Source organism: Rhinolophus ferrumequinum, chromosome 28 (genome assembly GCF_004115265.2).
Source record: "Rhinolophus ferrumequinum isolate MPI-CBG mRhiFer1 chromosome 28, mRhiFer1_v1.p, whole genome shotgun sequence".
Lineage (NCBI taxonomy): Eukaryota > Metazoa > Chordata > Mammalia > Chiroptera > Rhinolophidae > Rhinolophus > Rhinolophus ferrumequinum.
The window spans coordinates 12,760,488-13,048,845 of NC_046311.1; the positions used below are offsets into that span (position 1 = coordinate 12,760,488).

At 48.7% G+C, this 288,358-nt stretch overlaps 4 protein-coding genes across 6 annotated transcripts; all 4 read right to left on the reverse strand.

Moving 5' to 3' along the window:
• Positions 1-1,155: 1,155 nt before the first annotated feature.
• On the reverse strand, positions 1,156-59,756 carry CHSY1 (chondroitin sulfate synthase 1). Its single transcript, XM_033100361.1, has 3 exons — positions 59,423-59,756; positions 45,626-46,121; positions 1,156-4,090 (listed from the first exon to the last, which is right to left on the reverse strand). The coding sequence occupies exons 1-3, from the start codon at positions 59,746-59,748 to the stop codon at positions 2,498-2,500; spliced, it is 2,415 nt and encodes an 804-aa protein (XP_032956252.1). The 5' UTR covers positions 59,749-59,756; the 3' UTR covers positions 1,156-2,497.
• A 14,718-nt stretch (positions 59,757-74,474) lies between these two features.
• SELENOS (selenoprotein S) lies at positions 74,475-85,735 on the reverse strand. The gene is made up of 6 exons (XM_033100380.1): positions 85,582-85,735; positions 84,782-84,916; positions 83,409-83,515; positions 76,745-76,834; positions 76,583-76,661; positions 74,475-75,070 (listed from the first exon to the last, which is right to left on the reverse strand). Exons 1-6 carry the CDS (start codon positions 85,655-85,657, stop codon positions 74,991-74,993), a joined length of 567 nt encoding a protein of 188 aa, XP_032956271.1. The 5' UTR covers positions 85,658-85,735; the 3' UTR covers positions 74,475-74,990.
• Positions 85,736-88,531: 2,796 nt separating this feature from the next.
• SNRPA1 (small nuclear ribonucleoprotein polypeptide A') lies at positions 88,532-100,603 on the reverse strand. Its single transcript, XM_033100332.1, has 9 exons — positions 100,425-100,603; positions 97,268-97,415; positions 96,575-96,653; positions 93,807-93,853; positions 93,404-93,506; positions 92,756-92,835; positions 92,272-92,347; positions 91,512-91,605; positions 88,532-88,922 (listed from the first exon to the last, which is right to left on the reverse strand). Exons 1-9 carry the CDS (start codon positions 100,504-100,506, stop codon positions 88,864-88,866), a joined length of 768 nt encoding a protein of 255 aa, XP_032956223.1. The 5' UTR covers positions 100,507-100,603; the 3' UTR covers positions 88,532-88,863.
• Positions 100,604-104,772: 4,169 nt separating this feature from the next.
• PCSK6 (proprotein convertase subtilisin/kexin type 6) lies at positions 104,773-235,571 on the reverse strand. 3 transcript variants are annotated; one of them, XM_033100068.1, is made up of 22 exons: positions 235,347-235,571; positions 200,904-201,008; positions 191,340-191,450; positions 190,756-190,899; positions 189,045-189,121; positions 187,002-187,090; positions 164,655-164,827; positions 159,973-160,185; positions 156,396-156,496; positions 152,507-152,610; positions 150,758-150,875; positions 143,292-143,480; positions 141,329-141,465; positions 123,871-124,050; positions 123,667-123,705; positions 118,267-118,369; positions 117,172-117,368; positions 115,260-115,347; positions 112,020-112,123; positions 109,212-109,341; positions 107,500-107,612; positions 104,773-106,132 (listed from the first exon to the last, which is right to left on the reverse strand). In XM_033100068.1, the coding sequence occupies exons 1-22, from the start codon at positions 235,569-235,571 to the stop codon at positions 106,035-106,037; spliced, it is 2,838 nt and encodes a 945-aa protein (XP_032955959.1). In that variant the 3' UTR covers positions 104,773-106,034. The 3 variants fall into 3 exon arrangements, with proteins under 3 accessions (XP_032955959.1, XP_032955961.1, XP_032955960.1); XM_033100070.1 differs by lacking the exon at positions 235,347-235,571 and adding an exon at positions 201,098-201,130; XM_033100069.1 differs by lacking the exon at positions 123,667-123,705.
• Between the last annotated feature and the right edge of the window lie 52,787 nt (positions 235,572-288,358).

Consider the following 288,358-nt stretch of genomic DNA (forward strand, 5'->3'; position numbering starts at 1 on the left):
GGATGACAGAACGGACAGTGGGGGAGGTGCAGCTGGCTGCTGCTGGAGGCCGAGTCCCGCTGGCTGGCAGGGTGGGGTGGGAGAAAGCTCCAAAGGCCCTTACAGGAGACAGACTGATGTCCCCACGATCTTGGCGCCGTTTGGCTGCAGGAGGTTCCTGAGGAGGGGACCTAGAGTCCACTCTCGGGGAGGAGGACCCTGGCAGCTGGGCCTGGAGAGGCTGGGAGGAGAGTGACTCTAGAGGCCAGTGGGCAGAGTCCCGGGGTGCACTGCCGGGGGATGGCACCCCCAATAAGCACAGACACTGACATCAGTCAGAAAGAGGAACAGACTTGAGCAAGAATTGTGTGTGGGGGGGTGTACGGTGAGTCTTAGCCAAGAGTCACTACGACGTGGGATGGACACTCAAGCTCGATACCGCCACTGCCCACACTTCGTCCTAAGTCCCTGTAGTTCACTTTTATGATACAGAGAACTTTGTCATCCGATGTATAACTGCTCTTCCTCACCGAAGAATAAAAATGTCCACTTGTTTCCAAGGAACAACTATAAACTCTCCCACAAAGTAAATGGCAATTAGACGGAACGCCAGCAACTCCTCTAGTGGGTACAATGGCATCGTACTGGGTCTTAACCGTCAGGACACGGAAAGTGCCTGTGCTGGGAGTGCAGTTTGCATCCGCAAAGCTTGTTACCTTGGCATCAAGGACCTGACTTGTTTTGACTCCTGGACTATACAGCAATTGTGCACAACTCCTCCTGTAGCTGGATCTTCCGTAAAACCCGGGAACGTTCGTGACACGGCATCACACGGGCATTTGTTACAGGCAGTTCTAACAGGCGCAGGGGCCACGAAGGGTCCAGGAAGGTACCAAGGAGCCAGAGGGGGCCTTTGGTCTGGTATTGCGGACCCTCATTCTAGAGAACACAGATTCACAAGCTGAGAAAGAACAAACAAGGACGAGATCATTCTAGAAACAAATACAGGATGAGGCACTTGAAAGTTGGTTTCATTTCACTCCCAAACTGCAGTCATAAATGTTCCCCTGAAATAACTTGAAAAACTTTATGAATTCATGTTTAAGGTTTTTACTCTCCAAATGTAATACAATTCTTCAACTAAAACGGGTAATGAGACAAAATGGTCCTGAAAAGTACAATAGAAAAATACTGTTCACTGGTTTATTTGTCCAAATGAGCAACAGGCTATTTACAAATAAGCAGGTCTCCAATGATGTATATTAAAATGGCAAGTCTATGACTTCTTTGAAATCTAAATGAAAAACAAATTTATTAAGGCACATTTGATCCGTGAGTTTAAAAACAAACTTTCTGATGTAATGACAGATTCATTTCACTTTGTCCCCAAAACACGTGAGCACCAAAATTGTCAAAGAACACTTAATTCTTAGTAACACAGTCAGGAATGTGAAAATTAAGGAGGGGGAAAGCGTTTTTAAAAGGAAATCTTTGGACATCAGTTTGCTGCAAATAAAACACACTAAAAACACTCCCGATACACATAAATACTAGCAACTAACAGGTACTTGAGAAATGGCAGCGCTCTAAACAATGAATATTAAATAAATTAAAGGTATTCCAGATACAAACGATAAAACGGCAATTAAAGAATGAAACAGCCATCTCCACCGATGTGACACAGACAGGATGAAGTGAACAAAAAGCAAATCATTTTTTTTTTTCTTGCCAATGCTTTCATCAGGGCGGGTTTGTTCTGTTTTTGTTTTAGCTTGCGTACATTAGGCTTATTACCTTAATTATTCCTTGTCATTCTAAATATTAATATTTTACCCTTTAAAGAGAAGAGTCAGGAAAAGAGAAAATAGCAACTCCTTGGAATTTAATGCCAGGTCCAGTAGGCCACACAAATTACGCGAACGGCCATATTATCTTTTTTGGGCTTTCCTCGCTCCCTTTGCTTTTAAAAATCGACAGGACCAAACGAGCACAGGAACCCTCTGGAAAGCTCTCCTGAAGATGACGACACCGCTAGCATCACATTTCCTTATTTTACAACTGCAACACAAAATGGCATTAAAAAAAAAAAAACCATCCTAAAAAAAAACAGAAGGTAGAAACTGTGCAATGTTAACAGTTACAACAAAGCATTTCCCAGAGTTACAGTGTTTTGTTACAATAATACTTTGCAGGAACGTTCATGTTTTCTGCCATTGGACTGCAGCAAAGGGGTCTGAAAAGGAAATGGAACAACAAAAACGGTTCAGTCACCAAGTACATTTCAAGTCATAATTAAGCAGGTCTGCTACATAACGGTCAGCAAAAAAAAAAAAAAAAAAATGTGTTCAAAGGTAAACATGATCACATTTTGTTCAAAAAGCTCCATCTCCAAAGAGTTGTTTGTAAGAAAATCACGTGTAAAATATATCCTTGTATGGACTTCAAAAACTGATCATACAAAAAATTTTTGAAAAATAAATTAGATAATTAAAAACGTCTTTTCCAGCAGAGCTGGACATCAGGCTGTCCTCACGGAGCCGTTATTATTGCTGCTTTTACTGTAACTCGGGTCATTTTTTTCGAGCCACATTTCGGCCAACTGCTGCGTCGATCCGTATGTCGACGCCTTGGACCCCAAGCACATTTTGTACTGTCTGGGATCGAGATTGGGGTCACAGAAGACAGGATGGTGGACGTGCACGACCCCCACTTCCTGGCTCCTGAAAGTCTTCAAACCTGCCTGGACCACCTTGTTGAAGAGATCCACGTCCTCGAGCCCCCAGCCTTGGATGGAAACGTCGAAGCCGCCCACGCGGACCAGGTCTGCCTTGTAAATACAAGTGATGCCAAACCCATAGTTTCTCCAGAAGCCAGTTTTCTGAGTAAAGGCAAAATGGTTGTCACTGGGAATTTTCCCACTATAAACAATCTTTGGATCGTACTGGCTAAAGATGATGGGAAAATATATTTGCTGGCCCAGCACTGTGTTTGCGCGACATCGCTGAAGGAAGTCTGCCGTAAACACGAGGTCGACGTCGCAGAAGAAAAGCAAAGATTCATTCTTAAACTGGGAAGACCCGACCTCAAGGGCCAGAGCCCTGGAGAACTCTCCCGACACGGGCAACACCTGCATGTCGGCCTTGGGGTACCTGAGGCGGTAGTCTCTCATGAGTTCCACCTGCTTGGCTTTGTCGGGGTTGGAGTCTGAGTTGAAAAGCAGGACGACAAGCTTGACGTTCTGATTCGGGATGAGACACGTCTTCTCGAAGTTGCCCATAAACCTCACAAACATGTCAAACCGTCCCGACAGAGGAATCAAGATGTTGATCTTTTTGTCTTTGGGTTCTCTGTGCTCGCTCTTTGACCCGGGCAGCTGGAAGGGGACGAGCTTCTTCAGGGAGTTGGAGAGGAAGGAGAAGGACCCGGACTCGCGGTTGATCTTGCTGGCCAGCTCCTCGGCGTCCAGCTCCTCGTGCTCCACGAACTGGACGCGGCTGAAGGTCTGCTGCAGGTAGGCGTGCCTGCGCACGGGCACCGTCATCTTCTTCCCCTTGTGCTTCTTGTAGAGCAGCAGGAGGTCCAGGATGTACTCGGCCCCGTACATGGGGTTCACCCGCCGGTAGCCGTACTGGATCTCCTTGAAGTCGATGATACGGCCTCTGGTCTTGGCATTCACGTTGATCATCTCCATGACCTGCATGACGATGTCGTCCAGGGCGTCCCTCTGCGCCGAGTCCATGCCCCGCCGGGGCGGCTGGCTGTCGGCCGCCGAGTACAAGTACTTGCCCGTCAGAAACTCCCACTCCAGGATCTCCTCCCGCTGGCGGGGCTGGAAGCGCATGAAGGAGGGCGGGACCCCCAGCTGCAGGTCTTCCTTGCGCGTCTCCGTGTTGCTGAACTTGCCCATGAGGACGATCTCGCGGTGCAGCTGCACCGTGCGGTGCCGCAGCTCCGCTATTTTGCGGCTGAGCACGTAGCTGTGCAGCCGGTACTGGTAGGGTGGGTTTTTGTTGGGGTGCAGCGTGATGGCGCGGTGAATTTTGCTGTTATGGAGATCTCTAATGTACCCCTTTTTGTTCTGTTCATAATTCTCATAAAAAAGCTGCTGCATCTGTCAAGAAAGAAGAGAGATGACTGTTTTAGTACCACGTGACCCAGGCAGCCTGCCTTTACATTTCCTCACACACCTGCGTATTGTAAAGAAACCCAAGTATCAGAAATCGTGCTCCATGCGCCACGGCCTAAGCCCGGGCCCCAGCAGTCCAACGAGATGAGAAGAGTTAAGTGACGCAAAGTGCTGAAAGAAACAAGCCTGCCTCAGTGACCCGAGCTGGCCAGTGTGATTCTGCAGACAGACAGAATGATCAAAGTCTGTCTTCCCACGGACATGAGGCGGAAACTAGGATCACAAGGTCACTCGTGTCGGCGTGCACTTTGAAACCCTTCAAAAGTCCGCTCGTTCGGGTCCGGTGCTCCTCCGTGCGGCTGGCGCGTCTGCCTGCTGACCTCCAGGTCTCCCCCAGCACCAACCCCGCGGGAGGGACGCTCAGAGCATCGCGCGCAGGGCAGGCAACGGCCACGGGGCTTCATTACCCCACCCAGCGCTCCCTGTCCTGTGACAGGAATTTGGCGGGAACAAAGGTTTGAGGTCCATCAGCCAACACGGAGTCTGCCCACAATGTAGTAGGGAATATATTCAGTTCCTGGTGCATCTGCTTCCCACACCATCTATGACCGAGGCCATCTCGCGAAAGCAGCGTCTGTAAAGCAGGGAGCGGGTCCTCACCAGACCCGGAGCAGGCCGACACCCCGACCCTGCACTTCCAGCCCCCAGCACTGCGAGGAATGCATCTCTGCTGTTGACACTGCCCAGTCTACAGGACTTTCGTGCGGGCAGCTGGCAGACTGACACAAAGCTCGCAGCACCTGGGAAGAAAGCAGGTGGTCACTGCCTGTATCTCGGGTCCAGCTCAGGGCCGGACACATTCCAAGCCTCAGCAGAGGGCTGACGAATCAGTAAGCAGCTTTTAAGCAAGTGTCAAGAAGTTGTTAATGATTTCAAAGCAGAGGACGACAGCGGAGACTCACGCGATACCATACACTTGGTAACTAACATATGGGGACCAGGCTGGGTTCCTCGGCCCAGGATGTCTTTTTAAACGTAGAAATCGGCAGCCCGTTTTGAAGAAAAACGTAATACCTTTCCAGACAAAGGATGTAGTTGTCCTTTGGTTTTTAGTGCCTAGAAGACCAAATGCGTTTAAGTGCACGTCTTACTCTTGGCTATGAGACCCGACACGGACAGCAAGCTCCAAGGGGAACCCTCTGCAAAGGCACACGCGTGACTGATCTCACAGACTCAGCAGGACTCCACGTCCCCACACATTTCCCAGAACGCTTCAGAGGCTGTGTGCGGGACTGAGTCTAGAGAAGCTTTACCTGAAACACCGAGAGTGTGTGCTAAAGGCACCAATACAAAGAAGAGAGAAGGGCGGACTTACAGGCTTGTGGAAGGGAGCCTACAAGCCCTGGGAACCATCACAGACAGAATTTTAAACTATCGTGAAGTTGTTATAGGCACTTTCTGGCTAAACTCCAAAAGTTTGACTGAAAGGAGTGCTGTTACGTTTTTTTTTAATGAAGAAGAAATCTATGCAAGACAAAAGAGAGAGACTGTGTGTGTGGGGAGGGTTGGGCGTGGGAGGGGTGGCGAAGGGAGAATTCTTTCATTAAAAATAAGGCCAAGTCTACGCCCAGACTAGCTGGTGCCCCCACCCCGTGTCACCCCGAAGGATGTACTTAGTACACGAACTATCGCTGCCACAGAATAAATGTTCTAGACAAAGAAGCCATCTACCTGACACACTGGATGGAATACATGCTGGCTATGACCTTAAGAAAAATCTGAGTAAGTGCCAGTGTAATAGGTCCCTTTCCAAAAGGGCAAATGCAGACGACCTAAGTACGTTACAGGTGAGCAGACCGAGGAACGGGTGAGGACGTGCACCCCCAAACAGGACTTTAATGGAGATGCCAAGACCCCGCCCACATCCGCTTCCAGTGCCCCTTCTGGTCACGTGTGGCAATCCCCCTCTACTGCTACACAAAGTAAGGGGCTTTCGTGTAGAGATGAGGAACCGTTTTCTTTTCCTCCTCAATGTGAAGGCGGACATTCAGATTTCAGGGAAATATTTTCTTGAGAACTACGTTACAAATCACCTTCAAAATTAAGAACAGGGAATATAAAGTATAATTTAAAACAAAAAAATTGTTTTAACTTTTATTAAATTTCTTGGGGTGACACTGTATCAATTTCAGGTGTACCGCTTTATGATATGACATCTGTACACACTATCGTGTGCTCACCACCCAAAGTCTAGTCTCCTTCCCTCACACCGGGGATGTGACCCCCCTTTACCCTCTTCGCCCTCCCCACCATTCTTCCCCTCTGGTCACCACCATTCTGCTGTCTGTGTCTGTGAGTTTGTTTGTTGCTTTTCATTTTATGTCCCACATATGCATGAAATCACACGGTTCTTGTCCTTTTCCATCTGACTGATCTCACTTAGCATGATATTCTCAATGTCCATCCTTGTTGTCGCAAATAGCAGTGTTTCACCTTTTCTTATGGCCAAGGAATAGTCCACTGTATATACACCACATCTTCTTTATCCAATCATCCCCTGAAGGACACTTGGGTTGTTTCCATGGCTTGGCTATTGTGAATAATGCTGCAATAAACATAGGGGTGCAGATATCTTGACGAATAAGTGCTTTCAATTTTTGGGAGTAGATACTCAGAAGATACTTGCTGGGTCATAAGGTAGTTCTATTCTTAATTTTTTGAGAAATCTCCATACTATTTTCCATAATGGCTGCACCAATTTACAATCCCACCAACAGTGGGATTTTCTCCACATCCTCGCCCACACTTGTTATCAAATTTCAATGAGATATTAGGGGCCAGGTCAGGGAAGAAGGATCCAGAGGTCATCTGTGATTCCTGAAATGGAGGCGGGAGGGAAACATGGAGAAGCAACGGCTGGGTGTCTGGCCCAGGCTCAGACTCTGCCTTCTCCAGATCCCCCCCACCCAGCCCCTGGTTGTGAGGCTGTGAGTCCCCTTCGCACTTTCGTCCCAAGTCACCCTTTCCCCGCTTGTCCCCGTCAAGTGATCTCAGCACTTCTGGATCTCACGTCTGCTCTGTAGTATTTCAGGCATTTGCATTTGACTTTGGAATCCCATGAAAAGTTCTCCTCAAATGATCTTTGTTTGTTTGTACCTTGACTAGTTCCTAGCTTCTCAGCTGTTATTTGGGTTTTTCCGTCCTTTGCTTTCTCGAAGGGTGCCCGTGGCAGTTAAGACGGCACGCGCTGCAGGTGAGATGGAACGGAACCCTTTTGCTCTCAGGCACTCGGATGAGAGTTGGATCCTTAAGCTGGTCGCCTCCATCTTCTATCTACTGTCCCTTTTCTCTCAGATTACAGCTAGTTCACTGCTCACTACAGGGATCCCCATTAATCAGGTCAGATTTAATGTCTGAACTCCAGGCGATGCCCTGAATTCCACAGTAATGAAGTGCCCAATCCTCAAGAGGTAGAATCATATGACTAAAGTAGAAATAAAACTGGGAACAGAAATAAAACTATTATTTCTCTGGAAGGAACTTTGGAATGCAACAATTAAAAAAAATAAAGGTTAAGAAATACGACTACACAGAGACATTTATTGCTTTTATGCTGGTAGTAAGTAGGAAGACCTCGGAGAAGTCACTTGAATTTGTTAGGTCTCACGTTTTCTCACTGATAAAATGATGGTATCGTCTTGGAGGCTCCGTCCAGGTGAAGACTAAGACCTTCTGCGCTAAGGTTAGGGCCAGTTACAGAGAATCCTAACATCACGCCTGATGTCTTTCCTTCCACTCACCCATTCTGATGCTGGAAGGTGCTGCACTAGAACGTTTACAGGAGTCTACCTTCTTTGAATCCAGATGTATTTGGAGCAGGAAAGGGTAACAACACACCCCAATTAACTGTTTCTATCCTACAAAAACAAACCTCCAATTCTGCTATAAATAAAGAGAATTTAAGGATATGAGATTTGTAACAGTTCATTTTAATAACTCCAAGGGTAAGAAATGTCATGTTATTTTGTTATAAAAATATTTTTAGTAGTACCAAATTTAGAATTTTAGAGGACTGTATTATTGTGAAGTATCTCAATAATCTATAAATTTGGCATATTCTTTGGAGGAATGTTACAAAATAGAACATTCAAAAGTACTGCGGAAGAGAAGATGACGCCATGCGTACGGGTTATTTAATAATCACCAGGCTATTCCTTGCTTAAAACACATTGAAAAAGCTTTTGTAAGATGCATGCAATCCCGCTGATGGTTTCACTAAGTATCCAGCATCTGTAACAGCCCTAACCTTTGTTCTAACAAGTACCCCCATAATCCTGGACTCCAGCAAAGCCACCTCCCTTACTGCGAGATGTTCCACCATAAATCTGAGAGGCTAATAAATAAAGATCAAGGTCACGATACTCCCAGGAACTTGTCGTCCAGCTGGGAATAACCATCAACTACCCACATGTAATCTTCAGTTCACAAATGCCTTCTGTGGCCCTCGTTAGTGAATGTCCTCTGTAAGAAGGCCATTCTCTTCCCATTAACTGCTTACATTAATGTCCGTCATTAAGACCCATTTCAGTCACTGCTCCGGAACGACAGCTTTTTCCAATTCTGATTTATTAGGTTGGTGCAAAAGTAATTGTGGTTTAAAAGGTTAAAAATAATTGCAAAAACCACAATTACTTTTGCACCAACCTAATACACGGCGTTTCAATTCATTACAGAGAATTCCTGTCCTTTCGTCCTGAAAACTGGCTCAAAGAAAATATGGGTTGCCTAAATGTCAAGACGCTGCAACTGGTGGGGTTTCAAATAACCCTATTGACCAGTTTTGAATATTTAAAATAACATTCTCAGATGCCTTCAGGTAGGGTTTCCAGATAATTTATTGATTGAAGCAGGACCTTTTGAGATGAAAAAAGAAATTTGCTAATAATTAGGCCAAGGCCACAGGCATACATGGGGGCTGTCCCCAGCACTTAGGGACATGTGGGTGCCCTCTGTGTCCCTGTTAGGTCCCTCCCAATTCGTTTTGTGTATGCTTTGCAAACTTCCATCCAATTAAGTTCAAGGATTAGGTGCTTTGTATTTTAAAGACTCCCTTCAAAAATTTAAATTTTTGATGGGAATTAAACTGGGTCTCTAGTGGTACAAGAATGAGAAGTATATGGATGTGTCTTGAACGGTTAGTGTCAAATTCTGAAATCTAAATACTTTTTAGAGAAGTCTGACATATTTCAAAACAATTGAGACTCCAGCTTGGCAAAGTAAAGCGACAACTGTTGAGAATGATCTAACACTTCTAAGACCCTAAGCAGAGTGATCAAACTGAAATCAAGCTTGCAAGTGGGTTACGTGGTCGGCAGCAGTGACAGGGGAAGGAGGAGAGAGCCCTTGTTTGCAGTCAGAAAACTGTATCTGATCTCCCATCTCTGCTTCTAACATGTGACCTTGGCGGAGTCACGTAATCTTTCCAGACATCACCTTCTGTTCTCTCCACAGATAAAGCAGCAAACGTGTCCGCATTCTGAAGAATGAATGTATACAGAACTATTTTTAAATGAACGAAGTCTTATGCTAACATGGTACCAAATACTTACTGAACACTCACGTGGAGAGCAGGGGAAATTCAAAAGGTCATGTACAAAGAGAGGATAAGCACACACGCAAGATAAAGCACAGAGCGGGTGGCATTACAACCCCAGCCCTGGGCCTGCGCACGAGGGACGCTTTGAAGGGTTCTCTCCAAAGGGGTCTCGAGAACCCGACTCACAGGATGTGCCCAGGTCCTACGAGATTTACATGTCTCCTCACAGTGCTCCTACCTGAGCCCGGTCAGTGTGTGACCACATACCAGCTCTCACACGTGACTGACAAATCTGTACGCTGGAGTCTAGGGGAATCACCATAAAGAAAGAAATACACACATACATACAAAATGAAAAACAAACTTAAGTTCGCAAGGCAGGAGGAGTGCGCCAGGCCAGGAGCTGGGAGAATAGAAACACACACAAATACAGGGCAAGTGTGGTCAGCTCTTCTGATTTTTAAGGAGCAGCTGGAAATCTGGCTGCTGTGTAGTCTCCTAACCGTGAAGAACTAGCAACCAGTTCAAATTTGAAAGAGAGAGAGACAGAGACAGAGAGAGAGAAATGCAAGCCAAAATACAACTGTGGGCCAAATGTGGCCTACCAGTTCACTCCCTTCTACGATTTTTTTTTTGAAAGTGTCTTCCTGATTTGTTGTGGGATATTATTTTATAGAAAGACATTTTACACTATTTTAACCTACCACATTTATCAAGTAATCTCTCTCACAAACAAAAAATCGAAAGATTCAAGCAGTCTTCAAACGATGACGTCTAATGACTTGGGGCTACCCGCTGGAGTGGCTGTCACCAGATAAGGCCACCAGACAGGACAGGAAGGCCAGCGAGCGAGTGGGGGCAGGAACAAAGCCTGACTGCTGTCCACTCGAGTCTCCCAAAGTACGGCTACTGCTTTGGGCCCCGCTGGTATGAAACGCAGCAGCTCACTCTCACGTGAAGGCCGGCCTGACAGCATCCGTCGTGGACACAGCATTAAGTGTGTCCGCAGTGTGTGTAGGGGGGCGAGAGGGACACCCCCGGGCTTACCTTACCCTGTGGGGTTATGGACTCCAGGTGTGTCATCTCTAACCCACGGAAGTCTGAGAGGGGATTGTCACTTCACAATTACCACACAAAGGCACGAGCGCTACAAGTTTTCTTTCACAAAAGATCATAAGAAAAGCTGTGCGGGAGAGGGAACTGGGAAGGGTACAAGAATGAAAGGGACTGCTTTTAGGGAGGAAGGGAGCTATTAGTGTTGTAAATCCCACAGTGTTTCATTTCTACAGAAGAAATCTAATTATTTTCAAAACATAGACAACCAACAAAGCAGCAAAGGCAACACAATGGGGCAAGGACAGTCTTTTCAACAAATGGTGCTGGAACAACTGGACATCCATGTGCAAAAAGAAAGAAAAAAAAGAATTGATTTAGACAAAGACCAAATCCTTCACAAAAATTAACTCAAAATAGATCATAGTGCTAAATGTAAAACACTAAACTCTGCAACACCTAAAAGGTAACATAGGAGAAAACCTAGATTCCTTGGTTAGGGTGATGACTTTTTAGATCCCACACCAAAGATAGGACCCATGAAAAGAGACAACTTCATTAAAATTAAAAACTTCTTGGAGCTGGCCCGGCGGCTCAGGCGGTTAGAGCTCCATGCTCCTAATTCTGAAGGCTGCCGATTCGATTCCCACATGGGCCAGTGGGCTCTCAACCACAAGGTTGCCGGTTCGACTCCCGCAAGGGATGGTGGGCTGCGCCCCCTGCAACTAACAATGGCAACTGGACCTGGAGCTGAGCTGCACCCTCCACAACTAAGACTGAAAGGACAACAACTTGACTTGGAAAAAAAAAAAAAAGTCCTGGAAGTACACACTGTTCCCCAATAAAGTCCTGTTCCCCTTCCCCAATAAAAATCTAAAAAAAAAAAAACTTCTCTGCAAAAGATACTGTCAAGAGAATGAGAAGACAAGGCCTTGACAGGGAAAAGATACCTGCCAAAGACATCGGATAGAGGACTTAATCCAAAATAGACAAAGAACTCTTCAAACTCAACACTAACAAACAACCTGATTAAAACAGGGGCAAAACACCTTAACAGACCTTTCACCAAAGACACAGATGGCAAGTCAGCACGTGAAAAGATGTTCAACATCATATGTCATCAGGAAATCGCAAATTAAAACAATGAGCTACCACTACACACTTATTAAAATGACCAAAATTCAAAACACTGAGAACACCAAGTGCTGGCGAGGATGTGGAGTAACGGAAACTCTTTCACTGCTGGCGGGATGCAAACTGGGACAGCCGCTTGGAAGGCAGTTTCTTACACAACGAAACATACTCTTACCATAAGATCTGGCAATCACATTCCTTGGTATTTTCCCAAATAAATCGGAAAACTTATGTGTTGCACAGGGATGTCTACGGCAGCTTTCCTCATAACCGCCACAACGTGGTGGCAAACAAGTTGTCCTTCAGGATGCAAACGAACAAACAGGGGTCCATCCAGACGATGGACTATTGTTCAGCCTAAAAAGGCATGAGCTATGAAGCCATGAAAAGACACGGAGGAACCTTAAATGCATGTTACTAAGTGAAAGAAGCCGATCTGAAAAGGCCACGTTCTGTATGATTCCAACTGTATGACATTCTGGAAAAGGAAAAACTGTGCAGACAGTAAAAGATCAGTGGTCGGCAGGAGTGGGTGGGGGGGTGACGAGGCAGAGCACAGACGGTTTTTAGGGCAGTGACACTTCTCTGTGTGATACTGTGGACACATGTCATTACACCGTTGTCCAAACCTACGGAACGTGCACCACCAAGAGTGACCCTAATGTGAACTATGGATTCTGGGCGATGATGACAGGTCAATGCAGGCGCATCAGCTGTCACAGACGGACCACTCAGGAGGGGCACGTTGACACTGGGGCAGGCTGTGCGTGTGTGTGGGGGGGGGATGGGAAATCCATGTATCTTCCGTTCCATTTTGCTGGGAACCTAAAACTGCTCTGAAAAAAAATTTTATCAATTTAAAAACCACATAGGCAATTTATTAGGAAAAAACCTTCAAATTATTTGTTAATTAACATGGATTCTAGGGGGAATCAGCTAATCCTTTTTCTGTGGCTTTTTATTTATAATCAATTCGTTCGTCCATTTCTTCATTCACCCGTCCACTCACTGCCCTAGGCAAAACAAACCTTTGAAGGAACATATAAAATACACTAAATTTCAAATCCTTTGGGGAAAGAGGTAGGTGGAAACACAATGCAAGTAATTAACAGTTCACAATGAGTAAGACCTTTCGTACTTTTAGACAGTGATCTACACTAAAACGCCCTTTATGGAAAGGAGATCTATTTTTTGAGCATTTACCATGAGACGCCACGCTTGTCTCTCTTCCATTGTCTCCAAACATGCACACGGTCCTTCAATCCCTCACAGCTTTACACCCCTTAAGAGCAAAACCTATTACTGCACTGGGTGCCTTGCGCAGGTAACTGGCCAGTAAGGACATGCGGAATAAATGGATGAACGGGTGTTGTTTCTCTCATGGCACAGGTGAGGACACAGACCTATTACCGGTGACAGTGTCAGCGTCTCCGGCCGAGGTTTAACCACCACCAGGAAAGAGAAGCAGCACACGCACCAGAAGAGCTAACGCCTCAGAAAAGAGGACCCACATTCAATTCCGCACGTCGAATGGGCCTGCCCGAAGACACCCCTGCGCACCCCAAAACCTACCCCTCATACGGCCAAAGAGCCTTCCGAGCCTGGCGGGCGGGCGACCAAGGGAAAGTGTCTCTGCCAGGGGAGGAAACTGGAGACTGAGGGCAGCAAGGGGTTCGGGCAGTAGGTCAAGGCCCGGAGGACAGGCTGCGTCCATCCAGAACAAACAGGCAAATAGGCAAATAGGACTCCCCTACCCTGCTCACCGGGGAGCCACCCCGGGGCTCTCGCCGCACGGCAGCCCTTCTGACTCCACAGTGGCCCAGCAGCTCCGCACGGGCTGTGGCCGGGCTCCCTCACGTGCACCGTGGGCTGCACGCGAGTATCCTAACGGCACGATCAATACGAAGGCTAGAAACGACGGCCCCATCTTTCTGAACAAGCACAGAAACTCCGTGGGACCAAATTGTGATCAGAACAAGCTGAAGAGCTAACAAGAGCGATGACGTCCCCTGTATCACGTGGCACAACGTGAACGTGCCTGTCGCTAAGGAAGACCAGGTGACAGCACCAACCTTCCACCCTGCGATGACGGGGACCCTCAGGAACCACCACTTCCTAAGAAAACCCGCTCTGGGCAACGAGAGCTGAGGGGAGCCCTGAGTGTCAGCACAGGAGTGGGGGTGGGGGACAGGGACAGTCACTGGCCTCCAGCATGGATTTCCACACCTCCCTCCCCTGCTGCTTCCAGTCAGTCAGCAGCTGCCCCACCTGGGCCCAGCGCTAGGACCAAGTGGGATCCAAACGCCGCCTGGTCGTCTTTGCAAGTGGAAGTGACTCAACGCGACTAAGCGACTTCCCCCCAGTGCCATCTGGATGCAGTTACTGAGTTCTCGGCAGTCAAGCCATAACTAGTACAGTAACTTAAGTCATCTTTAATCCTTAAGTTAGAAAGAATGAAAAGAAAGCCGTCCCTAAATATAAGAATGGGTAGCTTTTGTTTTATGTTAACATTTATTTACACACGGGCCTCAAGTACTCAAAACTGAAAGCAAACAGAACGAACGAGTTCATTCAAGGTGAAGCTATCTCAAGGAATTAAGTGGATTTACTCCTTTTCTTTCTTGCTTTATTCACACACCCGCAGAACTTACATGGGTACCTCAGATGAGAAACACTTAAGCAGGCTAGGTGACACTTTCAAGTATTTCAAGACGATCCACTGTCACTACTGCATTTTAAACGACTTCTCATTAATTCCATGGCCAGTACCACTATCTAGCCATCAGTTTTGCCCTTGTATTGCTGTGTCCTCTGTAATATTCTGCACCATTAAGCATAACTAAGAATCAAGTACTAGAAAGAAAACGGGAGAACTACAGTGTTTTTCAATCAGTCACACCCAGACATGGTACTTGACATGGAACCACTGCACACACGTGGCCTCCAAGTCCTGCACACCCCACTTTCTAATCTTGCTTCTATTTCTAAATTCGATCACAACCTCAAATCTGGGTGTGCATGTGACTGGCGGGAACAGGGCGACAGTGAGAGCCCCGACGGGTGGACGGGTGGGTAACCATTGGTGCCTTTAAAAAGTCAAAATTCCATTTTTAAGCGTACACTTCTGAAAAGGCTGCCAAAAAAGGTAAGAGCTCATCTACTTCTCTGCCCCAAAGTTTCCAGCAGATTCCACAGTATGCGTAGTAAAGGGGGCTTTCGTGAATGTGGTCTGACAGGGGCGTCTCATGAGCCTGTACGGTAAGCCATGCGAGTGAAGTGCCATCTTATGGAAATATTTAAATCACCTAGACTTACTATTTGTAACTTTTTATTGTAAAGCAATATATATTCATTATAAAATACTAAAAAGAGGAGCAATCACTTACAAACTTACTCTTGCTAACATTTAAAAAACATTCATTCTAAGGCACATCCTCGTACTCACAAAGTGACTAAGAAAACTCATTATGTTCTGCGAATTGTACAGTTACAAGTACGGTAAGTGCTCACTTAACGTTGTCCGTAGGTTCTGCAACTTTCAGCGAAATGATGAATAACAAAAGCAATTTTCCCATGGCTCACTGATATGAACAAGGGTTAAGTTCCTATGATATCTCATCACTGTTCCAGCAAAACGACACTGAAACGACAGTACTCAAGGACCTGCTGGGCATCGTATCTGAGCAATAATCCTACTTCTGACCATCTTATTTTCCTGAAATAGCTAACAACACTAACAGCTAAATAATCAAGCTATTCTACTACCTGTCAATCAGGACGTCAGCCAAAGAAAAAGAGACGCTGAAATGATAAGCCACAAGAAAAGCAAAACTTCCACAGAAGTGAGAAAGCTTAAAGGCTAATGGTAAAGGAGTAAGTCTTATGTTCAACCAAAGGCTTTTTACTTCTAGAACAAAATTCCTCATAAACATATTGTCGGGGGTGGGGGTAAGAAGAGAGAATTTCACATAGATTCAAATTCAAGTTATATACTATCTCACCCCAAGTCAGTCAACATAAATTATGTACAGATACACCACGCAGATGTATACGGAAAATAAGCATGTTCTAACTAAGCAATGTAACAACTTGTAAAACCCCACTGATGTGAATTATTCTAGAAGAAAAAAACCTCTTTCTTTACCAGCCTCCTGGTCAGCTGTTTTCTCGCGCCCTATCAGGTTCAGGTGTGAGGCGTCTGCAGGTTACTTTTGGAAACCATGGCAGTGTCCCAAGGTCAGATATTTAAGACGTTAGGTCCAGGCGTCAGCACTGAGCCATTGCAGAACAAAAGGCAGAGGGACGGCTTGTGAGACAAGCCATGTTCACTGGCAGACAGCAAGCAAACTCAGAGAGGACAAAAGAAACATAAACTCTATTCTTCCTCCCCAGCGACAACCAGTTAGTTACTACCTTAGGGTCCAATTCATGTCAAAATAATTGAGAAAAGCCACACCACCATAACCCCACCCTGTGGTATTTCCGTACTGAGATCATGACTAATCCTGTAACCTACAGAACAATTAGCGAAGGTGAGCAATAAAGGCTGTAACTGAAATAGGACTGCTCTGGTCGCTTTTCAAACGCTCCCACGTGTGACACTGGGTGTCCATAACCCATCACCCGAGCCGTTCACATTCCCAGTCAGGGCACGTTTCGTTCTAAGTGTGTGTTTTCGTTTTTCCTTCTTCACACATATGGAGCTGTGCAAATACTCAAGAATCACAAACGGTGCTTTATTTCTTCCCAAAGAAGGTGGCACTAATCCAATTTGAGATTCTCCCTAAGATTATTGATAAATTTGACTGCACGCCCATTAATGATATTGCCGCTTTCAAGAGCAGGTTAAGCTTCAATAACTAACAATAAGCCAGTTCCATGCTCCCCAAATGTCAGTTTAGTCACAAGGGCACCCCCAGTCTCAGGGTTCTGGTAAAGCTAAAAGCTGCCTAAAGGAGACACCCTGGGGGAAATATCCCATCTGGACTGATTTGCTGTTTCATACTATATTTTGAGGATATTCACAAGTCCTTACATCCTACTGTTATACAGAACGATTTTCCAGGAGAGATACATTTAGGTGAAGTATCTAAGGACACCCCAAACTATGGACTTTATGTAAAGTTAAATCATGAGAGCAGCACACCACACAGCAAACATACAACCAAAACTACAAATAGAATACGTTGGTGACCAGTTCCTAACAGGCAACGAAATGCTTGTTAGAAGCCCATTTCCTATTTGGGTCTCAAATCAGGAGCTTTTTAACCTAAAGGTCAATTGAGTTGCACCGAGTAATTGTATTTCCTAAGTGTCTGACCTTGGGACACTGCCTGCCATGGTTTCCACAAGTGACTTGCGGACGCCTCACCCTTGAACCTGAGACAAACACCCAGTCCGCAAAGAGAGACTGCTGCCCCATGGCTCACGACAGGACATAAAGATTTCCTCCGCTGTGTGGCACAGGCTGTAACCTGATGTGTCCTCCCTCCCTCCACGGTGACAGACGGTGGCCGGGCTCTGGCTGCGCGCCTCTGTCCGGTTAGGTGTGACCCCATGGCCACGACCTCCGCTGAGGGGAGCGGTGTGCTCCCCTCCACTGCATGCCTCAGGAGTGCGCAGCAGTGCTGAGCCTTCTGGAATCAGAAAGGATCCGTCTGCCTCCTGTGACTGCAGGACGACCGCTCACAGAACAGGCGGCCCAACTGGTAGTTTCTGACAGCGTTGGACATGTTATTTCTGCACTCTCGTGCCAACCCTGGGGATCACTCCCATTTCACAGGGAAAAAGAGCTCTGAGAAACGGACCCGACAAGGAGACAGCCAGTAAAGCTCTACAACGCTCACGTCGGGAACGAGGGCAGAGGTGGGAAGCCACAGCCCGCGGGGCCAGAGCCGGCCTGCTGCTTGTGACAAGTGTGACTGGAACCCAGCCACGCTCACTCGTTTGGCTGCCATCTATTGGGACCTTATGGCCCACAAAGCTTAAAATATTGATAGGCCCTGACAGCAAGAGCTCCCTGAGCCCAGACCCGGGGCCGTCACCACCCGCTCGCTGTCCCCACTTACTGGATGCCAGCCAGGTATGCAAAGGGCTTTTCCCAAACGCAACCCGTCCCTAAGAGGCGTTCTCTGTGCAGCTGGCATCTCCTTGCTCTCCGCTGCCTGCCACCCAAACCACCACTCCTGACCAGCTCAGGCCGTGTCCCCAAATGCAAGACACCCTGTCACATCTGTGGAAGCCATGCCTCTGGCTTCCCACCTTTCTCATTTTAACAGAATTCCTCCACAAAAACAAAGGCATTGCAAAACTGAAACTTTACATACGGTCTTCAAAAACCAACCCATTTACTTCCTGCTAAATTGAAAACCTGAAAGTACCACCACCACAGGCAGCAAACACAAAGCATCAACTTCGGCATGCTTTCTACTTGCGGTATACATTCGTTCTACTTTGGTTTTGTGTGTAAAAGGCAGTTTCCAGAGCTAAAAACAGCCCTAGCACTCCCCAAAATAGAACCTCAAAGACCACGGACAGCAGAGCGTGTCCACCGGCCTGCAGCTGCACGGGACAGTCACGTCACTAAAGCTCTGGGATACATCACTCTGAAGAAGGGATGGCTCTAGCAGCCCTCAGTTTGAGGGGGGGTGGGGATAAAGGGAAAGGTGAGGGGAGTAGAAAGCACAGTTGGTAACCAGAAGATTGCCACGGGGTTACGAAAGTTAATTTGGGGAATGTAATCAATAATGTTGTAAAGATTTTGTAGGGTGTCCTATGGACACTTGTCTCGTTAGGGAGACCACCTTAGGGATGATGTAGATGCCTGATCACTGCACTGTACACCTGAAGCTGAACAATGATGAATGTCAACTACAATTTTATATATATATATATACATAGTATATATGTATGTATGTATATGTATACAGTTACAAGAAGCGGAGTGCAGCATTAGGAATAGAGACAGTGGAAATGCAATGGCTGTGTGCGATGTCAGAGGGGTAGTGGATGGGGGGAGGGGGGTTCACACAGTGTGAGGGATAGAAATGACAAACGTCTAAGCATTACTTTGTTTTGTGCACCTGAAACTAAAACAAAACAAAGAAGGGGCGGCAAAGTGACTTTGCTCACGCCACGCCCACAAGCCACGCCGGGGTGGGGCGCTATCCGGTACTCTAGAGCAGAGAACAAGTTATGTGTTCATTCCAAACACGCATCACCATTCAGGGGACAGTCTAGGGAGACTAAGACCAAATGCTGTCACATCTGCCATCATGTCAGGAGCCAGATTACTTCTAGAATTTTTTCGGTTTTCACGAGTGTTTCAGTTTCAGGGTAAAAATAAGAGACGTTCGCACCAAAGCGCGCTGGCTGTAAAGGAAATGATTAAGGCCTGCTGTTGCGATGAAAGAGGGGTGAGCCTGCCGTGCTTCTCATGGGCTGTGTGTCCTGAAGCAAGTCTCAGTTTCTTTGGGACGTAGGGGTGGAGTTCCTGCCAGGGCTACAGTTTAGGGCAAATTAATAGTACGAACGAGATTAGCTCTTGAGGACAACAGACAGGCAGCGACAGGGGTACCTGGCTGCTCCCTCCCTGCACCCCAAGTCTTCCAATGTGCAGTCTTCCCCAGCCATCAGCCGGGCTCTTGGCTCCGCCCTCGGCACTTCTCACCAGGCCTTGGAGGAAATCTCGTCTTCCGGCCCCAGCTGCCCTCCTCCAGTCCTGGTGGGACGGTCTTTCAAACATGGAACTCTGGTCACTGGAGGCGGCTTGCTGGCCGATCACCCGAAAGAACTACCCTGTGTGTCCCTAGGTCCCCCGCCATTCCAGTCGCCTCCAGCAGGCCGCATTCCGTGGCAGGCTCCCCTCTCCATACGTGGGACGCCCCGGCGTGGCCGGCCGCCCTGGGTAAGCCCTGCCCACGGGGACTCAGTCCTTCCCTGAGCCAGGGTCTGTGGGGGCCGGGGCACTTCCTGTCACACACTATCCCGTGCCCGCTGCCCTCGCAGGATGTCCAGGGTACACATGCATGTGTGTGTTGGGGGAAGGTTATAGTGGAGACGGAAGACAAATCTCCCCTAATTCTTCTCACAGAACAGTGACTCTCCACAAGGGGGGTTCAGAGTGACCCCCACAGGCCACACACCTACACCCTCATGGCTCCCATCCCACAGGCTGGAGCCACACAGCCACGAGTCCAGGGTGACAGAGGACACAGAACACTATTAACTTCAATGCAAAGGCTTTTGTCACTCGAACCATTTCTAAGAAAGCAAACAATTATCAAAAGCCTCATACAAAGCTGCAGGGCATAAAAATTACCCACTGGTGGAGTAAAGAATACCACCATTGGACAAACGTCAGTCATTCAGGTAAGAATCATCCATGAATGCTCAAGTTAGTGGGTGGCAGTGAGAGGAGGAACAGTCTCAAAATATCTCTCTATAAAATGTGTACTAATTACAAACAGAAAACAGTAATTTTACAGTGGAGACTGGGCAATCAGTTAATCCTGCCCGCTGACACGGGCCTCCTGACATGACGCAGTAGGACACACGTCACTTAGCCAGGGACACTGCAGACAAACCCAAACTGAGGGACCCGGCATGGCTGGTACTTTCTGACAACGTCATGAGAGGCATAGACAAGGTCAAAGTGAAAGGACACTTTATAGAGACACATCAACTAAATGCTGCGTGTGCTCCTGGACTGCACCCTGGGGCACTTGCATGGTTTGGTTTTCCGTTTTCTTCTCTTTCTCTTTTTAGTTCTTTGCTATGAAGGACGTAATTAGGACACCGAAATAGGAGCAGAGTCTGTAGATTAGATAATAGTATTATGTCAATATTAATTTCCTGACGTTGATTATTGTACTGTATTTATGTGAGTGCATGTCCTTGTTCTTAGGAAATCCACAAGGGCATTATGTCTGCAACTACGCTCAAATGTTTCCCGGAACAATAACACATAAGTGGGGGAGGGGCAAAAACAAGTCTACAAGTGGACACTTCGGTCAGCGCTGCTCAAGCAGTAGTTTGCCGTCATCAGAAATGTCTGGACGCTGATGGGAACTACTTTGAGCACCTCTTGTAACTGCAGACGTCAAACGTGACTTGTATCCGTTCATCTTTTGTTATTGGTGTATATTGAGTACAACAATTTTAATACAGTTTCCATTTCTTAAAATGTGTATACATTCTTTTGGCACCCTCTGTCCATAGAGGGTAAAGGATAAAGTGGACGCGGTAAATGTTAACAACCAGGAAATCTGAGTGTAAGGTACAGGGGAGCTCTTGGTACTATTCTTGAAATTGTTCTAAGTCTAAAATTATGCCAAAATAAAAAAATTATCAAAAAAAGTGGCTACAAATGACAGTGATAGCTTTTTTATAATACGCCACACTCAGTCCACCAACAAATCATGCAATTATAGCAAAAGATTTCTTAAACATTCTTCAGCTGTTCAAAGAGATTTTCGCAAGTAAAAAGCAAGCAGCTTTGGATCTGCAATCTGTTTTTATTAACCTAAGGTTTCAATATTTTATCTTTTGGATTTTTTTTTCCCTTTTTCTTTTTTTCCCAAGTAATCAACATGGCAATACCTCATTATATTCTTTGAGGTTTCCTGGACAAAAACCAGTTACTATTTCCGTCTCTAATTCATCCTTTTTGCCTGCTGTGCTGTGGGCATGACATCAATTTATTATAACCAATAATTTACAGTGCCTCCTAGTCACTAAATTACCACCATACGCAGTGATGATTCAGAGGGAAAAAGACCAGTATGTTCTACTAGAACCAGCACACTCATCAGTTGTTTCAGAAAAAGCCTGGTCCTTCTATTTCCCCTTATTATAAACAAAGTAGCTACCAATCTCCATAGACTCTACCGTTTCCTGATAGCTCGAGAAAACATACAGCGCCACCAGTTCTATAGCTACCTGCTGAAAGATACACACTCAGCCAAAAGAGTGCTGTGAGGGCCAAACTGTTATCAATCTGACATTCCGAGAGCTCACTATTAGTATGAGCCGTTCTGACATTGAGGCACACAATCCCACACGCGCTTACTCTACTCAAAGTGACGGCCTTTAATTCTGAAGATGGTTTAAATCATTTGCTCCACTTCCCTTGCCCCTGGTATGGTACTGTTTTCTATGCCAATACCTATAGCTAGTAATATGCTCTGTCTCTCAAGTAATCGTATGTAAGGGCATTTTATTTTTGATGGAAGTTACGGAGTGTCTGCACGACTAAATGAGAAGTCTAATGTGCGACCCAAGCCCAGGTCCACTGCCCTTTCTGTCCCCCAGGCAGCCTCTTAGCAGACGCCCGTCTAGGAAACACACCGAGGCCGCAGCGGCACGGCCAGGCCTGCGGGCGCTACAGGCGCGCCCACCAGCTCTCAAACAGGGTGTTTGCTTTTAAAGACCCATCAAAGACAGCAGCTGAGCCACTGAGCCAGGCTGGGGGGGGGGAGTGGGATGCAGGACCCCTCCCAGTATCCTGGACGGGAGCGTTAGCACGCTGAGCGCCCAGGGGGCAAGCGAGAGCTGCCTCCTAGGAAAAAGGTGTGGGACGGAGAAACGCTTATGTCAGCTGACCGCATACACGCGACACTTCAGAAAATAAAGGAACGCTTATCAATTCCTTCATTTAAAAGCTATGGTGCTCAACAGACAGCAAACCATGAAAGTAGGAGGCTAGAAAAGAGCGTGATTTTAGACCCCATCAGTAAACTGGCTACAGAAAAGAAAGGGATAAAATACGCTTTAGAAGCTGTGAGAAAACGTAAGCGGTTTTCTCATGTTTGTCCCACACAAGTACCCGTAATGGCAGGCGAGAGTCAGTGACTGTTCCCACGGTTTGAGGGGCGCAGCCTCTGTGGGGTGGGCCTCCCATAAACATTCCAGCTCTTGTCTCATTTGCAATCTTAACAAGTCACGCAAATTTCCATTACATTCTGCGATCCCCGTGTTTATCTCACTGTAAACACGCCTGCCTCTCCCGAACCCGATGCACAAGGAACGTTCTGGGAACTGCAGCCACGTTTATCCCCGACTGTTCAGCCGCGCCCTCGCCCGTCAGCACACACCTGGAGACCCCCTTGGAGAAACCTGGTTCTAAGATTAAAACTTTACTGAGGACTGAACAAGACCAGACAAAAGAAAACAAAACCAAAAGCAAAGAAACAAGGCTAACGGGGCGGGGGGAACGGCAGGGAGGGAATCCTGTGGGATATCTGACGCAAACGCCCCCTCTAGTCCGGTCTCAGAAACAATCCCCTCCCGATAAATGCTTTTTTATATTAACATAGCATTTACAGGCAAAGAGAGAAAGAAACCACTCACTACCCTAAAATGGCAATGAAAGGCTTTTCTTCTATACCTCATTTTTGGAAACAAAACATCTTTGGCTGAAAGAAGAGGAAAGAGTCACACCCACGCAAAGCTTCAGAAAGGGAGGAATCAGGATAACCCGGCCCTGGACTGTTCCAACTTACACCACTTTCAAAATTACTCATTCCAAGATTTAGAGCACGACTCCTGATGCCGGCGAGCAGTCCACAGCTATCCACACTAGTAATGTACATACCGTTTCATTTCAGTGCTAGCAGAAATTTTACTTAAATCTCACGGCAGCTTTATAAGAGCCGCTATGTGTGTTCGTTTAGCAAACATTTTGGTGCCTGATGCATCAGCCTCTTGGAGGAATACAGGACTGGTGAGACGAGACCCTATCTACGAGGAAAAAGACAGTGGAACAGTCGGTGCAGAGACACAGCCAAAGAAAACAATATACTATCAAAACAAATATTGCTTTGCTAAGTTTACCAAGAGATTCAAAAATACTCTTAAAACGATGGGATGGTGCGATGTGACGTGGTCCAGTGCTACCCAGAATCAAGTCACTAAAATAATACAAGCCTATTCCAAGATGGGTTTAGGCCTCCTGCCCACCCTCCACCTTTTCCGTGAAGTAAGAGCCACTAGTGACCAGGTGGGGTCCAGAGGGTGGGTCCCATATGGGGTGGAGCCGGGTGCAGCAGCCCCACCTTGGGTGTCGGGGCATGAACGGAGCGGGAAATGGACCCACACGGGGTGTGGCAGCAACAGAAGGCTCCTCCGGACAACCGAGACTGATCCAACATGTGCATAGCTGAGGCTAACGGGAGCTAGATTCCCCAACTGTCAAAGAAAGGAGCCACGCATGTGGAAAGGGAGATAAGGAGATTGAATCAGTCCGTGCTGACGGGATGTGGGCTATCGGTGCTGACTCTCAGATAACACGTGTGTACATGGACACACACACACGTGCACGTACACACACGCACACGCACACACACACACACACACACTCTCTCTCCCTGTCCTGTTCACAGACCTGGGAGCAGCCACACCGACAGCAGTGAGCACACTTAGAACCTGGATCTTGGCTTCTAAGTATTTCCCAGGAAAAGGAAGCGGGGTCTCTTAAAGAAATGACAGACTGCAGAACGGGGGCAGGAAAAATAGGAGCCCGGAACGTCCTGTGCCAGAAAACAAGCGACTGCTCACAGAATGCCAGACACGCGTCAGAAGGACACGGAAGCCAGCAAGAAAAGGCTGCAGTAGGCAACTCCAGGACGATTTAAACGTAGACAAATAGAACAGGAAAGATTACAACCCACTGAGTACGACAGGAACACACAAGTCTATATTCATATGAACACATAAATGAATAAATAAACGGGAAGAACAAGCTTTTTCTTACTTCCGACTAAGAAGAGTAGCAAGATAACTGGAATTCGAAAATCACCATTTGGCAATCATCACAGTGATAAATGACGCATCCAGGAAACACCACCGGCTGCTCACGCCAGTGGGTGTGAGTTTGACGAGGAGCAGAATGTTCACACAGCGTCGCAGGACTCGCCACAAGGACGCTTATTAATTACAAAAAGAAAGTGACTTGACAGCCGAGAAACCTGGCCGATATCGCCATAGGCAAGTGATCGGTGCCAACACAACCATGTAGAAAAACCAAAGTCACGAATGGTCGGAACATAAGGACACGGCGTCGCTTCTGTAATATTCCTGCCCCAAATGCAGAACCTGCATCTAACCACGAGGAAACAATAAACAAATCCAAACTGATGCACATTCCACCAGCCTGGATTATCCAAAAGTGTCAGGGCCTAAAAGTCAAGGGAAGACCGAGGACCTATTACAGATTGAGGTGACTAACGAAACATAACACTCGGAGCATTTCAAATGCCATCCATTTTAATAAAACTTCAAGTGATAAAGATGTATTAAAATATAGAAAAGATATATAGCCCTGTATGCGATGAAGTTTTTTCTGTTTTAAGGAAAAAGGGGTAAAGTAAAAACCTTCCTCGCTGATGCTTAAAAGACAGGAAATGTTATATAAATTCAATGCTCCACAAGAAAAGAAAAAGCTAAACAAAAATCACAAATACGAACTCAGGCGCTATGCACCAATAATGGGACATGTTGGCGTGAAGTCAACAAAGGAGAAGAAAAGGCGGTAAAAGTCAAAGAATCTTTCTGTATTTTCTTTGTTGAATTTCCAGGGTAGGCTACAAACAGTCAAATCAGAAACTGCTCCAAATCAGAAAGACGGAGGCATATGCTTACAAGGCAGGCAGTGAGTGGCATGCCTCAGTTTACCGGGGGGTGGGAGGTGGGTAGAACATGCTGTTACAGACAAGTCCATCAGCATGAGATTGATTTGTACTGAAAGACAATTTACACAGCAAGTGCAACACAGAAAATATAAACAGTGCCTTCAGCTCTGCAATGTGGACCCTTTAACACAAGTTAGTGCTGTTGAAATGCTGATCAAGTTTCTCAAAGCACTTGTCTTTGACTTCAAGTGCAATATTTCTCTTCCCACCTACTGACTAACCCTGGTAAACTTTCTCAATGCTTCTTGTAAAAAGCAAGGAAATGGGGGGGTGGAGGGGGGGCTCAAAAACAAGACCTCCGTTTTTAACCTTGGTACAAGGTACGAGTATGATCGCCATTCTTCATTAAGCAGTTTGAGATCAGACAGTACCTTTTATAGATCGTGTTTCTAAACACTTGGCCACAGGGAGCTGTTGGGATGATACACTACAGCCATAACTACAGCTCACAAAGCAAAACTGCTCAGTAGAAAGAGAGGGTGCAGCTCCACCACGTCTTAAACGCCAGCCTGCTGAGACTCCGTTCTCCAGGCACTGCGAAAACACTGCGCTTGGCAGAAAAACTCACCCCTGATGGAAGCAATAATCTAGAAGAGACGCAGAGTTACCTACCTGGTTGTTGGGAAGGTGTTGCTTTGAAGCGCAAATCCGATTTTCTTGCGTTTTAAATTTAGAAATAGTTTCTGTGAGTCAAGAGAAACTAGAACCTAAGCTGTTCATACAACTGTCATAGTCAGGACTGCAGCACGGAGGAGGGTAGGGGGGACCGGGAAGACTGCCCCCACCCCCACCCCATTCAACACCTACTGACCAGGACCTGTTTATGTCATAAAAGCACTGGGACTTGCTTGTCCGTTTTTGGGGAGACACTGACGACAGCTAGGTCTCTATCAACCTCACCCCACAAGTTCATGGGTCTCCAGCCACCACCTCAAAACAAAATAACTCAATTCTCAATTGGGTACATGCTCTATAATTTTAATAAGATTTTAGATACTTTGGTACATGAATGATGATAGACAGAGACTGAAAAATACCACAACCCACAGAGCCACTAATTTAAAAGGTTTTCTGGACTTTACTATCGATATGAGCCTCCAACATCAGATAGAAAGCAAACCTAAGTTTAAAAGACCATAAAGAAAGAAGGGGTACGTATACAACGTTTAGTTGTATACTGCGTAAGCCTTTCATGGAGCTGCCACAGTAGACTCTTACACAATTTTAAAATACAGAGAAAAATAAATTCTTTCCAAGTAATTTTTTTACATTAATTTTCAACTGTAAAAAGATTCAACGTATTCTTATGCCAGCATTCTTATGAAATGCTTCTAAGTCACTGCTGTGTGACCGTGGGACTCAGTTTCTCCACCTGTAAATACAGAATAACAGCACCTGCCTCCTCGAGTTGTTAAGAGGATAAAATGGATTAGTGCCTGTAAAGTGCTAAGAAAAGAGTCAGGCCCCGATCTGAGTGTTAGTAACTCATACGGATTATTATTACCATAACACAAACAACGCTGGTTTCTGTCAAATTCCATCCTTTACTAATCTAAGAATTCAAGCTGCCTGGACCACCTTTCCCCACACATTTTCAACATCTGCCTAACCGCCTTCGACCCTTAGCTCACGTATATATTTTGCCCTCCTTCCTTCCTCCCTCCCATGGATCCATCGATCCATCCATCCAGTATTCACTCCATTATCTCACACCTCCTAGGTGTCAGGCGCTGTACTAAGAATTGAGGGCATGGGGAACAAAAACAAAACCAGGAGTTCACAGTCCATCCTGATTGTACAACTCTTCACACTTCCAAGAGGCCCGTCGGCAGCAGGAAATACCACAAGGCGTGCTTTCCAAGTTTTCCACTTCTCAGCACCTGTCATACTGGGATGTGACTGATGGCTGACAAGAAAGCACTCTGCCACGGTGAACAGGTGGCAGCGCTTCTTTCTCGGTGGTTCATAAGATAATGGTGTCTACGACGGATGGCATCTCAGGAGCCAACAGTCAGGTTCCAAGCCCAGCTGCCAACTGCTCGATTCCTGTGCTCTGAGTCTGAATTCTTGTACTTTCCTGAACAAATCATGAATCTGCTTCCTTTTCCACCACCTTTCATAGCGTTTTCAAGTTGTGAGCTCACAAAACAAGTTGTGGTTCACTCGTCTGAGGGGAGGTTGGGTAATGAGGTACATTTCAGGGTCCACCTGTTTTGGAGCAGAAGCAGCTCAGCAGACATCTCCAGTAAGATGCTACAACATAGCTTTTCAACGACACTAAATACACTTTGGTCTGTACTGATACCTTCACATTGTTTTGTAAGTGTCAAGGTCATGGAGAAAAGGTAACAGCTCTTCCTTCTCCTATCACACAGTGATTCTGATTTGTTACAGGTTCCCTGGGACGAATCAGACAATGGAAGGCGGGCACCAAAGCCTCCCCCTGAGCAAATAACTGGTGGCAATCTTTCATCTCTTCATCATCAGAATTGCCTGTTACAGAAAGCTCATTTTTTCCATGCACAGGCCTACTGGTTTACTTGTTAGCTAATCGGGTGAAAGGTTGTTTTATTAAAATATCAAGGCAGTCTGCAGAGAACAAACAGGCTGCGTGATGGAAGCCCTCCTCTCCTAGAGTAAAATCTACCCAGCGCGTCCATCCAACGGAGGGACAGGCCCAGAGCCCCTGACTTCACACTCACATTCCCTCCGACAGGAGGCCCCACCCTTGGAAGGCGGGAACCCTCCTCCTCAGTCTTCCGCAAGGCTCTGGGTAACAGTCCTCCCAGGCGGCTGCTCCCTGCCACCCACGCCCCCACCCCGGCAGTCGCCTGTGGTTTCCCGGAACAGCCTGTTCCTCGCTGTTAGTGCTCCTCCTGGGGTGACCAGTCACACATGACCTCTCCCCTGCAGGAAGGACTGCAGGCTTCTCGAGAGGGGGGTTCTCGTCTTACTCATCTGTGAGCCTCTGCCTGGCTGAAAGGAGAGGGATGCTTTCTACTCTTCTGTCAGCCTGTAATGTTCCTATCAGACACTAAAAACGCCGTCTAAGGAAATGCAGCCTTGGCAAGAAGTGTGCTCAGTTCTCCCACTGGCGCTTCCTTCACCAGGGACGGAGCTGGGCGTGACGCACGGAAGCAATCTTTGCTGGGGGAACATCGAAACGAGAGCGAGCTGATCACACGACAGGCCCAGCATCTGCCATCTGACTACCTCCATCGTGGCCACTTCCACTGCGGACACTCCCACCTCACCCCTCCCACCTGCACCTGCCGAGCTCGGCTCGTCCTGTAGACACCTCCTCCTAGAAGCCCCCCTGCCCTGCCAGCCCAGCTCAGGCCGCCTGCTCCCTGTGCTCACAGCTCTCCATACGGTGATTAAGGAAGCAGCACCCTTGCAGGGACACAAGTACTTGATGAGCGTCGACTCTGCTGAGTGTTGGATGAATCACCCGTTTATACACCATCTGTCTTCCCATCAGAAATATCCCACACGCCTGGGTGGGCCCAGGCTCACTCACCACCCGCCCTGGAGCCGGCACCGCCACCGCACGGCGGGCATTTCACAATCAATTACCTGCTGAACGAACAAATGGGGAGCAATTCACGGACATCTCTTCAAACTTGTCCTCAGCTTGTTAATGTGCACCGAACAGGTATGACACGGAATGTGATTGTCTTCTGGAAGCTGCTCAGACTTGTCCTAAAAACGTCCGCCATGACCGTTCAGGGTAAATGCTTCGTATTAATATTCTCGATGCCTGAGGCACATGAACCCCCACAGAAAGAACGGGGGAGGGGAGATCCAACCCAGCCTCAGAGCCGATCGATGGAACAAGTTTCCATACCCTCATTACAGTCAAGCAGAAACTTGTCCAAGCTTAATATTACTGCAATACAAAAATGGAAAGGGCCATTTGCCCAAATTATAAACAGAAACACAGGACCAAATAAAAGCACATCAGCCTGGCCTCGACCATAAACAGGGTACTAAAAACCTCTCCCTAAACAACAATGACACACACTGTTAGAATGGCTACAATCCAGGCCCCTGACACCGCCAAGTGCTAGCGAGGACGAGAGTGATGGGAATCCTCCTTCCCGGCTCGTGGGGACGCACAACGGGACGGCCACGTTGGAAGACAGGTTGGCAGCTTCTTACAAAGTTAAACATAATCCAGCCATACGATCCAGCCATCGCACTCCTCCTAGATAATTACCCAACTGATTGAAAAATATGTCCACAGGCAATCATTCCCACAAATGGGTGACAGCAGCTTTATTCATAACCACCCAAAACTAGACGCGATCAACAGATGGATAAGCTGTGCCTCTCCAGACAACGGCACAGAGTATTACTCAGCAATAAAAAGAAATGAGCTATCAAGCCACAAAAAGACGTGGGTGACTCCTGAATGCTCAGCAACCCGGGTTATAAAAAGGCCCGCAGGTGACTCCGGTGCGTGCCCCAGTTTGGGTTCTGACACAGGAAGTGGGTGGGAACCGAGCCCCCGGTGATGGTCAGGCTGCTTTGGGGGCCACACTTGGAGAACCCCCCTTGAGACAAACCGAGCAGTAAGAACGGCCTCCCTGAGTGCTTTCTACATGCCAGGTACTACTCCCCATAGCACGTCTGTGAGAAGGGTTTTAGGGTCCCGACCTGAGAGGGAGACAGAGAGAGGGAGAGAGAGAGAGAGAGAAGTTTTCCTCAGGCCACACAGTGACACCAAGGGGTCGTGCTGTCTGTCCTGCTCTCAAGGGGCCTTGTTCCTGGATGACGTGTTTGTCCCGAGGCTGCTGTGACAAATGACCGCAAACCAGGTGACACAAAGCCACAGTATTTACTCCCTGGCGGTGCTGGAGGCTGGAAGTCTGAAACCCAGCAGGCTGCAGTCCCAACGGGGAAAATCTTGCCCCTGCTTCTTCCACCTTCTGGTGGCTTCCATTCCTGGGCTTGTGGCCACATCACTCCAATCTCTTCTCTTCCTCTGTGTGTCTGTTATTTCCCGGTTTCTCTCTCTCACAGGGACACTTATGATGGCATTTAGGGCCCAGCTGGATAATGCAGGGTAATCTCATCTCAAAATCCTTTGCTTAAATACATCTGCAAAGACCTTTTTGCTAAATAAGGTAATATTTACATATACGGGGACTTAGGACTGGCTATCTTTGGGTGGCCATTATTCAACCTACTACACATATTATGAATCAAGGTGAAGTTCAATGGATTTCTCCCACAAAATTGTAACAGGAGATGAAGACTCTGACAAGGACCTGTGCTGTCCTTTCTTATAGGAATGACCACAGACACTCACACGAAGTCAGTTGTAAACATGGTCTCTGTGACCGTCTTCTAAACTATGTAACACTCAATCGCACAGTCAATAGACACCTTCATCAAAGCCAGAGAGTTCAGAGGGTTCCTGTTGGAAGATCCTGATCAGCATCTTTTTTTAAATTTTTATTGGGGAATATTGGGGAACAGTGTGTTTTTTCCAGGACCCATCAGCTCCAAGTCAAGCCGTTATTTTCACTCTACTTGTGGAGGGCCCAGCGCACGGGCCCATGTGGGAATCGAACCAGTGACCTGGGTGTTATGAGCACCGCGCTCTAACCACTGAGCAAAACAGCCACCCCCTGACCTGCATCTTTAAAGAGACTTTGGAGAAATTGTGAAGAGCTTTTGAGAAACAGACCCAGGAATGTTTGCTCGGCAGCTCTCTTTCACACTGAAAATTTCAGAAGAGTAAATCTACGAATTGATTTCAGAAGAGTAAATCTACGAATTGAAGATCAAACACCTCTTCTGTTTGTTCTTAGGCTGAGGTCGACCTCTTTCAACCCATTTAAACCACTGCTTTAAACTAGCCATTTACATTAGCGTGGCAAGGGCCTACAAATAAAATTGACAGAGTAGTATGAGGTCTAATTGCTATCAGTCGGATGTTATCTTAAACATATGAGTATACTAAAAACATCCCACCAAACAAAGAAACGTAAAAATTGTGACAATTTTCCTTTTGTCTCAAATTCTCGACAACTGAACTTTATTGATTCTTTCCAAATACTGGCGACACTGAGAAGAACAATGGAGAATGCAATGTGATGCAGAAAAAGAAAATGTAACCGTGAGAGTCAGAAGGGCAGGCTCTGTATTTAGACCGCCTGGATGTGAATTCTGAATCTAGCGCTCTCCCTGCCCTACACCCTGCACGAGCTCAGTAACCCTGACTGAGAAAAGGGGCAACTGAAGCTTGGGAGAGCACAGTTTAAAAGGATTTTCTCTCCATACCAAAAGCGTAAGATATCCTTTAAACCTCACCCCCCACAAAAAATGTGATTTACTACAAAGGTTTAGCTGAATCAATGTTCAATCTTTCTGGAAATTAAGAGTGAAATCTGCCTTCCAATAAAGTGCACACTTGGAAACCTCACTGATTTATAAAAGGACTTAGGTCACCTGGTGATCAGCAAGCTTTCCATCTCCTAGGAGTCCTACTGGCCAAAGATTAACAGGAAGAATGAAGGGACCCCTGGTACGTCTCTCTGCCCATCAGTCAGTGCAGGCTGGGAAGGGACTTCACGATGACGCACGCAATTCTAAGCAGTGAGTAACTTCTTGAAAAATAAGCCAAACCATGTCATTTTAAGTCAACAGAAGTCAATGTCCAACTTTGTGATCAAACCCCTGACACAGGGCATGAGCTCCCCCCTCACTACGGCAAGGAAACAATGGCCGTTTCTGCCGGGCTGCCCCCCAGCCATCCGGGGTTCCCTGGGCCCCCGGCGGCCCTCTCAGGCTTGTTCGAGTCCTGTTCCGCACACCGGTCACCAGTGGATTTCAGAAGCTGCCCATCCTTGTGCCAGCACACCTCCCACTCCGTGCACCTGCATCAGGAAAGTCTCTTCAAGAAGGTAATGTTCCCACATCACCATCGTCCAAGCCAACAAGGACGCACACGGTGAGTGTTCCAACACTGCAAGTTCCGACTGGGCGGACACAAACGGAAGGGAAGCTTGCCCTACGTCCCGGCCGCTCACCCCTGGGAGCCCGAGCTCAGCCTGGACTCAGCCCCGATCTCCACCAGCTCCCTGGGGGAGGCGTTTGTCTCTGGCTTCCAGCGCCCCCACATGCAGACGACTCCCACTGTCCCTCCAGGGCACCTCCCCAGTCCTCCCATCACTGAAACTCTACCCCAGCCACTCAGGACACGGGTCGCTCTCCCCACACCTCACCCCTCCTTTCTACGCGCTCGACCTTCCACACCGCCCCCCCCCCCCCCCCCCCCCCCGCCAATTCCTGCCCTCTTCTCTGTGTTACCGCAAGCGCCTGCTCACCACCTCCCTGCTCGCAGGTCCTACCGACCAAGGGCTCCCTGGGAAAGCTCAGCTCCCGCACTGCTCTGCCCGAACCCCAGCACCTTCCCAGCGCACTCGGCATAGGACCGGAGCCCGTCACGCACGTGCTCGTCGCCTGGCCTCCCTGCCTCTGGGCCTTTGCACCCCACTGCCGCTGCTGGAGATGGTCCTCCCTGAATACACACAAGCTTCCTTCTCACTCCCGCTGGACCAGCACCCCCCGCTGCGCCATCCCTCTATACCCTGATCACGCTTGTGTTTCTTCAGAGGGCTCCGCACCAGCTGCCAGTATGTACCTGGCTCCTTGTGCTCTGATGTCCCCACAGAGAAGTAAAGGTGGCATGAGAGCAGGCTTTGCTGTTCTCTCTGCTGCAGCCCCAATGTCTACTGTGTGGCCTGTCACACAGTAGGCACACAGTTTTTTTTTGAATGAATTAACCATTTTTAAAAATTAAATATGTTTGTATCACCTGGGATATTTCAATTTCTACACCCACTTTATACTAATAACAGGTATTCCTTGGGTGGTAAAAAAGCATAAAGAATGTACTCATCTTTCTGCGTTAAATAAACCACATCGTTATGAATAAAAATAAGTCCTTTGTCTTTAAAACGAGTATTCCTGTTGAAGGAGAATGCACAGATGAAGAAAAATGGGAACCTACAGTATTTTTCAAAGCACCGTCTCTGAAAACAAGTGTCAGACATCCGAGACAATAACGCTGTACTGATTTCTTTATCCCTGCAAGGGTTCATGGAGAGAAAACCCAGAAACACAACCCTCCGGGGCTGACCATGGCGACGACATCAAGAGCGCCAGCATGAAATTGCTGAGTGAATGCTGAAAGATTCTTTTTAGTCAGGGCAAGTTTTGCTGTAATGGTACCATTACAAATTTCGTACAGTAATAACACGGTACATTATAAGCTTGCTCAAATGATAAGCTCTTTATGAGGGTTGGAAGTCTGCAGCCCTCTCAGACAAAGAGCTCTCTGTCTTTGGTTTCCTAGAAGTCAATAAGCGAAAACTCACATCCTGCACAATGCCCCCTGCGACTCCCAGAAGGCCCAGCGTGCTGCGGCTTCACCCCGGGGCCCCGGGCACTGAGCTGCCAGCGGGGGGCACTGGCAGACTCGGCAGCCTCGCCCCCGTGCCCAGGAGATCGTCGCTGGGTTCTCACGACTTTTTATTCTGAAATAAGTTCCGACTTACAGTGTTGGTGCAAAGACTGTAGGGAGAGTTCCCATCTGCTCACCTCACTCCCTCAAAGGTTCATGTCTTATGGAACCAAGCTACGCATGTGGAAACCAAGAAATGAACCTTCATACAACACTGGCAACGCCACTACAGGCTTTCTTCAGATTTCATGAGGTTCCCCACCGACGTCCCTTTTCTCCTCCAATCCAGCAACCCCCGCCTCGGCCCCCGCCCAGAGCGTGCAGTGGTTACGTCTCCTTGGTCTCCTCCCATCGGGGACAGATTTCGGTCTTCCTTGGCTTTTCAAGATCCTGGCCCTTTGGAAGGACACTGCTCAGGTACCTTGTACGGTGCCCTCCACGGGGGTTTCTCTGATGCTTTCTCACGACCAGACGCAGCTGTGGCTTTGAGGGAGGACTCACGCAGGGATCACGGGTCTTCTCAGCCCTCACATCCGGGAGCATGGGATACAAATGACTTAACTGGTGCCGAGGTTAATTCAAGGTGGGTCTGCCAGGCTTTCCTACCACAAAGTGAATATTTTTTCCATTCCCTATTCCATTCATTAAAAATGAGTCATTAAGGCCAGCCCATAGTCGAGGGAGGGAAATTCAGCTCCAGCTCCAGGAGGGAAGAGTATCAAAAACTGTGTGAACGGTAAAGCCAGCGTGGTCATTAATAAATACTTTGGAACTACTCTGTGTAAACTGAAATTGGTTTGATAAACAAATCTCAAGTTATGGTTCCTGACAACTAACAGAAGCTGAGGCTTAAAACAAAAGAGTGGGGCTTGGGCAGGATTTATCACCAGATCACATAAACAAGACATCTGTGACATCATCAACTGCAGAGACAAAGAGAGATCTAAAACCTCATTTAGTTTTCGCTTTAAAGTGCTCGTCAGTTTCATCTCTGGACAAAAGTTACGTGTTTGCATCATCACCCTGACAGAGCGCTTTCTGGTGTCCTGGGGGTGTCCCAGCACTCACCCCGACTGACTGACCTGGCCCCACAACTCAAGCAGTGAACACAGCTAAGCGGAGGCAGGAGAAAACATGTAAAGCATTAACCCGTCAAACACACATGATGAGGGGACGCCGCGTGCCAAGCTGGGCGTCCTTACCAGCTGGACTCGGAGTTACTTACTGGAAACACCAAGTCCAAACTCCTTTTCTGTCTTCCGCTGTCACAGGACCGGGGCTAAGTGACGCAATGCCAATTAATGACAATGTAAAAACAGTCTCTACTGAAAACATCACTGGGTCCTAAGAAACGCTGTAAGAGCACAAGTGGCATCGACGGCTCTGAAGCCCGAGCGAGCAGAGGACATCTCCAGACGAGCCTGTCAACTGCGACGCCCTCACCTGCCAAGAGGCCGGTTCTGGGTTTGGGTCTGGAAATTCGCTCTGTGACCAACATCTCAAGTGGTTCTCTTAGACATGGTCTCCCTGTGGTGTAAGACCTCTGGGCAACGCAAACACGCAAACACACACACACACACACACACACACACACACAACACACACCTTTCCCACTGAAAAATGTCCCTGTGTCACGCAAGTTTGAGAAACATGGTTTACAACACACGCCTAAGCCTCACACTGCCTTACCTCCAACTGCTTATTCCTAACCCACATCACACTGCTGCCAGCAAGCTCATTCCCTTGTTACTTTTTAGACGCCAGATGGGCTCATCAGTTCAACAAAGAGGATTCAATACTGGAATAAAAAACGTATACAAAGCTTTAATGTTGCCATCTCTAGACCTCTTATAACGTGGGAGGATACCATCCTGACCGTTCAGAATAGTCCAGCAGTCCAGCCGCCTGTGGACAAGGGGTGCCCAGGATTCACTGCGCGCCTGACTCTCTCCACCTGCCCCACGGCCCTCCGTTCTGTCCTGTGTGCCCCGGTTTACTCCCATTAGGCCGTGAGGTATTTTTCACATAGATTAGTCCATTTTCACACACTGATAATAAGTTCTCAGAGCTCATTTCACTCTCATTGCCTGAAAATGGCGTGAACAGCCTTTGAATACTGATCAGGTAGACCGCCCGCTTATCACAGGATTGGGGTGATGACATCCGTGATCTCCATCTTTGCAACTATCCCGGAAATGTCCATCAGCTAAGATAAAGAACATGATGTACTGAACCACGTCCTGATAATATGGCTAAGAAGCCCTTTTCCGTCAACTGAACAGAAGTTCAATAGAAGGGTGATCCATATATAAAGCCTAGAATATCTCTAACATACTCCTACTGAACTTGAACGTGACGAAGACATACCAATTTGCCCTTAAACCCACCCCACCTGCCTCCCAACCTCAACACCCTGACACACCAAATGGTCAGACCTTTTCAGAGATGTTTATGCACCTGTGGAAGGTTTTGTTTTGCCAGTAAAATAATTACAAGTCCAAAGCACCTAACGTCTCCCTTTTAGGTGAATTCTTATTTGTTCTGTCAGAACAGTCTTCTCTAAGTGGTAAAAGCAAGAAGACAGGGATTCCAAGACCACCATGCAGCTACAAATCGTATCCCAGCATTGACGTATACACGTCAAGATCTCTGCCGAGTCCTCAGGGATGAGCTCTGAATGGCTTCGTTTTCAGATGGGGGAGGGTTGTCCACCGACAGCCCCAGCATTTCACAAGCACTGGCTCTGTGCCAAGCACCAGCTATGACAACACGCGTCATCTCAGCGAATCCTTGAAACAGTCCTGCAAGTCGGCGATTTCTGATCCCCTTTTTGAAGAACACGAAGATGCAGAGAAATCAGGCTCCTTGCTGCCCAAGGTCACACAGCTGGCGAAGAATGAAGCGAGCGCACTGTGATTCACGCGCAGGCCCACTAGGCCCTACCGAATGTCACCTCTCCTTTGCTTCCGTTAAGAGTCACACCACGTGGTCTCCTCCTTCACCCCCTCCCCTTGCTCCCACACTCCGGCAACGTCGGCCCCCTTGCTACGTCTTACACACATCAACACACTACTCTTTACTGTGGTCTCTCTGCACCCGGCCCGGCCCCCCCAGAACAGAAGAGAGCATGGCCTGTGCCCTCTGCACAGCTATGTCCCCAACAAGAACAGTGCCCTGATCACAACAGATGTTCCCATTTTATTTGAAGAAATGAACGTATGTGCATATAGGAACTGGTTGGAAGTCTTTCTAACGCTTAGGGTACAGTTCCCTGACTTCTTAAGTAAAGGACGACAGGAGACCCAGAGTGATTTATCTAATTGCAAACGGGAAATGTAAGCTGTGAAGCTAAGGCCCCAGAAAGGACTGTGTGAGGTGACAGCAATGCAAATGGTGAAGTAAAGACCTCCACAACTTCTCTCCTCCATAAAAGCAAAGAGAACACAGGCAAAAATTGTTTCAGGCAACTTTTTCAGGACTCTGGATATTGGCCAAAGGCTTGCAGTAATCCAGGAAGCATTTATGCAAGAAAAATAGTGAAATTTCGGTAACAACAGTGAGCTTTGTGGCATTTTAACTTGCCTGATTTCTATTCCCTGTTCCCTAGCCATGTGGGAACCTTGAAAACCAACAGTCCACAATCACGGGAAAAGCCGCAGCTCGGCAGCCATTGGAGGGAGCAGAACAAGGCTGGAGCTCCTTCAAAGCCCCATCCCAGGGAGCTGTCATATTCACTCTCTGGTGGTTCCCTAGAAGATCCCACTCTCAAAGCTATCTCTATCTGCCCTAATTCAGAGCCCTTCCATTGCAAACAGCCTTGGGGAGTGGGGTTAGGGAGGAGGTATTTGTTAAAAACAATCGCAGGCAACTGTTAAATATCATGCTGCCTGAGGTAATGGCTAGCAGTTTGGGCAAAACAGAAGCTAACCAAAAAGCTAAAAAAGAAAAGCTGGGTATGAGGAGTCTAAGGAACTCTGAGACAGTTGAATCCATTCCTGGGAATCTAAGGCCATGCACACGTGTGGACTATGCACGTGACCGGGGACGACTGGAGAAAACCCCAAGCTCTCATGTGGCTGACTTCCAGTCAAGTAGAAGGGGAGACTAAGGAAGAGCTGAAAACTGCGTGATGAGGTACAGAGCCCCTCAGCAGAGCCTGGGACACTTCTCAGTTCCAGGCATCGAAGGAAATCTCCATCCAATCGTTAGCTGACCACTAAGCAAACCCAGCAAAGGTTTTAGTGACCACACACACCAAAGAATACAGACGTAACAGAATTAGTTCTAAAAAAAGTCACTAAACAAACAACAGCAACAACAACATCAAACCCTGGGGAAGGAACAGCATCTGAGGTCCAGAACTGCTGTATTATTTCAAATTTCTGTTTCCACAAGAAGTTATGAGACATGCAAAGACGAAAGAAAGTACAGCCCATCCATATACAGGGGGAAAGAGCAGGCCATAAAGAGATAGCAATGATAAAAAAGAGCCAAATAGAAATTCTGGAGTTGAAAAGTACAACTGGAATGAAAAATTCACAACAGATTGGAACGGGTAGAAGGAAGAATCAGTGAACCTGAAGATCGTTCAATTGAGATTATCCAGACTGAAGAGTAAAGACAAATAAAAAACTAAACAGCTTGAGTATATGTATCATGGCAGTCCCAGAAGAAGAAGAGCAAGAATAAGGGACAGAAAGAATATCTGAAGAAATAATGGCTGAAAACTCCCCAAATTTGATGAAAAACAACCCACACACCCAAGAAGTTCAACAAACTCCAAGTACGATACTCAAAGAGACCCACACCTAGACACATCATAATCAAACTGTTGAAAGCAGAGAGAATCTTGAAAGCAGCAAGAGAAGCAACTCATCACATACAAGAGATTCTTAATAAGAGTGTAACAAATGATTTCTCATCAGAAACCATGGATACCAGCAAGCCTCCATTCAAAGTGCTAAAAGAAAGAGACTGTCAATCAAGAATCCTCTATCAACAAAACCGTCCGCCAAAAGTGAAGGAGAAATTAGGACATTCTCAGAGAAACAAAACTGAGAATTTTTCACTAGCAAATCTGCCTTGTGAGAAATACTAAAGGGAGTCTTTCAGACTGAAATGAAAGGACACTAGACAATAATTCGAAGACACATGTATAAAGAGCCCAATAAGGGTAACTACATAGGTAAATATAAGAGACGGTATACATGTATTTTTTGGTCTGTGACTCTTTTTTTCTCTAATCTGATATAAAAGACAACTGCATAAAGCAATAATTATAAATCTGTGTTGACAAGCATACAATATATAAAGATATAATTTGTATGACAATAAAAGCACAAAGGAGTGGAGCGAGAACTGAGCTATATAAAAGCAAATATTTTATATACTATTATTTAAGTTGATATTAATCGAACTATGTTGTTATCAATTAAGATGTCAATTATAACACTCAGGACAACTTCTAAGAAAATAAAAAAAACTAAAGTGAAAGAAATGAATGACAAAAGAGTGAAATGTATATAAAAATACCTCTATCAACATAAAAAGGCAGCATTGGGGAACAAAAAAAGACATGACAGAAAACAAAGAACAAAATGACAGACATAAATCCTACCCTATCAGTAATGATATTAAATGTAAATGGATTAAACACTCCAATTAAAAGGCAGAACTGGCAGAACAGATTTTTTAAATGCTACAACTGCAGATATTGTGCGTTTAGTTTCAGACCACTGCAATAAAGCTAACAGTGCAATAAAGTGAATCACACAAATTTTTGTTTCCTGTAACTATAAAAGTTATGTTTACACTATACAGTAGTATGTTTACACTATACTAAGTGTGCAATAGCATTATGTCTAAAGAAGCCATGTATATACCGCAATTAAAAATACTTCATTGCTAAAAAATGCTAACCATCATCTGAGCCTTCAGTGAGTCATAATCTTTTTGCTGGTGGAGGGTCTTACTCTCCATTTGTAAAAAACAAAATATCTGCGAAGAGCAATAAAATGAGGTATGACTGTATATACTGTCTCCAAAAAACATACTTTAGATTCAAAGACACAGATAGGCTGAAAGCAAAATAATGGAAAAAATACACCATGCAAATGATAACCAAAAGAAAACTGAAGTGGTTATACTAATATCAGACAAAATAGACTGTAAGGCAAAACAAAAAGACTGTTATTAAAAAGAAATTTTATAATGATGAAAGCGTTCATCCATCAGGAAGATGTTACAGTTATAAATATATATGCACCTTACAACAAAGCCCCAAAATACACGAAGCAGAAACTGCTACAACTGAAGGGAGAAATAGACAATTCAACAATAATATTGGAAACTTCAATAGCCCACTTTCAATAATGGGCAGAACTAGAGAGACAGTAATGAGGAAAGAGAACACTGGGATCAACATATAAACCAACTAGCCCTAACAGACAGCTACAGAACACTTTACTCAACAACAGCAGAATACACATTCTTCTCAAGTGCACATGGAACGTTCCCCAGGGTAGAACACATGTTAGGCCATAGAAAGTCTCAATAAATTTTAAAGAACTAAAGTAATACAAAGTACGTGCTCCAATCATATGGCATGAAATTAGAAACCAATAACACAGTGGTTGTTCTTAGACGGCTGTACTGTGCATGGTCTCACTTTCTCGTATTTTCTACTTCCCCTTCATGTCCTTCCTGCTCACTGCTGACACAGTCCTTACATAGTAACCCCCTTTTGGGGGCGCTAATTTGCCTCTCTAATCCATTAGAAGCTTGGAAATTGAACCACCAAACGTGCAGAACAAAAGATAAGGCTCAGTGTACCACCACAAGGGGCCCTGCCTTGAAGAAACGGGAAGCAGCAGTGGTCGTATTTGGAGCGTCTATGCCAGCCTGCCTCCTGCTTGGCCAGGTAAGTCCCTGGGCAGCCTAAAGGAGGGAGGAAGGCACCACTATTCCACAAATCAGCTCCATGACAACCAGCAGTTAAGAAATTATTTCTTCTATGATTAAAAAAGAAAAAAATCCCAGGCTTCCGATGGAAGGATGCTCAAAATTCCTCTATATGTCAGTCAGACTAAAAAGGAGGACCTTCTCTTTGTACATATTTTGCCTTTAACTCCCATTTTCCTTGATGATATACCTTCCCATAAAAAGAACATCACTCATATTGCCCTTCCCTGTTTTATACACCGCATAACGACATCTGGCCAACGACGGACGCATACACACCAGGGGTGGTACCATACAGCCTCGTGTGCAATAGGCTTCACCACCGAGGTTTGTGCAAACGCACCGTGATGTTCGCACAACGATAAAATCCCCTGCAGGACGTTTCCCCATCACTAAGCGGCGCACATCTGTCTTTAAAATAAGTATCACAGGGTTTTACACTTTTAACATTTTTTTCACTTATTTCAGGAACATGTATTTTTGTCTTCTCAAGTAAGCAAAGTCCTTGAGGGAGAAAAAGGCCGTTCCCAATTCATTCTTCTTTTGCAATTTCCTACCGGTGCAGAGGGCAGTGCTGGGTCCATGAATGATCCCTAATGAACACTTACTGGTTAACTCAGCGTCACGACTGGTATATCCCAACACGTAGGTGTGCCAAGGTAATGATCCCTTCATTTGGGAGCGAGGGGTGTGGCGGTGCGGGGTTCGGGGAGCAGGAGCCCTTTGGGGGCGCTCGCCTCCGTGTGTGCGCCACAATGTGACAAAGGGTGGGAAACGTTGGGTGAAATGACTGATGAGAGACACTGCTGAAAAGAACTGGGAATAGCCTAAATGTCCATCAAGAAAAAATAATAATAAAGCTCTGTATGTACCGAATGGAAAATCTCCCAAGACATGTGAGTGAAAACCAGCAAGAGGGAGACAGTGTACCGAAGATGCTTCCATTCCTGCACAAGGCGGAAGATATGCAAACTTGCTGCTTATAAACGCACAAGGCATCTCCGTAAGGACATGCTGACTCATGAGAGAAACCCAGGGCTGGCGATAGGTAGAGGTGGCAAGGCTGGTGCCTGGAAACCCTGGCACTTTTGAATTTTGAATCATGTGACAGCATTAGCTATTAAAAAACAATAAATGTTTTCAAGTTGCCCAACCCATCTATGCCTAGCTCCAACATTAGCAATGATTATTTTCTACCCAAAACACCTTCATTACTAGTCAAACATTGAGTGGAAATAATAAAAGCAAGATCTGGACGCTGATTATCCAGCTGTGTTCAGTCTGTGAAAAATCCACTGTGTTTTGTTTTCCATGTATCTGTGCACGTTCCCACAGGTCTAATATACTTCAATAAAAAGTTCATAATACAATAGGTTACTTAGGTCAATTTTCTTTTTCTTTTTGTTCCCTCTTACTAAAAAGGGTAGTATAATATTTCACGTATTTGCCCAAATAAAATAAATTATTGTTTTAAAATTTCAGTAATGTTTCTCAAAGAACAACTCTGGTATAACTTGAGTTAATAATGGTGACCCTGGGTGACAAGGGGGAAGCAGCCTTGCCAGCTCCTCCCAGACGTTTCCAGCAGTTTGAACAGCCTCCAGGCCCATTCTCTTCACTGGCTGCATGTGGGAGGTTTCAAACAAGCCTTGAGAAGCGGTCCCAACAACTGCCTTATGGCTTGCTATTCATATATTGAAATCACAGTTTTTCATTACGACAATGAAGTCTTTAAAGCCACTTATCGAAAATGCCACGGTCCCAAAAGACAAAGAAAGAGGCTGTGCAAACGTTCCAGGTTAAAGGGAGGCTCAAGAGACCTGACAACCAGCTGCAGTACCAGACCCTGTGCTGGATCCTGTAATGGAGAAGGAAAAATTGCTACATGGGACTTCACTGAGTCAACAGACAAAATTAGAATATAAACAGTAGGTTAAAGTATCCACATTAAATTTACTTAAGCTGTAGTTGTAGAAGAGAATTTCCCTGTTCTTAGTCAAAATCCACTGACGTTAAAGTAAAGAGCCACAATGCAAGTTATTCTCAAATGGTGGGGGGTTGGTCTATGTCTCTGAATGGGGGGAAGGGGAGACTCTGGGGAACACGAGCAAATGAGAATGAGAGCGGAGCAAAATGTTAACAGGTTAATCTAGGTATGGGGTGTATGGATGTTCTTTGCACTAATTTTTCTTTCGTTAACTTTTCTGCGATTTCCAAATAAAGTTTTTGAAAGCTATGTATTAACAGATAACCACCAAAATAATCAAAACAAGCTTAGAAGTGAATCTGGATTTTGATGATCGTTGCACGAGCCATTTTAATTATGTAAAACTGTAATTCTAAGGCATTACCGCAATTTGCAAAAAAAAAAAAAAAATACACCTCTGGCTGGGTTTACACTAGAGCTAAATAAGTACCTTCCAAGACCCAAAGCTTATAGTAATTGCCTTTAACACAAAACTCCACCTCAGCAACTTCTCATAACGTGAGCCTTACTGGAGAAACTAGATTTAAGGAAGTGTAATAAAAGTTCCTCACCCACATGAGGGATTTATCACACAATAATACAGCCTAATGATGACTGAGGTTAGACGCACGTAGAGCCATAAAAGACAAAAGAAATCAGAGGTCCAGTACAATGTCAATTTCCCCACAGACAGATTTCCTAAAAATTGTAACGATGAAGAACTACATGTGAAAGGCAAAACTTTAACTTTACAGGAAAATATGTCGGACAAAATTCCTGCGACCCAAGGAAGAGAAGTACTTCTTAAACGAGGCACAAAAAGCACAAACCATCCAGGGAAAGAATGATAAATCAGACTACACTTAAATTCACAATTTGCACATGGTAAAAATACCATATTTACAGTGAAGAGAAAAACCACATTCTGGGCGAAGATCGTCTCCAAAACACCTGGTACAAGCCCCGCGATGACAGAGCAAGCCGCAGTATCTAGGCAAGGCTCTGCTGTCACCAGGCATTTAAAGAAATGGGAAGCAGGGACGCCACTCCCCAGGGCATCCTAGATAGGGACAGGGCCCCCCCCCCGGGCTTCAGCTTCTGCCCCACCAGATCCTTTTAGGTAATGAAATCATTTACCAGACGCACCAAATCTAAGAGGCGGCTCCAAGAGCCCAGACAGGATGACTGAAAACTTGGGCGGTTCTGTCAGAATGGGGGGAAAACAGCCTGAAAAACGGTCTCCCACCCCCTGCAGCCCCGGGACACCACCTTCTGGGCACTAACCTCAAGACATCGGCTCTCCTGGGGGCGACCTAGCAGCATGTAAGATACAACAGCAGGACAGCGCTAAGGCACGCAGCTTTGGAAGGTCTCTCTCAAAGGCAGGCCCACCCTCTACAACTCCAGCTGGAAGGCTCGCTTCCCAGAGATCAGGGGCAGCAGAAAGCATTCCAAAATACACAAGGCATTACATAGTTTAACCATAATGAAACATGGTAAGGTCATAACTACTTCATTCAGGATGGGGAAAATGCAGAAATACTGCCAGTTGCACTGGCCTCAAAACTGCATGAAACACCCAAACAGTTTTCTTTGCTGCAAAAATCCATGAACACAGAGATTGCCCCTAGGTCCAGGGGCAGAGGGGCGGGCACACAGAGATTAGAGGGGTACTTCATATCACACTTGGGATTGAAAATGTATCTTTTATAATTAGAAACTACGTGAAGACTACTTCCTGTACACTCGAAAATGTCCACTTCCCTAAAAGTTCAAATGAAAGAAACAGAGCGATTAGGAGACATTTAAAAGCAAGTCTAGGGTGAAGGCAAGTACAGGCAAGAATACCATTCCTTCACTCAAGTACTTTAGAAAAGGAACTCAGAAGGAAAGCTAACAGTTTGCATCAGAAAGTGTGTTTCTTTCCCTTGGACAAAAGTCCAGCAATTCCCTCTGCCCTGCACAATCAGCAGTGCATCGATCGAAATACAACGCAACCTAAATAACTTTTTCCACTCTGACTAATATCAGATGCTGCAAACACAGGCAAAAGAAGCGCCTCTGCCAACAAAAACAGCAAAGTCAAAAGCGAACTCCACGTCTGTAGAACTGTTAGAGACAGAGTATCTACAAGTAGACTTCCTTCAAAAAATGGCATCTGTATGTGAAGAGAACTCGGCAATCGCCTGCCCCTTATTCTGAAAGGAACAACTATACTGCAAGGTTACTGATTACAGTAACGGTCGAGAAAGTCAAGTGCTTAAGATACACCCAAAGCCCGACGCTGCTGGCTTTTTTACACCAGTCCTCATTTTATCCAATTCCAAACAGGGAAGTTTCTGCACTGTGCGGGTCCACGTGACCAGTCCACGTGGAAAGCCGGGCCTTTGGCGGAACGTGGAACGCACCCCCCAACCCTCTCGCAATCACATGTGCAGAATCAGCAGAAGTGGCGGGACGAATTTTCGGGATCGTCTCGAACCCACCCCCGTGAGCTGCAGCAAACCGCATCTTTCCTTGCGGCCCCCGAGGCGACATCCCCTCTGCACTCAGGAATCACAAGCGCAGAAGGTACGTTCTAAACACCGGGAGGAAACGGACGTTAACAAACGCAGGTGCAAGGGCGCCCGACCCTCAGCGTCCTTACCTCGTAGGACCAGACGCACTGCACGCCCGCGAACCGGCGCACGCAGCGCCCCACCTCCACGTCCTCGTGCGTGGTGTGCATCTCCCGCAGGCACTTCCCGATGTGAGGGGCCATCCTGCGCAGCACCTCGCGGCTCATGATCACGCCCGGGCCCCCCATGCAGAAGTTCTCGCCCGGCTCCAGGGCCAGTTTGCCCATTTCCTCCGTGGTGCCCAGGCCCGTCTGCCCGAGAAACAGGGGTTCACTGCTGTTCAGACTCCTCAGGAAGTTCTCCAGGCGGTCCCCTTTGATGTAAACGTCATCGTCCGCTCTCATAAACCACTCGTACTTGTCCAAATAGTGGTCGTGCACGTACTTGAGCATCATGAACGACTTCTTCTGGGGCGGGTAGGAGTCGTCCACGCCCCGCAGGGGCACGATGGGGATGGGGATGGACGTGTCGGAGCCCTCACTCGAGAAGAATTCGACTTTCCCAGGAATTGTCTTGGACCACGTTCTGGAATGAAAATGGTATCAGTGAGAGCAGTTTATGCCAACCTCCCCGTTTCCAGCAAGTCCCCTATCTGCTCGTGCTGAATGATTCATTGTGTGTTCAAGAGGATGATAAGCCACTCGATCTGCTGGCTTCCCCAAAGTCCACATTTATTTTCAAAAGAATCCCAACGAAAAAGAATGGTGAAATGTTAAACTAGTTCCAGGATAACTAAGTTTCAGCTGCGGCAGAAAACAACTGCCAGGCCACCAAGGACTACATATTCAGGTTCATTTTCTGATTCCGCTGTAAAAGCAGTAAGAAACAGAACTGTTCATTCAACACGTTTTCTCTGAATGCCCATCAGGCGCCAAGTATGTGCTAAGACAGGGATGCAGTGGTGAGCAAAACGACCCCGACTCAGGGACCTCACACATTCGCCAAGACAGCACATGACGCACGTACGTGTCCCCGTGAACAAGCCTCTGAAAGAAAGGCTCCCAGTCCGTCCCACAGAGCGTAACCAAAGGACGCAAACGGGACACACAGACCCAGAACCCCGAGTAGGAGGGCAGGGCAGAGGCACACTGGGGTCCTTGCTGCTACAAAAGCCGCAGGACCCAGTGACGGGATGCGGCAGGTGGGAGGTGAAGGGCTGTGGTTCTGAACCCCCGGGGTGGCGAGGCGGAAGGTGACAGGGAGCTGCCACTAGCATTTCCAGGGGACTGCTCATCTCACCAGGAGGGGAAGCTGGTGGTCAGTCCAAAGGAAACAAGGCGGTTTTCCTTAGATGTTTTTACACCATGTATTATATTTAGAGCTGAAGTAGTCATGCTACAAAAATGCATTCATACTGACGACTTCTAGGAAAAACCTATCACAGAGGGTAAGTCAAATAGTCAATTGAGCCTCAATAAGATCAAAACGTCACGGTTCCCAGATGATGTCCTCCCCAACAGATTTTTATGAACAGTTACAGTTGTGTTGATTAGAGTGAAAAGCGATTTGAAGGCTTAAAACCACACGCATCACTAATGGAAAGTCTTAGGAGAGAAATCTCTGAAAACACACCAGAAGGAGAGAAATGGGGAGGAGTTGGGGGTGGATAAAGACCTTCACTTTTATTCTGTACATCTCTGTACTGAGTGAAATTGTTATGGGCATAATATTACTTTGGCGGGGGTAGAGGATTTAATTGTGATAAAATACACATAACCTGAAATTTACCATTTTACCCATTTGTAAACCTAACAATCGGTGGCATTAAGCATTGTTCTGCACCCATTACTGCCATCCATTCTGCGGAAGTTTTTTCATCTTGCGAAACTAAAATTCTAAAGCATGGCATTACTTTCATAATTTTTAAAACAATCTACAATGAAACACTTAAATAATTACTCGCTTTTGATTCTCCTCCTAACCCAACTAAAAAGAATATAAAATAACTTCAAACTTCTCTCATTCAAGCCTCAGGAAAAATTGGATGGGACTGAACTTTGTGTCAAACATACTTCTCAAAAAGTCCAACGATTAAACATACATCATTTTTCATCAACTCGAGGATGTCGACTGTAAGATGCACCACTGTTTTTGTCCCAATAACAGAGAAAACAAACTTCCAATCCTAATCACATGATGCCAGCAACTATAACATGCATCCTGACCTCAGAGAAGTTAAAATGTGAAAACAGAAACGTGCATCTTAGAATGGACGTAATACCGTAGCTGTAATGTTTCTCCCTTAATGCCTATGGATTTCAAATGGACCTTACGCCACTTTCGGAACTCTTGAACAAAGAATTCGGCACATGTGGAGCCCAGTGGGACTACAGATGCTGTCCCAGGAACTGGACTTCATTTTCACAGAGAATATGCCCCTGAAAAAAAAGGATATAAAGTAAACATAGCAGGGATGGGGCAATGAATTTAAAGAGAAACCAAGCCCTCCCACAGAGACAAGTCCATTTCAAACTGCGAATGAAGCACCACGTGCATGGAGTGTATGGTAACTTAAAACAGCCTTCTGACACGGTAACAAGTGGAGGAGAGGCAACTTGCGTCCTGGGGGAAGTCAGTGATGACGAGAAGCCCTGAGAACTTATACCGAGAAGACCCCCCACCAACGTCAAGGAGCCCCCGGTTCCTCCCCTTATGTAAAAATGAATTTTGTTTGGCAGTCACAACAGTTCTTTGAAAACAAATAATTTCAGTGCTTGGCATGTAATAGACGTCAAAAAATACTGCTCACTCGTGTGATGTCAGTGACTTAGAGATGTCGTGTGCACGCACGCGCATAAAAAGGCAGAAATCATTTGTCACTTATCTGTGAGAAATTTCCAGGTGAGCTTCCCTCCTTTCACATAAGCCACACTCCCATTTTCTACCATCTTACATTCGGAAAGAAATCAACTTAAACCACAACCAGAAAACAATAAAGAGGCAAAATTCACAGGCATGCTGGAGTTGAAATACACTACTATTCATGGCCTTCTGAAATATAGTGGTTTCAAGCTAGAAAGGCTGTGTCATCTTACAACTGATTTTAAAAGGATAGTGAATAAAATCAACTTGACTTTAGCTTCTACCCAACTGCTTCTGAACTAAAATGTGATTAATAACACAGACCAAGTTCAAAGTAGTACTCAGGTAGCCAACCCCAGAAGCCATTAAGATACTAAAGCACACTGCCATTATTTGGGGCATGAGGTAGGAAGGACACCTGCCTTCAAAGGAACAACCTCCAAGGCACAGATAGTGGAATGAATGGTCAAGAGCACAGGCTCTAGAATCAGGCTGTTGGGGTGAGAATCCAGCCTCCACTTTGGGCAAATGGATCTGTGCCTCACTTTCCTTATCTGTCAACTGGGGGCAAGACCAGCCCTGCCTTACAGGATTGTGACGGTTAAACGGATGACATACCCAGAGGGTTTAGACGTTGGCCTGGCATGCAGGAAGCATTATATAAACGTGGCTTACTAGGGAAGACAGACGTTTGCAAATAAAAGAAGAGAGTGAAAGAGAAAACGAGGGAGACGGGAGTGTGGGCTAAACGTGGACGAGCCAGTTTCGATTACACACTGGAGTTAAGATAATATGGAAAATGTCTCTTCTCACATTTCTGGCTAAAAACCTGACACTCAAGCTATGCATTAGAATTGTTTTACGATCCATCACAGGCAGTGTTAGGGTTAAAGCCTAACAAGACTTTAAACTTTACGAGCGTTTTCACTTAAAGTACCAGAATCCTTCATATTAGACTGAGGATCAAAATTCGTATCCGTCTGGCCTTGCCTCCACCTGCCCCACCAGACAGAATATAGCGGTAGAAGCAGCTCTCCCACTACGGCCATCCCTGATGCGAATTAATGGCTAAACTGTGACTTGAAATGATGTCATCTGTCCAAGAAGAGAAACAATTAATTTTAAAGGCAGACAATCCAACCCCAAAGCATCCTTAAAAGCCTCTCTGCAGTTTCATGGGGACTCCACCCATTTATCTTTTCCTTTTTAGGGAACCCAGAGCAAAACCTCAAGTTGCCCTTTTCTGTTCTTAAATGACTGGTGGTTTGCGGGAAATCTCTCAATATGGAGTTTCTGTAAATCCTCCAATCTTCAGAAACGACAGTCTTTTCACATAGGGAACTTTAAACAGCTCCACAAACTTAAAGAGCTCTGAACACAAATTACGATTCACCGTCCTGCAGGAAGAGTGGAAGTGCAGTAACAATTTCAAAGAAACGAAGGAAACTGCTGCTGAAAAAACATGCTGGCCCTCCTCCTGCGATCAAAACAGGTCAGTTCCTTAATTTTTATAAGCAAATGTCAACTTTGCCACCAACACGCTTGTCGCTGGGAGCAAAGCGCTCTCAACTGAAACCACGAACATTTGCAAAGCCCTTGCCAGGAAGCTCGAGTTCCAGTGGCTTGATAACCAACTCTTGCTCAAGCACAGATAAGACAACTGAAATTTGAGAGTGCCAAGCCACCTTCCATTCTGCCAGGCTTCTACATGCGATCCTTACACCAAGTGAAATCACAGTTAAGCAACACAGCTGGACGGTCCTAGCATCACTACGGCATGCCTTCGGTGAGCTAACACCTAAGAGCTGTCTCCATTCCTACGCAGTGCCATTTTAAGAAAAACTACATCAAATACACTTCCATACAAAATTACATCTATAGCATGACTGCTGTCCCGGATACACATCCATAGTACCAGGGGTGCCAAAAAACTGTATGCACAGGACTTGTATTTATTTATCTTTTGTTATCAGTATATATTGAGTATTACCATTTTAACACAGTTTTTTCCTTTCTTGAAATGTGTATACATTTTTTGGCACCCTCTGTATACGGATAAGTTTAAAAAGCAGGCAGTAGTGTAGACTTGAGATGTGGCACGACTCTATCCCAGGGTGTCTACTGGAGTTATTTTTGGATGAAGGAGCAGAAGGGATTTAATCTTCTTTGTGTTTTCTACATTTTCTAAATTTTCTACAACAGATAGGTTTATTTAGAGTTAGGGAAAAAAAATTTTTTTTTTTTGATCTGGGGGGAAAAGTTTAAAGTGAAAAAGCATCCAAAGAGATAAAAAGATTAGACAACAGAAGTTTACTTGTGTAATAAAAATATTTTTTTTACTCTTTCCAATGGACAAAAACTAAGAGGAAAATGGAGTAAGATTGAGCACGTTGACGTTTTCTAGATTTTAAGTTATACTAATTTTTATAGATAAAAAGTGAAGATTTTCTGTGAGTTACCCCCAAATCACTCTGACATGTGTGATCTGACTGTTACAGCAAGTTTAAAGGACTCATATGATCAAACACATGAGAATCTGGAGTTAAGGAAAAAAGAGCTGATAGATAACAGGAATTAAGTCATGCTCTATTTATACTCTCCCCTATTACAGAAAGGATTGAAGACAACTTAACCAAAATGTACAAAGGATGAAAAAAACAAGCAAGAAAATGAGGCCAAAGAAGCAGAGGAGCAGGAAAGTGGGAGCAAGGCGTCAAAATCATGGTGGGGCTGCACGCCCAGCTCTACGCCCAGGGCAAACCCCGAACCAGCCAGGGCACTCTGGGCACATGCCCACTCGCACCAGAGGCTCAGGTGGGGAGACCTATCTGCCATCACGTGACCTTCTCATGTGCTAACGGGGCCAAATTCAGCCCCAAGCCTTCCAGAGGGTCCCCAAGAGAAGTCCCAAGACCGTGTCCCCCTGTTCGGGGTTAAGTGGCTTCCAGACACTGCTCGACGGCACAGGAAGCAGCACAGAAGTGCCGAGTCCCCACAGGAAGCTGTGTGACGGGGCAGCAATCTTGGCACACCCGCCCGAAAAGCACATGCTGGACCGTTGTGTGGCGCCAGTCAGAGCAGCCGTGGGCTTGACCCTGCTCAGGCCCTGGGGAAACGCAGAGGTCGGTCTTCCAAGGCTCCCAAAGGCTGACTCAAGGCGCCTCTGGGGCGGAGGGAACACGCCCCGCAGGCTGTTCCGGGCATGATTCAGGCCTCGCCGCCGGCCTGTCTCGCTCCTGCGGGCGCTGCAGCCAGAGTATTACCTACAGGCCGCCCATTGCGCGTACGTGGTTTCCGGATATGTGGTTTCCTCTTTTAAAATCTTTACCTGTCTCACTGTGCGTGACCTTATGACGTGAGCAGTCTCAAGTTCCTTTTAGAAGGAGGTAGGGAAATATAAGAGATCACAAATGGTGGGAACATTTTTTTGAAAGAGAAATCAAATTTTCCCCTTTCCCGTTAATCCTGAAAGAGAGACTTCAGGTGAAAGCAAGCCCTGTGAGCCTTTCTTTCCTGCATAAAGCTGCTGGGGGGTGGATTACAGCTTCCCCCCTCAACAATGGCCTGGGCACCAGCCCAGGAGGCACTTCCAAGGTATCGAGAGCTCAGAGCAAGCGGCCCTCGGAGCCCAGGCTCACAGCACGCAGGCGACAGTGCCCACAAAGGCGCCTCTCTGAAAGGAAGACTTAAAATCGGGGTGTTAGGACAGAAGGCACATTCGGACCTCCTGACACCTTCCCAAAGCCTAAGTGCTGGAGGGCTAGCTGGCCACCTCACACAGTGGCGTGCTGCTCCTGCACACTTACAAGCGTAAATATGCAACGGATTCTTACCCACGCACAGACAAACTTCATTTTCTAAGCTAATGCTAAGCAAAAAAAACACACATATCGAGATCAGTGTTGTTTAATGCAAACCCTAACCTATGCTGGCGGAGCCCTTTGCCAACCGCCTTCCTCTAGTGAGGCCCGGCCTGGCCCCCAGCCCGCTGCGCTGCCAACCGCCCCCTTACCGAGCAGTTATCAAGCGCGGGGCACTGCGCCCAGGACATCGGACACTCAATCTTACGACACTCAATCTTACGACAGCTCGACGAGGTTTGTGAGGTAGCGTTACCCACACTTCACAGATGAGGAGACAGGCTCGGGGCCAGGTAAGTCGTTTGCCCAACACCACAGAGCCAACGAATGTCGAAGCCAGATCACAAACGGGGTCTGATTCTGAAGCCCCCGCCGGCCAGGTCTTGGCCGGTTCACGCTGCACGCTCGCTTCCTGGGTTCTCACCCACGCTTCTTCCGCGGCCCCTCCCCCACCGGTAAGGCCGAGAAAACAGTCATCACAGGTGAGGAGAGCGGCCACTTCCACCCGCTGCGTCTGCCCGGCTGAGATCTACCTGCCCGTCAAGGGCACCTCTTCAGGGTGGGGGCTGCGAGACTTCAAACGTTCACTTCTGAAACCCTCATTCTGATTCATTCTCTTTGCTACTCCAAATCCTGCTCAGTCATTTTCCAGCATTAGGTTGGAAACATGCAGAAGAAAGTTTAACAAACTTGCTAGGTTCCACTTCTAGGTTCCACTTTACAAAAATCATTTAAAGGCATTAATTACATTTTCAGTAATTCTCAGGTTTGGGGTTTGCAAGCCCAGAGATGCCACTCAACTGGAGCAGGCTACAGCTTGTTTTTACTCATCCCCAGACAAATGGACTCATCCACAGAAAAGTACTGCAGCTATAAACACTTTGGAAATGACACTGAATTAAAGTGAGGAGATGGATGGCTTCACTACTTGGAAATCATAACTAAGTTCCTGTTGCCCCAATTCCATCCAGAACCAGAAGCCAAAAAAACAGGGAGGCACTGCGTATTCACAAATATATAGACGCTGGGGCCCTCATATTAAAAATGCTGTCACCCAACTCTCCCGAGGATCACCTAGAAGTGTGATGTTATGGTAACTGAAGAAAATATAGTTCCAGTAATCAAATAAACATGTTTACCCCTACGTTTCCGGACAGGATTGTCACTGAAACCAGACTGATCCCTGACTCGAGCCCCAGGGAACCAAGGACCGACACGCCGTCTGTGCCCAGCAGGCCTGCAGTTACCTACCGTTTAACACATTCGCATCTGCACTCACATTTCCTTCCAAGACCTGGAATCTCCTCCTTTTTTTGTTTTAACTGTAGCTTTATTACAAAATAATTGCTCGTTGCAGAAAAACTCAAAAACAGAGAAACGTGCCAAGCAAAATATGAAAAATCACTTAGAATTATGGTGTGTGCACTCTTTCACGCTTTTTTCTTTTCCATGCTACACAGACACGTAAGTTTATTTCTATGCTGGGCATCCAACTTTATAACCTACTCTCGCTGAAATACTGTGACCCTCTCATTACAGTATTCCAGCTACATCATTTTTTATGGCTCGAGAAGTAATCACGCAATGGATAAACCAGTGAAGTCGCTTGTGGCCCCCAGCACTAATGCAGGGTACCAAAGATCCTCGGAATTTCTACTTCATACATACACCTTTGAGGACATCTTTAAGTTCCTCCGGAAAAATTTCTAGAGGAATTGCTGGATCTCAGATCCCAGCCCAATGAACGGTCCTTTCTCATCATTCCTTCCTTCCTTCCTTCCTTCCCGCTATTGCATGTTTCTGGAACCTGTTGTGGTCTCTGCTGCAAAACCTACTTATCCTTCCAGACAAAGTGAGGGAGAGAGCGTGTGGAGAGACCTTTTGGATCCCCTTCGTGCATTAATGCGTGCTCCCAGAGTAATTAGTACAGCACCCAGAGCATGAGCCCTTATCCAAAACTTACCATTTGTTTGCTTCCCTGGATGATGAACTCTGCAAGGTTAGGACTATGCCTCCCTTTTAATAATAGCAGCTTAACTACTAGATGGAGAAAAGCGAAACTGCCAGTGCGATGAAAACACCATCGCCTACTGACAACCGCGGCCACCCTCAGGGGAGTCTCACTGAGGGCTCATTCCATGGTCTGGAACCGTGACACAGAAATCGAAACTCATTTTCAGGACCGCATTTTTCACTAGTCCTCTCACACAGGTAATTCGTAATGTGCAAAGGGTTCAGCTCCGAATGTTTACAGACGGTTTGATTATTGGGATCACAGAAAGCTTTCGACACATTTTTGTCAAACTGAATTCTAGCTGAGAAAGCAAGTATTGCTCTAAACGGTGTCAAGGTAAATACGGTTTACTGAGTTCCAGAAATAAGGCGAGGCACTCTGCGAGTTGCTCATTAGTCTTGGAAAAGGAACAGGCTGCTTTCATCTAAAGCATCAGGAAGAGGCCATTAACCGGTATACAACATCTTGCAATAAGATTCCCGTATCGAAAGCTAGTGTTTCTCCAACTTTCTTCCCACAATTCCCTACAGACTGATGTTAATCTTTAATGGTGCCCTTTATCACTCCCGGGGCAAAGAAGGGAAACCATCCACCTCTTTCTTCTGAGAAAGTAAAGAAAGAACCAAACAGTTCCCCATCTTCAGCCCAGGGCAGGTAAGAATCAAGCCAAACAGAAGGTGTTGGATTAGCTCAGTGTTCTGGGCATAAAAAGGGACTAAAAAGTTAAGTATGTAAGCTTTTTATCAAACCATTCTTTAAAAAAAGGAAAATCTAAATAGCATCAAAACTCTCCCAGCAAGAACAGGTGAAGTGTAGCCAAGGAATGTTTGAAACAGGACTAACAAAGGGGCACTTGTCTACCGGATATTAAAATATTATTCAACCTCCAATAATTCCAGTGGGTGGTACTGGCATACGAACAGACAGAAAGATCAATGGAACAAAATAGGAAGTCCAGAAACATACCCAGGATTTCTGAGTGTGATGAAGATGACATTTCAAACTCGCAGGGAAATGGGAACTTATTCAACAGATGGTGTCGAGACAACGTACTAGTTGGGGGAAAATGAGGTTGAGATGATTTCACCCCTTCTAGAACTAGAAATAAAGTTGCCTTTAAAAAAAAAATCTCTCCAGGGCAATAATTTTCTGAGCTTAGGAGGGAGGGAAAAAAAAAAACCCATCTAAAATCAGAAAGAAAAAGACTGAATTACATGAAGATTTAACTTATGTATATCAAACAACATAACTAAGAAAAAAGAAAAAATATGAATTGCAGCTAGTAACACAAAGAACCCAGGCCCCTAACCAGCACAATAGATCAGTATGGAGGAATCATGGTACCATTTTAACGTGACATTACCTAGAATACAAATACTCTGCAGATGACTCAAAGCAAATTCTTTTCTATGTCTATTTGTAGAACCCCAGCTCCCCAGACCTTCAGGCATCTGTTTCAGGTAGCTTCTGCGCTCACAGACATCACCTCAGGTGTACATCTTTGCTCAATTCCTTTCTAAAGTCATTCCATTTATAAGAAGGATAGACCCACCCGTGTGTCTAAACGCTTTCTTAAAACTCTTCCTATGCAAAACCACATCCCTGTCGACCTACCTCCTTCCCCGAGTCTATTCTTCCTTTAGCCTTCCCCATCTCAATAAATGACACAACTACCCACCGCGTCTCCCAAGGCAACGTCCCAGCCGCCATCGCTGGTGACTTGTTCATCCCTCACCAGCATCCGGGCAGCACATCTACTCTGGCTGCAGCATACACCCAGGAACCGCCCCCGCCAACCCCACTGCTGCCCACTAGCCCCGGCCACCCTCCCCACCACCGGGACCACCCCCTCCTATGTCCCTGCTTCCCTACAATCCACTCTCCACACTGGGCAGCATTACCTTCTTAGGCCCTCATGCAACCAACCGCCTCCTTTCCAGCCTACACCCTCCAAAGGCTTTCTAATTCACTTAGAATAAAATTCCAGGAGCCCCGATACTATCAGGCCAACAGTCCTCTTTCTTTTCAGGTTCCTTTCCAAGCTGGTTCCTGCCTTGTAACTTATCAGCTCTTCCCTCTGCCTTGCGTGCTCACCAGCGATATTCACACAACCGGTTCCTCATTTCACGATCAGATCGCAGCCCAAACCCCACTTTCTCTGAGGCCCTCCCAACCCCATCCCCAACCACCTAACAGAGATGCCACCGCACCCTGCCCTTACTCTGTTCTATTTTCTCCGCACCCATCACTGGCTGAAACCCTCTTTTCCGTGTGTCCCTCCCACGAGAACAGCAGCTCCAGGACAACAAGCAAATTCATTATGTTGTCCCCAACACTCTGAATTCAGAGGGGCAAGGGGCCACCCATGTACTTGTTTAGCAAAGGCACAGGGCCGAAGGGTGCGTGCTGGACATTTTGAAGAATCAGGGTCATTCCTGGGAACGTAACAGCTACACTGCCTGCTCGGGGCCACGGCCAGTCCCTGATAGGCTACACTTGCGTTTTGTTCTGCCTGCTTTTCAAAATCTATTTCTTGCCTGCTGTTGACTGTCGCTGCACTGCTAAGGTCTCTTGGTGCCCGTCTTCTCACTTCCCACATATGGCAGGTCTAGAAAGTGGAAGTCTGCAGTGATGGGTCTGTCCCATCATTAAATGCACTAACTTCAGTGCCGACAGGCATATCTCCTTGAACTTTTCAAAGGCTTTTTAATTTTTATGCTCCTTTCTGGACCTCAGACACTTACTAGTCTCTAGACCTAAATCCTGCCATTTTCAATTCCCTGGCATGAAAGTACACCATCTCACTAAAACGTTGGCATCTCCTTCAACTTATAAGCCAAACAATAATTTTATTTAGAAAAGCAAAAGCAAAAAACATTGTGGAGGTTTTTCTAAGGTAAAGAACGAATCTCCCTTTTAGGGGAGATGCAAAACCGAGTACACCCAGGGCCAGACCAGGGTTCTACCTCACGTGAGATTAAGCCGACTTGTATCCCGAACTGGGCAGGAAACTTCCAATTTCAGAGCTGACGGTGGACTCAGGCCCAGGCTGCAAAGCACAGCAAAGCCATAATCATAAGTTCAGCCTATAACCTCCATCCTCATTCAGGCCTGCCCCTGAAGTTCCTCAAGGCTAAAACCGTCTTGTGCCATCGCCTGCAGCCAGTTTAAAACACAGGGTTGATAGCTGAGAAGCAGAGAACCGTAACAGGCAGGGTAGGTCCACCCTCAGGCTCCAAGTAACTGTAACTGGAGATAAAAGAAAAGGTATCCAGGACCGCTGACAGCAGGACTGGATAGGATACAATCTTTCCTGGTAAGGGTTTTCCTTTATCAGAAAGGCAGAATTGTCACAAGGAAGGAAGAAACCGGGGCCAGAGGGCACAGTGTGTTTCTACTTTCCCCAAACTGCCTGAAAGAAAACAAGTGAGATAAAATCGTACATCCAAAAAAGATGAAGTGGAGATGTGAAAAGGAGGCCTCTTTAAAAGAGGTCAAGCCTGGGCTCGAGGCCAAGGTCATCCCCAAGAGTCAGGTAGCAGGTCCAGTCTGCACTACGTTTTCTGAGTGCTGCTGGTACAATAGGACCCCTGCTGCTGTGTGTACATTGATTTTGTATTTGTGAAAATGTATTTGTTTGGGGGTGGGGGCGGCAAGGAGTCACAGCACCTATGATTTGAAAAACTACTTTGGTAATTGTCCCCGAAGTTGTGAATTCACAGGGCTTGTCATCGAATTGCAGTCACGTGGATTTACTCTGAAAACCATGCCACTGACAATTCATATAGCTCATTCTCAATTTCTGATGTGGGTATGTCTCTTGTCAAAAAGCACAATTTGCATAAAATCTCAGGTAATTCATGGTATGTCTGGGAGAAATCTTTGCAGGACCCCAAATCAGGCCCTTAGTCTACATTTACACTGGCTACATGCTAAGCTTTTCAGTCACTCAGCACCCTTCCTAGCAAAACCTGAGCTCTGAATTTACAAGATCCTAATGGAAACACCCAGAAATGGGCATCAAGGCATTGAAAGGGCAGACATTTCTGTCCTGCTCGTCCATCTTCTTTTTCAATCCTTGGCCACCTCCCTCCGAGGAACAGCGATGCATACAGGATTTTCCCCTCACAACGTCTAATGCCTGAAAATTCAGACCAGGGCTAGATTTAAAAGCTGAAGTTACGAAGGCACTGGTTCTAAATTAAGAACCAACAGCCACCAGCTTGCCTTGCTCAGCACTGACCGCTCGAAAAGTACGTTCTCAGAGAACCTCCTGGCATGGTTTGTTCTCCGTCTGGATGAATCTAAAATCTTCCCCGTACAGTAAGCATTTCTGTACTTCACACGTGTAAAGTTTCCGTTACATCCCTTAATCGAATCTATGCCCCTCTTCTATCTCAAATTCTCTCCAATACAAATCTGCCATTTCCAAATCATCTCTCTTCTCAAGACTACTTTGGCTAATCCCTTGGCTAATCCTGAACACGATTCCAGCCACTTTTATGACTCATATGGACAACTAGGGCCCAGACACTGGATAATATCACTAAACTGGGCTAGTTAACACCAAATCTACCACGGGCCAGGGACTGCTTTTCCCCAAGGTTCTCTTTCCACTGACTCAACAGACTGGTGTGGTCAGCGCAGTGGGCACCCCCTTTCATTTACAGGAGTGCCGCCAACAATGAAATCTACACGTATGCTATGGCAGGGGACTGACTAGGTTAATTTACATCAGCCCTGGTTGTGCAAGGGCAAAGGTGCAGATTTCAGAGAATCAAATAATCACCACCACTGCCACCACTATCACATGGATTGTGCTAAGAGATTTTCTAACAACCTTAGGACAGAGATATGACCCGTCAGGCCCATTTTACAAAGGAAAAAAGGTGAAGTGCTTTGCAGAGTCCGGGTGAGGACCACGCCCAGAGGGACCCCCCTGGTCCATCTGACCCCAAAGCCTGTGATCTTGAGCGTTGCGCTCACCATCCTGACTCTGACCTCGGCAGCCAAAGCCTGGCGTCACCCGAGGGGCACCCGGGGAGCCTAGGCTCTGGGAACCAGGCAAAGGCATGAGCCATGGGGATATCTGCAGGGCCGCCCACCGGGATGCTGGATGCAAGAGAGGTGCCCGGGCACCAGGGGCTCACCTGTAGACGGCCACGGCGCGGGTCTGCAAGTATTTCTGGGCGGTCATCACTCCCACGAAGAGAAAGTTCCTGTCGCGCGGGCCGCCATCCGGGGCCGGGCCCTGCGGCCAGAGCTGCGCCCCGCGCGCATCGCCGTGCGCCCCTCCGGCCTGGGAAGCCGCCGCCACCGCCTGTCCGGGCCGGCAGCCCTCGGGGCTGGCGCGGCGCCGCGGGCCCGCTCGCTTCAGCTCCGAGGCACGGGGCAGGACAAGCCGCGAGGCCAGCACGAAGCCCAGCACGAGCCCGAGCAGCACGCTGAGCCAGGCGCGCCGGCCGCGCGCGGCCATGCCCGCGCCGCTCCGCCCGCCGGGCCGCCAACGCCGCCGCAGGCTCCGCGCGCCCTCAGCCCGCTGCCCCGGCCCGCGGAGGCCAGCCCGCCCTAGCGCCGTGAAGCCCGGCCCGGGCAGCGCCGCGGCTGCCGCGGGCCCGCCGTGCCCATCGCGGCCCCCCAGCCGCCCGCAGGCCCCGCGCCGGCGCTTTGTTCCGCACGCCCACCGCCGCGGCCTGCGCCTTTAAGAGGGGACCATGCCCGGCGCGCGCCGGCGGCGGCTCGGGCGCGAGGCGGCGGCGGCTCCTCCCGCTGGCGCGCGGGGGCGCGGGGCCAGTGCGACGGCGACGGCAGAGGCCGCCGAGACCGGGCTCCCGTCCCGCCGCGCCCGCGTCCCCCGGCCGGCTCGGCTGCGCTCGCGCTGCGCCCGTCCCCGTCCTCTGCGTGGCCGGCGCCGGCGCTGCAGCTGCACATCCTCCGGCTCAGCTCGCCATTGCAACAGGCGCCCCTCACGTCACGCACGGCGCGTTATGAAGCGGCCCGGCGGCGCGGCGTCGTGGCCCCTCTCGGGATCCGTCCGCGCCGTCCGATTGGCGCAAAAGTGAATGGGGGGCGGTTCACGTGGCCAAAGTTTAACCAGAAAAAAAAAAAAAGCGCCCTCCGGTCGCGCGCAGCGCCCGCCCCGCCCGCGCGGTCTGCGGCGGGGCAGCGGGCGGAGGGGGCGTGGGGCCGGGCTCGGCGCCGGCGGGGACCCGCGACTCGGCGCCCGCTCACCCCGTTCCCTGCCCGGCGACCACGCCCCCGCCGGCCCGCGCTGGGGTTCCCGGCCGCGGCGCCGGGTCCTCCGAGGGGCCGTGGCCCCCAGGCGGCCCGGTTCTCGCCCGCTGCGTGCCCAGCGTGAACCTTAGGAGGGATTTTTGAAGAAGGGGCTTCTTGGTCCCCGAACTCTCCCCGAACGGCTGGTCCCTCCTGCAGGCACTGTCCTCAGATAAACCCACTGCCCACGCCCTGCCCTGCAGCGGGCGGCCCTCGCGGCCCCCTTCCCCGCGCCTTCCCGGTTCACACTGTAGCTTTGTTCCCGCCGGTCTGTGGGCAGGAGCGAGCACGTATAGGATCAACAGCCCCGGAGCCCTCCGAGACGTGCATGCTTGGGAGGGGACAGTCACTTACCTGTCCCCTGTCACCAGTTTGTAAGCTAAAAAAAAAAAAAAAAAAAAAAGCAAGACATATTTAATGCCCAAGCTCCTACGTAACAGTTTTAGCATTTAATGGATGTGGAGGGAATATTAGGTGACGGTCCTACTTTGGGTGGTAAGTACCACTTTTATTTACACTGTGTGGGCTGATAGTGGGCTGGTACCCGGACCTGAATCTGTCAACATTTTAACATCGTCCGTCCCTTACGAGTGCTGTGGATTTGTTCTAAAGACGGGTTTTGATTGCTGGCTTCTCTACAAGGGACTTTAAAATTTTATACGTTTAAAAAATAAAAATAAAATTCAGCTAAGGGAACCAAAGCTGAGAAAGTGCCATACGACAAATGTTTGTATAGAGTAAATGTTAATCTTGTCACTTAGTCGCCAATATATTGGGCTTTCTAATGTATCTTCGGGAGAGCAACGTCTTTTCCAGGGCCTTACAAGTTCCAACTTTCATTCATTTAATCAAAGAACCCAGGACTTAGAGACAGAAAATAAGCTTGCTCTGGGTAATCCTTGGAGCTTGCTTCATTGTTAACATGACCAAATGATGGAAATGTTACCCAATTTAGTGTGCCCGGTTGTGGGAGGTACATCATCTCGGCAATTGAATGGCGGTCACTCTTGTTTATTCTTTGGATTTTACCACTTTCTTTGGCACTTGTGATTTATGTCAAAAATAGTCCCTCACCCACCTTCCCACAGACACCCTCCCTAAGAGGTGATCCATGTCTAAAATTAAACACTTATTATGTCGTGAATACAGGATTCCAGCCCTGGTCTTGGGAAAAATACAGAACACACAACCATGAATTACAGGCTCGAAAACCATCCAAAGGGGTTTTCAGAAAGACTACAACCCACAAATGCTGAGTAGTCATGAGATTCCCCCCAATTCAGCAACACCCCCTTAATACACAATAATTTCCATCAAGTACAAATCTGGCAAGACACAGATGTTCAATTTTGTGACATACTTCATGCATTCAATATTTGCTAACCTGCTTTCTCTATATTTCTTCTTCTAGACTAAAACCCAATGACAAGAACATAAACATGTGATGAGAATTAGTATTTTAAAAATGTTCTGTCCTCCTCCAGGCCCCAGTTCCTAACTCTCCCTCAGTTCCTAGGTCAATAGCCTCACCTGCAAACCCAGTGGGAGTGTTTCCTTCGTAATATGGACAGTAAACCCTACTCTCCATAAAGGCTGAGCCCGAAGGCTTAGGGCAAGGAAAGGACAAGGAAAATATGACATAGGTGAAGCCCCCCCCCCCCAAGAAAAGCAGAGGAATGCCAGGGCAGGGGAGGGTAGTAGGCGAAGAAGGAAACTGAGAAATGGGCCAGGGGTGCCAAGGCAAGTGTAGCCTGGTGCCAGGGGGAGCTCCTGCACAGCTGGAAGGCCAAGGTGAGGCAGATCTCCTGGGGAGAGATCCAGAAGTGTCCTGGAGAGAGCCCCTGCAGAGGCCACGTTGGGGGGGGGGGCAGGGCACAAGGTCTTAGGTGGGGATTTTGCTGCCAGAGGCTGGAACCGGACTTCAGGGACAGCCAGACGCCAAAGGGCAGACAGGGCCAAAAAGGCCAGTGTGGAAACCAGCTCCAGCAGCCCCTGCACCACCAGTACTGACAAGAATCCAGGGAGAACAGCCCCCCCCCAGCCCTCCCCCCTCCCCTTCTGCCCCCCCCCCGCCTCACCCCCCACCCCCCATGCACACATGCACCCTCCCACCCTCCTCACGCCCCATGTCTCCCTCTCCTTAGTTCATTTTTAAAGGTGAGAAGTCAGGTTGATCGGATTTCATAGGCATTTCACCTCAGTAAGCTAAGAAAAGAACTTCCTCTCCGTTTAGCTGCACTAGGAGCCCTCCCTATTAAGCTGATGGAGTCACTGAGCATTTTTCTCATTTATAAAAGGAGCGTCCTTAACCATAATCAGATACACGTGTGAGGAAAACCGCAACTACAGAGTTATTCAATGAGGAGGATTCCTACTGACACACACCCCACCTGAGAGGGCATCCTGGGCCGGACCAGGGACAGGCTCCCTTCTACCCCGAGGAAGTCCCACCTGGCCAAGCTGCTCAGGGGCCCCACTCAGGGTCTCGGTTTCCTCATCTCTACCTGGGTCTTTCCATTACGTCATATTAAAAGTTGCTCCTCAGTGATTGTAGCCTGATATTTAGAAGTGTGCTCCAAAACCCCACATCATCTTAACTTCCTTTCTGTTTTCGTGCCTGCGATTCTCTCGGACATGTAATTAAACGTCATCTCTACCGACGTGACTGAACACTCACCAACTGCACTCTGTTCCCACACGTGCTCCATTTCTTTCTGTGGCTAATACATCGAACGCCTGTTACAGGTATAACGTTTCATATAATCTGCAGCAACTTCTTGGAAGCCCTTAGTAAATTCCTTAATTGTTTGTTGGCAACAAGCCGTGAGTAACTGACAGATTCCCTGTAAGTGCTTCTCTAAAGAACACACAGCTCCTGGACTCCCATCTCAAACGGGGACCCTGCAAGAAGTGGTAATAGATTTAAAAAAAACAAAAAAAAAAAAACCTTTAGGAAGGCCTCTTTTAAGAAACAGCAAATTTCAAGGAGGGAATTCTAATAATCCAACCTTCCAGAAGTCTCTGTTCATTGCCTTCGAAGGAGAAAATCGGTCATGACCACTTTACTAGTATTACTACTTAACCTTTAGTAACCCAATAAAACTTCACTTTATTATTAATGCTGTCATTTAAGGTCCTCATTAGCTAATTAATTTTGCTTGATATTTCCTTCTACTTGCAGCATTTCCAGCCCGGTGCAGGAAAGGGCAAGTGATTATGGTTTCTGTTCTGGCACCAGACACTAATGGATCCCACACTGGTTTTGCTAGAATGTTCTTCATGATTTCTTGGTCTGCTTATCAGCTCTGTCCATTCTTTCTGTCAGATACTGATTTGGTATGTGTGTGTTTCTCACACAAGAGTGTGTATGAGAACGAGACAGAGAGAAGAAATTCAGCACCACTCTGCGTGCTGGCTGGAAGGATGGAATCTTACTAACTAGAAAACGTTGGCTGCCATCAGCACAGAACTATCGGGAAACAGCCTGAATGTTCTCTGGGAGATAAGCTCACGGCAGAGGCCAAGGCCAGTCTGTGTCTAGTCTGAGACTTAATCCTTGAGTGGTAGAGAAGTTTGCCTTTCCCATGCGTTGCCCAGAAATGCCATTAATCTTTAGGTCGGTGCCAGAGTTTCCACAGCTGGGGAGTTTGCACAAAGACAAAGCTTCCATTCCACAGGAGGGAAGAGGGTGCCCCCATCTCAGAACCTGGGTCAGCGACATCACTGACCACAGTGGGGCTACACACACAGTGGGGGTCGGGCCTGGGCGCCTCATGGAACCGCTGCAGAAGTGCAGCTCAGACTCTCTTTGTTTGACTCAGGGCCTCATGACGCGTAAAATTGCTTAGGGGAAAAAAATCTTCAAGCAGCAGAAAAAAGTCTAAGCTATGAATTGAGGCAGCAGACACTCAGATTTACAAACACACAAGGTAGAATGCAAGAAGAAGCAAACATCAACACCGTGCAATCGGCTGAATGACCCCACTTCATAGATCTTTCACACACCCTGTTATTCTGCTGTCATGCCCACGCTGGGTTGCGAACGTCTTCATCACCCACCTGATGGGTGTGATGGAGCGGTTATTCTGACCTAGCAGTAGGGCCTCTGCAGGAGTTTGAAATAGTAAATAGTAATGAAGCGCTGATACACTCTGCTGGGGAGTCTGGAAAACAAGTATCTCAGACCTGCTGGGAGAGCAACGTCCTACAAACCCACTTGAAATTCCAAGTTACAAACGCATTTACTTTTGACCCAGCAATCCCACTTCTGTGAGTTTTTCCTCTAGTCTCACCAGCACAAAACGACACGTGGACAAAGTTATTCTTTGTCACATTGTTTGTCATAGTAAGAGATAAGGTCCAAGTATCCCTTTAAGGGGAATGGAGAAATAAATGTTGCTGCATCCATCAAAGAATGAAATACTCTCAGATGTAAAACAATTGAGAAGCGCTCTCTCTACTGAGATGGAAAGAGTACCACGGGTGCAGAGCAGAGAGCACGGAGTAAGAATTTTGCTGGTGTTTTTTATAACAAAACACTAGAAGGATTTTCAAGAAATAGAAATGAAACATATGGGAGCTGGTTGAAAGGAAACATGTGAGCAAGATTTCCCAACGGATACTTTTAAAACTCCGTCGGATTTTTTATTATGTGGTTGTATGATCTATTGAACCCTCCGAAAAAAGTACCAATTTTCCACAAGTTGAAGCCCTAAGATGATGTAAGCAGGGTATTGGTCACTCAGGCCATAGATTCTACCTGATGGCTTCTTTGGCGCAATTGCTTTTGTTTAACAGAAGTGGAAACTGAGGCCCGGAGAGAGGAAACCAGTTAGCCATGTGGTAAAGGCTGTCACCAGCCAATTAGCCAATACCCCAGACCAGAATCCCTCAGGTGCTAAGCAAGAATCCCCCAAATATTTTCTGTCAAGTTTAGGGCCTGGTTAAAATGTACATGTCAGAGACCTAATTGAACTTTGACTTTCCAGTTTCCTTAACATATCATTGTGAGTGTTTTTCCAGCACGGAACTATTAAGAACCTTCTCAAATCATCAAAATGCCTAAACTTCTTCACAATTCATTTCTCCGCTTGTTGTATACTTGCTCCTCCGGGTACCGGTACTTCATTCTTGGAGCTTCATAACCTTACGGCCTCTTGCCATGTTTTTCCCCAACATTTTCTTAGACTGTGACAATGGCGCCCTCTTGTGGTGTGTAGCTGTTCCTGTTAAGTGGAGGTCTCAAACTCCAAGAATAATGATCAGATATTCTTTTCTGGTTGTTAACAACCTATTTCGAATTACCGCCTTTCCCAGCATTTTCTAATTTGGCATCGTGGTCCTAGATCTGTGGCTAACTAGCTGGTGACACTGTAAAAGGAGAGGAGTTGAACTACAAACGGTCAGCTAGAGTCTACCCCTTGACTCTTGAAACTGAGAGACTGGGGGAGGTGGGGGTGGAGTCTGTAGGTTTAGCAAGCCCCCCAAGTGATTCTGATTGTCAAATAGGTTTGAGAGCTGTGGATCCCTGCTGTCATGTGCGATGGGGCTCACCTTCCCCAATGATGGACACTACCGATGGCGTACGGTCCTAGGCGCCTGCATCACCCGGGAGCGCACGCGGCGGAGTTCACACCGTCGTAGGCCCTCCCGGTGGAAGTCTGAGGTCCAAAGGTTTTCCTTTCAATTCTCCACACAATGCCATCTTTACTCTGTTTGGACGCATATGAATTGCCGGTGGCAAAGTGGCCTGGCACGCCGTGTTTGCCTTGGTTGTGTCACCAAGAAAGCCCGCTCCCCACCTGAACTCAGAGGGCACTGTGACAATGTGCCCTCTCGCCTGGCACATTGGAAGGGACGTGGCAAAGAGAACATGCTTCTATTATCACAAACTGGAAGTGGCCTTGAGACCACTGGCCCTGGTATTAGCTGCCACCGGCAGTGGTACACAGGAGGAAATTATACTGAGCTAGTACAATTTGTTTTCTTCTCTACATTTCCTGGGTTTCCTGACGTTTTCCAAACCATGTTTTATTTGGTTAAACGGGACATGAACATGTATGCCATCGTAAAATACATTTTCTATCTACATATTTAGAAGTCATAAAGCCAGCTGCTTCGGTTATGACAGAGGGGACAGCAGGAGCAAGTCCGGGAGACGGGGTCACTCGCTCAGACATGGAGCTGCCCATGTCTGGATTTAGGCCCAAACCACCTCTGCTTCATCCCTTTGTCAAACTGTGTGATGTCAAGAGAGCAAATCTGACAGGGACTCAAAGATTCCACAGAGAGCTCTGATTCCTCACCGGAGCCGTCTGTGCCACCACGGCCCAGTTAGGGGACAGAAACCTCGCCAGATATACAGAACAGAGAGAACTTTTAAAAACACTTTTATCAATATGCAACAAACTGCACATTTCAAATGTACAGTTTGATAAGTTTTGACAAATGTGAAACCATCACCACTGCTCTGGTCTGAACGTTTGTGTCCCCAGGTTCATATGCTGAAATCCTAACCCCCAAAAGTCATGATATTAGAGGTGGGGCTTTGGAGGGTGATTAGATCATGAAGGTGGAGCCCTCGTGAATGGGATTAGTGCCCCAATAAAAGCCACCCCAGAAAGCCACCGTGTGAGGACACAAGAAGGTGGCCATCTGCAAGTGAGACCTCATCTGAACCAACCACACTGGCGCCCTAATCTTGGACTGCCAGCCCCCAGAACTGTGAGAGATACACTTCTGGGGTTTACAGGCCACCCAGGCTGTGGCGCTTTGGTACAGCAGCCTGAATCCAGCAGGAAACCAGCAATTCAGGGAAGGTAGAGGCAGGAGGATCCGAGCTGGCCTGTACCACGCCAGAAGTGGGACACGTTCCCCTTACAGTACGTATCTTTCAAAAAGCAGAGACGTATAGATTGGGTTTTTCATGGCATCGCTGAGACATCCTTGCCTAAATGAAGATTCACAAAGATTTTCCTCTTCCGTTTTCTTCGGTAAGTTTTATACTTTCAGGTTCCGTATGTAGTTCTGTGATCTATTTTGAGTTAATTTCGGTAGGAGATTTGGACCAATGTTGATTTTTTCCCATACAGACATCAAATTTTCCCAGCACCGTTTATTGAGAAAGACCATCCATTCTCCACTGAATTGCATTTACAACTTTCTCAAAATCAGTTTTCCGTATGTGTTTGGATCTATTTCTAGATTCTCTATTCTGTTCCATTGATCTGTTTATTATCCATCTTGATGCCAATACCATCCTTTCTTGGTTATTGTAGCTTTATAATAGGTCTTGAAATCAGGTAATGTTATACCTCCAACTTAGTTCTCTTTAAAAGTTGTTTTGGCTATTCTAGATACTTTGTATTTCCATATAAACTTTATTTTCTTTTTACTTCTACCATTGGTTTATTAGTTTATTTTGAAACTAAAAAATTTTTTTCAATTGCAGTTGACATACAACATTATGTTAGCTTCAGGTGTACAGCAGAGTGGTTAGACATTTATATGATTTAAGAAGTGATGCCCCCATAAGTCTAGTACCCATCTGACACCACACATAGTTATTACAATATTATTGACTACATTACCTATGCTGTACTTTACATCTCTGTCCTATATGAATTTTAGAATCACCTTGTCAGTTTCTAAGAAAAAAATACCTGCTGGAATTTGGTTAGTATCTTTAAACTAACTTAGGGAGAAATGTCATCTTAATGATATTAAATCTTCTGACCTGATGAACACAATATATCTCTCTATTTAAGTCTTCTTTAATTTCCCTCAGCAATGTTTTATAGTTTTTAGCAGATCTATTTTTAAATCTATTTCATCAGATTTAAGTATTTCTTCTTTTTGATAATGAGAATACCATTATTAAATTTCAGTTTCCTGATGATAGATAGTATGTAGAAATACAATTGACTTCTGCATACACACCTCGTATCCTGCAACCATGCTAAATTCACTTAGTAGTTCTAATAACTTTTTATGGATTCCATTAGCTTTTCTACATAGATTATCAGGTTGTCTGCACATAAAGACAGTTTTACTTCTACATTTCCAATCTGGATGCCATCGATTTTTCCATACTTGTCTTATTGCATTGGCTAGCCCTTCTGGTACAGTGTTAAGCAGGAGTGTCTGATCGTGGGGGAAAGCGTTCAGTCTGTCACCATTAAGTATGTTGTTAGCTGTAGGCTTTTGGGGGATGCCCTTTATCAAGGTGAGAAAGTTCCTTTCTCTTTCTAGTGAACTGATTTTTATTGGGAATTGATAAGTTTTGTCAAGAGTTTTTTCTGCATCTGTTGAGATGATCATACGTTTTGTTTTTAGTTTTTTAATGTGGTGAATGACCTTGATTTTCAAATGATAAACCAACTCCATTTGGTCATGACATCATGAACTTTCTATTCTTTTTCTACATTGTAGGATTTTGTAAAACCCAAGTTCTCCTCTTCTACTGTGACTACAATTACAAATATATTATATCTTCTCTCTGTATCTACTATGTATCTACTACTGTCTTTACTGTGTCTTCTGTATTTTTCAGCATTTTATTTCCCTTTGCTTCATTCCAGATTATTTATTTTGATCCATCTTATACTGGAATGTATTATATAATATATAATCTAGAGTCCCCGAGAGTCTGTTGTATGTAATTATTACCTAATTACTTTTGTGGGCTGGAAAGTAGTATTTTAAAAGTTATACGTAGAGGTAATTGAAGTCTCAGACAATCATACTTCCTTCGGAGAAGATTGTGACTGTTTCTCTCAGGTGCGTGCGAAGAGTTACAATGACCACTTTAGATCAAATGCCACTGAGATTTCTCTGAGCCACCAAAGATGACAGGAAGCCAGGCTGCAAATTATACAAAGGTCTTTAGGATTTCCTTCCAGCATCAGGGTGGGGGATTTACAAAGGTTCCTACCTGTGGCAGGCCCCAGATACAGGCAGTAGTCCTGAGAGGCCAGAAAAATGCAGCTCGGCCCCTCAGACAACTCTTCTAGACTGACACATTCCCCAGAACAAACATGGCCACTAGGGCTTTGTACACCTTTTTGTGTTGTCACACCACCTTCTCAGATCTTGGCCTCATAATTGAATGATGAAAAAGAATTTATTTTAATATCTCGCATAGCTTCTTAAAGTTAGTTTTAGAAGGAAGGCTGGCCTGAATTACCCTGTCCACCATTACAGGGATGCAGTTAAGAAAAGGGAGACCACAAGAAGGGCCATTGTAGGCCTCTAGTCTAAGGTCCCTATTTTCCAATTGAATGTCACAGTGGTGAATGTCAGTTGTGAGGCACGTGTAATTTTGTGTTTGAGCCAAGCAAGCTCGAGAAGATTGTTAAGTGGTTGAAATTATATTTTTCAAAAAAATAATGGTTACTCATAAAGCGTCAAGCTCTTGAAGTTTGTGAATCAGTGAAGTCCATTTTACAAATATTGTTTGGGGTTCTCGGTTACTAGGATGGGATCAGCCTGGGAAGATTCACTGAGCCATATTGTTGTAACACATGCACTTTTCTGTAGATGTTTTCATACGTTACTAAAATGTTTACAAACCCCAAATTTCTACTTTTATTGGAATGAGTCATGTATGCACACAGGATAAAACTCGAAAGGTAGAAGGGGGTGGAAATGTAGTCTTTCTTCCTTTCAGTCTCCTTCCCCAGCAGCAACCATCACAGTGGGTTCCTTTGTGTTGCTCCAGAGATTATTCTATGCATATCCAAGCACCTGTGTGTATGTGGGTGTGTGTATATACATCACCCCCCCTTTAAAACTCAATGTCAGTACCCCACTTTTGTACACAGTAGAAATAAATCATTTCTGTGGCAATACTCAGAGTTCATTCACGGTTGCTGGCACAGTTAATATTCGGTTGTGGGAATATTCTGTAATCGGTATGAGAATATTAAATATGGAAATCTTTTGTATGATGTACCCACGGATATTCTTTTACACACCTTTTGTGTGAGTGTAGTTGAGGATAAATCTCTAGGAGGGGATATGCGGAGTTAAAGAGTGCGTGCGTACATTTAAGACTCTGATAGACATATCCAAATCGCTTTCTTGTTTGTTTTTTCAAATTGCTTTCTTTAGAGGTTGTATTTACACCACCATCAACAACATGTGAGATGTCAGGGTGTCTGGTACCCCACACCCTTGCCAACATATGTCATTTAGCTTTTTTCTTCTTTTTTTTTTTTGTTTGCCAGCTCTACAGGCCAAAAAAGGGGGAAAAGGTATCTCGTTTTATTCCTTTTATGTAGGCGAGGTTGATCATCTTTTCGTTTAGAAACCATTTGCATTTCCTTTTCTATGAAACTTACTATTTGTGTTCTTAGTGCATTTTTCTATCGACTCGTTCGTTGTCTTTTTATTGATTTGTGGTTTGCAAACATTCTTTGCCAAGTTGTTGTTTAACTTGGTGGTTGTTTTGACGAGGCAGAAATGTTTTATTCTTATGTGGCCGTATGGTCATATTGATCATTTTGTCCTTAGACATAAAGATTGCCTAGTATAAAGACGCTGATTCTTAACAAAATTACTTTAAAAAGATGAATATAAGCCCAGTAAAAATGCCAACAGTATTTTTGTTTGTTTGTTTTTAAAGAAGAAACTACACATATTTGTTAATTCTAATTCGGGAGTCTTGATTGGACAGTCTCGGAACTAAGCCATCTAAGGTAGGAGTGGGAAAGGTGAGAGAGGCCCAAAGGAATTCCAAGTTGGCAGGGTCTGATTGGGTGAAGTCTAGGTGCCCGGCCAAGCGCAAATCACTAGGCACCCCTTGCTTCTGAAGCTGTCCGCGAGGAGCGGGTCTGTGCACAAAGGTTCCGGCAAGGGGCGAATTGGGTTCCGGCCACCTGTCCGGGTTCGGTGTTCCCCTGGGGGCTTTCTGCGCCGGCGTGAGCCTCGGGGACCAGTCTGATCCTGCTCGGTCTATGGTGGTCTCCGGGTGCGCTGCGACGGTCCGTGTCTCCTGACAGGCAGAAAACAAAACCCTAGGAAGAAAAAAACGATTAGCGTCTGGTTTTCCTGTTAGGGCCCGGTTTCAATGGTAGAATAAAACGATTCACCCGCTGCTGTCCACTGAGGACTTGCACGGTTTCGGCTTTAAGGTCCCCGCCCGGCTGCGGAGAAGTCCCCCCGGGAGTCCGGGAACTGCCCCCCGGGGAGTTCTGCACGTCCGCGTCGGCCTCCGGGTAGTCGCGCGGGGTGTCTGTCTCCTTCCCGGCAGCCGCCCGAAAGTCCCAGTCCCCTTCTGCTACCAGGGTCGCGCCGTACCGGCCGGGAGCTCCGAGGTGGACGCCCCGGGCTGTGCCGGGCGAGGTTGGGCATCCGGGGGGCCGGCGGCGCGCCCTGGCAGGGCCTGGATCCGGATCCGTCCCGCGGACGTTGGCGCTGGTTGGCGGGCGCCATCTGGTGGCCGCCTTTAGGTCGGCTCCTCCCTCCCGAGCTCCGGGGCGATGGGGAAGGGATGGGATGCGGCCGCGGTGCCAGCGGGAGAGTTCCAGGAGGCCGGCGGCACTATCAGGCTCATCCCGGTCGCGCCCGGGCCTCGCCGCCTCACCCGTCCTCCGGAGATTGTACCCGCATGGTCATGGGGGGTGACCGTTGGTGCAACTCCCGGTCAGGGTGTGGGACCGCCCGGAGGGAGCCGACTGGGGCCGCCGAGAGGGAAAGAGCGTCCCTCGTCCGGGGACTGGCCTGCAGCGCGGGCAGCTCCGAGGAGGGCGGCCGCGAGCGTTCCGCCGTCGGGGGCGCCTCTGCGGAAGTTCTGCTAAGTCTCCCTCCGGAGACTCGGACGGACCGGCCTGGGCCCGCCCAGCCCCCACCCGCTCAGCCACCACGCCCGGGGGGTCGACCAGATGGCTCCCGGAGCTGGTGACCATGGGGTGGTGCTGGGGCACCAGGACGCCTCCGTAACCGGTGGCTCGGCCCCATCAATAGGCGCGCTAAGTTTTTTCGTCCGAAATTGGTATTTTCCGCCTCCGCCACCGGATAAGCGGCCACTCTGCGGCGATTGTGGCTGAAGAGGGTGACTGACTCTCTGGACGCGCCGGCCTCTGGGCTTGACCACGACCCACCGCCCCGCTCTGCCTGTTGCTGGAGCAGCCTGCCTGGGTCTGCGCGCCGGGCCGTGACCAGGACCCCCACCCGTGTGCTCCGCGCCCCAGGCCCCTGGAGCGGTCGTGGTGACCGCACCCTGCAGGCTCCTCCCGGGCTGTCGGTCGCCCTCGCCCGACGCCGCCCCTCGGGTTGCTGCCTCCCCGTGTCCCCCTCGGGGCTTCTCATACCGATGCCAGTGGCGCCTGCCTGCCCGCCCGCCCCCCCCCCATCTGCCCTACCACGGCAGACATTCCCGGAGCGCGGGGCGCTCTGCCCGTGGCCCCTCGCGGTGAGCGGAAGCGGGGGTGCAGACCCCGCCGACCTCGCTCTCCCGCACTCGGCCTCGGTAGTAGGAGCCCCGTAATGCTTGGCCGCGTCTCCCCGCGGTGGGGGGGCTGGACAGCCACTGCGCCCCGCCGGGGCCTCTGCGACGCCGTGGCGGCTCCGGGTGGTCCCTCAGGTACCTGAGGCTGAGCGCGGGGGCGTCGTTCCCGTTCCGCCGACCCCCTCTGGCCGCCGCCGCAGTGTCTGGGGAAGGGACCCAGTTGGTGAGGGAGGCGCACCGGCCCCCACGGGGACTGCGCAGAGTGGCTTTTGCAGCGTCTGACAAAGCGCTTTCAGCGAAAGGGCGCCCACGTGTTTGGAAACTGCAGTTTTGCAGGTTTATACGCATATCTTTATTTCGCTCGTTTTCTCAATGAAAGTGCTAATTACGGGCAACACAAGGACCCTGCGGACACGAGCCCAGGCGGCAAAGCCTCCCGGCCGCCCCCTTCCCCGCGGATGCTCAGGGGGCCCCAGCGCCTGGACAGGCGGGTCTGTGGGGTCACGCTCCGGCGAGGCGGCGTCTAGTGATCCTAGAGGGTGGCCTCGGCGTGGGGGCGTCACTCCCAGCCGCCCCTCCTCCACGCGCTAACCACCCGTGTGACACCCCAATGCGTGTGTGCGGAGCGCAGGGATGTTTAAAAATGAAAAAGGGACTAATAGAATGGGGGGAATCCTGGCGTCGGGAAAGCCTTTCTAAATGACATGAACCCCGTAACTTGCTGTCCCTGTCACTGTAGGTGTACAGTCAGCTAGGTTATCCTGACCGGCAGCACTCCCGCTCACTTTCGGTTTCCGACTGAGAACAAGCAGGAGTTAGACCACCCTGCGGGGACCTGTGGGCACCCGGGGAACTGAGGGTGCCCAGGACTTCTAGAACACTTGCCCAGCTATTGTGCGGGTTAATTTTGTTCCTTCTCATCACTTAGACTGACAGCGGGGGACAGCCACCTACAGCACACAGGCCGAATCCGGCCCATGAGCTAAGAATCTTTTTTTAATGTTTTTAACAATCCTTAAAAAATGTAAAAACCAAAGACTATGCCACTTGCAAAGTCTAAAATATTTCCTATCTGGCCTTTTATGACCGCAGCCCCCTGACAGAGCCACCAGGTAAGACTGTACCAAGTGAGTCAGGGTGCAGGCGGCTGGGGGTGGGGTGTCCGGGTGCTGGTGACCAATAGGGCTCTTAGAAACCTGGTTGGGGGCCAAGGCACCTCTAGACGAGACGTTTCATGATCCCATTCATTTAGGTACTCAACTCCAAGCGCCCGAGATCTTGTGAATAAACCCCAAGGAATCTGCCAACTCTAGAAGTCACCACAACTGGTGCCATGGGCCATGCTCACTGCGGAGACGCACATGTGCCGGGAAAGAAGTAATAATAGGAGGTTGTGAATGATAAATAGTCATTTAATGTTTGAGAGATTCAAGTTCATAAAGACATTTCCTTGAATTTTCTTAATAAAGATGCTAAAAATGGTCGTTGCAATCTTTTTTAATATTTACAGTTTCTTTTTTCTTTTTACAAAGTTCTGTACATGAAAGTAAATATCCAGAAACAACCCCATCAACTGTCTGCTTCAGTAATCCTTGCTGGTGGGCTCACCATTTACAAGGAACACATCATTCAACGCACCCTGTCACAGAGACTGCCCCACCAGCAAGGACTTCCGACGGGAGGGGCATTATGAGGGCTCTCCGATGACCATCACCCCTCACCCCGAGGCCTTTGACTACCACTAGCAATCAATCAATCACCCACAAGATCAACAGTCACTGGCTTTAGTGAAGTGTGACCAACTGCCACTGCTGGCTAGTGCCAATGTCTACTCCCTATGCTGACTTCAACCCTTAAAGAGGCAGGTGTAGTAAGAACAGAAATAAACCCCATGTCCCCTTGGCTAGTCACTGTGAAAAGCGTGCGTAAGGCAATTGAATCGAGGGGTCAGGATTGCTCTTGCTAGGTCAGAAGAGACACTAGCAAGACTCTTAGCCTCATCCGCCCGCTGACGGGCCTCTGCGTCCAGGCCTCCAGGAGCAGGCGCCGCCTCCTTCACCAGACAAAGGGTTGTAACCTGGCAGGAGAGAGGAAGCAGAGCAGTTCTGGGAAGTCGGTATCAAACACGAGCTTGGCAGCCTGACACGCAGGGCGGGCACTGCAAAGATACGGACTCGATTCTCACGGACAGTTTCATAAACGCTTAGCCGCCATATGAAAAAATACTCCACACTGTGACTGCACTTTGGCTTGACTTTCTGGTAGGAATGAAAGCCATTCAGCTTCTTGGTCTTAACTCCCCAAAACACAGAAAACATTTGCCCCCCAAAACCCTCTCAAGATGGCTGGATATAAGTCTATGAAGGTTTCTACTACTTCTACGTATTAATAACGTGTACACATTCAAATAGGACTGTTCAAGCTACAGAAACACATTTAACAAAATGAAAATAGCATGGCCCTGGCAGTTCCTACAGGTCACAAAGGTCATCCACCGGCACAGACACTTGGCGACCAGGTGAGTGCTCAGGCTCCAGGGCCAGTGACAGCTTCAATGAGGTGGCTTTGCCCTTTCCTGGCCTGGGATCTCTGGGCTGTAACTCCCTGTGCCTCAGTTTCCTTATTTGTAAGCCCAGGCTAGCTCAAAGCACCCAGGTCTAGACTGTTGAGAGGCCATGCATAAAGCATGTCACGCATTACACTTTCTACAATTTACACTCTCTGAAATGTCACCCCTATTCATTCTGAAGAAGGCTTCCAGCACGAGAAAGTGTGAAAATAGCCTTTCTTTTCAGACACATCACTCCCCTGTGGAAAGCCAGCTTTGGGTTCCTGCTGCAAAGGGGGTCGGAGCTCAGCCTTTCAGGGTGACCCAGCTTGTACCCGTGCCGCCTTAGGAACTGTGTTCGTCTCCCCACGGTCCCCCAAGATGCCACCCAGGCCCCCAGACCCCTGCCGCGGCAGAAGGCCCTCTCCTCTGTGAGAACACAAAGCCTTCGGGCCAGAACTGGTTTCCACACAGCCTCTTGTCCCCCGCCCACCCTGCCACAGATGAATGCAGAGCTCCTAGCACAGCACACAGCACCGCTGCTTGTCACTGTGTGTGAGGCCCATCCCCAAAGGTCGTGAAAGCCCTCAAGGATGGGATGGAGACAGGCGGCTATGGTATCACCTGGGGCGGGGCGGGGCGCGGGGGGCGGGGAGGTTTGAAGTAAAAAGCCCCGGAGGATCCTTATCCGTTATCTGCCACAAACACGGCGGCACTCACAGGGCTGTCACGGCACCACAGTATAAGTGCGGTCATGCCAGTGACTTACTGGTGGCGGCCTTCACTGACTTCCTTTGGCAGTTTCTTACTGAACATTTCCTTTTGCACTGATTAGACAGAGGTGAAGGTTACAGGCTTCCTGGAGCAGGCACGGCCCACATCCTTGCTCCTGACCCACGGGCAGCAGGTTGAACTCCCAGCCACTGAAGGTTGCTTTGCTTCTGCTTCTTTTATTTAATCATTATAACCCTAAACTTGGGAATCTTGTTTTTAAAAGGCAAGCTTTAAGCATTGTTCAGAAGCTTTAATATTTGTACTCACCGCCTCCCCGCAAAGGCTTTCTGTCCGATTTTCGTTTCGGGGTGACTGATGAAGCAGAAGGACCCGGACTATCTTCTTCCTGTTTGAATACACACAGGCTTAAAACCATCCAACTAGTCTTCATGTGCCTCAAAAACGTCAGGGAGGCCAGTCTGAACTCACCTGAGGCTTTCTTGCACTTCCTTTGTAACTTTTTCCTTCTTGCATGCTATCCCACATTTCAATCTTCTGTCTCCTTTTTTCTTCTTCAAGCTGAGAAAGAATCGTACAGAGTGAATGCAGAAACAGCCATCTATCTCAGAGAAAATAGGAACTTTGGCAATTTTTAATTGAAATGTCCTTGCAAACTACCTTTCCCCTGCATTTTCTTCAGTTAATAAAACTTGTATTTAGTGGTATGAGTTTAATTCACAAACAGAACCTTTGGTTTTGTACCCTAGTAAAGAAAGCCCAAAGTGTCACGGAGAAAAGAATACGGATTCAGTCAGAAGCTCGCCTGTGGCAGGACGCTCTGGACAACGTGGGAGAACTCCGACTTGGAGTGATGTGGGTGGCAGGCCTGCTTTGCTGCTACCTGGCTGTGTCCCTGAGGGAAGCCACTCACCCCCTCTGCTTCTCAGAGCAGATGTGAAAGTGGTTTGGAAATCAAGCACGATGGAAAACATAAGGGAAAAGGAATCTCAGCAGAACATTAGGCCCAATAACGAGCCCTGGAGAAAGCCCGTAATCAGTGAGCAGGTTCCCGAGGCGGCAGGGAAACTGCACCGGCTGGATCTGTGCCTCTGCTTCCTGCTCCTGGAAGAGCAGCGTGCCTGGCAGCCCAAGAAAGGTCACGAAATCTCTCAGTCCCACTGGAATTCACACCCAAACTGCAGTTCTTGCTGGTTCCAATTAAACTGAAAGGTTACAAGTACATGCTAGAAGACGCCTTAGAAAGCACAGATCCAGAACATTTCTCCATGGCTTTCAAGATCCATCACTGCTAAACCCAAATACCTATCACATGGAGCTTTCATTGCTCGACAGGAGGTCGAGAAGAAGCCATCTCTGGACCTGAAGGCTGCGTCGTCCTCCTAGCTAACATGGAGAACACCAGAATGGAACGCAGCTGACAAATCCGGAGACCACAAACGAGAGCTGAGCTCACTGCAAGGCAGTCCAATCTCAGGTGATTATTAGTGTTTTGTAAGCTCCCGTAAGACTACCAGCTGATTTCTCAACAGAAACTTTGCAGGGATTGATATGCAATATTCAAAGTGATGAAAAGCAAGGACCTACAGCCAAGATTGCTCTATCCAGCAAAGCTATCATTTGGGATCGAAAGACAGATCAAGAGCTTCCCGACAAGAAAAAGCTAATGGCCTTCATCACCACCAAACCATTACAAGAAATGTTATAACTACGTACCTACCAATAATCACTTCAAATGTAAATGAGTTAAATGCTCCAATCAAAAGACTTATGATGACTGAATGTATAAGAAAACAAGACCCTTACATATGCTGCCACAAGAGACCCACTTCAGATCGAAAAGCACACAGACTGAAAGTAAAGGGATAGAAAAAGATACTTCATGCAAATGGAAATGAGAAAGAATCTGGGATAACAATACTTATACTGGACAAAAAAGACTTTAAAACGAAGACTACAATTAGAGACAAAGAAGGACATTTCATAATGATAAAGAAATCAATCCAACAACAGATTATAACCCTTATAAGCATTTACACACCCAAAGTAGGAGTACCTAAATATCTAAACAAATATTGAACGACATAAACAGAGAGACTGCCAGTAACAGTCATAGTAAGGGATGTTAGCACCCCACTGACATCAATGACGAGACCTTCCTGACAGAAATCAATCAGGAAACAGCAGCCTTAAATCACACATCAAACCACATGGATTTAATTGATATTTTAACAGCATCTCACCCCGAAGCAGCAGAATACATTCTTTTCAAGGGCACATGGAACATTTTTCAAGATAGACCACACAAGTCTCAATAAATTTAAGAAGACTGAAATCATGTTAGGCATCTTCTCTGACCACAGTGCTATGCCTAGAGGTCAATTACAATGGAAAAAACCCTGAAAAACACACAAACACATGGAGGCTGAGTATCATGCTACTAAATAATGAATGGGTCAACAATGAGATCAAGGAAGAAATCAAAAGACTCCTTGAGACAAATGAAAACGAAAACACAACGACCCCAAATCTATAGGACACGGCAAAAGCAGTCCTAAGAGGGAAATTCATAGAGATGCAGGCCTGCCCTCAAGAAACAAGGAAAATCTCAAATAAACAATCTACCCTTACACCTAAAGGAACCAGAAAAAGAACAGTAAACAAAGCCCCAAATGAATAGAAGGAAGGAAATAATAAAGATCAGAGTGGGAAAAAACAAAATAGAGCCTAAAAAAAACTACAAGGGATCAATGAAACCGAGAGCTGGTTCTTTGAAACGATAAACAAAAGTGATACACCTTTAAGCCAGACTCCTCAAGAAAAAAGAGAGAACTCAAATAAATAAAATCAGAAAGGAAAGAGAAGTGACAACTGACACCACAGAAATACAAATGATAAGAAAACACTACAAGCAACTAAATGCCAACAAATTGGACAATCGGGAAGAAATGGACAAATTCCTAGAAACATACTATCTTCCAAGACCGAATCAAGAAGAAACAGAAAATCTGAACAGATCGATTACTGCTAACAAAATTGAATCAATAATCAAAAAACTCCCAACAAACAAAAGTCCTGGACTAGATGGCTTCACAGGTAAACATTAACAAACATTCAAATATAAATTAACACTTAACCTTCTCAAACTATTCCAAAAAATTCAAAAGGAAGGGAGGCTCCCAAGCTCATTTTACAGGGCCACCATTATACTGATTCTAAGACGAGACAAAGATATTATAAAAAAAGAAAATTATAATATGATGAACATAGATGCAAAAACCTTCAACAAGATATTAGCAGCCCGAATTCAGCAATACACTATAAAGATCATACATCATGATCAAGTGGGATTTATTCCTGGGATACGAGGTTGATTCATCCGCAAATCAATTAACATGAGACACCACATAAACAAAATGAAGGATAAAAATCATATGATCATATCAACAGCAGAAAAACCATTTGACAAAATCCAGCATCTATTTATGATAAAAACTCTGAGCAAATATAGAGTCATGGGAAGCAAAGTACAACATAGGGAATGTAGTCAATGGTATTGTAACGTCACATGGGGAGTAGACTTGCTGGGGTGATCCCTTTGTGAGGTATGTAAATGCCTGATCACTATGTTGTTTTGTACACCTGAAACTAATAATAATAATACTAGAAAAACAACCTCTGAGCAAAGTGGCAATCTCTGAACATAATAAAGGCCACATATGACAAACCTACAGCTAACATCATACTCAATGGTGAAAAGCTAAAAGCATTCTCCTTAAGATCAGGAACAAAACAAGGAGGCCCACTTTCCCCACTTTTATTCAACATAGTACTGGAAGTCCTAGCCACAGCAATCAGGCAAGAAATAAAAAGCACCCAAATTAGAAAGAAAGAAGTAAAACTATTACTTGCAGATGATATGATACTATATAGAGAGAACCTGAAAGATTCTACCAAAAAACTATTAGAACAGATAAATTAATTTAGTAAAGTGGCAGGATACAAAATTCATATTCAGAAATGGGTTGTAGTTTCATACACCAATAACAAACTATGAGAAAGAAAAATTAAGAAAACAATCCCATTTACAATTGCATATATAAAAAAAAATTACATAAAATACCTAGGACTAAATTTAACCAAGGAGGTAAAAGACTTGTACTCAGAAAATTATAAGACATTGAAGAAATAAATTGAAGAAATTATAAATAAATGGAAGCAGATACCGTACTCATGGATAGCAAAAATTAACATCATTAAAATGTCCATACCCAAAGTAATCTACAGATTCAATGCAATCGCTATCAAAATGCCAATGGCCTTTTTCACAGAACTAGAACAAATAATCCTAAAATTTATATGGAACTACAAAAGACCCCGAATAGCCACAGCAATCTTGAGAAAGAAGAACAAAGTTGGAGGCATCACGCTACCTGATATCAAACTATACTACAAGGCTATAGTCATCAAAATAGCATGGTACTGGAATAAAAATAGACACATAGATCAAGAGAACAGAATAGAGCCCAGAAATAAACCCACACCTATATGGTCAGTTAATCTATGACAAAGTAGACAAGAATATACAATGGGGTAAAGACAGTCTCTTTAATAAATGGTGTTGGGAAAATTTGACAGATACATGCAAAAAAAAATGAAACTAAACCACTTTCTTTCATTATATACAAAAATAAACTCAAAATTGATTAAAAACTTAAATGTAAGACCTGAAACCATAAAACTTCTAGAAGAAAACACAGGCAGTAAACTCTTGGACATTAATTACCCTTAGTAATATTTTCATTGATGTATCTCCTCAGGCAAGGGAAACAAAACAAAAATTAAACAAATGGGACTGCATCAAACTAAAAAGGTTTTGCACAACAAAGGAAACCATCCAAAAAACGAAGACATCCTACTGAATGGGAGAAGATATTTGCCTATGACACATCTGATAAGGGGTTGATATTCAAAATTTATAAAGAACCATACAACTCAACACCAAAAAGCATGCAATCCAATTAAAAAATGGGCAGAGGACCTGAGTAGACATTTCTCCAAAGAGGACATACAAATGGCAAACACATGAAAAGATGCTCAACGTCACTAATCATAAAGAGAAATGCAAATTTAAACCACAATGAAATATGACATGACACCTGTCAGACTGGCCATCGTCAATAAATCAACAAACAACAAGTGCTGGCGAGGATGTGGAGAAAAGGGCGCCCTCGTGCACTGTTGGTGGGATTGTAAACTGGTGCAGCCACTATGGAAAACAGTATGGAGGTTCCTTAAAAAAATTAAAAATAAAACTACCTTATAACCCAGCAATTCCACTTCTGGGTATTTATCTGAAGAAATCCAAAACAGTATTTTGAAAGATATATGCAGCCATATGTTCACTGCAGTGTTATTTACAGTAGCCAAGACATGGAGGCAACCTAAGTGCCCATCACTAGGCGACTGGATAAAGAAGAGGTGCTGCATATATACAACGGAGTATTACTCGGCCATAAAAAAGAATGAATCTTACATTTTGTGACAACATGGATGGACCTAGAGTGCGTTATGCCACGTGAAATAAGTCAGACACAGAAAGACAAGTACCATATGATCTCACTTATATGTGAAACCTAAAACACAAAATAAATGAACAAACCAGAAACAGACTCATAGACACAGAAAACAAACTGATGGTTGCCAGATGGGAGGAGAGTTGTGGAGATGGGTGAAAAAGGTGAAGGGATTAAGAAGTACAAATTGGCAGTTACAAAACAGTCACGGGATGTAAAGTACAGCAGAGGGAATACAGTCAATAACATTGTAATCACCATGTATGATGCCAGGTGGGGACGAGACTTATCAGGAGATCACTTTGTTAAGTACTATGTGCTGTACACCTGAAACTAACATAAAATAATATCGAATGTCAACTGTAATTGAAAAGAATTTAAATTTTTAAAGAATGGCATATATGTATACTATGCTGCCATTTCTATGAAAAAAGAGCTATGCATGTGTTTATATGTGGATAAAATATTTCTGGAAAAAATACCTAAAAAAGCTTAATGGAATACTTGGGCAGCAGCAGGTGGGGGAACAAGGAGGGCAGAGACTTAGTTTTCATGGTACAGGTTTTTATATCGTGAATTTATTTAACCTCCTATGATTGGAAAGATTAAATAAGTAATAGGAATGTGCTAGTACATTTTAGGTCAGTGCAAGATGGACAAGCAACTGAACATGCAAAAAAGGGTGCTGAGACAGGGTGACGAAGGAAGGCGAGTGTGGGTAGCAGGCGTGGCCTTGTTCTGTCCTTCCCTTGTGCCGAACCACACTGGGGAGACTGGCAGAAACAAAACCCACCAGGAAGCGGTAGAAAGCCTGGAAACAGCAGAGCCACACGCGAGAGCCCCAGGAAGACTAACTTCTCTGCTGCCTCAGCGCTGGCACAGCTGCCTTCTGAGGGCACGAGGAGGGGCCCAGAAACACCTGGACTGGAACTAGAAAGCAGAGTCTCCACTTGTGTTCCCGCCACCCAGCCCGGGTCCGCTCTGGATAGGGAGCTCCTCCGGGCGAGAGCAGTACAATCCTCCACCTGGCCGCCCGGGTCACGTCCACAGCATCCTGGCTCTTCCTTCCCGCACCCCCCTAGGACCCCCACCAATCCATGAGCCTTTAAAACATCTTTCTGACCTCCATCTGGCCCCCGGGCCAGGCCCAGCGCCACCCTCCCCTGGCTCTCCTTCGGGCCACTGAAGAGTGGCGCTGCCAAGCCAGCTTGTGTGAGACACACAGCTCGAAACAGACCAGGGAGCTGACTCTGTGTCTGGTGGCGTGGCACCTGGCCACACAGTTTCTCTGGGTGAAAAACTGCTGGGAGGGAACCACCAAAAAGCAAAAACATAAATAAAAGACACATTCCTTTATGAGTATTTTCCCCCTAAACACTAAGAAATCGCACAAGGAAAGAACGCTGACCAATACTAAACTACAATGATTCTGCAACACCTGGATGTTCCCAGGACCTGCCCTAGTGTGTGCACACACGCGCACACACACAATTTTCACCCACTAAGCTTCAAACTATCATTTCTTAAAACCACACATTCAAACTCAAACCAGTTCATACCTGTCTCCGTTTTTCCTTATGCTTTTCAACTTGCGCATTTAATTCTTCTTGCATTTTTAAACGGGCAGCTGCCAAAGCCTCCTGTCGTTTTACAACAATGTCAGGTTCTAGAACGACAGAAAAAATGTGAGCTAAAGCACCTTGTATAACATAAATGAGAACTCTTGAGAGTCCATGTTATTAGAAATATACGAAACAGTACAGGGGTGGTGTATGTATGTGCGCGCGCCCGCGCGCGCGGTGGGGGAGGGGAAGTGGCAGAGATGACTGGAACTTTATCTTTAAAAACAAAACAAAACTGTAGTTCTACTTTATTGACTTGTGAATTTCAGTAACATTTCCAACTGTTGGATCACCCTTACAATACAATCAGTCACTTGTAGTTTTTCAAGCTAATCTTTCCAACAAAATTGAAAACAGGACAGCACAATACCTTTCACTACACACTTACTTTCGCAGAGCTTCATAAAAAGTCCTGTTTTGAGGTGCTCATCCTATCATCTTCTCAATCTACTCTGCAGTTGTCAGCACTTGGGTTGTGGACATGGCTGTAGCTGTCAGCCAACACCATGGGCATTCGCGTCACGAAAACCTGCCTCTTATGCAGGATTTACAGTTGTACTTTGTAGTTTGTTTGATGTACCACCAACGATCACAAAGACAGGAAGAATGGCAGGACCACGGGGTTTCACGGGACAGGAGAGGTATGTCTGAGTGAAGGAATTTTCTAAGTCTTTCCACTAAGACTACTTCTATGCGTGACATTTTCTTTCCTCCCCAACCTCAGTAACCACGGTGACTCAAATGAATGGGGATTTGTATTTGTTTAATTATGCTGCTAGTCTCAAAGCACTTCACATTTCTTTTGGGTATGTCCTCAGAAACCGAAGCTTCTAACTAATGAAAAGGCTACTGTTTCAGAGGAAGTAAGTTTTTGAAACAACCAAGTGCCAACTGAAATCAGGTCTGATGAGTACGTTGTGAAAATCAAAACACAGTGAACATGGAAAACGAAGGCTGAGTTCCTCCTCACTCACAAAGCTCCTAGAGATAACTCAAGAGTTAGTAGACAGACCCACAAATATGGAGAAACTGGGAAGTTTCCACTTGAATCCACCCTAGAAATGAACACTCTCCAACAAGATATACAACCCACACACCACCAGGCAGGTTTCCCATCTCATTAAAAAAAAAAAAATCTCTAAAATTAAAAACAAGTCTATAGCCCATTCACCAAAATCAATTCCAGAAGCCTAACACGGTTTTCCTCCCATACACACTAGACTCACGTGCTTCTCAAGCTGAACAACAGACTAACTCTGAAACGCTAAAATAAGTCGGTGTGAAGCCTTTCTCTGGTTTCAGGTACTAACCCACGGGAGCCGCAGCTGGGTCCAGCTGCCTCCGCCTCAGGGCCCTCAGCCGGGTGGAAAGCTTCTGAAAGGCCACGTAGAGAAGGACGCAGCTGAAGACGATGTACCAGCCATACGTGGCCAGCAGGGAGCCCACTGGAAAAAAACACGGTTTTCAAGAAACTAACAATGATATTAGTGCTGGACTTTCGCATAAAACGCGACAAAGACGCCCACCCTCAACACCTTCACGGTCCAGCTGAGGAACGGCCTAAGGAGGCAGGTAAAGTAGGAGCGAGAAGCGCGACAATTCAGGGATCGCCGAGCAGGGACTTCTCAACCATCTGGGGAGTCAGGGGGGCAAGTCTGGGGGCTGCAGGGACCGGCAGCGGGGTTCTGGGGGGTGAAGAGAAGGTCATCCGACCCTTCAGGAGGGCAAAGGCCTTTCAGACCCAGGGCACATACAGACAGGGGAGGCCGTGGCGGGCTGACACGGTGTTATTAGTGGGGTGGAGTCCGTGTGTGTGCGTGGAGGCCTGGAGGCAAACGCCAACGGCCCCGTGACCCCAGTAACTGCGACCGGAAGGGCTTGCTTGGCACAAAGTAGAAGGGTCGCGCAAAAATGGCCCGACAGCGCCGCCCAGGGAAGCGCGGCTCCGGGAGGGCCTGGGCGTCCGCTCGGCCTGCCGCCAGGACATGAGTGAGGCGCCTACACCCGGCTCCGGGCAAGGCCTCCCCAGGCCCGGCCGGACGCGCAGCGGAGGACGACCCACCGAACATGGCGGCGCGACCCCGCTGCCGCGCGGCTCGCGGCTACTCACCGGTGACGTGCAGGAAGTGCAGCCCCTCGGCCTCCACGGCCGGCCGCGCGGACAGCGGCTCCCCGTCCCGCTCCATGGCCGCCGGCGCTCCGCCAGGACCAGCAGCGTCAGCCTGCGCCTGCGCCTTCCGGCCCGTCCCTAGGTGTACGTGGCGCGCCGGGGGCGGGGTTTCGGCGGCCCGGCCCCGACGCTCGGCCTATCGCAGCGAGGGCGTGGCCGGTGTGGGCGTGGCCGGGCGGGGCGAGCCGGAATGGGCGTGGCCAGAACCCCAGAGCTGGCCGGGCACTGGGGAGCCGTGAGCCCTCCTTGCTGGCCTGAGTGAGGCCTTGTCACTGACCTCCTGGTCGACTTACTTGAATGTTTACTTTTATACTGAAGCAGGACAGCCTCCTCCCGCTGCCGGTGTTATCTTTCAGGATGAGAGTCCGGCTGATCCTCATGGCTCTCCTCCCCTCCAGAATCAAAACGTCTTGGGAAAGAATTACAATAGCACTGGCTCCACATTGAATTTTACTGTCACAAGACATTCACGGTTATTTAGAATAGTGCCGTGTTCCCTCTGCCTGCAGAACCCTCCTCCACCCCCTTCCATTCCTCACCTGTCACTACCTCTCTGAGTCCTATCTTAACTACCCTATTTGAAATTTGACTTGGAGGGTCTTTTTTTTTGGAAAAGGTTTTGAAGTGAACACACCTAGCTGTCTCAAAAGCTGACCTTTAGGAATGTAATTTTTAAAGAGAAAACTATAGGCACAAAATTGTGTCATTTGTGCTGAAGGCTATACCAAACCTAGATTTAATACCTGACCTAATTATTGTTTCAACGTCTTCCAGAACCACAATCTTAGTCTGAAAATTGCTGGTCCAGCACCAGACAGGTAATGTCACATCCCTCTCCATCCTTACCAGGAGGCTACGTGTACCTGCATGATGAAAACCCTTGCCACTCCCTTCCTTCCAAAAGATGCCCCCCCAATCCCTTCCTAATAGCTCCCTTGTCCCACCTTTCTTTCTTTAAAAATCTGCCATTTGTTACAAGCCCTCTGAGCGCCCTCCTAGTTGCTAGATGGGATACTGCCCGATTCATGAATCGCTTAATAAAGCCAATTGTACTTTCAAGTTTACTTGAATGTTTATTAACATGTGAAAAAATAGTGAACAGATGACATCGGAGGGTGCAAACCTTGAGTACAGCCAGTGCTTCCACGCCTGGTTTGCCTAGAAGTTCCCCAAAGGGGGTGGCTCTGGGGACAGCGCACTGACCTCTTCAGCGGTGTGCTCAGAAAGCAATAGGAGATTGCTACTGATGGACTGGAGTTCCCGGGCTACGGCAAAGAAAAGCATGAATAATGTGGTCACTCACTCGCGGGTTGTGAAAGCATTCATGAGGCCTAAGGAAAAGAGGTTAGAAAGTTTATCTGAGAAGATAAACACCGGTAGAGGAGCTGCCAAGGGGCAGAGTCTAGAGTAGACAGAAGCCCCGAGATCCTGTTTAGCTGGATCTCCAACCAGGATGTACATTGCTTTAGTCTTGCGTTGTGGTCAGCTTCGTCCATTGGGGTGGAGGAAGGTGTAGTTAAACTTGTCATCGCAACCTTTGAAGATGTATGAACTCAAGTTGGGGCCAAACGGCTGCCCCTAGGCCCGTTCCTGTTTTACCCAAACCTATCTTATCACCTTTGTACACTATATTGCAAACTGCAGCATATCTCTGCACACATATGTACACACAGTACAATGAATCACACAGTAAACTGAAATGTTAATAGATTTTGAATTACAGTAGGACCTCGATTTTCAAACGTCTCCGTTTACAAACATTTCGGTTTCCGAACGCCGTAAACCTGGAAGTAAATGCTTCAGTTTTCCAACACGCCTTGGAAGTCAAACATGTCACGCGGCTTCCGCTGAGTGCAAGATCCTGAGGCCTAGCTGTCGGCTGTTTTCAAACGTTTCAGAACTCCAGAACAGATTAACCGAGGTACCATTGTATTAGAATGCATGGCTGATGGCCATTTGTTTCAGTTCCTAGCATACTGCTATTCTTATGGCCCCAATGACAGAAGCTACTCATTTCTTTCTAGTCAGGCTGTTACCTTTGTCCCTTTAATCAGGGTGTGTCATCTCACCTAGCTTGTCTAGAACCACCAAGTAGTTTCAGCAAACACTTGCTCAATATAACTGCGCAGGTGTTATTTGCAAAAACACGACAAAGGCAGCATCCAGAATTCCCGGTCACTGACCCCGTTAGACTCAGGGACTGGCCTATTTGTCCTTTGCAACCACATCCTTGCCACATCCTCAATGGGAGGAGTGTCTCTCCCCACCCTTTGACTTTGGAATTGGCCAGGTGGCTTGCTTTGGTGAATGGCAAGCAGGCAGAAGTAACTGTGTCAGTGAGTGTGGGCCCAAGAAACCTCAAGTGTTCCCTTCTTGTGCTTTTGCCCAGTTAGCTGACTTGTCCAAGGAGAATGAAATGTGTAGATCCGAGCCACCCTCATTAATCCAGACCTGCAGTGAAGTGGAGCTGCTGTGAGAAAAGTGGCTGTAGCGTAAAACCTGAGGTACTCACCTCACCACCTTGTTTTTAGAGCAGCCCTCGTCAGCAGTAACAGGGTGTGAGGGGTGTGATTACGCATCTAGGAGCCGTGAGGAACCTGGCCTTGGCCTGCGCCCCAGGCAGCTGGGACACCCTCCCTCCCAACGTCCTGAACATTGGGACAGGCTATCCCTCTTTGGAGTCCCATCAGTTGACAAGCAGGAGCTGCGTTCCCTCTAATTCGTCACAGCAGTAATTCATTCTTTGCGTGATGTTTGTATGGAGGGGTAAATAAAAACTTCCAAGGATGCTGGTTCTTGCAAATCCCTAAAGCCTGGCTGCTTGGAATGAAGCTTTTGTCATTCTTTGTGCAGAAAAACACACAGCAGGGATCACAGATTTTTACGGGCAATCTTGAGTTTTATTAAGAATTTAAAAATCTAAACATTTGAAAGAGGACTGAGCAAGCTGCCTAGAAATGATGCCCACCCCCACGTTTCCATCTCAGACCTGTTCAAATACCTCAGTGCACCATACCCAATGACACGCAACTTGGCACCAGTGAGTGCCCTTTGTTTTCACTATTTGTAGAAAACTGGCATTTAGAGTTCAAGATTTCTATTAAGCAATGCTCACGAACTCCTTTTTGCTGACACAAACAAGGCTACCATTCCATGTTCAGAAAGCAGGATGTGTCCCAAGTGGACATGTGATACGTCCTATAGGAGCTCAGGCCACACAGCTCAGGACCCATTTGTGACTGGATCTTCTTCCATCTCCTCTTCATCATCATCGGTGGGGCCTAAAGAAAAACATGAAGCCGGAGTCGATACGGATGTTAGAGACCGTGCTCACTCAGTACATGAGAGCCCTCTGTGAGGTGGCTGCACCCTAGGGCCGACTAGGCACAAAAACCCAACCGTAGGCTCTGCCCCGGAGGAGCTTCCAGTCCACAGAACATACGAGGTCTTTGGCAGGTACTGAAGGAAGGTCAGTTCCTACAGAAAAGGGTCCCAAAGGCGCTTCATGGAGCAAACTCACTGCCTCCCATCCTGACAAATCCCTCCTCCATCACGCAGCCTGCAGCGCCCCATGTGGCCTGGCTTGTCCTCTGCTCACTGTGGGCTCCTCTCACCACCTTCTCCCCAGGCCTGCGCTTCTCGCACACTGGCCTCTTCACTCGAAGTGTGCAAGGCTCCCGTTTACCAAGGGATTTCCCTGTGCAGCTCCCAGCGGTCCTCAAACACTTTGATTTTAGGACCCAAAGAGCTTTTGTTAATGTAGATTACATTTATCGATACTGGATTAGAAACTAAAAATGAGTATTGTAAAAACCAGTAATTTATTAAAATAAATCCATTACACGTGCATGTTTATCTTTTCATAAAAACTAGTATTTTCCCAAACAAAAGGTTGTTTTGGAAAAGGTTGGCCATGTTTCATATTTTTGCTTATCTCTGTAAAGTCTGATGAACAGCAGTCTGTTGTATTCTTGTACGGGCTCCATCATTCCACCTGTTCCAGTATAAGGTGTGGATTGAAGGGTATGCAGAAAATCAGCCTCGCACAGATGTGCAGTTAGAAAAGGGAGGGGTACCTCACTAGCCTCGGCAGACAGTTGTGGGTATTCTTTTTGGATACTATGTCAAAACTTGACAAAGTGGTGGTTTCTTCAAGGTTAGTTTGCAGTGTAGCCTGAAACCTTACCAATGAGTTTTTTATAGTCTCTGACTTGAAAACCCATCGGTCTATCTTGTCCTTTGAACGGATCATTTCCACATGCATGATTTTGTAACATCATTTGGAAAACATGAGTTATGCAGGTCTCCCAAATGCTGATCCATTCATTTTACAATATCAAAAACGAAATCACCAAAAAAGAAATCATCAAAAAAGAAATCAATAATACCACCGATTTCCTCTGAAAAGTCTTATGTACTGGGAAGCTGTCATGGTTACCCTTGTGGGTAAAAGTTTTCCAGCTTTTATTTCTGCTTGATATTTTGAATTTTAGCCTTGGTAACAAATACCATTAGTTGTCCTTGAAGTGATAAGCTCACTTCATGTTTGCGAAGAGGCCTACTTCTCAACTGAAACAAGGGCAGACAAGCACCGCAGTTATACGCGGACATGCCTCCCGCATACCCCCTTCTGCCACACAGGACATCACAAAGATATGCACTCCATGGGTGATATTTAATATAATTAGTAACTCTCTCTGCTTCATGAAGGACACGCGTAGGCAAATACGACGACTACTAACGTCCTCCATGCACTGCTTGCTTTGATCTGTGCCGAGGCACCAGCTGTTTTATCCACCATTGCCCTTGCACCACCAGTGTAAATGTTAACACAATGAAAAAAGTGTGCAACGCCTTAGTGTTATTATAGCAAGTTTTGACCTCACTAACCCCCAGGGGCCCAAACACCACACCGGTCTAATTAATGTTTCACTCACTTTTAGCTTCAGTTCAAACATTATTTCCCCAAGGAAACTCCCTGAGCTGCCAGTCTGGCTAGAGGTCCCGTCACATTCATATCAAATCTTGAAGTGTACATCATTTTAAGTAGTTTTCATTTAACGTCCCCAGTGCCCAACAAGCTAGCATTCAAATGCTGGAAGAGCTAACGCTTATCAAAAACTTGCTAATGTCAGACCCTGTGCTAAGTGCTACCTGTTAAGTATCTTACCTCACCCTCCAATCAACCTTGGGACTATTGCAACTATTATTATCTCAGATTTAAAGATGAGGAACCAGATTTCAGATTAAGTGGGGATTAAGAAATTTACCCAAGGACAGAACTGGTGAAGCTAAGATCTCCGGCTGTTTGCCTCTAGAGCCTGTGGCCTACGCTATATCGTATAAAGAGGGTGCCAAAAAATGTATACACATTTTAAGAAAGGAACACTGTATTAAAATTGTAATCCGCAATATATGCCGATAACAAAAGATGAATACAAGTCACGTTTGACTTCTGCAATGACAAGAGGTGCTCAAAGTGGTTACCATCAGTGTCCAGACACTTCTGATGACGGCGAACTACTGCTTGAGCAATGATGACCAAAGTGTCCATTTACATACATATTTTTGGCACCCCTGATATACACGAGTAGAAGTCCACACTGTGCCGCCAGGGTTCAGTGTGGCCTCATGGCCGTGAAACAATGTGTTGCTTCAGATGTGACATACAAAGCCCCAAGTCCTATGATATAACATTCTAGATCAAAGCATTTCTCTTCAAAGAGCATTTAAAGGGATTTCGTGAACATCACATCACACAGTAATGAGGCACCATTCTGGCATTCTTGGGTCATGGCATCTAAACGGTTCTGGAATCTCCTTGGGTACCGTTACTTTGGGAGCACAGAGACAGAACATGCTTTCCTGACCTGATCTGCGTTCTCTGCCAGGTATCTGACCGGACTGCAGCAAGCCCTTCAGCCGCTCCACTTCAGCCAGAGTCGATGCGTTCGCAATGGCATTCTGCAGGACAGGGACAATGGAGGCGACAGTCAATTTCATCTGAGGCCCAATCACCCAGAAAACACCTAGAGAGTCATAGCAACTCTCTGAGTTGGAAGATTAAATAGTTTTGTGTTGGGGGAAGAATTTTACTGGCACATTGAAATCAACCCTCAAACCAAATCATCAATTTCCAAAGTTGGTCAGAAGATGCAGACCCTCCTCCAATAGAGAAAACATTCGCTGCACATGTCCTTCAAACGTTAGCGAATTGAGTTACCCATTTAGATGGTGTTCCTGGGTAATTTAGAAGGCAATGTTATAAAATTAGGATTTCTCACTGATCATCAAGCAGGACCTTTAGACAGCAAATCTTTGAAAGTAAAAACTAAGGCAAATGTTGAGACAGCACTCAAAGGTAACTATTGTAACTGTCCAAATCAACACATCCGGGGGAAACGACAATGCCTCCACTTCGACTGGCTCATGTAATTAATTCAGGTCAAAGTTTGGTTACATAACAACTTTAAGCTAGTTTTTCCTTATACAGAAAGATAGCTGGATTCTAAGAACTGTGTGTGTATGAGTGTGTAAATCTGCAATTGTCAGAACTTGGTTTATTACACAATTTTGTGTCCTGACCCCCTGGCAGCTACTCCAGCCAGAGAGTCCTAACACATTATTTACCTTGATTGCTTCTACATCCCCTGGAGACGGCCCACCTTTCTTTTTGTCAGTTGGCAAACCAGCACCTGGATTGAAACTTGGGAGGGGAGGGAAGAACATAACTGTCAAATCCAGACCGACAGAAATTGCTTCTCTTTTACTTTCAAAAGCTTTTGAAAGTAATTCAACCAGTGTAGTATCTTATCTTTGTTAACAAACTGATACAAGAAACTCTCTCCTTCAGAAACACCACCCAGTTCATCTCCCTGGCAAGAAAGCAGGATGTACACAATGTCCCATGAAGACTGAATGCCGAGATATCTGCGTTGCTAACCTGGTAGACATCTCATGTGATGTATGGACCACGGATGGTCACGATTATCATCACACAGACTTAATACTGTCATTAGTCACAGGTGTTCTGTTAACTTCATAGGAGGCAAACTGCCCGACAGATAGTGTTTCTGAAGGTGAAGTGGAGTGAAGTTGGATATCCGTATCTTACGTTTTGCTTCTCCTGGCAATATCCTTTGCAAGCTGTGCACCCCGTTTGCCCTTGAACATTTTCTCTGCTTCCTGACGCTCCTACAGCGACACCACACACAGAGTTAATGGAAATAGGAATACCACACGCATTTAGATGCAGTCCTCAGAAAACATGGAAGAAAATTCTCCTGAAATACTCTGGGCTGGTAAAAATACCACAAAGCCAATTTCAAATGAAAAGGAGACACAGTGGTCTTTCCTTCTCTCTGGTGAAGCTCCCTGAAGAAAGAAAGACCCTCTCTTGGGTTCCAGGAGGGGCTCCCAAGGAACTAAGATGGTTTAAAAGAAAAAAAAAAGAACTCCCAATAAAGGGAAAGTCATTCTAACAATTAAAGCTGCTGAAAAATGGGTCATACTAAGTTCCCCCCAGGGAACGGTCTGTTGTTGACAGTGTACCTCAGGGATGAATGCCACATCAGACAGCTTTAACTCAAAGCCCTACCATAAACTCTGCTGTGGAAAAAAAAAAATCTGACTTAACATTTTCTGTCCCATATTTTTAAAAGAAACCATGGTAAAACTCATTAGGCAATTAAAAAAAATCAATTACAAAAGGATAAAGAAAAAACCACAAATCTATAACGACAAGCACCAGAGTAATACTTACTTTTAGTTTCACCTTCTGGAAATCCAGTACTCTGACTTGTGGAACTTTGTAAATTACATACAGTCTATAATGCTTCTTATTTGTCACAGGATTTCTTAGAATACTACAAGAAAAGAAACAATATAATGCCAATCTTGTTTGCAGCACAGTAGTCAAGGTCTGTTTTAATAAAACCTAATGAGTCCTTAAATTAAGGAAAAGTTCACCATTCTTCATATTTAATTTCAGTACATAACAATTGAAGTAAGATTAAGAAAATTTTAATAGAGCACTGGGCCCAAAGAAAACATTTTCATTATTTGTTTTCAAAAGGTAGTTTTTACTAACTGGTTGTTTTAAGGTCACGGCTGGTAAGGGTGTTATTTTAAAGGACCTCACTGTTGCCACCAGATTAATTTCCTACCTTAGATAAGTCAGTGATTTGAGAGATGCCAAAGGGTCCAGATCACCCTGTAAAAGAATAGCCACAGGTAAGAACACAGACGCCACTCCCTGTTTCAATACTTTGAAATGGTGGATGCTGCTGGGGCGGGGACTCATGTTTTTCTCATTCGTTTTACTGCTCCAGGACTTAGCGTGACACTAGCACATCACAGATGCTTAGTAAATTTCTACTGAATCAACTGGTGAATAAATTTGAGCTTCTTAAACTTAAAATCTTCTGCCTCAACAGCAGATGATGTCTTCATGGATTTTTATAAAACATAATGAATACATAACACGTTTGGGGGTGGGGTTGAAAAGTTTAAAAATGCTGTATTGTTTAGAAGGGTAAAGGTATTGATTAACTTTAATCAATACATATGTTTTAATTCTTAGGATGCTGATTATGAATAGTCTACTTAATAATTTCTAAATTGTGAAACTAGGAAAAAAAACGAATGAACAACAAAGACAGTGCAAGAGAGTAAGCAACAATAAAGGTGAGAAAAAGAAATGCAGAATGGGTGGGACAATAAGTTCTAGAAAAGACAAACTCAAATATATTAGTAATGACATTATATGTAAACAGACTAAATACTTCAACGAAAAGACAGACTTCAGACTGGATTAAAAAAATCCTATCATGCTGTTTTCAAGAGACAAACATAAAATATAAGGCATAGAAACCTGAAAGTAAATTTTGGCCAGGAAAAGATTTATCACGCAAATACTAACTGTTTTGGTATATTATCGCACATAAAATAGACGTCAAGGTAAAAGAACATTAATAAGATATAATCACCACAAAATGACAAAAAGGTTAAGCAGGAAGGTATCAACAATTTAAAATGTATATATATTAAATATGATAACCTCAAAATACATCAAACTAAAACTGACAGAACCACGATCACGTGAAGATTTTACACACCTCTTTCAGTAACCGATAGGACAAACTCAGCCTTCATCTTTGCAAACAGCTTTCCACACAATTGCAACATATTAAAATACAAACGGCCCCTATCGTGCCACATATTTCCTATAAACGTGCATCTTGGGTTGAATACCTCGTATACTTTAGAAAGGGGGGGGGACCTCTGGCCTCAGATCAGTGCTTTCTTATTCCTGGCATCAAGTATTCCTTTGGGAATCAGGAAAGCTATGGACCTAGTCCATTCGGAAAGGAACCATCAGGGAAATAGGGAAGGAAGGTAAGGGAATAACAATCCAAAACAAGTTACATAATATAGACTTAAACCTCCAGTGTTTCAGTGAAAAATTTAGGTTATAAAACAATATTCGTATATAGTACGATCTCAATCTTGTTAAAAAACTATCCACACAGAGCAGAAAATTTAAAAGCAGAAAAAGACATAGGTTGAAATACCACATCCAAACAGCGAATGTGAAATTTGCCCCTTATCTCACAGGAAAACTAATTCGAAGTAGATTACTGATCTAACTGTGAAGAGTAAAATGATAGTTTCTGGAATACAATTGTCCAACAAAATTTAATGCATGTCACATATGTAGTCAAACATTTTCTAGCTACATTAAAATACAAGAAAGAGGTGAAACTAATTTTAATAATGCATTATTTACCCTAATATCCAAAATATTATCATGTCGACATCAATGTAACAAAAGCACTGATGGTTTATCCTTTTTTTTGTAGTAAGTCTTTGAAAGCCGGTATGTATGTCAGTTACAGTAAATCTCAACTCAGAGTAGACACCTGTGGCTAGTGGTTACCATATCGGACACTACAACTTTAGAAAACAACATGGGCAACTTTCTCTATGACCCTGGGGTAAGGCTGAAGCTTTACAGAACATCAAAAGCACTAGCAGCAACAACAACAACAAAAGATTAATCGGACTACACTTAAATTAGAAACTTCCCCATCAAGACACCTTGAGAGTCAAAAGACAAGCAAGAGTGGGAACAGATATTTGCAACACATACTTGTAACTGAAAAAGGTCTGATCTTGAATTAATTAAGAAGAAGACAATGAAAAAGGTTGATGAGATAATTTTCTGGATTTTCCAAACTTTCTATAAGAAACATGTAGGACCTTTACCTGTTTACCTCCTCCCTTCAAATACATTTTCTTGAGTGAGAAAGGTGAAAGGATTAGGAAGTACAAATTAGTAGTTAGAAAACAGCCATGGGGATATAAAGTACAGCATAGAGAATATAGTCAGTTATATTGTAATTAACTATGTATAGTACCAGGTGGGTATTCAACTTCTTAAATTATATAAATGTCTCACCACTATACTGTACACCTAAAATTAATATAAAATCATACTGAATGTCAACTGTAATTAAAAAACAATAGTCACAGGGATAGAACAGCATACGAAATATAGTCAATAATATTCTCATAACTATGTACAGTGTCAGATGGATACTAGACTTTTTGTGGGGATCATTACATAAATTATATAAATATCTAACCACTATGCTGTATACCTGAAGATAATATAAAATAACATTGAACGTCAACTGTAATTAAAAATATATATATATAGTCACAGGATGTAAAGTACAGCATAGGGAATATAACCAATAATACTCTAAAAACTATGTATAGTGTGAGATGGGTAATAGATTTATTGGGGTTATGTGCGAGGTATATAAATATCTAATCACTACGTTATTTTGTACACCTGAAATTAATTTTTAAAAATTGAAAAAAAAAACAAAAAAACCCCCAAAACTCCATTTCCCCCTGCTCAACTTACCAGCTCCACAAGACTGTTGTTGGTGAGAATGAGTTCTGTGAGACACGGCAGAGCCTGATCAAGGCCCTCACCTATGCGGCTAAAATAAAAACAGAAAGACGTAGTAAAAGGGACAATGAAGTAAGCTAACAATTTTATCTAGTCCTCGCTCAGAGGATTTCAGACTGCAAAGTCGGAACACCCTTAGAGACCTTTCTTCCAATACCCTGTGACAGAGGGGAAATGAGACACAAAGAAGAAACCCTGTCTGAGATCACAGCGGTGGTGAGAGTGGGATGATTTTAGAACCCACGCCTCTTGAAAGCTGCCTGGGGCTCTTTCCACTGCGCCACTGTCCAAAGAAACTAAGAAATGTGTAGAACAAATGGTGTAGCTCACTTCATGGTTTTCGGGCGGGCAGCACAGAAACACGAGTGATTCTGCACTCACAGCTCAGAGACAAGACACACACCACGGTTTACTGCTGAGAAATATGCCTATATCAGAAACCGCAACCCACCACCCAGAACTCCTTAAAGACATTTCCTATAGACCTTCAATAACTTTTCTCCAATAAAATTTACACAGAGATAAGAGGGTCAAAAAAAAAAATCTCAATTCCAGTAAGTAATATTTTAAAAATGTGTTGTAGTTAAAGAAAAAATGGCAGAGGATCTGAGGGAAAAGAATTACTTTCCACTAGCAGACACTTACCATATTCTATTGTTGTTCACTAACAATGTTTTCAGTCTTCTCAACAAGGGAAAACCATCCAGTTTCCTGATTTCATTGTCAGAAAAATCAATAGCATCAAACTGGTCTAAGGTCGCACCTAAATTTTCAATGACAGGAATCTTATACCCTGTAAAATGGAGGAAAAAACCCCACACAAGTATTAATATAATTAAAAGGCACCTTAAAACACGGGCAGTATCACATGGTCATTCGACTCAAAGCTTCCATTTGTTCAGAACGTGTTTACCTAGCACCTATGCCTCACCAAACACTGCAAGGTACTGGCACACAAAATAGGGAAAAAGTTACAAGTCCCGGCTGCCATGAAGCTTACCGTGTAGCAGTGGTCGTGAAGGTGCTGATGTCAAGGCCGATGACGACGAGGATACTTAGTGACATTAAGTGGTAGCTAACACTTGGAAGGGTATTTGCAAGGTGCCTCATACTGTTCTAAGCAAGGCCCCAGAGCTAGTTAAGTGGCGTAACAGGAATTTACAGTGAGCTGCTTATGGCCAGTGTCCAAACCTTTTTCATACACCGGGGACAACAGTTCTCTTTTGCCTTCCCACAGGTCAGCTTCATACAACCCATCAGGATAGCCTCACGACACCATGACAGTTTCCCCTTACTTCCCCTCCCCCGTCTCCAATCCAGGGTTGAAGGTCAATGACTTATACCCAATGGGAAATCACGCTACGAACAATTCAAGCGAATTCTCACTGACTTGTCTAACATGCGCTTAATTATTGTGCTAGATGCTAGAAGCGAAGAAATGAACCCAGCCAAGGTTAAAGGAAGGCCACCGTTCAGAGCTGCAAGGGCTACATCCAAGTTAAGTGCTGCCCCAATTATCCTCCACACCCCACATGCTTCACACTTGAAGACCACAGAGGTCAACCTGAGCCGGGAAGGTCAAAGTGGTCAGTTACTCTCCAGTTGAATCTTCCTCTGAGAAACTTAAGTGCATCAAAATAAAAGCACTGGGCAGAGCGTGCAGCACGGCAGCTTCCCAGACTCTACAGTCCCCGTGGGAGCAAATCTCAGGCCAAGATTGTACAATCTCATCCCTGCAGAAGCTGCTCTTCGGGTCCTTGTAAGGAAGATGTTGAAGAAAATTTGCCTTCATCGGCGGATGTGACTTTCTTGTTTCTTTTTATCAGGGAAGACGTGAAGAAGTGAAGAAAGTTTGCCTTCATTGTTTGATGTGAGCTTTTGTGTATTAGCTTTTACCTGTTCCAGTATGTTCCTGATTTCTGTGCTGTGATCAGGGTTGAGTCACTTCCCCCTTTGGTCTCATTCTCCCGAGCAGCGGAGACATGAGATGAGGTTGCTTTTCTGTCGTGCTGTGAGGTGATGGTTAGCTTAGAGTTAAAAGAATTCTTGATCAGGGGTTGAGAGAATTCCCTTTGTTCTGTTTCGCCTGTATCAGCAGAAGTGAAGAAGTAGCTAAGTTATATCAGGACGACGTGACAGGCACGTTGCCAGGTCTTGTTGCTTATCCAGATGAACTGGCCCTTCGGCCAGATGGGCAGCATTCGTATCAGTAACTGCCGGACCCTCCCGGAACCGGCCATTCCCGGAGGGGGCGGCAGGAACAAGAAACTTGGCTCTAAGGCACATCTGAGAAAATATTTAAGACAGACCTCAGCTGGCAGTGTAATCGTAATTAAAATTTCATCATTTGTCATTGGTGACTCTTCATCATTCTGACATTTTGAAGACTTCCAGCAACACAGCTTACAGCACCAGGGGCTGTCCTGACTTCCAGCCGTGGACCTGGTGAGGGCTGCCTGGTTCCCGGCCTCTCCGGTGTTGTTCCCCACCGTTCGCCTTCTTGAGAACTGTTAACATTTTAGAAGCTTGTATGCAGCTTGCAGCTTACAACATCAGAAGACGCCCTAACTTCCAGCAACAGCCACCACAACAGCAACAGCATTCCGGAGAACTTGTGAACAGTTTAGAAACGTGTATACAGCTTGCAGCTTGTAATGTCAAGGGACGCCCTAAGTTCCAGCAACGAAAAAACGGCAGCAAAATTCTTGGGAACTAGCAAGCGGCGGGGCGGGAGACGCCTGAGTTTCTCTCAGCTGCAGACCCGATGAAGTTTTGACTTATGACTTTTCCTACGGTTTGGTGAGCTTTTGGCATCTACTATCACAGTTACTATCCTAGAGGGCTTATTACTGCTTTTGGATTCTCCTTACTGACGTTATTTGTGCATTTAGCCAAGTGATTTTTGATCAATAGTAAACATGTGCTGGGATCTCTTAAACTTTTAAGTACGTGTACTCCTTTGACGTGACCTTGTTATCAATGTATATAGTTTAGTCTTAACCACCTTTACTTCTGTCACTAGCACGTTCTATTACTTGCCTTTTGCTATTGCCTATTACTAAATACATTGATTAGGTATTACTAAATCAGGTCATCGGGCCCACTCGAGCGTGTGTCCTCTCCCTTCTTTCCCCCGCTCGTCAGGACTGTCCTTCCTGGAATCATCTTCTGACACGCTGATTAAACAGCTGTACTCAGTGTCCTGCCCGGCCTCCCTAAGGTTGCAATAGCTCCGGGAACCCGATTAGTTCCGAGAGCTTGCACCACTTACACACGACACCCGGTCGAGCAAGCCTCGGGGAAACAGTTCACTCCATAAAACCTGCCGGTAAAAGGGAAATCGCAGACAACTGGAGCTCGTAAGGCGGAAACGTTTGGGCAGCAATCGCTTTTGTTCCCGGACTTCGTTTCCTCCCTCACCGACTGGAGACAATTCACACGCGTCCTACCGACACTCGCACGATGACCAGTACGGACTGAGAACCAAGCACTCAGTGCATTTCCCCGGCCCTCAAACACAGCGGACGGAGGAGGAGCCCGAGGAGGCCTCACGGAGGCCCGCGGACACGGACCAGGAAGCCACCGCGTCGGCCCTGGAGCGAGGACGGAACAGAAGCCTAGGCAGAGCCCAAGGGACGGTCATTCGGTGACGCCGGCAGGACTCAGGCCGCGGCGGTCCCGGCGCAGCCGCCCCCTTGGGGCCCGAGCTGCAGGCACGCGCGGCCCCAGCTCCAGCGCTCGGCACACGCGGCGCGGCCCGGAGGCGCGGCCCGGCGACGGCCCGCCCTCTCCGCGGACTCACCCCGAAGGTCAAGCTCGCGGTCCCGCACGGCGTTGGTGTACTGCGCCGCCTGCTCGATCAGCTCCGCCGTCAGCTTCACCATACTGCCGCCTCCCGCTCCCGGTGCGCGGCCCGCGGCTGCCTCCCGCCACACACAGGTCCCGGCCTGCCCCGCGCCCGCCGCCAGGCAGCACCAGTCGCACCGCCGCGTGCGCGCGCAGCTCGACGTCCAGGCCGAAGCAATCGAAGAGCCGCGTCCCCGATCTCCTTCTCCTTTGAGGCCCTGGAGCGCGCTGAGGACGCGTCTAGTCCTGCTTGCTTTCCTAGGGCGTCTCTGGAGTCTGGAGGACCCCTGATTCCAGACATTTGTGTCCGCAAGTTAAGCAACATGTGACGATACCCGAGTGGAACTTTTTCAGGCATCAGTGCACCTGGAGGTGAAGGTGGCGGGCACCCGTGGGATTCATGCAGGGTCCAGGACTTTGGATTCCCGTCTGGGTCCTGGGCTCTGGCCCCCGGGCTACAACCTGAACCCCGGGGCTGGATCACCTGCTCCCGGCCAGGCCGCTGGGACCGCCCGACCTCCCAGCACCTGGCACCTGGGCACGGTCGACTTTGTGGTTAGGCCTCCAGACAATTAAATGTTTATTTTAATGCATGATAATACATAAAGGTGGGCACATCAGAAGTGTGCAACGTGACGAATGATCGCAGAGTGAGCACGCCAGCGAAAACTGTCGGCCCTGGTGCAGACACGGAACACTACTTTGAAAGCGTCCCGTCTGAGAATGATAGTTTTATGTCTTCCTTTCCATTTTGTGTACTAGTTCTTTATTTTTTGCCCTGTGGCATTGTCTGGCATCTTAAGTACAAGGTTGGACAGTGGTGGTAGGGGACATCCTTTTAGCAGGCATCACTTCATAGCCAAGGGGGGAAAAACTTAATCATTGATCAAAGTCACTATCACCAATCATGAAACCAATCAAAATCCTGTATCACCTACTAGGATGCAACGAGAAGAACACATTACTTCTGGGAGATTACGGTTAAAGACATCTGACCAGAATTGAAATATGAGGAAACCTCAGACAAAGACACGGAGGGTCAGCATATAAATAACTGGCCTGTAGTCCTTAAAAGGTTCAAGGTCATGAAAGTCAGGGAAAGACTGAAGAAATGTTCTAGGTTGAAGAAGACTTGAGAGACAGGAGGATTACATGCAAAATGTGATCTAAACTGGATCCTTTTGCTAAGGGCATTCCTGGGACAAGTGGCAAAACTGGAATGCAGTCAGAGGACTAGACGGTAGGTAGTAATATATCCATGTGAATTTCCTGATTTTCTGATGATTATATAAGAGAAGGTCCTTGTTTATAGGAAATAGCCTCTAAAATATTTGGGGGTGGATGGGTAATAGGGTATCATATCGGTAATTTACTTTCAAATTGTTCAGGAAAACATTTCTTTGTACTGTACTTGCAACTTTTCTGTAATTTTGCATTGAGATTGTTTCAAAATAAAAAACGCTACAATCCCAACTTCACTTAATCCCACAGAGGACCACCAGGGGGAGTCCTTAGACCAAAGAGTTGGTTTTGGCCCTTGGCTTGCTGGATTGAAAAGAGTTTCTTTCTTTACTTTAAAATAGGAAATTTGTATGGGTTTTTGTTGCTTCGGCATATGGACAGGGAGATAAACTAGAGGCAGTTATATTAACCTTAGGTTATCTCTATGAAGTTGAGAACAGATTTTCTGTTTTGATTTCATTTCTTTTGGCTAGAGAGTCTCAACCTCAGCACAGGTGACATTTTTAGGCTGGATTATTCTTTGTTGTGGGGCTGTCCTGGGCATTCCATCATGTTTAGAAGCATCCCAGGCCTCAGCCCACTAAATGTCAGTATTTTTCTCCAGTTGTGACCCCCAAATACCTCCAGACATTGCCAGATGTCCCCAGGGACACAAAAATCACCCCCGGTTGAGAACCACTGTTTTTGGCAACGAGATGTTTTCTGCTCTGGGCACTTGGACTCCTATTTGCTCAACAAGGAGCCTAGTAGGTATCGATCACCCTTAGTGTAGCTGGTACATATTGGGGTGGGGGGCAGCTTCGGGTGATGGGAACTGAACCCCAGGGCATGAGATGGGTGCTCAGCATTGCATCACCTCGGGGTGCTGTTCTGTGCACAGACAAGCCACAGAGCCTGAGGTGTCAGGAAGGATAAGGCCTGGGTTCAAGGAAGAAAAGCAGCAGGGAAGTCCGGAGCGGGATGCAGTCTCCTCCTTTCCCATGGCAGCCAGCACCCAGTCGCTTCCAACTGGCTGGGCAGAACCTTAAGATGCTGCAGAATGGCTGGTATACTACTTTTTGTTCTTATTAAAATGCCGTTCTTTTGTACTTCTCCATCTCCTTGCCTTTCCGTCGTCTGACGCAAACCTCCACCCTTCACCTGCTCCCAGGGGCCCCAGCATACCCCAAGCATTCAGGTTAAGTTCCCTGTGGCCATATTATCAGTGATTTAAATGCAGTGAGTGACCGTCCCCCCATATTCAAGAGCACTGCACTGTTGGCCTCACTTTGACCATGGTGCCCTTTGGTTTTTCTCAACCTCTGTCCAGCCCGCTTCCCATTACAGCTGTGTCTTCTGTAAAAGGTGCAATTCTCCCCAGCTCTTTACATAATTACCAGGTATAAAGTCCGCCGTGGCCTGGGAGGGATGGGGATATGCACCCGGGGACCACTTTGAGGTGCCAAAGAATTTGGCGGACAGGGTAAGGAAAATGTCACCCCCTGGAAATAAAGCTAGTTTAAAACAAATGCATCATGCCTGCCTTTGGTCAGCTGCACAAGTGATGCCCCCTCTTGCGGAGAGAGCCAGCCTCCCTCCCTGGGCACATGGATGGGAGCAACCTTGCCAGTGTGTGGCCCAAGGCAAGTCACTTTACGTCTGTGAGCCTCCGTCTGTGAAATGACAGATTTACAGGGGAAGAGCCATGATTCTGTCACATAAAATAAAATCCATGAACATGTCCTGCGCCAACTGAGTCTAGATGAAGTTAAGGTTGGGCCATTTGCAAAAAAAGGCATTTTATGTCGTCGGTCCTTTTAAACAAGGTGGCATTTGGTCCTAAGAACTTTGTGAACAGGTTCCCAGCTGCCCACGGCACTCGTCAGCCCCAGGACAGGCTGGGCCAGCCACTGCGATGAGGGTATGTGTGTTCCAAGGCTGTCTGGTTGGCTGCCTGTAGTGGGAATGCTTTGGGAATAAAAGTTTATGTCTGATTCAGTTCTAAACATGTTAGACCATAAGCGCTCAGTGGGCAAAGAGCTCTAGGGGCTCCAACGGCTCCCCTCCCCCACCAGAGATACTTAGCTGCTGGTTTTAACCTCAGGTGAGTCTCCTGGGGGAGGTTGAATCCGTATCAGTCATCAGCCCAGCCCTGGCTGCTGTCTCGCAAATACACCCACTCATTTCCCCACTGGCCCCTCACACGGACAGGTCTGGTCAATTCACGCTCGTGCTGGGTAGTGTTGGGTTGTGGGCCTTACCCCCATTTTCTGACAGCATCATGCTACACCCCTCCCGCTAGGTGGTCACAGGAAGAACTGCCTGGAGCTTCGTTCTGTTGCACAAACCTGTCCCTGTGGCCACAGCTGATGGGACCGGTGAACGCCGATGAAGGCAGACCAACCAGGGCCAAGAAGCAGACTCAGAAAGCTCACCTGGGAGATGGTGGTGGCCTTGTCATTTGTCCCATTCACTGCTCCAAAGCAAAGGGGTCCAGGTGACATTTAATGCTGGTCTTAGGGTTCCCAAGGCCCAGCAGCACCCTTCCCTGAAATTCTGAGTCAACCCTGGGATCCTAAAACAATGCCCCTCACCCACTTTTGTATTTTCCTAAGTCAATTCTAGTTGGTGAATTTCCTTTATTTGCAGCCGAAGGGTTCCTAGCAAAACAAGCTTCTGATCTTGCAGAGAGGACACGGTCAAAATCGCATGCAGCATGGAACCCATGGTGCAAGTGTTTCAGTTTCTGTGCGGAAAGAAGCTGTAACCTAATTAAATCAGGCTTGGCAGCCATAGGTGAAGGGGCTTGCAGTCTGGGACAGAAAGGAAGCATCCCTATAACCAGCCTCTCCACCCAAGCGGGCGTCTGTGGCCTGAAGAGGGGCTGTTTGCCAAAGGACACCCTGGGGCTGGAACTCTGGGATTTCTCCCATGACTTGGTCCCATCAACATTCTCTGAAGCTAAAGACCTTCCACGTAATGACATCAAACCGTTCTGGAAACCACAAATACCACCATTTCCCCCACTGGTCAGCACCTGTGTTTAACTGTCGTGCCTTAGAAAGAAATACAGGCTCCTTTGCTGTGGGATGTTAACTCTTTTATTAATTTAAGGTTAACACTGTATCTGCTCTGTGGATTTCTTTTTTTCCGGAGTTGTGGATTCACCAAACACCCGCTGGATTTTGTCCCCCAGCCCCCCAGGGATAAGTCAGATGCATTACAGTCAAAGAGCGGGGCAGGGCAAGATGGAGAAGGACTGAGCTGGAAAAAATTTAAGGCAAATGTTACCCCTTATTGCAGGGACTCGATCAAGCAGATCTGTGCATTTCAATGAAAATATATGAACTCTTTGTCAGAATAACATTGGTACAAATCAGAACATTTAGCTTATAAAAGGCCTACACAGGTTTGGCAGAAAGAGGTCCAACCGTGTCGTTGGGCTCAACCGTCCCGCGTTGCAGAGGCCAGGTGTGTTTTAAAAGCAATTCCGCGAAACGGGAAGTGACAGATGATTAACAATTCACGGGCTGGGGTGACACGTGTTAACAGGAACTGCTTGGTTGTTGGGGTCTTTTTTGGCTGGCCCCCGGGGACACCTTCAGAAGGCTGTGCAGCGGGTAGAGGGGGTCACTCGGGCCACAGGACTCCTACAGACACAGACAGAAGGCAGTAACAGGGAGCACTCGGCTCACGCAGAGGACAGTCCTCCAGAGAAGGAAAGGCTCTCCCCATCCGGGGCTGGAATCTGACTTTCGAAGCCTGCGATTTCAGAAGTCGCTGGCTGTGTAGGAATAGAGGCTCCGTCCCCAGTGGTCGCACGTTTTATGTCCCCAGGTCTACCTTATCTATAGTCTGACCAAACCATGCCCCCCACCAGCCTGCTCTGCGGCAGGCAATGAGCAGGTGTGCCGTGTGGCCCTTCGTCACGCGTGGGGACAGCCAGGTTCTGTGGGCTGGACCCAGTGGCTGAGACTGACTACGGAGCTGCGGGAAGCTGGGAGAAGAGCGATGTGTGAGGCCAAGCGTCTTGACTGTCTGCTTTGGTCTGGAAGCTTCAGTAAACTTGTGGTCCCAGAGGCTGCTCAGAAGCTGGAGCTGTGGATTCCCAGAATGCACTGGGTTCCCGGGTGGAATTTGCCAGAAGAGTGCAGCCAGCCAGTGCGTCTGGGAGGAGCTGCTCCTGAAGGCCCACCGCCTGATCTGGGTGCCCCGAGATGCTGCCGAAGGGCCTGGCTCCTGGGGGGTAAAGCTGTCAGGCAGGGTACCACCCCGAAACGGGCTCTGGCCCACGGTCTGGAGACAGGTGGACAGACGGCCGGACGGCCCGCAGGGGCCGGAGCCCCTACCCGGCCAGGAGGCACGTACGGCAGCAGAACTGGATGAAGAGCTTCCGTTCACACAGCCTGTTGGACTTGACCATCTCGCAGAACGTTTCGTCAGCTGGGGCCCCACCAGGAGAGAGAGCAGGGATATGTCAGACTTTGAGGCGTGTTTCATGGTTCTAACCATCCCACTGTACTGGGCCGGGGGAGGGGACACGGAGTGGGGGTGGCAGCCAGGGCAGCCCTCACAGTCACCCTGCTGACATACAGGGACTCCTGCTGAGCCTGGGAGATAAAGGGGGTTCAGGAAGTCTGGGCGTGCAAAGCGCAGGTCAGGAGGACATCGGGGCAGTGCCAGCGGGGTCTCGGTGCTCATGTGCACCTCCTTGCAGACAGCTGTGCAGGGGGTGGGCCTAGGACAGGACTCTGGGGGGGGCAGGGGCAGGAAGAGAGGCTGTTGCTGTGGTCTGGGGGGAGGGAAGGAACGGGAGAGAGACAGTCAGCAAGGCAGATGGAAAGCTGACGGGGAGGGCAAGAGCCATGGAGGTCAGCCCCACCGCTTGGCCGCTGGCTTTTGAGAATGTGTAGCCCTTCATGGGACCCACAGACCGTCCTGTGACCACCTCACTTTCCTGGGCTGGACACATAACCTAAGCAGGTGACTTCCTAAAAAGGGAGAAGGGGCACTGTTCTGCAAACCAGAAAAATAACCAAACACCGAGGCAAGGAGGCCATCTCGTGGTCTGCAGGGCGTGCCCAGGGCTTTCTCTGCAGGCCCGAGGCTCGGCCAGGCCAGGCCCAGGGCCAGCTCTGTGCCCAGGACAGTGCGGCTCTGGTAGCTCCCTCTCCTGCACGCCAGGTCGCGGTGCCAGAGTCGGCTGTGCGGCTTCTCCTGTGGCTTCTGCGCCTTGGAAGTCCCCTTCCCTGCCATGGCTCCTGGACCAGCTCTCCAGGCCAAGTGCTCTGCCAACCCTTCCTCTTGCCTGGAATCCCCAGACTGGTCTTTGGTCTCCTCTGACTCCCTTTTTTTACCCAGAGACCCAGGCTCTCAAATGGCACTGACGTGGGTCCTCCTTGTGGGACATGTGGGCTGAGACCCTTCAGGCCTCCTACTTTGACCTCCAAGGTCGGGCCTCGCCTAATGGAAGTCACCACACACAGGCGCCTGGGGCTCATGGCATGAGAGTGGGAACGGTACAAGAACAAAATAATTTTTAAGAGTCACTCAACAAACAGACCAGTGGTAGCTGGGCTGCTGGCCGGGATGCCTCTTGTGGTCAACGTCAGAGGCCTAAAGGAAAGGGAGGAGGAGTAGGGCAGTCCCAAGATGGTCAACCAAAGTGGGGCAAGCACGCCTGTCCAGAGGGGCTGCCGTTCCTGCATTTCCTTTGCGTTTTGACCAGAGGCCAGGGGACTGAGCTCCTCCAAGGGCAGACCTGGAGGTAGCTCAGTGCCCCGCCCGTCCGTCACCCAGCCAGCGCTCACCGTTGCTGCAGGTGTGGTTGCTGATGCACGAGGTCCCCAGCTGCGTGAAGCCCGTCTTACATCGGCTGCAGTTCCTGCTGGAGCCTTCACAACTCAAGCAGTTTTCATCACACCTGTGGGGGGACACGAGTTCCCGTCACTGCTTGGTGAAGAGGCCTAACCCCTCCTACCACCTCTGATCTGTGCCCACCCCCTACTGCAGCTGTGTCTCCCATGATGGCAGACACACGCTTTGGCATGTCCTTCCTCCCGTTGGACTGCACTGGTGCCCAGGGAGGGCGGATACAGTCATGCCAGCTGGCAGGCGCAGGCCCAGAGCTGAGCACAGGCGGAGGTCTCCAAGACGTCCTGCGGCCCACCTGTGTGTCTTTCTGGGCACCTGGCACCCACCCCAAAGGTGGCTCCCAGAGTAGTGTCGGCACCCACTCTTGGGGCTCAGGCCAGGCTCCACCCAGTGATGTGACAGACCTGATGGTGGAGCTGGCCTGGGGGCTGCTGCCGCTCCCTCCCCTGGGGCAGCGAGTGCCCTTCCGATCCTGCCCCAGAGGTAGGACCCGGGGCTGTTGCTCAGAGCACTGCGACCTCAGGGGAGGGTCTGCACAGCACGGCCCTCAGGCCACACCCAGAAGTTTAAGTCTGATCAGAACAGTCACACTCATTGATCTGTGGACTGTCTGACTCTGCTTTCACAGGGGTGGAGTTGAGTAGCCATGGCACAGACTGTGTGGCCAGCAAACCCAAATCCCCGACTGTTGGGGCCCTGTACGCAAAGCTGGTGGTCACCGCTCAGGGCCACGTGTGGGCCTGCTGTCCCCACCGCCTTTTCCCAGTCCAGCCCCCAGGGACAGGGTCTCCACCGTGCTCCCGTCCGCTGCCGGCCTTCCCCGTCTCTGCCAGCTACAGGCCGCACAGGCCCCAGATGTGGAGCTCAAACGGGCTGGGCAGGAGCCTGGCTGCTGACCCCTGGGCCCGCCCTGTGTGGGCAGTTCTTTGTTTATGGCGCGATTCTGCCATCGGCTGCCTGCACAGAGCCACCCGCCTTCCCTCAACCCGGATGAGAGGCGATTTTTGTTCAGAAGGGAACACAGCTGGGTCAAGAGCCAGAATTAATTAGGCGCTGTGTGGATACACAGTGAATGGAAAGGGAGAATGGAGAATGAGGGGTTACAACAGACACGCATTGACTGGGGAGGAAAATGGCTTTATCATGAGGAAATCGTCAGGATCTTTCATTTTTCTCTAAAGTATCAAATGTAAAGTTTTAAGGAAGTCCAAGGACACTGTTTCCTTCACTACCACCAGTGTGAACGCACCGCAGTCTGTGGCATCTGCTCCTGGGGTGTGAGCACCTCCCAACAGGCGCCTTGTATCCTGCTTCCTGCCCTTTCCCAGCTACACAGTGCTCAGCACATAGTAGGTGCTCAGCCACACAGTGCTCAGCACATAGTAGGTGCTCAACAAATGCTCCTTAAGTGAACAAAGGACCGAAAGCCACCAACTGAGTTGTGGACCTGGCAAGCACTCACTGCTGGGCTCCCGTCCTCTGTAAAGGGGTTCCTGTCTGCTTACCACACCCACCGTACTGGTGGGAACTGACACACGCGTCCCCGGGCTCCTGGGGAAGGGGCCGCCAGACTCGGCCCTCCCGCCACGCCTCATGTTGCCCGGCAGTCTCCAGCGGAGCCAGGAAGGCTGTCTGATGGGGCACATACCTTCTGCACACTCTGTGGGGCAAGCCCGGCATGCCCTCCGGGTAGAAACCCTCGCCACAGGCCGGGACGCATTTCCAGTCTTGGAAGTGGAAATCTTTGGCACAGTGGATGCATTCTTCTCTGCCGGGCCCTGAAGGGTGCGGGAAAAGGAGCAGATGTCAGGGACCGCCCATCTCATGTCCCGGGCCTGCTGCAGTGCCTGAGACCGGGGTGCTGTTCAGACGCCCCAAGGCCACCATCGCAGCCAGAATTCCCAGGTGCCCACTGGGTGTCTGCACTGGGCTGTCCTCGCTACCTCCCCACGTCACAGATGGGGGCATGGAAGCAGGAGCCAAGCTCAGCACAGCCGCCCACTGCCCATGCCATGTTCATGGGTCCTGATGCCAAGCGCTCCCTTTCCAAAAGGCCTGGGGTTTACTTCTGCCACGTGTGGCTTTCAGCGCTTGAAACGTGGCCGGAGCAAAAGGAGATACGCTGAGAGTGTAAAATACAGACACTGGATTTCAAAGTCTTAGTGTAAAAAAGAATGTAAAAGAGTCATTTACAAAATGTTGACCACATGTTGAAACGACAGTAAAATACTAAAATAGATACATTGGGTTAAAGAAGATATGTTATAATTATTTTCACCTGCTTCTGTAGGAAATTTTAAAATTGTACCAGTGGCTGACATTTGTGGTTTGCATCCTCTTTCTGTTGGACAGAACGTTGTATACGCTCATGGGGGAGACAGAAAGAAGAGCTTTGGGGGGATGGTGTTGACAGACAAGCAGGACATTTTCAACCACAGAGAACAAACCACTAAGGGCTCCTGAGGTGGGGGGTGGCGGCTAGAAGAGATCAAGACTCATGAAGAAAAACCGCAGCTCAGCCAAGAGGACTCAGCCTGGGCAGACACTGGTCTGGAATGAAGAAACCATGCTTTCCGCCCATGTCTGTCCATCCGTTCGTTCGTTCGTTCGTTCATTCACGCTGATGGGGTGTCAGAGAGAGGCAGCGAGGTGGCTGGGGGGCCGACAGCTTAGAGCGTTGGACACGGGGCAGAACTCCTCTCAGATGCGTATAGTGATCACGGTCCCTCGCTAAACTTCTTCCTCATTTTAATTTGATTGTGGTCTCAGATGGAGGCCTGACAGCGAAGGCAGTGACATCTGGCCCTCTTCCTGGAGTAGCTTCTGGACGATGAAGCGGCCGCTTGGCAGGCCCCGGGCCTCCCGGAAGTGGGGAGTGGCAGCCGAGGACAGGTGCTTCTGACACCGACCCACACAGGACACGGAGTAAGAAGGCTCCCGGAGACTCAGAGCCGGGAAGAGGGGCTGCTCTCCCCAGCAGCTGCCCGGGGGTACACGCACACATCCCAGGAGCTGAGAAAGAACCCAGGCTGGGGGGCACAGGGAGGAGGGGAGACCCCCAGACAGCCTGAGACCCACGCATCGCTGACTTAAAGCCCTGAAATGATGGAGAAGTCGCTGGATTGAGATGAGAACACCTACAAAGACGCCATAAAGCTGTTTGCTACCAGGCAGTTGGGAGAAGACGAAAAAGGAAAGTCAATTGAATTCCTGAAATCGAAAGCATTAGAAAGCCGCACGCCTGACTTTTATGGATTCCAGTGCCGATGACATTCAAGTGACACCAGTGATGCTCCTTTAGTCAAACGGGGCTGAACACCCAGTCGAGGAAACAAAGAATACAAATGATAGATAAGGAGACACCAGAGCGAACTGCTAGGAGAAGCTGCTGTGCTGTCAGCCGCCGAGAATACTTCCAAACGCCGCTTTGGGGGGCTGTGCCAGGGGGGTGGCACTTCTCCCACGGGCTGCGAGGCCCCGGGCATGTCCACACCTGGGAAGCACAGCTGGTGCCCACGTGGGGCTCACACGGCCACTCTGGGAGGGTGGGCCCGTCCTGCCACATTTGCCAGAACCCATATCACAGCAACTGATTTAGCAGAAACCTCATGCGTAAATGGTTACTGCAGCGAAAAACTCAGAGACACCCAACGTGGGTTTCTCAGAACGAGGACCAAAGTGCTGGGTCAGGAAGGAGAGTCGAGAGAGAGAAGACTTAACCTGAGACGCATCTGAGCCCACAGACTCCTAATGTGTTTCCACATCCTGGTGCAAATGACTGCAGCATGAAACGCGATAAAACGAATGCATTCTCGGCTATTCTGCATAAAAACGGTGCCTGGAAGACATCTGTGCTATGATTTTTGTGGAGACTTATAATATACATAAAGCTGTTTACTGGAGTCTCTTCCTCTTTGAATAAAATGTTCAAAATAAGTGAAGATAATGTACAGAGAACGAAGGTGCTGCTTTACACAGCCTCTTTTTTTTCACCCCCAGACTCCAGCCCCGTCTCTGAGTCTTTGTAGCACCTCCAGCAGAGCCTGTTCACAGCAAGGGCTGAGCCTCCAGGCAAGACAGCTGTGTCGCTGCCGGAGACCCAGGTTGTTCATTCCAAGTGGGCCCTGGTGGTTTTCCTTTCTTTCTTTTCTTGTTTAATTTTAAACGTTGTGATAAAACGTCCGTAAGATAAAATTTACCAGATGAACCACTTTCCGGGGTACAGCAGTGGCCTGAAGTGCAGTCCCCTGGCTGTGCAGCCGGCACCACCGTCTGTTCACCCCCCGGAGCTAGATCATCTCTCCAAACTGAAACTTCATACCCGGTCAGCTGTGGCCCCTCCCCGGGGCTTTCTCGGTTTCAAGGGAGTTAGTCCACCCAGCTGGGTGAGCCAGGTCCCAGGACTGTGGCACAGTGAAATCAACGGCCTTCCCGTGTGGGCGATGAAGTCACTCACCCACGCAGGTCCGGCAGGTGTGGTGGCATTCCCCACATCTGATCAGCTCAGAATCAAAGTAGGTGCCCGGTTCACAGTCTGGAACGCAGCTGCCCCGTGCAAGGCTGTTGCAAAGGAGAAAAAAAAAATTTCCAAATTCTAAGGGAATGACAATTTGCCCTCCAACGCCTTTCAGGAGAGGAAATGAAAGTCTGTGTCACTTAAAGTTCCAGCTAATGAAAGTAGGAAAAGCTGTCCTGAAGCCAGTTAGAGTCCGGGCTGGAAGCGACAGCCTGGCCACCTGAAGTAGAGTAATGGGCCCAGGTTCTGTCCCCAAAGCCCGGTGGCATGGGTCCTGGGGCAGAAGGCCAAGTCCTCACGTCCTCCCCTGGTCTGTGATGGTGTCTCTTCCCTGACATTAATCAAACTTGAACCCAGACCCTAAGAGGAGAACTTGAGCACGTGTGGGTTACGCCTGGTGGCCCAATGGCTCAGTCTCCCTGCCTCTGCGCCTTCCGCAAGTGCTAGCAAGACTGACCCTGGACTGAACCTGGATCTGTTCCTGCCTCTTCCTTGCTTGAAACTTTCGGTCCTTCACAATGGAAATCAAATGCACGCTTGAGCCCTGCTGGATGCGGCTCCTGCCCGCCTGTCTCACCTCTTGGGTGGACAGATTCAGGAGACTGGAGCTGGACTGCCCACTTCGGGACGAGCCTCTGCCACGTCCTAGCTGTGTAACCGTGACCCCGGGACAAACCGACTGACCTCTCTGCACTCCATCTCCTCTCCTGTTCATTGGACAATCGTGGCTCCTGCATCGTACAGTTACTTTGAGGAGCAAATGAGCAAAACCTCGTACAGCACAGGACCGGTGTCTGGCACCCAGCGGTGTGAATGCATGTCAGCTACTATCCTTTCTCCAGTTCCCGAGATCTCACTGCTGCATGAACCTGTGTAAATGTGTCTGCCACTAGAGAGGGGACAAGTGCTCTGGGGTGTGTGTGTGGGATCCAGGCTCCTGCACGCAGAGGGAGATGGTGGCGGGGTAAAAGCCTCTCCCTGGAGGGCGGACGCCCACCCAGGGCTCTTCCTCAGCGTGGCACCAGGGGACTGGCTGTTAAATCGGGTCTTTAGATGCAAATCCTTCCTGCATGTGTCCCCTTAAAGAGATGGATGGCGGGAGACAGTGTCCCTGCTCGCACCGCTTTAATATGACAGGGATGATCTGAAGCCACAGCCTAAGAGGAGACCGGGCCATAAAAGGAAGCTTTCTGTGGATTATGGCCGCCCACGTTTCTGGTGTCCGGGCCTCTGAGCGCTAGTCATGGCTGGAGCCCCTCTTTCCGCGCTGTGGCTGCTGCATTTTCACCCCGTGAAGCCATTGCTGGCTGAGGGGCTGACTTCCTCTCTCGCACAGGATCCACAGGACACACACGCCAGCTCCCTGGGGCCCCAGTACTTCTCCGCTGGGAAATGGGTTCCAGATTGGAACCACCGAGGCTTCCCGGCTCACACCTCAGTTTCCAGCGTGGAGGAGAGGTGCCATCACAGCCGCCTCCCCCAGAACCCCAGCTGCGGCAGCTCAATGTCTCCTTTCTCTTTTGGGAACTCCTTCCTCCACTTCACTCTTCCACCCCAACCCTGCCTCCCCCAGCCTACAGATTTAAATGACAACTGGGGGGCCAGCTTCCTCTTCCTTTCCCCGGACTTCTGGTGCCGGGGGGCGTACACCCTCTTCTCTCCTGCTCTTCTTCTCCCTGAACTTGGAGAGAGGGCAGGCTAAGGGGATCCCCACGAGCCAGAGAGAAAAGTGTGAGCAGCAATCATGCCTGCATCAGAGGTAGCTGTGAAGGCTAAATGGGGGCCGTATTGTGGGGGCACCTGGAAAGAGTGCTCATCGTTTTCTTCCTTCACTCCTCACTCGGAAGAAATTCAACTCTGAGGGTACATTTCAGTCCCCGCAGCGTTGGGGTGGAAGGGGGCGGAGGGTGTGCAGGCCCCCAGCACCTCACCCTGCACAGGCAGCTCCTGCCAGGGTCCCCAGCGTCCTCATCACCTGGGGTCCTGCAGAAATGCAGTCACTGGCTCCATTCAGCATCTGCATTTCACCCAGAGCCCGGGCGACGGCAGTGCTCGGGCTGGGTGAGAAGCATAGCTCTTGCAGCCCCTTCCTGGACCCGTTTCCTCCTTTGACCCCGCCAGGTCTTCTGGTCGTCCTCGCCATGCCCTCTCCCCAGTTCTTAGATCCAAGCTATTACATATGCGAACACACGTCGAGAACCCCTCCCTCCGGGGTTCCTTGCCCTGTGCCCCACACATGCTGCCATCTCTGCCTTCTTAAATCCAGTCAGTCATTTGTGGAGAACGTGGGCCCGGGTCAGGCACGATTCTACGCACTTTACGTGGCTTCACGAGGGAGTGTAATATCAGTCCCACAACCCTCCCCATTTTACAAATGAGGAAATGAAGATGTATGATTTCCAGTAACCTTCCCAGCGCAGCAGGGCCAGTAAGTTGACCTTCCTTGTTGTCCCTTAAAACGCGGGTCCTGCCTCTAGACACGGCACCATTTTGAACAAAATGCTGCCCAAGCTTCCAGACAGTTACTTGGAAGAACAGGTCATGACGATTTGGTCGCATTAAGTGCGGTTGGGTTGCATTAAATGGGCTAAACAAACACTTCAAAATATTCCAATGAAAGTCACTGACCCAGTAAAATGCTTTTCAAAGGAGACATGCTGAGGGTGGTGGAAAAGGGAAAACCGGGACTTTAAAGATCTAAAGGGCACCCTTAGTGAGCAGGCTCCCCCACCCAGGAGCCACCAGAGCTGGGAAAAGAGAGAGAGAGGGCAGAGCGTGCAGAGGAGGGAGGGAGGCCTTATTCAGATTCCCACCTTGCCCAGACGGGGACGGAAAGCAGAGGAGGTGGTGGGGCTACTGGTGCCTTAAAAAAGGGGGCGCCCTGCTTCCGGCAGCCAGCCCCACTTTACAAGATAGTATCAGTGCTCCCTTTTACCAATTCTCCAAATGTTAAATAAAAATGTAGAGGTGTTTACCCATCCTCTAACTTTTTATCTTAAACACTGATCTCTCAGCGAAAATCTGATTTTGACAGACTCTTCATCTTTACCCTGGAAGCCTGTGGACTTCTGAAAAATTTAGCTTTCAGGACCAAGTTGCCCAAACTTGGTACATCGATCACAGAAAAGAAACAGAGCAGGAATATATTGCGATTCTCCAGGTTCAAGGGAAGGGCTTTACCTGAATCCTTCTTTACAGACAGTGCACTTCTCGGGTTCACCAATGCACTTTTTACAGCTTGGGTGGCATTTAAGGCAATTTTTCTGACCTGGAGAAAAAGACGACGAGGAAAAGAGAAGGGGGAGAAACGATGTGAATTGAATCTGGGCAAATGAGACTCCAGTGTTTCAAAGCAGGGCTGACAAAGCAGCTCGTCACCAAGTGGCGGTCTCCAGAATAGACGCCATAGACACGAAAAGGCCAGAGGCCATGTCAAGACTGCAGGCCCAGGATCAGACGCCCTTTCTTTTCTGGAGTAAACTGAGTCCTCAAACAACCCTGCTGGGCCCGTCCAGAGGAGACCTGCTCCGGTTCTGCTCCTAACAACAGGGACTGAAGCCAGTTGGCTCCTGGCTGACCAAACAGAGATGACTCAGGCAGCCTTTATGAATGTGACGGGGACCCGCCCAAGGACGCCTCCGAGCTCCCCCTACTGCCCTCACAGGGGTCTCTACTGAACACGTGGAGGTCGTGGACAGAGACATGAATCTATGACGCCCACCCTACCTCCTGGGGAAATTCTGGGGCATCACAGCTGCCACCAGCATGTGCCTAAATCATTATCTAGGTCATTCCTTCTGGCGCGTCATCGCCAGCACAGCACCTTGCATTCTGGGCCTGGAAGCCAGGGGCTGTTTGCTGCACCTCATGCATTCCACACGTTCCGGGTGCTCAGGAGCACACGTGGGGTCAATGAGGGTGGCTGCTTCTTGCCGTGGGAACAGGGTGGGGGGGAAGGCGCCCCGAGAACAGGTCTGGTTGGCAGCTGAGGGCAGGTGTGGCAAAGGCTGTGAAATGCATCTTGAGTGACAATTTGTTTCCTTCTAGGGTCTGGTTATTCGACGGCTTTCTGTGTCGTCAGGACGTCCTGGCTCCCTCTCCACGGCAGTGCTGTGACACACCCATCACTGGTCCTTTCTGCACAGTCAAGGGCCCGCACCTACATGATGGTCAATGTCCATACGGTGCCTTCTTTGAACCTGCTTGAGAACTATCCTCCATCAGTGTAACCCAAATCCCCTCTTTTGTCTCTTCTGGGGGGAGCTGAGTTGGTGAGACACTGGCGTGGGGTCCTGGACCCCAAAGCCCTTGCCTATCTGCCCACCTTCCTGCAACTGGGAGAACGACAGGACACCTGGCTTCTGAGCTCAAGACCCACCAATCCTGGGCCCTCTGCCCTCTCTTGGCTTTGTTTCCCCATCTGTAAGATGAACAAAGCACCGCCCACCTCTTAGGGGTGTGGTCACCATGGGTCAAGTGCGCCAAGAAGACTAACCCGTCTCCTCTGGCCAGCAGCTTCCTCTGCATGTATGGAGCCTACAAACCTGCCCACACTTCAATCCCAAGTTCAGCTCAGCAGCTCTTCCCAGGACGGCCTTTCACCCAGTATGTCCAGAGGCTGGTGCCGGCTTCCGCGGCTGCCCCACCCTGCCTCATGCACTCGTCCAGGGCTACAGCGGGGCCCACAGCAGTCTATGCCGGAGGAGAAACCGCCGGACAGACAGCAGGGCCTCCTCTTCTGATAGCTGAAATCTGACTGAGCCTGAGAGTGGCCGGCCCAAGCCACCTCAGTGCCCATCTTCAGTGATGGACAGATTCGCAGACGTGAGACTCCTTGGACCCCGGGCTCATTTCAACATCACTCTGATCACTCTGATCACTTTGAACTCGCCTGCTGGGTTGTGGTGTGTGATCCGCTATTTTAACTAAAGGATCTGAAGGCTTTGATTTCACCATCATTCTCTCCCTCCCTTCCAGTGAAGTGTCCTTTCTCACGGGAAGCAGAGGAAGGGAAAACCCCAGCAGGAGAAGGGACCCCAGGCCCGGGGGAGGGCCTCACTCATCACTTCTATGCCCCATGACATGCACTTACTTTCATCAGCATAAAATCCGGCAGGACAAAGGGTCACACAGGTGTTCGTCTCCTGCTGGTGATAGAACCCGCGGCGGCAGGACAGGCACTGAGTGGGACTCCTACCAGAGCAGGTCTCACACCCCTTGTGGCACCGGCGGCATCGTCTTGCTGCTGTGTCCCCAAAGTAGCCCAAGGGGCACACACTCACGCACTTCCTGGGGAAGCAGGAGCAAAGAGGCCCTTTCCAGCTGAGCTGAGCCCCACCCTCATGGCCAGCAGCACCACCCGCCACAGTCAGGCCAGCGGGCTGCAGGGGACCTTAGCTGTCCCCTCACCATCCGACTCCACCTCCCAAAACAAAGCCTGCAGGGGTGAAGGTTAACCAACCCACTGATGCCCACTGTCTTGGTGAGGGAAGTTGAAAGGGTCCTAAGTACACAAGGGAGGGCCAAGAATTTGGACAGGACACTGGGAACCCTCTCCTTTCCGAGTCACCCCCCAGGGAGGCACCACGTGATGGGATTTGACTTTTGGAACTTTCAGCTCCAGCAAAAACCCACCCACGGTGCCGTCAGGGAGCTGGTCTCCTGGGCAGTGAGCAGTCTGCAGAATGACTGCGTCTGCACAGGTTCAGGGCGACTGCAAGAGTCACGGCTGCACCCCTGCTCCCCCGCCCAGCCACACCCCTGCCTGGGCACTCAGGGATGGGAGCTCCCAGTGCAGAGCCCAGAGCGCTGACGTTTAGGACAGTGCTGGCCCCTCAAATGACATTTGTCTACAGTTCCCAAGTGGTCAGCCCTAGCACGCTCAATGTGACCCGTTTTAGTTTCACAAAGTGGAGTGAAAAAAGTTCACAAGCACGGACACGACAATGCCCCACCTCTGACTTCTCTGTCACAGACACGAATTACTTGTGTGATGAGAACACAGAATTACTAAAACTTCCCAAATGCGAAAGCAGTGAAACTCACTGTGATTTCCTTTCGGGGGCATTACATTCATTCCTAAGTCGGGCACACAGGTGTGAGTGGTTGAGAACACAGCTCGAAACAGGTCCCCTTGGCGGTGTGCTAAGGGCTCCCAGACATGCAGAGGGGAACCCCAGCCCGTTACCTGCTGGTCTTGGCGCTCCCCAGGCTGAAGTGGACACAGTTCAAGCACTGGTCTGCGCTGGGGCCATCACAGCCTTTGTCTCCACACTCCGGATGGCACACACCTTAAAGAAACAAGCATTTCCTTTCACCCATAGAGACGCTTTCTCAGTCCAATCCAGCCCCCTGGGACCCGGTATCAGGGGCTCGGAGCCCGGAAGGGTCAGGAGACACTTCCCTATGTGTGGCAGGCTTACGGGCTGGACGGCCGGACCACAGCCTTGGGCATCCACCCCATGGTAAAGCTGGCCACAGGGACCATGGAACCTGGCTCTCGGCACCCCTGTCAGAGGGTCTCAGGACTCTTGACAGACAGGCTGAGAACAGGAGAGCCAGCGGGGGCGGGGCCCCAGCTCTCTGACATCAGAAGAGAGTCTGGGACGGAAACGTGAGAGGCAGGGCACAACCTTTTCGGTGTGTCCCCTGCACCAAAGTCATGGTGCTGGCACCAGCCAGCAGTTTGGATTTCCATCATGAAGGACGGAGCAATATGATACGGGGTGTGCAGGGTGTTCGAAAAGCTGCTGACAGACAGTGACGATCCCACGGGAACGAAGCAGGAAAGACGAGGTGAGAACAGGATGGATTTTCATGGTTCAGGACCATGGGGCATGGCTGTCTGGGCAGGTCTGGGGCAGGTGGGGCTGGCCTCCCACGTGGGCTGCACCCCTTTCAGCAGACCTCCTTTTTGGCTTCCCTCCCTCTCATCCTCGGCAACGGGCCACAACTGTCTTTGTGTAAGTCCCATATCGCCTCCCCAATTTAACTCTGGGGGCCTGTGTCTCTTTGCACAAGTGAGGAGGACAAATGCAGGGAGCTCAGTGGACTCCAGCCAGCCTCAGCCTTCTGGGTCCTTCTCTCCGGGTGTGCCAGAGGGAAGAGCCCGATTTGAAACGTGGATCAGCGTTACGCTGGGGTGGGCAGGTCCACACCTGTCTTCTCACCGTGGCCTGACTCACGTGACCACAGCATGCCAAACCTGGCGTGCAGTGGGACGGCCCCACCATCACCCCCTCCCCGACCCTCCTCCTCTAGGAAATGGCTCAGGAAAGCCTGCCCGTGCAGGGAGGGGCCCAGTGGGCCATTAGGAAGGCTTCCGAGTCTTAGAAGGAAAAAAACAAACCTTCTGTAGGGTTTTAGTTATTGGAGGGGGTGGGCGTGAGTTCAGAAGCAAAGAGGAGGTGATTTGCTGGCCACCAGCATTTCACGGGGACGCGAGGGCAAGACAAAAGTCCCCATTCTCTAACCCACAATGGGTCTTTGCTGAGAAGCACAAAGCGCTCTTCATTCATCCTTCAAGGGCCTCCAGACCTTCCCAGTGTTAGGCCCGGTTTATTTTGCTTCCCTCCCCAAATGTTGGATATTGTTGCTATTTCCAGAGTTTTTATTGTGGGTCCCACTGTGAACCCCTCTCCCCTTTCCAAGTGGTGTTCATCCCCACTATACTACACCTCCTGGTCTGGGGTGGGAAGGACGCTGGAGTGGGTGCTGATGGTCGGTCGTGTCAAGTACGCGCAGACCGCCACCTCCGAAGCGGCCATTGAGCCAAACCACCCACCACCCGCTCCCCAGCTCCAGACTGTTCACTATTTTGGAGCCAGTTCTTGTTTGCATTGCTTCTCGTCCACCTCCGCCCAGTCCACTGATGGGGGCATCCAGAAATCTCCCTTCTGGGTGCCGTTTGTGCTGGAGACTTATGAGCTTGGCCACTGGGCTCCGGCCCCGGCCAGCCAGGACGGAGGCGGCCTCGCTTCGGGAGCAGTCTCTCAATCTTAAGGAGCTATGGGGGGGTCAGGGAACAGACAGGCCACTTCCTCACTCTCTCCTGGCACAGGAGAAGGAAATGCCACGTGGGCAGGAATGACCTAGAGATATTGTCCCAGCACCTGGAAAGGCAGTTGGCACAGGGAGGGGCTCAGTAAATACCTGCAGAATGGCTGAAGGTGAGAAAATGGACAAAAGGAGGGGGTGGAACTTGGGCATCCTCTCCATCCACAGACAGAATATTCTAGAATGTCCCAGGACAGGGATAGCCTCCCTTGGGGGAGGACCTGCCATGGTGCTTCTGGCTGCTGGCTCACGCATGTGGACTTCACCCCACTTTCTCCCTCCCAGGGCCTCTGTGCCGTGGAGAGGTTAGTCAGTAACCCTGAGGGGAGCCCCATGCAAGGCTGGGGTCCACCCAACTGAAGGGCAGCGGAACACCAACGGGGCATCTGGCCCCCCACGGGAGAGGTCAGTGACACTGCCCACACCGGGATGCTTTGCTAAATGTCTGTAGGCACCTTCCCCAGCACGGCTCTCTCCTGGAGTTACCTCCAAACACCCAGTATCAAGACTTGACTCCTCCACAAGGCGTCCTGAACAAGACACCTGGCTGGCCATCAGAGAGCAATCACTCATCGCTCCTCAGAGGGCCTGTGGTTTTTTCTGTACGGCTGTAACTCATTCTCCGGGTGAGCATGGGCCATTTGTGTTTCAATCTGTGCTTAGGTCCCCTTTTCAATGAGTCTTCAATTAGTCCTTAAGTCTTCAATTAGTGTGGAAGTTCCTGAGGAACCCATGGCCTCCTTGGGTCACTTCCAAAGGGGCCAAATAAGTGGGAGGTGCGGTCCCGTGCTAAGCCTGCTGGCTAACAGCTGACCCCCTGCAGGACAGTGACACAGGCTGATCCGGACACTCTACCTGAAATCTACTTTGTGACGCAAATCCAGAATTAAAACTGTACAAATGTTAGAAAGCAACCTGGGGGTTCTCGATGGCATTGTCATGACAGCTCAGATCAATTTCTGAAGCAACAGGGGGGTTTTGTAAGTACCATAGCCTTTTTTACTATGCACGCCATCCCAGAAAAGGGCCCTGGCCCCTCATGTGACACAATGGGGCAGGGGTGAGACGGAAGCATAGCGGAGGCTGGCTGCCAACCAGAGGAGCTGACGAGGATCCGAGAGCCCTCTCGCCGCAGGTCTGGTCTCCTTCTCGATGGCTTGGGACCTGGGCGAGTTACTTAACACTTCTGCCCTTGTCTGTTGTGAGTCTGCCACCGACAGTCCTGCACTGGACATGCCATGTGTCCTGTGAGTCCACAGCTGTGCCGGACAATGTCTCCAGACCGAGGCTGCACAGGCGCTCGGCTCCCTCAGGGCCACGTGGCTGACCACTGTCCAGAGCCACCCGCCGCCCACATACCCTCCTTTCCCAAAGCCTAGGCAGCCCCTGTTCTCACGACAACGACAGTCCTACCCTCCCCTTGCAGCCTGAGCACCTCCCGGTTTCCTGCCATCACCCTGCTCCCAGCCCATATCATGCCCTGGACCTGCGGAAGCCATGTCTAGGGTGCGGCCCAGCCAGGGCCGGCTCTTCAACCGGCATCCTGGGTGCGTCACTCATAGCCACGCCAGGTGCTCTCCGGCCACTGGACGCTGGCTCTGTCCCAGCAGGCTGTCCATCACCTCAAAGCTTTGCTCCTTCACTACTGCGGCCACTGAGGGTCCCTTCCTCTCCGGCCCACTGGGGCTGCTGCCCTTCCTCCCTGCTGGGCCCCAAATGGGTTCCACACCCTCACTCACTCCAGGAACACAAAGCCCCCTGTGCCTGGCCTTCCATCCTCCTCTGCCCTCATTCCCAGGGGCCGTGTTGGCTGAGTTGCCAAATGCTGCCTGCCTGCCTCACTGCCACCCCCTTCCCAGGCAGCTCTCCTGCAGGCTGTGATGGGGCACCTGACACCCCCACATGTCCCCTACTGTCCTTGGGGGGCTGGGCTCCATGCTCCACCCCTCACTCACCTCATCTCCTTTATGTCTCCCAGGGAGAGCTGGCCCTCCAGTTCTGCCTGCCCGGTGCCCTCTGCTGCTGCCCCCTGGGACTGGGCCCATCCCCCGCTGCAGAGTGGGCCAGGACCTGCTCTCTGCATTCTCCAGAAGCCTCCTACCTACCCAGGCGCCCCTGCAAGCTCCTGCCTCAAACCCCCTCACCGCTGTGATAAGCTCTGCAAAAAGGTGTTAATAATTATTGCCGCATTTGAAAATTACCCCTGACCTTCCCGCTGCTCTCTCTCCCTGGGTGAGCACCCAGGCTGGTCTGTGACCGAGATGCCACCACAAAGGGCACCGGGAGATGCCTCTCCCATATGCCTCTGGACTGTGCCTCAGACCCAATGCTGCTGCTCCCTCATCCCCTCTCCTACCTTTCCCTCCCTCTCCTCCGTCCCCCCTTCCTCCCCCCCCTCCTAGAAGCCCTGTCTCCCTTGGCCCTCCAAGACAGGGCACCCTCTTGCTCTCCCCCCATGTGTCTCTGGCTCTTCTGGCCGTTACTGGCACTTGCCCCCAGAGACTGCAGGGAACTTACAAGCATCAGGAACCGTGTCTGAATCCCGCAGAGCACCCCCAGCCCCCATCCAGGCCACACTCAGGGAAGACAGAGTGAGGGCTGCGGACCAGTCTTATAGTGAGATTTCAGGACAGGGTAAGGTTAGGATAGGTAGTAGATTTTAAGGAAAAAAAAAAATCATCAGTCCTTTATTAATAATTACTGAATCTTGCCACAGTTTATAAATCACAGGGGGAAACAGAGCAGATTAGTTCATACATAATTCAATGCTCCATTTTAAAGGAAAGGTACAAGAAACTTAAAATGGAATCGACCATAATTTATGCTTGATATGTATTGGTGGAATTCTCCATTTTGTTACTTCCCCCCACCGCCCCAGAAGCTATTAGATAACTCAAAGCATCAATAGTCTTAGATATTACCCATCATTTATCAAGGAGCTGTAATATTTCGCTAAGGAAAACATGCCCAACCAGAAATGCTCAGGTTCCCACAAATCACTGTGGGATGGTTCAGGGGGAAAGGAATACCTTTCTGCAGAACATGCTGACAGAAACTGTGACCAGCCCTGGCGTGGGAAGCTGGGGGCCAGAGCCAGAGGCCTGGCCCTGGTCAGCTGGAGGAAAAGCAATTGCATGGAAGCATCGTTACTTCCAGTGAGATTCTGAAGCCATTTTGTGTAGCGTCAGGACCTACTGACCTAAGGTCGTGAGACCCTCTCCTGGGTCTTTATCTCGGCCCTTGTGGCTGGTTTACGTCCCCACTGCCAGCTCCTTGTCTGGCTATGCTCATTCAGCCTGACCATCCTGGGCCCCCATTAGACCCTGGTCCTTCCCACATTCTGGCTGCAAGGACGGAAAGTGGATGGACTTGAGGGGGGCCAGGAGGCTGAGACCTGAGATGGGGGCCGCTGAGGAAAAGGGGTGTCTTAGGAGGAGACTCAGTAACCAGAGGGCTTCTGGTTGGGCATATGGAACCTCGGTTTCCCAGCCTGGGAAGGTTGGAGATACTTACTGGTTTGAAGCATACTTACTGGTCTGTAAAATATTAGAAGAGCCATGGGTGGAATGAGCTGTGTGAGTGCAAATTACCATCATTATTACGACTTCCAGGAAAGAAGGAAGACATACAATCATAACCCCCACCTTCTGCCAGGAACAGCCCACATTCTAAGAGCTGTCGTGGAAAGCCAGAACTCGCAGAGGCTAGCCACCTCCTCCGGCTTCAGGTTCATTACCTGTGTAGTCTTCTTCATCCTCGGGAACCTCGGCCTGGGACGGCGACACAGCGGCCTTGGGTGGCTCCAGCTCTGGGGCCGAAAGCTCCAGCATCCGGGATCGTGACTGATGGGAGCTGAAGGAGTTGTAGGGGTGCTCAGCCGTGCCGTACAAGATGAGGCTCCATTCCTTCAATTTCCCTGGAAGGCACCAAGCCCACAGAGTCACCCTGGGGTCAGGAAACCTCCCCTGGGAAGCTCTTGATGGACTTGGAGCCCTTGGCCCGGCCAAAGGCCTCTGAGACTCACAGAAGTGCCAGGCACTGCCTGGCTCCGGCCTCCAAGCTCTGCCCCCACAGCAGGGCTCTGTGCCCCCATCTTCAATTCCGAGTCCCCCAGGGCTGAGGACACACCTGCTGCCCAGGTCCCATCCTCTGCCCCCGGCTCTCACTGCAGCTTCCCTCGATAGCCCCACCCCCATGGCCAGCAACAGTCTTTTCCTGCCTCTTGGAATATCCAGTGGGTCAGTCTGGGGCCAGGCCTGGCCCTGCCCTCTGTCCTCTGTACCTTCAAATGTGACAAGTGGGCCACACCGAGGACTCCTGCTATATGGACCCTCAACCATGGATCACAGGGAGTTTGGTCTCGTTAGACTCTTTCCTTCGCAGCCAGCCCAGGGCAGTGGGGACATGTGGTGGGGTGGCAGTGGTGGTGCAAACCCAAATGTCCAGAGTCTGGGTGCAGGGTGGACCTCCTCGAACACACTGGATGGGATGTGGGGGAAATGAAAGCTGGGTGTGGGAAGGACCGTGGCTGACAGAAGCACCCAGCCACACACAGTGTGTGGGCAGAGAAGGGAGGCAGCAGAGATCCCGCCCCACCACCTGCGTCCACAGGGCAGTGATGGCCCACGTGCTGTTAGGTGTCTCATGCGTGAAGAGCAGTGGGAAACCTGCCCAATTTCCAGGGGAGCTCCCTGATGCGGAGAAATGCATCGAAAGCCGAGCGCGACACGTCTGGGGCTGGGTCTGCTGCAGGCCACGGCTCGGGGTCTCCCTTTCTCACCAGTGTCGCCGGCATGCAGAGCCGTGGGTCCACGGTGAGGCGGTCACTGCTGGCATTCTCAGACAAATGAGGGGCTGAGGTCCAGTGTGTCCTGCCCGAGGACATGCTGCCACCCCAGCCTGCAGTGTCTCTCCCACTGGACTGGCCCACCACATAAAGCAGCCCTACCAGCTGCGAGCCTCCTCAGGGAAGCCTCAGGACTGGCCCGCAAGGCCCAAACGAGGGACAGAGTCTTCACGAGCTCCCCGCCTGTGTTGGCTGGGAAAGCCCTGGCTTCCTCTTCATTTTCTGTCATTGGGCTTCTTGGCAATCGGAATATTTTAGGCAAGGCGAGCTAGTGCCGAGATTCTTCGTTATTTGTGATTTTTTGTCACTTTTGCCCCTACAGCTCTGCGCCTTCCTTGTGAATGGCAGGCCACCTGTCTTTAGATATCTGTCTAGGGGATACTGTCACAACGTGTGTTGCTCTGCCAGTGTACCTTTTCATTTGTTGCAATTCCAGGCATCGTTAAGGCTCCCGAAATCCTGGACGGGTCCCGGCTTGTCCACACGCCCCATAAGCCTGTGGCTGTGCCCTTCCAGTCCCATGTGGCGTGTGGAGGACAGAGGCAAAACCGACTTGCCGTTCACAGGCCACACTCAGGCGCTCCTCCGAACGGCGTCCGACTATGAATCTGCTACACAACGTGGCACACGGAGCACCGTGTCTTGGCAACCATCGCACTAGCCCAACCAAGGTCCTGGGCCCCCCCAAATGCCTGTAGCCCCCAAACCAGCCCAGGTCAGGCCTCGATCGCCTGGGTGTCTCCCGGCCAGGCTAGGATGGGGAGATGTATGTCCTTCGATCTGAAAAAGCACTGCTGTGCTGCCTCTCCCAGGACAAGGCCTTCCCAAGGACCCGGTCGTGCAGGCACGTGGGGCCACCTCCCTAAGGCTTCCCTAACACACGCGACACCATTAGTGACGACAACACAGGAAGTACAACACTGGAAGTATGTCTCACGGCACAGGTGCAGAAACACAGCTCCGACTTATGAGTCATCATCCATTTCCAGCTCCTTACGGTCACAAAAGCTGTGTTTCAAACCCACAACGGGGTCTGGGCACTTGAACGACTGTGATTACACGACAGGCACCGAGGCCTCTGGAAGCTGTAATTTGAGTGGAGGTTTATTTCAGGCTTATATGAAGTGTCCACAAACCGCCACCAAAGGCCTAGTCAGTAAAATTAGATTCTTATTTTTGGGGACAGTTTTGGTAACGACAGGCAAGAGGGGCCACCCTGAGCTCAGGATCAGACGTACCACGTGGAGGGAGGAGGAGTGGGACAAATTCCAGAAGCCACAACTATAGGTCCTAAGAGTTCTCATCATCAGGAAAAAACCATTTGTTCTCTTTTTTGTGTGTCTATATGAGACGATGGATGTAACTAAATGTGTTGTGGTAATCATTGCACAATATACATATCTCAGTACAAGTGAAAGAAAAAAAGAAAGAATTCTAAGACACCAGCAGCAAGGGGCTGGGAGGGGAGGCTGGGGCTCAGGGGTGGAAGAGAGACTTCAATTTTATTTAAAAACCCACAGCATATATTCGCTTTCCCATATATATATATATGTATTTTCAGAAAATACCAGTGTTACTTTAAAAAGATAGGAAGAAAATGGCTGTACGGTGAAGGGGAAAAGAATAATTAAAAAGCTGTGGTCCTCAGAGCTTTTGACTTACAGTTCTGAATAAGTAATAAATATAAATGGCTCAAAATCCAAAAGTAAAGGGAAGACGGACACCATCTCTCTCTCCCCTCGGGCACCCCGGTTACTTGTTTCTTGTGCTTCCTTCCAGAGGTACTTTCTTCTTATCAAATATGACCCACATCCTGCCCAGTCCCCTTTCTTACCACACCTGGTATTCTGCACCTGGCTTTTCCCACCAACATCTTGTTGATTGTTCCATCAGGGCATCAGAGACGTGTCGCGGCATTTGCTTAACAACTGCCTACGATTGTTTCCAAATGTTTGCAATGACAAACGGTGCTATAACTTTGGTCACACAGGAGGGCCCCAGTGAGGTGGGCAGAGCTAGGACCCTGGAGCAACACGATCTGGGTTTGAATCCCGACTCTGCTACGTCCTAGCTGTGTGATCTGAGGTAATTACTTAATCTCTCTGTTCTTCAGCTTCCTCATCTATAAAATGGGGGTCATAACAATAACGATAAAAATAATAACAGTAATAATACTACCTACCTCATACTGCTGTTTTGGGGATTAAATGGTTTAATGATAGTAAAACAGCATAGTGACTGGCATACAGAGATGCCACGTAAGTGTTTGAAAAATACAATGTAATGAGCACATCCTTTCATGCCTTCCCCACCATGCAGTCCCAGCTGCACAAGTCGGGGGCCAGTACAGACTGAGGCAGAGATACACAGCAACGTGCGGCTCTGTGCTCTGGTCTTCAGTGCGAACCTCTCCCTCCTGCCAAGTGAACCATTCTCCATCACCCGGAGCACCCAGCACACACAGGGACCAGGTCCCAGTGCCACCTCCCTCTGCCTGCACCAGCCCCAGAGGCTGCACTCGCTTTGGGGAGATGAGACGCGTGGGGGTGGAAGACCCACAGAAGGGACAGAGGGAGCACACAGCCAGACACTGAGCCCACACTCAGCACAACTGCCATCAGAGTCCAGGGCTTCCCCGTGGGTCTGCTTTGCACAAAGCACTTGACAAAGGTGCGCTATTTACTGTTCAAGACACTTGGCGTGCCTGTTCAAGGTTCCCTGAGAGAAACCCAAGTAGGGCCGTTCATTCCTTAATTGCCAGGAGGGGGTCTTAAAAGCTGCCCAAATCCACATTCTTTGGCTCTCTCCATCAGATTCCTGAGACTGGAGAAGAAAGATGGGCAAATCCACCGCATAAGCACTTGGGGACCGCACCTCCAGGGCTCTGCCTCCAGGTGGCACCAGCAAAGCCTCGGTACCTAACTGTGAGAGGAGGACATAACCCTCAGCTAATGCCCGGGAGGCCGCCCATAGGGCTTTATCATCAGTCCCTATCTTCAATGCAGCATTTCTCCTCAATGAACTGAATTTGCAACAAACAAACAGGATGACGCCTATTATTCACAGAAAGCACCAGAACTAAGGAAAGACGAGGGTTGAATGTGCTCGTAGGAAAGCATCAGCAGTAACGAAGCTTTTCCCTCCCTGGCGTTTTGAACTAAGCATGCAAATTCCTCAAGAGTGGAATCTACAATTGGGGACAAAGCAGGTTCGAGTGGGGGAAGGACTTGTTAGGTTAAGAACTCTGAGCTCATACTTTTGACTTCCTGGGTTGTCTTTGGCCATAAGAGAAATTATTAATAATAAAGAATTTATTAATTCTCCCCTTCCTCCATATTGAAACCGCACAGGGAGAAATTCTTTAGTCGAAACATAGTAAAGAAAGAGAGGCCTTAGAAAAATCGAGAAGTCTGTTTCAGTCTAACACTTTGGTGGAAGTTTCTTACCGTCTGCGATCCAGTGAACCTGAGTTGTTAGAAAGTTTACCAAGTTTAACGCAGAGGTTTGGATGGAAGGAATAAACAAGGCTCACCTCTGTCTTTATATAAAAATATATAAGAACACTTTAAAGGGTGAATTTTATGGTATGTGAATTATATTTCAATAAAGCTGTTATATAAAATATTGTACACACACACACACACACACACACACACACACCCTCAGAGCCAGGTATAAAAAACAGGAGATGGGACAATCTTCCCTATGGTCTTATAGACATAAAAACTCTTAAAGGTGATCCTTTCAGTGCCAGGAAAAGGATCTGAGACTCGTAAGCTCCAATGTTTATTTGGATGAAGTGTAGAAACAAACACACCTTCGGTAAGGAACAATCACCTGATCCAGTACGGCATGCACAAAATCACACTTTTTGTAATGGCACCTACAAGGTTAGCCAGGGAATGCTGAACCACCGTCTTCTAACATTTTTTCAAAGTACTAAATTAACAGTTTGGAATGTCAGATACTACCACCTGAAGACAGTACCTCTTCCCCTCACTCCTATCTTTTCGTGTCTTTCCCCAGACGTGGCCTCTTTTCATATTTCGAGGCCTGTTCTAGCATTTACTAGCACATTGCTAGATTACATGCTCATACGCTATGTCCTAGTCTCTCAACTTCAGACATTGTCCAAGGAGTTCTTGCACTAGACACTCGGAATCCTTACTCTTACCCCACCCCTAGCATACGTGTTCCCAATACTCCCCAAATACAACTTCTTTCTGGGTCACTATTTAGCATTTTCTCTCCTACTTCATTTCCTGGGAGAGTTCCTCAAGTCTTCCAACTTATCGACTGACTTTCTAACTTTCACCTCATAGTTTACATTTCCAAGGCATTTATCTGGTTCTCCTAATGTTCTTTTCAAATGCAGCATCCTGCTCCTGTGTCATAGATGAAATATTTTCTCTTCCCTGAGGACACCTATGAGACAATAGAAATTACATATGGATCTCTGCCCCCGGTACCCGGCACAGTGCACCTGAAACCCTTGTCATTTCTAAGTGACAAGAGCACTAGAAGCATCTGTTGTTCTAATGAGGTCACTCTGGGTGGCTCCTGGAGGGTCTGGTTATCAGAAAGACCAAGTCACAATTAGAACCGCAGAATTTTCAGCCCATCCCCCACTTCTCCACAGGGGAGAGGGACTGGAAATGGAGGGGATAATTGGTCATACCTACATGAGGACGCCTCCATAAAAATCCCAACAGTATGGGGCTTGGGGAACTTCTATGAGGGTAAACTCACCCACACTGGGAGGGTGACGCACCCCATCACCATGGGACAGAAGCTCCTGCACTCGGGACCCTCCCAGACCTCATCCTGTGTATCTCTTTATCAGGTTGTTCATCTGTATCCTCTGTCATGTCCTTTAATCGACTGGTAAATGTGTGTTTCCCTGAGCTCTGTGAGCTGTTCTAGCAGTTAATTGCACCTGCAGAGAGGTCTTTAGAATTTCTGATCTATAACTAGTTGAGGAAAGTCCAAGTGATAACCTGGGCTTGTGACTGGTGGAGAGAGATAGAGAGAGATAGAGAGAGAGAGAGAGAGAGAGAGAGAGAGAGAGAGCCTTGTGTGACTGAACCCTTAACTTGGGTACTATCCCTGGGTAGACACTATTAGAATTGAGTTAAGTTGTAGGACACCCAGCTGGTGTCACAGAGAATTGCTTGTTTTGGAGCAAACCCCCCACACATTGGGTGACCACAAGTGTCAGAAATGAAAGTGTTCTGTGTGAACAATAAAGGAGACTCACAGGACAAAAACACAGTATGGAAGAACTGGGTTTTCCCCTATTCAGAAGGGGAAAAGTGAGTTTTTCTACTTTATAAAACCAATTGCTTTTTTTTTTTTAAGTTTTCTTTTGCTGACTGAATTGCCCTTTTCCCTCCAAGTGTCTTCTCTGTTAAGAATCTGTTTTTTCTTTAATGTTGGATATTTTCCTCAAATGTCTGGTGGTCCTTGGGGGTCCTTTCGTATTTAGTAGTGAGGCACTAAAACTCTGATAGAAAGTTTTGTGTGTTGCAATATGGAAATGTACTTTTTGTCTGTTTATTCATTTTGCATATAGCAAATTTGCTAGCTTGTACAATATGAGAAAGGAAATGTTATTAGAAAATAACAGGTGGCTCAGATGTAAATAATGTTTACATAGTAAATGTAAACACTTCCCATCAGAAATAATGGAGGTCAGAAGGCAATGTAATATTGTTAAAGTGCTGACATTAAAAAAAAAACCCCTGCCAAACCAGAATTCTATACCCAGTCAAAATACCATTTGAAAGTGGGTTGAGTCATGGCACCATCACAATGATTTCCTCTAAGCAGAGTTGAAATCAGTGTGTCAATAAATGAGCGAACAAACCCATTTTTAAAAGCAAACAAAAAATTGCGTTGAAATAAAGACATTTTGAAATAAATCCAAGCCCAGTGAATTCATGGCCAGCAGGCCAGCACAACAAGAAATAGTAAAGGATGGTCTTCAGGCAGAAGGGAAATGACATCAGATGAAAATCTGGATCGACACAAAAAAATAAAGAGCACCAGAAATGGTAAATTTGTAGGTAAACATAAACAAATAGATTTTTTTCCTCTTGATTTCGTTAAAAGACCAAGACCGCTTAACGCAAAAATATCACTGTAAGATGGAGTTTGCAGTGTACACAGAAGTAACATATGACACGACTACAGCACAAAGTGGGTAGTGGGGGGATGGAACGACACTGCTTTTAGGTGCTTACATTTGCAAAGTGGGAAGCAACATGAATTCTAAGTAAACTGTGATATATTAAGGATGCATATTGTAATCCTTAGAGTGACCACGCACAAATGGCTAAAAGCCAATAAAGGAAATAGAATGGGTTTAATAATAAAAGGATTCAATAAAATAAAAAAATATTTAATCCAAAAAAAAAGCAGAAAAAGAGGAAACTTTTTAATACTGTTGGATTTAGTTTGTTAGTATTGAATTGGCAATTTTCATATTTATGTTCTTGAGTGAGACTGGCTGAAAATTCTTCATTCTCATAATGTGCCATCCTCATTAAACTAACTAGGGACTGTTTCCCCAATTTTTCTACTGTCTGGAAGAGTGTATGAAATATTGACATTATTTCTCCATTTAAATATTTAGTAGAATTTGCCAATGAATCTATCTAGCCTTGAGTTTTCATCCAAATTATAGAATCAATTTCTTTAATAGGACAATTTAAATTTTTTATTTCTTCCTGTGTCAATTTAGTTAAGTTGCATTGTTTAGTCCATTTCACTTAACGTTTCATTTTTTTGGTCATAAAGTTGTTTATAATATCTTCTTATAATAATTTTAACATATACAGGATCTATAATAATGTTCCTCTTTTTCATTCCTGAAATTATATAGTCTCAGTTTTTTCCTTGATTGGTCTTCCTAGACATTTATCAATTTTATTATTATAGTTTCTTCAAAGAACCAACTTATGGCTTTGTTGGTCCTTTCTACATGCGTTTGTTTTCTAGTTCATTATTTTCTGCTATTTTAAAAATTCATTTTTTCTGCTTTCTTTGAATTTATGTGGTTGGTCTTTTTCTACTGTCTTAAGATGGATGTTTTGCACAGTAATTTTTGCCCTTTCCTCTTTTCTAATACATGTAGTTAAGGCCATACATTTCTCTCTCACCACTAGTTTACCTGCATTCCATTTGTTTGGATATGTGGTATTTTTATTATCATCCAGTTCTGATGATTTCCTCATTTAAATTACATTTTTTTTTCCTTTGACACATGACTTATTTAGAAGTGTTTTTCAATTTTCAAATGTATAGGCTTTTCCTAGTTACCTTTTTTATTTTGATTTCCTAAGTGTAATGTCAGAGAACAGGGTTTATATACTACCAATCTTTGGAAATACCTGGAAACTTGTCAAATGGCTATGACGTAGCCATTTTTCATAAATAATCCATTTGTGCTTCAAAGGAAAGTGTATTTTTCAGTTGTCGGTTCCAAAATTTCCATTACACCTAACCTGTCAACTGTGATGTTCAAATCTTCTATTCTCACTGATTTTTGCTGTTTTATCTATCAAATATACGTGAGGTATGCTGAATCTGCTACCCTATGTGCGAGCCTGTCTTTTTGTCTTTGTCGTTTTAATGAGTGTTTGCTTTATATATTTTGAAGCCATGTTAGACTTGAACCAGATCTTTTACCAATATGCAGTTACCCTCTTTGACTGTAGTAATGCTTTTTACCATGACATTTCTATTTGTTCAATGCTAACATAACGACACCAGCTTTCTTTTGGTTAGTATTTGCTTGGTATATCTTTTCCCATCCACTTGCTTTTTAACTTTTCAGTTTTCTTGATGTTTAAGATATCATTCTTGTTTTTAGTTACATCAGGCAGTCCCAGCAGGAAGCAGGCAGCATAATGAAATGAGGATAATCCAAGGAGGTTTAAATAAAGAGACTATTTACAAGGGTGTGAGCAGATCAACCAAAGCCGCGATGGTTGGTGGGGTTCCTTAGAGGGAGTAAGAGAAGGGGTGTCAAGTCCTTAGGGATACTGTGTTGTACAGGCAAAGGGGAGGATGGGTCTGTGACCTTGAGGGATATTGGCTGCTGTAGGGAGATGGAGGGATAAATACCTCATAAATAAATATCTCCTTCCTCCCTCCTCTCTCCCACCAGAAGTTTCCCCTTGGCTGAACTCAACAGTAAGAGCTGGCAGAGAGTCTGGGGAATAGGCCAGCTCCCTAAGGCAGAATGAGATAGAAAAGAGAGTCTGGTGGGTAAATAAAATATGCCTGGCACAACAGCAAATACGTTAAAAAACACACACCCTGATATGACAATTTTTCTTCTAAACAAAGCAACTCGTCTGTGTACCTTTATTGACACTATTGATAAAATTGGACTTATTTTTAACAACTAGGTTTGTGTGTTCTCATTATCCTGATCCTGACATTCCTAGTGCCAGACATAGGAGTCCACATCTTTTAATACTTCAATTTTTTCTTTGTTTGGGGGAAATTTGTTAGCAATTTAGAAAAAATATTTACGTTACATAAAAAAAAAATCAGATTATGAAGAAAATCAAATCATAAACGACCTAGGGGAAAATTATCAGAACTATGGAGGAGAAATTCAAGATTATCTTCTAAAGTACGTAAGTCAAATAGCAGACCTGAAAAAAATACCTATAGGAGCTCTGACACATAAAGGGTTATTACATCTGTATTTTACAGGGAGTGTTTACTAGCTCGGTAACAACATGGAGACCTCTGAGGACAAAAACAGAAAGGGCAATTTTCAAAAGAAAAATTACACTTTGTACACAAACATTTGGAAAAGTGTTCAACCTCTCTAGTAATTATCACAACGCAAATTAAGGAAAGATATCATGTTTTCCCTCTCTAGAAACTCACGAATGAGTATGCCGACCTGCGCCTGGTGAGATTGTAAATTGGTTCAACTATTTTGAAAAGCAAATTGGTAATATCTGTCAAAAGCAGATATATTTGTGGTTTCCACCTCTTATTTGTCCCAGTAATTTTACTGCTGGTGAACGATCCCACGGAAATAATTTTGAATTTAGGAGAAAGCTTTCTGCATTCAGCTGCCTATTTATAACAGAAAAAAAAACCCAGAAAGCAAGCTGCATGCCCAATGATAGAGGGATGCTTAAATAAATGATGGTATATCTCCTTGGTGAAGTATTATAAAAATACATGAAATGCTGCTTACAAAGGATATACAGTTACATTAAAAAGTGCTTGATATGCAAATAACAGAAAGAAAAACATTTATGTCTACAGCATGGTCAGAACTCTCTAAAATGTCAGAAAAAAAAGACCACATGGAAATATAGACATATTTTTTAACATGATGTGTTTCTGGAAATAAGAAAGTCAAATGTTCAAAAATTAAATGCACTCATACATCCTGGGGAGGGTTTGGTCTGAGAACGCTGACCAGTGCCAGCGTGAATGGCGAGGATCACCTCTGTACCTAAATGAGAAAGGGACTTCAGGAGAGCTCTTCCTTTTATTCTTCATTTTCATCAACATTTAATATTTTATTTGCAAAAATGAAACACTGAAGAAAAATCTCCTCTTTTTGTTACATTCACGATCAAGAGCCAGGACGGGCTGGATGCTACAACATGCAATGGCGGCTGGTTGTACCTGGACCCAAATAAGGGGGACGCTGGATGAGGTCAGACAATTAAGTTCGCAAACTCATCCTAGAAAAAGTGCTACATCCCTCATTGCTGAATATCACTACGGTCACCTTTGAAGTTCTCTCCTTGGGAAGCTATGCACCGACGCCAGTGCCTAGTCCACCCTTCAAAGCAGTTTTGGAACTGTTTCTCTGGAATGGCCATCAGAGCTGTCGTCGTATTACCCTTGATGTCCTGAATGTCATCAAAATGTCTTTCTTTCAAAATTTCCTTTATCTTTGGGTAAAGAAAGGAGTCACTGGGGGCCAGATCAGGTGAGTAGGGAGGGTGTTCCAATACAGTGATTTGTTTACGGGCTAAAAGCTCCCTCACAGACAGTGCTGTGTGAGCTGGTGCATTGTCGTGATGTAAGAGCCATGAAATGTTGGCAAAAGTTCAGGTCATCTAACTTTTTCATGCAGCCCTTTCAGCACTTCCAAATAGTAAACTTGGTTAACTGTCCAGTTGGTACAAATTCATAATGAATAATCCCTCTGATATCACAAAAGGTTAGCAAAATCTTTGTAACAAGTTCGCGAACTTAATTGTCAGAACTTGTATTTCTTTTTCTCTTGAACTAGGAACAGGGTCACTACAATGGTCCCTTGAAAGAGTAGGAGAGAGGAAGAGAGACCAACTGAATGGAACACTGAATAACATTGAAGCAAATGAGGCGAAAAATGGAACTTTTGGACAACCGTGTGTGACTGGAAACCTCACTGAGCTCTTCAGTTCTGTTTCCAGGGAAGTGGGAGTGGTGCTCTATCATCACATTTTCTACAAATGAGAGTTTAGTGACAAACTTGAGAGCCGGCACAGAAGGCACCTGGCTTAAATCTGACTCTCTGTCCAGCCGCCAGTACGAGACAGACTGAACCATCGAACACAGATCGCAACAGTTCAACTTTTACCGGGAAATGAAGATGAGCTCAAAATAGATGTCAATTAAAGAAAGGTCAATAAAACTAACGATAAAACGAGAACAGCTATGCTCTTAGGAAAAAAAGAAACATATGAAAAAGCCACCGAAAGTAAATCAAGAAACCACGGAACTTTATATGAGGAAAAAAGGGGAAAAAACAGTTACCCAGGAGAGCCTAATCTCTTCTGCTTTTAGCCGATTATTAAACGTTTTATTGAGTATGCACAGCTGAAAACAGAGTGGACTAGAAGTACATGTGCTCTCTGAACGAGGTTCACGCTTGCACGGCCATTCGTTCATTCAGTCATCCTACGACACTCCTCCCCCTGCTGGGACTGGGGAGAGGCGGGAGACCTAGTGTTGAGCTTCCAAAGGCAAGTGTTGCGTGTCGACAGCAGAATGATAGTGGATCAGTTTTGATACCAGCCTTGCTAGCTATCCCTCTGCAGCATTACACAGAGATTGCTGAAGCCCAGGCTCAATCTGCCACCCGAACGCGTGCTTTTTCTCCCAGGGCCCCGGGAAGCCCAGGCTGAGGCTTCACTGGGAGGTGCTATCCCAGGCCAACAAGAGTAAAGGGGCAGGGGGGAGCAGGAAAGAGGGGCACAAATATCAGGCTGGTCAAAGCTTCCCAACCAAACAGCAGGGTGCTTGGCCAGGGGACATCTTCCAAATAGGCCTGTGGCGACAGTGTGTTGGGCAGACATGAGCTTTACTTCCTATCTATCACTGGGCAAACCTCCCGGGCATGTCCATGTTTTGTCACCTGTCCCCTCTGGGAAGCTAGACGCTGGGAGGCCTTGCACCCCCTGGATGGAGAAAAAAGCCACAGGCTCCCTTAGTTCTGCTGGGTTCGATGGGGTTTGACTGACCCACCAGGGCCACTGCATCTCCCACCTGTGTGGTAACACGTTGCCATGCCCTCGCCCAGCCCTCACCTCGGGGGAGGCAGAGGCCAGACTTGTCCACGGGGCCAGAGCTGAAGCCAAGGGCAGTGGAACCGATGTGGGGAGGCACACATCAGTCCAGTGCGACATTTATGGTGTGAAACCTCATCAATACATGTGCTTGGGGGCGGCCGGATGGCTCAGTTGGTTAGAGCACGAGCTCTCAACAATAAGGTTGCTGGTTCAATTCCCGCATGGGTTGGTGGGCTGCGCCCCCCGCAACTAAAGACTGAAAACAGCAACTGGACTTGGAGCTGAGCTGCGCCCTCCACAACTAGACTGAAGGACAACGACTTGACTTGGAGCTGACGGGTCTTGGAAAAAACACAGTTACCCAATAAAAATTAAAAAAAAAAAAATACATGTGCTTGGAGGTAGAAGGTACAAACTATAGTGAGTAATGTTTGAAAAGAATCTATTTCCCCGAGCTTTCTTATTTTTCAGTTTTCCATTCAAGTGAGTGGAGCACCTTTGCGAGACACTATTTAATAGTTTAAGGCAGAAATGCAGCATTTGGTTTGTAAGTGACACACGCGATGGGATCCCAGGAATCGTAATATCAGGAAATAGTTATTGGTGCTTTGACTATAGTCAAACATTGACCCAAACCTTGAAACCGTTAAAAATCCTCATGTGGGATTTGTTCACATAAAACCTCCCTACGTTTGAGCGTCACCCAGGCCTGTGAAGCAGGTGCCATTATTATCATCATACGTGTACAAAAACGGAGGCTGAGAGGGGTTCCAGGACCAGGCCAGCAAGCGGCCCAGTTGGAACTCAGACCATATCTGTGAGACACTGCTCTGGGGTCACCCCAAACCGGGTCCCAAGCCCCTAATCCTATGTATCAGGTCACCAGGTCTTCCTCTCACCGCCCACCCCCGCACAGACATTTCTTCTTCTCAGTCAAGTTTGATCTTCATACCTTATCGGTGCCCCTCGAGTTTACCCACAAGTTTTGGCAAACGCACTAAATTCTGCCGGGGCCTCTGAACTGGCCCTGGCATCAACTTTCCGGTTTGTGGGGCGGGGAGACTCGAGGATGGGATTCCACGGAAGCGAGCAGGTGGGGTTGGCTGTACTGGGCTGAGCTCCAAAGAAAGGCAAGACGTGTGGGAACCTGAAGGGCTGCGACCCCAGGAACGTACCCACAAGCCCACGAAAGCCACTGGAAAGCCAATGCATTGCAGCATCTTCTCCTCACAGCAGGTCCAAAACCACGTTGTTGGTTAGCACATTTTTGTTTGTTTGTTTTTTTTTGGAAGAAAATTGTTGCTTAAGTAGAAGAAAGGATAAAAGTGTCCCTGCTGAGTTTAAGAGTTGAAGTTTTCCATGTCAGTCCGTTGCCTGGCTGGCACTCCGGCTGGCCCTCAGCTCAACAACCGTGGATTCTGCTGTTCCCGAATTCCTGGGTTCTGTGAGTCACAGCCAGTTTAATCTTCCTCAAAGGCACGGAGGCAGGTCCCTACCAGTTATCTCTGTGCTGGAACTTTCCCAGAGGGCAAATGGACCAGTTCCAAGACTGTGGTTAGAACCTACACTTGCAGTGGGTGGGTAAGAAGGTGGGAAGAGGGACCTGGGCTTTTATGACAGGCTACTGTGTGTCTGGTTGTGCCAGAAATAGTCATTCTCATCAGGTGCATCCAACACACCTAGGAGGGGATTTCTATTACTCACAAGGCCTTCCAGCCAGTAGTGGGTGGAGACGGCCCTGGGGCCCAGGCCTTTCCACCTCTCAGTTCCCGCTCTTCACCAAATCACAGTGGCCCCTGCCCGTTCTGGTATTTGTTTCGTAACCCCTGGAGCGTCTGCTTGTTGGAGTATTATCACATTTACGGTTTTGTGTTTTAATTTCTATTTTCTTTGATCACTGCAAAGACTGAGTATCTTTTGTTTACTGCTAATGAATATTTTTTCGTTATGAGTTGCCTTTTTAGGCTCTTTGCCGATTTTTCTAGTGGGGTGTTTTTTCATATTTCTTAGTGATTTGGAAACACTCTTTTACATAGTAAGGCTGCAACACAGGAAAAGCTTTGTCTGTGATCGTCTAACTATGGCGGTTGAGAAGTTAGTGATGTCTAAGAAGGTGTCTGCCTGTGTATTGGAATTTTTTTAATACCAAATACTGTTTTTTAATTTCCCCCCTTTTTACCCTATTGAGAATTCAAATGATAACAACTGTTTGCTGATTAGTTACACTTAGTGAGAAAAAGAGTTTGATTTATTAAATAAGTAGTTAAACCAATGGCAATTAGACCTTCACTCCCCTGAGGGGGCCTTGGAAAGAAAGAAACCAATGAAACAAGAGCCCCATTGTGACCAAGGCTCTGCTCAGACGTAGGCTGGCTCTGGGGGGAGGGGCAGAGCCATTGTGAGGTCTGAGCCTTGGTCATCGATGGAATGGATCCCCCTTAAAGTATACTCACCCCCCCCAAAAGACAGTCCTCTACCCATATGACTGGTAATATGCACCGGTAAAAAACCACTTGCAAATGCAACGTGCCTTGTAGCAGGATGAGCATTCAGTCCCATTCCTAACTTGCCACCATTCTGAGAGGACACCTTCCCTTGGCCTCGGAACCGAAGAGGAAAATGGATGACTAACAGGCTATTCAGTGTTAAAAAAAAAGAAAAATTGCAAACTAACGACATAAACCAAGTTAGATCTGACAGGTGAGTATTCTTGGAGCTAGCCTACCACTCAGGTGCCTTAATTACATAATAAAACCCTGGTCTTATCTGAGATTTTTAAGTATTTTACTCAGCACGCCATTTGGACTGAGTTGGCTTTTTCTCTTTTTAAAGGAATTAAGTGGCAGAAGTTTTGGGGAAACAGAAATGAACACAGAAAGGTAGTGTCTCGCCCGAGAACGGGTTCTCAGAATCACCTCAGGAAACGAGGACGGTGCCACCCTTTCTCAGTGCTGTGTCTTTCCTGCGTTATTCCTGGCACTGAGGCCAGCGGTGACCTGGCACCCACAGGCCACCTGACCAGACAACCAGGGACGGAAAGACATGCCCAGTGGGATCCATCATACTCTCGGCACCAAGAGCAAGGACAGGCCCACATTTCTGCTGGGTTCCAGAACGCTTGAGTCAGTGGGAAATCGCTGTCATCCAGTGTCACCCTCCCAGGCTGGGAGCCCCAACAGACAGCCCCAGACTGACCTGAACAGTCTGGGGATCGCCCTGCTTCGAAAGGCAGTCTGGGTGTAAGGTAGTTCTCGTTCTTTTTTCCTCCCTCAACTCTGGAGAGACGCTGACCGAACCAGCGCTGACTCCACCTTGAGCTCAGGGAGGAAGCGCTAATGCCCGGGTGTGCTGAGCTGCGGCCAAGAGAAGAATCCATCCTCACTTTGCACAGAAAGGGCTCACGCGTGTGGACACCGGCAGGTCCCCCGCCTACACTTGTTTCGGCAAAGAGCACCTCAGGAGCGATGGTTCTGCCCGGGGTCAAGCGTGCTCGAAGGATCTTCCCCCAGAAACCACTGCAGGACTGGGCAGACCCTGGGACACCAGGAAGACTGTGTCCCGCTCCCCCAAATTCCAACAAGTCACAGAATGTCAGAGCTAAAAAGTACCAGAGGATGTTTATTCCATTCCTGTCTCAACCAGCCAAAGACCCAGATTCCAACCACGTCCCAGGATGGACATTGGCCTGTTCAGGATTTAATTCGGGGCCACCCTCAAGCAGTACCCCTTTATCGCGGCCCACAAATGGGAGAAAAAAAATTTGCAAATCATTTTTTCTGATAAGGATCTCGTATCTAGAATATTTCAAGCACTCTTACAACTCAATAATAAAAGACAAACCACCCAGTGTTAAAATGGGCAAAAGAGTGGAACAGACATTTCTCTGAAGACGGTTTATGGCCAATAGGCCCATAAAAAGAGGCTCAGCATCACTAGTCATCAGGAAATGCAAATCAAAACCACAATGAGCTTCCACCTCACACCCACTAGAGTGGCTGCAATTACAAAAAAATGGAAATAACAAAACAAGTGTTAGTGAGGATGCAGAGACATGAAAAACCTCCTATGTCGTTGGCGGGAATGTAAAATGCTGCAGCTGCTGTGGAAAACAGTTTGACGGTTCCCTCAAAAAGTTAAACGTGGAATTACCACACGACCCAGCAATTCCACTCTTAGTAGGTATACACCTAAGAGAACTGAAAACACATGTCCACATAAACCCTTGTACACGGATGTGGAAAGCAACATTATCATAACAGCTATTCAGTAGAAACACCCAGCTGTCCATCAGCCAACGAAAGGACAAACAAATGTCACACAGTGATACAATGGAACGGTATTTAGTCATAAAAATGAAGTATGGCTGCACGCCACAGGATGGATGAACTTTGAAAATAGTATGCTACGTGAAAGAAGCCAGACGCCAAAGACCACATATCATATGATTCCATTCATATGAAATGTCCAGAAGAGGCAAATCCATAGACACAGAAAGTACGTTAGGGGTTGCCAGGGACTGGGAGGGGCTGGAGGACGGGAATGACAGCTAATGGGTACTGGATATCTCTGTGGAGTGAGGGAAAGTTCTGGAATTCTATAATGGATGTGGTTGTACAACATTGTGGCTGTACCGAAGCTATTTAATGACACACTTCCCAATGACGAGAACGGGGAAGTTTGTATTCTGTGAGTTTCACCTCAAAAAACAAAAGAAAAGAAGAATGACCAGAGACACTATAGTTAAAAGTTCTGGAGTCCACAAAAGGGTTGAAATCCGAAGTGATAACATTCCCAGAACCACTGACCTTGTTTCTCCGGGTTGCGGACCTGTGACGGCATGTCTTGGATTTCCAAGGTCCACTGCCCCTCAGCCTTCTCTCCCCAGCAGTGTACGGTCATGAATTCCCAGTTGGAAAACCCTTCGTTGGAGTGGTCCAGCAATCTGCAATTGGAGACCGGGGGTCAGAACTGCAAGGGGTGGGGGGGCCAGTCCAAGGAGGGCTCTCTCTGCAGGTGACTGCACAACCCAATGGAAGGGCGGCCGGTGGGAGAACAGGAGAGAGAGAGGCCTGGTCCTCAGTAGCTGCGGAGGTGCAGGGAAGGTGTTGACGGCTTCCACACTTGTTTACCACACAGCCGTACAGCAGTTTCCCCTCCACCATCTCACGGGGTCTCCCAAACCCTACAGGAACTGTCAGTGGTGTGTCCTCCCTCCCACCCTATTTCATGGAGGACAGATCTCAGGTTAGTGATTTGCTACAGACTCGCTCAGAGCATCCTGAGTCCTGTCCCTGCTCTTTCCATCACTAGCAGGTGACCAACGAACGTCCTCAATCCTCTAGATTCCTTCAGAAGGCGTTTGGTCCCTGCTAACCCCAGGCGCTGGCGACCCCAGAGCCTGAATGCGCAAAAGCAGACGGAGCCGGGGCCACGTGACTTCCACGTAAGCCCCAAGGGCATGGCAAAGGAAGCCTTTCTAAAATGCTGGTTTGTGGACTGAATGAAACTTTCCTATTTGTCTCAGAGCCAGCTCTTGTGGGCTGTTCTCCAGAAGACACAGAGAAGGAAAAATGAACCACCACCCATACTTGTGGGAAATGTGCTGTCCCTTTGCCTCCAGGGCTTGACGGGTTTCAACAGTTGCCTTTGGGGAGGTGACATAAGAGACCTGAATGTTCCCCAGTGTGTCAGGGGGCACCCCTGGGCACTGTGGGAGAAGAAGGAGCACCCCCTGCCCCCCACCCCCCAGCCCGGTCAGCTCCCCTGCAGGTTCTGATAAGTCTCCTCACTGTTCCTTCCTTAGAAAAAAACAATTCCAGGTCCTTCTCACTTACTCTTCCTCCCCAGTCTCATTTTCTCTATTTTGGAACAATAATTTTTTAATGTACGGCCTCTTTATTGTTCATTGGAAGTTCAGATATAAGTGTTGTATATAATGTAAGATTCGATTCCCAATTTGGGGGTTCTCTGAACATACAACGTCTAAAAATGTTTATCAAGGGAACCTTCTCGCCTAGAGAATAGTGGGGGTAGGGGGGCCTCCTGTACTTTCTTCTAAGAAACTGCAAAGATCAAGGCTGATTTTCACACACGATGCCAAACTGAATCCAACGCACTCGAGACAGAACAAAGGCAAACTGTCTTTTAAGGCTGAAGTACTTACGAGTGTCAACTTCTCTTAGTGAAGAAAAACCTGGCAAGCTGAAAAAGCTGCTGAATTAAGCAAGAGGCGAAATCCAGTCAAAGGTAATAGATCCTATAATCACACAATCTGTGCCTTAAGGGGAAAGATGCAAATTCCCAAGACTCAGATGACGGCCAAGTAGCCTCAGAGCGGGTTTGAGGAGCTGGATGGCCCAGGTACAGCCCTGCCTAACCACCAGGTGGTGACGAACCAGTGACCCTGGAGGACCCGCTCTCTCCCATCCCAGGGGCTCCAAGACGGGCCTAAGCAGAAGGACGGAAGTTGGGAGAAGGAGACCGGTTGGGAGAAGGGGGTGCACGGGTGCTGGGAGGTTCTCACAGGTCAGGATGCAGGCAGGTCAGGAAAGGCGGCCAACCTCCTGCACCAGGGATCCTGCCAAATACTGTCATCTCTATTATCACATTCCATTCTGGTAACTCTCCTGATCGTGACAGAGGAGTAAAATGACATTTCCAGAGGTGAGTGACGGCTCCTAGGTGCCCGGCGGGGAGTGAAGAAGCTGGGTGTGAGCTGCTGTGTCCGAAAGCCCACTGTGGCCCCACTGGCCTGCCACCTGCCCTTACCTCTTTGCCAAAAGCTGAGACTTGGTTCCTGAGGGAGAAATCAGGTGTATCTGGAGGTCTCCGCGGCGGGGGTGGGAGATGGAGATGCGGGCGACCACGTGCTCCAGGTAGCCCACGTGCTGGTCGGAGTGGTCGGCACAGGCTGTGGTCAGGGCGCTGGTCCGCAGTGTCTGCACCACTGGAATACTCCTGGGAGGGGAGGGAGGGGCTCAGCCAGGCCCAGCAGCTCTCGGTCACACACGTGGATTCCTGGGATGGCCCCAGGGAGAGCTCTGGTCCCTTAATGGTTTCCTCTCACTTATACGGCCTGCTCAGAAGACCTCTGTCACCTGGCATTTGCTTAGAGAGATTTAAAGGATGGCTTCTCGTGCAGACTCAGCTAACAAAGCCCTCAGTGGCCAGGATGTGGCTCGGCGCCTCTGGCCAGCTCATTTCCTGGGGCCCGCGAGGCTTTAAAGCCTCACCACTTTGTTTCAAAGATTGGCCGTGACAGTGTAAGTCTCGATGCTGAATAATAACAACATCAAACATTTCCTGAGCTGACCGCATGCTGGGCACAGGACACCGGCACTGGTGTGAGAATTCACAAGGATTCATTGACTTAACCCAGAGAGGGCAAGGATTGTGTCCAAGGTCACACAGCTACTGAGAAGCAGAGCTGGGATTTGAGGCTGCAGAGTCCATGCCGCCACCTCTGTGCCTCACCGCCCTGCAAGGATGCGTGTGCGGGCCCACACTTATGTTCACGATGCCGGGAAGGAGCAGATGGACATGCAACCCCAGGGCCGGAACTGGCCTCTTGCACTAAACGCACTGGTCAAGGCCGTTGTGACGGCACCAGAGTCACAGAGGATGGACAGGACCTGGTCTACTCCCGACTGCCCCGCATGAAGACTGGGGCCCCCTCCGCCTCCTGTCCTGTGATGCGAATGGACGCCGGTTCTCTTTAGGAATCAAGGGCAGTGTCACCATGTGGAATCTGAAGAGAAGCACCAGGCCCCAGTCATTCACAGTCAGCTCCACCGGAATGTTCTAGCACACTCTCCTGAGGAGGCAGACACAGGCTGCATGTACTTGGGTGCTGTTCCCGCATCCAGCCGTCCCACCTATTCGGGGCCACCACCGCTGTCCCCAAGGACCTGTAAACTGAAGCCACCCAGTAACACATGAGGAAGTCCCCCTGGCCTGGCCAGCATCCACTTTATAATGGGGAGCTCTTATCCCGTTATCCCTAACTTTCCTCTCGGGAGGGGAGGCTCGAAGCAGATGTTTAGAGCCTCCCAGGAATTACATCGCTTGGCTCTACTGGGCCTGAGTCATAAAGAACACTCAAAACAGTTACAAACAGTGAGGTAATTCCCTCGGAGACTGTAAATATTTGAAAACATGATTTGCATGCAACATAAATTGATTTAGAGATGCTGACTCCTTTCATTGCCTGCTCCCAAATTTCACTGTCTGTGTTTACTGGTCAGCAGGCGCCCCCCCCCACCCCCGCCGACCTCCACCCCCCCCCACTGTACAGATGCAGAGCAGAACAGAAAGCTCTGGAGCGTTCTGGAAAGTTCAGTCCTGCTGGGTCACACACAACTCCAGGTAAAGAATCCTGGCCCCGTGCACTAAGCAGGCAACGTGGGTGTGTTGGGGGCATGGGGGGTGGTGGGGTGGGGGAGACCCTTCCTGTGAAGGCTCACCAAGTTAGCATGTCAGGAATCACCCTACACTTTCGAACTTCTAACACATTTCCTGGGCCCAATAGCAAGATCAAGGCCACTGGCTGAAACCTTCCACCTCTCCACTTGTCTTTCTGCCCTAGTGGGCAGCTACTGCCAATCAGAGCAGTCTGCCGTCTGTATCGGTGGGTTCTGCATCCAGGATCAAAAGTATTTGGGGAAAAAAAAATGTTACGTTGTTTGTTGCCGAAGTGCACTATGCGTTTAGGTCTACCATGGTTGGATCTGTACTGAACACGTACAGACTTTTTTTCTTCTCATTATTCCCTAAACAATATAATGTAACAACTATTTACATAGCACTTACATTGCATTAGATGTTATAAGTAATCTAGGGGTGATTTAAAGTAAACGGGAGGATGTGTGGAGGTGATAAGCAAACACTACGCCATTTGAGACACGGGACTTGAGCGTCTGTGGATTTTGGTACCCTCGGGGTGTGGGGGGTCCTGGATCCAACCCCCGTAGGATGCCGAGGCAGGACTGTATTTCTCTCTCCCACATACAGACCTCTCTCCAGGTCAGCTACAAGGGCAGACCTATGGCCTGGCACAAAGTATTTCCAGGGTGACTCCACCTTACCACGCTGCAGGGCTGGGGCAAGAGGAGGCCGGGCCCAGTTCCTCATGCTGAAGGGGTCCCCCAAAATCGGAAGACAGCAGTGCCCTTCCCTCGGGAGTATTTGGCATCTGTCGGGGAGGTTGGCGGGGAGGGCAGGAGGTTGCTACACAGCCAACCAGGACGTGGACCAGGAAATCCTTTCCCAGACCTTCTGAAGGTAATCAGCGGAGTGGAGAGGGATAATCGGGGCAGGCTTGTTAAATCAAACTGTAGGAAGACACCTCGGTCTGTTGGAGGGCTCACCGCAATCTGTGGGCACAGCAAAAAGCTTCGGAGTCATGTCTCAGATCTGTTCTACGAAGAACATTCCGGATGGGCTGGTCGTTAAGAGTTAGAGGAAAGTAGATGTGGGTGCTGTCTTATTCATGTTAGTGCACATTTAGCATTTTCCTGAAGTGAAATTACTTTTGATTATCAAACCATAGCCCATCCTGCAGGCTGGAAATAAAATTCAATTAAAAAACAAAAAGCGGCTAATCCCGTACATTACTTTAGACAGCGCTGTCCCTGATGAGGTTATAAGGTGTTTGAACATGCAGTGTTTAAATTCATAGCCTGTATTTTTCTTCTAAGTGAAACAAGGGGGCTAAGTTATCGGCAGCCTAAGTTTAAACATTCCCTCCAGCTCTACGATTCAATTTCATGGGGAGTACAGAAGACAAGAGAACATACAGTCGATTCTCATTATTCACAATTCCGTATTTGCAAATTCACTGATTTGCTAACCTGTATTTGAAACCCCAAATCAATCCTTACGGGGGGTTGGTGGTCATTTGTGGATGTACACAGGACAGCAACCCGCGTGAGCCGGCCGCTATCTGTGTTCCCAGCTGAGGCGAAACAGGCGACTCTACCTTCTCGGTTCCACACTCATACTGTAAACACGTGTCCTTCTGTGGTCTAGTTAGGGCCATGTTTTCCACACTTGTTGCTTGCTGGTGGTGGTTTCACCCCCACGCACAGTGCTGAAATGGCTGCATGGAGTTCCTACGTGGCAACAGGCTGCGACACGCCTTACTGAGAAAATCCGTGCACCAGATAAGCTCCACTCAGGAGGGAGTGACAGGGCTGCCGGCAGTGATTCAGTGGTAATGAGTCAGCAATATGTAACAAACAGGGTGTCTTTAAACAGAAACACACAGGAGTAAACAGCCGTGTTTCCCGAAAATCAGACCTAGCCGGACCATTAGCTCAAATGCATCTTTTGGAGCAAAAATTAATATAAGACCTGGGATAATGTAATATAATATAACATAATATAATATAATATAATATAATATAATATAATATAATATAATACCAGGTATAATATAATATAATATAATATAATATAATATAATATAATAATGTGATATAATACTGGATCTTATATTCATTTTTGCTCCAAAAGACGCATTAGAGCTGATGGTCCGGCTAGATGTTATTTTTGGGGAACAGGGAAGGTTCTGTGTTGGGCAGTAGATGAACCCGTAAGCAGAGGCTCCCAGGAACCTACCGAACCCCATATTTCTCTTCAAAGCAATGGTTCTGGGTTCCTGAGTTCAGTGTTTGTGGTGGCTTCACAGCACACAACAACTGTGAGTAACGAGAGTCGTCGGCTGGATGATTCAGATGCAGACACGGATTTAGAAGCAAGTAGCAGTCACAATTTGGGGAAGGCAGGTTACACCGAAGAATAAGCTAGAAAGGCCAGGGCTGCAGGAGGATGGGCAGCTGACTAAAGCTCACCAGAATTTCAAGGGACATCAAGAAGCAGGACAAGTGTCATGGGCTGAGGTATGGTAACCCCCTACCCCGGGGCCAAGAGCAGAGCACCCAATGAGTTTTCTTTCCACCCCAAGCCATGCCCCATGGATAAAGGACGTGATAGAAGAAGCCAGAAGCAAGGGCCTCCTACAGGACCAGGAGTGCACTGAAGTTCAGTGCTGGGTGGGGTGGGGAGGGGTGGGGAAGCGCTGGGAGAGTGGGGGGAACCTGCACCGTCCAGAGAGCCCAAAGGAGAGGTGGGCTTTCCACTTTCTAAGCGGATCTGAAACCAGCTGTGTGCTGCTCACAGCAGGATCCTGGAGTCAGGCCGACGGGGGTCCCAGCCACACAGGAACCCCGCTGGAGGTGGTGCCACGTGGCTTTGCCCGCGAGCCTTGCTAACCTGCTTCAGGTGAATCCCCAAACCCCCCAGTCCTAGATGTGCAGTGTCCAGACTAGAGCTGCTGACGTGTCTACTGGGGTCCCCTGCATGGCCTTTCTTCACATTAAAGAGGAACAGTAGCATTTCCTCCTTTGGGGCTGCTTCCTGTGTGCCTGGAATGGCAGCCCTGCCTCCCTCCAAGGCCGCCTTTCTTGTGCTGCGCTGGCGACCTTTCTGCTCTTTTTGGCTTGAGGAGGCAGGTCAGGTTGGCATTGGACAGAAAACAGGGCAGTTCAACAGAGGGACACCAACCGGCACCTGAGTGGCCATTTGGGGCACAGTGGGTGTGATACCAGTGTCTGCACACAGGTTGGGGCCACAGGCAGAACTTACAGAGGGTGGCCCATCGCCCCTTCTGGAATAACCGAGAGGACTAGCTCCCTAAGTCATGACAGATCCCAGGAGAGGGAGACCAGATGGGGGCCGGAGTGGCAGGAGAGGGTGAAGAGGTGTCACTGTCCTTCATTCCTGCCCCTGCACGTGTCCATCAACTCCAGGCCCTGTCACTCAGGGCCCCGCACGACGTCACTGTAGAAATGGCAGACGTGGTCACGATCCCCTCACTTAGTGGTCAAGGAACAGCTTTCCGACCTTTGTCAGTCACACCAGACAGACAGGCGCCCTCCCTCCCTCTCTCTCACGTGCTGCTCTTTTCTACAGGAAGCGGCTGAGGCCAGGTTTGGGACGTTACAGAGTGCTAGGATTCCACCAGGAGAAGGAGAAAGCAGAGTGAGGCTGAGAGAGTGGCCAGGTGGATCAGGAAACACCCGTGGAGAGGGAGCAGTGAGGAGAGGGGACACAGGTGTGGGCAAACACTTCCTTTTCCTGTTTAAGCGACATGGTCCCAGCAGCTTAGGTGAAGCTGGAGAGGACCCTGGTGAAGGAAGCTGGCCATAAGCAGTCGGGGTGCACAGCAGTTCAAACGAGCCTGACAGGCAGGCTGGAGCCCTCTGCCCGGAGATAAAGCCCAAAGGCAGAAATGAGGTTTCCACCTTCCAGGCAGGAATGCTTCTTTCTTCCTCTCTCTCTCTCTCTCTCTCTCTCTTTCTCTCCCCCCCAACCCCCACCCAATGTCCTTGGGAATAACTGTTGCAGTGTGCAGTTATGCAAGTGGTTTTGGGACAGCAGGTTGGCTGACTATTCCAGAAAGGGTCTGAAACTGCTCAACGTAAAGATGATTTTCCTTTAGAAACAGAAGTCTGATTCTTTGCCTCTGTTGGCATTTGCGGAGTCCTTTCTTTCCTCAAAGGAGAGGAACAATGTCACACTGTGTGTTACGGCCGGTTCCCTCAACTTGTGCTGTCTAGACTCAGTGTGCTTGCACTTAAAAAACAAAATAAAATAAAAATAAAAACAACCCTTCGCCACCTAGGCACCACTCTGCCATCTTAAAACTATTTCTGGCAGGAGAAGAATGCTTCATTCAGGGGCCGCCCTGCTGGGAGACCAGCGGGAGGGCAGAGGTGTGGGGCCGGATGGGATGCGGCCACCTCCACCTCGGCAGGCCAGGTGGCCTTGGGGGCAGCCCTGCTCTAGAACCCAGCACCACCTCACCTGGACTTGGATTATCCATGGTCCAGGCGTTTCCTAACCAACAAGACAAAAGAAAGCAAAAGGCCTTGTTTATCTCAGAGACCCTCCCACTTTCTTGTGAATTTGACAGTCTAAGTCTCCCTGGAGGAAGATGCTTGAAAATCTCCAGACTGAGACTTGTCTGGTGGCCAAGCAGCCTGTCAGGTCTTAGAGGGAACACCCTGCAGTCAGTCTTCACAATCAGCCGCAGGATGGAAGTGTCATTTTTGAAAAAATACTTCCGTGGCTATTCACCCAGTACACGCTTTCTGAATTCCTACCGCATGCCAGAAACCCTTTCCTCAACATTTTCTAGCAAAAGAGCATATTAAGAGGTAAATGCATTCCAGGCAGAAGCCATCTCAAACAGAGTGGTCTATATCTGTGGATAAAGCAAGGGTCACTCTTCATCACCCCCTCATTTCTTTTTCCAAACACACATTTCCCAAAGGTATAAACAATTCCAGCTAGAAAAAAAGAAAAACGCATTCCATTCTTTGTCAGATATGAAGGCCACGAGAAACACCGTTCTCCTGAAAAAGGACAGCTGCAATGGCAGAGTCTGGGAGGATCATTGAATTTCCTTTCCTGATGGAGTACGATCCCTGCTATCTGACTTACTTTACAGCTGATTTTTAAAACACAAAAACTTCATTGAACATAATGCAACTGCTTTAGAACAACTTACTACAAAGGGTGAGGTGGGACATGTCCAGACCATGGAAGAAAGAAGCAACCGGGGTCCCAGAGCACCCAGCCCGAGGTTTGTTAAAAAGTCCCAGGGCTGAAACCTTCGGAAGGTTGCCCGAGTCCAGATGAAAGCGACACAGAGCTGCCCTGCACTTTGCACAATAACCCCTTCCTGCAACCGAGAAGGGACAGAGGCTGCCACCCCTGCCTCTGGCTGATGGAGTCACACTGAGCTCTTGGGACAGGTGGGGCTGGGACTACAGCTGTCACCTCTAGTGGGTGATGAGAGAGCACACTCCGTGCTAGTCCTCCGTCAGCCCCACTGGGCGGGGCACATGGCCGAGCCAGTCAGCGGTGCCGAACGTGATGGGTCAGAATTTCCAGTATGAGCCTGAGCGTTCAGGCTGAGGAACTGACTCCCCGTAATGGAGCAATCCGCTACAGAAGGGGAACCCACAACTGGCAGCAAAAGGCCTCAGGAAGCTCATGGGTTAAGAAGTGATGCCTTCTCCAGCATCACCATCCATCGAGGGGATGCAGACACGTGTACACACACGCTACCACACACGCCCACACATGTGTGCACACCGGCCCGAAATACCTCACAGCAGAGGCAAACCCACGTGCCTGAAAAACTAAGCGGTGCTGGAGACCAGCCTCACCTGGGCCTCTTGTCTGCGACGGCAATACACATGTGCTGTGAGGGCACTGCTGTCCACTTCTTGGCCTCCATGACGAGGGCTTCTGCGTCCACCAGGCCAAATCCATAGAGATGGCTAACTGAAAAGACAGGGCCTTCAGACTTTCCTCCCCTCCCACCCCCAGGAATGGAGTGAGACCCAGATCCCACCCTCTGCTTTGCTCCTGCACAAGGCACCTGATCCATGACCTCCGTGGTCCTGGGACCGACTGTCTGTGTCACTCAGGGCGGGAATGGCCAGGACTGGCTCCCTGCTCCAAGGTCCCAGCTGCTCTACTCTCTCTGAACCCCAGTCCTTCAGGTCAGGACTGTGGGCCGGGAAATAAGTCCCATTTTGGTACAGAGTAGAGACCTAGACCTTTCTCTTTGGGACATGAGGACAGCTTTCCTTACACGAGAGGGACAGGCCAGCATCTGCACTCCCTGAATCTTAAGACAGAGGGAAAAAGTCCGAGACCCCTTGGTTTACCCATTGTGTCCTTTTCCTCCCCTATCGAATTCCAGGGCATTCAGAGACAGCGGCACAGGCCGTGAGTCCTTGTGAACTGGCCTGCTCCAATGCTGAATTTGGCCAACGCAGGAGAGTTTCAAAGTTTAATTTAAGACGCAAGGTTGAAAACTAGATACAATCTATTTTCCTATTTAATTAGGCTGAAATTGAAATGTAGGTCAGCTCTTGTTACAGCACATGGTTAACACCAGCATTCCTGCAAAACAAAGACACATCAGGCCTAATCAATGGCCTCCTTATTAAAAGGAATGTCCCTTGGAACTTTAGGTAACAATGCTTGACCTATATTTTACGGATGGGAGCATCAGGCTCAGTGTTGAAATAGTTGGATTTGAAATTCAGAAAAGGAAAACAAACACCCTCCCTAACATGCCATGAATGAATGTAAATCTTTTTCAAGTATCTCTGGTAAGAAGCCAGACAAACGAAGCCAGTGGCACAGTCCTATAATTATGTGCCTTAAGAGCTCCGACTGCGGGTTGATTTCATGGTACCCGGCTGTACTGGGGGTAGAGACCTCACTGTTCCATGTGTTACTTTTATAACACGGGGGGTGGGGGTGGGGGTGGGGCTTGACGACAGAAGTTTTGTAGTTAGAAAGTAGCTTACCTAACTATTTCAATGTCCTCATTGTACAGATGAGGAAACTGGGAGCTACTTTAAAAATCATAGAGCTACTCAGGGCTAAGATTGCAAGTTGCTCTTAGGTGGCACGCAAACATTTTTTTATCATAGTCATTATGGTAATAATTATTTTAATGTACATTAGAAAAAATATAACTACACATCAAACCCATGATTAACTAGATGCAATAAAGTTTCCTTTTAAAATATATTTCTTTATGTGAAAAAAAAAGGCAAGTCAATTTAAAGAAAACCATTAAGTCAGTTCTGGTACAGGTGTTCCCTGGGTGTGGCAAAAGTTGTGAAGACGGAACCCTGATGTCTAGCGACCTTAAGTTTCTTCCTTAATGCCAGTGTGAGGTTCCAGGATACTTTTCTTAAATCACTGTATAGATGCTTTTCATTCTTATGACACACAATTAATATTATTTGGGGATTCTTTTTGAGACATTCATGTCACCCCTTGCCACAGATGCCACGGTGCCACCCAGAGGGCCCACCAGCAGGGCTGACCGGTCCTGCCCCGCCCACCATGAGAGTGATAGGTCCTGCCCCGCCCACCAGGAGGCCCCGCACCTTTAAGACCTGCACCGTTGACCTTCCAGTCGTTGGCTTTCAGGTGGGCCGGCCTGGATGTCTTCACCAGCAGATGCTGGACGTCCCTCCAGGTTAACTGGCTGCTGCAGTGACACAAAAACAGAGTGCTGCAGCCCACACAGCTCAGTAAGGATGGCTGCACAGGCGCACTCAGAGGTCGGGAGCCTGCCCCGGGTCTGGACTTGAGGAATGAAACCCGCAGGCTCCATTCCTTGGCCAGGGTTTGCAACCTTGTGTAAAGAATGGTTACCAGAGATTAAGTCCTGGGATAAAATAGTACCAGGGGTGACCGAAAGTCCATAGCACGAGAAACCCAGCCTCGTTGCCAAGCTGTGCTTGAGTTTGTACAAGGGTGACAGAGGACAAGGTGGCAGTAGAGAGAGGGGCGTCCTTAGCATAATAGCAAATGCTATTTGTTAGCATCTGGGGCTAATGTTCGTATAACAAGCAAACGCAGCAGCGTCTCCTCAACCGCCATCTGCCCAGACCCCACCCTTGGGTGGACCCGCTCTCTACAGACTGTAAAGTGAGATTCAAGTACTTCTACATTTACAATACATTCATTCTGATGGAAAGTAGAAACATTTCACTAAAAGAACACATGCCCACCAATAAAAAAGCAGCGATCAGATTTCTTTGATTCTGAGTTACATTGTGTCGCCTCTTCACACCTCTGAGACCAAGCTCCCAGTCACGATAATGGTCCTATAACCCGCTCCGTCCACAGCACCAGGACCAGGTCACAGACAAATAACTGCTGGAAGCACTCGCTCTTGACCAGGGCCTGTCCCCACCCATAGTCGCGACCATCATCCTTCCAATTGCCCACACCTTTGTTTGCCTGTGTTGAAAAATATGCACAACTGAAAATTTACCGTCTTAACTGTTTTTCAGTGCACAGTTCAGTGAAGCGCAGTCACATGGCTGTGTGACCATTACCACCATCCGTCCACAGAACTTTTTCATCGTCCCCCATTGAAACTCACTCCCCACGCCCCTCCCCCAGCCCCTGGCACCCACCATCCTACCTCCTGTCTCTGAGAGTCTGACCACACTAGGAACTGTGTATGCGTGAAACCACACAGTATTTGTCCTTCTGCGACTGGAGTCTTTCACCTGCCCAGTGTCCTCAGGGTTCATCCACGTCATCACTTGTGTCAGAATTCCTTAACTTAAGGCTAAAGAATATTCCATTGTAGGGGAGGAGCACATTTCGTTTGCCCATCATCTGTTCACGGCCACTTGGGTCGCGTCCGCCTTCTGGCGGTTGTGAATAATGCTGCTGTGAACATGGGTGTACAAATATCTCTTCAAGTCTCTGCTTTCAATTCTTTGGGGTGTAAAACTGTTGGAGCATATGGCAATTCTATGTTGAATTTTTTGAGGAACTGCCACACTTATTTTTCGCAGCAGCTGCACCATCTGACACCCCCACCAATCACCCCCTCTTTGCCTATCTTCCTAGTAGGAGCTCACCTGTTGGCTTGAATCTTGGGTACATTCTCCAGGCTCTAGCCCCAGGCTCCCCTGGTTTCTCCAACATGCTCTTGTCACTTTGCCGGTCATCAGCCACTTACTGGCCTCCTGGCTGCCTTGCCCCAACCATGTCCATTAGTCCATTTCCTAGGCTTTTGCTGGGCACAGGTTGTCTGATTTCCTCCCCTTATCACTGCTCCTCTTGGGAGTTCACAGCCAACATCCTTGTTAGAGGACGATTCTGAGGTCCCAAGTGGCCCAAGGCCTCGCACTCTGGTGGAGTGGGCACAGGCTCGGGCTTTGGGGTTCAGACAGAGCAGACGGGGCTATGTCCCTTGTTACCTGGGTGACGAGCAGGGTCCCGCCCTTCTGGTGGTTCTGCACAAGGCGTCAGGAAGCCTGAGCTTCCGAGTTTACGACAGGATGGGTCCAGGAAGGGACAATGTGAGAAGCAGTCTTACGATGAGGAAATTCATTTTACTTTTGACCCTCGTAATAAAATCACTAATGCAGTTTGTATGGAAAACATGTCTAGGAAATAGTGTTGAAATGTTTCTCGATGAAGAAGGGATTGGTGGGGAGTCCCAAGACTGCCTGAAGTTGTGGGATGACCTCTGGACCATCCCTACTCGGGAGGGTCTGCCCTCACTCATGTCACACGCTGCGTGCAGGCCCTGCCTGTGCCCCCGAGACCCTCTCCACCCGGAATGACGCAGCCACACGGCAGTGCCACCAGACATCTGAGCTACTCTACCCAGTCCCCAAATCTCAGGCCTGTGGGTCCCTGGTTATAGTTGCTCCTCCCTTGAACAATCCTTTATGTTTACATGCTCTAACCTGGCATTGTTTTCCATGAAGTTCTCTTGATGTGCCACCTGCAAACTTCTGAGGGTGAGCTCAAATGACAGTCCACAGGCCACGTTTTAATGGCACAAAACAAGGTTTGTTTTTTCCATTTTTTAGTTTGTTTTTGAGTTGTTATTTAGTTTCTACTAGCAAAATTCCTCGCATGTTTCCAATAAGGAATGGAAGAAAATATAGAACAATGAATTACTAAGTATGTGAATGCAACTTTCCACACAAGTAACTAATTATTTAGAATTTTATAAAAGAGCCTCAGGACACAGAAGTTACAAAATCCAAAACAGTTAGCCACTCCTTTGTTAAATTTGTAGCATTTGAGTTTTATGCTCGTTTGTCTTATGCAAATCAACATGCAAACAGACATAATTATAAGGATTTGAGCAACTCAGTCATGGTTTTTGAATCATTTAAAATCTCATCTACACAAATGGCTGCTTCAAACGTCTGGTTATCCCGAGTCAGTTTTCACGTCTCACCTAACATTTGCTTTTGGGTAGCGTGATTGCATTCGTCGTAAACTCTCTTTTCTTTCTGGCCCATCCACATGCTAATAACTCTAGAGCTTTTATTTGGCTCAAGACAGATAAAAGATCATTGCCATATTGTCAAGTCATGAACTAAAGTTTCTAAAGCGCAGCTGCAGCGGCCCACAGTGTGACGCAGAACGGGAGGCTGGCTTGGGGTTCAGCCCCCAGAGCTTCCTGTGGTCCTACAAAGGGCCAGAGACCGTGAGCTTTAGAAAGGAAGAGAAGGGTAGGAACTACTCCATGCTCATCCACGATGGCCGTAAAAAGGAACAAAATCCTGACACCTGCTACACCATGGAGGAACCTTGAGGATATTATACTACATGAAAGAAGCCCGCACAGAAGGTCCAAGAGTGTGTGAATCCACCTCTGTGAGGTTCCTAGAGTCATCAAAATTATAGAGACAGAAACTAGAATGGCGGCTGTCAGGGGCTGGCAGGGAGGGGGAGGGAGAGTATTATGGGCTGCATTTTGCCCCCCCCCCCAATTCATATGTTGAAGTCCTAACCCCCACTCGCCGCCCCCAAGACCTCTGAATGTGACTGTAGCTGGAGACAGGCCCTTTAAAGAGGTAATTAAGTAGGGTCATTTTGGGTGGGCCCTAATCCAAGGTGACTGTTGTCCTTACACAGGATCTAGAAACACACACAGAGGGAAGCCCAGGTAGGACACAGGGAGAAAGTGGCCATTTTTAACCCAAGGAGCAACACCTCAGGAGAGACCAACCTTGCCGACACCTTGATCTTAAATTTCGGGCCTCCACAACCGTGAGAAAGAAATGTCAGTTGTTTAAGTCCCCCAGTCTGTGTTACTTTGTTTCACGGGGACGGGCTTCGTTCTGGGATGACGGAAAAGTTTTGGAGATGGATGGCAGTGATGGCTACCAACAGTGTGAATGTGCTTAGTGAACTGTGCCCTCAGTAATAAATTTTACCTTATGCGTATTTTTACTACCACAAAAACTTAAAAGAAGGAAAAAAGGGAAAGTGCTGGGAACTTACTTTGCTTCTAACGCCAGGGCGATGATGCCCGCCACCATAGGGGCGGAAACGGAGGTCCCCGTGTGGCCATCGGTGCAGCGCTGACGCAGATCCGTGGTGACCTGGTGACAGGGCAGCAAGAGGTGACATCAGCTCTCAGGAGAAGTCAGAGGTTATCAAGGAGCTGCTCCCCGCAGATGCGGCCGTGGGTCCCAGGGAGGGAGAGGGCGCGAGGCGGACATGTCTCGGCACCGAGGTTTCTGCCATGTGTGGTAGTCCTGCTAAGCTGCTCTGCTCTCATATGTAAGAAATGGACCCACTGCAGGGACGAGCTAATCACGGGAGGAGGACAGGGAGACAAGGCAGAGGGCAGATGATGTGTGTGCTGAGACTCAAAGGTAAAGATAAGCAAAGTGAAACGGAGGGGCCCTCCCTGGCAGAGTGCCCACGGCAAGACCACATGCCAGAGCCCACAGAAATGACCCCGAGTTCCCACCTGACTTCAGAGCAGTTGAAAACACATGGAGGTGGCCAGTGATCCAGAGAGCACTTCTGCCTACTGCCAGAAGGTCATGGACGGTTCTGCAACAGGATGGTCTCCTCAGAGAGCTGACGGGTGCCACCTGCAGCAGCAGACCGCCCTGCGTTGATGGCGACCTCACAGGGTCACCGTGTGGGATCAGGAAACCAGCTCCCTGGGAAGGTGAGGCTGGCTCTGCCAGCTGAGGGGCCGACGCCAGGCTGGGTGGGTGCTGACAGGGGACCTCGCTCTCGCACGGCCTGAGGGGCACCTTCCTTTGACCTGGATGGAGAAGCAGCCGCCATCTGAACAGTTTGTGTGGGTTCAGATGTGCAATACCTGCCGTGCAAGATGGGATTTGTTACCTAGTGTTGCCCCCATGCCTTTTGCAGATGGAATTAGGGTTGCTAACTAGCCTGAAGTCAGGGCGAGCACCCTGGATTATCCGGTGAAAAGAGGCAGAAAGCCTGGCCTAGACCTACAGCAGAAGAGGGAACGGACCCATTGCTGCTGGCCTTGGAAAGAGTTGGGGGGCACAAGCCAAGGAATGTGGGAGGCCTGCAGCAGCTGAGATTGGCTGTGGCTCACACCCACGAGGCAAGATCAGTCCCATGACCACAAGGAACACAGTTGTGCCAAACCCGGAATGAGCAGGATTCTCCCGGAGCCTCTGGGAAGGAACGCAGCCGGCCGACACCCGGGTTCCAGCCTCCAGAGGCTCAGAATACAGACCCAGCCGGCGCTGCGGCACTTCTGACCTGCAGAACTGTGAGAGTAAATCTGAGCTGTTTAAGCTGCTACGTTCAGGAGAACGTGTCGTGACAGTAACGGGAAACTAACACACCCACCAGGTGCAAGGCTCCAGCAGCCGAGAATGAATTTCCCTGGTGGTAACATTCAGGTCCCCTTTCAGACGGACCATCCTCCTTTACCTGATTCAGCTGGGAGGACGATTATCCAGGGGCCCAGCCTGTATCACACACACAGGAAGACTCAACAGGACCAGCCTCCTCCTCCCTCCCGATCAAGCAATTGATCGATTGGCAGGACTGAATTACTTTGATGTGGAGGAGGGCAGCTGAGGGCGAGGCAGAAGGAGCAAGAATGCAACCTCTCGGACCCCAGCATCTTCATCTGCAGGTGGGCATAATGACATGTCCTTCCCAGGGCTTCTGTGAAGGTCACAGCTGGCACCTGGCATGTACTCCACTCAGTAAATGCTGGCCAACTGAGGGTGTCTGGGCAGGAGGGCGTCTGGCCCATGGCTGGCTCTCCAGCCTCAGAGGAAGGGTTACTGGGGAGTGAGCAGAGGGGCCTCCCCGTGGGGAGGAGATGGCTGTGTCAAGATGGGCAGCCCCTCCCCAGAGACTGAATGTCACGCACGGAGCACAACTCGTGTTCAGTGAATGAATGGACGAGCCCAGGAGGGAACGAGTAAGAGGTGCTCACTTTAGGTGTCACTCCTTTTATTAGGACTCACGTCCCAGCAGTGGGCAATGCCTCAGTCCAGGCCAAGCTGCTGGACACTCTCCAGACAGAGAGGAGCAGAGAGAGAGCATGGAGGGGACAGAGCCCCGACTTCCATCAGACATCTGCCTGAATGCTGCCGACCACCCAGAATGGTCACTCATCCCCCTGCAGGAAAACTTGGCCCTAGTTGACCAAAAAAAAAGGTGCCATCCACACTATCAAGAAAAGTTCCAGAACAGCAAGTTCAAGTAAGTATGTCAGCTCTTCTAGCCTTCTCACACCACACCCTGACCCACACAGTAGTGTTCAGAGGAGAGACGTTTTTTCCAAAAGGAAGAGGAATGAAGGCTTGCTGCAGCTGAGGCGTGGACGTGCACATACAAACATGCACACGCAGTCTGACTGAACAGAGAAAGCTGCGAGCCCTGCACCGAGGCCTGGGAAACACTGTCCTCCCAGCACGGAGCCCCTGGGACAAAGTGTCAGAGGACACAGTCTCCGCCTCGCAGCCCTGCCGCCAGCAGGCCTCTGTCAGGATCCCGCACAGGCGTCTGTTTAACAAGACTCCAGCCAGTCCGCGTGCAACTGCGCTTGAACAGGATGCCATTCAGAGCCTCGGCGGCCCGTCCCAGGGGCGCGTACTCCAGTGGGAAAGGAAAATAACAACTTAAATGACTACCTTCGCTAACCGGGCGGGCCGCTGCCAGGCTGGCGGTGGGACGATTGTGGCTGACCTTTCAGTCGGTGCAGAGAAAGGGGAGAACAGGAAGCCTGTATGCTCCCAAGGAAACATGTAAAAATAAATTTGCAAATCATTTCTGAAGAGGTGGACAGGCAGCAGGGGAAATGAAAAGAAGCTAGTGAGCTGGAAAAGTAAGCCATGTCCGGCCAGCTCCACGGTCTCATTTTTAAAATGTCCCAAACCCAGATTAACGAACGACTGTGCATTGGAACTCGGCGTGAATGTCAACATAACCCCCACCCCTCTTACTTCTTTTAGAGGAAGAAAGCACAGAAGGAAGGAGGAAGCACAGACCCCACTCGTACACTAAACTCAAACAGTTACTTTATCAGAGACAAATCACACTTGTGTTCACTGAAGGGGGTGTGACCCAGAAACCGCTGCTGGGTGCACAGTGTCCAGGAAAAGTCCTTTTGTAAGGAAGGGAATGCCCAGAAGAACACTTGGGTTTCTCAAAATCTTTCAGTGTACAACCAAGACTTTCTCTCACTCGATTTTGCACGTTGAAACTGAACGGGTCAGCTGGATCCCAAGAGCTGTGACCACAGGATTTGAGAGAGCTAAAAGCAGACGCCGTGCTGACAATGCACCCCATTCTTAAAGGGTATTTTTAGATCTCCAAAGCCAGAGAGGGTTTTAATTGGCATTTTGTGCAGAAATTAGAAAGGCAGGGTCTGAGGAAGGCAGCCAAGGGACTGGGGTGTACCCCAAGGTACAACTCGTTCATTGATGGGTGAGGGTGGTGCCCTGGGACCCGGGACAAACTGGCCTTGACCTGGCTCAGCTTTTGGTTCAGAGGAAAAGGAAGTCATCCCCAAAGGGCGGAAGGTGTGCCCCCCAAGCTGTCCACCGTGCCGAGCACTCACGATTTTCCGCTCGTAGAACGCCCCGCTGCTGTAGGTGGTGGTCAGGGTGGACGCACACTCCTCCAGGTACCACGGCTTGTAGCCGTTCTCGGTGGTGCTGCTCACGGAGATAGTGTAGATGCTGTTTGTGTAGCCATCGCACGAACAGTGGTCGCCTTCTCTCCCGCCGTTCCCGGATGCCCAGACGAAAATGGAGCCCAGGCCCTGCCGGCCCTGGAGGGGAAGGAGAGGGCCAGCGCGTCAGTCAGCCTGAGCCTCGCCGGGGAGGTTGCCTGCGGCCTGGAGCTCCTCCTTCTGATGTCCCTCCCCAAGGCCTAAAAAGGAGGCGTTCAGACCCGACAGATGCCACCGTAGACATGGCTTTGTGGGCCCTGTTGGGATTTTCACAGAGCACTTCTGACTGTGGGATGGCACCGTGAACTTCAGGGGAGGCCACATGGGCAAAAAGGGTGACGGAATGCCCGTGGCTGCTCGTGCTGTCTTCTGAGAGTGGCCGTTGTCCCCACCGTGAGTAAGCATTTAGGTGGTCAGGTTGTCAAACCAGCCAACTTGTGTGCAGAGTTTCATTCTTAAGAACATATAAATGAAAACAAGCCTTTGAGAGACAGCGGCAGGTCCAGGCAGGATCCTGCAGCTCTCTGTGTCTCACACCCACAGGATCAATATTTCTGACCAAACTGAGGGCTCATCCCGGCCACAAGCACCAGCCAAGATCAGCTCACCCAAGAGGGACTGGCCCCTCCGGTCAAGTGGCCGGACCTGCTGGTGGTACTCGGCCAGCCCCCGAGAGCGCTGCCAACACTTGTCTCCACAGGAAACGGGACCCACGGGACCGGTAACTTCAGCATCCCTGCCAAGGACCCTGCTTTCCAAACACGCGGGAGGAAATTGATACTTATGCCCCAAAGTGGCCAATTTAAAGAAAACGTCCAACAAAATTCTGCAATCCCCCGAGTGTCAAACTGAAGCCCTACTGCTGACTGCACATGTTACACTCAGCCTTAGAGTTCAAGTACACCCTGGGCAGAGTGGACACGCCTGCTCTGCGAGCCTCAGGCCACTCCATTCTGTGCACCAAGCGACCACAGTTCCCCGTCCTTTTGTGCCTACTTGTCACAATCTGACATTTCTTCCAGTTCCAACCTGAGGCTCTCAACGGAGCCTCAGCCAGTCAGTCCTGCTGCTAAAAGCTGCCTCATTCACCCTGCTTTCCGTATGTCCAAGGTGGGGCTGTCCAAATGGCCAAGAGCTTGACAGAAAGGTTGCTCAAATGTAGCAAAAAGATCAGCCTCCTGGAAAGAAGGCACAAAGCTCTACAAAAATGAGTGTGTTTGGGCATGGAAGTACCCGTAGGGGAAGATTAATCAGATGCTTGCACAAAGCACTAAAATCCAAACGAGAAGGCATTTAACCCATCAGAGCCTATCTTTATTCTGCGACAACCATCTCTAAGACCTGTCACGCCATCTCCCCACCCCACTCTAAATTATTTGTAAAAGGTTGTCATTTTGCAAAGTGGGATGTGCGATCTGATGGCCCCAGCAGCACAGAGCAGGACTCACACAGCACCCCTCACTCTTGAGTGTCCACACAGACCACTGGGGGTGCTGTTACACTGGAGACGAACTCGCAGGTCCAGGAGGGATGAGATTCTGCATTTCTAACGAGCTCCCAGGTGATGCGGGCTGGTGCCTCTGGACCCATTTTGAATATCAAGAGCCTAAAATGCCACAGGCCTGTGTCTTTCCATCTCACTCCGAGACCAATCCATTCTCACAGGTGTCCAGGCAGCAAAAGCCTCTTCACTCTGTAAAGAGTTTCCTGCCAGGAGAACCTGGGAATCGGGCAGAGGCAACACTAAGATCGGAGGGGTAATGAGATATTTCTGCTGTCTCTGAGGATTGCGTCTTCACTTTCCAGGTCATATAGAAGCTACAGGATGGAAGGGGACATTTCAACCCCAGCCGTGCACTTGTATCTCTGTTCAGAAAAACCACAACTTCAATCCGATCAGAACCCATTTCAGCGTCTTGCCTGGGAAGCAGAGAGTTTACCCATTGGTCTCAGAAGCACCGTTACTGAGGCTTAGCAAACGCCTGGCCTCTGCATGAGGCAGCGTTTTCAGCTACTGTGATCTGACTCTCCCCTTCTGGAGGATACGTGAGTAGTAAGGCTTCGTGAGGACCAACATCAAACACCTTTCTGCTAAATTTTGGCTTCTGAAATCTCCCCCAAACCACATCACCTACCTAAGGTGAAGTCAGATCTTATGAAGAAAGACTATGGGTGACAAAGGGGACATTGAGGTGGAAAAAAAGATGGGGGATGTGGTTTGGTTTGAGACCATCAAGTTTCCAGGAGGATTTTCCGTGACAACTTCAGACAGCTGCGATGTAAGTCTCCTTAAATGACTTACTTGACTTTAGGATGACTAAAAAGAAAAAAGAAATGAAATGACCTCAGTCATTCAAAAACCTGTGACAACAATGACGGGGAATCACATGGTCCCCTCTGCATCGTGTCCACTCCTCTGACAGCTTGAAGGAGCTAATGCCGCCCAGATTTCTAGGTGCAAAAAGCCCCTTTCTGAGCCCCTGACTTTCCAAAGTCCTGTCTGGACTGTGTCTGTACAAACCTAAGGGAAGCTGAAAACGCCAACAATCCTTTGAAAGAATCCTTACATCTACCGGAAATAGGGGGCCCCATCCTGAGATCTCAAATCTTTAGACATCGTCTCATAGAAATGACAGAAGCTCAGGTCAACACCACCCAAAGCCGTATCTTCTCTGCAGAAAATGCAATCTCTAACTTACAGCTCAAATTACACTTAATTTTTAAGGAGGTTTCACTAGTCACCAAGACTGATATAGAAGTGACATAGAGGGTGGCGCAAACTGGGGATGGGGAAGAGGAGATGTTTTTATTCGGCAGCCAGTGGGCAGCGGCTGACCTGGTCACGCCTGGACCTTCCAGGATGCCCGGGCCAGCAGCTGGCACGGCTCAGGTGCTCAGCAACCCGACTGCAGGAGCCCTCGCATTTCCTTGGAGTCGTGGGGACAAGGGAAGCTGTCTGGTGTCCCCATCATGAGCGCGAGGTCGAATGCTATGGAAGGGCCGTGTGTCTGAACTATCCTCCTCTTTTTCTTTTCTTGTCTAACTGTGTGTCTAGGTGAGCAATGAGCTCTGGGGGACACAAGAACAGACGCCCTGCTTTTCGTCACTAGCTTCTCAGACATTCAAGCCCCAAGGGGTTGGGGAGAGAGGCAGCGTGGGGGGAGGCCTCTGCCTTGTACCTGGGGAGCAACAGCACATCCATAGAGGGGTACAGCCAGGTGAACCTGGCCAGGAGTGCAGGGTACCCTGGCGAGGCCTGAGACAGGGAAGAGTAAGGAATTGGGGACACACCCAGGCGTTCCGTAGTGGGGGGTGTGTGTGGCCAGGTTGGGGGCATTCTAAGACATAAGTACTCAACCCCCATAAAAAGAAATTAATAGAAAATAACCAAAGTCAACACATCCAGAAAAGCCATTAAATCATATTGTTTAGAAAAAAATAAAACCATAAACAGGGTTAGAAAAGATTGCTCTTCTGTGGGGCTGGGCAAGGGGATAGGCAGGGAGAGATAAAGAAAGGCCACTTTCAATCTCACCCTCCCGTACTATCTGATTCATTAACTATTTATCAACTGCAGCTTCATCAGGGTACATGGGTCACAGTAAGAACCGCTAAGAGAAGTTTGAAAGTCTATAAATAATAAAGTGGGCTCCGCCCTCCAGCCCCACTGTCCTGTGTGTCACAGAAGTCAGAGGTATGGATGCTCCCCAGGGGTGCCTGGACTTCCTGCTCAAACCCTGGCAGTATCACAGGGCCACACCTTATGCTTTGGCCAGGGCTTTTGGGTCACTCAGGGCCACCTGGACGCTGACAAGAGCGGTCTGTTCCAAGAAGCTGTCCTCGCCCAGCAATCCGCTTTGCCACCCTGCTTGTTACAGCTGGGTCATCTCCAGTACCCCGTGCCCTACCCCCAGTCTTTCTGACTCACAAGGACCCAGAATGGGTGATCACAGAGGGACTGGGGACGGGCTTCCGGGGAGGAGTCTGCCAGCTTCTTCCGTGTCCCCTCCTCCAGTCGGGGAGAATCGGCACTGCGATGTTTAGTCTAGGTGAGGTTCCAGCCAAGAAATTCTAAGTATGTTCGTCTGTGTGCCGGCAGGGAGGGCAACACGACCCAGACTTCCTGCTTCGGGGGGCGCAGAAAGCTGCAGGGCAGGGTCCTTTCGTGGGCAGCTGGGCAGAGGCCAGGACACCTCTTCCACTGCACGGTCCAAATACCAGGCCAGGTGGTTGGGTTGAGACCCGTGCCACCCACCTGTACACACCCGTCAGCCGGGGGCGGTCAGGCTCCAAGGCACAGAGGCCCGGGGCTGGCAGATGACCTGCTAGCTCTCCCTGCACCAGCTACTCCATAAGGAGGTGAAATACTTCTGCTGAGACGGCCACTCCCCTGAGACCCCAAATGGCTTCTCCGTCACTCTGGCCTGGCACAGCAGGGACTTCCCGGTCCCATTTCGGGGCTCTGGCCTTTGTCACTCTGATTTTTAATTGTTAATCTTTTTCTACTCCCCCACCCAGTCCCCGCACCCCCACCCCATGAGCTGCCCCACAGCCCTGGGTCACTCCACCTTTTTAATGCCATACTCGAAGGCCTGCTTCGCCAGCCGGCCGGGCCCGTCCACCGTCTTCCCGTCGTCGTCGGGTCCCCAGCTCGCGCTGTATATGTCAATGTAGTTGGGTCTGATGCCCAGGGACTTGGCCTCCACCACGTCGGTCACGTCGCCGTCCAGCATACGGATGCCTGAAAGGACAGGAGGAGGTGCCAGCTGGGTACCTGTCTGCAGGGACTGTCACCCCAGGCGTGGGGACGGGCCGGAGAGCCCCACGCAGCTTGGGAGTCTGTCCCACATCACGTTGGACACCTCTCTCCCCACTCGGTGCTGGTCGATGTGAAAAAGTTAAAATGACACCCTCGGCCACGTGGTAGTGTCCCCAACGCACGATGGCAACAAAGCGAGCAAAGGTACAGTCCTCCTCGTACCACGATGTCACGTTGTATTTGAAAATGGACAGTTCTATGCTAGCGCTTGCCTGGCTGTTAATAGTTGATATTTATTTCTCTTGAAAAAGAATAATTCCACCTGATTTATAATTAGGGACAGAAGGTCACACCCTAGCCTGTTGAGGAGGGCTGTCATCCCTTGTGTTCAGGTCCCATGCTTCCTGCACGGGTCTTTAGGAGATGGGGAGTACAGCTTCCCAGGAGCACCCCAAAAGGAGATGGGGTGAGTGGGTGCCCACAGGCCTCTCCCAGGACCTGCCTCCCTGGCCAGGGGTCTCTCATCCTTGGCGCCGTGTCCAGAGCCGGCCTCTGCGTCCAGCAGGTGTGGCCCCCGAACCCAAGGCCTCACCCAGAGAGGGGGCTCAGTGACGCTGGCACGTGACTGGGCCATGACGACCACCGCACGTCCTGCTTCGACAGTAGTAGATACGTACAGCTGGACCTCTCTGAGGCTCGGGCAACGTCTGCCTGCCCCCCTCCCCCGAGCAGGACTCGAGGGGGCCGCCCAGCACCCACAGCCGTCCCACTCAGAAGCCCCTCCTGCATTGGGCCCAGCCCCATGTGTGTGTGGCCGTGCCTTTCAACAAAACGAATTCTAAATCTTAGAGCTATTTAAGACGGAACAGAAAACGGGGCTTCTTCTGATTGTAAGACTAATATGTGCTCTTTGCAGAAAGTTTGGGAAACAGAGAAATAACTAGTGATAATATCTGGGTTATTTTCTTCTAGCATTTTCCTTTGCCCACAGCGTATAATTTCTCTCCAAGTTCCCTGTGCCACTAACAATTCTTCCAAGACATGACTGTTCATGGTTGCTGCCCTCCATCCCATGTACCCCCAGCCCAGGCAGCACTCTTTCTGGGGTTCACCTTACCAAATGGAGGGCCCCCCCATATCTCCTTGACTGGACTGGATCTACTCATTCTATAACCCAGAATCTATATCGGCATATACTGGGTACTCAAAAAACAGAAACTCTGGATATAACTGATTCTGAAAAACAAAATGGTGACTGTTCCTCGAGGTTAAAAGACATGGTCCAGGCCCGACTGGGAAGAACCACACGCAGGAGATTCTGTGAGGGGACACCTCCCCCGGTGCTCAGGGATCATGGTTTTATGTAAATTACAGCCTCCCGGCCCATCTACTCAAGATTCTAGTTGTGGGGATATTCTGCTGTCATGTCCCGTCTCGCTCCTGCTGGCTCTGAGGGACACTGGGTGAGAGCTCTGCTCCCTGGGCCTCTCACTGGGGACAGGTGACGAGGCATCCACGTCCCCTTGCCACGTGGCACCATGTTGGTGTCTGAACAACGGCGCTTCCCTGGCCTTCCTGCAACCAGGCAGGTGAGGGCTTGTCGTAGCCAGCTCAGGCTGCCATCACAAAATGCCACTGGCCGGGGGCTTAAACAACAGACATGTACTTCTGACAGTTCTCAAGGCCGGAAGTCCAAGTTCAAGGTGCCAGTCCACTGGGTTCCCCCGTGAGTGCCTGCTTCGTGGCTCACAGCCACCTTCTAAACTAAACAGGTGATTCGTGTACAGTGCCTGGCACTCAGTAAGCCCTCAGCGCACGTGTTAGCAGCTAGCCTGAGCCCCACGGAGCCTGTTCCCCATCTGTAAATATGGGGGTAATGGCACCTACTTCCAGGGGTTGCACATAACCAATGACTTTTTACCCTTTTTGTAAAAACACGCACTATTTGATACGAATGAAGGATGGTATGGCACCTGCGTGTTAAAGAGCCTATACCACAACGGACGCCTGTGACCCCTCCACCCAGTGCAAACACGAACGTGACCCACAGGGGCCACTACCCAGCCCCTCCCCTCACAGATAAAACTGCTCAGATGTTTGGATTGTTCTTTCCATTGACTTTGGAAACTGGCATTTTTAGTACAATTGTATGTGTGCTTAGTTTCGCCTGTACTGGGAATTCATCCTCGTTGTTTACACATGTTATAAGTATCTTCTTCCCGGTGATGCTTTGTCTTCTTACGCTGTTTAGAGTTTTTTTAATAAACAGAGTTGCTTAATTTCAGTAGTGCAAGAACTAATTTCCCTCTAAAGATCAGGGAATTACAGTGCGGGCCAAGTCTGTTATGGCTTATTGACATCGATTGTGGGGTTCCTTTTTCTCTTTTCCGGGGGGTCAGAGCCACCTCTGTCACCTCTGTTATCAGCTCATTGTACTTCCTCCTTTCTGATTTCTCAGTGGACGAGAGAAGACTGGGTGGCCTGACTGCTCTTTCCCCAGTCACTGGCCTGGGTGCCCAGGTCTTCTATCCCCTGGTTGTGTCAGAGACACTGGGCCCAGGTGCTCTCTCAGTCACAAGAGGGGTCCTAGCCAGTATGGGACGTTAGTGTTGTGGGGTGGCCCCTGGCAAGATAAAGAGCAGCTTGCAGTGGGGGAAAGAGGGCAGCGGACAGAATCCCGGGGTGGAGGCTTGGCTCTGTTTGACCTTGGGCCAGGATCTCAAACTCTAGGAGCCCTTGCTTTCCACATTATTTACCGGGTAGGGTAGTTGAGAAGATTAAATATATGGTGGTCGTGGGCCCCGGTGCTGTGTGAGAAATGCCAGCTGCGTTCTTGATGCCCTGACTTTCAGCAATGGGCTTTTCTAGGTCGAGAGACGCTGCCAGCCCCGCAGGCAGCCACAAGCAGCTCTGAGGTTCTAATCGGAAAATCTAAGCCACGAGTCTGGGACTTCTCCAGGCAAGTTATAGGTGTTAGAATGCCTATTTTTGGACAAGAAAGAGATGCCAGGAGACATCCAAAAATATGTAGAAATAAATATATGAGCAGAATGATTTCCTGACACCTCTCACAGTGCTTTTCATCTCGAAAGAAGAGTGACTGATGTGTGAGAAAGAAAGCACAATGTATTTAGGTATTAATGAAGCATCTGTTTTCCCAAACACTGACAGGCTGCCAACAAAGAAAAGGTAAATGTTTTCAGTAGAAACCTGCTGTTCCAATATTAGCTTTAAATGCGCGTGTTTCTCTGGAAATGCCAAATTGAAGAAAATCAGTAATCACTTCTCTAATGAAAAACGAAGGGCCCCTTTACCACAAATTGTCAGGCACAAAAAAATAATCTGGACAGACAATTTGGGTGGCAAATTAACTCCCCGTTCTTTGCGTGCTCACGATGGCTGCTGTGAGTTGGGTTCAGAGCTCACGGCAGCAGGAGACACATGTCCAACTGGTCCCCTCGGGACCTATCTGTGGGCACGAGGTAGAAGGGTCTTCAGAAGGAGTGGGGTGAGCTGTAGAATCTGACAGGTTTGTGTTTGGGTGAATCACCCAGAGCGTGCCCCGACAGACAGTCTGGTCCCCACAGGAGCGGCATGCAGGAAAGAATCACACAGGCCTTCCTCACGTTAAGCAATACATGCCTTCCGATAAAACTGCCTGAACCCAGTCATATTTTAAAGGCCCTGGGAGAACTTGCTGGAATGAATGATTTCACAAGTCTCTAGGTAAAGCTTAAAAAACCTACAGCACTTTTTTCATAGTGACCCATCCTTCTAATTCATACCCCTGCTTCTATTTGTCGTGCAGCCTTCCAAGTGACAGGCTTTATAAGGCAGGGCAGACCTACTGACGTGCAGCCAGCCCTGTAGGCAGCACGCGACACAGCACTTCCCCCGAAACTGTTCTGAGGACGCTCCATGTTCAAAGACCACGGGGAGATCAGAGTGTGACTGCACGCGTATTTGGAGATAAGGCCTTTAAAGAGGTGATTAAGCTAAAATGAGGCCACATGGATGGGCCTCAACCCCTGTGACTGGTGTCCCCTATAAGAAGTGGAAATTCAGACCGCGGGACGACCATGTGAAGACACAGGGAGAGGCAGCCATTTGCAAGCCGAGGAGAGAGGCCTCAGAAGAAACCAACCCTGCTGACACTTGATCTTGGACTTCCAGCCTCCAGAACTGAGACAAAATAAGTTTCTATTGGGTAAAAAAAAAAGGAATGGAAAGAACACACACACACGTACACGTACACACACAGGCACTCACACACACACATGTACACACACATACATGCACACATGTACATGCACAAGGCACTCACACACCCTCATGCACACACACATACATGTACACACACATACATGCACACACAGGCACTCACACACACACGTACACACACATACATGCACACACACGTACATGCACACAGGCACTCACACACCCTCATGCACACACACATACATGTACACACACATACATGCACACACAGGCACTCACACACCCTCATGTACACACACATGCATGTACACACACGTACATGCACACACAGGCACTCACAGACCCTCATGTACACACACATGCATGTACACACACGTACATGCACACACAGGCACTCACACACCCTCATGTACACACACATACATGCACACACACGTACATGCACACATAGGCACTCACACACCCTCATGTACACACACATGCACACACACGTACATGCACACACAGGCACTCACACACCCTCATGTACACACACATACATGCACACACACATACATGCACACACGGCACTCACACACCCTCATGTACACACACATACATGTACACACACGTACATGCACACACAGGCACTCACACACCCTCACATACACACACATACATGCACACAAGGCACTCACACACCCTCATGCACACACACATACATGTACACACACGTACATGCACACACAGGCACTCACACACACAGGTACACACACATACATGCACACACATGTACAGGCACTCACACACACTCATGTACACACACACAGGTACACACACATACATGCACACACGTACATGCACACAGGCTCTCACACACATGTACACACATACATGCACACACACACGTACATGCACACAAGGCACTCACACACCCTCATGTACACACACATACATGTACACACATACATACACACACGTACATGCGCTCACACACCCTCATGTACACACACATACATGCACACACACATACATGCACATACATCAGTACAAGAAGTCAGAGATCGCCCAGCCTGCCGGTGCTGTCTGGAAGAGGGCAGGGGAGCTGAACACGCTGGCCCACTTCTGTTTATCAAGCAGTAACTAGCGTATTTTGCCTTCAGCAAACGGATGGTAACGTGAGAGCAATGGACAGTGGCGAGCACAATGAGAGTGCAGCTTCCTCTGTGTGACAAATAGGCCTCCCCAGTGCATTTGCTCATTAATCCTGAGTTTACTGTGGTAAATCCACAGAGAACGGTTTCTCTGTTTCTTTCCCACTGAAACTATAGTACATTCTGTTCTACCAGCAGCCATTCGGGGCCAAGTGAAGTTCCGACCGTTGTTTAGAAATGTTTCCAACCTGAGAGGTCTCTGTCAACTCTCATTACCGCCTAAGACAGCCCAGGGCTGTGAAATCTCTCGCTGTGCTCTCACGGCCACCTCATTCTGTGAACCCCAGGCAGCTGTGGCCTGCCAACAGGTCAAGGCACACAGACGTCCCTGTCACATGAAGTGCCTGGAGACCAGCGTGGACAAGCAAAACAAGTCTCCTGGGCCTCCTGTTGGAGCCGTTCTATCTCCTTCTGGAGCGGAAGTGGGTATGTCCTCCACGGAGCCCCACGGCCATGGGAGGAAGCCCGTCCTAGGTCGGGCCTTGCATTAACCATGTCTGTTATTTTCTGATGCTTTGACACTGTGGGGCTTTGCTGACCCTGGAAGGACTGACACCCCCGTACCCCAGAGTTGGCCAATTCCTAGAGAAAGCAAAGAACTCCCCTGTGAGTGCTCCTTTCACGTGCTACCCAACTAGAGCCCACACCCCCAAACACCTCCTTCATGGAGCCCTTACACGTGGGGACACTATTCTCCTGCCCAGAGCCAGGTATGTACCAGACAACTCGGGACAGCCCCTATACCCAGAGTCCTGAAATTATTCAAACTGGCCAGTCCCAAAGCTGCGTAACCAGCCTGCCTCCTCCTTCCTGCAGAAACCACAAGAAGGTGTCAGCTCCCTGTCTCCTGACCAACGCTGGTGCTTCCCTGTGTGGCTCTGTCATGGTGTGGCATGTCCCCTTTGCTTGGGGACTGTGAGTAACAAACCGTGTTCATGGCCATTGTCTCCTGATCTGTTGGCCTTGCGATCCCTAAATAATGATGAAAATGGTCTTTTAAAACGGGTCACTCTTTCCTAAGCAGGTTCTGCTGATTTTTCAAAGAATGGTAAAACCTGGCAGAGCCTCAGCAGTGATCTAGGGATTTGAAATCTAGATGGACTTCAATGGCAGGGACCAGAGAACAGCAGCACATTGCCCAGGGGCACACAGCAATTCTCTGAGAGTCAGCAGCGTGGAACACCAGGCAGAGCAGCGTGGAACACCAGGCATACTTCTGAGGAGGCGGGGCACCCCAATAGCCACCCTGTATGTGGGGACAGCAAGGAACCCTGAGAGGACGTGCGCTTGTGACAGAGTAAGCCAGCACATGCCTGAACTGGCCTCCAAGGGGACAAGAAGATGGTAAAAATAAGACCATCACACCACAATGAAGATAAGACACTGCCATGAACAAAAGCCACCCAGGAACGTGTCACTTGGACCTGCACATGCTCTGTCCGTGTCTGACTGCCTTTCTCACATGCACCCAAAAGCAAAGCTACTTCTCGCTCAGTGCTTCTGAGGACAAGCGCAGGAATCCCCAGTGTAAGCCAGTCTCGCCTGTCCCCCTGGGGAGGGTGTGGCCACCGAGGGACATGGGGGAGAAGGACCTATGGCCTATCCTAAACATCTCCCCCTTCCCATGGCTGCTGCTTAGGCTGGGGACACTCAGACCCAGCAGGCAGGGGCCTCTGATGAGAGCTAGGGGTGAGGGCTGGGGACCCCCAATATCTGTAGATTACCTGGGGGACACTCAGACCCAGCAGGCAGGGGCCTTTGATGAGAGCTAGGGGTGAGGGCTGGGGACCCCCAATATCTGTAGATTACCTGGGGGACACTCAGACCCAGCAGGCAGGGGCCTTTGATGAGAGCTGGGGTGAGGGCTGGGGACCCCCAATATCTGTAGATTACCTGCTCCTACCTAGTAGCTGCTCTCAGTCACTCAATCCTCCCTGACCCCACAATGCATTTGAAATCCCACTGCACTTGCAAATCACTTGGAGCCTTTGAAGATTAATGGGTAGCTTAACCTGTCCTGAAAATGCCCACAAGCCCAGACTGCTTAATGGAACCACTAATGAGACCGAATTCTGTGACTGGGAATGAACATAATGGACAGATTTATGGGTGGGGATTAATTTGACTGTTATGTACTTAACATTTTCATGTTTATGAAAGAAGAAACATGAGCCAGTTCCCCAATCAACATACAGAACAAAAACACACACAGAAAGCTGGCTGTCGCCGTCCCATTTTCCTTCCCAGAAACAGACTACACATAGGCTGACAAGATGCACGGATTTCGTGAGGCCTGAGCAGGGGAGCTTTTCGGTTTCAAAGCATCTGCCAGGCACAGAGAGGGGGTCCTGGCAGCCTCCAGCTGTCCTGCTCCCCTGCTGCCTGCTCTGTCACTCAGGCTAGGGAGGCTCCTGGAAGAAGCTAGACGCGGGACAAACTGTACTAAAAATGGTGTGTCCTAGGGGATACCTGTCCTGCCGCAGGAAAATGTGTGAACCTTGTGAAGCATCAGTGCAGGTGAGGAACCTGTCCAAGGCCAGTTCCTCCTACAGTTCAAGGGGCAGGGGCGAGGGTATCACTCACCTGGGTGCAGTTGTGTGTTTCCCTGACAGAGCGAGTTCTGCTCAGACCAGTATGGACACTTGGCCCCCCGGACGGCATGTGTCATGGGATACCGGAAGCGGGACCTGAGGCAGTGGCCAGACTCAGCCTCAGCTCACAGTCTGCAAGGTGCCTTTACATGTCTGCAGGTGCCAGCAGGAAGGACTGTGCCCCATGGAGCTCACCCTGGAGGTGAGCTGTGGCAGTGGGTATGGCCAAGTCTGAGAGCTGCTGACCACCAATGCCAGCCAGAAGCAGCTGGGCAAGGAGGAGGAGGCATTGCAGTTTTATAAGGGTTAACAGAGTGAGGGAGGAAAGAAAGGCTAAGAGAGAAGACAGGCTTAGACTGACGACTGTTATGCTTTCTCTCTACCTTCATGTTATTCCCGTTATCAGAGGAAGCTTGAAAAGCATGGCTTGTTCCATTTTAGGCCAGGAGAGAGAAGCAAGGCCAAATTATGTTTGGAAAGAATGTGAATTTGGTCAAGGAAACGAATACACGTGCACATCACGGAAACTTCCTTTCTGCTTCTGTTCCTGCTCACAGGCTTGGTGGCAGCTGTCCTCATCTGGTCACTGCTATGGCCTAGCATCAAAGAGCTACGACTGGAAAGGGACAATCCAAGCTTCAGGTCAGCGAATGGGCTCAACAACAGAATGCAGGGGACAGAGTAAAGAAAGGGTAAGCTGGAAGATGTAACAATAGAAATTGCCCGATCTGAACAATGAAGAGAAAACAGACTAAAAAAAATAAAACGATAACAACAAAATCTCGAAAAAAACGAAGAGAATCTCAGAGACTCATAACAAAAGATCTAACATTTATGTCATTGGAATCCCAGAAGGAGAGGATGAAGATAGGGCTAAAAAAGTACTAGAAGAAATAATGGCTACACTCTATCAAAAGTTGGCAAGACACATAAACCCACAGCTACAATAGGCTTTCCTTCTCCTCTTGAATTTTCTAAATTACATTTCACAATTGAAGCAAAAATTATAATACTGTCTGTAGAGAAATATTTAAGAAAATTATAAACAATGGAGGGTAACAGAATGTAAAGGAAGTAAGGTTTCTATACCTCATTTGAGCTGGTAAAATGACAACACCCAAAGACTGATATTATATAACATAACATAATCACTAAAAAAGCTATATAAGAAATTGACTTTGTAATTTAAAAAAAAATCTCCCAAAAAAGAGATCTTCAGGGCCAAGTGCTTTCCCTGGAGGCCTACTAAAAGTCTGAAAAATTAACAGCAATTCTACCCAATCACTTCTAGGACATAAAAGAGTAGGGAACATGTTCCAATTCATTTACTGAAGCTGGTATTACCCTGAGACCAAAACCAGATAAAGACAGTCCAAAAAAAAAAAAAAAGGAAAGAAAGAAAAAAGAAATTGTAAACCCCAAATCCTTAAGAATATAGATACAAAACCCTTAACAAAATATTAGCAAACAGATTTCAGTACTATGGAAAAAGAAAACACCATGACTAAGTGGGGAATTTTCCCACAGATTCGAGACTGGATCAATATTCAAAGAGCCACCAACATAACCCACCATAATAACGAGTTAAAGAAGCAAAACCACATGACTATACCAGTCAATGAAGAAAAAACAATGACAAAATTCAACACCCATTCATTTAAAAACAAAACAAAACAAAACAAAACAAAACCCCAAAACCCCAAAAACAAAAAACTAGGTATAAATGGAACATAGTTAATTTGCTAAAGAGTATGGACAAACACCCTACAGGTAACATTATACTTGGTGATGAAAGACTGAATGCTGTCTCCTGAAGGTCAGGAACAAGGTAAGCATATCTGCTCTGGGTTAGAGCTCTAGTCAGAGCAATAAGGCAAGAAAAAAAAATGAATGGCATATCGATCAGAAAGAAGAAACCAAACTGCCCCTATTTGCAGATGACATTACCAAGTATCAAATCTCAAGGAATCTACTTCTAGAACTAATAAGTGAGTTCAGAAAAGTTGCAGGATACAAGATCAACACACAAACAACACCCATATTTCTATATATTAACAACGAACACATAAACATGGAAATTCAAAATATGATGCCATGTAAATAGGTTAAAATAAAATGGAACCCTTAGGTGTAAGTCTAACCAAATATGCATAGGACTTGTAAGTGAAAGCTGCATAATGCTGACTGGTGAAAGAAATGAAGATGAGCTAAATAAATGGAGAGACATATCGTGTTCACGATTTGAAAGATATCACTTCTCCTAATTGATATACAAGTTTGACACAACCCCTACCAAGATCCCAGTAAATTTTTTTTGGAGATATTGACAAGATAATGATAACATTTGTATGGAAAGGCAAAAGAACTAGAATAGCTAAGACAACTTTGAAAAAGAAAAGTAACGTGGGAGCAATCAGTCTACCCCATTTCAAATCTTATGTATAGTGACAGTAATCAAGACTATGCAGTGGCAGAGGACAGCACATAGATCAAAGGGACAGACAGAGAACCCAGAAATAAACCCACACAGATACGGCCCACCGATTTGTGACCAAAGTACTAAAGCAACTCAATGGAAGCATAACGGGCATTTCAGCAAATGGAGCTACAACTCGCAGACATCCACAGGCAAACAAAACAAAACCAAAACAAGAATCTTTGACTTAAGCTTCACCCTTTGTACAAAATGAACTCAAAGGAGATCTCTCAAAATGGAATTTGAAATGTAAAACCTAAAACTACAGACCTTTTAGGTAAAAATAGACTAGTCAGGATGCAAGCCAAGGCAAAGAGTTGGACAGCAAGAGTTGGACAGTTAGATGGACAGCAAAAAACATGACCCATAAAAAGAAAAAGTGATAAAGTGGGTTTCATCAAAATTAAACACTTATTTTCTGCCAAAGACCCTGTTAAAGAGGATGAAAAGACAAGCTACGATGTGGGAGAAAAAATTCACAAACAACATAATCATCAAAGGACTAGTAACTAGAATATATAAAGAACTCTCAACGCTCAACAGCTAAAAATCAAACACTTCATTTACAAAATGGGCAAAATGACATGATGAGATGTTTCACTGAAGAGAATGTACCTATAGAGGGCAAATAAGCACATGGAAAGATATCCAACATCACTGGCCTTAGCAAAATGCAAATTAATGGAGATAATCACTACATACCGATCAGAATGGCTTTAAAAACAAAAGAAACAAATCAAACAGTGGTGATACCAAATACTGGCAAGCATGCACAGAAACTGGACGACTCAGACATTGCTAGGGAGAATATAAAATGGTACCGCTTCTCTGGAAAACAATTTGCCAGTTTCTTCTAAAATAAATGTGTAACTATTACACAACCCAGCAATTACACTCCTGAACATAATTCCAAAGAAATGAAGCCTGACCTCACACAAAAACCTATACAAGAATGTTTCTAGGTGCTTTACTTGTAAAAGCCCCAAACTAGAAACAATCCAGATGTCTTTCAACTGGTGAATGGTTAAACCAACTGTGGCACGTCCACTCCATGGAATACTACTTATCAATAAAGAGGTTTCAAGAGAAACCCTCAGTCCATATTTTTACAGAAAATCTCTTGATTTGTAAATTCTTGCTCAAGTTTTAAAAAAATACTTCTGTGGGGCACACGAGCAGGCCAAGGCAGGCTGCGGGCCCCCATGTACAACCTCTGATCAAATTTATTTTACATTTAATAAAAATAAAGATACTCTTCAAATAAAGATACTCTTCAAATATCCATTGTAATATTTACCAAGATTAAACATGTATTAGATCACAAAGAAATTCTCAACAAATTCAAAAAGGCAGAAATTAATTATACAGAACACAGCCTCTGATCCCAATGCAATAAAGTTAAAACTGCTCAACAAAAGGAGCACTAAAAAATTCTATGCAGTTGGAAAAAAATTTTGAATCCCTTATAAATAATTCTTGAGTTAAAGAGAAAAATCAAAGCTGAAATAAAAAATTATTCAGATGTGAATGACAATAAGAACACCGTATAATTAAGCCAGAGGTAGGTAATGAGAGAAAAGCTATAAAATATTTATTTACTTATTAGAGCACATCAAAGTCTGAAAATAAAGAACCAAGCATTCTATTCAAGGATCTATGAAAAAACAACAATATTAAAAATTTAAAAGCTACAGGAAATAATAAACAAAGAATAGCAGAAATCCATGAATTAGAAAATAAAAGAACTCAATCAAAAACATAAAAAATCTAGTTCTCTAAAAAGACCCTATTTTATACGAAATAGCAAATTTTTCATTAGTCTGATCAAGGAAAAAAAGGAGAGCTGCCACAAAAGATTAGGAACAATTAGAGATATAAATAGGGTAGATACATTTTTTTAAATTATGAGAATGGGATATTAAATTTCTATGCTATATATTTGAAAATCTGGAAAAATGGGTGATTTTCTAGGACAATTTAACTACCAACATTTTCTCAAAGAGAAACCTGAATAGACCTAGCCTTTTAAAGAGTCACCATGTCTGATCATATTGATTAATCAGGCTCTACCAACATTTAAAAAAACAGGCATTGTCCACAGTATATGAACGGCTTCAGAGCATACTACAAGATAGCTTTTAGGTTGTTCTAAAAACCCGCATAATTCTGATAGCCAAACAGGACGGGGACATCAAAAACACAGCAACTGCAGTTCAATTCATCTTATAAAACAGATGCAAAACCATACATGAAATATTAACAATTGAATGCAGCAATATAGTAAAGGACCAATACTTATAAATCAAGTAGAATTTATTCCAAGAATGGAAGAAGAATGAAATTTCCAATGCTAGGAAATCTACTACTGCAATTTACTACAGTGAACAGATTAAATAGTAAAACTGAAAAATAATATAATTACCTCAATAGAAGCTTGTAAAAATCCTGTAATAAAACTCACTATCAAACCTCTTAGAAATCTAAGAATATAAAGATTTTTCTTAATTTAATAAAGAGTAACTAACTACAGGAAACCTACAGAAAACGTGTACAAATGTCATAGCACTAGGAACATTCCTGCATAAGTAAGAAATAAAACAACAAAACCTATAAACCACCACGATTTTATTCATCAGGAGTCCCTATACATTGAAATAAGCCATAAAAAAGAAATGAGAGTAATTAAGATTAAAGAGGTACAAACCACCATTATATTTACAGACAGCTTTTATTTACACCTGTCTAGAAAAGCCAGGAGAATAAAAATGAACCATAGAGTTCATTAAGGCGGTCAGATACAAAAAAATCAATATACAAAAATCAATAGTTTTCCTATATCCACTTCAGTAATAACCAATTAGAAATATAATTTTAAAAAGGTCAACCTAGATATAAACCTATCAAGAAATGTATAAGATTGGTACGAAGATAGTGATAAAACTTATTAAAATGATGTCAAAGAAGACCTGAATAAATAAAAACATACCATGTTCCTGGGTGGGAAGACTCAATATTGTAAAGATGTCAATTCTCCCCAATTAATCTATAATTTCCATGCAATCCCAATCAAAATCCCAACTGGAATTTTTATGGAACTTGACAAGCAGATTCTCAAGTTCATCTGAAAGAGAAAATGTGCAAGAATAGCCAAGGAATTTTTGAAAAAGAATCATAAGACGAAATTTGTCCTATCAGGTATCCAAAAAAAAAATCCTATTAAACTATAAGAGGTATTGTTCAGAGATTAAAACAAATAGACTAATGAAACGTAATGGAGAATCCAGTATATCTAGCTGAATTTATATGATAAGGGTGGCATGTGGAAATCACTAAATATTAATTGCGGGAAAAACAAAGTTGGATCTCTCCTTCATACCATGAACAGAGATAAATTCCATATGGATTAAAAAGCTAAACAGAAAAGACAAAACCATAAAGTTTTAAGATGAACTATTCTTATAAAACCAAGTGTTTAGAGGAAATACAGGAGAATAGATTTATTATCTTGGGCTTTTCTAAGCAAGATCCCCACCCAGGAGTCATAAAACAAGACTAAGAAAGCTGACATAATAAAAAATTTTTAAATAGACTTTTATTGAAATATTACATATAGAAAAAGGGCACAAATCATCAATGTATAGCTCTACAACTTAATAAAAAAATTAAAATTTCTCTAAAATGAAAGTTAGGAACTTCTAGTTAAACAGGCAGGAGTACCCCACTCTCCTCTCTGAAAACAATGAGGAGATGTACTTCCCAAGGGTATATAATTTCTCCATACGTTAGGTGACGCACCTGAGGGCCAGGTGACTGGGGCATGGATTGCTGGGGAGTTTTTCCTTTGCCGCACTGAACTGCTTTTACAGCAAAAATGAAAAGCTACCTAAATGTCCATTATTTTAGAAACAGGGCATTCTGAGCAGGAATTCATGCTACCGTGCTTCCCCGAAAATAAGACCTAGCCGGACAATCAGCTCTAATGCGTCTTTGGAGCAAAAAATTAATATAAGACCTGCTATTATTATATTATATTATATTATATTATATTATATTATATTATATTATATTATATTATATTATATTATATTATATTATATTATATTATATTATTATTATATTATGTTATGTTATACCCAGTATTATATTATATTATGTTATATTAATTATACCCAGTCTTATATTAGAGTAAAATAAGACCAGGTCTTATATTACTAATTTTTGCTCCAGAAGACGCATTAGAGCTGACTGTCCAGCTAGGTCTTATTTTCGGGGAAACATGGTAATTCACTGGCCAGGAGAGAAGATCTCTTAGATCTACTGGATGACATACAGGAAGGATCCAGGACTACCCAATGGTGCCTGCAGTTCCACTCTCCAGCCACTCCTCCCCATATGTTAGCATTTACTGGCCTAGAAAGTACCTTTCCTCCTCTCCACTAATCATTAACAATACCCAGAAAGTGACTAGCATGACACCTGTGCAAAAATGCTGCAAGAAATAAGGAAAAGGAGCATACATAGCAAGTGCAAAAAAATGACGAAAAGTAGTATACGCAACCATTTCTCCATAATAATCCAAAATTCAATGACAATATGATTTCTCTCTGAAGCAAGAACTTGAACAGATACAAGGGTTCCATGAAGAGCTAACAAGGCAAAAGAAAGAGGCCCAAGTCTCTTCATCCTCAGGAAAGAAATAGAAGGAAAACAAAATCAAGTAAGTTTAGAAATGAAAGCTGTATTAGAGTTTTTGTTAGGAAAAAAAGACACCGGTAAAATTGCCAGAAATGTGGAGGACAGGCTGGAGAAAAGCTGAGGAAAAAGAAAATGGAAAAAAATTTAAAAAGTTAAATATGATTAGGAAGAGATGTAAGATCAGGAAATAGAAATCCAATATACGGATGAAATGGTACACATGAAGAACAGAACTGAATATATGGAACCATATAAATATTCGAAACCATAATGGAAGAAAATTTGCCTGAAATTCAAAAATACCCAGATAGTTTCAAGTAGACGGAAACCCATGAATGATAGCTATGAAATGGTCCTTACGCAGAGGTGGTCCAGCAAAGCTACTGGAGTCAAGGATAAAGGAAGAATTCTCTCCAAGCCAAAAAGTCAAGTCACGTACAAGGGCCAGAAACCAGGCTGGCCTCCAACTTTTCTAAGCAACACTGACTCCAGAAGACAAATGGACATGTTTATTTACCAAGCCCTGTAATGTAAGGCTGTGATGTACGACACAGATGTACCTCAAGTGCAAAGGCAAGCTCTGGACATTCCCCAAACTCAGGAAGTGTGGCACCAGTTATCTTTTCTTGAAAAAGTTACTCAGTGATGAAATCTGGCGAATTAAAATAAATGAATCAAAATAAATAACTTGGGAAAGGAAAAAGCTGTGCTGAAAAGGATGATGGTGAGCCAAGACAACTGTGAGAATCATAGTGACAGACGGTTAATACTGAACCCTGACAATGTGAAAAAATAAAGAAATAAAACTGAGGTGAAGAGGTGAGAAGAAACTGAAGTGCTAATTACCTAATATGGGAAACACGTAATTAAAAAAATGGTAACCCTGGCTTCTTACAGATTTTCATAATCTTGGGTTTTTTGTCTTTGTTTTTTAAATAAATAAACTCAGAGGGATATTTCAGACAATTCCTCATTCTAATGAAATATTTATGTGAAATTCAGCAATTCTTTCATTTCAATTTGTTTCTTTTTCTACTGAATCCACATGAGTCAAATAAATTAAGCATAAAATTAAACATCAAACAAATAAATAAAATTAAACAGGAAATTAAATCCGACGTTCAGCAATTATTCAGTTTGACTTGGTTTCTCTTGTGTTAAGTTTTCATAAAATTAAACAATATGTTTTACTAAAAACAACTACAATATGATCACATATGAATAAAATAATATTGATCCATCCATCCATTAATCCATCTATCCATCCATCTCTATACATGACTTAAAGATTTTTGTTAGAGTACAGGTTAAGAGGTGGGGCCTGGACTCAGCTTGGTTTGATACTGGGGAATTTAAGCTTTCTGGCCCTCATCTGTAAAATGGGGATAATAGCAGCTTTTACGACATAGTGTTTTGTGGCGACTATATAAAATAATATCCAAAGACCTTAGATCAGTGCCTATTACCTAGCAGGTACTCAGTGAGCAATGGTTACTCCTAGTTTCACCAGGAGCTGGATGATATTTTACCTTCTTCTCCGTATTCTTCTACAGTTTGACAAAACATTACATATATTTTAAAGTAACCTTAACTTATTAGAATGTTCTAGCAAGAATATTATCCTAAAGATCTAATTTGGACAGTTCTACTACTTCTTTCATTTGATTTAATAATTTTAGATTATAAAACATATAAAAATGTGCAATTCTACAAAGAAAGTTGGTAGAAAAAAAATTACTCCATTTGTATAAACATATAGTCAGATTTTTAGGAGCCCATCTGTGGTGATTTTAAACCACATCCACAAATTCTCTGCAACGTTTCCATTCAAATGGTGCAGCAGCCTAATTCCTCTCCCCTTGAGTATATGTTAGGCTTAACGATCTATTTCTAAAAATAAAGTAGGAATGAACGTGGTGGTATGTGACGTCTGAGACTGAGTCATAAAAAAACATTAAGGGACGCTAACCACTATGTTATGGGGACACTCTAAGGACCCTATATAAAGATACTCACGATGAGGAATGGAGGCCTTCTGCCAACAGCCAACAGGGAACTGAGGACTCCATCCAATAGACAAATGAGTGATCCATCTTGGAAGTTGACCCTCCAGCCCCAGTCAAGCTTTCAGACTACAGTCACAGCCAAGAGCTTGACTGCAAACTCATGAGTGACCCTGAGCCAGAATCACTCATCTATCTGTGCTAGATGACAGATGTTTGTTGTTTCAAGTAGCTACACTTTGGAGCAATAGTCGTGCAGTAATAGATAATACACCATCTACTTGGTAAAGAAATATAAAACCACAAGTTTCAGTTCTAATATTAGCAGAGTAGCTTCTATCACACTCCTTTAAAAACAATAATTATACACCCTGGATGAAATATTTATTTAAAAACTTTTAAAACAACTTTTTAAGATCATTGGAAAGCAACCAGAAGAAGGCAGAGGCAGGCAAAGGATTCAAGGGAAAGAAGGGAACGATACTGGATATGATCCAAGTTTATATGACTTCTCCTCCGAGGGAACTCCCCATTTCTCTGGTACAGAGAGGCTAGAACTCCAGCAGGAAAGTGCAATCTTATTCTCCTAGGGAGTCATGGGATAGAGTTTGGGACTGCTACAGCAGCTGGGAATTGAGAGAAATCCCAGAAAAGAGAGAGCTACAGAAGAGGACATATATAAACTCCCCTCAAACACTTGGTTGACCTCTGAACTAAACATGTTTGGGCAAGACTAAAAAGTCCAGGAGGAAAAGAACAGCTGGAGGCTGAATGAGCTAAGCAGATATTTCAGCTGCTGCCCACTGCAGGGGAGTCAATTTGGAGCGTGAGTCTTGTTAACTTAGAGCTCTTGGTAAACATTTCAGTTTTTCCATTGAAACATTAGCAGGGTCACGATCTAACAGTAAAGACTATGCGCTTGGGCTAAAGGAATTTCCCTAAAGCTAAGGGCAAAACAGAGAGATCAACCATTAAAAAAAAAAAAAAAGAATCATTAAGTTTCTACAAGTTAAAACTAAACTGACTGCTAGAACAAAACTCAACAGTACTCAGACAAAGATAAGAGAATCCAGAGTCTTGACAACGTAGCATAAAAATGTCTAATGTACAACTAAAAATTACTAGACATGTGCAAAGAGGAATATGTGACCCGTTGTAAGAAGAAAAATTAATCATTAGAAACATATCCACAAATGACCTAGATATTAGAATTAGTACAAAAGACTTTAAAGTAACTCTTATAAATACGTTAAAGTGTCTAAAATAAAAGATAGGTATCATGCGTGAAGAGAAGGGACAACTCAGGAAAGATTTGGAAACAGTAAAAAAGCCAAATGGAAATCATAGGACAGAAAAACACAACATCTGAAAAGTTTAAAAAAAAAAAAAAATCCATTGGATGGGATTAACACATTGGATACAATAAAATAAAGGATTAGGGAAGCTGAAGGCAGTGCAATAGAAATCATTTAATTTGAAGCACATGGAGAAAAAAAAAGATTTAATAAAAATAAACACAGCCTCGACAACCTTTGAGATAGCTCAAACATTCTAACAACTATAACTGGTGCCCAAGGAGAGGGGAGAGAACACAGAGTTGAAAAAAATATTTGAAGAAATGTTTCCAAATTTTATTTAAACAAAAAAGAACAATACACTAGGAAGCACAGCAAACCCCAAGCTGGATAAATACGAAGAAAATTACACCAAAGGACAAATAGAAAGAAACATATGATAAAAGCAGGCAGAGGAACAAATCACAATAAGGATGACACCTGACTCACCATCAGAAATACTGAGTGCTAGAAGACAATGGAACAACCTCTTTAAAATGCTGAAAGGAAACACGTCACACTAGAATTCTATGCTTAGCAAAATTTACCTCAAAAACAAAGATAAAATAAACACTCTTCCCTATAAAACCTGAGATAATTCCCCACCAGTATGGCTGCACTTCAAGAAATACTACAAGAGATTCTTAGGCTGAAGAAAAATTGGAAGCAGATGGAAATCGAAGCTAGAAAGCAAGGAAGAGCCCTGGGAGTGGGAAATAGATTTCTTTTCATAGGTATTTTAAACGTCAACTATTTAGATTGAAAGTCAGCGTCCTTTTATGTCAAAAGCTATTAAACTACGGATGTGTTAATAAACAGGCTCCACTGCTAACAACTAGAACAAAAAGTCAACTATTTAAAGCAAGAATAAAAACGCATTGCGGTTTGTAGCACACGAAGTCAAACATATAGACACAACAGCACAAAGGATGAGAGTGAGTGTGAATTCAAATACTCTTTTTAGGTTCACGTGTTATACATGAAGCACTGTGATATTAATTCCAGGTAGACTGGATTAATTAGGATATACGTTTTAATCTCCTGATATTTTTTTTAATCTCCTACTATACGGTAAGGTACAGCGCCTGATTCAGCTCCAGAGGCATCTCAGAGAAATTCCCTGGTGCGTGCCTGCACACTTGGAGACGGAAGGCTGCCCTGTCCAGGGGTGGCCTTGGAAGGAGGGGCAGGAAGAAGGGGGTGCTGCCTGCTTGGAGAGGGTGAAGCTGTCACACGGCTGTCACAGGTTCCCTGGGTCAATGCTGGTCTCACCCTACACTCGCATCTCTGTGGTCCCAGCGCATGGTCCCCATTCCTACGTGGCAAGCTCCAGGCTGCAGCCCCTTTGGTTTCCTCAGCACTTTCTGCACTTCCTCCTCCCATGTCTGCCCTCAGGCTGTGCCCTCATGCTGTGTCCTCACTACCTACTTGCCCTGCCACTCCGCCTGTCCCGGTCACTTCAGTACTTGGTCCTGTACTGTCTTTCATGTTGAAACTGTTCAAGAACAGGCTGAGCTCCTGGAGGTCTCAAATTGTGCCTGATTATCTCTCAGTTCTGCCCCTCCGTGGCTAGCACAGCATTATATGTGCAGCTCGTGCTCAAATACATTAAATACATTTACTAAATGCATTAATTAACATTCCTGCTCCCAGGCCTGGGCAGGAGAGATGCTCTCTGCAGAACTCGGGAAACTTGGGTAGACAGTTTTGCACATCTCGTGCAAGTGATGAGAATAAACCACAGTCACGTCACTTTCACTGACCCCTCATCAAGTCCACGGTGCAGGGGTTACCGACCTACCTGACCCCAGAGCCCTCTCCCCCATCTCTTCTCAAACACTGTCTGGGGAGCCTGTTATAATGCAGTCGTGGCTCAGTGGATCTGGGCTGGGTGCTCGGATTCTATATTCCTAACAGCTCCCAGATGACGTCAAGGCTGCCAGTCCAGGGACTTTGGGGAGCAAGGCTCAGACAATCCCAAACGTGGGGTCCATTCCTCACTCAAAGCAGCACAGATCATTTTTGCTTTGCCTCTGAGAGTTTTAGTGGAGGGACAGAGTAGCTCAGCGATTCCCTGCAGGCTTAGCCCTGAGCCAATGCTCTCACACACGGCATCCGACTTCATCGTCACAACAGACCTGGGGGGGCAGCTGTATCGTCACTCTTCCCCCATGGGGGAAGGAACCGAGGTTCAGAGAGGCTACTTCAGTTGTCCAAGGACACACGGCCAGTGGTTGTTGGGAGTGAGAGGGTACACAGGTCAGCCTGGTCTTATAGCTCCTGGGGAGACTTCTCGGGCATCTTCCCTCATCAGAAACTCCAGGAAGAACTTACACATCTCAGTGTAAAAGAACTATCCGTGAAGGAGCGAGGCCAAGTAACAGTCTCCTGATTTGTACTGCAGGACACGCCCTTGGCAACCAATGCTGTCATAGAATCACAGATCCTGGCCACTTCAGAGACTTCCGAGGGAAAGGGCAGGCAGAGAATCCTGATTAAGTCAGAGCTGGGGACCTTCCTTTCAAAACTCAAGAAGTTCTCCAAGGACAGAGTGATTCAGTGATCCCCGGCCCCAGCCTCCCACCTTGTGCTGCCTGTAGCACAGCAGCAGAGATGGCAGTGCCCTTGGCAGGTGGCATCCCAGTGCAGCCATGTGAGTGAGTGTGAGCACCGCCAAGCCAAGACAGTGTCCCAGGGGAGCAGGCAGCGCCCAAAGCTACCTGCGCCATCGAGGACCACACAGGGGCAGTGGCTGGTTTCCAAAAGGCACCGCGGAGCACTTGCTGGTGGTGTGCCAGGTGGTGCCGTCACACCACCCGGTGGTGCGGTCACACTGCCAGGCTGGGGTGGAGAACGGGAAGGCGTGTGGCCCTTTGCTCTACAGCCACCCCAACAAGGGAAGCTTGATGCACAAATGGAGAAGCTAAACAACAGTGCCAGGGACAGCTGGGGTCAGGCAGGTCTCTGTTCTCACAGGGACCTGGGAGAGTTGACCCCTGGGGAACACGATGAGGGGTGCAGCTTGACATGGGGAGCGCTTCATGGAGCCCAGGGGGAACAAGTTGGCCATAGTCATGGGGACTGAACCAAATGGAGAGGTGGGAGAGGCTTTGGGGGTGATGGGAATGCAACGAGCCCCGGGAGGACCGGGCGTGTCTGGGGGCTGCTATGACAAATGTCCTCCAGCCAAAGCTAAGGGGCAGGGGCAGGAGAAGTGGGCTCGCAGGCTGGAGCAGGAGTCGGAACTGAGGACAAGCCTTAGTCCCTGTTGGGGACGTGACCAGGAGCCCCTGTAGGACAGTGAGCAAGGGGGGCCAAAGTGCCTTTTAGGAGGAGTGGTCTAGCTGACTGGTGACTCAGTGGCCAGACTAGCAGGACCATAAGAAAGAAAGAGGGTGACTTTCTGATGGGCCCCAGGATGGCTTTTTAGGCAAAACAGCGAGCGATTCCTCTGCCTCCAGGCCCCAGTCACATGTCTGGGCTGCTTGGCGGTGGCACAGGTGACCTGAGGCTTCAGCCCCAGGGTCTGACACCGCGGGCCGAGGCTGATGGAAGTGAAGCTGCTGACACTTTCAGACAGGGATGCCCTGGACACCCCTCCCCCGGCCCCGTAGCTCCCCGTCTGCACACGCCCGGACCTTACCTCCTATTTTTGCGTTGTACGCTATGCCCACGATGCAGTAGGAGTTGTTGGCGGAGGCGGCAACTTCTCCCGCACAACGAGTGCCGTGTCTGAAGCAAAGGGAAACTGAGGTTAGGACGCAGCGCGCTGCTTTGTCCTCAGGTGAGGAGAGTCAGTTCTCCCAACGCCCAGAATGACGCGGAAGCCCGTTTCCTGCATCCCTGCTCGTCACACCCACCCTCTGCCAACTTGCTCTGGGGGTGGGGTTTATCAAGCCAGGCTTTGCACAGCATTGGGCAGTCCTGCCCCTGCCACACCTGGAAGCTGAGAGGCCTTCCCACTGCCCTGAACGTAATGAGCAATTACGTGGGGGTTGCCTCTGCCCACACTGCACACGGGAGTGGGGGCTCCTCTCCCCAGGACCCAAGGCCTGGCCTCTGCATTCCTGAGGCTGACAACCCATTGCTCGGCACACACAGGTGCAGTGTAAACACCTGCATGGCTGATGGGACGGAAGAAAGGGAGAAGGAGTAGGCAGGTCTTTCCCTCTGCACCTACCACCCTGCTGCTCACCTGGAACAGCCCTCCCCCCATTTCCACGCCACTTAAGCAGGAGCTGAAGAAAAATGCTCGAAGCTGAATCCCCAACAGCAGTGGAGGGACTATGAAGAAATTGCCCGAAAAAGGAATAGCGTTCCTCAGTAAAGACCCCAATGTCCAGCGTGTGACATCCGGCCAACACATGGGCAAGTTTCAGCAGCATGTCTTTGAGAGGCGTCCACAGGGGCTTAGAATCCTTAGAAAACTAGCCCCGCCTTTAAAACTAGCCCCGGGCCAGCTCATCAGCCCCGGGGAAGGGACTCACCCATCCTTCTCTGGGCCTCGTGCAGCCCCACGGCCAGGGCTGTTCACTGACTCATGGGGCTCAGGGCGTCACCCAGGACTAACCTCGCCCTTCAAGGGTCACTGTGTGCTATCTGGATCATTCCTCCTTGCCCCTTGGACATGTGACCGGGAAGGGAGGGCCACGCAGCCCAAGCACGCTCGCTGCTGAGCAGGAAGGGCACCTTGGGAAGTGAGGCAGGGACAGTGGCCCCCGGGCTCTGCAGTCTGTGCTGGCGACCACAGCAGCCAGCTGGACCTCCCTCCCCCAGTGCCATGTGAACCCCAGGACTGGAACCTCAGAAGCAAGTTAACCGAGAACTAAAATGCGATGGTGGGAGGATGTACCATGGCCAGCGTCGTGTTGAGAAGAAAGAAAGGGCTTTTGTTCTTTGCCTGTAAATATTTCTGGAAGCATGGCAAGAGGTCAGGGCGTGGGGCATGCCGACAGAGAAAGTACAAGCAGGATACAGCGAACGAGCTCCCAGGACCAGGTGTGAGAAACTGGCCTCCAAGGGCAGGGCTGTCATTTACAACACACAAGTCACCTAATGGCTCCTGACCCCACCCCTTCATCTGCAAAGGGATGATGACAACCCTCGTTGACTGGACGCCCATCGCGTGCTCTTCACGTGTCACGTCAGCCCACCCCCTCCCCCACCACCCTGGGCTGCCAGGAGTACCCTCTCCACAGGAACACAGTAAGGTGACCCAACTCACACAAGCCACACAGCCAGGAATGGCAGAGCTGGGGTTTGAACCCAAGTTCTCCAACATCACGCATGTCCTTCCGCCTCCCTCATCAGGTCACAGAGTCAAAAAAAGCTCGGGCACATGACTCCACGTGTTCAAGTAGCAACCTGCTATCGTAACCACTGGTCATGGAGACTACCCGATTTAATAATTACTCTTCAAATATTTTGACAAAGCTGGAAACAGGGACAACTGTAGGTCACGCATCCATCTCCTGCCGGCCATTTTCAGAGGTGACATTTGTAAGAAGCTAAGTGCACGGCAGCTGCCTGGAGCCTGAGGGCTGGCTTCTGGCTCCTGGGTAAGCCACGCAGCGGGAGGCATCTACAACCTGTCACCTTCCTAGTGTCCCTTCTGTGGGCCAGCTCAACGGCGCCTCGGCAGGGACAGGGGAAGGCAAGTGAGGAAAGAGGGGACCAAGCGACATACTTGTTTTCATTGCTGGCATCATATCGTGGAGATGGGTCGTAATCGTTTCCGTTGACGTCATAACTTGCATAGGAATCCTAAGAAATGAAATCTTAGTGAGTGGAAAGCATGGCACAGCACATGACAGCCCTGTCCTAAATTATTTTGATAACTCTCGGAACAAGAGAGGAAAACATGCACTCGGCACTCTGTCAGGGTACCTCTCGTGTCATAGATGTTTTCACTGTGGTATTAGGTTGGTGCAAAAGTAATTGCGGTGTTTGCAATTATTTGTAACCTTTGAAGCCGCAATTACTTTTTCATCAACTGAATAAAATACTCAGACAATTTACCATCCTAACCGCTTTTGAGTTACAGGTCAATGACATTCGGTACATACACACATATTGTGCACCCATTGCTACATCTTCCTACAGATCTCTTGTCATCTCGCAAAACTGAGACTCTGCACCTGTTAAACACTAACTCCCCACTGTCCACCCTTCCTCTTCTGTCTTTATGAATGTGATTGTTCTAGGAGCCTCAGTGGGTAAGTGGAATCAGACAGGATTTGTCCTTTTGTCACACGCTGGTGTCACTTAGAACAATGTCTTCCAGGTTCCTCCAAGTTGCAGCCGGTGTCAGAATTTCCTTTATCTTATATTTTAAATATGTATGTTTTTGTTTCCATACTTGTAATCAGAGTATTGCTATAATTTTATATCTTCCATTTAAAACAGACCATACAAGCTGTCTGGTGTTGGCGACACAGCTTACCAAACTGTCAGTTTTAGGGGTTGCATAGTTGTCTATCAGATGGATATGATATGATCGAATTAACCCTTGTTAAGCAGCCAGGTTCCTTCGACGACAGAAAGCACTTCTCATGTTCACTACATGCCAGATTCTCCTTTTTACATCTAAGAACACATTTAATTCCACAATAACCCCATCAGTGAGTAGTTCTATTATTAACCCCCTATTAAAGACGGTGACACTGAGGCACAGAGACGTTGGCCACTTGCCCAAGGTTTCAGGGCTAACAGGTCACAGAGCCTGGACAGCAACCCAGCTCGACTGCGTTCAGTGCCCATGTTTTAACCCCATCATTTTTCATGTGGTTACGTTGGTCTGATGACCGTCTCTGTGCATGTGTTTCTAAGATCGTTAGGATGCATTCCTAGAAGTATGTGCAACTCCTCAAACACGTGGACAAATCCCTCGGCAACACCCCTTCTCCCTGGAAAAGGTTTGTTTCACCAACTCTCTCAGCAGTTTTCCGCACTGCCTAATTTAACAGGGGGAATGACGCTTCATTGATTTTTAAACTTGTACAGTTGACCCTTGAACAATGTGGGGACTAGGGGTACGGATCCCCGCACCCCGCACAGCTGAAAATCTGTACATAAATTTTGACTCCACCAAAATTGAACTACTACTAACCTGCTGTTGAGCAGAAGCCTTACCGATCACAGAAACAGTTGATTGACACGTGTGTCGTGTTATATATGTATTGTGTACAGTATTCTTACAATAAAGTAAGCTAGAGAAAAGATGTCATTAAGAAAATCATAAGGAAGAGAAAATACATTTACAGTATTTATTGAAAAAAGGCTGCATATAAGTGGACCCGCTCAGTTTTGAACCTATGGATAGTTCAAGGGTCAACTGCACTTGCCTAACGCTTAGTAGGTTGCAGAGCTCTCCACGGCAGAACCACGGCGTGACTTACATAATTCGGGGCCAGGTCGGGGTGGTTCCTCTCTATGCCGTCATCGAGGATGGTGACCACCACGTTTTTTCCCGTGTAGCCCCTCTTCCACGCTGCCTGGACGTTCATTTCCGACCGGCAGCGACTGTTTTTGTCACTGCAGTGCTGTATGCACAGAAGACACACGGACACTCTTGACCGGAAGGCACAATCCGAGCAACCCCATTTCCGGGAAGAATAACAGTGCAGGGCCCCAGGTGCCTTTTCTGCACCTGCCGTATGTCGTTTTCCCAGGATATCACCTCTCCTTGGGGGCCTCTCTCCAGGGGCTTATCAACCATTTAGTTGGTCCTACAGCCTGCATCAAATTGCTTCTGTGCTCAAAGCACCTCCCTCACCCCCACCCCGGGACTTCCATCTAATTTCAAAAGAAATTCCCAAGAAAGCTTGTGCCGCCCAGAGTGAAATCAGTGGTTTTACACTCAAGACGAAGTGTGTCGGTTTGGGTTATTGTGATCATTTAGCTTTGTTGGGGGAAGCGAACCCATCCCAGACACAGGGCACTGCAAATGCTGGGGGAAGAGAGGGGCCTGCACCCCACTCACCATGTACCACATGTTGGACCAAATGGGGTCGTTGAAATAAAGGGCCTGGGGGTCACTTCGCGGCTGTCTCTTCACCCTGCGTTTCACTTCTTGCTGTTGGAGCCATTTCACCTACCAGGGAGAAATGCAGCTATGATTTAGTTTAAAAATGACCTGATTTCATGTGGCCTCTCTGTCGGGGCTACAGGGTCCTTTTCATGAGCATGTGGGCCACCTTAGATGTCTTTGATGGTAAGTGCCCAGGAGACACTGTCATTTCAAAGTGACCGTAGTTGAGAAATAAGAACTTGTTTATGTAGTTGGAGGAAATACTATCCCTGTGATAGATTTTGAAATTCTAATAATGGGGGGAAAAAAAAGACATTGTGACGTTGCCAATAAATTGTGACCGGTGACCACTGTCCTGAATTAAAAGAACATACTTGTAGGGGAATGGAAAGAGTGAAGGGAGGAGAGAAGCTACTTGGAAGTTGGAAGCAAGATATTTTACAGTGAGGACACGAAAAAGTACATTTTGATAATCCGTACGTTGGAATTTTTAGCAGCCACTGGAAACATGGTACCAAAACATGCACAGAGAAAAATCTAGAAAGTGATACAGTAAAACATGAATAGTAGCAATTCCAGGGTGGTGATGTTATTGCTAATTTAAAATCGAAAGATTACTTTCAGGGTCTTAAACGTCTTTCCATTGGCATGATCGGCCTTCATAACCAAGGAAGAAAGTGTGAGAGGCAGAATAAATGATATTTAAGAGCAGGAATCCAGGAGCCCAGCTGCTTGGATCCAAAACCCAGTCCCACACCCACAGCTGTGACTCAGCGAGTCCGTCACCCTCTCTGGCCTCAGTGTGCTCATCTGTATGATGGCTTATCACGGCTTGTCATGTTGGGGCACTGCAGTGTGGACTGGTCTATATGAAGCATCACACCAGTGCGTGGCACACGTTGTGTGCATGTGTGTAAGAGAATTCAAGGTAGGTGAGTCTTTTCATGTTTTAAAAGTCATGGGGAAAAGCCCTGACCTGACACAGTTCTGGGTCCCGCTGCCGTGGTCCCACCAGGTCAGGACCACTCCCGCTGGGCCTCAGCCCGGGCTGGGGCTGACAGAGGCAGGAGGAGGGAGTCCAGGCCCCTCGCAGAGTCTGTGCTCTAGTGGGGTCTCCCACGAAGCAGCCAGCGTGTGAAGCAGGCTTTGGGGAAGTATTGGGAGGGGAAGGTGGGGCGAGGAGGAGGAAGAGGAGGTGGAGGAGGAGGAGGGGTATGGGAGCTCAAGGGCGGGGGCCCTGGAAGGGTAACCTGGAGGCCAGCCCAAGGCTGGGGACCCCAGACCAGCCCTGAGGCCACAGTGGCCACTGCAGGAGCCACCTGAGGCGACCCAAGGAGGAAATGAAGGCAGCCAAGGGCTGAAGGGGCCAGAAACTCCCCAGATCTCTCAGCCTCTCCTTCCCCACGCCGTCCTGAGGAGGAGAGCAGAATTAGCCACATGTAGGGTGGGACTGACCTATGACACCCTTGGTCATCCGTAAGGCAAAACGCTTAGCAGAAAGTATCACGGCCTACCCTTCCCTCGCCACCTCCACCAGTGCGGTCTGGCTGCAAAACACCAGTAGCCTGCGTTCCTTAGAAACGCCACAAAGAGCTCAGAAACAACTTCGGCTTTGGCACTACAACAAGCCTCAGCCCCACGTCCTAGATAATTTATAATAGCCACTGATAGCTACTTCCGTGGAAAACAAAACTGTTCAATGAGATATTTTTGCTCATAACACCCTCCAACGACCGCTGTCTCCACCAGGCCCATATATTACTGTCTGAACGAGGCAGTATCGGTATAAAATCCCTCAGACAGTATTTCCTAATCTGTTACACGTCTCATTGTAACATAGACGGTGTGTGTCACTGACGGTCCCTGACGGCCCCTGGCTCCCTGGGATGTTCCCATCCATCTTGCCCGACTGACTCACTACCCAGCTTACTAACATCTGGGGCCTGTAACCGCTGGCTGTCCCCACCAGGCCACACTTCTAGTCACAGAGAAGGAGGTGAAGTCTCCTCTTCCAAGCCCGCATGGGTGACGTGGGAAAGCATGCTGCCACAAGTCACAAATCACCCCGAACGAGGTGACAAAGTGTGGAATCGTGGCCCCCACTGTTGCAGAGTCTGGGTTAGAAACTCAACGTTAACCCACAGTTCTGAGGGTGGCTCTGAGGGCACAGGGTCTGCAGCACAGTTTGGGGCTGTCCCTCCATGGTCTCAGGGGCATCCCTCTCCTGTGACAGGTCATTAAATCTTTGACAGCCACCAAGGTTCTGTCAGGCCAGTGGGGCTGAATATAACACATCATTTGCCAGGCTTGGGGCTTTCTGGGCCCAGACCCTATGGAGATGGAGCCACAGGTGACCTCACCGTCACCAAGTCTGATTCAGCCAGCGGTCACTTGGTCTGGGCGTGCTTCCTGTTTCCTCTGTCCAGGCTCCTGTCACTGCCTTCCTTCTCACCTAACCCCAGGAAAGTACCAGGAATCCTGGATTCCCACACAGGGCCATCTGCCAGGTCTGTCTGCCCCCATTTCTCTTCCTGTGGTCACGTATGTACGTGCTCATGCAACAGAGTTGCACTCAGCCTATTGTGTGTCCAGCATTCACGCCTGGGTCCCACCCAGGGCCGAGCACCCTCTCCTGCCCCTCCAGCTCACTGCAGGACGCTGCTTCAGATGTCCTAGGATGGAACCCACGAGACACCTGGCCCCTCTGGGAAGGTCAGAGGTGCCCATGGCCCCAAACCGAGTGACAGGCACTTTAAGTCCCCCGTCACCTTGGATCTGCACTTGTCCTCGCTAGAGGGGCACCCTCACATAGGCGTGTCCGGGGGTTTCCATTCATAGTAGCTCGGTGATGCTGTTTATGAGCAAGGAAGAGGTGGCTTAGGATATCTAAAGATGCGTCACTTGCGGGGTTCTCCTCCCGAACGTGGAAACAAATGGTGAAAAGATGAGTCGGTGGTGACGGTGGGAGTCAGGGCGGGGGGAGGCTTAACCAGGAACCTTACCCCTGTACATGGGATTGTCCTTGTTAGAAAAGGCAACTTAGGATTCTGTGTAAGAATTACCATATTCTCCTTTCCTGGGAGGGCTGGTACAAATGGGAAGCCATATTCCTCTAGCAGTTTACCTCGACTGTTCACTTTACATCAAGGGCTCGATCATGGTGTACCCACCCGCAGAACTTCTACAGGACAGGTTCCGACTTTCTCTTGGTGAAACGTCGATGGGAAGTGGTGGGGGTGCGCATTTATCCACCTTTCAAGGCCACAGGTATTACTCTGGAAAATAAGCCCTAAACCCAGGGAAGCCTGCAAATGAGTGAGCCCGGGGCAAAATAAAATGTGAGGTGTGATCACAAAACACGGTGAATGCTGCGGCCAAGTTGCCATCCGACGGAAAGGCAGGGACCTTCAAGACGGGAAGCGGTGCGTGGAACCTTAGTAACAGTGTGTGACAAGTTTCAGCTTGTTCAGTGCAGTCGGTCGGGTGTGAGCTACGGTTGAGAGAAGGTGTGTTTTAAAGTGTGCCGTAAATCATCCTCCATCATGACAATGCTCTGTGTCACCCATCGCTTCTGGTACATGGAAATTCCTGTCAAATAACAACCTTACGCAGTGTACACCTGAACCTGAAACTGAACAATAATGAATGTCAACTATAATGTAATATATATGGTCACAGGATGTGGAGCACAGCATACGGAATAGAGTCAATGGGATTGTAACAGCTACATACGACGTCAGAGGGGTAGTAGATTGGGGGAGGGGGTTATCACTTTGTGAGGGGTGTAAAGGTCTAAGTAGTACATTGTTTTGTCCACCTGAAATAAAGAAAAAAGAACATTAAAAAAAAATTATGGTGTGTCCTCGTCCACATCATTCACAGGATCTGTCACTGTGCGACTTCTGGCTCTTCCCCAAAGTCAAAATCATTCAGACATGGAGGCAGCCATGACAGCGCAGCTAAAGACACTCACGAAAGAAGACGTCCAGAGCTGCTTCAGAAAGTGGCAAGAAAGATGGGCTAAGAGTGTGCGAAGCGAGGGGAGTGGTTTGAGGGGGGTTAATAGCAATGTGTCCTTTGCTGTAATAATTTTCTTTTTTAATTTAAACAGTCACCATGTGTTTTGATCACACCTCATACATTTTGTAGCTAAGTACGTATGGTAAGGGTCGTACTCTTCTGGAAGGGTCCCCAACCTTCTTGTGAAGAGAACTTATCACTTTCAAAGCCTTCAGATCACGGGGCTGAAGGAAGGAAGGGGAAACACATTCCTGCTCATTCAACTTCCCTCTCCTTGGATCTTGCCGTGGATTCACGGGTAGCTTTCCAAAAGGTATGTCCACCCAGAACCTCTGAGTGTGACCTTATCTGGAAAAATGGGTCTTTGCAGATGTAACTAAGAATCTCGAGATGAGATCATGCTGGGTTATCTGCATGTAGCTTAAATCCAACGACAGTGTCCTTATAAAAGAAAAGCAGAGGGAGATTTGAGACACAGAGAAGAGAAGATGGTGTGGAGATGGAGGCAGAGATGGGAGAGATGCAGGCACTAGCCAAGGAACGTCTAGAACAACCAGAAGCTGTAAGAAACAAGAAGGGTTCTCCCCTAGGGTCTTCCCAGGGACCAGGGTCCTGCCGACACCTTGATTTCAGTCTCATGGACTGCAGAACAGTCAGATAATAAATCTCTGTTGTTTCAAGCCGCCCAGTTTGTGGTCAATTGTCACCGCAGCCCAGGAGACTAACACAGGTTTACATCATGGCCTTGACTAGGGTAGAGATTTTAAAAGGTCTATGTGGCCACTCAGCCCTCGGGGGGGCGCTTGTCCCGAGGTATGGCTCGGCTTGGATGGGGGCTGGACACAGAGCCCCTGCGGGACGCTCTCTGCCCATGCCACTACAACTTGCACGCGTCGTGCTGGGACATGAGCAGTGAGCTGTACGTAGGCATGTCCCTTCCATTCCTGCTGTGCAGTGGGGAGGACAGAATGGCGAGTAGTCTCACATGTCAAGAACCTAAACATACAGCCGCTGGAAGAGTAAGTCAAGCTGGAGGCCTCTGAGCCAACTTCTCAGTGGTCGGGACAATGAGCTGACAGAAGAGGGTGACGGAGAGACAGTGGGGAAGGTAGGCTGTGCAACGGCTATGCAGGGGACAGAGTGAACCTCACCTGAGGAGGGTTTTAAAGCCAGTGTGGCTGGGGGCCAAAGGCCACAGGGAGGCCAGAGCAAGGACGAAGTGGGAGGTGGACAGGACATCACGACAGGCAGTGGCACTGTCACACGTGTACTTCCTGGGATCCCTCTGCGGGTGGGAAGGATGCCCACAGCTGGCCGGTGAGGCAGGCAGTGCCATGGCCCAGGTGAGAGGGGACAGGAAGGAGTTGGCCTCGGGCAGGTGGGGATACAGGACATGGGCTGGGCGGAGTGGCACAGGCCCGGGACATGGGACAAGTGTGGGGTGAGGGTGGCTACTGCTCGTGTCGTGTCGCAGAATGAAGACGGCACTTCTCTCGGAGGCAGAGGTGGGCCAGAGCTGAGGAGTGGGCTCTGGGACATGCTGCTTTGAGATGAGGCATCTAAGGGGAGAGGCCGAGGGTGCCCGTGAAATAATAGAGCCCCGTCTTTTAAAGACGATTCTGAAATTCAAACTGTTGACCAGTGCCTACGGAGGCAGAAACGTGTGGCCGGCCGGCCGGGCGGGCGGCAGCCCTGCCCTGCCCCCAGCCTCTCCCACAGTTCATCAACCTCACAATCACGGGTCACGTACTGTCTGTGTGCCGGCACTCGCCAGGAACTTTTTGTTTGTTTGTACTTCACATGGCTCTAGCCCACAAAGCTGTCAGATAAAATTCCATCTGTGGTTAATGGGGAGGTCTGCTGAAACGCGGCCTCGCTGCTGGAAAGAAATCTGAGCTCGGATGAAACTCCGGGGGCAAAGTCCCATCCCACACAGCAGAGTGCCGGCGCTGGTCTTGGAAATCACTTTCCAGTTTCTGAGGTTTAAAGCACTGAAAGGAAGCCTCAAACGGGAGGCTCCCGCTGCCCTGAAGGAACCACGGAGGGCCTGCCTAATGACATCTTCACTCTTTCATTTCCATCATCAGTCTGGCTGGGGATTGCAGGGAGGGGCTGAACCAGAGTCGTCACCCTAAAATGTAAGGGTTGGAACGCGCAGACCACAACATCGAACTATAACCCAGCTTGGACCCGAGTCAGAACAAGTAATTTAAAAAAAATTTGTGAGCCCTTACAGCTATTGGCCGACGCTTCTGTAACATCCACCCTTCTCCAGACTTTTGGCAAAAGAACAAGTTAAAAACAAATGCTTTCAGTTTGCTTAAATGACAGCCCTTGTAAAAACCCAGTGACTGATACTACACGCTGAGAATAGCTGAGAACAGCCAGGCTGTTCTCCCAAGGAGAGGGCCGATCAACAAAGCACTTTGGGCAAAATGGTCCTTTTCAAAGATGGTAAAAAAAAAAAAAAAAAAGAAAAAAAGAAAAAAAAATCAAAGGTACTTAAGCATGTAAGGAAAACCACTGCACGATTTCTGGGACGGGATCACTGCGAAAAGATGCTTCATAAATGTGTGTGCGACTGCAGAAGTCTTAACTCTTCCCTCCCACTTCTGTTTGGTTTGGTTTGGTTTTAACAAATGGACACTCGATTAGCTTTTATGGGAGGTAGGGGGGGATTGTAAACTCCATCACTCATCAAAGCACTTTTATACAATAGGGACTGGAGCTAATTAAGATAAAATACCATCTGCATTCGTATGAACTTTATCCGAAGTCCTGTAACATTCATTTCCAGTGCGGTCATTCAAACACATGGGCGGCTGGCTTAGCATTCCCAAGTCTCTCGATAATATTAAATCATCTTTTCCTTTTCTTAATCATATTAATTACACAGCTCTCCAAATGCTTAGGTGTCACAGAAAGGCTTTGCTAATGTAGGAGAACGTCCTGATGCAAGAAACGATCATAGTAAATACTTCTGTAAAAGAGCTAATTTTGCCCAACATTTAATCGGCATGACGAGGCAGGGTAAATATTAGTTAGACTGACAGCTAATTGATTTGGTCTGCATTAAAACCACGCTGATTGAAGCAGAGGTATTTTGGTTGCGACAGTGATTTGAGCAGTCACTAATGCTCTCCCCGGGGCTGAAAATGTAATTAGAACTGGGAGACACCATTGGCCAACGGCCAACGGTGGGGAAGTCCCAGGCAGGGCGGGAATGCCAGGCTATTTACCTTTCCCCTCTTTCTCCTTTATTGGCAGGCTGCTTGGATACTGGCCTGCCTGGAGCTGATTAAGAAGCTCTGCACAAGAGGGATTTTGACTGGAGAAAACCTAACTGCCCTGGGCTAGGAACTCTATCCTTCCTTTTCCTTCCTTCGAGGACTGGCGAGATTCTGCCCACAGATTCAAACTGAATATGGGATTTTAAACGCACCTGGAATGAGTAAGCCCAGGTCAGACGCTGCTGAGGAGGCGGCCTGAGGCCCCCCACCGTGGCCCCCCCAGAACCCTTCTTGCCCTTTGTGCCATCTCAGGCCAGGCTCCCGTGTCCTGCTCCTCCAACAGTGAGACTCGCTTGGCCGGCATCTCTGCCTCCCCCAGGGCATCTGTAGATGCACAATTTCTATGTTTGGGAGGAAGGGAAGAGCAGTGGAGTTGAACATTTTAAAAGTTTTAAAACGTAGTCACTGAAAAAAAGAGGATGTCTACAAAACACAAGTTAAGCCTCCTATTTCACCTCTGCCTTGGTTCTAACAACTGAAACAGCTTAATTGTCAGGAATCTACCCCTCCCCCCCACCTGGGGAAAGGGGACCAAAAAAGCCACTGTCCCTTTCTCATCACCTGCCTATGTTGGCAGATGGAGGCACCCCCTTGTTGTAACTCTGTGTACTCCTTTCTCTCAGCGACACGGATGCAGGCCCCGGGTCTGCCCGTGCTTCTCCAGCAGCCCTGTCCCGCCAGAAGGAGCAACTCCAAGCTGGCTTTGCTTCCAAGAGGAAAAACCTATTTCGCTCCCTTTGAGAGACCTTCCTTCGGGTTCCACGATGTGGACATGTAGGTATAGTCTTAGCCCGTGTGATCAGGGGAGGGCATGTGTGCTAAGGTGCCCAAGTGCAGAGTCGTCCCTCAGCAACATGAAATTCCCTTCCCTGCTATGAAGGAAAAAAGGACTCAGCACGACATTTCAGGTCTCTGTCCTTCTGTCTACCCTCCCCCACACCCACCATCACAAAAGGAATTCAGAAATATATATAGACGTGTCTGCCTTGTCACAGCCCAGGTACATGAACGTTCCGTGGGAACCACCTCATCGTGTGTGGAAATCAGAACCCCACCAGTGATTCCGTGGGAACAGGGTTTCAAGAGCAGTGTCCAGGGACAAACTGTCTCCCTCTCTCCGCACCCCCCGCCCAGCTCAGGCAATACAAAAGGAGCCATGAATGTCAGTGAGGTGGCTTGGGACGACACCAGGAACCCATTTCTCCATGGAAACGTCGTTATCTGTGCTGTCTGGGAAGAGCCGAAAGAGTGCCATGTGCCAGCCTGCCAGCCCACACACAGCACACGGCTCTGAGCGAAGGCTGTTCCATGTTCTAAAACCACGATCGACCAACGGCCACTGCTCTTTGTTGGGGTTCTACTGCTTCGCACGTGAACTTCATTGTCTGTCACAGCACTCATCCCCCTGCGATGTAGCACACAGTTTTCTAGTGTACGCGTCACCTTCTGTCAGCCCCACCCCTCATTCCAACAGCCCTGCTGTGGCAGGGACTCCAAAGTCACCTGTTAATGGACGAAGGCTCACTGGGTCATCTCAACGTTTTATTCTTCCCACGTGACTAATGACGGGTATTTGTCAAATATGAATTGCAAATCTATACAGAAAGGAAGTTCAATCAACCATCCAATAAATATGAATGATACTAAAACTTAAAATGTTAGTCTCTTTTCAAATTAGATTTGTTTTCATCTCAAAGAACATATGAATTTTTGAAGGAAAAAAAGTTATGTTTATTGCCCAAGCTTTTAAATTCATGGTAACCATTAAGACATACACTATAAGAACCACAAAACACCCATACGCCCAATGCCTAATCCATTATTAAAATACTCACTTGAATTGCCTATTCTTTTTTGCCTTTGCAGGTAAGATTTATATACTTATCTCCTGTTATTACTGTATATTTTGTTGATTTTTAAACATTTAAAATATCAGTAGATCGATACTCCTTTGCTGCTTCAACCGTTAAGTCAAGAATTTAAATTCCCAAGTTTGACAAGGGACCCAAATATTTGGAACATTCTGATGGTCTGATATACAGTTACACATCTGTCTCGTTGTATTCCAAATGGATATGGAAAACGACCAGCTATCTATTATAGAATCACATTCAAATCCAGACTCAGCCATTTTCAGAAGTACAGACCCAAACTCAAAGGAAACAACCCTCCAGAAAAGTCCCCTGCCCGGGAAAGTCCCCTGTACCTGGGGGTCCATTCTGAGGAAGCTGTGAGGACCTCGGCTACTCAAGGTGGATCTTTTAAAGGTCTTGCTGTGATAAAAGTGGTAGTAATTTTCCAGGTTTCCAATCTGCAAAACAAGAAGCAGGAGGTCGTTAGTTAATGCAGTCCTACAAACAGCTTCGAAAACCCCTCCGTCCCACAAAATTCTTCTGGGACCTTCTCTGAGAAGGTCATGCTGCGCCCCCACTCCTCTCTCGGCCATCTGGCCAGTGTTTATGAACGTGAAGGTGGATTTATATATTCTTTTCTGGATAAACAACACGAGGTATTCCGATGAAGCCTGCACTCCACCAGATCTGAAAGGTTGTGCTATCTTGGTGAAGTTTTTTTCGCCATAATTAGTGTCCCTGTAGGGTCATGCATGCCTGAAGTAGCTAAGTCAGTGTCAAGTCAGGTCTACACCAAAATATTCATTTATAAACAAACTCCATCCTCCCCCCCGACGGGTAAACTGAAATATCTAAGAATGAGCGTGCTCTCCCCAGGCGCAACAAGGGAGCCAAAGAAAACACGTGAAACCATCTGCTTGGGGATTGTGAAAAGGTCAGATGAGAACATCCAAGCCCCCCAGGGCGTCCCAGTGTTCTGCCAGCGGTGGTTTGTCAGGACAGATTTCAGCTTGAGGGCTGGACGGAGCCTGGAGAAACAGTGTGGCCCTCGCTGGGCCTCCCTGGAGCCCCGACTTGCCCTCATGTCCGATGACCCTCGGGCATCAGGACACTATTCCCGGAAGACCTGCTTCTGGTGCTTTCACTGGTTGTTGAAAATAGCAAATTCATCACCATCCTTGAAAGAAGAGCTTTTTAAATGAAGATGGACCAAACAGTAAATCCAAGACTCTCAAGTCACCCTCTCAAGCTCAACCATCCTAATTTTTTCCTCCCTGCCGCCCCAGCTTCTAATTAATGGGTGAATTTAAGACAAATTGTCCGAGAGAACAGTTGTATGTGGTGATTACAAGCATGGGTTTTCAGTCAGATAAATCTGGTTCAAAGCTTGCACACTACACTCTCTTCACCACCACTGGCCACATGGTCTCAGGCAAGAATACTGAATCCCTCGGATTTTGATTCCTTATGTGTCAAATGGGGATAAAACTGCTTGCTCCTTGGAGGTAAGGACGACTAAAGTCGACCCAATTCACAACCACTGAACCCAAGACAGAGCCCTGGAGGGTGTGGGCACCCTGAGTGGCCATTTCCACAACTTTCCACAGGAAGACAAAGCAGCTATGTATTCAGAGCACCCACCAGCCTACGTGCCCAGCCGTCCTGGCAGGATGGCTGTCTCCTGCTCCTGGGTTTTAGGTGGCACCGCTTTGTCCTTGAAATAAAGAACTTTCCTTTGCACCTCAGCTTGCTCCAGTGTGTTTCTGTCACTTACAACCACAGAGCATCAAATACAACGACAGTCATGAGGATTAAAAAGGCATCAACCATCCGGCGCCTGCTGTCGTGTGCAGAGTCTAATGGGCAGTCTACAAATGCTGGCTGCTGTCGGGACCGTGGGTCTCTGTCTGGCTTCTCACCAAGGCCCGTGGTCCTCTCACTAGGTCCAGGATGCTTTAGCTTTTGACCAAACCTGGGTCTGCACCCCAACGCGACCCCTTCCTGCAAGTTACCTGGGCTTAGACCCTCTCTGGCTCCCAGTGTCCTCATGAAACTATTACCTGGACGGGTTACTCCAAGACTTCAATTATATACACACATAAAAAGAGCTGGCAGAGTGTCTGGTAGGCAGTAGGTGCTCAGTAAATGGTCTTGTGCAATTATGATTCTCCGTTCATTTCTACCTCAACATTTTTCTGCCTCATTATTTCTGTCCTATTTTGTACAAAGCACCTTTATTTCTTCTCCTACATAGAAGGCCCCTTGCTCACTTGCTCAACAAAGGTAATGGCTCTATGTGTCCACGGGCTGCCCCTAACATGTGCCAGGGTTGTTATTCAGCAAGAGAGGCAATGACAGGGGTCTCAACCTACGGCACTGTTTCATCAGCACGTGTGCTCCACCGTCCCTGGGAAATGTTTCCCATCTTTTGGTCTTTTAACTCTGGGCACTTCAGTGAGTTCCCTTTCTGGGACATAAGAAACAGGCACAGCTGCAGTCCCAGACCCATCAGCCTCCCTTCTAGTCACCCAGGAACCTGGCTTGCCAGATGCCCCAGCAGCTCACTCCCATCTGTCTGACTCACACTGTGCTACCCTCTCAGCAGCCCTCCCCTGGTATCACGCATGGGTCAGGAGTGTGAGGGTTTCATCACGGGCAAAAGGTCAGAAAGGACGAAAGAGTGGCAGAACAGGAGACGCATGCACCTGACTGCGTGTGGCACACAGCCCAGAAAAAGTCAGCTCGGCTGGGATGATGGGGCATTTCTGATGTAGCTATTTCCTGCTCTGTCCTCCCCACCCCACCCAAGCCCTTCTCAGTTTCCCCCTGACCTACCACAAGCAATGACAATCCCAGTTAGGCCCTTCCCCAACTTGGGAAGCTACCCCTCAAGATCTCTGGGTACCTTTGTGAGGTAACAGGGCAAGATGGCAGGCTGGGAGGCCCCACTCTTGGTGGGGGTCACTTCTGGGCATGTGGCCACTGGCCCAGTTAAACACGAGGGACCCCTGACTGCCCTCTGGCTCTGACTCACAGATTGGGGTGTGGAAAAGAACCACAGAGATGGCCCCATTTTACAGATACGAAGACTGAGGCCTAGGGAAGGGAAGTTAAACCCAATGTTATACTCAGAGGCTTCCCATTGTGCCCACAGACAAATAAATAGGTGACAACGTCTGACACCAAATGACACACACAAAATTGGGTTTGGGATTCTTGCTACATTTTTTGGTTTACCTTCAGGGTCAAACTGACAAGACCTGGAATCATAAAACTAGGTAGAAAAGTGGGGGCGGCATAAAGACTTTTTAAATTCAAGGTAACCTTCTAAGTAAGGAAATGGTACTTTTGTTGGATGTCTATCTGCATTGAGATAAAGTTGCTCTTCCTGGCTTGGCCGCCCTGACCACCCTGGGCTGCTGTCCCTCAGCCACGGCCTCCCTGCTGCCCCCGGTCACCACTCACATGCTCTGTGCACCACTTCTCAAGTCAGCATCTAAGCAGGCTACTTTTACAAACAGGGGAGCTGTGACCTCAGCAGCACCCTGACGTCCGAGGGCCCTGGCCGCCTCTTCCTCCTCAAGAAAGGGACAGACACTCTCCCCCGTCATCCCACGCCGCCCACCTATCCTGCTCAGCGGACGCTCCCAGAACTTCAGGCTGCAGTTCATCAATGACTCTGATCTGCAGTCTGCACATAACATTTCAATAAGTGCTTTTCCCCTCTTCCTCGTCCACGGCATTTCCACGATTAGAACCTGTCTCTTAGATCCCAATCCGAGAAAAAGGACAGTCTGTTGAACGGGTAACGCTCACGGCTCTTTACTCAACACTGACAGGTAATGACACACACTAGCTGATAAAATTGGTAACTCCATTAAAACATCCTCAGAAAAATTACTAAATGTTCTCAGCCAGAACGTCGGGAGAAGTATCAAAGAACCCACAGTGAGGAGAGCTGACGGTCGTTTCTCTTTCACAGGACACTCTCTTAGACATGATAAATATCTAGGTAACATACACATGGTATAAAATATGGACAGAGCAAAGGGATACGAAATTAGCGGGTGACCGCCATTACCCCCTCCTTCCGTCTCCCAGCCAGAGGTCCCCAAATTCCACTGGGTGCGCATGGCTTCTGACAAGAGCAGGTGACACTCGCATGCAAGTGCCAATGACATCTGTGGCAATGGTCTAAACTCGTAGCTTGCTGCCTGGGGTGGGGTCCGTGCTCTGCGAGTGTCACCTGCTCTTGTCAGATGCCCCAGCAGCTCACTCCCGTCTGTCTGACTCACACGGACCCCACCCCAGGCAGCAAGCTACGAGTTTAGACCGTTGCCACAGATGTCATTGGCACCTTGTATGGGGAAGCTGAGGCACAAAGTGGCCCAGTCACTCGTCTGAGACCACGTCTACAGTCGGCGGCACAGTCCAGATTGGGGCTCAGAGTTCACGCTCTCGGCCAGCACATCTGCTGTCTCCTGACACGTTCCCACCGTCAGTTGCCGTGGGGACTTCCTACCCACCTTCGCTTGTGTCCCCAGCAGCAGGTTCGCTCACATGTGGCCATGTGGCCACGTGTCCCGACAAGGGTGCACCTTCCTTTGTTCCAGTATGGAGCCGTGAGAGACATACATCGTGCTCCGTGCAGATCTACTCCATTCTGCCTGTGCGTATGTGTGGGTGGGTGTGGATATGTGTGCGTTTATACAGGGATGCATGGGAATGTTTGTGTATTTATATATGCATGACGTACGTGCATGGACACGCAAGTGTGCACATGTATGTAGTCAGATGTGTTTGTGCATATGTACGCATGCATACAGATGTGTGAGTGTATACACACACATCACATCCGTGTGTGTATATTCAGATACGTGAGGGTGTATGGACGTACGTGTGCATGTAGACAGCCGCGTGCGTTGGTGTGAGATACACACGTAGGTGGCTGCTTCCCCACCGCCCATAGCTTGAGCAATCCCGCTGCGGGCCGGGACGTTCTAGTGCCAGAGGTCTGGGTGCTGCCGGGCATGTGGCTTCTGAATCGTCTCCCCGGGAGCCGCTGAGCTGTCCCCAGAGTTGTCACATCCGACAGGCCGGGCCCTCTCCAGGACACTGGCCCTCACTCTCCCACCAGCCAGTGCCCCCGGCCTTCCAGACTCGGCTGGGCACGGGCTCCTCGGGGAAGCCTCCCCCGCCCCAGGGCGCTGTGAGGGCTGAGGCCTTTGGAGGCCAGCCCCTCCCCAGCTGTCCTGGTCCCTTGTTCCAGGAGAGCCCCAGTGTGCGCGTCCCCGTGGCTCCCCCCACAACTGAGGCACCCCTCCCTAGGTCAACATCATTTGGCACCCACACCTCCTCCCCCAAATCTGTGTTTCCTCCCGAGGAGTCCCTCATCGTGGTGGACGGCACCACCACACTTCACCTGCATCCAGTGCCACCAAATCCTCTGCAAGTGACGTCCTGAATGGTTCTCAGCACTGGCTGTCCCCCAGGGCCCCCGCCGCGGTGCAGGCAGCCCCCTCACTCCGCCTGGACCACAGCAGGACCTGGCTGGCCTCCTGGTCTCTTCTGCACCATTGCACTGCCTCTCCCATCCCAGCGCTGCCTCTGCACAGCTCACATGAAGGTTGCCACAACTGGGCCAGGGCACCTCTCTGGCCCAGGCCTGGCCCCACCTGCATCACCTTCTGTCCTCCAGTGACAATGTGGTGAGCCTGTTCATGCTGGCTACCTCCCACCAAAAACACTACCTCCCACTTCATTTTTAACCATCACCTCAGCTGTCACTGCCACCAGGAAGCCCTCCCAGCCCTCCCAGGCTCAGGTCTGCCGACATGTGGCTGTCACAGCCCACCCTGACTCTACTGTAAGCCCCTCAAACGCAGGAACTGGCCTCTGCAAATTCTCAGTGTCTGGTGTACTCCAGGAGCTCAAAAAATGTTTGGTGAAATGAGCAGACTTCAAATGACACTGACAGGACACTCAGTGCTGACCAAGACCCCATGCCTCTGGGCCCAAGGAGGCTGTCTTGCCTTGGGGCTCTCTCTAGCCCCTCTCCCAGGACAGTCCTGGGCTGTGGAGTCTGGCTGTGTGGCCTGGGCGAGGCAGGCAGTCCATCCAAGCGACCGGCACTCCTCATCCATGGCAGCACACTGGCCTTCGAGAGAAAGCTTCTCGGGGACCACGCATGGGGATGAGTATAAACATTTGCAAAGTCGAACAAGGAAGGAGCCAAAGCCAGGCACGGGGGGAGTGGGGGGGAGAGGCCCGGGCTGGGGTGTTTTCAGGCAGAACCTCTCTGGTTGTGTTTTTCCTGTAAATGTGAGTACAGCCAGTTTCCAATGCCCCCCCTGCTTACACAGGTCAGACGTGAGGTGGGGGGATCAGTCAGAGGGTGCTGCCACCCCGGGCACACCCTGTCTTCCCGAAGGGGAAAAAAAGAAGATGACTTGGCGTTTTCTGCAGGAACGGAGGAGGAGAGCCTCATCTAACGCGCACCACATTCACTTTGCAGCAAAGCCACTGACCGATCGGGCGGAGACCAGCCCAAAGGACATTCGATGGGACCAAAGGTCCATCCGCCCACTCAGGCCTCCCATGGACCTGACCTCAGATGCAGGTGCAAGTCCGAGAGCCTTCTAGTGGGCGGCGAGCAGGGCTGGGGACTGGGGGCCGGGGCGAAGCACATACTTGGTTGGTCTACAAAAGTCCCCCCCACACCCAAATCCCCAGACCAGCACAGCTAAATCTGCCTCAGGGGGATGGCTGATAAGCAACCACCAAATGTCACAATCCAAGGTCTCAGAAACCAATGGGCTGATGAATGAGGCTTCTGACTTTGCAAAAAACTCTTCACTGTATCACTCCCCGAGCCTGCCCTTGGCGGAAAACAGATGTCCTGAGTGAGTCCCCTCAGCTCTCAGTTGCTCTGGCAGCATCTTCCAACGGCCTTGGGTTGGGGGGTGCGGGGGGGCAACAGTCTCTGTTTAAAAGTCACGGGCGTCAGAGTTCAGTTATATAATCTTATTGATCCCAGTTGGTCTGCTTAAGAAAAACATAACTAATTAGGGCCTATAAAAACCTACACACCAAATTAATTCTGCTGACTTCCACCCGAAGAAAGTTATAAATACACTTATAAATATAGATGGCCACTGAAACTATATTTAGCAAGCACTGGGTTACCTGGTATTTATAATTAAGGAAGTCCAGAGAGAGAATGGACATTTTGTTGTTATTTTTTTAAAGCATTAAAGTAAAAAAAACAACTGTGCTTCCCACTTTGGTCACATATACACATAGCAACATTCTGTTATTACAATAATTATCATTCTGACCCAAGTTAAGATTATTGCACAATTTCCTAGTCTCCTAAACTTGCTTTCTTCGACACGTATCCACCCAAAGCATGCACTTAAGCTACTGAATTTCCTACAAATTCCTGAAAAATCTGTAATTTTTACTTAGTAAATTTCATTTACTCTTTCCTGAAGTCGCCAAGCCAAATGGGCTATCTTCCAAGGACGATGACTAAGTTCCATATCTGGCCTCAGCCTACCTACCTATAACATCCACGAAGAGCCATCTGAAAAGCTCTACAATCTTTACTTTGAAGATCTTCTTTTAACTTATTTACTGGTTAAAGGTTTCTTTATGGCTGCCTGCAATTAGTCATTTTACCAGAATTCTAAACCCAACCCCCTTTCATATTCATTTTTGTTTCATTTTGGTTGGAAAATGAAAAGGAAGCCTCCTCTCTCCTGACACATTGAGTCCTGAAGGCGTCATTTGTGGCAGAGCGTGGCTTCTGAAGTGTGGGGGGGTAAGGGAGAAGGGGGCAGCTGGGGTGAGAAAGGTGTCTGCGTGGGGAGGGATCCTGGGTGAGGGCAGCCCACTCTGGGTATAAGAAGAGGGTGTCCACACAGGGAGGTGTAGACAGAACACGTGTCAGACTGGTTACCATAGGGGCGCTGATCAGATATGGTCACATATTAAGGTGACGGGGGCCAGATTTCTCTCTGTTGGGAGAAAGTGGTGCCTAGAGGGGGAAAACTAAAAAGAACTCTGTAGTGTTGGATTGGAATTGGATTTCCATGTGAATTTAGTTTTCAATACAGGAGGTTGGACAATTAAGTTCGCAAACTTGTGGCAACAATGTTGCTAACCTTTTTTGATATCAGAGGGAATATTCATTATGAATTTGTACCAACTGGACAAACAGTTAACCAAGGTTACTATTTGGAAGTTCTGCAAAGGCTGTGTGAAAAAATTAGACGACCTGAAATTTTCGCTAACAATTCATGGCTCTTGCATCACGACAATGCACCAGCTCACACAGCACTGTCTGTGAGGGAGTTTTTAGCCAGTAAACAAATCACTGTATTGGAACACCCTTCCTACTTGCCTGCTCTGGCCCCCAGTGACTTCTTCCTTTACCCAAAGATAAAGGAAATATTGAAAGGAAGACATTCTGATGACATTCAGGACATCAAGGGTAATACGATGACAGCTCTGATGGCCATTCCAGGAAGAGTTCCAAAACTGCTTTGCTGGCGTCGGTGCATAGCTTCCCAAAGGGAGTACTTCGAAGGTGACCACAGTAATATTCAGCAATGAGGTCTGTAGCACTTTTTCTAGGATGAGTTCATGAACTTAATTGTCAGACCTCATAGATAGATAGATAGATAGATAGATAGATAGATAGATAGATAGATAGATAGATAGATAGATATAGGTGGATGGATAGACAGATAACTAAATAAGCGTGTGTTTATGTGTATACACAGACATGTCTCCATCATTCCCACTGGAAAGGCCTGTGAGCATTGACACCCCAACAGAAGGGAGCTCCTCAGGTCTTGGCTTCTAAGTACCATTTCCTACTGAAAGGAACCAGGGCTCCTTGGAGAAATGGCTGATTCCAGGGTTAGGGCGGGAAAGTGCTAGAGGCACCTGTAATACCAGATTGGGCAGACAGCAAGAGACGGCTCAAAGAACTCTAGAGACACGGCAAAAGGACACCCACGGGCCAAATCGGGGACAGGCTGAGCACCGAAATAAATAATCACTCTTGTAGGTGATAATCCATGAAGAAGGTAGGAAAGCATGAGTCCATATAGATATAATTAATCACAAATTCCATAGTTTTACATAGTTTCAAAGTACTCCACAAAATATTTATAAGGGGGAGAAAAGAAACTTTACAAATCCATGCAAACCCCCTCAATCAAGTGATACACAAGTGTCACCAGCAACAGGGTCCCTGAAATGCGGCCCATGTGGTCAGATGCAGTGAGAACTCCGGGTCACTTCTGTGAGACTTGTCACAGCGAAGAACCTGAACTTTGTCACAAGCAAACAGCAGAAAATCCAAATGGAGGGACATTCCACACATAACTGGCCTGATACCGGGAAGGGCGAAAGTCCTGAACGACAGGAAGATAGCAGGAAACTGCTCCAGGCCGGGGACAGGGAAGGGAGGGGGGCTAAAGAACAGCGTCATGCGAAGCCGTATTGGAACCAGACTTTATTCAAATTTCTGTATTTTGTTCATCATGGATTTTATGGATTAATTTAAAAACTTTTAAATATTGCATTAAAATGTTATGTATCTTGATTATTGAGTTTTGGGGTATCCCCTTGTACTCTGTGCACAAGGCGAGCACCTGGCTCCCCTCCCTCTCGTAAGAGCCTGATGGCTGAATGTAACCCCTGACCCCGAGTGGACCTTTTCCTGTAAAGCCGTGGTTGGGCATGAGGGTCAGAGGGTGGCACCGTAGCATCTGTAACTGTCCCGTGCCCACAGCTGCAGGACGGTTCTGCAACGACTGTCCTTGTTTATGGGAAAGACACACCTACGTATGAGGGGTGGTGTAGTCGGGTCCCCAGTGTGCTCTCAAGTGGTCCAGAAAAAGTGTGTACTACACTTGCACCTGTTTGGTCAGTTTGTGATTGGTTCCAATTCTTTTAAAAAGGATCTCTGACTTGCAGTACAACAAAGGAACCAGAATCCCCACCACTACCATTTCCCAAGTAAAGCTCCAAGAGCTTAGGGTCTAGACTTGAAGTGGCGTCTACCCTTCGAAAGCGTCTTCTTCTAGGTCTGCCCACAAAGCAGATCGGTCCTCGCTTGGAACCCTGCCACCATTTCCTCCTCCCCTGAAAGCAGAACCATGGGGTCCACAAACCACTTTGCGAAAGAGACAGAAAGCCAACAGGGTTTGTTTCGAGGCTTGACAACCTCTGGGGTGAAGAGGCTGCTTGAGGCCTGGCTCCCCCCCCAGGCTGCCCGCACGTGCCCCGGGCCCAGCACCCCCCACCCCAGCCCTTCATGGGTCCACGCCAGGTGTGTCTGCTCCCTGCTCCCTGTGCTCTGCGATGTGTTTGCTCCCCAGTTGGGCAAAGTACCCCGATGCCCACAGGGCCCACATGGGGAGGACGCAGGCGGGTGGAGACTCGGGGAACCCAGTGCTGCCAGGTCTCCTGAACTCTTCCAGAGAAGCCGACACTCCCAATCTACGTTGAGCTTTCCCAAGTGTTTAACATGTTAATAATTTTTAATATTGGAACACGTCATCCGCCTCTGTGGCCTGCCCAAAACGCCTGCAGGCTGCGGGTAGCCCATCAGCCTTGCAATGCGGGATGGTTCAGACTTTCCTCAAGCTAGGAGGCCCGCTGTTTACTTTTTTCCCTCTGAGTATAGAAGACGTGCGGGGCTAGCCTCATCCTCAGGAAGTCTCATCCGGAAAATTTGCTGGGGAAGAGAAGCTCTGGGGCGTGCCCAGATCTGCCCGTAGCAAAGAGCATCTCGGCGTGTGAATGGAAGAGACAGACCATGACTGATGACCGTCAGCACCAGTGGCCGTGCACAGCACACGTGGGCAGCTGGGCCCAAGAGCACACTTCCCGGAACCCACGTGGGGCCCAGCTGGTTCCTGCAACGCCCCTGCCAGGCTCCCCAGAAAGAAGGACCAGCACTGGGCAGCAGTGTGGGGCTCCTTGACAGAGGAAGGTCAGCAGGCTGCCAGGTTTGGAAACACTGAAAGGGATTTCTGTCCTCGTGAGAGAAATGTTTAAAATTCAAACTTTCACACCGAAAACACGCTGACTTGGAAGCAGTGACCCCAAGGGAAACCGAAAAGCATTTTAGAGAAATTAATCTTCGACATTTCCACTTTAAAAAATAAACAGCTCTTATACCCCAAAGAGGAAAACGCGGACTCGAACACTCTGTGCACCCAAGATCACAGCAGCCAAAAGGCGGAAGCAACCCCCACGTCCGCGGACGGATGAGTGGACAAGCCGAGCGGGGTCCTTCAGACAATGGGGTATGTGTATGAATCAGCCTTAACAGGCAGGAAATCCTGACACTTGCTACACGTGGAAGAACCTTGAGGACACTGTGCTGAGTGAAACAAGCCGGGCACAGAAGGACAAATCCTGTGGGATTCCACTTCTGTGAGGTAACTGTGTGGTCACATTCACAGAGACAGAAAGTGGCGGTTGGTGGCCAGGAGCTGGGGGAGGAGGGACAAGTGGCGTTCGTGTTTCGTGGATATGTTCTTTCAGTCTGGGAAGATAACAATGTGCTGGAGATGGGTGGTGGCGGTTTCATGACAGTGGAATGTGTCTATTTTCACTGAACTTACACTAAAAAAGTGGTGAAGAGAGTAAATTTTGTTACGGATACTTTCCCAACATAATAATAATTTAAAAAGTATATCTTTTCTCCATTCTCTCCTCACTTTTCCTAAAGCGGACTCCTCTCCTGGGTCATTCAGGGCGCTGGGGACCTCCGCTCCAGTGACAGTGGCATTTGGAGGTGGCAGGAGACGGTGCAGCCAGCTCCAAGGAGCAGAAGACACGGACGAGGCCAAAGTACAGCCGTGGTGCCCAGCTGTAACACTAACCACTCAGCTCCAAGGAGCTCGTCCCCCTCCTGTGTCCCCCAAAAGACACCAGGGAGGACATGACATGCTCTTGGAAACAGCCCAGGTTCACTTTGGCCCTGCCACCCATCCCAAGCGACAGCCTTGAACGTCTGCTGGCCAGCCTGCCCCGTGACCAGCCTCTTGAGCTGCCCTCTCGGGGGCTTGCCCGACTGAGACAGGCAGCTTCCACTCTATGACACCACAGAAAACACGACTGCGACTGCGCTAGTGCCCAAACTCAACAATGCCAATTGAACACAGATGTTAAGAGAAACATGTGCTGTCATCCGGCCTCTGTGACTCAACCCCAAGCTCGTAATGAAAAATGAAGAAGCTACTGATGAGGCAGCTGCCATGATTTCAGATATTAACAATTATTAAAATGATGGAAGCTTGGGAAAAATACAGCTTGAGCGACACCCTTTCCTGGTTGCAAAGCACATCTTGCTCTGTCCACTAAAAACAGGACTTTGTGCAATTATTTCCCCATTAGCCCTTTGACTGTGGCATTTGGGACTTTTCATGCAAGCTGCTCTGCCAAGGAGCCAGAGGACCCCGGTGGCCACCTCTCCCTGCCCCCTCGCTGGCCTCAGTTTCTAGCCTCTCCTGGGGGGAGCTGGAGCAGCTTTTCTTTCTGTCCCTTTTATGCAAACTATTTGGCAAGAAAAAGTCCCGACAGAACTTTCATATTCAAAGCAAAACTTCAGAAGCTCTAACCTGTCGGCGGGGAGTCATTGTTTGAAAGGAAAGCGGGAGAAAACACACATCATCCTCTTCTCTGCCCTTTGTCCTGCCTGTGATTTGCGATGACAGTGTGCATGTCCCCAGGGACCAGACGCAGGCCCAGCCACCATCACCAGTCCTTCTGCGGTCACCCTGTGTGTTTACTGCTACTGACGCCCACACTGCCTGCTGGGCAGCTGTCCATTCCCTCCGCGTTCTCTCAACAAGAATCTGAGCAGCTTCCTGAGCTGGCTGGGGACTATTCCACACATGGGGGGTCCAGCCAGGCCTAGGCGGACCCAGGACCCGCCTCCAAGGGAGAGCCCCACAGGGGTGAGTCCTGTGGAGCCAGGTGAGGGAGGCCCAATGGGAGCTGGTGCTCCTCCGACAGAAGCCGGGACCCGTACTCTATACTGCTGGTATCAAACCGTGGAGAGAACACCTCTGCCAGGCTTTCAAGGAAAGATGGGGCCAGAGAAGATCGGAGGCTGGGCAGGGAGGTGGCCCCAAAGGGACCCCAGTCATCACCTTACACGGACTTCAGGGGACACTCCACTGGGACTCCAAGTTGTCACCTTGGGCCTTGGAGCCAGGCTGCCCGGATCTGAATGCCAGCTCCTGTTTCGTAGAAAAGAGACTCTGGGCAAGTTTGTTAAATGCCCTCAGCCTCCTTTCCCCTTTCCATGAAGTGGGGGTAACAGGACCCCACTGCGCATGGCTGCTGGGGGATAAATGAGGCACCATGCACGGGACAGGGCTACATGGAGCCTGGCACACGGCAGGCTGTCAGTCAGGCAGCTTCGTTCATATTACTAATTAAAGAATAGTGTGCATCTTACTTTGTGGGGAAACAACAAAGCCAGGTGCAAAGTGAGTTATAAAAGATACCAAATTCCATCTGCCTTTTGATTTTGATTAAAAAAAAAAAGGGTATTTCTTCATTGGCGGTCCCCATGAGGAAAATAATCCCACTTAGACAGAGCCAGAAATGTCAGAGTGACCGGTGTCGCCTGGCTGGCCAGGCCTGTGCCCGGGGGCGTGCGGGGGCAGGAGCTGGGCTCTGCTGTGGCTACTCAGAAACATGCCAGCCTCGCTGCCCGGCCGGACACGCAATATTCTCCCACATCTGATAGTCCCCTGCATTTTCAGTGCCCTGAAACGAACTCATTCCGCGTCTTTTTTATTTGTATCAACTCTTATCAAATGAGCCTGGGCAACATGATGGAGTCCAGGATGAAACATTCTTGGACGTTCTAGACCTCTGCTTCTGTAAAACGAATTCCTGCCTTGTCATTCACATTCACAAGTCTGCAAAGACAAACTTGCTTTGAGTGAGAAAGACGCTCGTTAGGGTCTGTGACATTCTGTCTGATTGAGGGTTGCCACTTAGGAGAGCTGAGACCAGTATTTCCAATATTCTCAATGACAGATACTCAAGGACACGTCCTCCAGGCAGGTGGAACTGGGTCCAGCCATTCATCAGGTGACGGTCACCTACTTGCTCTCGGAGGGCACAGTAGCTTCCTGAGCTGGGACATCAGTGAGGACCTGGCATGACTGGGCCGCTCTTTGTTCCTGTCGCTGCCCTGCCTCCACCTCACCCAACGCAATTTCTACCAGGGTGGGGCAAAGGGACCGTCTGTCACAGGCCTCGGCCACACCAGCACTCTGTGGTCACTCTCCCCTAGTCCTGGGAGGGGCTGGTTCTTCCCGTTTTTCAAGAAAAGCTAGGAATTCCAATTCCTAGCTGAAACCTTTCAGTGTTTAAATGCTGATAATGAGTCCATTTCTCGGAAAACATTTTAGTTTAAATAAAATACACCTGTGGGGCTACCCTCAGTGCCTGGGTCACCCTGTGACCTGCTTCCCTGAGGGGCCCTTGGGGCAGCCCCAAACAAGGCTCCTGGCTGAGTTTGCCCATCTGGGGACCATCTCCCTTCTCCAGGGACCATGCCCTGCTCTGCACTTCATAACACGTACCCCCCTCAGTCTCTCCGCTTGGGGCAACAGACCCAGCATCCCAGCACGTGCTCCACCAAAGGCTCCAGAACTCTCGGTAGCTCAGTTCCTTTCAAAGACTTTCCTTCTGTTATATTTCTCCCCAGTGGCAACAACGGACACCAGCTCAGCTTCTCAGTGATGAGTCTCATCACTCAACACGCCAGGGCTCCGACCGCCTTCTCGCCTGAACCCAGGCTAAGCTTAGCAGCTTGCGTTATCTCTCTCAGCTTCTACCCAATTCCTCCCATCTGCCTCAGCTGGAAAAAAGCAAATTGCCTTCCCTTTCATTTCCTTACCCTACCTGCCCAGGTCATCTTTCCTCAAGAACACTTTTGCCTCAAGAAATCCTGGCTATTTACGACCAGCCGTTCTGCGGCTGTGAGTCTGCGTGCCACTGCGTGTTCAATAACCATAGCTGTGCACGTGGCTTTTCTCGGTCAAGGGAGAAAGGCCTGGGGATAGAAGATCAAAAAATAAACACAAACAAAAAAACCCCCACAAAAACTCAACGTGTTTGACAGGCTTACCATGCCCGCAAGTCAAAGAAACCATCGCCACCTTGCTCTGGAGACCCCAGAGGTTGGACTGACCGTAAGAACCCCCAGGCTGGCCAGCCCCCCTCGTACTCCCACAATGATTGCTAAGAAGGGTACAATAAAAAAAGACAGATAGTAACATGTGATGAGGCAGTGGAGAAGCTGGAACCCTCATACACTGCTGAGGAGATAGAAAAATAGTGGGGCCACGACGGAAAACAGTCTGGCAGTTTCTTAAACTAGGTCAAACACAGTTACCTACGAGCCAGCACTTCCACTCCTAGATATAAGCCCAGAGGTGTAAAAACATACAGCCACACCAACACTGGGACACAACCGTTCCCACCAGCATTATTCATAATAGCCAAAAAAGGGGAAGCAACGTCTATGTCCTCGGACTGACAAACAAAATATCCATCCGTTGGTATATCCATCTGGTGGAATAGGATTTGGAAATGTAAAGAATGAAGTACTGATACATGTTACAACATAGAGGAAGCGTGACAACACCCTAAGGGAAAGAAGCCAGTCACAGAAAAGCCTACATGCTGTACGATTCCATTACAGGAAATGTCCAGGATAGGTACCAGCTACAGAGACAGCTGGTAGCTTAGTTGTTGCCTAGGACTGGGGGAGTGGGGTGGCAGGGGTACAGGGTTTCTTTCCAGGTGATGAAGTGCTCTAAAACTGATTGTAGTGATGGCAGCTTAACTCTATGAAGATACGATTACCGTGTTTCCCCGAAAATAAGACCGGGTCTCATATTAATTTTTGCTCCAAAAGACGCATTAGGGCGTATTTTCAGGGGACGTCTTATTTTTGCGTGTACAACAATCTACATTTATTCAAATACAGCCATGTCATCTTCTTCTGGAACATCGTCAAAATGTACTAAATGCGTCCATCTGGCTGACGATCTTAACTGGGGCTTATTTTCGGGATAGGTCTTATTTTCGGGTAAACACGGTATACGAAACACTGAATTGTACACTTTAGATAAATCCTATGTGAATTACATCTTAATAAAACGTATTAAAATGGAAAAGACTGACATATATAATTATGTAAAAGTTAACTCCTGTTTTAATCAAATGACACCTATACAAGTTTTAAACAATTTACAAACTGGGAAATGCCACTGGTCACACTTGTCATGCCAAACGGTTGGTATGTGGTATATATAAAGCCAATCATCCCATTTACCCAAGAGAAACCCTAGCACATATGCACCAGACCTCACATACCAGGCTGGGTTTTTTTTTAAGCAACAATTTTAATAAAAATCACAACCATTCACTGCCAGGAGAATGGACAGATAGACACATTGTGATGCGTCAGCCAATAGATAGTACCATAGCTGTGAAAATAAATGTACCACAGCTAAGCTGGGGCTGTAGCTACAACGTGTCTGAACCTCAAAAACACGTTAAGTGAAAAAAAAAGCAAGTCCCGGAACATCACACACAGTATATCAGTTTCATGGAGCTCAAAACCAACACTGAGCAATGTACAACCTATGCAGAGCTACACCTGTGCCACACACACCGTTTGGACAGTGGTTACTCCAAGGAGCTGGACAGGCGATGGCAGGGTGGTATTAATTAGACGGGGAGGCATTTAGACCAAGGTGGCTCTAAGGCCTTAGCCGCCTACCTAAGCAAATCAAAACCTGAGCCTCCAAATGCCTCGAGGTTACAAAATCAAAACCTACGGGCGACCAATCACAAACAGCCAACTGGTTTTTCCCAAATAAGGCAGCCGCTTAAGCTACAGCCAATCGAATCATTTGCTTCTGTGTGGTCTCTATAAAAGTCTGGCTCCTGCCGGCAGGATGCTCCTAACCACTTCCGGAGTGGCACTGCCCGATTCAAATTGGTTTTGGCTCCAATAAATCCTTAAAATTTTTAATATGCCTCAGCTTATCTTTTAACAGTGGTAAGGGAGAAGAGGAATAGGTAGGTCATGTTGATAAGTGTCTAGTTTCTGGACTGGGTGGTAGCTTCCCAAATTCTATTATTATGTTTTTTTATAACGAACACGTGTCTTATGGGAAATATTTCATTTGTATCAAATAACGTGTTTTAAAGACAACAGAGGGGAATAAGTGCAGAGGCAGCTCAGGTTCTGCCATTTCTAATCTGGACAAGTCACTTAACCTCTCCGTGCCTCAATCTCCTCATCTGTCGCATGGGGACCAGAAGAGGCACCTGCTTCTTGAGACAGCTGTAAGGAGTAAATGAGATCAAGTGCTTAGAGAAGATTTCTGGACCAGTAAGAGTTTGTCACTGTCACCAACATAACCAGCCTCACCGTCCTCACCCATCTCATCCTTCTCACCGTCTTTACCATCACCATCCTCATTGTTTCCTCCGGGAAGCGGAAGTGGTTCCCTATCTACCAGTCCTCGATTATCACTGCCACCAATCAGGCACTGCCCTTGCTCGAGAACAAGTCCTGAGACCAGCTGGCCTGCCCCGGCCCCCTGTGAGCTCCCCACGGCAGCTGGGTCAGAGCCTGCCCCTCGCTGAATCGCTGCGTAAGCTGAGCAGCACCGACTGGTGGCTTCTGCCTGACAATCACACAAGGCTCTCTCTTCCCGCTCTCCTTCCGATCATCCATCAAACAGTGAGCGGACTAATCACCATGAAGAGTAGCTGGCTGATTTCTATTTCCAACGCTTTCTCCTTGCCCGCCTCTTCAACAGAAGTTACAGAATCCTGATTTCTCAGACTCCCTTGCAGCTAGCATTGCCACGGACATAATGCACAATACCCTGGGGAAGGTGACCCTTCCTGAATGGAAAGGGAAAGGCCTTCACTCTTCTACCTTTTGTCCCCAGCCCTGCCTCCTGCCTGGAACTTGGACATGAGGCCTGCAGGTGTGTTACCCACCATGCTGCCATACGGCGAAGGCCATGAAAAGAGACCTCGCTGCTAAGCACGGCAGAGTACCACGTACAGCGCCAACCCTGGAGGGCCCATCTCCAGACCTGCTGTGTGGAAAAAAAGGACCCCATTTTGTTTAAGCTGCCATGTCCTGGATTTGCCTCAGAACGCATCCCTAGCTCCTGTGACAATGCTCTGAAATTGGTGGCACACAGTGTATTAATTCCCAGCAGGACACAGACCATCCACTCTCAGAGGGGAGCTTTTAGATTCCTGGTTAAATCTAACTGCCACAATGTGACCACTTCAGATTTTAGCTCTCACATCAGAAGGTGGTCTGTGCCTCCAGGACTCTGTAAACACCCAGCTTTCCATGGCTTCTCCAAAATCCCTACTGAAGCTGGGCCCTAGGACGGTGGTCACAGCATGGACAATGCCAGGTGTCCACACGGAGGCCCTACTCAGAGTGTCTGTCATTAAGGAGGCCCACGTGACACCTGCAATAATAACGGCCATCCCTTTCAGTCACCAAGAGTCTACACTGCGATACAACAGCCAGATGAGAACGCTACCTGGCCAGTGATTATTACAATCATGCTTTACGGACTAATGCATGGCTTGACCTCCAGAGATGTCAAGTGGCTCACAAACTGGACAGGCCACGTTATTTCCCTGTCTCTTGGTATTAGTAATCAGCATGGTGACAATAATGACATTATCAGCAGTCACACGCCCTCGAGAGTCCACTTCGGGCCTGGCCCTCGTCCAAGCATTTGATTGTGAGACGTGCTAGCAACTTCCATTCTTCAGCAGAAAGGGCTGAGGCACAGAGAGGTTACATGATTGGCTGTAAAGAGATGGACCTGCTTTCATGCCTTAGTTCATTGCATTTTCATCGCGGAAGGTGACTCTGTTGCTTTCCCATTTGAGTATGTGTGTTTAATCACCTGACTTTCAGGAACGCTCATTCATTTATCAACTCATTCACTGTGAAGCGTCCGTTTGAGTCCCGTTTTTCTCTTAAAAGTGGCTATTTATTTACGTGATGCTTTGTCCCATCACTGTACTATCTCTGGAATCAGAAAGCCCTCGTTTTAGACGCAGGAAGTAAAGCACTGCCGGCTGCCAGAACAGAGCAGGCAAATATGCCTATTTACAAATTTGATCCTATTTAATACATTTTATTTCGCCAACTCATCTTAGAGCCCACTAACTAATTAGCTTGACTTCCTCTTCCAAGGATGACATTTTATTTATTTCTCTCTATCATGTTTTTAGTGTACTCTCTGTCTTTGCTTTCCCCTTGAGCCAGCTTCACTCTTTCTCCTTTTCATTACGAAATATTTTATGTTTCTGTCTTAACCACGGCCTTATTTTTCTCTCACTTTCCCTGGACTGTGTGCTCCAAGATGATTTTTAGAAAAATGTCCCATCTTCCTTTTGATACGAAGACTCTCTTCTCATTTTGCCATTGTTCCCTATTTTCGCTTAACGTCCTTTCACTGCTATTATGTGTTACGTGTTCCAAGTTTTATATCCCTCCGGCATTCATTTTAATAGAATTAGGAGAATCTATAAATAAAAGCAGCTTTGTGGAATAATGCTTTCATTCTTCTCCCCACTCCCTACCCCCACTTCTCGCACATGCCCTGAATTTACCAGCAGGCCAGGGGCTTTCCCTCTCAGGCAGAGGTTCTCCTACAAGGAGTCTGATGGCTGTCATTGCGGCTTCTGCTCTGGGACAGCCCCCGGTTCACACAGTGGCTGGACTTAGGATGGTAGAGAGTGGCTGCTGGGCCCGCTCTGCAATTCGACAATTCAAGAGAGGCGGAAAATTCTATCAAAAGTCACTAATTCAAATGGTGGAACTAGAAAAACATGCTGCAGAGCAAGGCTGAGAAGATAATTAGCAGGCAAGCAACCCAGACTCCCACGGCCGGCCGTGCCAGGGCTATCGGCTGCAGGCTTATCTGTCCTCTGCAGGAAGGTCCCAAAGCTGCAGGACACCGCTCATTTACATTTATTGGGATGCTTCTCCCCAGGGTTGACTCTCTCTGCCCAGGAAAAATGAGCAAGTCAGGGGCTCACGGAGCCACGCTAATCCTTTCAGATGCCAGTGTGACCCCAGAACACACCTTATAAAAAGCGTATGCCCCCAAGCCCAGATTACATGGGGGTTTCTTTGGTGACATCATTTGTCCCACTAAAGCCCTAGATTTCCAATCTTCACCCCGAGACACACATTTAGGATTATGTCTCCAAAGAGAGCAGGGATTCCCCCCCAAATCTCTCTTAGCCCCACCATAACCCTAAGAACCTTTGCCCCCCAACATTTTAGTATGAAAATTTTCAAACATACAGCAAAGTTGAACGATGTGCCCGGCAAACACCCACACAGCTACCACTTCAACTGTGCCCTCAACCATCGACCACATTTCTCTCCATCTATCCGTCCGTCAGTCCATCTTATTTGTGGAGCACATTCCAAAGTAAATGGCAGTATCAGTACATTTCTCCCTAAATATTCAACACACACGTCATTATAAATGGAGAGTTCAATACTTGCTTATAGATTTCCTGTTTGGAAGGGAAATTTACGTAGGGTGAAATGAGCAAATGTTAATTAGACACCTTTTGAGTCTTGATAAATGTATACACCTGTGTAACTCAAACCCCTATCGAGATGGAGAAAACCACCATCACCCCAGTTTTCCCAGAAGCCGTCCTATAGATTAGTTTTTATTCTGCCACAGTTCTTCTAGAACTTTCTATAAACAGAACTAGATAGCTCCTTGGTGCAAGGCTTCTTTCACTCCATGGGACCTCTGCGATTTACCCACATTGAGCGTACAGCTCACGAGTTCCTCTTTGATGCTCAGTAAAGAGTGGCCATTATGTGACTACATCACATTTGTTTATCCATTCTCCTACTGATGGACCTAAGAAACTTTTAAAATGGTAACAAATAAGCTGAACGACCCCGGGCTACTCCATAATCCTCTAGGGCAAAAAAAGGCCAAACAGAGGCGGGCCCCAGATTGCTGACAACCCAGTGGGGGACAAATGACATGCTCTGATCCATGGAAGTGCTTGTTGGTTTGCTTCTCTCATCGATGCACCATGACCCCGGGGAAACCACAGCTCCAGCTCCTGAAGGGCTGGTCAGCAGTCAACATGTCATGTTTTCTCTGAAAGGCTGACACAGAAATCAAACTGGCTCCACGCTCATGAACCTCCCAGAAAAGGCGCGTCCTTTAGAATGAACTGGCAGGTTTGGGGAGATGGCCGTTCCCTCCAGGCTGCACCCACTGTCCCTAAAGATTTTTGAGCATCACTTTTGTGCACATGGTATATACCGAAACACAGCCCTGCTTGAGACTTGCAACCTAACTCAATGTAGCCTGACCACACGATGCAAATAAACACAGACACCAAGGGGAGAAAAGTGGCAGCAAATGCACAGATAAGGTTCCTCGGCCTTTGGGGGGAGAAAGAGCTCTCACAGCCAACAATTGGTCATCAAACCCCCCGCACCCCAGGAGGTCAGGGTGCTGGAGACCTAGGCCGGCTGGGCGGCTGCTGGCAGAAGGATGAACCCAGGCTGGCACAGCAGTCAGCACAGACCAAGTACAAAGCACTGTAAGTGACTAACCTCAGGAAAGGAACCAATTGCTGGAAAGTAAAACCAACTTTCAGGAAGACAAACAAATTCGCTCGGAGACAGGATTTTCTCTAGTTCTAAGTAGCCATTGAACGCGTGACACAAGAAGTAAACAGAAACACAGACCGGGCTCTTTGTAAGTGACGATCAAGACGGAAAGTGGAAAGATTTTCCCGATTAGGTTCTGGACATGTTTTTCCTGTCGGGACAGGAACGCCATTAAGACAGCTCGTCATTATGCGGGGTGGTCAGTCCTCGCCACTCAGAAATATGGTCTTCAGAGGTCACCGATTCACGTCTACCTCTGGGGTCAGGCTTGCATGCGTAGACTGTTTAGTGTGAGAAGGAATCAGTTTGGTTTTACAATGTTCCTGGTGTGGTCAGATATATCAGAGGAAGACAGAAAACCACATTCCTTGAAAAAAACAACAAAAAACCCTAGAAAGTACTAATGGGTTTATTTTGCACAAGGACACGAAACTATGAGAATAGAAAGCATCCATTCCCACAAATGGGCTTTTGCATCTTGTGCTAAAGTGAAGGGTTGTGAGGGTCTTGAGTTGGCAAAGTCTTTGGTATGTAAACTTGTTTATGCCACCAGAATAAATCCCGCTTCTGGTTCATGGCTAACAGTGTCACATTCCTGCAAATGAGAAATTCAGAGACAGGATGTACGTAAGAAGCCTGAGAATGAACCCAGTCACAAGCAGTTACTTTGATAGCAGCATAAAAATAATGTTTCGTTTCTTTTTACAGAAAGTAGGGTTTATCAAGAGGAACACAAGTAGGGTTTTTTGTTTGTTTGTTTAAGAAAACAGCAGATCACGCTGCATGTTAGACCAAGCGCAATGGTGGCCAGAAATGGACTTGTTTTTCCGTGTTAAAATCTGTCCTCAGACAGACACACCTAAATAAACTCTGACCAGGAGAAGGAGGCATAGATCCAGGTACGTGGGGGTTAACACAGCCGAAACCACACGTACTGCCGTGACCCTCCGAGAGGACATACAGAAAGCTAAAAGTGGCGCCGAGGCACGTGTCACTGGGTGCATAGGCAGCCTGACCTATCTTTGCAGCTCGTACCTTGCACGGTGCCAGGCTTTGAGCCTGCACCCAATAAATACTCCGGACTAAAAGCAGCAGCAAATAAAGTCCTCTGCTCTTTAATGACATCCAGTCTTCGCTGAGATCTTCACATGCCCGGAATTTTTCTATTTCCTCATCCTTCCTGTGCCGCTCCATCTCCCATCCCTGGCCTGCCCTGGGCCCCTCCAGACACCCCCACCTGGGCCATGCTTCCTGAGGCTTTGGCCAGTGGGAGGTACCAGCAAGAGGCTGTGTCCTCCAGGTCTCCAGCTCCCATGGCTCTGCTAACCCTGTTTTCTCCTTGTCCCTTCAGCTCAAGGGGGGGAGAAGCTCCCCACCACACCTGGTTACCAGGTGCCTCTACTTCCTTTGCTGGTTCTGATCCCTACTCAGCTCTGTAAGTACCACTCCGTGGGAGTCTGTCCACCTGAGCCATCAAGATGAGCTGTTTCCTAACGGGGTGCCAATGACTCCCCTCACTAGCTTGTGACCCACCTGCCGACACCCCACTCCCTGTTGCTCTATGAAAATCCTGTGGACCCTTCAAGGTCTGGCTCACAAAACCTTCCTTGAACTTCCCAGGTGAAAATCAGCCCTGTTCTCCCCTCTGTTACCCGAAAGCATTTGCATTCCACCTCTGTATTACTTTCACGCCTCCTCTTGCAATAGTTAGTGAAGTTCTTGATAGTTGTGGGGTCCCTGCCCTGCTCATCTTTGAATTACACCACGTGACCAGCCCAAAGCCTCACAAACAAATGGACCTGCAGGTTGTACTTCAGAAAAGAAGCAAAAAACAAACCCTCTGAAAGTGTTCAGAGAAAAGTGACAGATGAGGAAAGAGAGCTGCAATATATTCACAAGAAAGAGTTTAATATGCACCATATAGAGACAGCACCTACAAATCATTAAGATAAAAAGAGATAGCACAGTTGAAAATAAGCAAAGAATATAAATCAGCAATTCAGAGAAGAAGTAAAATGACTAATAACTGTATGAAGAGGCATTTGACTTTAATGGTCATCAGAAAAAAGACCAAATGAAAACAATGAGATTTCATTTTCACCTGTAAGAATTGGCAAATACTACAATTGATGATTTCTAGCCAAGACTTGTGAGGGTCCTCTCCTACATTTCTGGGGGCAGGGTCAGTTGGCACTGCCAGTCTGGAGAACCACCTGCCGGTGCCTAACATGACATAATAGGCACATACACTCTGCCTCAGCAGTTGCCCCATCTCTGGCACCAGAGCATCTTGGTTCAAACCTTGGCTCTGACACTTACAAGCTGTGCAACTGTGGACAACTTACTTAACCTCTCTGTGCCTTGATTTCTTCATCTGTAAAATAGGGATAGTACTAGCACCGACCTCATAGGGTTTCTAAGATTAAATGAGCCAATACCATGAAAGCACTTGAAAAATTACCTGGCACATAATAAGGGCCAAATAGGTGTCTGTGATTATTATGATGATGATGACGACGACGATTTGGTTTTGCTATTATGTATCCTTCAGAAATTCTCACACATGCGCAGAGAGGCGTGGATGAGGCTGATCACTGCAACATTGTTTATAATACCAAAGAAACAAAAAAAAGAAACAACTGGAGGCAAATCAAATGAACATTAACAGATAACAGTGTAACAAAATACGTCACATCCACAAAATGGCTTAAAACTATTTAAAAAGAATGAGGTCGCTCTCCAAGAACTAGTGTGGAAAGCTTTCCAATATGCATGTTAGGCTAAGAGAAGCTAGGGCAGAAAAACTGGTTTAGCATGATCCCATTTATGTAAAAAATAACCCCCGCACACACTCTGCCGGTGTATGCGCATATGTTTCTGAAAAAGGACAATATGCATGAACACGTGGACAGTGGTGGCACCTGGGAAAGGAGTAAATTGGGGATGGAATGAGGGAGGAAGGGATTTTTTCCTCTTTTTACATCTGCACGGAATTCTTTACAACGAGAGAATATTTATATACTCTGCGTGTAATTTTATGAAATTAAAAAACATGCCAATAAAATCCTTGTGAGTCGAGCTGAACACACGTTAGCAAGTCCTGGACCCTCTGTAAGGTTGGTGACGTAGGACAGGGAAATGTGATGGGACGCTGTAACCGGGGGAACAAGGCGTGTTGGTGGGAGATGGGGCGGTGACGGGACCCCTCCCACTTCTCCACCCGCTTGACATTCCAGACCAGCTGCAGCAATATCCACTTCCCCAAGGAGTCACAAAGAATCCACTGACCTAAATGTCAGAGGAAAGATTAAGTAAGTTATGGACCAGCCACTAAATGATGCACCGAGCAGCCATTAAAGATTATGCCATAGAATAGTTATAGACTTGGGAGGTTCAAGTTGCAAAACTGTACAGTTCTGTTTGCATAAGACATTCGTGCGGGTGTGGGTGTGGATGGCTATACACGTATGTGCTCACAAACGCACAGATAATGTGCACACACACACACACACACACAAATACACATGTGCACACATGCAGAGGTTAAAAAAAACAATAAAGAACAGTTCAAAACATTAACAGTGACTATCTTTGGGTGTTAGGATTATAAGCGATTTCTATACCTCTCTTTGTTCTTTGCCATGTTTTCCAAATTCTCTTTGTACCGGTTTTCATTGTTTTTATACCAAGGAAAATAAAAATTTTATAACTATCTTATAACAAGGCTGTGCCACTCTCTGTACATCCCTGGGTCCTCATGAAACCCCCTCTTTCCTCTCGAGGTTCGGCTTTCTTGCGGGGTGTTTGGTTGGACAGGGTTTCACTCTCCTCCTGGGGTGAGAGACCCACGGGGCTCTGGCAGGTTCTGGGGGAGAGTGTCCAAGGAAAGCTCCCTGCCCTTGAGACTCTTAAGATTCCAAAGGCAGGAATGCCTCTGGCTGCCTTTCCTCTTCATAGATAAGCCTTTGAAGTGAAACCTCAGGCCAGAGACCAGATAAGAAGGGAGCTTCCTACAGACTGGCCGCCACCCCCACCCCACCTGTCTCCAGGGTGCCCCTTCCGTCTCCGCCTTCCCTCTGCCTTTGCCAGCCCCTCTCCTTACCAGTTAGAAAGCCCCAAGTCCATGGCCAGGGCCAGGCCAGCTGCCGCCTGCTCTCTGCAGCCCCTCCTAAGGTGGGTATGGCCACTGTCTATGAGGAAGGCTGTCCGGGGTGAATGCCTTGTACTCAGCTGTAGGAAGTCAGGGAACCCCTCCCTCAGTGCCCCGGCCTGCTCATCTGCGCCATGGGGTTCATTCTAGGACTCTGGGGGGCTGTCACAGCAGAGCCCAGTGAACAGTGAGGATGATGAAGGAGCCGGCTGGCCGGCGGTCATCAAGGTGACCCAGAGGCCCCTTCTACTGAAACACAGTCGCCAGGTGCACCTGGGAGGTGAGTGGGGGCAGTGACAGGCTGTGCCTGGAACTAGGGCCCCAGGAAACAGAGATGAGCCAAGATGCTTGACCACAGATGCTGTGGTCTAGTGGGGGGTCCGAAAGCCTCCCCGGCGGGAGCTTTGGGAGGGCAGCAGGCAGGCCAGGAAACAGCACTCAGCTTGAAGAAGCAGGTTCTCCAGGTCGGCTGTTCCGGGCTGGGCACCGGGCTGCAAAAACAGCAACAAAGAGCCAGTGCAGAGGACAAGAGGTACGGAAAACCCCCCGAGTAGCAACGGGCTGGTGCTGCTGGCGGGAGGGCTTCGGGGTTGAGGGGCGGCCGCCCCCCAGGGCCTGAGCGGTCAGGACTTGCTGTGCAGGAGCCGTTGCCGGTTTCCGATCAGAGAGGACGGCATGAGGTTATGGTGCGGGTGGGAGTTGGCCTGGAAGGGAGCAGGGGCGGCAGCGAGGCAGTGACACTGGCACCCGCAGAGGGTGCCAGGGCGTGAGGGGCTGGCTGGGCTACAGGGTGACACCGAGGGCAGGAGGCAGCGTGCACGGGGCAGGGCGAGCGGCAACGCACAAGATGGAAGGAGGGAAGTCAGAGGGGATGAGAAAGGCGAGCAGAGGGACGGCTTGGCCTTATCCCTGCCAGTGGGGCCTGCACACCCTTATCTGACAAGGGGCAGCCCCGTCATGTCCTCAGTCACCTGCCACTCTCCCAGTCCCCACAGGGGGACTCTCACATAGACCATCAGGAGGGACTTGGACCCTCTGTGGGCAACAGAAGGTTCTGGTTGAATGAACACAGGAGAGCATCTTTGAGCGTTGTTGGCAGGATGTTTTGAAACACAAGGGAGAAATTCTGGAAATCAAGGTCTCTTTCAAACACCTGACTGATTGCACACGGGTTTGTCTAGCCCCGTGGTGAATGCAGAGCTTCAGGGCTACTTCTTCCCACTGAGAAGAAGGGTTCACCCAACAAGGATGCCACAAGTGACTGGCGTCGGCCAGTGGCAGGAATTCAAGGGCCCCCCGGAAGGTTAGGAAGCTGGCGTTGACGGCCCCTGTCTGGCCCAGGAGCAGGGCAGCCCCGCACGTCAGGACTGGCTGTCGGGGGCTGTCGGACCCTGCGCATGCAGCTGGTTTGTGCCCAAGCGGCCAAGGGGAGACAATGGGACTGTTTCTTCCCATCTTCAGTGACATCGTCCTGACACTAAGGGCATTGATGGGCTGGTTACCATGGGAACCCGAGCTGCCATCCTATCCCGTGGAACCGGAGGCTCCCTCCTGACAGCTGACGGCTATTCATCCCCTATCCTTCGAAGCACTGGATGGAGGGCCTCGCGCCTGTTGCCAGGTCTTCAAAGTCCTCAAAAGGCACAAGGACCCCGGGAAGACATGAGACGTGATGGGATGGCAGGCCCCACGGAGGCTGAAGCATCCCTGGGTGACAGGGAGCGGACGGGCCACGTGCCATCTTGCTGAGCTGACCTGGATGCCAGCTATGGCCTCACAGGGAGAGTCCTTCCCATGCTCCAGCACAAACCCAGGAGGGGCCTGGCCACTGAGCGTGGCTCCAAAAAGCAAGGGAGGAAGGTAGGAAAGTGTGGGCAGAGATGGTTCAATCAGGTAGACAGGGAAAGCCATCCTGGGCAGAAAGAACACCACCAGGGAGCCTGGAAGGAAGTAAAACATTCAGAACTGGAGTGGGGCCAGGGCAGAGGGCAGCAGGGTGGGGGCGGGAGGAGGCCTGCAGCGGCATGAACAGGGAGGGGTGATGGAGAGCGAGCCAGCCAGCCTGGGCAGCAGCAGGAACACGAGAGCACTCAGCAGGCGATGACATAGGTCGGTTACAGACCAGATGGGGGCATGGGAGCAGGGGGACACAGCGGTGAGCTCAGGCACTGGGGGCGTGGGGTCCATTCTGCAGACAGGGCCACACAGAGGACGGGGTTTGCAGCAAAGGTGAGCAGTCTAGTTGACGATGTGCACAGATTGAGCAACTCAGTGTGGCACCGTAGGAGGACCAGAAGGGGTGGGGTGTCCCCTCTAATACGGAGAGGTGTAATTTTCAACCTGCAGAGAAGAAGGCAGTAGCGACTATTCTGGGCACGAGTGCTAACAGGCTGCTGGCAGAGAGCTGCAAGGCTTTCCTGCCTGATGGACTCCCTTGAGAAACAGGGATGAGGCCCCTCGGCCAAAGGGGACGATGTGGAAGGCGAGTCGGCAGGTGGGGGTGGCCCTGGCCTGTCCGTCACAGATGGGACCTGCAGCAAGTCAAATGTCACTGGACCTAAGGTCTCCTTGTGGTTGGACAGGTCTGGTGACACCTGCCTGCAGGGCTGACGCAAAGCTCCGGCAGCGAGAGCACCAGGACGCAGCCCCACAAGGCAGCACTAAGGCCAAGGCTCAGAGACCCAAGAGACCCGGGACGATCCCCAGTGGATGACGGTCCCTGGGGGCCTTACTGCCATGCATCGCCCAAGGCCACGCAGGTCTCAGGCAGGGTCTTCGGGCTCTCCCACCCTGTCAACAGCTCTATGCTTCTGATTCGCACCCTTGGTTTCTGCCTAGAGTTCAAACCTTTCCAATGGACCCGTCAGCTGAGCCGTTCACTCTGGCCCGACTGCGTCTCCCCTGGACGCCACCTGTGAGAGCTTTTGGGCTCTGTGCACTGCAGCTCGGCTTCGGTCACCTCTGTCCACCCAAACTCATCACTTACAAGGGGAGTCCACTCAAATAAAGCCCTGTCCACTAACATCTGTCACCATCTGAATAAAGATGCCAAATGGGAGGGTGACACCACACGTACAAGTGTCACCATCCCAGTCTCACCGACACACTCCGGACCTCTCCCTTTCCACTCCCAGGCCAGCTGTGTGCATGGCTCTGGGCTCAGGGCATAAAAAACGCAAGGCAGCCTCGACCGAAAATCAATACCAGAGGACGAGGTCACAGGTGACTGCTATTCGGGGCTCCCCCTGGTCCCTCCCAAGCCCCCGGCTTCTGGTCGGAAGATGTTCTGGTCCATTATTTTAACACCTGGCTGAAGCCCCCACTTGTTTTTCCTTGTCAGCACACGCTGTCCGCAGTGTGACAATTCTCCTCTGACAAGTGAGTTACGCAGGCCCTCCTGAAATTCTGGCCCAGGTATGCCCCGCTCAGTAGCTATTTTAAGGAAACTATTTAAGGCAAGTTCAAAATCATTTAAGGCTCTTAGATCTTTCAGGACCCAGGCAACCAGCCTGCCTTTTAATGTGCAGAGTCAGGAGCAACAAATGAGCTCAAGAACTCAGGCAAAGCGCAAACGGGAGGGAAGGTACGGGGTCTGAGAGCCACACGCTGAGCTGTTGAGATTTGCTTTGGGAGAATAGCGTGTTGCCATCCTTGTCACATAAACACTTGTCTTTTCTCAGAGTCGCCGATGCCCAAGGTAACCGTGCTATAGGTAAGAGTGAGGGCCACCTCCGCCCCCTGAAAACTCCCAGGAGAAAGCAGCCTGGTCGAGGGAGAGGGTGATGCTGAGAGGTGGGGTTCCGGGGCTCGGGGCCCAGCTCTGTCCTAATCGCCCTCGACCTGCAGCCATAGGCATTGCTTCCCAGGTCACCATTTCCTTAGCAAGTAGATCAGCCCAGCGCAGGACGCCTACAGCAGGGGCGTCTCACCCTCAAATAGCACTTGTGCGTCCATGGAGGTGCTTCCGATGGCCCGGGAATACATGACGTGTGATGTCATGTGCTTTTGTCTTTTTCTTCCTCTCTGTTACCATTTCAGGTGACTGTGTGTGTAGGGGTACATGTGGAAACATGTGCATCGTATGTGCATGTACACCTGTACACACCACCACATGCAACATATTCTAATCCAAAGAAAAGTGGAAAATGCACTTTTTTTGTATATAATGTGTGTGTGTGTGTATATATACATATGTTATATACATGCACCTACATACAAAGGGTGCCAAAAAATGTATACACATTTTAAGAAAGGAAAAAACTGTATTAAAATTGTAATGCTCAATATATACCGATAACAAAAGATGAATACAAGTCACGGTTGACTTCTGCAATGGCAAGAGGTGCTCAAAGTGGTTAGTTTCCATCAGTGTAATTTTAACACAGTTTTTTCCTTTCTTGCCATGTATATACATTTTTTTTGGCTCCCTCTGTACGTCTACTCTGACTCACAACACTACAGATAAAAGCTTGGCCTTCTTCTCCCTAGTTTCTGTCTCCTCCCTTCGTTCTCAGAGGCTACTAGTAACTAGAATTTGATACGACTCTTCCTGTATGTGTAAGCCTTTGCTGCTTAGTATTTTTTTACAAGTTTACACGCATCCTGTCACGTCATACAACTGCTCCGTGCTTTTCACTCAACATTAGTTTTGAGATTTCCCTAGGCAGGTACGTATATCTGGTTAATTCCTTTTGAACTACTATATGGTGTTCTGCGGTGTGATTTATTTCTCCATTCTCTTATGGGTGGGTACTTAGATTGTGTTTCCCTTCATTTCAAAAACGCCTGTGAACCTTCCTAGACAAGTCCCCTTGGGCACCTGTGCGAGAGCCCCTCCCAGCAGAAGCCTAGATGGGGACTGGCTGATGCAACCTGACCCCACAGTGGACTGCCAAACGGCTCTCCCAAGTCGGGACACCGTCTCCACTTCCACCAGCAGCATTTGAACGTCCCCATGGCTCTGTGTCCTTGGCAACGCTTGACGAACACTTTTCCACGTTGGCCAATCTGACAGGTGTGAAATGGCATGACTGCTTCAAGCCGCATTCCCGTAACCCCGGGGACGCTGGACAGGACGTCCTTTCTTGTGTTTACTGGCCACTTGGGTTTCTTCTTCATTCAGGTCCCTATTTATGTGCTTCCCCATTTTTTCCACCTGGCATTTATCTTTTTCTTACTGATAAATGATCTTGATAACTGATGCATTTTTTGATTTATAGCCTTTTAAATAATCTATATACGCATCTGTTTGTTATGTTAGTTTTTTTTCTAGTCTACTACTTGCTTTTTAACCCTGTCATGACATCTCTGTTGTACAGAACTTTCAATGTATCAACCTCTGCCTTTTTTCATTTGTGCTTTTTGTGTCCTAAGAAATCCTTTCCTTTCCGGAGGCCATAAAGATATTCTGCTCTAGTTGTTTCTAAAAGTGTTGCATACACTCAGGTCTTTCATCCTGTCTGGACTTCACTGTCAAGAAGTGAGGAGAGGATCTGACTACTTCCCTTGTAGGCAGTCAGTTCTCAGAACTGTTTATTGGATGGCCCACCCTTCCCCATCTGTCTGTAACTTCTCTGCTCATATGTACACGTTACCATAGAAACCTGGATGGAGGGGGCCGTTACTGGGCCCGAGTCAAACTACGGGATCAGCACCGCTTCGTGGTAAGTTTCACTCCTGTCTTTCCCCTCCACAGAGTTTTCTCAGCTCTTCTGGGCCCTTCCTCTCCCACGTCAACTTCAGAATTCATTTGTGTGTTTGCATCTCCCATACGAAACCCTTTTGGCACTTCAACTAGATCGCACTGAATTTACAGATTAATTCGGGGGCGGGGGGTGGTCAGGGGTGCCTGTGACAGTGAGTCCTCCCATTCATGACCATAAAATCGCTCTCTGTTATTCAGACCTTCTTCTTGTCAATACTTCTCTAAATATTTTCTAATTTCCTCCCCGCAGGCTTTATTGTTACTTTGATTCCTAAGTCTCTAATAGCTTTTATACTAGAGTGCATTATAATTTCTTGTGTCTTTTTGGATGTTGCTATTGTAAAGGTAGCTACTGGCAATCAAACAACCAGCTGAACTCTCTTATCACATCTAACAGTTAATCTCTACTGGAGTATCCAAGTAGTTTGTTACGGCATCTGTCAAAAATGACACCTGACTCTTCCAAATTTTCATTCCTTTTTTTAAAGTCGTGGTGTATTGTGGGGACCTCTGATACAATGATGAATAGAGGAGAAGACCCAGCACCTTTATCAGATTCTAAAGGGATCCATGATTCAAGAAAGACAAATAACCATCGGTCTACATTAACTCTGCATCATGTAACATCAGCGGAATCGGGTTACCAGTTGTGCGAAAGAAAAGTAAAACCACCAGGCCAGAAGACAGTGCCGCTAAGATGGGCAGGAAAAGCAGGGCTGTGAGTCGGCCAGGTCCTGGGCAACACTAATTGCCCATTAAGGGTTTGGGGAAAGTCACACAAAGGAGACCTTAGACCAGAGAATGCGGCCAGAGACAAAGAGCTGGGAGCACACTTCTCAGAGGTGACACACACTTCTGTGTGGACACAAACAGCTCCAGCCCTGGCTTCACCTCAGTTTACTCACCCATAAATCAAAGCTAATAATATCTATGTCTTATTTATGAGTCACAAATTCTGGCTGAAAAAGGCAAAGAAGGTTTTGAAAGACTTCTTATTGAATATGTACAGGCTGGAATGCTCCAAGCCTTTTCCACACTGGAAGTGCACTTGGGGGAGTGGGCAGAGATGCTGGTTTGGGAATAAAGAGTAATGGGCCCTCCTAGAGTAGTCTCTCTCTGTCTCTGTCACACACACACACATACACACACACACGTGCGCGTGTGCCCCTCTGAGACAGTATGTTGTCCCAAACAACTAATCCCTCGGTCTTTGAATGTCACCTCCAGCACCATGCCTACCAAGTGGAGAGACCAGGCTGTGGGGAGTCCCCTGCAGACAGCTAGGGGTACTCTAGGAGACTCCCCAGAATGGCCCAGGTGGAGGCGGTGTATGCTGGGAGGAACCTTCTCTCCCAGGGGCAAAATTAGGGCAGCAGGCTTCGTGCTTAAGACTCAACTCAGAGAGTCTGGCAGGACTTGTTCCCAAGACCCAGTGTTTCTGCCCATTCCCTGGACGGGAGGTGGGGGTGTGGGGCGGTGGGGGTGAGAGTCACTGTGCTTTTGTCCTGCAGTGTCCGGGAGCTCCCAGCTCAACCCCAGGTCCCCTGTGCTCGTTTGATTATAGGAGCCAGAAACTTGGGCACTTTATAATTGACCGTGCAGTGTAAGAGTCACTTTGAGCTGAAGACAAGCTGCTGGGTCACCTGGGCAGAGCAGCCAGGTGTGGCAGCGGCTGGGACCCCCAACCAACACCACCACAAGCAATGAATGGGGAGGGAAGCCCAAGGGGCACCTTCTGTCTGCACCACCAGCCAGGGAGATGTAGGAACCACAGAGAGAAACGAAGCCAGGGCCCCAAAGGCAAACTCTTCAATCACAGGATGTTTGAAGAGAGTGGAGTGGTCAAAGTGGAGAACAAGATGTACAAAGGATGAGATGCGTTCTTTCGGACACCCTCTGACCTGCAGTATGTGAAGCATGTTTCAAGCGGCAGAAGCCACTGTTCCGGAAGGCCATACGTCGGAGTTTAGCAGCACGGAGAGGGACAGACGGGACAGAAAAAAATGTCAGTTTGATTAGGGCCCCACTACACGTTGCTGGCTTCTGTCACGGTTAATGATGAAACTAAATTGAACGCTGCGTGGCACGCGGGTTTGAGTTATGAGCTGGCACTTCCTCGTCACTTCACTTGACCCCGCAAGTGTGGAGTTTGTAGATTTGTTCACTGCACTGAGATGTCCCCTGGGGAGACCGCAGACTTCAGCCGGCAGCACCCCTCCATGGGCCATAAATCAGGGTCGACCCTGCCCACTGTCCCTACACAGGGACCTGCCTCCATGGTCCTTGGGGTTATGCACCCTCCATCCCCAGGTCTTGTCCTTTCCTGCTAAGCGACACAGTAGTGACAGTTGAGGCCACCGGAGGGCCGCTGGCTCACCGGCCAGGTCAGGCCCTGGGCTGGGGTTTTGGTACAAGTCAACAGTGGATCAGTGCAACAACTTGTTGACAGGTTACACACTGTCCCTACAGAAGATCGGGAAGTGATTTGCCTAAGGTCACACAGCTAATGCGCAGAAAGCTGCCATTGGAACCCAGCAGAAGCCTAGAAATGAAGCAAACTACCCCCACCCGACCCCGTGCCCGGAGGGGTTTTAAACACAGGACTCCAGCCTCCAGCTCCGGTGTGGCTGCTGGGTCACCCCGCTGTCCATAAAGCCTCCCTGACAAGGGCTCCCAGGCTCAGGCACCCGGTAGCTCTCCCTCCAGGAGCTGCGGACACCAAGGGAGCAACGGGTCCCCAAAACGCCAGGCCATGCGCCTGTCACCCGGCGAGCCACCGCCGCCCCAGCCCGCGCTCAGGGTCCGGAGGCCCCGCCGCCCGTCCAGGGCAGAGGGTCATAGGTCCCCGAAAGCTCGGTGGACACGAGGGCAGCGCCCGCGGGCAGAGCGCGGCGCCCGACAGGGCTCCCACTGCCGCCCGCCGGGCAGGTGTCCGCGCCGGGGCGCCCCGCCCGGGGAGCTGCCCTCGGCGCGCCGGGCCTGGTGGGCGCTCGCGCGGGCCACCTGGCTGTCCCCGCCGAGGCGACTCTCCAGGGGCTGCCTCGGCCGCCCCACGCGCGCGCGGGCCGAGCGCGCGGACCCCGGCCCCGGCGCCCCCTCGCGCCCCGCCCGCCGAGCCAGCAAAGTTTTGGGCGCGCGAGCCGGGCGCACTCACTCACCTGGCCCAGGTTGAGGTAGCCGTGAGCCGCGGCCACGCGCTCCGCCGCGGCCGGGCCGCCCAGCACTTGCACCGCCCAGTGGTTGGTGTAGACGGCGCGCGGCGGCGGCGCGGAGCAGGCGGCGGGCAGCGCCAGCAGCAGCAGCCAGCGCCACGGGCGCCCCGCGGCCCCGGCGGCCCGGGCCGGCGGCCGGGGCCCGGGCGCAGGCGGCGCGCGCGGAGGCATGGCAGCGGCGAGCTCCGCGGCGCCGAGCGGCGAGTGCGCCGGGGGGTGGGGTGCCGCCTTTTAAAGCCGCTCCGCGCCGGGAAGCGCCGCCGCCGCCGCGGGCGGGAGCGAGGGAGGAGGCGGCCGCCGCGCGTGCCCGCCCGCGCCGCCCGGGCCCCGGAACGCCCCCCGCCGGGAACTTCCCGCGGACTTCGGGGGCTCGCGGGGGGGACACAGGCACAGACAGGGCGGCCCGAGCGGCGGCCTCGGCCCCGCGTCGTGTACCAGGAGCCGGGAGGGCCCGGGGGGATCTCAGGTGAGTCTGGTTCCTAGACGGGTGGGCCCTCGCCCACCCTCCCACCTGTCGGGCATCCTGGAGACCTCGTTCACCTGGAGGGTGCGATCTCCTTCACAGGTGGCCTCGCTCATCTCAGCGTGGGTCTGGCAAGGGTTCTGGGTTCTAGTGGAAAGAAACCACAAGGAAGGTCGGGGTCATGACCCTGGCCCCCCAAGTTTGATTGAAGGGGCACGTTGAATGGGGCCAAGACACTTGACATTAGCTAGGTTCAGTGAGGGTCCAGCGCGAGGCTCCATCTCCCCTGGGGAGCAGGAAGTACAGGTGAACCCCCACGCTGTCCCCTCCTATCTGTGTGATCTTGGGCAAGTCGCTGCCCTTGGTGGGGGGGGCACTCCACCTGTGTGACAGCAGCATCTACCCTGTCGGGCTGTTCTGAAGACGACATGAGCACTTGCCAGGTAATAACCTGTGGGAGAATGTTTGTTTTTAGGAGCCCAGGGCCCGCCACATGGTAGCTGTTCCCTAGTTGTGCAGACTCTGCAAAGCTCCCGCTGAGCTGGGGCCAGGCAGTGGGAACGTGAGTTGAGTCATCCTCCTTCCTGCTGCCTGGAGCGGCCCGGACTCCAGTAGATAATGATGTGTTGCACCCTAGAGAGTTATGGAAACGTTCGCACGGTGAGCAAGCAAATGGTGAGCAGCGAGGATGGCTCCAGGATCTCTTCTCCCATCCCTCCCAAGATCCCGGTCCCAACCAGCCCCAGGTGGAAAGCCAGCGTTTACCCTGGGTAGCGCAGGAGGGAGAAACAGGAAGCAGGCCCAGAAGGCCTTGAGGTGGGAGGGAGAGCCTGGATGTGAGGCTCAGCCTCGCAAGTGATCCCTTTTGTTCAGGGTGCTGGAGAGAGCTCTGGAGTCTGTGGCTGGGCAGGTAGAGGGTTGGCGATGAGGGCTGGGTGGGCAGAGAGGGCAGGAGCCATGGAGGTGGCTTCCCCAGTCCCTTCCAGCCTCCCTCTCAGGAGCCCTTTGGTTTCGTAACCCACATGATTCATGTTCTCTGCAGGTGTGAGTCACCCCGAGTGGAGGTGGGAGAGAGGAGTGGTGAGAGGCATGGCAGGTACAAGCCACATGCTTGTTCACAAGGGCTCCCGCCAGGGCTCCCTTGGAACCCGGGGACTGATTTCCCAAATGTCCTTCCCTTTTCTGAACTACATGCAACTTCTCCTCTTTGCCCTCTCCTGGCCAAGTGGGGTCACCTCCCGGGGCAGACGCTCGAGGCTTGCCCCAAGCCGCAGAATGCAGGCCCATGCAACCGTCCTGGGGCTGCCTGCCTGCTCACCTGCACGCCCACTGAGAGAAAGGAGGCTCTGACGTAACCGGGGCTGCCCTACAGGAGGCCACACCACCCCTAGTGGGCAGAAAGAGTACCCAGGACCCTCAACCTGCTCCCCACGTCACCCTGGCTGCCCAGACTGGAGGGACACTGGACTGAAGGGGCTGGAGCTCTGTCACTTCCCAGTCACCCATTGGCTGGCCTGTCTCGGCCCTGTCCTGGGCCCTGTGTGGCTGTCTTGCAGATAATGCTGCCCTGAGCACAATCTAAGTGGTGAGGAGGCCACTCCTGGCTCCCAGAAGGGAACCCCCTGTACAGCAGGGACTCAGGCAGAGAGAGCGCTCTTCTGCAATAATTGCGTAGATTAAGGGATTCAGCTCACTGAGCTGAGACTAAAATGTGTCTGCATGTTTATTTGGAGGGCTCTGAATTATTGTGCACAGGTCTGGTTCTTTGGGGCTCGACTTTGCATTTACCATGGAAATGTCCGGCAATATCTTGGCTTCCGTGTTGTAGGAAGACCAGCTTCCCAAATGCACATCTGAAGCCCAGTAGCCTCCCCGGGGTTTCCTACTGCTTCGCACGGTGCCAGGATTATTAGCTCAGCCGCAGGAGTACCGGCCCTTTGCATCGTGACAGATCTGTAATAAAACTTGGCCATCGTCCTGGAAGGAGGGGGTTTACCCCGCACTCAGGCCCCAGTTCTCCAGATGGCCCCTGAGGGCCACACAGCTGCGGGGGTCCTGCCTCCCCAGGTCAGCAGGCCTGGGGATGGACGGGACATGGACCAAGAAGGGATAGGAGCCTCCTCACAATTCAGAAGTTGTAGAAAATGATGGTACAGATATGTGATATGGAAACTAGCATCTTCCCGAATCACACAAGGGAGGCAGCACCACGGGGCAGCTGTGGCTGGGTGACGTCTTCTCAAGCCCACCACGGAGTGCTCTACAGCAAGCACAGGCTCGCACAGCTGGGCCAAGGGATGCCCGGTCCTGCCAGGACCACTGCACAGCACACAACTTCACACAGCCTCATGGGGTGCGTTGAAACAGACTTTGATCCAGAAATTGCCTCCATTTAGGCAACAGATGCTTTATTGAAAAACTGCTTTTTTTGGGAAACGTGCCAGGTTCAGAGGACTGGGGTACATCCATCACAGAATCTGATGGGCACGACCTTCAGGACACTGGAGAAGGGCAGCCACGGGAGCCCTCCGTGGGATGGAACGGGCACGGCTGCACTCCGTCCCCTCGTGGGGTTCATGGGCACATACACGGTCCATCCCTCAGCCACGCCCAGGCACATATTTGGTCACATTTGAATATCCCTGAAATCGGGGAACATCTCACAGTAGGTATTTTGCAATCTCCGCTGGCCTAGATGGGAATGGAGTTCCAGAGAGGGTGTGTTTTTGCTTCTGCCCGTGATTCAGGCAGACACTGGGGGGGCCACATGGGTAGTGTGACCCCAGACGGAGAAGCAGGTTATGGTTCAAACAATCAGGGGAGGGCCCTCCTCCCTCCTTCCGCCTGGGCCAAGGGAGAAACAAGAGGGCTCCCTGCCATCCATCTCTGTGGGGCGGGTTTATTTCTCTGGTTTTTCCTACACTGACACCATGGTGTCATCACTGCAGCTTTCTGGACGGGTCCCCTGTGAGCTTCCCCACGTGGACTTTTTTTCTTTCTTAGTCATACATAAAACACTGATGCGTCTTCCAATGGAGGGTGTTTCTCAGATTTGGTGACACCTGGTATCTAATGCTTTCAAGACATATTGCAGCAAAGCTACCTGTTTAACTCTCAAATGGATTTGACGTTTTTTTCTTGTAGCATCTATTACCATCCTACAGCAAAGGTACCAGAGTACAGTGTTTTTAAAGAAAATCTCTTGTGAATCCTTCGGCAAGAAAGGCTCTTCTGTTGCCTGGCCAGTTTGAATTTTCCAATCTCACCTTCCTATTGGGAGCACATCTGGATGCTTTGGACGGCATGGCCTTCAGAGGTACAATGCCCCATGGGACGCACACAGGCGTTCCTTAGAAGTGACAGTCCCCTACCCCCCACCCAGCCTGGATAATACCCAAGGTGCCTGGCTTGGGGGTGGAAGAGGCTGACCCAGATGCCACAAACAGCAAGAGGGGCCCTGAGATGAGGGAGGGCCCAGAAAAGAGGAAACTGCCTCCCTCCAGCCACTCCACCCCCATCCCAGAGAAATCTTTATCCCTGGCCAGGGGTTTCTAGAAACCAGGGGTCTCCCAGCTGGTCCCATTTGTCTCCCTTTCACACTTTTCATTCACCCCGAATCCCTCTGGCAGTGGTGGGTCAGGGGCTTTCCCTTCCCATCCTTCTCTGTGCTCTGCTTTACACTCTGTGTTAATTTCTTCATCTCATCACTGTGGGCTCTGAGGCATACCGGGCTCTACTCCTTTCCGGGGAGATGTGTGACCCTCTGGGGTGGGGAGAGCGTGGAGCAGCTCGAGGCCCACTCCACTCCTACCCACTCTCTGCCTCTCTGGGTAGAGTCATATCTATATCTTCATTGTACTAAGAAAGAGCCTTGTGAAACCTGCTTGTCCTGCAAAATAATTATCCTGGATCTAGCAATTATGTATTTCAGTGTGTTCCTTTCATAAACTCCCATGTGAAAATTTAGTGGCAAACAAGGAATTTAGGAGCAAAACAGCGGAAACTCCCTGAAAAGCTCCTACCACCTAAGAATGAGAACTTTGCTGTTGATCTGATTTCCCTTTTCCCCTTGGCTTCCAGGAGGCTCAAAGCCCCATATGAGAGAAAACGACCATTGTTTATGTCCCTCTCGCTGTGGCGGTTAGGATGTCTTTTGGTTACAAGTACTAGAATACCCAACTAAAAGGAACACAACAATAAGGACAGGTCATTATTTCACTAACAGGAATTTGGTGACGGGTGGATTGAGGGTTCTTGATTCAGCAGCTCAGGGATATCAGGGCTGCCTGGCTTTTTATACTTTGTGTCCTGATAACTGCCACGGATTGGATCATCTTACAGCCTGCAAGGCCGGGAGGGCAGGAGTTGGTGTCGCTCATCTCCTGAGGGAGGAGACCCCCGGCCCACCCCTGTGCCAAGCCCTCGCTGACCACACAAGTGGGGTTACCCAGGCTGGTTTCTATCAGTCTTGTTTTCTCCTGGGGAAACATTCCCTGAGCACCTTACTGCCCCAGACTGGGCAAAACCATCCGAGTTCTGTTAGCAAGAGGCAGCCCCAGAAAGGCTGCTGGTGGGCAAGTCTCCTTCTCTCCCTTTCTACTGTGTCACCTTCATATACATTCTGTGAAGCACACAGCAGACTGCAAATGAATACTGAAAGGAAGGAGGGACAGAGAAAGCGAGGCAGGAGGGGAGGAGGAAGAGAAGGAAGGCTCAAATACGTAGAATAATTACATTCTATAAATGAAATAATGACACGTATCAGCCTTAAGCAACTGCGACTGTCCTGCCACCACTGAGCCGACCCTCCGAGTCACTCATTTTCCCCATATCCTGTACATTAGGTGTCTTATCCTGTGTGAAGATATCACTTTGACCCCACGATGAGTCAGGGCTTGTTGCCCACGTCCTCTTCCCGGGTTGAGAGTAAATTAGGCACCTGGGATCCCTGGTCGTCCCTGCAGGTGGAGGGAGGCAGAAGATGGGGGAAGGCTGCAGTCACGAGTCTGAGAGAAGAGCTGGAAAAAAATGAGTCCTTTCTAGACAAGCATCGTTTGGGGAACCGGAGTGTATAAACAGATACTGGGGAAAGTGCTTCTCAGGGGATGTGCTGAGATGGGATGCAGTGAAGTGGCCAGGCTGGGCTGGGGGAGGAACTGGTTGCCAGGGTTCTTCTGGAAAGTTCCTGCAGATCTCACCCTGAAGCTTCTCTCATGCCCCAAGGAAACAAAGGCCAGAAGGCACAAACGCGGTTACTTCTCTGTCCTCCTGCTGCAGGGAAGGGGGGTCTCTCTGTCCCTTCCCAAAGCCGCCCCTTCCTTATTGCCCTGGTCTCCAGATTCCCTCCCTCTGTGGCACCTTGCTCTGGCGGTCACCTCCATGGGACCTGTCAGTCTGGGCCTTTCCCCCACCCTCCCCCTGGGCTGTGCATTCCAGAGCTCACCCACCCTACACAGGCTCCCTCACCCACCGCTCTCTCTCCTCCACCTTCATGGCCAAGGTCCCAGAAAAGGTCACATCCCTTCACTCTTCCCCTGACAGTCGCTCTGGACCAGCTCTCCACCAACGCGGCCCCTGCAGCCACAGCCGGATGCAGCTGAACAAGCGAAACACCCCAGGTCACACGCACACCCGCTGCAGTCCTGCTGGATGGTGCACCCCTCTGCCACCCCATCCTGACCCTCACCTGCCGGCCTGGCTTCCTCCCAGGGCTCTTCCTCAGAAGATACCTTCCCCCACTCCCTGCACCAGCTGCAGGTGGGCGCCCGCTGCCTTACCCTGCCTCCCTTCCAGCCCCATGCTGGTCCCCACCCCTGTCTCAGGAACTCAGGAGGGTCCCACGGCTGAATTACATCAGCGCACTTACAAACACGCTCTTCTTCCTCCATCCAGCTTAGAAACTCTCTGCAGCCTCCCTGCCATTCTCTTCTTCCCTTTGTAGCAAAACAAAAGCCTCAGAAAACTGTCTTCCCTCCACGCCTCAGCTTTCTCCTGCTCTCTTAAACCCACTTCACTCAGGCAACCCCCACACCGCCCACCCCCACGGCGCTTGTCACTGTCACCGGCAGCCCTCGAGGTGCTAAATCCAGAGGTCAGTCCTCCGTCCTCATCTTAGGAGCCCTTCCCATTGCATCTGACGGACTGAGCACGCCTGTCCCTGAAGCAGGTCCTCGTGTGGCCTCCAGGACACGCACACCCCCGTCCTGGCTCGCCTCCTCAGGCTCCATCCTGATTCGGCCCTTCTTAGCACCCAGTGCCCCAAAACCCAGTTCTTGGGCCTCTTTGCTCTTTCCATCCCTACTCCCCTGGTGACATCAGCCATTCTCTTCATTGCGATGACCGTTAAGTGCTGAAGACGCCCAGTGGGTGTCTCCGGCTTGGACCTCATTCCAGACAACCTCTGCACCTGGGTGTCTAAGGCATGTCACCGAGCCCCGCCCCCCTCCTTGCCTGCCCCGCCCCCCTCCTTGCCTGCCCCGCCCCCATCCTTCCCCATAAGGATGGAGGGCAACTCCAAAGCCAGAGGTCCTCCTGGGCCCCTCCCCTCACACACGCATCTCAGCTGTCAGTGAGTCGGGTTGTTTGTCCAGCCTGACCACTCCTCCCTGCTGCCACCAGGGGCCAGGCCACGCCTTCCCTCACCTGGTGTCACTTGGCAGCCTCTTAAATATCTTCCCTGTCCTCTCCTTGCCCCCTTGGATCAACCCTCAATGCAGAGGGTCATGTAAAAACAGAAGCCAGCTCAGGCCAGTCCTCTGCTCAAAATTCTCCCTCAGCTTCCGGTCTCATGCAGAGCAAAATCCAAAGTCCTTACAATGTTCCAAAGGTCCCATCTGATCCACCCTGGCCGCCACCACACACTCAGAAGAGCATGGGACTGGGTGGTCCGGGCTTCCTGGAAGTGACTTTTAGGCTGAGCTCAAAGAAATAATCAGGAAATGCCATCAGTCAGTTCTAAGTGGGAAAACAGAAACTGCACCAAGAATTTCCAATGGAGGGAGCTGGTGACACGGGCGATGGAAGAGCTGAAATGTGAGATGAAGGAACATCCCGACGTCAGCAGTCTCCTCTCCCCCACCCCCTCAGGTGGGTTACCCTGGTGTTATCCGGTTCCAGGCAGAGCAGTGGGGCAAGCATGTGCAAAGGCCCTGAGGCAGGAGGAAGCTGGTGAGGTCGGAGAGCTAGGGGAGAGGAAGAGGGACAAGGGCACTGACAGTGAAAGGAGGGTGGCACGAGAGGGGATAGGAGGGACAGCCAGAGGCCAGGCTGTGGCAGCTCCCTCAGACCAGGCAGGAATTTGGACTCACTCCCCAGAGGAGTGGAAAGCAGAGGTGGGATGCTCCCCCTGTTCCAACCGCCCAGCCTCAGTGGCTCTCGAATGGGCACCTGCAGCCTTTCTCTGTCGTCAGAAGGCCACACCTTGGCTCCCACGTCTTTCTCTCTTTATTCTGGGCCTTTTAAACCCAGAGAGACCTACACCAGCTGCCTCATTTCCACTTTGCCATCACTGTGGCTCCAGGGTCCCCTGTCGCATTCACGACAGTGTCATTCCATCAGTGACCCCCAACAGCCTGACTCCTACCTCCGTCACCTGTCCCCTCCTGTGCATCCCCATGGCTCCCATGCCAGCCTTGCCCCCATGCACACGAAGGCTGTCGCCATCGCTTCCCACACGGTGTCTCTGGCTCCAGGCCACTGTCCCTCACCCCGTCACCCCAAGTCTTGGTTCCCAAGCACTCTTGTGAGGCTACTTACACCATTGCGAGTCCTGGCAGCCAGCAGGGCGGAGAACAAGCTGGGGGCACAGCCCTCACGCTCTTTAGCCAGCTGGCGCTGTATTTCTTGCTCTTCCTGCCTTACCATGGCCAAGCGCCGTTCCAGATGGACTCGCCATTCAGGCCCAGGCACTTTGGCTTTCGCCATGTCCAACCCGGGCGTATCTTCTCCGTTTTCCTCCCGCACATCAGATTCATCCTCGCAGGCCCCTGCCTCGGGTCGTCCCCTCTGTGAAGCCTTCCTGACCCCAAAGCCCCCCTCCCACATCCCAGCCCCTCCCTCTCTGTCCCCAGGCAGAACTGCTCAGGCCAGCCATTATACATAAGGTATGAAGACTGGTGATGGAGCCACCCACGCCCGGCTCAGTGCCCAACTCAGGGCTGGGTCTCAGCAGCCGCTCCCTGGACCCTCTTTCCTCACTGGTAAGATGAAGCCTCAGACCTGGTGGTCTTGCGTACCCCTGTTTCAACAAGATAGAACCTCGGATCTGGTTTCTTCTTACAGCAGCCTCTTCCAGAACCTTGGAGAAGGGACTGGCTACTTGACGTGGTTAGGCAGGGTTATGAAGGGGATCCAATGGATTTTATAAAAATCCATTAAAGCCCTGGATTTTTCCTATAATTGTGGTAGCCAGCTATATCCTAAATGCTAGTCCTGCCAGGTGATCTTTCGCTCAATATTAGGGGACAATACTTTTCCTGAAAGAACCAAGAACAGAAGACATGATTGCAAACATCCAGGAGCCCGGCACAGACAGAGGGCCCAGGGTGGCCTCCAGGCTCGCGGAGCTGGGGCCACGGGCGTGCAAAAGGGGCTTTATCACAAGTCACAGGAAACAAGGGCCCAGGAGGTGAGAGAAGACTGGTGACCAAAGGGCCCCAAGAAGCAAGACACAAAGGCGTTCCCGTTCCTTCTACCTGCTGGACCAATTTCCCACTCTGTTAGCGTAACTTCCTGCAGAGTTGCCTTAGTGTGGACTTTTGCAGCCCGGTTTCTGAGGTGGGGTGGGGCAGAACTTAGGGGTGTGGGCTCTGGGCTGAGCGTGGAATCCAGCCCAGCACTTGCTGCTGTCACTTTGGACAGCACTTTGGACATATTCCCCTCTGCCTCAGTTTCCCCCATCATCCTTGTAGACAGTGAGTGAGGTCACCCAGGCAGGACTAGGTGATATTTGCCGCTAACCCGCTGGCAGCAAACCTCCTGAGACGCGTGCCTTGGTTTGGCAGACGCTGCCTGGAGTTGTGGTGGCAGCAGAATCGTGGAGCGGTGGGGCACCAAGCCGAGCGAGTTACATCAGACGTTCCTAAAACCTAAATGGTTTCTGCTATCGTGCTTAAATCTACACGGTGGATTTAGGGCTTCCAAAAATCCACTTGAAGCTTTTTATACACTGCTCACTATTTATAGTCAAAATACTCCCCAATCCCCAGCCCAGCCTAAACCATTCGCACCGTTTTCTCCCCACCCAAACTCACCGGTGGCAAAGGACCGGCTGCGGGATCTGTGGCCCCAACAAGCCCCCTACTCTTTTCCCTCCAAGAACCAGACCAGGAGTCCCTCTGCCTCTGCAGACTCTGCCACGCTGCACCTGGCTGCCTGCCATCCCGTCCCGTTCCGCCTACTGGTCAGAACTCCGGCCATTCGATACTGTCGTTTTTAAAACGTTGAACATTTGGTAACCAAAGAAGCTTTCTGTGGCTCCATGATTTTGTGTCTGGCTCTCTTCATCTGCACTGGGGTCAGTTCCCTTATTCTTTCCATTTCTCCTTCTGAGCCCATCCTCCCTCCATCCTGCAAAATTGATCTTTCATTAGAAATCAGCCAAATAAAGCATCATGCTCCCTCCCGAGCGTGCAGCCTTCACGGGTCACAGGGGGTCAGCGTTGCTAAGAAGAAAACCAATTCAGCCTTCCTCTTGGGGACCCTTCTTGCTCACGGCCATGAAGCTGTGCCTCTTGGGTCGAAGCTCATGGAGGACTTACCGCATGCAGCACACGGCAGGGCCACAAGACAGTGAGAGAGGAACAGAGGGAACAATCCAAGCAGAGCGGAACTACTCAGGCAGAAATATGATGCCACTCGCCCTGTGGTCAGAGCAGAGTCTGGAACTGACCACCTGCGTTCTCCTTCCAGCTCTGCCACTGCCTAGCTGTGTGACCTCAGGAAAGTGAGTTAACCTCTCTGGGCCTTGGTTTTTCCAACAGAGCACAAAATGGGCACACTACTTGTGTTCACTTCACCTGAATCCTGTAAATAAGTGCTCTGACTTGTGCCTTGCACTCAGGCAGCAGGATGTAAGGGCCGCTATTATGAGGCCAGGGTTTTGGCTGTATCTGATTGTCACTTGTAAACATGTACGGTGCTAAAAGAGCGTGTGTGCGCGTAGCTGGGTTAGCACAGATGTGCTCTGGGCTGGCCGGCCCCCGGGCCCAGCCTGCATCTCCCCCAAGAGACCCTCCACCTCCCAGACGCAGAAGGAGCACACAGCCCTGGGCGTCAGCTCCTTCCTGACACGTGCCCCGTAAGGAGGGACGCAGGCAGGGACGGAAGGGAGGAAGGCTGCACGAGTGGCTGAAGAGAAATTCACATTTACTGAGGCCTGTGGGAGGCTTTCGTGTACATGTGTGTCTCACTGTGGCTATAATTAGTGGGTGACCACATTGTAAGGTTAAAGGTCAAATCAGTGTATTGCACACTTGAGACTAACGTAACTAATACAATATTGTATACTAACTATAGTTAAATCCACAAACAAATAAATGAAACCATTTATTTGTGCAGAGGTTATCATTTCTCCTGTTTTACAGATAAAAAAAGAGGCTCAGAGGACGGTGGGATCTTTCCTGAGGCCTCTGAGCCCCTTCACGTTGACTGAAGGTTGCAGGAGAGGGGCAGGGGCAGCTCTGAAGGCACAAAACAAAAGGCCGAGGGAGGAAGCGGAGAAACGCCCAGAGGCCCCTGGCTCTTCCTGCCAGACAGTGAGGGAGAGGCCTGGACGACCATAGAGGCAGGAGAGGAGATTGAGAACAGAACTCTGTCTACCCACAGGTGAGTGAAACGGGACAGGCCTGGGGGAGTTGCTGGTGTCAGTGGCCATCTGTGGCGTCCCCATCCCAGGGCTGTGCTCCTGGGGCACTTGGAGTCCCTCTAGAACTGCTCCTTGGGGATCAGCAGGCCTCATGGTCGCCCCCTAGAGGACACAGGAGGGAAAAGCCGTGCCTGGACCTGCCAGCCCAGGGAGGCCCCTCGGGGAGGCCAGCGCTCCCAGCTGGGAAGAACCTGGATGGGCTTCCAACCCAGGAGCTGCCCTGACTGTCTGTGTCGCTCCCCAGACACGCCCCCACCCCACCCCACCAATCAGGGGAACTGAAGAAAGTGAGTCCCTTGCGTGGTGGCAAAACTGGTCCTTTGGGATGGAACCTTCTTCCAGAAGCAGCGACGGGGCCACACGGGGCCACAGCTGGGGACATGTGTTGTCTGTGAGCCTGGAGCTAGATGTTTCCATGGATGGTTGGAGGATTCGCTGGTAGGGCTGCCAGATAAATACTAGCTGCGGCCCAGTTAAATGTGAATTTCAGATAAACAATGCAAACAAACTTTTAGCATAAGTATATTCCACACAATACTTGGGATATACGACTAACATGATTTGTTATTTCTCTGAAACTCAAACTTACCTAGCTGTCCTGTTTTATTTGCTAAATCTGGAAACGCTAGATGGGCATCCAATGCTCAGGCTGGAATTGAGGAGGGTAATGGATCGCTAGGAGTTTAAAAAGAAGTGCCAGGCTAAGGATTTGGTTTAAAAATTCAGAACGCTCTCTGGAATCAAACCATGAGAAGTGTCTGGCGTTCATCCTTTGAATGCCTTCCTGCCAAAGGACAAGCCGCTCTGTCGAGGGAAGCTCTGGAAACATCTTTCTGCCCCCAATGTCTCTTTAGATGTCAAGGCTACCTCTGCCAGTGGCATTTGGAAATTGAGTTATATATTTTTAGAAAAGAAAGAAAAAAAAATCTCTCTAGGGCGGCATTCAGATGTGCGTGAGGTCCACCATCAAATATGAATATTCTCTTAAAGATAAAAATTATGGTGCACTTAAAAAGGAGCACGTGTGTCAGCACTGGTGATAAGACACTTTATTACTGTCCCCAGAAATAAGTCTCTAGTGACAAGGTGGACGCGGCTGGAGGGCTGTGAATTATGGGCCGTTCTCACACTGCAGGAATAAATCCTCCTGTCAGTTACCACGCTCTCCCGGACAGGCCAGAGGGCCACAGGGAGTGGGCAGGGCCGGGAACTATGTGTCCATCACCCTACAGGGCCGCCCACTCCATGTCCGGGCCCGCTCCCACACCTACACTGTACCCTTGCATGGGTTCTAAACACATCTTTGGGACACACGTCCTTTCTGACAAGAAAAACATAACTGTGTATGGTGTTCTAACAGGGAGAGAGAGAGAGAGAGAGAGAACAAAAAAGAGTTCACTGGAAAAGGAGCCGGATTAGAGATTGAGTGGCCTCAATGGGAGTCTCCGCTTTGAAGGACATGCCCTTGGCCTCTCTGAGATGGGCTTTCCTGGATGGAAAATGAAGGACGATGAGGATAGGGCTGGTCGCACGCGTGGTGTGCTGCCTGCGAGTGGCGAGCCTCCTGAGCTGGAAGGGCTTCAAGAAGGGCTGGGCCAGCTGGTGCAGACTCTGAGGGGCTGGCTCCCCGCACCCGCTAGGAAACTGAACTCACCGCGACTCCGAGGCCAGCTGCACACTTCCAGAATTCAACGTGAACAGCACCCAATCCCACCTGACCCCATCCCCACCGCTGGCATCGTCCCCTCCAGTGGACTCACCACCTTCCAAAAGCAACCTGTGCAACTGACCCCTCCTTTGAGGGCAGCCTCCCAGGTGCCACTCGGAAGGAGGGCTTCCTCTAGAGAGAGCTCACGGAGAAACTCTTGGAAGCACTCAAAGACACAGACACGCACACCACAGACAAATTATAAGGATGATCGCTGGCCAACGAACATGGCTCAATACGTACACCGTGTGTGAGCCTGGGACTAGATTTTCTCGCGGATGGTTGGAGGACTAGCGAGTAGGGCTGGCAGATAAATACTAGATGCCCAGCTAAAATTGAATAATTTCTCATTAAAAAAAATAGAAGAAAAAAACTTTAATATAAGTAGATCCCACACAACAGCTGGGATATACTTATACTGACAACGTGATTTGTGATTTATCTGAGATTCAACCCTCCCTGGCTGGCCTCTATTTTTATTTGCTAAATCTGGGAACCCTAGATGGGGATCAAATGCTCAGGCTGGAATCAGAGAGGGCCATGGATCGCTACCGTAGTAGTTTCAAAACAAGTGCCAGGCTAAGGTTTTGGGTTGAGAGCTGAGGTTTGAAGGGCCACTCCCCAGAGCCTTTGGAGGCCCAGGCCAGGTGCCCCAGCACCAGCGCCATTTGCTAGGCTTGCCCCCCCACCCCAAGTCTGTCCCTTCTCCCACCAGGAACGCAGGACACTTCAGCAGAAGGGACAGGTGTCCAAGCCAGAGGCACCCCTCCCTAACAATTCTTTCTTCTCTTCTGTCATGTCCTTTAACACTGTATCTGTCCTCTTTGAGTTTCCTATTTTGATTTTCTTCCATTTTCTTGTTGCTTACTCTGCCCCCCGCCCCGTACCCCTATGTCTCTCTGACCCCTGCATGGAACTCAATGAGAAGCCCGTAGCCGTTTCTGCCCCATGAGACTAGGCGCCCATGGACTTTTCCAGCTTTGCGTGGATGGAACAGGTGAGCACTGAAAGGGGTGACCTGCTCTGCAGCACTCAGGATGGGATATGCTTAGCGTGCAAGGAACGATTTAACTCGTGGGGCAGCTCTAACATCCGGCGGGAGGCCGTGGGGACACACGCTCCCTTTGCAAAGTGGAGGCCCCCACAGTGGAGAACAGGTCAAAACACTGTCTAGTTCCAGATGTTCCTTTGTTCAGGTAAAGCGGGAAAGGGCAGATCAAGGGCTATTAACTGTAGTTCCATGTTAACCAGCCTGGGAGCTCCAGAGCCGTAGGGATGTTCCCACGGTCAATGTCAAGGTCACAGCAGCCCCAGGTCTGTCTGAGTCACGGGTTGACGGACTCTGTGATAGAGTCTTTTATGGAACCATCTGCTACTTATCTGACAGCTGCTCATCTATTCTGCCACACCCGGTAACACTGTGCTAACCACACGTTTTGACTGACCTCCACTTCGTCGGGTTAACAGAGCGCGGGCGGCTGTCCCAGCATCTCTGGATCCAGCCTTCTTCCTGTGCTGCGTTATTTTGTGCTTTGGCCCACAGAAAAATCATGGATCAAGGCACACAAGCCCGTACCAGGCGGCCCCCAAATGAGCACGGTAACAGGCAAAGGGCTATGGAAATGTCACAGACTTTTGCTACCAGGCCATCATTTGAATGCTCTTCCAGCCCAGGATGTTTGCGGGGACATTCTCCCCTCCCCCAACTCCATCACGCCACCGGGGCTCCCTGCGGACAGCCAGGCTGTGGACCCAACTCTGACGGGGTGACTTATTCCTAGCCTTAGCCTCCGAGGGGAACTTGGATGTGTCACGTCAGTGAGTGACAGGGCACCTGGTAGATCGAGCATTCGGAGCCCATTTGGCCCCACAATCCTCCCACAGCCGTGGGTCTGCTCTCGGCTTCCCGGACGACTTCACAAGAAGGTTGACGAGGCTTCTCCTTTGAAACGACACAGCGCGTACATGAGCTCCACACCATACACTTCCCTGGGGGCCCACAGATGCGGGGGGGCCCCGAGCCCCACAGGGACGGATAACCAAGCTCTTGTTAAAACTCAGGGAAATGCAATCACGGTAAAATTCTAAGTGTCCTGTGGAGAAGACGATGACACTGAAAATAGCCTCAAGAACTGAGTGAGATGACCTGCGTATCTGGCCAGGAGAGAATTTTTTCCATGTGAGATATATATAAATGATCTATGGGGTTCTGCCATCACCCCGAAACACCAGACTTGATTTTAAGGTAAGAGCCTTCCCTGATGCTAAAATTTGGGGGTCCCAGGTTGTCCATGCCATTCTTGTGTCCCTCAGCTACCAAGGCGTGAGTGTGGGACAACAGGAGTCCATTTGCATGGCCAGGTGGAATGCCAGCTAGCCGGCTCAACAGGGACCATCTGTTGGGACCCAGAAGTAGCTAGGTGGTGATGTAAACGAGAACCAAAAGGGTCTCCAAGTCTCTTAAACTTGGATCTCTTTATATGACTCTTTCATAGGACCAGCAACAAAGCACTCTTATTATGACAAGAGGCAACTGTAGAATTCCATCAAAATGGGGGGTCCCAGCTGGCAGCTGGCCCTCTCACTAAACATCATAAAATCATCATGGATTTTCACTTACACTTAGTCTTTTTTTAGGTCTGAATCACACTGTACGAAAACAACTGGGCCATTCTGATTCATAACTCAGACACTTCAGTTGGCTTGTAATCTCCCTGGCGCGCGCACACCCGGCCATCAAAACAACACCTCGTGCCCACTGTAAGCTTAGCCTTCATTTGGGGGTAGGAAATACTCATGAGGAAGGGACATTCACTGACGATTCACCTGGACCCCTGGCAAGGTCACCATCCTGGAGCCTGATGACAAATGTATGACAGATGCTGCATACCCTTGTGCCCTGATTGTCTAAGAATTTGCTTTTCACTATTGACATGTTTTCTCATCCAGTTCTCAGTCCATACGTGTATTCACAATTCCACACTTCATTTTATTCCTTTAAAGCATTTCAAAATGTTTTTCCGAATATGCACGGTGGAAGAAGGCATATAATCAAAAGCAAAAATCACCCACTCCCTCTCTTTTTCCATCCATGTCCCAGATGGCACCCTCTTCGACCATTTCTGCACGTGGCTTTTCGGGTGGTCAGCTAGGTCCCTAACTCTAAATGGCATACTTAAGTCTCCAGCTTGATGGTCAGCTCAGGCATTATCTATTGACTCCTCGCTATGAAACACGGGCTTTCACTGACTTAACACTGCAGCCTCCCCTAAGTTTTGACAGTTATTGTTTTCGTTTTTATGTTGTTGTCTCTGCAACTTTCACTCTCACACCTAGATCTCATTTCTTGTTCTATTATTTTCAGACAATATATCAATTTCTGTCCACTATACCTTGAGGACTTTTATATGTACCATTTTATAAACATAATTCTTTCACGTTTTGTCCACAGGTTGATTCTAAAAATCTAAAAACTAATAAACACTGTTTATGGTATTGTAACTTCATAAATATTGTTCCTTCAGTCGGTATCTTAGGATTTTATTGCATTCTCTATGGATCCAGTGGTATTAACTACAAGCCACACCATGAAGGGTCAGTAGATAAATTCATGTCACATTTTTGTTTCCTCCATATTTTGAACTAGACATGAGTTTCTTACATAGCTTTTCGTTTTTCTTGGGATTTTTAATTGCCTTGTGTTTTCTTTGTTAGTAAAAGAAACATGCTGTTGCAGGATTTTCATGCTTACCAAACCTCGTAGTCACACAATCTCTTGGAAACTTTGCTGGAATATATTCTGCAGTCACAGAAAAAGCGCTTCAGAGATAAATTTCCTGAGTACTTATAAATCTGAAACTCTATTTTGCTCACGAAATATTGGGTTTTCTGGGTACAGAATATTGGGTTTTAAATTACATTTCCCCGAGTTTTTTTTCCTTCTAGTATCCAATGTTCCTGATAAGATGTCTGAGGTTGAGATTACTTTTGCTCTTTTGAGGGTAACTTTTTCTTTTCTCCTGGAAGCTCTTTATGTTGATGTTCTGACATAGCGTCAGTCTGGATCAAGACATGAGGCCTTTTATTCTTTGTCCTACTTGGAACTTGGTTTTTCAGTCTGGAGATGACTTTACCTTCATTTCTGGGAACCTTTCTTCTATCATGTCTTTATTCTTTTAAGCTTGATAAAAGCTGTCCATTTCCATGGTTTAAAAAACTAAACAGTCTATGAGTCTTACAGTGAAGTTAGTAATTTCCTCCCCACTTCCTGGAAACCTCTACTTTCAATGCTTTTAGTCTTTTGGTATTTGTTCCGTATTTCTAAATAGTATGCTTCAATTTCTATTTATGGATTTTTAAATTTGTTTTAAATATATTTACTTCAGGCAATGGACAATAAGGTTTTAGCTCTCCTATTGCACTCCCACACCCTTAAATATATTTCTTTTCCTTCCCATGCTTCTAATAGAATGGTATCATAATTTTTAGACAAATCAATATTTAGCATTTATATTATTATGACTATGTCAATATTATTTGAGGCTGTAGCCTTGTAGTATATTATAATTTCCTTTCCTTTCTTATAGTTTTTTTTGTTTTCCCTGGAGTCAATGTGTTTTTCCATTTGTTCAGTTTTTTTTTTTTTTAATGTCCCTATCACAAATCTATCCTCACACTCCAACAGAAGAGAAAATCTCTTTCCTGAGGAAGAAAGCATAAGCAATTAAAATTTTTTTGAGACATTACATGTCAGAAAATGTCTCACAGTCTTTACTCTAGCCTAACAACATGTTGAGAGTTTGAGAATATAGAATTCTAAATTGGAAATAATTTTCAACAGAATTGTAAAGGCTTTGCTCCATTATCATTTAGCTTTTAGCATTGCTATTGAGAAACCTAATACTAGACCTTTTGTATGTGACCTATTCTTTCTTGCTGGGAGCTGTAGTACTTTTTCTCTGTCCCCAGTGTTTTGAAACTTTTCACTGGTGTGTTTTGTGTGGCTCTGTTTTCATTCATTGTTCTGGGCCCTTGGTGGACCTCTCGGTCTAGAAATCGATGTGCTTTGTGTCAAGGAAATTGTCTTAAATTGTTTCTTGGGTAACTTGCTCCCCTCCATTTTCTTTCATCTCTATTTTTGTAAGTTGTATAATTTAAGCTGCTCTACTTTCTCTCTAGTCTAATTTTCTCACATTTAAGCTTCTACTTTCCCTTTCTGTGTTAGAATTGTTCTAATTATTGGGAGATTTCCTCAACTTTCTCTACAGGCTTCTACTAAATTTTTCACTCCTGATTGTTTAAATTCCAAAATTATTTTTGTTTTTCTAAGTGTTCTTTTATACAGTAATATTCTCTTATCAGCCTTACTGAATTATAATTAATGCAGAGGGTGCCAAAAAAAAATGTATACACATTTTAAGAAAGGAAAACTGTATTAAAATTGTAATACTTAATGTATACCAATAACAAAAGATGAATACAAGTCACGTGTAACTTCTGCAATTACAAGAGGTGCTCAGAGTGGTTCCCATCAGCGTCCAGATACTTCTGATGACGGCGAACTACTGCTTGAGCAATGTTGACCAAAGTGTCTACTTGTATACATTTTTTTGGCATCCCTGGTATGTAATTGTCCACGTTTAAAGTGTACGATTTAAGTTTTGACATGTCTATATGCCCATGAAACCATCAAACACAATCAATATAATAAAAATATCCATCACCCCCCAAATTTTCTCATGTTTTTTTTATAATCCTTCCCACTCTCCCTTCCCTGTTTCACCACTGATCTGCTTTCTGTCACTGTAGATTAGTTTGCATTTTCTACGACTTTATATAAATGGAATCATACAGAATGTACTTGCTTTTTGTTTGGCTTCTTTCACTTGGCATAATGATTTTGAGATTCACTCATATTCCGTGTGTCAGTAGTTCATTCTTTTTAATTGTTGTATGTATTCTATTGTATACTGTTTATACCACAATTTGTTTATCCATTCATCTGTTGTTAGATTGGAGGTTGTTTCCTGTTTGGGGCTATTACAAAGAAAGCTGCCAGGCACGTTTGTTTATTTGTATAAAACTTTATGTGGACATATGCTTTCACTTCTCTTGGGTCAACACCTAGGAGTAGAATGGTGGTATCATATGGTAGATATGTGCTCAACTTTTAAAAAAACTGTCAGTATTCATAATCTATTGCTGCATCGCCAATGACTCCAAAACTTACTGGCTTAAAATAACAGACATTCATTATCTCAGAATATTTGTGGGTTGGGAATCCAAGCACAGTTGAGCTGAGTGCAATCGCGGTGTTGGCCAACGCAGAGATTTCGTCTTTAGACTCACTGAGGAAGGATCCGCTTCCACATTCACTCACGTGTCTGTTGGAAGGATTTGGTCCCTTGCGGATTTTGGACTGAGGGCCTCAGTTCTTTGTTTTCTGCTGGCTGGGGACCCTACTTTAGCTCCTTGCCAGGTAGGCCTCTCCAATATGGAGACTGGCTTCAAAAAGCCAGCAAGGGAGAGAGTCTGTTAACAAGATGGAGGTCATAATCTTTCATAACTTAGTCACGGAAGTGACATCCCTTCGACGTTGCTGTATTATATTGGTTAGGAAAGAAAGATGGTTTTTGGGATTTAATTGTATCTCCTTTGTTGGCTGATTAGCTGTAACTCTTTGTTTTTTTATTTCAGTGGCTGCTTTAGTGTTTATATGTTTCATTTGTAGTCTAACATGAAGTAATATTATACCATTTTATGTACAGTGTAAGAACTTGGCAATAGTATATTTCCATTCTCCCTCTCCTGAACTTTGTTCTTCTACATTTTACATGTTATAAACTTTACCCTGTCTGGTTACTACTTTTTATATTTAAAAATTAAAGAGTTTTCTAAAAATAACAAAAGAAGCATTCTATTTATTCACATACATATCATTTCTGGCTCTCTTCATGATCCAGATTTACATCTAGTGTCTTTTCCTTCTGTGTCTATGACTTCTTTCAATAATTCTTGTAGTTTGTGTCTGCTGGTGATAAATTCTTTCTGCTTTGGTATATCCAAAAAAGTCATTATTTTGCCTTTGTCTTTGAAACATTTTCACCAGGTATAGAATTCTAGTTTGACAATTTTTTTTTTCCTTTCAGTACTTAAATAGGTTTCCCCCTATCTTCCAGTTGGCTTTGTTTCCAATAAAAAGTCTCTTTTCCCTAAGTGCAATGTGTTTTTTTCCTGACTGTTCTTCAGATTTTCTCTTTACCCCTAATTTTAAGCAATTTGCCTATGACATGCCTTGATGTAGTATTCTTTATGTTTCTTGTACTTGGTGTTCATTGAGCTTCTTAGATCTGTGGTTTTATAATTTTCATCAAATTTGGGGAAATTTTGGCCATTATGTCTTCAAATAGTTTTTGTCTCCTACCCCCACCTCACCCTACTGTCTCCTCCTTCTGGGGCACCAATGACATACGTACCTATATAATAGGCCACTTCAAGCTGTCCCACAGTTCACTGAGGTTCTGTTCAGGTTTTTTTTTTTTTTCCTGTCTTTTTTCTCTATATATTTCATTTGGATTTTTTGTTGTTGTTGTTGTTTCAGGTCATTTCTTTTGTTATGTTCCCAAGCACCTCTTCTTCAGTGTCTACAATATGTTATTAATTCCATGTGGTGTATTTTTTCTCTCTAGAATTTTGACTTGGTTCTCTTTTAGGTCTTCAATATCTCAGTACTTCACATGTTACATCTTTCCTCTACCTCCTTGAACCTAGGGAATATGGAGATAATAACTGTTGTCTAATTTTTATCATCCTGGTCATTTCTGGGTTTGCGTATGCTGACTTTTGTCTTCAATATGGGTCATATTTCCTTGCGTGCTTGATAAAATTTTACTTGATTCCAGACATTGTGAATTTTCTCTTATTGAGTAATGGATGTTTCATATTTATATAAATATTCTTAAAATTTGCTCGTGGATGTAGTTAAGTTACTTGGAAACAGTTTGATATTTTTAAGCCCTGTTTAAGCTTTATTCTCAGGCTGGTATGCCCCACCACCAACACAATAAATACCTTTTGGAGGTCTCCATCCAACTCCACATGAATCATGAGGTTTCTCCCTCTGGCTGGTGTCTATGAACTACGCCCAGCCCCAAGTAAGCTCCAGAGTTGTTCCCTCTGCTCTTCTGGGTGGTTCCTTCCCCAGCCTCTGGAACTCTCCCCACAGGCACGCACCAACCTATCAGTGCTCAGCTAAAGGCTGCTGGGGGACTTTCCAGATCCCCAAGCTGTCCATCTATGCAGCTCTCTCTTCTCCAGTATTCTGCCCTGGGAACTCTAGCCCTTTGGCCTTGGCAGAATCCCTGCTCAACACAGAGAGGCCGCCAGCCCAACCTAGATCCCCCTTCACCACCCTGCTGCAACCAGCCATTGCTCTGGGGCAATTTGAAGACTCTCTTCTTCTGCTTCCTCTCCCTCAGTTATCAGTCGCCCGTGGTGCCTAATGTCTAATGTGTGAAGGTGCTTCACCTATTTTTGTCCAGATTTTTAGTTGTTTCTGGAGGGAGGATAAATACTTCCAGTTATACTATCACAGCTGAAGCGGAAGTCCACTCATCTTGTTTGAGAGACAGATTTATTTCTGAGATTTCAGTTGTTGTGTATAAGGTTTCTCCTGCTCATCGCATCGTTTCTCTTTCTTCCAGGATTCATTTTGCTCTCCGCTTTGGCTTGTCTTGGTCTGTATGTTCCTTGCATCGCACTTTCCTCATTTGCTGGTGATCCTTGTTTGTTTGCTCCCATTTAAGAGGGAGGCCCTTCCTTGGATCTCCTTGATCAAATGTCTTCAGGAAGAGCTTCCTGGTTTGCTAGTTTGCAGAGAGGTAAATCTCTGATTGTTGGTCTCTCCCTATGAAGCAGGGAGGGGTTCAAGGAAGGGACTGATGAGCAAACTGTTTTGTTACAAACCTTTCATTAAACACCCACTCTCCAGCTCTGACCCCACAGCCTCTCCATGGTCTTCTGTAGGGAGGGTTGGCTCTGCCATGAGCCCACCACTCGGGTCCTCTGAGCACTCAAACTTGACTCTGTTCCCTCTGTCACCTGTGTCCTCTGCTTTCCATCTCCCTGTATCCATTTTACTGTCTTGTTTGCTTAGAACCCCTTCTCCGACTCCCCTTCCTGTTTTGGGAGATTTTTTTCATTTTGTACCTCTTTATTGGGATTTAGACAGAAAAAGAAAAATCCATTTGCAAAATCCACCATCTTAAATCCGAAGTCTGTTTTTCCCTAGTTTTAGGAGCCCTTAAGCTTCTGCAGAATAAACCCATAATTGGTTTTTCCTTAACTTAGAGAAATGTCTAAGTAGGAGTCGATGAACCTTCCAAGTTCTTGAGCCAGTCGGTGCCGTGTGTCTATGCTGTACGAACTTTATGTGTTCACTGTTGTCTGGTCACCAGGGATGCGTGCGAATGGTGCCAAGTTTGCTGCAGCAAGATTTGTGATTCCACAGGATGACAGAATCCTGAATTATTGCAGTGTAGACCTAATAAGCAACTTGAGGTTGCATCTTGGAATTAAACTGACTTACAGCCTGACCATATTGGTCCTTGGGTGATTCTCTCCTGTGGATAATACGTTATCCGAAGCTCTGTGCTGGAGACGGACGCTACAACACCCATGCGAGAGACCTGTGGCTGGGACGTGTGTCACTCCGACGCATTCTCCAGTGCTGTTGTTTTACTGATGTGCAGAATCCTCACAGATGACGCATCACACGTCAGGGACATGGCCCCTGGAGAAGATGAAAGACCTTTGAGAAAACTCTTCATAAGTACTGGAGAAAAGACAGCTACCATGCTGCATTAAAATAGTCTTTTTTCCTCCTGTCAACTAGGAGAGAATATAGACACTCGTTTTGCTCCTCCCAGGTTCTCACCTGCTCTCACGTATTATGTTTGGATAGAACTGAGAGTAATTCCTCAGATCTACCCTCCAATTTAAAAAAAAAAATCCTTATTCCCTGAGTGTCTCTGAACCTCCACAGATTCAAAGATGGATAAGCATTAAAATGTCACAGTCTCCTGGACTTGATGCTTTTAAATTTCCTGTTTCACAACTGCTGAGATGTAATTTCAAGTGCAAAAATATCTGTCAAGGAAAACGTTAAACAACCCCACACCTTCAGCCCTTCTGTCTTCGGCTATTTACGGATATGTTTGAAAAACATACCATTTAAATATGAACGGCAACTTCCTGTTAAACCTTGGATGTAGTAACCAGCAAGAAATATGGCCCCCGGTGGTGAGAGAGGAAAAAATAGTTTCTGTATACAAAGCCCTACCATAATAAACAAGCAGAAGCATTTCCTGATAAATAGCGCCAAGCAAACATTCATATCCTTGCCTCCGCTGTATTCAAAATATTTTTACTAGACCAAGTGCAAAATATTATTATCATTAATATCAAGTTTATCCTTCTTGGAACGGATCCAGGCTCCAGTCCTTCCAGAACGTCTGGTAGGAGCCAAGGGTCTGAACGTTTATCATGGCAGTTACTGCGGTTTTAATTCTCTTCGTATGAATGTTGCAGAACTGGGGATGGATATAAACATTACTGAGCTTGATGAAACCTGCGCCCAACAGCCCCAGGCGCCCAGCAACCACCCCACAAAACCATCAAAACGGAAATTTCAAGCAATAAACAAGCAGAACTAGGATCCAGCGACTGTTTCTGAAGGCAGCTCAGGGAAGGGAGACAAGGACAGTGGCACAGACATGTGGGTGCCCACCGGTTGCCTCCAGCGACCACCGCAGGACCCTGGGTGGGGCACGGACATAGGGACTCTGCAGAGAAGAAACACTCAAGATGGAGAAGATGAATGCAAAAGATCTGGAGCTCTTCGTTCACCAAAATCAAAAGCTCGTCTGGGTGTTCCCTTTATTTAAACCAACATATTTTTTTTTTAAATTGACATATACCATTATCTTAGTTTCAGGTGTGCTACATAACCATTCGATGTTTGTATATATTGCAAAATGATAACGACCATAAGGCTCGTTCACATCAGACACTGCACCTAGTTAACAAAAAAATTTTTTTTTCTTGTGGTGAGAACTTTTAAAATCCACTCTCTTAGCAACTTACAAATATGCAATACAGGATTACTAACCACAGTCACCAGGCTGCACCTTCCACCCCCGGGACTGATTTATTTTGTGCCTTTGACCCCTTGTCTCATTTTGCCCCCCCACAACCCCTACCCCAGCAGGCATAGACATTGTTTACTGACGTGTTACATATATCCAGAAGTGTGCCCATCCGGTACGTGCCGTCTGATGACTTTTTACAAACTGAATCCAGTCCTAGAAACAGCACTCGGGCCAAGACACATTCGCAGCCCCGCCCCACACGCTGGCACGTGTCTTCCTATGTCCCTTAGACACTATTGACTCTGACTCCCCTAACCCCTCCATGGGTAAGCACTCCCTGCGCGTCCTTTGTCACATGTATTCCCGGGTGAGAACCGGAACTCCAGAATTTAATGGAATAAACTAAGTGCAACTTCGCGCCATATTCGAGTCGAGGAGGCAAGAGCGACACATGACGAGGACGAGGTTCTCCAGGAGGGCTTTCAGCCTTCCCCTGGGGTGTGGTGGGGGCGCTGCGGTTGGAGAAAGAGAGGAGTGAGGGGGAGTCAGGGGAAAGCTGCTCAACTGAGGGGTGTGGGAGAGGGCAGACCCTGGAGGAAGGGGCCGGCCCGGGGCAGGGGACACCAGGTAAAAGCGGTAGTCTGAGTGACATGTCTCAGTCTGCTGCCGGCCCCCTGGCTCAGCCAGGCAGCTGGGCAGACAATGTGAGTGGCTTGGACGCCACCATCACCACCGCTTTGAGATGGGCCTGGAGGCTCTGGCTGGCCTGCCACCGCCCTCAGACCCCGGACTGTGAGCAGCTCCCGGGCTGGCTGCTGAGGACCCGTGTCCCACAGGACGCCATCCTGTCCTCAGGAAGCTCAGAGTTGAGCTGGCAGAACAAAGAGGCAATGGGGTGAGTACCCCCTGTGCGGTGTGGGCAGGGGGACACAGCCACCAAGAGGTCTTAGTCATCTGTGCATTGCGGTAGGTGTTCAACACATTTGCTGAGTGAACCGATCCATGAGCGAATGAATGAATGAATGAACGAATGAATGCACAAATGAGTGAATTCACAGGGCACCTCCTGTCTTGCCTGAGGTGGTCATGGGAGCAAGCCTGAGAGCCAGCTGGGCTGACCTATGAATCAGGGGCTGACCCGTGGACCAAGAGGCTGGAGGATGCTTTCCCAGGGGGGCTGAGCTGCACAGGGCGCTCAGAGATAACACACGAGGAACAGCACGGCACAAAAATAACTGCACTGTGTCCCCACAAAAGCTCTGTGGAGGTCCGAACCCCTGGTCCTGTGACTGTGACCTTATTTGGAAATGGGATCCTTGCAGATGTGGTCCAGTGAAGGCGAGGCCATCCTGAATTGGGGTCGCCCTAACGACTGGTGTTCTAAGGAGACCAGGCACACCCAGCAAGGCCAGGTGATGCCGGAGGCAGAGACTGAAGCCTGAAGCCTGCGCTACGAGAAGCCGGAAGAAGCAAGGAAGCGTTCTCCTCAGAGGCTTCAGAGGGAGCATGGCCCTGCGGACGCCTGGATTTTGCACTTGGCCTCCAGAACTGTGAGATGCCAAGTTTCTGTTGTTTTACGCCTCCCAGTGTGTGGTACTTTGCTTCAGCAGCCCTGGGAAACTAACACAGACAATGATACTGAACTATCCATGCCTGAGCAGGGACATGGAGGGGATTCTCCTGGAGTCTGGGCATCAGGGGCGGGAGCAATCTAATGCAATTTGTCTTTAGCCAAGGCCAAGGCCAAGGTCACCACCAACACTCAAGGACAGGCAGCAGAGTGTAGGAGCCAAGCGACTCTGGGGTCTGAATTCAAATCCCTTCTCCGCCCCCTCCTGGCTGTGTGACCTTGGAAGGTCAACCTGTTCGTGCCTCATCTATAGGAAGGAATACATGAGGAATGCTATGAGGAATACATGAGTTAACACATGAAAAACGCCTAGCACAGTACCTGCACACAGGAAGTGCTTGCTAAGAACCAAGGCTGGCATCTTTGGATGTCTTGCAGGCCCTCTGTTTACAGCAGGGCTACAGTGGGTCACGTGATGGCCTGTATAAAGCAGAAGTGGGTGGACACAGTGCTGGAAGGACCGGGCCGGTATGCGGAGTTAGAGCAAGGTCAGCAGTGGAAGCCAGCCAACAAAAGCCAAGAGCAAAGTGTGTGTAAGGACCAGGACACACGATGTGCTGGAAATGCCAGTCGATGGGCTGGCACTCAGATGCCGGATGACAAAAGAGGTGCCTGCAAGTCCGGGCCGGCAGGACCTGGAGGCAGGAAGAGGTGGAGCCCAGCAGCCGGCTCCCTGGTGGAGGGTGAAACAGGGAGCTTGAAAACGGAGGTAGCCCGTGGTGGAGGTGGGGGCCTTAAGGAGAGCCCAGGCAAGGAGTGGCGGGTGGTCATGCCTCTGAGGTGCCTCTGCAGGACGTGGACGCCAGGGGACTGAGTGCTGGGCACTAGCTGGCTGGCCTGTCCTGCTGGTGTCATCGGACACACAACTGGCTGCTGGGACACCCTGGTTCTCCTGCCTCTGTGCTGGGGTCTCCCAGGTGCACACTTGCCACAGCCCTGCAACACAGACAGCTGCCGTGGGCCTCAGGGATGCCAGCTCGTCCCTCTGTGGGCATCTGAGGCTGTCCCCAGGCTCGCTTTCCCGCCCCGAGCAAGAACGAGAAGGCAAGTGTGCCTTGGGCCCAAAGCATCAATTTGAGAAGTTAAACAAACATTTCATTTGTGAAGATAACACGCAGCCTTGTGCTAGTTACTAGAAGACAAACAGGCCCAGAAAAATCCCTAGTAACCTCTTACGGCTCAAGGAAACATAAAAACTCATGTAAATACCTTCGGAAGCAAATGACAAAGGATAAACACCTGTCCAGAGGCTAGGCGACAGCCTGGACAAATGACAATGACGGCTGGGACTCCGCTCTGAGGCTCTTGGCCTTGTTTCCAGTGTTTAAAACAATCCATTTGTTCACGAGCACAACTCTGCGTAATATGCCTATGTCTTTACCTCGTCTGTCATCGTTAGACAATAGCTGCTGTTCTACCTAACACAACATGTCAGGGTCACTCACTGGCCCTCACCCCACTTCCTGCAGCTTCAGTGTCGCGTGAGTCTCCTGGAGGGCTTGCTCACACACGGCTGGAGGGCCCAGTGTGAGGAGTTTCTGAAGGTCTGGGGTCGGCCTGGACATGTGCATGTCTTATAAATTCGCAGGGGCCACTGGTGGGGCTGGTGGAGAAAGACATGCTGAGAAGCACAGCTTCAGAGCCAATCAGCCCCGGCTGGAAGTCTCGTTCAATTTCTCTATAAAAGAGCCTGTTTGGGGCCTGAGGTTGTAATTGCTCTGTGCCTTTGAGGGGGCAGAGAGGCCGATTGATCACAAACAGATTTCCAATTAGTCCTGCCATTTTCGCATGCCTCTCAGCACCACCCCCACCAAGCTTACAGACTGTACCCCTCTGGGGTTCAGAGCGGGATTGGCCCACCCACCCCCCCAGACAGGCAAACCCTGACAATGACAGCTTTGGACTCTGCTTTTCTTCTCCCTCCAAACCCAGCCATTTGCTGTCCAGCTCGCAGAATCGTTTTTTCCAAATCTTCTGACTGCTAATGACCGTCTCCAGCCAGCCTGCACAGAAGGCCGCTCGCCCCACCGTGGACCCATGTGTGGACTGAACGCCGTTCCGCCCCACCCAGACCAGGCAGCTTTCTGGCTTGCAGTTCTGGCTGCAGCTCTGGCACACAGGTTGCTGGCATACTGTGTGCAGGCACCGCGCTTCCTCGACGGGGGTCTGAGGCACTCTCACAGCACCATGAGGCAGGCACTGCGATCTCCATTTAGGAACGAGGACGGGGAGACGCAGAGGGGCCGCGTGGCCGAGGCCCACGACTCCTGCCAGGCTGCTGTGCTGTGCGATACGGCAGGCCCCCTCGTCCGCGGTTTCACTTTCTGCGGTTTCAGTGACCTGCAGTCAACCCAGGTCCGAAAATGTCACATGGAAAATTCCAGAAATCAACAATTCATTAAGCTTTCACTTGTGTGCTCTTCTGAGTAGCAGGATGGAATCTTGCGTGGTCCTGCCCAGGACGCGAGCGTCCCTCTGTCCAGCGCATGACGCTGTATACGCGCCGGGCCCCCTGTCAGTCGCTTAGCAGCTGTCTCCGTCATCACTGTCCCAGTATCGCAGGGCTTGTGTTCAAGTGACCCTTAGTTTACTTAGTAATGGCCCCAAAGTGCAAGAGCAGTGATGCTGGCAACTCAATATGCCACAGAGAAGCCGTGCAGAGCTTCCTGTAAGTGAGAAGGTGAAAGATCTCGACTTAATAAACAAACAAACAAAAATCATGCTGAGGTTGCTAGGATCTATGGTAAGAATGAATCTTCTCCCCGTGAAACTTAAGAAATTCATGCTAGAGAGAAGATGAGAGAGAGAGGGAGAGAGAGTGAGCGAGGGGGGAAGGAAAAGTGGAGGGTAGAAATGGCTGCGTTTCACAGGGCTCAGTAACAGGCAGGGGGGTCAGGACAATGGCTTAAGTATTTAAAGCAGACGCCTGTGAACGGCTGGCTGTGTAGGCAGCTCTTTGTGAAGGAGCTGGCCTGTCACTGGGAAGGTGACTGTTTACAGAAGAGATTAGCAAACGTCCCCACTGCTCAAAGGTGGAGGGAGACTTCAGAGCCTAAGCAGCTGCTCCTGTTTCCGTGTTTCCGGATCCGAGCAGCTCCAGCCGTGGGCAGCTCGGCGCTGAGGCCACAGGGGTGGGGAGGCCCACGGCTGTCCCCAGGGTGTGGTGAAAACTGTAAACACGGGTCATGAGGTTGGCTGTCCTGCTCCAGAAACATCGTTTGCAGGAAACCCAGCCCTGCAGCTGGGCCTGGGAGGTGGCTCCCGGCTGGCCGGCCAGACCCTTGCTGGGGCAGCTGCGCCCTGCAGCCCCTGGCTGGGCTGTCCCAGAGGATTCCCTGACAGTCAGGGGCAAGTGCTCCCAAGTGGAGAGGCTCAAATGTGTGCACACAACCACAAGCTGGGGCCTTCAGGGACACCAGGCCAGACCACTGTGCAGAGAGGACAAGCTAGCCTGTTTTCAGGGACTGTAGGATGGGAGTGTCTTGTAGGAGAGCTTCTACCTGCTGTGTGCCAGGCCTCAGGGAACCAGATCATGCTTACCTAGTCTGAAAAAAGGAGGCCAGGTGTCATGCAGGACGTCTGGCGGGGTCTCTGGTCCCGCTCCCCACATAAGAACGCAGGATGTGGCTAGGCCAAAAAGGAACACCCACGGAGCCATAGACAGGGGAGTCATACCACTATATTCTTGCTGAAGGCTGGGTTGGAGACACAGGAAGCAGGAGCCACACTATCTGCAACCTGCTCTCCACCGTGATAACTGCAGTCCACGCTTACCAGCCACCATCTTCTTTCTAGGCCCCATTTTCCTGCTAGCGTAGCCACAGCAGTTATATTAGTGGCCAATGGCTCACTGGTTACAGCTGACGGCCAACTAGCCACAGCTGATGGCCATCCAATCACAGCTGATGGCCATTTACTACCTGAGCCAGCACCTTTCCACGTGAGGCCGAGAGCCTGGAAACTGTACTCCTGGCTCTGTCCCCACACCAGGAGTGAAGGATAAACGACTACCTCATCCTTATTCCACCTCGGCCATTTCCCACCATCCAACCATCCCCAACACGGTCCCCCCTGCTCCTCATGGAGCCCCCACCCATGGGTCACTCTTGGGTTCAACTGGACATAAAATTCCAGTTCAGGACCAAGGAGTGCTGCCATCTTGAATTTGGATGCTGGTCTCCAAGCTGCCACGGCGGGGACCACGTGTGACTCTTGGTTTCATCATCCAGCTCATCGATTGTGAAGTTGCCCAATCATAGACCCGAAACCCTGGGCCCCTCCTGGCATGTCACTGCCCATCCTGCCCAAACCACAGCTGACCTTCACTCATAGACAATTCTCCACACAGCTTTTTGCACACCTGACCATTTGCCAGAAAGGACAAAGTGCTGAATGAACAGTGTCACATGATGACGAGTGTACAAGAATGGGTTGCCGGCACACTGATCCTCGCTAAAATAATTCTTATTTTATTAGAGCTGATGTCTGAGTAGATATTTAGCCCTGGTTTCACAATATAAATGTCTTTTCATATTCCGAGAACAATTGGCACAAGGCTGTCTAAGGTGTTTGAAGAACCTTCTTTGTGTTCACAGAAGAGTTCTGAAAACAAAAAATCTGAAAGAACACTTGAAGGTAGTAAAGAGAAATCAACACGACACTACAATCATCAACAATTATTCTTCCTCAGCACGAGAGACGCCCATCGGGTCTAGAAATATCCATGGAAACGGAGCCGTCACTTGGTCATTCTTGTGTATAGTTGTCCAGCATCAGGAGGCCTTCTCCTTTGGGGGAATCGGACATCCTGGTGGGGGTAACACCTGAAAGGCCAGAAACGCGTTCTCCCTGAGCCCTGGGAGGGGGTCCAGGGCTCTGCCATGCTTGGTTGCCAGCAAACACAGAGATGGCAGAGTTCGTCCTCCATCACCAAGTGGCCGGGCAGCCACGTCAGCTCCCTGGCGTCACCGGGAAAGCGGCATTGTCGGCACCACCCACGTGTCAATCACATGTCCTCCTGGGTGATTCTCCAGCCACTTGGTCTCCTTGGAATGACGGCCTCTCCCAGTGACTGCCCAGAGTCGTTCCGCCCCCAGGAGTCTGATCAGCAGTCACGGCTCTGCCTGCACGGCTGTTGGACGAGGGCCCCTCCCGTCCTGGCAGCGCTGTTGTTCAAAGCCACCAAGGCCACCTGATGTCGGGCTCCGCTCTGAGCTCCTTCTTGCATGAGTGCACCCTGCCCTGCCTCATGCGCCTTCGCACTTGGGCATCCTGACGGACTCAGTCATTCCAAAAATTGCACACAACAATCAAAATTTGGCAGCAAGCTCATGAAGGGTGGGTGGCACCCCCGTCTGTCTGTTATAGTGGTTTGGAAATGGGATTACAAACCTGGAAGTGTTGTGGCAAACTCCCGTTTCAGCCACTGGATACAAATGGCTTTTCCATTTTTCTTTTCTGAGGACCGAATCGGGGATAAAAAGCCGGGCAGCACAGGTCCCAGGAGCAGTACCAAGCACACTGCTGGTTACCACAGGGCACCTCTGTCCCTGGAGAGCCTCACGACAGAGAATTGTGACAGAGAACGAGGCAACGTAGAGAGGGTTAGATCGGTCCTACACCTTGAGGACTTGCTTTGGCTGAGATAAAGCCCCCGTCACCAGGCAGAATCAAGGTTGAAAATAAAAACCAAGTTCAGTCCTCAAAAAATTGGAAAAGTGGCAACTGTTACGCTCCTGAGTTTTGGAGTGAGATTTATCCCACCAGGTTTGGGGTTCCCTGCATGGGTAACATTCTGTCACTTTCCCAGGTCAAGAGAGGTCCCCCTTCTGTATGTCCATCATTCATTCTCACTCAGCAGAAGCATACTGAGCACCTACTGTATGCATGAGCCCGGGGGTGGGAAGGGGGTGCAGCCAGCAGGGAGGAGGATGCACTGTCCGTGGTCCTGGGTGCGGGAGGTGTGGCCAGGTGGCCGGCGAGGCTGGGACGGGTGAGCTTCAGGTGCAGCTGGTATTTGGGCTCCAGCTGCCAGGCCGGGCAGAGGAGAAGGGGAACCCCAGACAGCGGGAAAGGCGTTCGTGGGGCCTGGAGTTTGAAAGGGCCGGTGGGTGTGCTCGTTCCTGGGCAAGGACGTAGGTGCCACTCCGGACTGGGCAGAGGACTACCCACTGCCCTGCACTGCGGCCTGTTTATTCTCTTTTACACCCTCAATGTCCTAGTAGGTTTCATGTGTGCCCTTTTATTTGTATGTGTCCATGTATAACACACAGCATTGGGGTTTTTACGGTTTATCTTCATCCGATTAAAAACATTTTTTTTTATTGTGGCAAAATGTACTTAATCTAAAATTTACCATTTTAACCATTTTTAAGTGCAGTCCAGAGGCATTAAGTGCGTTCTCATGGCTGTGCAGCTGTCACCACCATCCGTCCCCAGAACTTTTTCATCTTCCCAAAGTGAGAGACTCTGCCCCCATTAGCCCCTGGCTCCCCGCTCCCCCGCCCCCAGCCCGGGCACCCACCACCTACTTCCTGTCTCATGACTGTGACTCCTCTGGGAGCCTCACAGAAGTGGCACCAGACAGTGTCCGTCTGTGCCCGGCTTAGTTCCCTCTGCACAATGTCTTAGGATTGATTCCTGTGTGGCAGGTGTCAGAATCCCCTTCCTTTTCAAGGCTGGATAATAGCCATTGCGTGAAGAGACCACGTTTTGGTTATCCACTCCTCTGCTGACACACGGTGCCGTTTCGTATTTTAATCCACATGAATAATATTACTCTGTCGGCCTTGTTTGCTTCCTTACTTACACTCTGCACGGTGACTTAAGATTAACTCCTGAGGTGCACACGCATGTCCAGACCTTTGCACCAGAACCCCGGGCGCCCCCCAGGTGACTCCCCTCCCAGCACAGGCGCCCTCCAAACCATCCTGCCAACACATCTGCGTGCAGGTCCCATCTGTCATTAGCCTTCTTTCCATGTTTACATTTTCCACCCTTTGGTTCTTTTAATGCCTCCTTATTTCTGCTTTCTATTATTAATACCCTCCCTTGGCTGAGAACACTTATACTTATTTTAAATTCCAGATCTGCCTGAAAAGTCTGCCTTGTGGGGTGACTGTGGCCTCCCTCCACGGAAGGGAGGCTGCACCTCTCAAACCTGGACCTATTTGCCTTCGGGGTGGGTTTCTCTTCTCCTGGGGTTGTTGCCGCCCTGTCTGGGGACAGGTGTTGGGGGGGACCAGGCCCTGATCTGGGTGTCTATGTCCCTCCTGGGGGGGTCAACGAGAGGGAGGGACGTGCCCTAAAACCACACAATTACTGCTGACCCCTCTTATTTGCTGTTGCTGCACCAGAATTTTCCTTAAACCCACAGATGCTGGTGGCCCCAGAGGAGGTAGGCTTTCCAGGCCACGGCCCACCAGCCTTGGGGAGCAGAGGGAGGCGGCAAGGAAGGGGGTGTCTGAGGAAGACTGAGCCATCCGTGCCCAGTTTCCATCAGCTCCTCACCAGGGAGGACTGGAACCCGCCCCAATACGAGGCTGCCCGGCTGGGCTGCTGGCCTCTTATGTCAGAGAAACGGACCCCCCAAGGCAAGCGGGGGCAGAGACACAGACAGAACTGCTGCGCTCTCCCCCTCTCCCCGTCCATGGCTGCCCTCTGCCCTTTGCTCTGGCAGCTGTACCCACCCTCACCCTCCATCCCCACCCTCCCAGGTCCCATCAACCCTCGGGTGCCCAGGACTTTCCAGTTTTGTTCCTCAGCCCCGAGGGCTCTCCAAGGTTAATGCTGGGGGCCAGGGGGAGGCAAGGGCAGACCCTGCTTGTTTTCTCTCTTGCCTGGACCCAGAAGCCTGTTGTCCGTCCTGGTACCCTCCACCAAGTCCAGCTGGATTTCCAGCCGTGGTGACTCACATAAACGTGGGTGGATGAAAACATGGATGAAGCAGTGACGGCCCCTGTGGAGGCCGCCTTCAGCACTCACTGGAGGACCTTCTGTACACTGCGCCCCCGCACGCCCCCGCTGGCTCTGCCCTCTCCTACGACACCCTGCCCGTCAGTCCCCATTCACCTGGCCAGACCAAGGATGATTGGACCCGGACAGTCACCTGACGTGAATCCACTTAAAGGTAGACATTGGAACAGTCTCAAAAAATGAAACAATTGTGAAAATGGATCAAGATTCATAAAGGAAAAGTTCATTTTGTCCTATATTTTGAAAAAATTACCTATAAGCAACTGTCATCTACTTAGAATGAAAGATGAAGGAATCTATTGTTATTGAGTTTGGGGCATAATTTTATACCCTTGTACAATATTAAGAGCAAATCCTTCTACGCCGTTTACTAGGTGCCAGGTACTGTTCTAAAGCAGAGGTAGGTAGATACAGATACAGATACAAACGTGTCTACAGCACAGTATGTGTATACAGTGTATTCCTATCTATCATCATTTACTGCTCACAACAATCATGAGACAAACACCACTATTACCCCAGTTTACAGATGAGGAAACTGAGGCGCAGAGATGTTGGTGACTTGCCGGCATGCACAGCCAGTGCCAGAGGACCGCAGTCCCAGCTCGGCCCCTCCTGGGCTGTTTCATCCCTCACTTCCTGTTTGACATCTGCATCCCATGGAGAGGGTCGCCCTGCAAACCCCGAGGGCCACACGCTTTCCCCCAGGCCTCTGTGAGTACAGTGTCTGACATGGGGCCATCCATCGTTCTGTCAGTTCTCTCCTCTTTGATGCTGTCTGGCTGGCCTCACGACTTTGTTTCGAACGGTTCTGCGTGACTGAGCTCTGCACACTCTGTTCTGCTGCCCTTGCTTCCGTGGACCCCTGGGGCTGACCTGTACCCTTCCGCGTTCGATGCCTAGGAATCGTCCAGATGGAGCCGCTAGGACACGCATGGATCGCTGGGGATACAGCGGTGGCACAGCTCTGAGTTGTTCCCTCCCTCTCCAGAGAGCCAGCTTTGTGCCGTCTCCGAGGTGGACCCACTAATGCGGGAGGCAGACAGCAACAGGACACACACAAAACATACCGAGACAGAGACAGGTGATAAAGAGGAAAATGAAGCCGCGAAAAGAGGGCAAGTTGCAATTAGATAGGGTGTTGGGGATGGCCGGGTGGGCGTCCTCTAAGATGGTGAGATCTGAGTGAATGCTGGAGGAAATGAGGCCGGAAGCCCTGAGGGGGCCAGGGAGGGCCTGAGGTGGGGAAGAGCCAGGAGGCCACTGAGTCTGGGGAGTGACAAAGGGGGGAGCCCAGCAGGGGAGATGACATCACCGGGACAGCAGGGCCAGGTCATGCTGACCTCTCACAATTGTAGGGGCTAAGGCTGTCTGTGCATGAGTCAGGGAGCCGTGGGACTTGGAACAGCAAAGGGACACGTCAGCCTCTGTGCGACAGGGTCGCTGTGTGTGCTGAGGCAGGACTGCAGGGACACACAGGGACGTAGGGAGGCCAGGTGGAAGCACCTGCACTAATCCACGTGGGAGGCGGCGACGACAGGGTCCAGCGCAATGGCGGTGGGGGTGGGGACAGTGGTCCCACGGTGGGGCCACTTCAGAGGAACAGGGTACAAAAGGAGGGAAGGTGAGAGGACTCAAATGTGTGGCCTGGGCAACGAGAAGTACCATTTCCCGGGATGGGTAAGACTGAGAAGCAGGGGCCCCGGACGGTCGGTTCTGGACACACTGGGTCCAAGATGCTTCTGGACTCCTGCTGCAGATTGGAGAGACCCGGCGGGTGCAGGAGTGGTGACATTCAAGGCCAGCAGACCGAAGAGCTCACCAAGGGACGGGGTGCTGATGAAAACCTGAGGCTGAGGACACCCTGGGCCCCCCGGGGAGATGAGGCAGAGACAGAACCAGGGCAGGGATGTGCAGGAAGTGCCTGGGGAGAACAGCGGCTGGGTCCGGCATTGCTGAGAGAGCACCAGTGGACGGGACTGAGCAGTGGTCAGCTGTGAGGACGGCGCCCACTTGACTTTCCGGAGAGAACGGAGACGAGGGGTTGGAGACAGCGGGTGTAGACAACTCCTCAAAGGGTTTCCTAGAAAAGGGGAGGGGGCAGTGAGTGCAGGGAAAGTGAGTCACAGGAAAATTTTTTTGTTTGACGCTGGTCTTGAAGACATGAAAAAGGAGGAGACACCACGTGTTTCCAGCTGGTGGACACGACCCAGGAGGGAGTTAGAAACTGCTGGACCTGGAGAGGGAGGCCTGCTGCAGGGCTGTTCTGAGCAGCCAAGAAGTGGGGTCTGGGGCCAAGAGGGGGTGCTGGCCCCCCGCACAGAGCAGCAGCCAGAAGGGGCAGAGCCTGTCGGCCCGGCCTCTCCACTCCTGAGTCCAGGCCAGCACGCAGGGCTCTCCTGTATGCGTGCGCCCTCCCTGGAGCCATCCTACAACTGGGCGCAAAGCGGGGCTCTGAGAGGCTCCTGGGCAAACCTCTGCTGGGCTGAGGATGAAGCAGCAGGTGTGCCCACACTGAGGTGTGTCCTTCAGGGGGGTGGTCCCTCAGTGTTGGGCAGGGAATAGGGATGCAGTCACCATCTGGCAGGTCAGCTGCTCCCGTAACGGGACCCCCAAAGGCAGTGTCTCCTGCTCTTCTTCCAGCTCCAGAAGGTAACTGGGACCCACTGCTCTGTGTTTCTGCCAGCTGGTGCCCTCCTTGCAAGTCTGCAAGGCTGGGGTCAGGATGAAAATCTGCAGGCTCTCTGTCACCTGGCCCTGTGGCCCCTGGGAACATGCCAGCAGGCGAGAGGTTCCCATCGGGCCCTGGGGCTGCATCCTCCATTCCTGCCCAGACTAGGGGCTCCCGCCGGGCGCTGCCCCCGATGCCATTTAAGGGCGGGGAGGGGCTATCTTCCCTTTTAGCCGCTTCCTTCCATTTACATGATGTTTTCTCAAATCTTGGCCTCGGCTTTCATGGATGGCTTCCTATTTAAACTTTAAAAAGAGATATTCAAACTCGAATACCAGTGAGGAATGCAGCTAAAACTGGGTGACGCAAGGAGAAACTGGTTTTTTTTTAAGTCAGTGCAGATATTTTTGGAATTTCATTTTCCTTAGAAAAAATGACTTGCAGACGGAGAGTCTACATCCTGTGTTTGAGTACCGGTGGCCTCTGCTGTCCTTATTTGTAAACCTAGCACAGGGATACACGACTCCACAAACCCACGCTGCCCTCCTAGCAAAAGAAGAACAATGCTCTTCTCTTCCTCCTTCTGCCCCCCGTCTTGTCTTCCTCCCTCCTCCTCAGGTGCTCTCCTTTCCTTCCTTTCATCTTCTTGGATGACTGTGGACAATGGACATGACACCTCCTAGGAAGCGCTTAGAGCCATCCGACCACGAGGGTCCATAGCACAAGCTGCTGCTTCCTGGTGATAAAGTATGTTTCAGCTTCAGTGATGTGACAGTGACACAGGCCGGTGGCCAACGCCATGCTCTCCTCGGCGTGAAAAGTGGGAGCAGCAAGATGCAATGTAAACGCATGTGTTCCGCCCTTGGGCCTTTGGTTCACGACACAGGTGTTCGAATGGTGACAGAAACGCATATTCTTCTTCAGAGTCACTTGGGACAACCGAGGATGGTCCACCCACATGACCAAGAGGCCCCTCTCTACTCAGTGCTGTCTGGTTGCCCCATACCGTTTCCCCCAAAAGTCCAGGCCTGGGGGGAAGGCCTCCGGCTGTCTCCATGAGGTAGGCCATGGGTAACGATGCCTTTAGCAGGTCCTCGCCCAGAAGCATTCCGTTCTCCTTGGCCGAAATCACAGCACCAACCCCTAAAAGTCCACACCCAGGTTACTGGTTAAACAAACTACGATTGTTTCCACAACTTTGTGAACCATGAAGCCATCCAAAGTGAAGACTGGCATGGGAATCCATGAATAATACATTTAGGGGAAACGCAGGGTGAAAAGGTTCCCCTTTGGTGACAGACGTCAGGTAGAGGTAAGGGGTGCTGGGACCCTCCGGCTGCTGGAATGTTCTCCTGTAGATCAGGCGGTGGGTGCACGAGACTCTCTACTCTCAAATCACAGAGCCGCACACGGGGTGACAGCCCTTCCCTGTGTGAACGTGATACCCCAATAAAGAAGGAGCAGACTAGTCTACACAAAAGCATGGATAGTATGACAACGTTTTTACAAGGTTAATGCAGCCGACTGTATCTTCTGAAATGGCCAGACCAGTATTTCTCGTCCCGCACACTGTTCCAGGACCAATCGGAGTGGAGCCCCTCTTTCCCGTCCTTGAACCTGGCACCAGGTCCCAGAAGCTGTTCCCTCCCGGCTCTCTCCACCCCTGGGGACACGTGCTCTCGGAACACAGCCTCCAGGCTGCGAGGGAGCATGGATCCTTGCAGCAGCCAGCACCAACCTCCACATGAGGGAAGAGGCTTCAGACGCCTCCCAGGCTTCCGGTCGAGCCCCAGGCATCACAGAGACATAACCATTCGCACTGTGCCCGGCCAAATCCCTTTCCTGCCCCACGGACTCACAAATGGTTGTTTCACGCCACTAAATTGTGGGGGTAATTTGTTACACAGCTGTGTTAGTCCGTTCAGGGGTGGGGGGCTGTAACAAATAACAGCCAGGACTGGGTGGCTTCTAAACAGCACCCATTGATTTTTCACATTTCTGGAGGCTAGGGAGTCACAGAGCAAGAAGCTGGCAGGTTCAGTGTCTGGTGAGGACTTCCGGGTCACAGATGGCGCTTTCTCACCACCCTCACATGGTGGAAAAGGCCATGTGGAAAGGGTGAGGGAGCTCTGTGGGGTGTCCTTCAGAAGGGCGCCAGGCCCACTCCCGAGGGCTGCACCCTGGTGACCAGATCCCCTCCCAAAGCCCCCCTCCTCACACCCTCACATTGGGGGTTATGTTTCAACATAGGAATTTGGGGGTGGGGGGACACAAACATCCAGATCATAGCGGCAGCCGCCCTAACTAGGAATATCTGTTCACGTGTAAGGAGAATGGGAGGAAATTTCTGAATATCTGAAATTTCTGAATTTCTGAATATCGATTGTTTTCCCATCTTTTTCCTGATGTTTCTGCAATAAGCTGGCATTGTTCATGTAACGAACACAGGAGAAAATGGAACAAACGGGTTTCTCAGAGGGAAACAGGACGGCAGCATCTGTTGAAGCGTGGTGTGCCAGGTCAGCCCTGCTGCCCTCTGCGCTCTGGGGCGAGTCCGTGGAACACTCCAGAGGGCAGGGTGAGCTCCAGTAGGAGCGGCTCCTGCACCTGTGTTTGCTGGACGGCTGTTAACCCTGGGGAAGGGCTGGTGCGCACGGAGGCGGGGTTGGGGGGATAGAGGCCTCTTCTGGGCCAATAATACATTTCTGCCTAAACTTTCCCTCTCCAAACACCTTCCCCCCAAATCAGGTTTATTAAGGGGCCTCGCCTCAAATACTACAGCTAAGAAGAGTATTAAAATATTCGTACAAATGCCTGCCTTTTGAGCTTCAGAAACGCAAAGTGCCAGGTGACGAGACAAACAGACTTCAACGCAAACACAATGTGCCGGGCACATCCCAGCTGCAGAAGAGTAATGGCTCAGGCCAAAGTGTTGTTATTCCAACCGCCAACCTCCCTCACCCTGCCGTCCTGTCTATTGTTCTGGTTGTCATTCTGGTGTCTCTTCCCACGCTCTAAAATTATCTGGTCTACCTGTTTGCGATCGTCTGTCTCCCCTCTAGGATGTCGGCTTGGCAAGGACGGGGACCAGCTGGCCAGGGCGGCTGCCTGCCCACCTGGCTCAGTGTCTGCTGCCTGGCAAGGGGAGGGGAAGAGAGGGAAGGACCCAGGCTCCTGGGGTGAGGGCTGGTGATGAGGGAACAAATGACACACAGTCACACGCAGTGCCATGTGCGGACAGCCGGGTGAAATCCTGCAGAGGGAAGCACTGAGGGCCTGAGAGGTCTCAGCCCCCGGGGTTATCAGGCTCCCTGCAACCCCACAGACCCTGGGCAGGGTGAGGCTCAGTGCACACCTGGGGCCAGTGCACGGAAGGCTGAGGCCAGCGGCCAAGTTCCGGTTTATCTGGCCTCCTTCCTTCCATCACTGCTTTCCCTGCGCACCTTCAGGCCCCCCTTATGTCCTGCTTCTCCTCCTGGCCCCCCTCCTTCTGCTGGGCACTGGGCCTCTGCCTGTACCCCCAAGGCCGAGCTCTGTCTGGAGAGCGCCCTGCTCTGATGCCAGCCATGGCCACTGTCCCCCACAGGCCCAGACCCTTCATTCTAATCGTGTCCTCTGCTGGGGGTCCACTCCCAATACTCCTCTCCCCTCTTCCTTTGCCCTCCCAGCACGCCGAACCAGCATCCAGGGCTGGGAGACTAACTTGGGCAAATGCCTGGTTTGGCATCTAGTGTGCAGCCTCAAGGAGGGGAGGGGTACGGGGTTGGGGGGGGCTCTGGTCACCTGGCCTTGTCCACTCCCCAGGCCAGGGCATATCTGCACGTGGGTTCAGAGGGGGTGGCTCTGGTCTCAGGGGGGGCTCTGCACCAGCTCTTCCTCCAGCCCATGGGACCTACAGAAAGTGGCCACATGTCACAGACACCCCTCCAGCTGTGGGCCCGGTCCCCCTGCCAGAGCCCGGCGCCCTTGCCCTGCACAGCAGGGCCTCGCTTGGGCCTACCGCCAGTCCACATGGGCCCTGGAAGGGGCGTGGGGGCCGCGCCAGCCCCATGGGGCTGGAGGATGAGTTCAGAGGGGAAGGGTAGGCGCTGGGGGAGGGGTGGGGAGGGCCGAGCGTGGAGCTGGCAGGGCGGGAAGCACTGGCTCTTGTCCCTGCTCCTGGGGGAGCAGCCCCTCTGTGCGGGTGCTTTCTCCTGAGTTCCCTCCTCTGATACATTTATCGGGTCAAGTGTTACGGTCCTTATTCCCACCTGAAGAAGCAAAATCCCAGCCACAGCTACCATCCACTGGGCACGGATGGCGTGCGGGCCCTAACGTCACTTAGACCTCACAGGGAGGTCGGGCTGCTATTGTCCCTCACAGGCGAGACAGCTGAGGCACCGGGAGGCAGGTGACACGAGGGGCAGAGGTTGAGGAGGGGGACTTGAGTTCACACACCCCACCAAGACTCCACCTCCTAGCGCTTAGCGCTTGCGTTTCTTATTCTGCTCAGAAAGGAGAAGGTCTAGCGGTCATGACAAACGGCCTCTTCATTTCCATGTGATCCAGGGTAGACTCTCCCTCGGAGCCCTCAGCCTGGGCTGACGGCATTCAGGATTCCACAGGAGGGAGGCTTCTAGCCGTGACCTGGGGCCCTGGAAAAAGCTCGCCTTCACAATCAGTCCCCTGGAAAGTGGGGCAGGATTTACCTCTGAGGTTTCCAGAGCAGAAAGCCGGGAGGAGCCCCCTGCAGTTCTCAGTCCCACGGCTGCTCGCCAGGCATGCAGGTTTTACTACTCCTCTATCCCTGCCACCTCCCTCAGGCCTGCCCCTGCTCTAATTGGCCTTCGTGCAGGGAGAGCGTGGGAGACCCAGAACATTCTGCATGGTCTGGCATAATAACGAAGACTCTGAGGGTCTGATACCCTCCATCCCCCCACCCACACCCCGTGCCTGTCCCTGTGACTCTGGGCCCTTGGCGGGGCGGGGGGTGTCTGTGCTGCTTTAGGTGTCTGGGCCACTGTGGCCAGAGGTCTCCTTCCTGGTGTCACGGACCCCACTGCCCACAGAGACCATCTGGATGGCCAGTCACCAGTGACCATACGTGTGGGTGGAAAGTCTGCAAGGAAAGCCCGTCTCCAAATAACATGGAAAAAATGTTCAAGAGATGAGCGTGTACATGAGATCACACAAGCCTCCTTCATTAAAATAAAAAGTGAGGAAAACTGGCAGGGAAGCAGGGGAAATTATAGGGTATTTCCTGTAAAGACTATATGGGACATCCTTGGAAATTTCTTGAGGCGTAAGTTTACTGTTCCACTTCTTAAAAAAAGAAAAATCTTCCTGTGGCTCACCTGCCCCCCCCGCCCCCCCAAAAGCAGTTATTTACGGGTGTCAAATATTCCCTGTTTAGAGCAACTTCCGAAAACAAACACTGCTGGAGTCTGGGGAGCAGGGAAGGACTGGCACTCGGTCAGGATCTGAGGTTTGCTGGCAGCCGTTAGTTGGTGTAGGAAGCCTCTGAGAAAAGCCCTGGACCTGGGGTCTCAGCTGTAAAAGCCCATTTAGAACCAGTGGGAAGCTGGTCTTGTCCTGAGACTCCCGTCCCCAGGCAGGAACTCCCAATGAATATTTACTGGATAAACGGATCCGGCTCCTTGGGGGGGGGGGGGGCATTACCTGTGAAAATCCCTCTTTGACCCTCCCACTGTGGGTGCCCAAATCGGGGCCCCAGAACCGCCTCTGTGACCACAAGGGAGCCCAAAGAGAAGTGCTTTGGGACTGAGGGGGGTGGGAAGGTTTCTTTCTTCCCTCCTGAACCAGGAACGCTTTGACCCACCCCTTATTTTAAAAATCATTCATGAAATGCCTGAGCACAGCTGCTCTGGCACACGTCAAGGGAATTATTCAGAAAGCAAACACCTGAAATACGCCCAGACGCAAGCTCTTCTCTGCAGCAAAGGTGCCGTCTGGGTACCCTTCGCCTGGCAGGGGACAGAGAGGACAGGGCTTCAGGGATGATCTGTCCCAGATGGGTGGCGTGGCACAGCACGCAGTCAGGGTCCAAACAATCTTGCAAAAGCAACACTCTCCTTTGCCCATTGTGCCAGTTGATGAAATGGAAAAAAACAGTGGAAGTGAGAATGCATGCCCTCTCTGAGCCCGGTCATATCTCTTCACAGGATTCTGAGTGTCGACCTTGCTTCTTCTTTATCCACTGCATTTAGCATACAGTCCCTGATTCTTGAGAATCTGGCACCCCCTCACGTCAGGACCCCGTCTCTGTGGTCAGGATTTCAATGGGCCCAGCAGGCCGCCAAAACTTAATAAGACGTGGAGTCCTTGATAAGAAGTGAACATGGATGGCTTGGAAATGTTTTCACTGATCAAATCACTGGGTGACCTTGTGACAGGGATTGCCGTCTACAAACCCATCAGTGGCTGTCCAATTTCCATCCATCAATGTTCACTATACACAGCTCAAGTGAAAGTTTACTCTAAAGATATTCTGTTGAGTAAATACAAGTGGCCAATAAGACACTAAATTAGGCTCCACCTCACTAGGGGTCAAAGACAGGGAGAATTTATTAAAACTGCATACCATTCTAAAGGTAGCATATTGCAAAGACCCAGAGATAAGGTATCTTTGGTTTAGATGGTGATCCCCAGTGTTGGTGAGATGTGCAGAAATGGGCTTTTTGTCCACAGCTGAGAGCAAAGATTGTGGCCATCTTTCTGGAGGGCTTTTGGCAATATTTTCAAAAGCCTTAAACTATGTAAACGAATTTATACTTCCTCCCAACAGTGTTGGACTAGCTTCTTTCAGACCAACCTTCCCATCAAGACGAGAAAAGCTGGATAAAAATACAGAAAACATCTGCATGAAAGCATTGGAGCGATTCCAGGACACTGAGATCTTGAAAGGTCAAGATCCTGGAGAGAAGGGAACACAGCAGGATAAGCCCGACATTTGGTGCCTCTTTCTCTCTTGAGGCCTTGGCCAATTCACAAACCGTGGCTGAGAGGCTGAGGCACTGATCTATACGCAGTGACAGAGAAGCTGAAAAATTGGGCAGAACTACTGGCAGCCACACAGGACAAGGGGACACAATATGCAGTAGTGGGAATGCAAAAATGGAGTCCAGATAGACACCCCAGGCTTTCGCTTCTTTAGAGCCCCAAAGCGCTACCTAGGGAGACTGACCATCCTGATTTGTCTGGGACTGGCCTAGCGCTAGCACTGAACATTCCCTGTGCCAAGGAACCTCTCAGTCTCAGGCAAACCAGGATGGCTGGTCCCCGTGGGTACACCTGCTGAAGCCTGGCTTTAAACCAACTCAGTCCTGGACTAGATAAAGGGACCTGCCCCTTCCTTGATGTCTTCCAGAAGCAAAAGTAAATCTTCTCTGAAGAAAGATATCACCCAGGGCCTTACATTTTCTCTGCAGTTATCATACACAATGTCCAATGTTCAATATAAAATAACCAGTCCTGAAAAATGACAAGGATGCACCAAGAGGAGAAAAAAATGGAAAACAGAAACAGACCCATTGGAGATTCTGATGCTGATGTTGTCAGGCTTTTAAAAACTAAAATAACTGAGATTAATATGTCCCAGAAATTAAATGACAAGATGAATATTTTTAGTAGCACCCTGGAAGCAATAAATGGAAAATTTGGAACTTAAAAACATGGTAGTTAAAATATTATGCGCTAGTTAAGTTTAACTAAAGATTAGACACAGCTGAAGAAAATAAACGATCATGAAAGTAGGTTAAAGAAATATATAGAGACTGAAGCAAGAAAAAAAAATCTAGAAAATAACTTAAGATAAATATATGTAACTAGTCCCAGAAGGAGAAGAGAGAGAATGGGGGCAAGAAGTAGTATTTAAAGAGACAATGGCTGAGTACTGTCCAAAAACGATGAAAGGCAGAAAGCTACACATTTAAGAAGAGCTACAAAGCCCAAGCAGTACAAATGGAAAGAAAACCTCATCTATCTAGACACAACCTAGTAAAACTGCTGCAAAGCAAAGAGAAAATCCTAGAAACAGACATAGCAAAAAGCCCTATTTCCTTCAAATGAACCAGTGAAAGCCAGAAGACAGCAGAACCATATCGTTAAAGCACTGAAAGTAAATTTCTGCCAATCTAGAACTTGATGCCCAGCAAGAATAGCCTTCAAAAGTGAAGGTGATACAAAGACACTTTTCAGACAAATGAAAAGGCTGAGCATTTTCCACCAGAGCATTTGTATTAATGAGGGTATTATGAGTTTTTAGGCAGAAAGAAAATGATCCCCGATGAAGGTACAGGGAAGAATGGGAAGAAACAGGAAGAATGTGGATAAATGAACACTGACTGTACAAAATAATAATGTCTTGGGGACACGTTGTGATATTACATAATGATGAGTGATCACTCCACTAGGGAGACATAATAATTCCAAATTAGCCCAAAAATTGTGAGGCATAAAATGATAGAACTAAAATGAAAAAAACAGAGGAATCCTCCATTACACCAGCAGATGAACACACCTCTCTTAGTAACTGAAAAATCAAGTTGAACCCCCGACCACCACAAAGAAAAAGTCAGTAACAATATACAAGATGAAAACAACACATTTAACAAACAATCTAATTGATATACGCAGAACTCCACACCCTCAAATTGCAGAATGTGCGTTCTTTACCTGCACACGAAACAGTGGAGAAATCTGACCATATTCTGGGACAGGCTGTGATCTCAACACATTTCCACTCACTGAAATCAAGCACAGCGCATTCGCTATCCACCATAAAATTAGGACAAATCAGTAACTAGAAATCACCAAATGATTTTACATTAAGTTATACGGCTTCTAAATAACCCATGGGTCAAAGAGGAACTCACAATGAAAATTAGAAAATAATTTGAACTAAATGGTAATTAATATGACAGAAGAAACCCTAAGTCGTAATTAAACCTACATTGAAATGGATATGTTAATGAAGTTAAAAAGGCTAAAAATTAATATCCTAGGACAAAAACTGTGTAACACCACCTATACAAGGAATCTAGAGTAGTAAAGTTATAGCAACAGAAATTAGAATGGTGGCTGCTGGCGGACGGGGAGTTGTTTAATGGGGACAGAGTTCTCCTCCAAGGGACCTTGTTCTACCCTCTCCGTGTTGTCCCATTTTGTAGCTCTCAGGGACAACCCTCTTTTAATAAATAAACATTAAGCTTACAGCATTACAACATCATGGAAAAAACCCCACATATTTTAAATATGGGGAAGCAACAAGCTAAAAAATAAATCCTTGTAATGCTTTGCATATTTATCCGTCCAGAGATTTTCCCTCTAGATGCATTACTTTGCTTCGGTTTTTATAGAAAAATGGGCTGATTCTCAACATACACTCGTGTATTTTGCCTCCTGCACTCAACATCATGACAATTCCATGTTATTACATATTATTCTATTTTTATGGCTTGTTACACTGAACAAGTACCCTACTGTTGGGTATTTAAATGGGAAATCCAGGATCATCTCCTCTTCTCAGGGTCCTTTACCTTAATCCCACCTACCAATTCCCTTGTGTCCTGTGACATAACATGTTCACAGATTCTGGGGGTAAAGGTGTGGATATCTTGGTAGTGGGCAGAGTTATTCTGCCTGTCACATGATAATAACAAGTAGTTGTTATTGTCGGTGTTGAACGGAGCACTTTACAGGGATTAATTCACTTCACCCAAATGCAGGAGGCAGATACTGTTATTATCCCACTGGACGTCCCACTGGACGGAGGAGGAAACCGGGGCGAGAGGAGCACTTTCAGGGTCCAGCTAATTCTCATGCGTAACACAAGTCAGTGAGAACTGTGAACCTTCTGGCATTATTGATTTATTTAAAGACAACATTAAAACCTTAACACAGGTTTTAATGACTTTTAAAGACCTCGAACTTTCTGGGGAACTGCTGTTTACAAACACTGAGCTGGCTGACTCTGTTTTTAACCCACAGCATTTGTAAAGGGTTATGAAATCCTCTGCTGAAAAGCTGTTGAGACGGGCCAGGCATGGGCTCCCCTGACCCCTTTGGGGCAAGCTTGGCATACTGTCCGTGGAACCAGACATGGCCCTGTGTGGCTTACGGGCCCCGAAAAGTGCTGGTGAAAGCTGTCAGGTGTGCACTTGGCCCTCATTAAGAAAAAATAAATACATAAGGGCCCTGAGCACCTCAGCTCCCGCCTCCCTCCCGCCCGCTGGAGTGAGCTGAGTCCCATCCAGCAGTGTCCGCTGGGAGGGCAGAGCAGTGAGGACCGGCCACAGCACAAAAGAAAGTGGAGGGCAGCCTCCAGAAAGAACTACCGTATGCCCTCAGACCTTGGGTCACCTTCCGGCAGGCGACACGCGAAGTAGGAAAAAGTCAAGTCCAGGTGGCCTCCTGCTGCCTCTGGGGCAAGAGGACTTTCTCTTCCTTAGAGAAACCAAAACAAGGTGACGCTGGCTTCCTTGGATCCCTGAGGAGCAGGGTCGCCAGAGGAAAAAACACACAGGACGCCCAGTTCAGTTTCATTTGGATTGAATTTCAGATAAACAACGCACATGTTTTGGTGTAAGTATGTTCCGAATAATGCATGTTTCCACACATACAAAAAAAAATATTTGTTGTTTATCTGAAATGCAAATGTAACTGGGCATCCTGTGCCTTGTTAGGCAGCCCTCTCACCTGGGACTAGTGACAGCAGGGAGCCATTCCCGCTCCAAGGATGAAGGTCAAGGGGACAAAACAGTATGACCTGAGTCCATGAGGGCTGGTGCTGGCGGGGGTGTAGTGGGGGGGCGCTGGAGCTGTGGTCACGGAGGGGGGGTGCCCACAAACAGCCGGGTGGGTGGGAAAGAAGGCCTCTGATCCCCCGTCTTCCCACCCCACTCCTGCGGGGGGCTCCACTGGCTGAACCCAGACGTCATCAAGGAAACCCAAAAGCTGCAGTCCATGGGAGCCAGCCTCTGGGGACAGAGGGGGACAGAGAGGAAGAGGCATAGGCCGGGGGACAGGGCGCAGTGGAGATTAACCAGCAGAGAGGAGTTGCAAGAACCCAGTTGCAAGCAGTCTTGCCTTCTTGTGCATCCAGCTTATCTGTGGGCAGCCCATGCCCCCAGAGCGCCCCCACGTGACTGCCCGAGCACCTGCCCCTGGGCACCGGGCATCAGCTCTCCCCAGTCTTTGCCCAGAGCCCCTGAGACCGGGCAACCCCCCCGCAGAGCCCTCCGGATGTGGGCTTGTCTGGGGGTATGGCTGGGTGCCCCACAGTGAGCCCGCCTAGCTATCAGGTGCCCCATTCCTGTCTCCTGCTCAAAAGATGTGACACTTGGTAAAAGACCATGCCGAAGAAAAAATGCACTATTGCGATGACGTGACCATGCGTTCACTCAGGAAACGGGGCGCCCACACACTTCCTCTCTGGGCACCTCTCGCTTCCTCTTTACCATGAAGCTGGGGATTGAAGGCCAGAATTTCTGGAGTCCACTTTTCCCTCTTGTTTGAGAACTGGGATACCATTTGGCCTGCTGCAGGCTTCTCTGCCAGCATTCTCCTCGGGGGTCAAAACAAAGTGTCACCTATCACCTTACAAAGTTGTCAGAAAAGCAAATCCAACCCACGGGGAAGTACCCCTTCACACCCATGAGGGTGGTTATAATTTAAAAAGTGGAAAATAAGTGTTGGAAAGATTGTGGAGAAATCGGAGCCCTCGTACGTGCCTGGCAAGTGTGTAAAATGATGTCCCCACGGTGGAAAACAGTTCAGCAAGCCCTCATAAAGTGAAACAGAGCGACCATATGACCCAGCACCTCCCCTCCTAGGTACAGACCCCAAAGACCTGAAGACAGGTACTCTCACAAGGGCAGGTACACACATGTTCACAGCAGCACGACGCATGGCAGCCGGAAGGTGGGCACGACCATAGGTGGATGAGTGGATAAACAGTGTGGTGAGTCCACGTGATGGAATATTATTCAGCCATCAAAAAGAAGGATGCGCTGACAAATGCCACCGTGTGGATGAACCTCAAAAACAATATGCTAAGTGAATGCGTAAGTGACAGAAGCCAGACACACAAGGCCACATACTATAGGACTCCATTTATATGAAATGCCCAGAATAGGTAAATCCAGAGACCAGAAGGCAGGTTGGTGGCTGCAGGGCCCAGGAAGATGGGGGACCAGGGCAGTGGGGAGCAACTACTTAATGGGAATGGGTTTCCTTTTGCGGTGATGAACTTGTTTTGGGCCAAGATAGAGGTGATGGTGGCACAACATCATAAATGTACTAAATGCCACAGAATTGTTCACTTTAACATGGTTAGTTTTATGTTATGTGATTTTCACCTAAATTTAAAAGAAAATGTCAGTAGTGAGGTCGAGTCTGCAGACCCAAGGTCCTAGGGAACCTCCAGGTGTTCCTTGATTGCTCTTTCCTCTTTTGAGTTACTAATGCTCGTGCTTGATTGGGTCCCTTCATTGCTGTTTCTCCAGTGGATGTTTGTGGTCAGACAATTAAGTTCGTAAACTTTCCGCCATGCACTTACACGGTGGAAAGTTCATGAGCTTAATTGTCTGACCCGCCGATGCCAGCGTGCTGTGGAGAGGGATCACTGTATCTAGAACAGCTGCCAGCTCACTGCACAGACAGGAGGACACAGCCATAGAGTGGCTGGCCCAGGACCACTTCTCTGGGGGACACTGGGGCTAGATGTCAGCTTTCTCAGTCCTGCTGACTGGCTGTCACCACCCTGTTTGCTCCTGTAGCACAGAAGAACAGAGAGTGGGGAACAGTCTAGCAAAACCATCCAGCAAGGAGACAGAGCTAGATTCGGCCAACAAAAGCAGAGGGATAATGTAGCTTCAACAGGACTTCTTGCCTTCTCGACACTGTCTAGTTTAGCCACGACCCCACCCCTCTTCTCCCCTCTGCTACGCTCCTTTTCTGAACATTGTTTTCTTCTGCTTCCAAACGAATGGTTGTAAGGTGCCCTGTGGCCTTGCTCCTGTCAGGGGTGGGCAGCTGGCCGTGCTGGGACAACTTCCCTGCGGAGGTGGGAACTGGGATGCAGACCCTCCGGGCCTGGACTCTAAAATGTCAAATTCGGAAGTGACTGTGTTCCCCCAAAGTAGCAGCCAGGCAGAGAGCAGCAGAGCAAACACGGAGGTGAGAGAATGTTCTCACTTCCCTACGATGTCTGTGGCCAGCTGTTTCTGAGGCCCAGCTCTAGGCTTCCCTTGGATCCTGAGGAATGTTCCAGGATGCTGCTATGGCAGGCCCTGCAGACCGGCACCTTCACACGCTCTCCCTACCCCCAACTCCTGTCCAGTAATCTAGAGGACGGAAAGCTGACATCCCCATTTCCCAGACTCCCTTGCAGCTAAAGCTTCACAGGTGACTGAGGTTCCACCAAGCAGTTGGAAACGAGCACCCCAGGATGGCAGCCACCCTTGGGGAGATCAGACCTTCTACAAGCAGAGTGGACCAGGCGCTCGGCTTTCCGGAGTGTCTAAGGTCTGCTGGCCCAGCCGTAAGCCATGGCCAGGGACAGAAGTTGCAGTGAGGTTTTCAGAAGACAAGTTGCGTGGTCTACTCAGTATGTCCCCTGGCTGTAGGATCCAAGCCTGGGTCCTTGACCCGCCCAGAAATTCTGTCAGCCACACAATATGCTGTGATCAATTCCTTTCTCTTAAACAAACTGGCGGGGATTCTGCAACTAAGAATCTGCAACTAAAAATCCTAATTTACACACATGACAATAACAGATTCCACTTGCTGACAGCTTAACTTGTGTATCTAACACTTGTAAGGAAAACAGTCTTAATCAATACAGTAGCCACACTGATTATCCAAATTGTCTGTTAAAAAGAAAAAAGAACTTTGAAATGGACTGAAAAAACTCTTTTATCCACATAACAGATGTGGATATTTTCAGGCAGCTCTTGACAGTAGCCTCTAGGTTAAGACAACTGAAACGTTACTTTTATAGAATGGAAGATGTGTGAATAGCACAAGTTAGTTGACTTGTGGGCAACGCTGATAGTTGAAATTTCATCTGGTAAGAGGTTTAAAATAAGAAATATTTAAAAATAAAAATACTCGTCTTTATTGGGTCACTAGTTCTTATGTTCTCCTTGAGTCCTGAGAATGCGAGGCCTGGAGTGTTCCTCAAATACACACAAATAATAACAGGACTCGAACTAGAAGCCACATCACTTGACTGGTCTCATCTCTCCCCCACAGCACAGTATCTCTGGAGGCTAAGATTTCAGAACTTTGAGCCAGAAACCAAAGAGGAAGAACAGAGAACAGAGCCTCATCATGTATTTTTTAGTTATGACCATGTTAGCAGACTTAGAAGTCAAAAGAACGGATCTGAGAAAGAAGTCTATGGCTGGATCCTTGCTTGTCGCTTTTTTCCTACAGAAGCGATCAATTCCTAGGCAAGAGGGTGAATTCACGCCCATTCTTCCCTCTTCGCATCCCAGCACCGACCACACCGATCAGCTGCGCCTGGATGTGTCACGCAGCCCTTCACACAGATTGGATTCATGCGTCTAACAGGCTCACGAAGTTTCTACCAAAAGAAGCTTTGCTTCTTCCACAAAGACACTCACTCCAATAAAGACTTTTCCAAAAAAAAAATTAAAAAAACAATGCATGGGAAGAGTCCATAGCAATTATAAAAAGGGATAGCTGTCATGGCAGGGAAAGGTGCTGCTGAAGTGGATGGGCAGACTGGAGTTGGAACCGGCCTTCCCGCAGTGCCTCTGACAAGTGGGGCCAACACAGAGCAGAGAAGCCAGCCTCTGGGCACCTGCCAGGCACTTACTTACAGGAACTTGACTATAAAAGGAGGTCAGCAACTGGTCAGAAAGGGTGGCCATTCCTGGTACAAACACTACTGAAAATTCTCTCAGAGGAGAGTCAAAAGCTTTCAGAGGCATAGAATTAAAAAAAAGAAACGCTGACTTCGTCATGGGCAAATCACTGAAAAAATGAGAAAGGCTGCTTCTTCCCCAGCATGTCTTCTGGGGATAGATGGTATTTCATGGAGTCAACCAAACAGGAAACGGATCCGTGTTTGAAATTGCAGCAGCTGCACAAGATTTTTCTTACTTCTCTCCAGGTTCGAGGAGAAGACTGTCAGGACCCGGGAGCTGTAAGTTCTCTGTCGTGTTTTGAGAAATAAGACTGAGTTCAACAGCCTGGTATAGAGCTCTCAGAAATGGATGTTTTAGAAGCAATGGATCTCACACCTTAATATAAGCCTTCACCACCTATTTATGTTTGCCAGAAAGACCCAGTGTTGCAGAAACCAAGAGCTTTGCTTGGACTGTCCTTTCTCAAATGGATGCTGGAAGCACTGTCTGTCCACTGCTCACTAATCAATGGGACACCATATTGCCTCATTTGGACTTCTTCACCCCAGTAGATAGAGGTGATTTCCCTACTTGATGGAACCATCTCCAGCCAGCAAGCTTATTGTCCATGTGAAAACGGCACACAAATTTCATAGCAGCGCTATTCCTAAGAGCCAAAAGGTGGAAACCACCCAAATGCCTATCCACTGATGAATGGATGAACAAAACGTGCTTTATCCATACAACGGAATATTATTCAGCCGCAAACAGGTATGAAGTACCGACACATTGAAAGGAATGGAGCTACAACATGAGTGAACCTCAGAAACATCATGCTAAGTGAAAGAAGTCAGACACAAAAGGCCACATAGTACATGGTTCTAGTTACATGGACTGTCCAGAATAAGCAAAGACATAAAGACAGAAAGTAGACTAGTGGTTTTCAGGGTCTGGGGGAGGAAGGAATGGGTACAAGGGGATGAAAATGTCCTGGAATTAGTAGCACACCTCTGTGAACATAATAAAACCACTGAATCGAACACTTCAAAAGAGTAAATTTTATGATATCTGAACTACACTTCAATTACAAATGAATATGTAAATTGAGAAAGTAGAATTCTGGAAATTTAGAGAACAGAGACCTCAGCATAAGAGAGAGGCAGAGGGAGTGCCTGGGGGAATATTAAAGTCCTAGGACAACAGCTGTGCAGCCGCCCTGGGAGCAGCAGACACAGGACTCGGAGAAGGACGTCACCCTTCCAAGATGAAGCTGGTGTTGATGGGTTTGAACACATTTGAAAACATTTCATAATCAGTGTGGTGATAAATTAAAGATTAGTATATAGAAAACAAATGGAAACATTAGAAAAAAATAACTCTAGAAAAGACAAAAAGCTGAGCCAAAAAAATACATAAAACCACAGTACACTACATGACTCAGCTATAAATAGTTTCATGCTCATAATGTAAATATACATATATACATACCTAGAAACTGCTGTAACAATATTGGCTGGGAGGGAAGTACGTGTGTGTTTGTGAACAGGAAGTGGAAAGGGATTATCAGTAAAAAATATCTAAAATTGAAAACTTAAATAGTAGTACAGTCAAGTTATATAGAAATATGG

Excerpts from the sequence above, each read along its gene's own strand:
- CHSY1 (XM_033100361.1), bottom strand. The coding sequence starts at position 59,748 with ATGGCCGCGCGCGGCCGGCGCGCCTGGCTCAGCGTGCTGCTCGGGCTC. Across the intron at positions 46,122-59,422 it reads CGCGCCGTGGCCGTCTACAG|AACGTGGTCCAAGACAATTC; the intron begins GTGAGCCCCTGG and ends TTTTCATTCCAG. Across the intron at positions 4,091-45,625 it reads AGTGCGTCTGGTCCTACGAG|ATGCAGCAGCTTTTTTATGA; the intron begins GTAAGGACGCTG and ends CTTTCTTGACAG.
- SELENOS (XM_033100380.1), bottom strand. The coding sequence starts at position 85,657 with ATGGAGCGGGACGGGGAGCCGCTGTCCGCGCGGCCGGCCGTGGAGGCC. Across the intron at positions 76,662-76,744 it reads GAAGTGCAAGAAAGCCTCAG|GAAGAAGATAGTCCGGGTCC; the intron begins GTGAGTTCAGAC and ends GTATTCAAACAG. Across the intron at positions 75,071-76,582 it reads AAAGCCTTTGCGGGGAGGCG|GTTACAACCCTTTGTCTGGT; the intron begins GTGAGTACAAAT and ends CTCTCCTGCCAG.
- SNRPA1 (XM_033100332.1), bottom strand. The coding sequence starts at position 100,506 with ATGGTGAAGCTGACGGCGGAGCTGATCGAGCAGGCGGCGCAGTACACC. Across the intron at positions 96,654-97,267 it reads GTGAACAACAATAGAATATG|CCGCATAGGTGAGGGCCTTG; the intron begins GTAAGTGTCTGC and ends TTTTTATTTTAG. Across the intron at positions 92,836-93,403 it reads TCCAGAAGGTGAAACTAAAA|GAGCGTCAGGAAGCAGAGAA; the intron begins GTAAGTATTACT and ends GTGTCGCTGTAG.
- PCSK6 (XM_033100068.1), bottom strand. The coding sequence starts at position 235,571 with ATGCCTCCGCGCGCGCCGCCTGCGCCCGGGCCCCGGCCGCCGGCCCGG. Across the intron at positions 124,051-141,328 it reads CCGCAACCCGGAGAAACAAG|GGAAATTGAAGGAATGGAGC; the intron begins GTCAGTGGTTCT and ends GGTGCCTTCCAG. Across the intron at positions 118,370-123,666 it reads TTCTAATATTTTACAGACCA|GTGTGTGCCATCCGGAGTGT; the intron begins GTAAGTATGCTT and ends TGTTTCTTTAAG.